Source organism: Sorex araneus, chromosome X (assembly GCF_027595985.1).
Source record: "Sorex araneus isolate mSorAra2 chromosome X, mSorAra2.pri, whole genome shotgun sequence".
NCBI lineage: Eukaryota > Metazoa > Chordata > Mammalia > Eulipotyphla > Soricidae > Sorex > Sorex araneus.
The window spans coordinates 240,855,925-241,125,157 of record NC_073313.1 but is presented as its reverse complement, the minus strand read 5'-3'; the positions used below and the strand labels follow the sequence as shown (position 1 = coordinate 241,125,157).

Below are 269,233 nucleotides of genomic sequence, written 5' to 3'. Positions count from 1 at the left end.
TTAAAAAAAGAGCTTCTTCACAGCAATATCTGTTACAATACTGATAAGCATCTCATTTGTGAATATGCCTCCCAAATCTAAATAAAAGCTCTTGCATTGCCTAGATCTGTGACATTGACTAGTATTCATTAAGTTGCAAAGTATCTTTTTGTAACTGTCATCCCGTTGTGCATCAATTTGCTCGAACGGGCACCAGTAACGTAACGTCTCTCATTGTGAGACTTGTTACTGTTGTTGGCATATCGAATACACCATGGGTAGCTTGCCAGGCTCTACCGTGTGGGCACGATACTCTCAGTAGCTTGCCGGATTCTCCGAGAGGGGCAGAGGAATCGAACATGGGTTGGCCTCCTGCAAGGCAAACGCCCTACTGCTGTGCTATCTCTCCAGCCCTAATATCTATGACATTGATGTTAATATCAAAAAACGAATAAAACATTTTAAGTTTCATATTTTGGGAAAACTATAGCATTTCTAAATTCCTGCAGTAGTCATTGCTCAATACACAGGTGCCAACTGGCTAGAGATGCTGTGCATCTATCATTATTGAAATCAAAATCTTTTCGTGGTATTTTAAGTAAAATAACAATTGTCAAAAAGGTGTATAAATTTAATTCCATTGTGTGTGTGTGTGTGTGTGTGTGTGTGTGTGTACCCATGTAGGAAATAATCTGAAAAATTCCAAACTAAGCTGTTGACGGTGTGTATTTCTAAATTAATAGGATTCAAGGCTGGAGAAATAATACAACAGGTAGGTTGCTTGCCTTGCACATAGATGATGCCCGCTCGATCCCTTGGCACCCCAGATGGTTCCCTAAGTTCCACCAGGAGTGATTCCTGAGTGATAGCCAGGAGTAAGCCCAAAGCGCTTCCAGGTGGGCCCCACGAAAACAGAAGTTATAGGATTCAAGTTGGCATAAATTATTGTGTAGCTGCTATCTTTCCTGAAATATGGTTATATTTATCAATTTACTGTATCACTGTATCACTGTCATCCCCTTGCTCATAAATTTGCTCGAGCGGGCACCAGTAACATCTCCATTGTGAGACTTCTTGTTACTGTTTTTGGCATATTGAATTATCAATTACATAATTTAAATGCTGGAAGAAAACAAAACTTGTTAATTTTGTCTCTAAACAAAACTTTTCATTATGGGGGCCTGTTAATCAGAGGACCAATATGGTTCATACATAATGGATAAAATGGAAGCTTTTTCTATATACCAAGCCTATAAAATTAGTATCATTTAGACACAGTCATGAATAGGTTGGAGAGAGAAAAAGAGAGACAGAGAGAGAGAGAGAGCCAAATTTGCAAAACTGATCTATAATGGAAAAAAAATGTGTTGCATGAGTTTAGTACATTTCTACGGGAGTGAGAGAGGAGAGTTGAGTTCAAAGTATTTTATAACTAGTAAGTCAAAGGTCTGTGAAGTTGTGGGGTCTGAACGGGATCTCAAGGAGTGACTGGGTCCACCCTCACTCACTCACGAGTCATTTTCCAAATAGTGCGGCAATGTTTCAGAATTTTCACAATGAGTTCAGCAAGAAGGCGCTCTGGAGCTGCACTTTGATTGGTCATTAGGGAGGGTCGTGTGGAAAGACAGTCCGGGGCAGAGAGGAGGCATGTGAGGGGAAGAGCGGTCCTACGTCATTTCCTTTAATGCTTAGCACAGAGTTAGAAAGAATGCACTCTTGAGGGTAGGGAAGACTAAACACCCTAAGGATTACACCTAAAGGGGTTCAAGGTTTAGGACTGCGCATAGGTGTAATTGATCATTTACAGAGGTAAAGCGTTCGGTGGAGGCGATTCTCTTGGGGGGATTAACTGGAGGAAGCACTCTGTCTTCCAGACACATCTATATCACTTTTCTCTTTCCCTTTAGTTACACATGTTAAACAATGAACTTGACTTCTTATTAATACTTGCAGTTATTTGGATAAACACAGTAAGAGATACAGATTCCAAAACTTAGTTCTCTGGGCTGTGAGGGCAAGGCTGCTGACCTTCTACTGTAAATCCCAGACAAGGTCCTCAAAGGTGGTTCAGCTTGTCCTTCCCATGGGGGTCCTGTCTCTTCAGTCATAGCAACTTGCATCAAGACCATGCTTCTATGCTTTCTAGACTCTCCCATTTTGATGCTAGGGTAGCTTTGCAGCTCACTCCGGGTCCATCCCAGTCCCATGGCGAGACCTCCCTTTGTGGGATGTTAGGAACTATGGCAACTGAAGCCCGAGTCAAGTAATTATGATGGATGCCCAGGAGTAGATATATTTCAGAGTCAATTAACTCTCAAATACTAGGAGCGTAGCATTAATGGTCTTCCTGCGTTTAAGGAAAGAATATTGCCCTATAGTAAAATACAAAAAGGCCATAGGGGAAATAGAAAAATAAGTAATTCACTACAAATAAAATGTCCAGAGTCACCTAAGTCAGTAAACCTGACTTGGAAAATGAAACAATGAGAGGTGAAGCACAAAGGAAAGGTTACAGTAAAACTCAGGGAATCAGGGATGCTCATGAGAGCACTGTAAGTTTCTCTGGGAGGAGGGAAAGAGGCAATTCATTGATGAAGCCTAAAGCATGTAGGGTTAATATCCAACAGGTGTGAGGGCACAAGTTCGATCCCCAGTGCCACTCACATGCATCAAGTACCATCTTGATGGCTCCACTGTGCAGGGCCTGATACAAAAGAGCGTGGCATCTCCAGTTCACAGGCAAGTGTGCTCAAGCACCACAACTGGAAATGCGGGAGCACTACGAGGCCAGGAGTGCCACCCCAATGAGCAACTATGTGTGAGTGTCACAGCACCGTTTGGCCAGCACTACAATCAGAATGTAAATGAACACAACTGTGTGTGACCCCTGGTCACTGTAACAATAGCAACAAAGGAAAGGGAGTAAGAAATATAGCCAAAGGCAGGTCCAAATTCTCTGCAATGCCCAGATAAGAGATAAACATACATTTCACTTTCACCTTTCCTCCCAAATTCATATTAGTTAGAGAAAAACCATTTATAAAGGTTACTCTGACTTGTGACTTGTGAATTGGGAGGTTGGAGTACCCGCTGGTTACTGATCCTTTCCTTTCCAGGTAGCTATTGTTCTCCTGCTTGTCTTGGGACCTTAGGTGGTTCTTTAAAAGTCTCTAGGGATGGGGCTAGTTGCTAGGGAAAATAATCATCCCTGGAGAAGCCCCTAGCCCCTGGAAAATAAAGGAGGGGCTGGAGATTGATGATCAGTATTCAAGGACTTTACCAACTCAGTTTACGTAATGATGCCTTCTTTTTTAAAAAAAATCCTCCCCTGTTACCAACATTTTCTAATTGATTATAGTATTTCCCTTTTATTTTTTATTTTTATTTATTTATTAAATATTATTAAGTGCGGGCAAGAGACTCTCTGTCTCTTGCCCGCACACCTGGCTGTCTTCCCCGGGGCCCCTCAGAGGGGATGGGCTCCAGCTTCCCTCCCCACCCTGAGCAGAGCTCCCGGCGGCCAAAGACCACCGGAACCTAGCTCCATGCTAGAGGCCCCTCTCCACATGTTCGGACAGGCCTCACACATGAAGGTACCGGCAGAGGAACCCAGGTGTGTGTAATTCTATCAACAGTCAGCACCCAGAGACTTAAAAGCAAGCTTCCAGAAGTGCACGGCCGATCTTGTAGCTTACTTCTCCCTCTGGGGGAAAATGGCAAGCTTCTGAGAGTTTCCTGCCCACATGGGACAGCCTTGCAAGCTTCCCATGGTGTATTCATATGCTAAATCCAGTAACAAGCTGGATCTCATTCCCCTGACCCTGAAAGGCTTGAGAGGGCCAAGCTGAGAGAGACTTCTAAGATCTCAGGGAAAGGACGAATGGAGAGGTTACTGAGCCCGCTCGAGAAACAGACAATTAACGGGGATTTCATGATTCATGACTATTAATTTATTTATTTTTTGCTTTTTGGGTCACACCTGGCGATGCACAGGGGTTACTCCTGGCTCTGCACTCAGGAATTACTCCTGGCGGTTCTCAGGGGACCATATGAGATGCTGGGAATCGAACCCGGGTTGGCCGCGTGCAAGGCAAATGCCCTACCCGCTGTGCTATCACTCCAGACCCGATGGTGCCTTCTTTCAAGTTCAAATGATCAGAGGCCAGGGAGATAGCTCAAAGGCTGGAACACATACGTGATAGGAAGAGACTGAGTTAGCGCCCCAAGACTGCAGGATCCCCCAAGCACTGTGGACGTGGCTCTTGTGGCTCCCAGTACCACTGGACTCCAACTGAACTGTGAGACCAAAGCAGTGACCATCAGCTCACACAGTATCACCAAGAGTGTCCCCTGAACTACCTTCACACTGTTTGGGTCTGTACCCCCACCCTTCTCCCAACCCAAAGGACAGGCTCTGGAGAGACTCTGGGGGAATAAACATGGAGGGGAGAGCTGGGAGTCCCAAGCCCCTCTCCCCATACCTAGCTCTATGCAGTTCTCCCATTTAGGTAATTGTGTGCAAGATTTTATAGTGACAATGATGCTATTTGTTGACTGTAGGTTGACGTTGCGACCACTCACTACTTTCGGACTAGCTGGAGCGATAGCACAGCGGTTGGGCTTTCGCCTTTCACGTGGCTGACCCGTGTTCAATTCCTCCGCCCCTCTCGGAGAGCCTGGCAAGCTACCACGAGTATGGAGCCCATGCGGCAGAGCCTGGCAAGCTACCGGTGCGTATTGGATATGCCAAAAACAGTAACAATAAGTCTCTCAATGAGAGATGTTACTGGTGCCCGCTCAAACAGATGCTATTTGTGTAACGTAAAAACTTGTGTGCTGTTTTTATAGAGCAGGAGCAAATCACATGACAAGAGTCGTCTGGCCACACTGGCCACACTCTGGCCTTCCAAGAAGGCACGAGAATGAGAATACCTTGTGAAGAGCTAATGAGAGGGAGCGTCTACCTACATCTCCTTTGTTACCCCTTTACCTCATAGCCTCAGCGTTTTTACCTCCTTAATAAAAATGTCCCTAACTTTGGTTCTCATTTGGGACACATTTGGGGCTCCTCACCCGAATCTGTGCTCCAAGCCTGCAATTCTGATCTCACATAAATGCATTTTCATTTGCTGTTGTTGTTTTTGGGCAGTATGCTCAGGGCTGACCCCTGGAGCTGCTTGAGGGTGGGGCTAGGGGGAGCATACGCGGTGCCTGGGGTTCAAAGCACAGTTACTGTTACCACAGCTGCAGACAAGGCAAGTGCCTTATCTCCTGCACTATCTCTCCAGCCCCGACTTTCTAGATTTTTTTAAGTTAATAAATTAAACTCTTTAGAATTCTCAGACTTTCTTGGCAAACCTTAGAGACTTATGAAGCAGCAGCCAGTGCTATATAAGAAATTAGCATAATAGCTCTGTTCTTGTTTCTGGATGCTTTTAACTACAATCTTTTTTTAAAAAGCAAAACCAAAAAACACTACCTATGCCCTTTAGAGAAATAAGCAGAAACTAAAGCTCCTTAAAAGTTATTTTATTAAAACCTTTTTCTAGGTTCTGGAGAGATAGTAAAAGGATTCAGTTGCTTTCTTTGTTTGTGACTGACCAGTTCAATCCCCAGTCGGATAAAGCCCTGTAACCAAAAACCAAACAAAACCAAAAATACAAAACTACAACAAACCTATAGTGTATATTTTAGAGTCCTCTAAGCTGCTCTGGGACATTAAGTGAATCCCAAGAGAGAGTCTTAGGGCCCTCAGTACATCTCCAGCCAGTTGGTCAGTGGCCCAAGTGGTATCTGGGTTTGACTGAACCTGTAGACTACATCTGGGGTCAGTCTTATAAATGGAGCCTTCACCCCAGGGGAACTGACACTCTCTCCAGGTAGACATCTCAGAAGGGACAATGATTAACTGTCCCAGGGCTGCCTCGTGTGTGGGGAACATTTCCATATTTGAGGATCAGAATACAGAAGTATTCATAGTAGTGTGAATGAAAACAAGAATGGTTTTAGGGGATAAAGGGTTGGCCATACCTGGCATTACTCAGGGGCCACTCTGAGCTCTGTGCTCAGGGGCCACATATGGGGCTAGTGATCAGGGTATCATATCCTGTGCCAGTATTTTTTTTAAATTTTATTTTACTGAAGCACCGTGAGATAGTTACAAGCTTTCATGTTTGGGTTACAATCTCATAATGACCAAAACACCCACCCCTCCACCAGTGCACATTCCCCACCACTGATATCCCGGGTATACCCCCCGCTTTCCCACTCTCTCCCTGCCTCTAGGGCAGACAATATTCCCCATACTCTCTCTCTACTTTGGGGCATTATGGCTTACAACACAGACATTGAGAGGTCATCATGTTTGGTCCATTATCTACTTTCGGCACACATCTCCCATCCTGACTGATTCCTCCAGCATCGTTTTCTTAGTGATCCCCTCTCTGTTCCATCTGCCTTATCTCCTCCACTCTTCCAGCTATGGGACAATCCCCCTGGTCCTTGTATCTACTGTCCTTGGGTGTCAGCCTCATGTGATGTTATTCTGTACTCCACAAATGAGTGCAGTCCTTCTATGTCTGTCCCTCTCTTTCTGACTCATTTCACTTAGCATGATACTCTCCCTGTCTATCCATTTATCAGCAAATTTCATGACTTCATCTCTCCTAACAGCTGCATAGTATTCCATTATGTAGATGTACCAGAGTTTCTTTAACCAGTCATCTGTTTTAGTTCACTCAGGTTGTTTCCATATTATGGCTATTGTGAAGAGTGCTGCAATGAATATATAGGTCCTGTGCCAATATTTGAACCAGGGTCATATTATAGAGCAAAGCAGGCGAGCACCCCAACCTTTGTGCCATTCCTTTGCCTGGGAGTTTTGGTCTTTACATCAGTTTCTAAGAGCCACTATTGAATAAAAGGAAGCAGTGTTCTTAAGAAAAGTTCCAGGCAGGAACACAGAAAAGACAAGAAGCGTCTAGAACATCTTGTGGTACCACTAAGAAAGAAAATGCTAAAGATAAGAAAAGGGGAGTAGGGAGCAAGGGGGGGTATACAGACACCGGGAAAGCTTGATGCCACTCCCCATAGCAAACATTGGGGCAATTTAAACAATAATGTCTCAGCTTGTCCATACTCTGGAGGATTCTCTGTCACTGCTACTCTACACGGATCATCTTAGGATGATGACACAAGGAGCAAGGGCCACCTCCTTATCCCCTTCCTCAGGGAAGCAGTCAAAAGGTTTTTGGGATCTTAGGCTACACCAGATGGTACCCAGGGCTTATTCCTGGCTCTGAACTCGGGGAACACTCCTGGCTAGGACTGAGGAACCATTTGTGATTCTGGGCTTTCAACCTGGGTGGGTCTCATGCAGGGCAAGCATTGAACCTACTCTACTATCTCTGCAGGCCCTGAGCAATCAATTCTTAACATCTCTTTTAGCTCAAATGCAAACAAAACCTTCCCCAGGAGGTTCTTTACAAATTATGATAATTTGAGATGAAGGCTGGTTAATTGGCATTGTTGAGATGATTCTCCACTGAGGCATTATAACACAAGAAAACATGGAAATGCTTAAAAGAATCTAAATCTATTTCCAGATCTACAAATCTGACTCGGCTCTGGGAAATTGAACCCAGTGGGCGAGGATGGTGCGGCTGCTGAATGGGCAACATTTTGGGAAGGCAACCCTGCAGGTCTGACGATGTCTCCTGTCACCCTTCACCACTCCTGCAGATGATACTGACAACACTGATACCATTTCCAGAGGGTGAGGCACCCCTTCATATCCATTTGCTGGTGTGATCCTTTCACAGCAACTAAGGAGTAGAGTCCCAGGAGTATCTACATTTTATATATATACATATATATTTTTTAATTGAATCACTGTGATATAGACCCTTACAAAGCTGTTCATGATTAGGTTTCAGTCCTACAGGGTTCCAACACCCATCCCTCCACCAGTGTACATTTCCCAGCACCAATGTCCCCAGGTTCCCTCCCATCAACCCCTTGCCCCAGCCTGTATCTCTCTATGCAGGCTCTTCCCCCTCTCCCCCTCTCCCTTTGGATATTGTAGTTTGCAATACAGATACTGAAAAGTTATCGGGATATTCCTTATATATAAAGGATATTCCTTTACCTACTTTTAACTCTCAGTTCTTGTCCAGAGTTATTATTTCCAGTTATTATTATTATTTCTCCTGGCTCTGTGCTCAGAGATCACTCCTGGTGGGGTCAGGGGACCACCTAGAGTGTTGGGAATTTCACCCAGCTCAGCCATATGCAAAGCGAGCTCCCTCCCTGCTGTGGTATTGCCCCTGCCTCATGGGGTTAGATTTCTTTTTTTTTTTAATTTTATTGAATCACCATGAGATAGTTACAAACTTTCATGTTTGGGTTACAATATCACAATAATCAAACACCCATCCCTCCACCAGTGCACATTCCCTATCACCAATATCCCCAGTATACCCCACTTTCCCACCCTCTCCCTGCCTCTAAGGCAGACAATATTCCCCATACTCTCTCTCTACTTTTGGGCATTGTGGCTTGCAACACAGACACTGAGAGATCATCATGTTTGGTCCATTATCTACTTTCGGCACACATCTCCCACCCCAACTGGTTCCTCCAGCCATCATTTTCTTAGTGATCCCTTCTCTATTCCATCTGCCTTCTCCTCTCCACTCATGAAGCAGTCTTCCAGCTATGGGTCAATCCTCCTGGCCCTTGTATCTACTGTCCTTGGGTGTCAGCCTCATGTGATGCTACCCTGCACTCCACAAATGAGTGCAATCCGTGGGGTTAGATTTCTTGACCCCCTTTACTGATGGGACTGACTTATGGATGTCTGAGGTGGCCGTGAAGCATCAGAGACTCAGAGACCTGGAAATGAGGATGGTGTCCCTGATATCACTTAAAAAAGAAGTGTGTAAGCTAAGCAGCTATGAGAAGGGCTCATCATCTTGAGCTGAAAACAAACCATTTTTTAGGCAGGGCAAGTTTATCTAGCTACTTAATTAGAGAAGGAAGTTCGAGACCTATTTTTAGATTATAAGACCTGCACTGTAGCACTGTCATCTCATTGCTCATCGATTTGCTCAAGTGGGCACCAGTAACATCTCCATTGTAAGACTTGTTATTGTTTTTGGCATATTGAATATGCCACGGGTAGCTTGCCAGGCTCTGCCATGCAGGCAGGATACTCTCGGTAGCTTGCCGGGCTATTTATTTATGTATTTATTTAGTTAGTTAGTTATTGGGGGTTGGAGGGAGAGTAGATCTTGGAAATAGAGGAGCAGCAACCCGGGCTATTGTTGATCGGGGGCTCTGGTTGATTTGGTGGCACCCAGATGATGAGAGTTCCCTGGCACAGTCAGGGGCAGAGGTGAACTCTGGGCTTTGCAGAGGGTTTAAGAACAAAGTATCAATTTCCAAGGCAAAGCCAGGCACCAGGAATGCATCTGGGTAGTGGGGAGGCTTGGAAGGCCAGACCTCGAGGCTGACTCCCAACAGAAACAGGCGCTGGGCCAGAGCAGTGTAACGTCCTGGCAGAAATGTCCAATTTAGGGGCTGGAGATATAGTGCCGCGGGTACGATGCTTGCTCCACATGCCGCCAACCAGGGTGCATCCCCGGCACCAGAAGGTCCCCAGAACTCCGGGAATGATCCCTTAGCACCACTGAGTCCACACCACTGGCCCCAGCCAAACAAAAGAGAAATGTCTGATTTTTGCTTGTTTGGGGGCTAATTATACCCGGGAGTGCTCAGGGCTTATTCCTAGCCCCGCACTCAGGGGCAGGCTTGGGGGACCATGTAGGATGCGGAGGATCAAACTTAGGTCAACTGCGTGGAAGGGAAGTGTCCTTACCCACTCTACGCTCGGGCCCAGGAATGTCTAATTTTGTTCACCTCCACTAGTTGAGTATACAGCGTTCCTTCCCTAAAGGCCGGGCACGGGCTCCTCTCCTTGGGTTAGAAGTCCAGACCGCAGGGACTGTGTTGTAATAGTCACAGACACAACACTTGTCTGTGTTTCAAGCCACAATGCCCAAAAGTAGAGAGATAGTATGGGGAATATTATCTGCCTTAGAGGCAGGGGGAGGGTGGGAAAGGGGGGTATACCAGGGATATTGGTGGTAGGGAATGTGCACTGGTGGAGGGATGGGTGTTTGATCATTGTGAGATCGTAACCCAAACATGAAAGCTTGTAACTATCTCTCTCTCTCTCTCTCTCTCTCTCTCTCTCTCTCTCTCTCTCTCTCTCTCTCGGGACTTAACAGGACCAGAAGGGCACTAGGAAAGCCCCTTAGCATGGTCAGACCCAGAGAAAACTGGCCTGGCTGGTTGTTTTAAGACACCTGGCACCAGGAAAGCCACATTGGTGACCATCACAATTCTTCAGATCCTCAAACCGCTCATTCAGGGTTTTGACGAAGAAGTCTGACCATCTCATTGGTGGGCGGCCATGCGGTCTTTTGACATCCTGTGGAATCCAGTCAGTAACAGCTCTAGTTCAGCGGTCATCTCTGAATCACATTACATGTTTGGCCCATCTATTTTTATAAAATATGAAAATATGCCATCAAGAATACATGTCATTCAAATTCTGGATAGTACAAAAAACCTTAAATAGCCAAAGCAATTCTGAGAGATAAGAAGAAAAATAGAAGAGTTACATCTCTGGCTTCAAACAACATTACAAAGCAGTAGTGATTAAAGCAATATGGACTTGAAACAAAAACAGACATCACAATCCGTGGAACAGAACAGAGAACCCAGAAATAAAGCCATACATAGATATGAACAATACATTGGCAATCAGTGAGTCAAGCATGTACAATGGAGAAAAGAAAGGCTTTTAGACAAATGGAAAAAGGAGAAAGGAAAGAAGGAAGGAAGGAAGGAAGGAAGGAAGGAAGGAAGGAAGGAAGGAAGGAAGGAAGAAAGGAAGGAAGGAAGGAAGGAAGGAAGGAAGGAGCGAGGGAGGGAGGGATGGAGGGATGGAGGGAGGAAGGAAGGGTGGAAGGGAGGGAGGGAGGGAGGGAGGAAGGAAGGAAGGAAGGAGGGAGGGAGGGAGGGAGGGAGGGAGGGAGGAAGGAAGGAAGGAAGGAAGGAAGGAAGGAAGGAAGGAAGGAAGGAAGGAAGGAAGGAAGGAAGGAAGGAAGGAAGGAAGGAAGGAAGGGAGGGAGGGAGGGAGGGAGGGAGGGATGGAAGAAAGGAACAAACAAATACCTTGCTATTTTTCCACTCTCTGAGATCAAAATACTAAGAGGAAGGAGAAAAAGAGGAGGAGAGAAAAAAGGCTGAAGGGAGTAAGGAAGAGCAGGAAGGGAACAGCAGAGGAGAGGAGGAGAGAATTGGAGGAGGGGCAGGGACAGAGGGTATGACAGATATTGTAGACCTATAAATGTTTCCTCCCATTCACTTCAGCCACTGAAGAAAAGATGGGGGGGTCAATCAAATAATTGTAGAAACCAATATAAAGAGAGGAAGACTGCAGGAAGGCCGCTCCCAGACCAGAAGGGAGAGTATCAGTTGTCAGCAGCGGATTAAGAGAAGGTTGCCTGATGGCGTTTACATGTTAGGCTTAATTTGTTCACTAGAGGGCGACCAAGACAAGGTATTTTGGACTTAACACCTGGAAAAACAACTGAGGAGGAGGTCTCAAAATTTCTGCTGAAATGAAACACACACACACACACACACACACACACACACACACACTTAATAAATCACACTTAGTTTAGACTCCTCTCCTTGACAGCGTCAGGACACAAAATCCAGCAGAAAGAAACAATGTTAAAGCCCAAGCTTATCCTTGTAAACGATTGCGTAGTTTTGTTGGACGAAGTTTAAAATGACCTTTGAAAGCACAATGACCTTCAAGAGAACAAGGCTTTAAAGAAGTGATTGCAACAATTTTTCCTTGGCTTTTACACATCCTGAAAAACATGGCCTCGAGTCACAGACACGTCGCGTCTATTTCTTACTTCCGAGTCGCAACCACGCCCACATCCCCACCTGCTCTAGCCCATACTCCGTCAGAAATTGTTCCAGGCTAGATGAGCTCAATGATATTATCTGTTTCTCATTTGAGAACGTTAATGAGCAAATATAATTATACATGCTTCCAACAAACAAATAAAAGGCAGAACCATTAATAATTTGCTAGATCCTATTAAGTGGTGAGAAATGAAATCATGATTAACACCACGATTTCCAGTGTACTTATTTATTATTAGTTTTCGATTTTACTTTGGTACTGCGATTCACAATCCTGTTAATAATAGGGCTTCAAGCATATAACGTTCCCACACCACAGCCTCCACCAGATTATCCCACCCTAATCCATCCCCCAACTTCTGTCCCTCCCTACGGAAGCTCATTTCTGCAGTTATTAGATTCTATTGTCTTTGGCCATTTTTAAAAAAAAATTCTCTTACCATATTTCTTTATAAGAATCTCACATATAAGAGAGATTCTGTATCTATTCCTTTACTTATGATTAAGTTCACTCAGCATGATACTCTCCAGATCTGTCCACATGGCAACAAATGGCATGATTTTCTCTTTTCTTGGAGCTAAATAGTATTCCATTGTGTATATATACCATGGTTTATTTATCTGGTCATCTGTTATTGGACAATGGTTTTTTAAATATTTGGGTTATTATGAATAGTACTGTAATGCACATAGGAGCACAAGGTCTTTCTAGAAAAGAATTTGAGGCCCTTGAATTTGGGGTAGATGTCAAAATTGAACCAGTTGACACTCCTACCAGCCATGAATGAGGGTTCCTTTTCTTTCTCAGACATACCAACACTGGTTTGTTTTTTTTTTTTCTCATTGTGATGTGTGCCAGTTTCACTGGGGTGAGATGACAAGTCATTGCTATTTTAATTTGCATCTTCCTGATTATAAATGATGCCGAAGATTTTTTTCATATACGTTTTGGCCATCTGTATGTTTTCTTTGAGAGAACTTCTATTTAGCTCTTCTGTCATTTTTTGTTGTTGTTGTTGCATTGATTGTTTACTTCTAGTTAAGTTTTACATGTGCTTAATATATCTTGGGTATTAATTCTTTATCAGGTGAGTGGTGGGCAAATGCTTTCTCCAAGTCTGTTAACTGTCTTTCTATACAGATCATTGATTCTTTTTTCACTGCATCCTTTCTTAGTTTTCTCTAGTCCCATTTGTTTATTTACATTTTCTTCCCGGGAGCAGAGATCCTCTGCCTGCTTCCCCCAGTCTTTGGCGATCCAGGGGTCACACCCAAAAGCCACCATCTGCGGCTCAGATAATCTTCTCATCGGCCACCCTCAAGAACTCAAGGCTGCTTCTCCCAGAAGGGAGCATAAATTGAGGTTACCATAATCATGCCGCTGGACTTCACTTCAGAGTTTGTATCCACTCGGGGCACCCAGAGGGGGACGGGTAAGAGTTCTCCCGCCCCAAGGGACCCAGCCCCGGCAGCCAACCTCCACTACCCAACCACCGCCACACTCCAGGCTGCTTTCCACACGCTCAGGCTGAGTGAACATATTCCTGGCTTCACGGCCGCAGAACACATCATAAGATACTCCTTACCCATTTCCATAAAATCATAGAGGGAAACATATATTTCCACGAGTGTGGAAAGGTCGGATTGCAGCTGAATCTCAACCAGACAATGCTCATGAAAAATGAACTAGTCCCTGAAGCTTCATTTGCTCTCAATGGAACGAACTTCTCCGAATGCAGCAGCTATGTGTATCTGGGTCAAGAACTCAACATGAGGAACAACTTGGTGCCAGAACTGCGCAGGAGGAAGAGAGCAGCATGGAATGCCTTCAAGAGCATCGAAGAAGTGGTTAAGAGAACGAAGGACCTCCGATTCCCGGCACATCTTTTCGATTCCACCGTTCTTCCTGCACTAACATATGCCTCAGAGACCTGGGCCCTACGCAAACAAGATGAGAACGCTATTCGGATATCCCAAAGAGGAATCAAAAGAGCTATGCTAGGAGTATCACGTCTCACTCAAGTGAGAAAAGGAATCCAGAGTTCTGACCTCTCTCGACAGTCAAGAATCAGCGACGCTGTCTCATTTGCCAAGGCATCAAAAATCAGATGGGCTGGTCATGTAATGCGATTCAGAGACGACCGCTGGACTAGAGCTGTCACCGACCGGATTCCATGGGACGTCAGAAAACCTCGTGGCCGCCCACCAACTAGATGGTCAGATTTCTTCGTCAAATCCCTGAATGAATGATTCGAGGTTCTTCCTGTTCCTGGAGCAAGCAGATATCATTGGGCTGCACTGGCACGAGACAGGGACAAATGGAGACATTACTGGCGCCCGCTAGAGCAAATCGAAAATCAACGGGTCAACAAGTGATACAAGTGATACATATATATATGTACATATATATATATATATATATACACACACACACACACCCCTCTCAGAGAGCCCAGCAAGCTACCGAGAGTATCCTGCCTGCATGGCAGAGCCTGGCAAGCTCTCCCTGGTGTATTCAATATGCCAAAAATACTAACAATAACATGTCTCATTCCCCTGACTCTGAAAGAGCCTTCAATCATTGGGAAAGATGAGTAAGAAGAGGCTACTGCTAAAATCTTAGGACTGGGACAAATGGAGACGTTACTGGCGCCCGCTCAAGTAAATTGATGAACAACGGGATGACAGTGATGCAGTGATACAGTGATATTTTCTTCCATTTGCTTGGTAAATGGCATTAAGTAACTGAAGATTCCTCTAGTTTAAATGGCATGAGGAGTTCTGCCTATATTTTCTTCAATACAATTTATGGATTCAGGTCTGACATTGAGGTTTTAATGCATTTTTAAAAACAAGATCAAATGCTTTTGAAATGCATATGGAGTAAGGAATTCCCCCAGAAAAGTCAAAGAAACCCCAGGAAAAAGAGGAAGTCTTCTCTTTACCCAACCTTAAATTATACCATAAAACTATAATAATCTCCACAGGGCGGTACTGGAATGAAAGCACTCACAGGACAATTAAATAGAATTGGAGGCCCTGGGACAGAGTCTCGAAGCAGCTAATATTTGACAAGAAGCAAAGAGTACGAAGTGGGGCAAGGAAAACTTCAATAAATGGTGCTGGGAAAATTGGTCGGTCATATGTAAAAAAAAAGGAACTCAGACTCCTTTCTCACAGCATGCACAAAAGTCAATTCAAAATGAACTCAATCTGGGGCCAGAACAATAGCACAGCGGGTAAGGAGATTTCCTGGCCAGCAGCTGACCCAGGTTCCATCCCTGGCACCCATTATGCCACCCCTCCCCCAGCCTTCCAGGAGTGATCCCTGAGAGCAGAGCCAAGAGTAATCCCCGAGCACAGCCAGGTGTGGCGCCCCCAAACAAACAAATAAACCACAAGTGGACTGAAATTATTTTTAATTTGAAAGAAGAAAAATGGAAGCTAGCGCTCATGGTGACAAAGGAGTCACAGGACTCTTGGGGATCGTCCTCGTTCCCCTTGAGACCCACTGAGTCGCTTGTTTTCATGAACTCATCACAGACAAAGCATTACCTAACTTTTTTTTTCTTTTTTTTGGGGGGGGGGTGTCACACCCAGCGATGCTCAGTGGTTACTCCTGGCTCTGAATTCAGGAATTCTCCTGGCGGTGCTTGGAGGACCATAGGGGATGCTGGGAATCGAACCCAGGTCAGCCCACGAGGCAAAAGCCCTCCCTGCTCCCCTATAGCTTCAGCCCCCTTACTAAATGTTAGAATTTGCTGCCGTCTTGCTGGAAACAATCCGCTCCCATCACCCACCAGAGGCTTCGGGTCAGCCGGGCCGCAGGCCAACAGTCACTGCAAAGGACCGGACTTCCCCAGCCACCTCCTCCTGCCTGTCCTGCCCCCAGAGACCTGGATTGCTCCCGGACCACTTTGCTGTCTTGGAAACTCATTTTTTCTGCCTTTCCCCCGCTCCTTGCTTGGTTGCATGAGGCAAGGATGTAGTTGACCTGCTGTTCTGTGGAAAGGCTAAGTACAGCCTCATGGCCTTACCCCAAGGCCAAGCAAGCAATCCCTTCCTTCTCTCTGACGGGAAATGCATGTGTGGCAACCAGAGCTCCCAGAAGCCTCGGGGACCTGGGGATGGCAGTGAGGAGCAAAGAAGGGCAGATGGGACCCTGGAAAGCCAGTGACACACGGGAAAGGGGACAGTGTCTGGGAATCTTTCATGTATGAGAGATAGGATTTTTAAAGAATCTTTTTACTGAGGTACTGAGTTTACAACACTGTAATCACACTTTCCTGCATACATTATTCCTACACCCGTCCACTCTACCTACCTGCCCCCATGGAAGCTCAGTCTATACATAAAACTTTCAGTTCTGGTGACTGATCATTTAATGCCCCTTATTATATTTTCTTTTAATCCCACAGACGGGAGTGCTCTCTCTCGCTCTCTCTCTCTCCTTTCTCTCCCCTCTCTCTCTCCCTCCCTACCTCTCTCTCTCTCACTCTCGTGCTCTCTCTCTCTCTCGTGACACCAGAGGCATGGCATATATAGATTGAATGTCCTGAAATTCCACCAAATTATTATTCAATGATAAGTTGATACAGTCAATCTTTTTTCAAAAACAATCTCTTTTTTTAGAGGCATAAAATGTAAAAGATCTAATATCCTTCATTAAATATTTAAGTGATGTTAGTAGTTTATATGCAGTGGACCGACTTTTTTGCCTTGGCAAACAAGAATAAAATATCTCATGAGCAAGATCACTTATAAAGAAAAATATGCTTTACCAGAAGAAAATGCAAAGAAAAAAGAGCAAATATTTTTGCCAACTATCTATCTTGAGGGATGAAATCTATTTAAAATCTGAATTAATGAGAATAATGTCAGCTTCCAGTACAGAATCAAAATCAGAAAAAAGACAATATTTTGATCACTGAAAAGAAATTTATAGTAAGTAAAGTTTATAGTAAGCAACACGTACCGTAACATTCAACATGGAGATATTTCTAGATACTTAATCATTCAAGTACCTTATGTACAAAAGTAAGAAAACACTTATACAGCTGGAATATTTTCATAAAACAAAGATCAAGACAATAGTATCTCCTTACAACTGTGAAGTCAGGAGTTGTATCATTGGTTCTTTTCCATGCATTGAGCACAGTCCTGATGAAACTATAAGTGTGTAATCCCAGTAAACATGGAAGTCTAGCATGCAAGTCACCTTTTCCAGCCCCAATTAATGAAACAATAGCAGGAAAGAAAAGGGAAGGGAAAAAGTAATCCCCTCTATCCAGTTCTGTACATCTTAAAAAGCTGTCATGTGACATCAAGTGTGATCACATATTCTAAACTCCAACTAAGATAACTTGGCTTTAAGAATGCATTGTGTATGCCCAAAAGGAGAGGGAGAGAGAGAGAGAGGGAGAGAGAGAGAATGAGAGAGAGAGAGAGAGTTGGGTGTTGGAATACTGTTTGACTGAAACCCAATCATGAACAGCTTCGTAAGGGTCTATCTCACAGTGATTCAATAAAAAAGTTAGTAAATAAATAAATTTTAAAAATAAATAGAAAATACATTGTGTGCACGTGTGTATATGTACGCATGTGCTCTACAGAAATTGAACCCAGGGGGGTCTCACACGGTGGCCCCAAAAAACAAGGGAAAACAAACACTTTAAAACAGAAGAAAGTGCTCTGAATTTTTTTGTGTTTTAATTGCATTTGCCATTTTTAATACAATGATAATGTTAGGTATATCATTAATTGTACTATTAATTACAATGATTAATGATAATAGTGACCCCTGAGCACTGCTGAGTGTGCCCCCACGTAATAAGAATGGTTGAGTTTAAATATCAAACTTCAAAATGTAAAACTTGCAAAAACTGTAAGATAAACTCTTATAACATAGTCCTACCAACATTCATATAAATGAATTTAACCTTGCATTTTACTATTCTAGTCTCATTTTGTGTTTAACTTTTAGAAAGTAGATTAGTCCCATCTGTTTTTGTGTGTGAGTGTTTGGTTTTTGATTTGTTTGTTTTGGGAGCCACACCTGGCTGAACTCAGGGCTTACTCCTAATTCTGTGCTCAGGGTGACCATAGGCAGTACCAGGAATTGAATAGGTCAGTTGCACTGCAAAGCAAATGCTTTTTCCACTGTACTATCTTTCCCGTATCTAGTTTTTATAATCCGTTTACCCCTCTCGGAGAGCCCGGCAAGCTACCGAGAGTATCCCGCCCACACGGCAGAGCTTGGCAAGCTATCCGTGGCATATTCGATATGCCAAAAAACAGTAACAACAAGTCACACAGTGGAGACGTTACTGGTGCCCGCTCAAGCAAATAGATGAGCAAGAGGATGACAGTGCTACAGTGCTACAGATTAATGATAATAAATTGAATAAGAGAGAACTGGTTAATTCTTCCTTGAGATCACGAATATTTTGTTTTTTTTTCTTTTTTGGGGGGGAGGGGCACACCCGGCGATGCACAAGGGTTACTCCTGGCTCCACTCAGGAATTACTCCTGATGTTGCTTGGGGGACCATATGGGATGCTGGGGATCAAACCCAGGTCGGCTGCGTGCAAGGCAAATGCCATACCTGCTGTGCTATCACTCCAGCTCGAGATCACAAGTATTTTGGGTTTGAATGAACTAACTCATAACACACACACTTGCACATGCACACACTACAGAATCTTAAAATTAATGCCAGATGTGAAAAGCATTAGTTTGAGAAAGTTGCTGAGTACTTGCAAACTACAAACATAAAGGAAGGTAAGGGAGTCTTGGTCTCGTTCTCAAAGAGAACAATCACCAGAAGGGGGCGCTAAGCACTTATTATAAATGACTGCAATGAGACCGCATTTAAAGACATTTATTTTCCTCTTAGCCAGAGAAATCTATGGTACAAATAACCACATGCATTGATGGCAATTTGTCATAGGAATGCAATTTGCTGTTTCATATGATTCACGATGGTTTATTATTTTTCACGTATTCTGATCCCCTCAGCATTTGATCTTCATCTCCCAAATGTTTTCTTTCATTAGAGAAGGCTTAAGATGAGACCACTCATTCACCCTACAAATAAAATTAGAGTGAGGTCCTAGATTGCTCTGGGAACCGCAATCATAGTCCATCAGGAAAGACCCCCAGGCCTTCTTGTGATGATTGCAGTCTGGAGGCAGAGACAGAAAAACGAAGTGAGTTGATTTAACATAATTTCAAGTGGTGATAAGAGACATGAAGAAGAGGGAGGCAAGACAAGGAAAAGAGGAGCCAGGTGCGCTTTTGGAGCAGATGGAGAGTGAAAACTTCTTAAGGTGAAAGTATTTGGTCAGAGATGTGAAGAGCATGAAGGGGATAAGTCACCGCATGCAGGTCTTCAGAAAAGAGTCTTTCATACTCATGGGGTGTGCATGAGAGCCGGAAGCATCACACAGGCCAGCAAGGCCAGAGGAGAAAGGAAAGAAGACAGTAGGAGCAAAGGCTCGGGGTAGGTGGTGCTTCCATCAGGAAGGGACTCAAGGCTAAACGGAGTTTGGTTTTTGCTGCGGGGGTCGGGGAAGGATGCTTTGGGAAGAGGCATGATATGCAGGATCTGACTTCTGTATTAAATCTGGCTGCCGTGGGGAGAATGGGTTATAGTGAGGTTCAGAAGTGGAAGATGGATTAAGATTCAGGGTGTTATTTGTATGAAAGATGACTGGAGTTTGGGCCAGGGCAAACTCCAGTCATCCTTTTCTTGGTCTCCAGTTAAAGTTGTTCTCAGGAAGAAGTTTAAGTCAGGTGTAAAAGACCACGTGGTAAGTGATCACTTGCTCATTGCTCAGAGTCTCAAGTGTTATCTTTCTATAAACTGAATTAAATAAAATTATTGAAAATAAAAAAAAATGTTCTTGGATCTAGGTGATTTCAAGTGTGACTGAGCAGGGGTGACTGAGCTGTGGGAAGAAAAAGACAGAGAAATGGAAGAACTTTTACATCCTTTGGAAAGGTGAGCTAACAAAACCTACTGATGAATGGGGATGGGGCGCAGGAAAGATAAGACAGGAGCCAGAAATAGCTCTGTGACTTTGATTTAAAGATTAGTACATGCCACTGTCACATATCGAGATAAGACAACTAATGATAAAGTAGGTTTGGAGCATAAATCTAGAGATTTATTTAGAATGAATAATGGACATATTGTTCCAAGCTAATTGGTTACCTTCCATTAATTTTTGCTATTACACCAGACCATGGACTGGAGTGATAGCACAGCAGGTAGGGCATTTGCCTTGCATGCAGCTGACCCTGGTTCTATTCCTCTGTCCCTCTCCTAAAGCTCGGCAAGCTACCGAGAGTATCCCGCCCACACGGTAGAGCCTGGCAAGCTACCCGTGGCGTATTCAATATGCCAAAAACAGTAACAACAAGTTTCAGAATGGAGACGTTACTGGTGCTCGCTGGAGCCAATCAGTGAAGAACGGGATGACAGTGCTGCAGTGCAATGAACATGGACCAGAGAAATAGTACAACAGGCAAGGCACTTGCTTTTGCACACGACCAATCTGTGTTCAGTACCCAGCACCCCAGATGGCCCTTGAGCCTGTCAGGAGTGATCTTTGAACACAGAGCCATGAGAAAACCCTGAGCAAAGCCAGTGTGTCCCCAAAACAAAAACAAAACAAACAAACAAAAGTTCTTGTAAAGAGAAAAGAAGGATGATGTCAGCAAGCTACGGCAAACTACCGAGAGTATCCCACACAGAGCCTGGCAAGCTACCCCTGGCATACTCGATATGCCAAACACAGTAACAACAAGTCTCACAATGGAGACGTTACTGGTGCCCACTAGAGCAAATCCATGAACAATGGGACGAGAGGGCTACAACATTGCTACAGTGTTACACCAGACCATGCATGTTCATTCTGTTTCCTTTTCTTGGTCTCCAGTTAAAGTTGTTCCCAGGAAGAAGTTTAAGTCAGGTGTAAAAGACCACGTGGTAAGTGATCACTTGCTCATTGCTCAGAGTCTCAAGTGTTATCTTTCTATAAACTGAATTAAATAAAATTATTGAAAATAAAAAAATGTTCTTGGATCTAGGTGATTTCAAGTGTGACTGAGCAGGGGTAAGAAATAGAGGTTGAACTTAGCTGACTAGAATGTTTTACATGCTCGAGAGCAGAGAATAACACACAGCTTGCACTGGATCTGTTCAGGGGGATGGCGCATCGATGACCCGGGGGTCAGGAAAGATAGGCAAGTCTGAGCAGGTTATACCCAGGGACTTGGAAGTCACTTAATCATGGTATCAGTATCTGTATCTGTCATACAGAGTGTACCTTACTACAGGCTGCCCCTTCGTCAGATACCACAGACCTCTGTTAAAACCAAATACCTCAATGAGAACATAAATGGATTAAGGCATGTGAAGTTCTTTGAAGTGTCTGGTAGAAATAGCAGTTGATTTTTAAAAATAGCTCCTGGGGCTGGAGCGATAGCACAGCAAGTAGGAGGTTTGCCTTGCATGTGGCCGGTCCGGGTTCAATTCCCAGCATCCCAGCATCCCACATGGTCCCCTGAGCACCGCATGGGGTAATTCCTGAGTGCAGAGCCAGGAGTAACTTTTGTGCATTTCCGGGTGTGACCAGAAAAGCAAAAAAAAAAAAAAAAAAAAAAAAAAAAAAAAAAAAAAAGCTCTTAATACAACACTGCTAGACTATAGGAAAAGACAAAAATAAGACAATTTTCTGCTACATGCATGCAACTAGAGGGCATCACTCTGAGTGTCATCAGTCAGAAGGAGAGGGACAGCTAGCGAATGATCTCTCTCTCTCATATGTGGGATATAAAGGAACCGAGTACGCACACAATAAATGACAGAGGTAACAAAATCTGAGAACTGGTCTACAGAACTGAGTTTTGTTTTTTTTTGTTTTTTTTTACCAGAGACGGGTACCTGCAGGTGTGTGGAGGGAGACCCGAGACAACTGTAGAGAGAAGCAAACGCTGGTTGGGGGTGTGCTGATGGAATGTTGTCTGTGTGAAAGGCAACCATCATCGGTATTTAAATCTTGTTACTTGAAATAAAACATTTGAAAAAGGAGCTCTTAAGAAAAATAAGCAAAATATGGGTCAAGAAGTTGTGAAAGGGATGCTCTAATAAAGACCCTGGGTCCTAGTGGCCCCTGAAGTGGGGGGGGAAGGACTTTAGGGTCCGAGTCAGGGATCCTGACACCTCTGGTGGTGGTCGTGGGTGATAGAGCTGCAAGTATGAAAACAGACACTTGAAGGAGGATCTCATAGTGTTCAATATGTTATAACCATGTTATTTAAATTATATTAAATAATTTTTAGTTTAAAAGACCCATTGTGCTAGAGCAATAGCACAGTGGGTAGGGCGTGTGCCTTGCATGAGGCCGAACTGGGTTTCATTCCCAGCTTCCCATATGGTCCCCTGAGCACCGCCAGGGCTAATTCCCGAGTGCAGAGCCAGGAGTGACCTCTGTGCATTGCTGGGTGTGACCCAAAAAGCAAAAAAAAAAAAAAAAAAAAAGGCCCAAGGAGTGTTGGAGAGATAGTACAGTGGTAAGGTGTCAGCCTTGCACACAGTCAACCCTGGTTCTATCCCCAACATCCTATAAGATCCTCTGAGCTCTGCCAGGAGTGACCCCGAGCACAGAGCCAGGAATAAGACTTTGTTCCTTCCAGTGTGGTCCAAAAACAAAAACCAAATGACAGCTCAAGACTGGAGTGATAGACAGAGGGTAGGGCATTTGCTTGCATATGGCCGCCCAGGTTCGACCCCCGGCATCCATAGCACTGCCAGGAGTAATTCCTGAGTCCAGAGCCAGGAGTAACCTCTGAGCATTGCCAGGTGTGATACCCCCACCCCCAAATAAACAAAAAATAAATAAAATAAAAAGAAAACAAAAAAAAACACACAGCTTTTGATACTTTCGCAATGCTCAGGGCTTGCTCCTGGCTCTGCACTCAGTGGTGCTGGAGGAACCATATGCGTGACTTGGGGTCAGCCAGGGTCAGCGGCATGCAAGAAAAGCACCTTACTTCTTGTACCATCTCTCTGGTGCCAAAAAAGATGCTGGGTTCTGCCATCAGTTCTTTCCTGGCTGCATGAGAACCCTTGCTTTGTGAATGATAAAGAACTGCAGCCATTCCCAGATTAGTCTAACTCAGCAGAGAAAGCCGGGGCAAACCTTATTTTATCTCTTCTGAAGCACACAGCGATTTTTCTTTTTTGGAAGGGAAAAATTAGTGAATTGGTCTATGTATCAATGATTTATATCTTAGATACCAAATGTTCATTTCTCTCCCAAAACTTAAAAAACCTTTTTTTCTTATAAAAAAACTAACACAGGTTGAATATAACAAATGAAAATACAGAAAACATGTATTTTCAACTTAACTATAACCACTAATAGGATATCATCACTGTTACTATTTTACTTGTATTTTTGCAAATGGGTATATGCGTGTATATGCATATTTAATCTTTTAAGAATATTGACTTATAGGGCTGAAGATATAGTACAGGAGTTAGGGAACCGGCTTTATACATATGTAGCTAAACCCTGTTCAGTGCAACGGCACTGCATATGGTCCTCTGACCTACGTCAGGAGTGATTTCTGAGCACAGAGCCAAGAGTAAGCCCTGAGCATCTCTGTATGTGGTCCAAACTAACAAACAAATTTATATGTTGACTTTAATAGGTACAATCTTTAAGAGAAACTGACTTGAAAACTGAAAGATCATCTCCCAAAGGACTTCAGGTTACTGTGAAAATTTGCCTAATGTAAACATAATATATGTTTACATAATATATGTTTACATTAGGCAAGTTTATCATGCAGCCATAAATATTATCATTTGCATTGTAGAGCACAGATGTACATTAACTTTTATCATCACTAATGATAGCTGTTGCTATTAATATAGTCAACCACATTTAATAATATTATGAACAATGATTTAGATTATTGTTGAAATACCAGTAACGGAGGAAAGATTATGTTTCTGGGAGACAAGTTCTGATTAGACACAAGATAAACTGAGCTTCGGTTTCCGCATGTATAAAGTAAGTATCTTGGACCAGATGAAATCAGACCTATTGCTGTTTTATAATGCTGTTCAAGCCTTGTTTTGGAATAGGGGCACTTAACTGAGATGCATTTCCTGAGCTACCAAATTTTACTTTCAAATATTGTTTCCCAAATACTCCTGTTTTTAAGCAAAGAAAAATGGCTCACATTTTGAAGAATATTCGAATGCTTTGAAGAAGGAGCCTATTTACACAGACCAATTTGTTCCTCGGCATTATTTTAGCATGCGACTCTACTCCAGTCCCGGGGCTTCCTAAGCATGTCAGGCTTCGAATAGTGGGGGCGGAAGAAGCTTATTACCATGGAGATAGATGGGAGCAAATGGTCACATCATCAAAAGCAAACTAGAAATGTACAAAGCTTTTGTGATGCTGATCCTATTTTTTTTTAAAGTAAGAAGAAGAAGGGGAAAAGGCACAAATAAAAGGACAGATCTCTCTCATTAAATCCAACACTAATTTAGTAATCAGTGAAATAAAGGTGCCCTTGAAAGCCCGCGGCCAGAAAATACAGTACAACAAAGAAGCACAAAAGGTTGCTGGCTGCCAGGTGTAATTTCCAGGTACTCCAAGTGCATTTGGACTCCCTGTTCTCTTAGCTTTTCTTCACAGATTGGCTTCGTGGAAGATTCAAGCTACCCAGTTAGCCACCCTCAGTGTGTTATCCAAATATTTAGGATGAGAAAAATTGCAAGAAAATAATCCTTAATTTTATGACTTCCTCCCAAAGGAAACTTTTCAAAATTAAGAGGTATGAGAAGCAAAGAATAAATATTAATTATTTTTTCTGCTTTTTTTTATCAATCACTTTGGACAATCTAGTAGTAATTTTAGTGGTGAGATAGGGGTTAAAGTTGGGAGAAGTGTGAACATTTATATAAAATAGATCATATAAGAATAAAGTCATCCTCAGTTAGGTTGCTTGCACACAATTACACAGAGATTTTTTAAAATTAATCCCATCCTTTAAAAAAATTTACTGTGTCAGAAATGGCCAAAATTCTAAGGACAGGAAAGATTATACCTAAGCGTTCATAGGTACTTAAATAAAATAAAATAATTTTAAAATGAAATATAAAGTTAAGTAACTTGGTCAAGAGTCTGCCTTGAAATTTCTCTCTATAAATTAGAAATGGTAATTGCATGCTGTTAGGGTGTTTTAGAAATGTAGGTGATGCTTTTAAAGTACTCTTTAGAGGGAAAATGCAATTTACATTACATTTAATGATATATGGATGAAATTTTGTCTCTTCTTCTTTATCTTCCTTATTTTCCTTCTTTTCCTTTTCCACTTCAGAGTTTTACCTCTTTGCCTATAGAATTAAGATAATTAAGGTAATCTATTCCCAAATATAAAGGCTTTAATCTCCTTAGATGATGTACAATTAATGCAAAACTAAATAAAAGACAAAGATCTTTTCATTAACCTGAAAACATAATGCTATTGAAAATCAGGAAGAGAAGATTAGGGTATTAGTAAAATCTGAAAAACAAAGAAGAATGGGAAATAAATTGATTCTATACGGAATGGATTTTAAAATTATAATAACAAAATATTTTAATCTAAAGAATCAATAGCAGAATTGAGTTGAAAAGAATAAAATGAAATAGACAAAAATATTTATAATAGTTTAAAAGCGCAGCTAATCTAAATGAATGCTCACTCTCTGTTGTTGAATGGATAATCAAAATGTGATAGATCAGTGGAATGATATACTACTCAGCCACAGAGGATGGAAGCGCTGATTAATACTATAAGGTAGATAAACCTTGAAAATATGTCAAATAAAAACAATCAGACACAAGATGCCACATGCTGTGTGGTTCCTATTTCACGAAATCTTTAGAACAGGCAAATCCTGAGAGATGAAAACTAGGTTAATGTTTGCCTAGTGGTGGGGAGGTGGGACCTGGGAATGAGGTGGGCAGGACTGCAGACGGGTACAAAGTTTCCCGATGAGGTCAAGAATTGATTGAGGACATGGTTGCATAACTCTGTGACTATCCTAAGACCTTTGAACTGTGTCCTTTAAGTTAAGTGAATTGTCAGATAATGATTTATCTTAGTAAAGGTCTATTTTAAAATAGATACTATTGGAGCTGAAATGATAGTTCAAGGGTTAAGGCACTTGCCTTGCATACTGCTAACCCCTGTTCAATCCCTGACACCTCTAATGGCATGAACACCAACAGGACTGATCCCTAAGGACAGAGCTGGGAATAACTCCTGAACACCCGGAGCACCTGCAAACAAACAAACAAACAAAAATGCCAAGTAAAACATAATTATACATTTAGATACCAGAGAGAGAGAGCTCAATTACTGAGTTCAGGCTTCTCATGAGGAAGATTTGGATTAGCACAGCGGGTAGGGCATTCACCTTGCACACAGCCGACCCGGGTTCAATTCCTCCGTCCCTCTCGGAGAGCCCTGCAAGCTACCAAGAGTATCCCGCCCAGATGGCAGAGCCTGGCAAGCTACCTGTGGAGTATTCGATATGCCAAAAATAATAACAAGTCTCACAATGGAGACGTTACTGGTGCCCGCTCGAGCAAATCGATGAGCAAAGGGATGACAGTGACAGTGACTCCTGCATCACATGGATCCCTGAGCACCTCAAGGAGTGACCCTCAAGGACATCACTTGGGGTAATATAGCCCAAACAAACAAAAGATAAAATATTGAAACAAAGTAAGTACATGCTGTTTAAAACACAATACAGTATATTGTATTTTCTCATCATATTACAAAGCTCAATAGATATTGACATTATTTTTTTCTTATTATTATTGAATCACTGCGAGATAGTTACAAAGCTTTCATGTTTGAGTTTCAGTCATACAATGATCAAACACTCAGTGTACGTTTTCCACCACCAATGTCCCCAGTATCCCTACCCCCCATCAACCCTTCCCCCTGCCTCCATGGCAGACAATTTCCTTTTTACTCTTCTCTGCTTTGGGGCATTTTGGTTTGAATAGAGATACTGAAAGGCCATCTTGTTTGGTCCTTTATCTACTTTCAGCACATACCTCCCATCTTGAGCAATCTCTCGAACCATCATTGACTTAGTGATCCCTTCTCTATCCCAGCTGCCTTCTCCCCCAGCTCATGAGGCAGGCTTCCAAGCATGGAGCAATCTTCCTGGCCCTTGTCTCTATTGTCCTTGGAAGTTAATCTTATATTATGTTATTTTTATATTCCACAAATGAATGCAATCATTCTATGTCTGTCCCTCTCTGACTCATTTCACTTAGCATGATACCATGTCCATCCACTTATAAGCAAATTTCAAAACTTCATCTTTCCTAACAGCTGCATAATATTCCATTGTATAGATGAACCAAAGTTTCTTTAACCAGTCCTCTGTTCTCGGGCACTCGGGTTGTTTCAAGATTCTGGCTATTGTGAACAGTGCTGCAATGAACATAAAGGTGCAAGTCTCATTTCTACTGTGCTTTTTTGTATTCCTGGGATATATTCCCAGAAGTGGTATTGCTGGGTCATATGGAAGCTCAACTTCTAGTTTTTTAAGGAATGCCCATATTGTTTTCCAGAAATGCTGGACTAGTCCTCATTCCCACCAACAATGAAAGAGGGTCCCTCAATATCAGACATGAATCCATAAGGTACATGGAGGAAAATGTAGGCAGAAACTAAATGCATCTTTAAGGATGAAACACCACTGACCAAGCAAGTGGAAAGAAACATAAGCAAATAGGACTACATTGAACTAAGACGCTTCTGCACCTCTAAGGAAACTGTGACCAAAATACAGAGAGAGCCCACAGAACGGGAAAAATTATTTACCCAATATCCATCAGATAAGGGGTTAATATCCAGGATATACAAGACATAAGTAGAATAGTACAAGAAAGAAAACCTCCAACCCCGTCAAAAAATGGGGAGAAGAAATGAACAGACGCACTCAAAAGAAATACAAATGACCAAGAGGCACATAAAAAAAATGTTCCACATCACTAATCATCAGGGAGATGCAAACCAAAACAATGAGATATCATCTCACACCACAGAGACTGGAACGCATCAAAAAGAACAAGAACAACCCGTGCTGGGGCAGATGTTGGTGAGAAAGGGATTCTTTTTCATTGTTGGTGGGGATAATTGACATTACTAATGGTAAGGTGACCAGCATTCTCATACTTCATTAATGGAAGTGCAAAGTAGTATGCAATTTTGAGGAGGTTTAGCAATTTTTTTTAAAAAATAAAAAAACACAGCATTCTTTGATTTTGCAGTTAAAATAGAAAATTATCATAGTTATATCTATAAAATTTCCCAAATTAAATTAGATGGATATTGTGTGAGATAGGAAAACATTTTAATCTGAAGTAGCTGTTTAAAAGACTATTACAAAGACTTTTAGACATAATTAGTTAAATGGGCCAATGTAAAAAGTTTCTCAAGGCAAGTATAGATAGAAGTAATTAACATTTACTAAGATAGAAGTAATTAATATTTACTAAGTACTTGCAAAGTTGATTTCAGCAATTCTATAAACTCAACAGAAATGCATGCATCTAGGGGCCAATGAGATAGTACAGTGGGTGCTTGTTTGACTTGTACACAGCTAGTACACCTGGGTTTGAACCCTGGTACCACATATGATCCATGGAGCACTGCCAGGAGTGATCCCTGAGTGCAGAGCCAGGAGTAAAGTCTGAGCACAGATGGGTGTGGTCCAAACACAAGAAAGAAGGAAAGAAAGTAAAAAAGGAAGGAAGGAAGGAAGGAAGGAAGGAAGGAAGGAAGGAAGGAAGGAAGGAAGGAAGGAAGGAAGGAAGGAAGGAAGGAAGGAAGGAAGGAGAGAAGGAAGGAAGGAGGGAAGGAAGGAAGGAAGGAAGGAAGGAAGGAAGGAAGGAAGGAAGGAAGGAAGGAAGGAAGGAAGGAAGGAAGGAAGGAAGGAAGGAAGGAGGGAAGGAAGGAAGGAGGGAAGGAAGGAAGGAGGGAAGGAAGGAGGGAGGGAAGGAAGGAAGGAAGGAAGGAAGGAAGGAAGGAGGGAAGGAAGGAAGGAAGGAAGGAAGGAAGGAAGGAAGGAAGGAAGGAAGGAAGGAAGGAAGGAAGGAGGGAAGGAAGGAGGGAAGGAAGGAAGGAAGGAAGGAAGGAAGGAAGGAAGGAAGGAAGGAGGGAGGGAGGGAGGGAGGGAGGGAAGGAAGGAAGGAAGGAAGGAAGGAAGGTGGGCATCTATTCAACAAAAGACATATCCCAAGAATATTTCCGACATCATTATTTGGAATGGTCCAAATCTTAAAGCAACTCAGATGTCTATCAACATTAGAATAGACAAATGCAATAAGGTCCACTTATTTATAATTATTATTGACATCAATTGTTTAAAATGCTATGGAATTTTAGGGGGTTAGGCACTTAATGCCTCTGTTGTAGGTGTATGACTGTTACCACTCCTACCACTAAAATTATATCCAGATGGAAGCCAGTTTGGCTGTATACAAGGCAATCTCTCTACCTCCTGTACTATCGCTCCAGCCCCTGTATGTATAAGGGTTTATTTAAAACATCATAGAATAATACTAATTTGTGAGCATTATTGTCTACATAGAAAAAGGAGAATGAAATTGTGTTGAATCTATAAAATTTTCTTAATTAATATCAAAAGCAAATATCACAGCACAAGATATTAACATTTTAAAATTATGATAGCAGGTGCAAATGTATTTGTTATATCACTCTGCATTTTTCCGTATATATGGAAGTTTTAATTTTTCTGAAATGTTATTTCTACTATGCTAAATTGCTCCTTGCTCCTCCAACAGGCCAATTAGAAAAGAATTCCTTCAGAATGAGGTAGGATAGGTGTGGTTGGTGGATGGAGTTTAGTTTTATATGTTTTAATGCATAATTATTTGAAATCAATGATTTGAAGCAGTTAGCTCAAACCATAACTTCACAAATTATAAATAATTTACGGTCGTGTGAATCTTGGCTGCATTTACTTACGGTTGTGCGACATATCATACTTTATGCCACTGATGTACCAAGAGTACATACCACATTAGTTGGGGTATGAAGTAGAAGGCAACTGATCTTGATAAAAAAAAAATATATATATATATGCACACAAGGCTCAACCTGTACCAACATGTTAGTAATCTCTTATACAAGGCCTTCATGACTCCAAGGTGAGATACAACAATTTTCACACACTTTCCTCTAAGGAAACCTTTTTGGTTCATCTTTAGTGGATTATTCATAACAAGCAATAAAAAATAAATTACAAATTATTTAGGATCTGCCTTTGGGGCAGACTTGGGTGGTGGTAGTGGAAAAATTTGAATTAATGGTGGTGGGAAGGTGTAATGGTGATGGGATTGCTGTTGGAATATTGAATGTAATAAATTATTATAAACAACTTTATAAAAATAAAATTAAAATTAACAAAGGTTTTGCCTGATATCTTTGGATATGAAAATTAAAATATCAATCCAATATGTTTAAGTAGACAGCTCGTCTTCCCTCTTTTAATTTATTCATATATAATAATATTCATTCTTTTAATCTCCTCCTACATAATAGTCACCATCATTGAACTTTTTTATCCTTAGGATATCTGAGACCTGCCCCTTCTTTCTCATTCTCATTCTACTGCTCACACCCAGACCCCAGATCAAACAAGCTCCAAAAACCATTGGCAGGGCGAGGGCTGGCTCAGAGGTAGGGAGCATTCTGTGCTTGTATGGGCTCATCCTTGGCACTGACCCAAATAAATAATCAGTGATTCAGCATTCATTAAACACTGGTTTCATCACACTTCCTTGCACAAAAGCCTTCCATCTGTCCCAAGAGAGAAAGACTTTTAGGTCAGGTTCCAAGACTTTGCTCTGGTCTAAGTCTCTCCTGTATCATCTCCCACAGCCCCACCCTTTACACCAGCACAACAGTTCCGCCCTATCCCCAGAGCAACCAGTTCCCTAGTCTCTGTCCAGCTCTACAATAGCCTTATTTCAACCCAAATTTAATCCAGTATTCTCCCTAGAGCTTTCCCACTCCAGAAATTGTAAGGACACCTTCATTAGCCCCTCCAGGAATTCACAATCTAGTTGTCTGCATAGTAATAAAAGAGATGCCAATATCTATATTCAGCCTCTGGGTTTTTCATACTTAACCAGGATTCATATACCATAATACCATATTCTCTCTCTCTCTCTCTCTCTCTCTCTCTCTCTCTCTCTCTCTCTCTCTCTCTCTTCTCTCTCTCTCTGCTCCTTCCTTTCATCCCCCTACTCCTATGTCTTTTTTTTTTTTTTGCTTTTTGGGTCACACCCAGCGATGCTCAGGGGTTACTCCTGGCTTTGCACTCAGGAATTACTCCTGGCGGTGCTTGGGGGACCATATGGGATGCCGGGGATCCAACCCGGGTCGGCCGCGTGCAAGGCAAACGCCCTACCCGCTATGCTATCACTCCGGCCCCGTACTCCTATGTCTTTGATCATTTTATTTTATTTTTTCCTGGCTGTTTTCCACCCCTATTCTTAACTTTTCAAGAGTTTTCCTTTATAAAGGAAACAGACAGACATCAACAGGGCACAATGAAAATTCCTTTTGTCAGAGTTCCAAAGGGAAGAAGAAGATGAATAATGCCACAGTGAATTCTGGGACTTGTAGTATTCCAAGCGTTGCCTAAACTTGAAGCACCAGAAAATGGAGGTGGTGGGCTGGTGCAGTACTAGGGGGAAGTATTATTTATCATAATGGAAAGTGAAAACGGCTCAAACATCTATCCGGAGGAAGGAAAATAGATACACTATGACAGTGACTGCATTACACATTGTGGAGAGTAGGGCATGGAGTCTATGGAAAGGTGAAATCAATGGGTTCTAGCCTCATCTGATGACAAAAGGACTCCTCCACATTCGAGAGACAAAAGTAGCACCTGTAATCCAGGAGCTGGCCTGGTACTCTCCACTAATCATTCAGAGGGGAGCTTCTCAGTTTAAATAATTTTTGCACAGTAGTTAACAACAGTAGTAGTTTTGACTCCACCATTTTTCCTGCACTAACATACGCCTCAGAGACCTGGGTCCTACGAAAACAAAATGAGAACACTATTTGGGTATCCCAAAGAGGAATCAAAAGAGCCATGCTAGGAGTATCATGTTTCACTCAAGTAAGAAAAGGAATCCGGAGTTCTGACCTCCATCGACTATCTCGTTTGCCAAGTTATCAAGAACTAGATGAACCAGACATGTAATGTGATTCAGAGACGACCCCTGGACTAGAGCTATTACTGACTGGATTCCACGGAACATCAAAAGACCACGTGGAGTCCACCAATGAGATGGTCAGACTTCTTCATCAAAATCCTGAATGAATTATTTGAGGCTCTTCCTGTTCCTGGAGCAAACAGATATCATTGGGCTACACTCACATATGACAGGGATAAATGGAGACGTTACTGCTGCCCACTCAAGCAAGTCAAAGATCAACAGGATGACAAGTGATTCAAGTGATACACATCTGACCACAGAGAAAATATGAATAAAGCTCAAACCACTAAATAAAGGACCCCAAACACTCTTCTCCTATTTTGACTGATGGCTCTCTTTCTCAATGACAACTTTAACTTTCTTCTAGGTGATCTTCCCTTTAAACAAGATAATACGGCAAGTCATGTGTCTGCCTTGTACACAAGCAACCTTGGTTCTATTTCCAATTACATATGGTCCCCTGAGCATGGCCAGCAGTGGTCCCTGAGCACAGAAGTTGTCCCTGAGGATAGCCAGGTATGGGCCCACATCCCACTCCCCACCTCCCAACAAGAAATGAGGTAGAAATCCAATTGTACTTAGCTTTGTTTTCACTCAGGGATGGGCTGTAAAAACAAACTCTAAGGGAGGATGCCCCCTCCAGCTCCTTTCTAATAATCTTTTAGGATTACTAACAAACATAACCATGGGGAAGTCATAGACCAAAACACCAGGAGTGATGACCAAAATCATTAAAATTCAGAGAGTTGCGACAAGTGACCATGTAGATTGTCAATATACCCATCCACCATTTTTTAAAAATTGAATGAAGCAATAACATGAAGATCAGACAAAATGTGAACAATGAAAAAACTTGCATATGTTGTATCTATATTTATACTAGTAAAACATTATTGCATTACAAGAAGATGAAAGTATGGCTTATACTTTGAAATGGTAATGACATGGGTTTGGGGGGAAAATCATGAATACTTGGACCTACTAGATATGGGTTATTTCAGTAACAAAAACATAATTAAATAAAAATTACAAAGGCTAGCACATTAAAAGCAAAAAGTCTTCTTTTTAGGATCTTATGCACAGGAAGTATACACTCTTACTGCTGAGCCATTTCCCCAGTCCTAAGAAGCTCTATTTTATTTTATTTTTCGTATTAGAAAACATCCTGGTCTTCAGAGTCTTCCCAGCGTAAGAAGCAATAGTAAAAGAGTGTGGTACATCATCAAGTGATGCTGCATTGTGTAAGGAAATGCAATGGCGTTGAATGTGTCTGGTCCATGCGTATCACCATGTGACATTATGTAATCGAAGGCCTAATAACAGCCCCTTAGGAGAACTTTCATAAAGTCCCTTATGGGATCTCAGATTCTCTAAAATTAGTTTTAGAAGACTTTCTTTGGCTTCTGGACTCTCCTCTAAACATGTGGAATCCTGAGATTGGCTGAGCAACTTGACTATCTCATAGCAGTCTGAATTTCAGTGGCCAGAACTGTGAAAAACCATTGTCCAATGACTTCTAGCTTGATTTTATTCATATTGTTGCTAGGCCGCACCCGGAAATGCTCAGGGGCTAATCTAGGCTCAGCAGTGTTTGGGGAACCCTACAGTGCTGGAGATTGAACCCAAGACTCCTACATGCAATGCATGTGCTCTAGCACTTTGAGCCACTTCTCCAGCCCTAGGTTTATTTATTTATTTATTTTTAATAAGAATTTTATTTTATTGAATCACCATGTGGAAAATTACAATGCTTTCAGGCTTAAGTCTCAGTTATACAATGCTGAAACAACTATCCCTTCACCAGTGCCCATATCCCACCACCACCAAAACCACACAGTACACCTCCCATCCCCCCCGGACCCCCACCCCCGCCTTGTAACTGATAAGTTTCACTTTACTTTCTATTTACTTAGGTTACATTCAATATTCCAACACAAACCTCACTATTATTGTTAGGAGTACCCCACTAGAGTCAGACCTGTTGTGAAGAGAAATGAGGTCGAGCGGCTTTGGATTTCTGTACTTTAACAACTAAGTCCAGGGAGATTTCTTCCAGATATTGGATCATTGCAAGTTTGTCAACCCCATCTGTGGTCGTCATAATATGGCGGTCCCCACACCCTTCATCCCCGGAAAGGAAGAGGCGAGAGAGAGAGAAATACCTTTCCCCTCCTGGGCGGACATGGGGCCTCGGCTTAGTTCTCAGGCTGGAGACATTCTGCGAGGAGCTGCCCATGCCGAAAGTAGTTTATCTGGAACTACTGGATTCACGATCATGCAGCTGCGGAGAGGCCACACACACGTACGGCACCCGGGGTCACATCTCAGTGACAGGAGGAGCCGGTGCCACCCACCTTCCCAAGAGCACCCTTGCGTCCTTTTGCTGCAGTTTTTGTCGTAAATCCCATCTGTCCCTAGGTTTATTTTTAAAAAGGGTATGTGGGTTCGGTTGTTCACAGTGTGATGGCCAAACCCCACCAATGCAAGCCAGGTTACTTGCAACTAGCCGCATATCACCAGATTTGATGGTCAGTGGCCCCAAGCAACAAAACATAATCCCACCACCCCTCTCTGTGTCAGTATGTCTAGAGGGTCCAAATCTCAAATCCTCATCTCCCCTCTGCTGCAATCCATGCTGCAATGATGCACACCCTACCCCCTCCACCCAGATCCACCCTTTTTTAAAGATTATTTTTAATTTTTAATTTTTTTGCTTTTTGGGTCAAAACCAATGATGCTCAGGGGTTACTCCTGGCTCTGCGTCCAGGAATACTCCTGGCGGTGCTCGGGGGACCATATGGGATGCTGGGAATCAAACCCAGGTCGGCCGAGTGCATGGCAAACACCCTACCCACTGTACTATCGCTCCAGCCCCCACTCCCCCCCCCCTTTTTTTAAGCAGTAGAAAAAACACCAAGTTCTCTTTGGGACCCAGACAAAAGGAACAATCCCACCACCCCTCTCTGTGTCAGTATGTCTAGAGGGTCCAAATCTCGAATCCTCATCTCCCCTCTGCTCTTTCGCTACCCCTCCCCCCACCACCGTTTCTTTCTGGCTCTTAGAAGTTTGGTGGCATCATTATAGTTTGTGTGGTTTCTTTGTGCCTTATAAATCTATGTACTATCTTTAGGTCCATTTAGGAGAGTGAGAACGTATCTACCCCTGAAACTAGAAATTTAGTTTTAATCCTATAGGACTTCCTTCTGACATGGGAAAATGTGGGATCAGTTAGTAACTCTAGAGTAGAAGAGGAAACTTTTCTGGAAACAAACCTGAGTCAGGAAATTGAAAACTTGCATCGAGGAGTGGTCTACAGGCTGAACCACCAGTCGGCACTGGGCATCTGGACACTGAGGCTCCAGTGACACAAAGACATAGGCACAGTTATTGCATGGGGAGCTCATGGTTAGTCTCTTCACAGTGGGAGTCTCAGGAGAGGATGATTATTAATATAAAAACATTTCATCAGCTGTAAATGTTTTTGTTATAGCAACTGCTTGAAGGAGGAGTAGATGGTGTCATGTTTGTGCAAAATAGAAATCACCAACCTAGAAAGGGCTCAGTAGGACAGTGCTTTTCTGCCGATCTAACCCTTGAATAGACAGCTTAGGACAAGTGGAGACTGCTGCATCAAAGCCTGTCCAGGCAGTAAGAGGTGCAAAGGCCCTGTGTCAGGAGGAAGCATGACTAGCCCCTGAAAAGGATTCCACATGGGCTAGGGCAAAGCATCAGTAGGCATCTAATGCAAGATGCTATTGAAGATGAGAAGAACGACTTTCCCGACCCACACAACAAAGACAGTGTCTGGGTCTACTGGAGAACATTAAGGGTGTTTATGGGGGAGGGGGTCAGAGACGGCTCAAAGGCATTTGCTTAGCAAACATCAGGTCATGAGTCAGATTCCTGACGCTGCTCACATGCGCCAAGTGTGGTTCTGGCAACTCTGCTCTCTGGGACCTCAGGTGCCACAGCTGAGCGTAGGAGCCGGATACGGGCAAGTGCCATGACTCATGAGCACCCACAGGAAGAAACACAACTAAAGATGTGCAAGCACTGAGGCTAGGAGCACCACCTCTGGAGAGTGCTACCAGCAGAACAAAGTTGGGCACTATAACCCAGGGTGCCCGCCTTGGGTCATCACAGCAATTTAGGGCAGTGGGAAGAACTCTGGGTAGCTTTTTGTTGGTTTGGTTTTTTTTTTCTGCTTTTTGGGTCACACCCAGTGATGCTCAAGGGTTACTCCTGGCGCTGCGCTCAGAAATTACTTCTGGCGGTGCTTGAGGAACCATATGGGATGCCGAGCATTGAACTGGGTCAGCTGCATGCAAGGCAAACACCCTACCCACTGTACTATTGCTTTTTAAAGGTGCCAATCCCATTAGCTGGCCCCGGGGAAGAATTCTTAGGGGTAATAGGAAGTCCCTGAAATACTTAGATTTCTTTTTTTTTGGGGTCACACCCGGCGATGCACAGGGGTTACTCCTGGCTCGTGCACTCAGGAATTACTCCTGGCAGTGCTTGGGGGACCATATGGGATGCTGGGAATTGAACCTGGGTTGGCCGCATGCAAGGCAAACGCTCTACCCGCTGTGCTATTGCTCCAGCCCCAATACTTAGATTTCTGTTTGAAGAGTTGCTCTACTGGGCAACCAGGCTCTATGGACGTAACTACAATCATCCAGAGAACGAAAGCTAGAAGTTGGGTCTAAAACTTGGAGCAGGATAAGTGTGAAGCTGACAGTTGAGGCCAACTTCTAAACCTGAGTTGATAAAGCAGGAGCATGTCGCGAATGTGGAGTGTGCAGCATTGCAGGCCTTGCCCACCGAGCCGGCTGACCACAGCTGGGCAGCCCGAATTCAGGTCTGCCTAAGTTTGTACTGTGAGTGTGCCTTTGGCCTCTAGCTTCCAGTTGTGAAAGAAACAAACATCGAGTGCCGGGGAGGAGCCAAAAGCTGCTCTGGGTTGTCATTCCGTCTCTGGGCCACTGAGTGCTGCTGTTTCCAACGACAAATTCTTCCTAAACTAGAGAGTCAAGGCATGGTCCAGAAAGTGACAGGGCGGGGTGGGGACACTGGAGGAGTCACCCTGGAATAAAGGAGAGAAGAGGCAGTGATGTCTCCTAATTTCCCAAACAGCAGCAGGGAGCCAAAGCAAGTTTTTGTGCAGGTCATTTTGCAGTAGGGTAACTTCTGGCTCTACTGTTAGCGGCTCTAAAGACAGACCCCCCAGTAATAAAGGGGCCAAGAGGGGGCCATTTTTAGAACCATTAGCGTGCCCCCTCCCCCACAGTCCCATTAGCAGGCCTTATTAAACCAACTCAGACAAAAAGCAAAGATGCCCTTGTTAATGGAGAGTCTCTGATAATTACTCAGCTCAGCCGCTTCTTGTAGGGTCTGAATGGCCTTTAAATAATGTTTCTCTTGCTGTGGTCACAGACAATGACCTAGCAGTCTGCTTTAAGCGGTGCCAATCCCATTAGCTGAAGAATGGCAAACTCAGTGTGTGTCTGTGTGCCAATGAGTGTGTGTCTATGTGTGTGTGTGTGTTTGTGTGTGTGCATGTGTGTGATTGTGTGTGTATTAAGGATCTCAGCGGATGGAGACCAGATGTAAATATTGCTTTCTTCCTCTTTTCCTTTCTTTGTTTAGAAATCTGTTTCTCCCATGAATCAGAGGCTTCCTAACATGTCTTCGATGGTCCATCTGGGGAAAATCTATTGCTGAAAGTGGCTGCTGAAATGCTTCCAGAAGGTGCACCTAATTCTTCTTCATTAGGCATTTTTCTGTGGCATGTGATTTTATTTTTATATTTTTTGTTTAAAATTTTTTAAATTTTTATTAGAGAATCACTATGATGTACAGTTACAAACTTATGAACTTTTGTGTTTGCATTTTACTCATACAATGATCATTTACCCATCCCTCCACCAGTGCCCATTCACCTCCACCAATGATCCCAGTATCCCTCTCACCACCCCCACCCCATCCCCCACTAACCCACCCTGCCTCTGTGGCAGGACATTCCCTTTTGTTCTCTCTCCTTTTGGGTGTTGTAGTTTGCAATAGAGGCATTGAGCGGCCTTCATGTTAGGTCTATAGTCTACTTTTAGTTCGCATCTTCCAACCTGAATGGGTCCTCCCGACATCCTCTACTTGGTGTTCCCTTCTCTATCTGAGCTGTGGCATGTGATTTTAAACTTTCCCCTGCCCTCTATGAACCTTAAGTCCCAGATCACAATAAATGGAATATGCATAGGAAGTCGCCCCAATTCATGTCTACTTCTCTGAGCAAACAATATATGAAAAGGTCTGAATTGTAATCATGAATAACTTTGTAATTTAAAAGGTGTATATGAAACAACTCATGAGTGGGATCTGGTTAGGGCATTCTCTTGTCCATCCATGAATGACTTGTCCAGGGATCCCTGAAGAGTTGGAGTCAACAGTTTTGTTTTTTGACAAACTGGGGATGAGACAACCCAGCATAAGAAAGTGCAATAACATATAAAAAGTTGATGTCATTGGAACCATTTTCTCTTCTTTTATTTTTGGTGGCCACAACAGGCAATGTTCAGGGTCCTGGAGTGGAGCTCAGGGTTGGTGGTAGCATACAGTGCAAGGGTTTGAAGCCAGGGCTTTGTGCCTGCAAGGCATCTGCTTTACTATTTGAGCCCAAATTCCCCACCCCCCGCACTAATTTTAAATAGAGTCAGGTTCTTAATTAGTCAAAGTCCTATCAGGGCTATTGTCTTCTACACCCTGGGCTAGACCACCAACATTCCAAAAAGCCAGCAAGAATGAGACTGTCCTATGGGAATAGACTGATAGAACTCAGCTTTGCCTCTGCAATACCCCCCTGACCACTGAAGCGGGCAGCTCCTTCTCTCGACTGAGTCCTCATCCTCTGACATCATCCTTCTCTTCTCTTTACAAGAACTTTTATTTGTTTGTTTGTTTTGTTTTTATTTTGGGGACACATTGGCTTTGCTCAGGGTTTATTCCTGTCTCTGTGTTCAGAGATCACTCCTGACAGGCTCAAGGGCCATACGGGGTGCTGGGGATTGAACACAGGTTGGTCATGTGCAAAGCAAGTGCCTTGCCTGTTGTACTATTTCTCTGGTCCATGTTCATTGCACTGTGGCACTGTTGTTCCATTGTTCATCGATATGCTCAAGTGAGCACTAGTAATGTCTCCATTGTGAGACTTGTTGTTGTTTTTGACATATTGAATACACCATGGGTAGCTTGCCAGGCTCTGCCATGTGGGCGAGATACTTTTGGTAGCTTACTGGGTTCTCTGAGAAGAACGGAGGAATCAAACCTGGGTCAGCTGCATGCAAGGCAAATGCCCTCCCCACTGTGCTATCACTCCAGTCCATGTCATTACATTTTGTAATGTATCATCCCTGGGTTTGCTGACATGAAGAAGAGTAAATAGGCTAGTGGGCTGGAATAACAATTCTGAGGTCTGATCACATATCTGATATCTTTCTTTAGTAGAGTACAGCTTCTCTTGTGATATAATTTGCTTTTCATCCCAAATGGATTAACAGTGAATATTACAAAGGTTGATCCCCAGTAGAACTACCATGGACTTAGATGACTGGGCAAATCATCTGCTCCTGAACCTTTGGGGTTGGCAGGTAGGCACCATCTTGGCCTGAGAGATACATACCAAGATGGTGACTACGTGGGACCCACTCTTTATAGAATGAACAGGCACCGACGTTTCAAAATTCCCTCTCCTCAAAGCTGGAAGCCAAGCCCCCTGAGACTGGTCCAGCTTCTATTGCATCCCCATAGGCCAGAGAAGTGGTTTTTGTTGGTGAAACTGTAGATAAAGTTAAGACAAGGGAAGGCAGTCAAGATACTGAATACCCATATCTGAGGCCTTCTAATGCAGGACAGGGCACTGGCTGGGAAGCTCAGGTTACCCTTTAATTTTTTTGCTCTTGAAAATATCGGTATATACCTACCTGGCTTCAGTGATCACACACACACACACACACACACACACACACACACACACACACACACACACACACACACACACACTGAAAGGTAGAACTTCTATATGACATTTGCCCCCAAGCAATGATAGCCTAGTTGGGAAGCTAGTATTGACAATTTATAAACTCTACTGTGAATTCATTACAACAAAATTCTACGTGGGTATTTCTATTATTATTATATTTTCACCCTCCCATTTTACCTAGAGAGAAATTGAAGCACAGGGAAGTGATTTGTGCAAAGTTCAAGAGTGTAAGAGCGAGAGCCAGAGTAACGCAGCTTCTATTTAACTTTCCCCGCTTTACAACCTTGGTTCTATCATCTTCCAAGACAGTGTCTAACCCTTTCTCTTAGTAGAGGCCTATATGAAGGAGATGCAATTGTCTGATTTTTTTCTGAACTTCTGGGATTTTCTTCATAACTAGGGCCTATTTGACTTTTTTTTTTTCTTTCTGGGTCACACCCGGCTATATGCAGGGGTTACTCCTGGCTCATGCACTCAGGAATTACTCCTGGTGGTGCTTGGGAGACCACCTGGGATGCTGGCAATCGAACCCGGGTTGACCGCGTGCAAGGCAAACGCCCTCCCTGCTGTGCTATCGCTCAGCCCAATTTGACTTTTTTGAAACTAGGACTAACTGGCAAAACTTCATTTTTCCCCCTTTTTTTTGGGTCACACCTGGCGATGCACAGGGGTCACTCCTGGCTCAAAAATTACCCCTGGCAGTGCTCAGGGGACCATATGGGATGCTGGGAATGGAACCCGGGTTGGCCGTGTGCAAGGCAAACGCCCTACCTGCTGTGCTATCACTTCAGCCCAAACTGGTAATACTTCTCCCTATCTTTTCTTTGTTGTTGTTGTCATCTTTTTTTTTTTTTTTGCCAAAAAAGGGTTCCAGGTTTGGTTGCAATGTTCCCACACACTTGGTTAAGTTACAATGGAATACAAAAGTTTATTATGATGTTGGGGGTCACAACAGCTGTGTAGCTGGAATTGGACTTGGTAATGTGTGTGTGTGTGTGTGTGTGTGTGTGTGTGTGTGTGTGTGTGTGTGTGTGTGTAGACAGGGAGATGTTGAGGATCAAACTTGCCCATGCAAGGCAGTGGCACAGTACATCTGAGCCACACACCCTAAGCTTCTGGAGTCTCTTTTGCTGTTATTACCCCCTGAGCACTAATTATTTGGGATTTGGGGAACTTTTCCTGTAGTTTAGCCATACCATTTAGAAGTGATAAGAGAGACATAAAGACAGTGCTGGAGGGTATTGGGCATTTTGGTGGTGGAGTCTGTAAAGTAAGTAACAACCATAGATGTTGTTAACACTATTGTGATCATGTTACCTAGACTACAATAAAAAAAATCAATAAGCAGTTGATGTGAATAATATAATAAAAAGTATACCAATTAACAGTTGATATAAATAATGTAACTTCTCAGAATAAGTATAGCGAACTCCTATTACATATATTTATATTCTAATGATCTTGAACAATTGAGATATATATCATCATTATCATCATCATCATCATCATCCCGTTGATCATCAAATTTCTCGAGCGGTCTCAGTAACATCTCCATTTATCCAAGCTGTGAGATTTTAGAAGCCTCTCTGTACTTGTCCTTCCAACGATGCCATACTGGAGGCTCTTTCAGGGTCAGAGGAATGAGATCCAGCTTGTTATTGGTTTTGGCATATTAATATACCATGGGGACCTTGCCAGGCTCTCCCCCGTGGGCAGGAAACTCCCAGTAGTTTGCCAGGTTCTCCCAGAGGGAGAAGTAGGCTATAAGATATTGCGTGGCCGCAAAGGGGCCGTGCACTTCCAGGAGCTTGCTTTTAAGTCTCTGAATGCTGGCCATTGACAGGATTACACGGAGCCAGGGGTAATCCCTGGGTGTGACCGCCTAGCTACTGGGAAATGGGAACTCTGGGTGGAGGAGGCCCAGTCCCAATCCAAGCAGCCTTGGAGGTCTCAGCCCCGGGTCCCACACCCCTGGGTTCCTCTGCCAGTTCCTTCATGTGTGAGGCTCATCGGAACCTCACACATGAAGGAACTGGAGAGGGGCCTTGAGCATGTCTGTGGCTAGGCTCCAGAGGTCTTCGGCCACCGGGAGCTCTGCTCGGGGTGGGGAGGGAAGCTGGAGCCCATCCCCTCCAAGGAGACCCCGGGGAAGACAGTCAGGTGCGTGGACAAGAGAGTCTCTGCAATATATGCATTGGCATTTTAATAATATACATGAATTGGCATTTTAATACTCCTGACTGATCTTGAGGTGGGTCAATTGATATAAAACCAGTTATCAGGAGGCTGGAAAGACAGTACAAGGTAGGGTGCTTGCCTTGCACGTACCAGACCCAAGTTCGGTACCCAGCATAGCATATGGTCTCTCAAGGACTACCAGTTGTAATTCCTGAGTGCAGAGCCAGGAGTAAACCCAGAGCATCACTAGGTGTGATAGCCAATTTCTACTTTTTTTTTTTTCGCTTTTTTGGGTCACATCCAGCAATGCTCAGGAGTTTCTCCTGGCTCTACACTCAGGACACTCAGAAGACACTCAGGAGTCACTCCTGGCAGTGCTTGGGGGACGATATGGGATGCTGGGGATTGGACATGGGTTGGCCACCTCTCCCAATCTAAAACCAATTATTAATGTATTTATTTTGTGAGGGGCTATGTTTTGCAGTTCTCAGGGCTTACTTCTGACCCTGCACCCAGAGATCACTCCTGGCAAGGCTCAGGGACCATATGGGATGCTGGGGACCAAATCCATGTTGCACATGTGCAAAGCAAATGCCCTGCACACTGTACTATCCTTATAGCATACTCATCAACTTAAAAAGCAACCTCTTGTTCACAAAGGCAGTGGTAGACTACAGGAAAGGCAAGAACATATCAAAATCTGGTTGTGCCATGAGGGCCCACCTAAATTAACACTAACAGGTGGTTCTGACAATATGCCTCTGAGATGCAGTATAGATATGCGTCAGAGCTGGAGAGAGACAACACCATGGGCAAGGCACTTGCATTGAACACCACTGACCCTTGTTTGATCTCCAGCACTACAAATGGGTTCCTGAGCACCACCAGAAATGTTCCCTGAGCACAGAGCCAGAAGTAAGCCCAGAGCACAGCAAGATATGGCTGCTAAAGCCCTAAAATTAATACATATATGTGTCATGTTACTCTAATTTGAGATGCCTTTGGACACTCTAACCTAGAGTTCTGGAGATGTCTCTGAGTTTGGCAAAAGTCACCAGAGTCTTTTCCTCTAAGAAGTGGCCCTCCCCTTCACATGAAGAGATGGCTGCCAAGAACTCTTCAGAGCTGAGCTGCTTCCTGCCAGCATGCCAGTGTTCCAAACCTCATCAAGTGGATTGCATGACTGGTACCCTTTATTGCCAATTGAATTGTAAGCTTATACACTCGTCATGTGGATTTCCTCTCATAACATCATACTGTGATTAGAGGTGATTGACTTGAGATTGAAATGAAACCTTTCCACTCCAAAGGGAGTCAATGCTACACATTTTTTGGGATTTGGTCTTATTTTAGGGCCATGCCTGGCTGTGCTCAGGCCTTACTCTTGGTTCTGGACTCAGAGATCACTCCAGCCAGTGCTCAGGAAAACCATATTGGGTTCTAGGATCAAATCTTGATGGAGTGCAAGACAAGCACCCTCCCTATCCACTTTACTATGTCTCCAGCCCCAGAGTGAACACTTTCGAGCTCTGAGTTTCATATTACTACTTTGTGATGGTTTTCCCAGACTCCCCATTTAAAAAATCAGACTTGTTGGTCAGATTGTCAGTCTCTAGGGAGTGCCCCTAGAGACTGACGCCTTCAGTAATTGGCCCCCTTCAGGATTGTGTCAGCTTTAGAGAGCTCTCCTGCCCAAGGCCAGTTCCTCTCCCAGAGTAGTCCACACCCATTGATTGATGGAAGTGGAATTAGAAAGGCCTGGTCATCTCGATCATTTCTGTGTTGGAGCCAGATTCCACCATCTTGCTCCTTTTTTTTTTTTTATGTCAGGATCTGCGCTCAGGAAGTGCTAGGGGGACCATATATTCCATACCAAACCTTTGTCAGCCACGTGCAAGGCAAACATTCTGTTTTGATGCAAATTTGTTGAGATCATTTATTGGTGGTCATGATCACGATCACGATCACGATATCCCATTAATCACCAATTTCTTGGGTGGGTTCAGTAACATCTCATTTCGTCCTTTCCCTGAGATCTTAGAAGTTTATCTTGACTCGGCCCTCCTAACGCTGTTGCACTGGGGGCTCTTCAGGGTCAGGGGAATGAGATCCAGCTTGTTACTGGATTTTGCATATGAATACACCATGGGAAGCTTGCAAGGCTGTCCCATTTGGGCAGGAAACTCTCAGAAGATTGCCAGTTTCTCCCAGAGGGAGAAGTAGGCTAAAGATATCGCTTCTGAGAGCTTGCTTTTAAGTCTCTCTGGATGTTGGCCGTTGATGGGATTACACACACCTGGGTTCCTCTGCCGGTACCTTCATGCATGAGGCCTGTCCGAACGTGTGGAGAGGGGCTTCCAGCATGGCTGCAGCTAGGTTCCGGTAGTCTTCAGATGCCAGGAGCTCTGCTCAGGGTGGGGAGGGAAGCTGGAGCCCATCCCCTCCAAGGAGCCCCGGGGAAGACAGCCAGGCATGTGGGCAAGAGACTCTCTGCATCACTCTCTTATTTATCATGACCACCATTTATCATGATAAATGAGCAATCATAAGAGATTGCTCTTAGTCTTTGAGTTTTCATGGTGGTCATGATAAATAAGAAAAATGTAATGATGAGTAACATATGGTCTAGACTTCAGGGGATGCAGGAGAGCAGGTGATGGGGACTCCTACATGGGAAAGGAAAAGCATCCAGGAAAGCTAAACATGTAAGTCTAATGTGAACAGTAGGAGGAAGAAATATGTAGGAGATAAGTCTAGAAAGATGAAGTGTTTGTCAAGATGCTTTTAGTCATATTTATGACCAGACACCAACTTTGAGGCACTTACATGCTATATCTATAAGGTTTACATGACAGGGTCAGATTCATGCTTAATGAAATACTGAAACTCAAAAGAGTAACTGGTCTTTATTTCCTTTCTCCTTTAACTTCCCAATCCCCTTACACCAAATCTTCATCCATCCTTTGGCATTGCCCATTCACACTCCTTCCCACCCAACTCATCACCCAGTTCTGCCCATGGCCATCAGGACCTTCACTTCACATGCTTCCAGCTTTGTGATCAAATAGGCATAGACTTTTCCCTAGCTTCACACAAAAATTCCTCAGAGGGGACTCTGATTGGTTGGGCCACAAGCCTATCCTAGGATCAATCATTGTGGCCAAAAGACTAGGATTGATCTGAGCATTCACCAGAGCAAGGATTGACCTGGCATTGATCACATATTAGCCAGTGATTTAGTGGTAGAGGAGCTCCTCAAAAAAAGTAAGAATGTTTAGTAAAGAGAAAAAACGTTTTATGGAATAAGAAACTGCAAATATTAATTATACAAGAACACATTTAAAGTTTCTTTTCACTCTGTAGCCCTGTTGTCCCATTGTTCATCGATTTGCTCAAGCGAGCACCAGTAATGTCTCCATTGTGAGACTTGTTGCTACTGTTTTGGGCACATCGAATACACCTTGGGTAGCTTGTCAGGCTCTGCCATGAGGGCGGGATACTTTCAGTAGCTTGCTGGGCTCTCCGAGAGGGATGGAGGAATCGAACCCGGGTCGGCCGTGTGCAAGGCAAATGCCCTACCCACTGTGATATCGATCCAGCCTGTTTCTATGTTCAAATAATTCTAATTATTCTGAGAGGCCTACTTGGATATGTGGTACTAATCGAGAACTTGGGGTGATTCTGTGTTAATGTAAATTCAATGGTTTGATGAACATGTCACATCTGCAGGATATTGATTATGGAGCAGGGGGAGATATGTGTGAATTTCTTGCTCAATTTTGTCGAGGATTTTAAACTGTTTTGAGACAAGTCTATCTTTTAAAAGAGATAATGGGACTACTGTTGGCTGATAGCTTTATAAAGGAAGATAGAAGCTTCAATATTTTAGATTTAGAGGAACAAACTGTCCCTGGCTACTGAAAGAACACCAGTGAGTCAGCAGCTGCCCAGCTGAGATTGCTCTTAGTCTTTGAGTTTTCAGCTTTTTCCTGGGACCATCCCCTTGATTTGGGGCTGAGTGTCTGTATTAGTAATCATGAGTAAGGCAAGTCATCCTGCAAATGTGAGTCTCCAATGCATTTACATGCCAGACCTTACATTTAATGCATGCTAAAGAGACAATGACAAAATAAAGATCCTTCTCTCAACTTCATAGACTGGAACCACTTTTCTTAACTATTTTACTTATATTGAAAATGCACCGAGGCATCTGTTAAAATCACAGAATGCAGGACTCTTTGTAGTCCTACCGAATGAGAAAAGTTAGGGGTAAATCTGCTTTTATGTTTGTCTGTTTTTTGTTTTTTTAGGCCACACCCAGAAATTCTCAGGGGTTACTCCTGGTTCTGCACTCAGGAATTATTCCTGGTGGTGCTTGGGGGACCATATGGGATGCCGGGGATCCAACCGAAGTCGGCCGTGTGCAAGGCAAATGCCCTATTTGCTGTACTCTTGCTCTGGCTGGACCCTGGGTAAATCTGCTTTAAAACAAATGCCCAGGAGCTTTGACACTCAAAATGTGGCATTACTTGGGTGTTTATTTGAGGGACAGAGCCTCTTCCCTCAGCTCCAGTCTCCCAGCATAGGGTTTCCAAATCACGTATTTTACTAGGATGCCTACATATGAACTTTTCAGAATTACACATACTGGGGTTTGAGAATGGCTGGTCAGAAACACTAATGAGACTTGAGGGAAGTGTAGTGGGTGAGGTGCTTGCCTTGCATGTGGCCTAGCCAGGTAGGATGATCGGCCCCACCTACGGTCCCCTGAACCCCACCGGGAGTGATCGCTGAGTGCAGAGCCAGAAATAAACCGTGAGCACTGTCAGGCATGGTTCCCAAACAAAACAACAACCAAAAAGGCTGAGGAATATATTGATGGGTCTGGCACAACAATGAGGAAGACATTTATAGAGGAGCACATACATTCCTCTGGGTGAGCAGAAGGGAAGAGGTTCCTTCTGTCCTATTTCCTGGAGCAGTATGAGATCATCTATTTCTAAAGAGCGAGAAGTTAGTCAGGCTCATGGGATGGGGCAGGGTGAAAATCACATGTACGGAAGTCATGAGCAAAAGAGACACTGCACACAGGAAAAAAGGAATAAAACCTTTTTTTTTTTTTGCTTTACTTTAAACTCTAAGCACCAACCAAGAGATATTTTTTTAATTTCAATAGTTACAGATTTTTTGTTGTTGTTGTTTTGACTTTTGGACCACAAGTCACAGGGCTTTGGGTTTACTCCCAGCTCTATGCTCAGGCAGGAATCACTCCTGGTGGTCCTCAGGGGCCCATAAGGGATGCTTGACTGTGAACCCAGGGTGGCTGCATGCAGGAAAGCGCCCTACCTGCTGTACTATCTCTCCGACCCCTATTGTTAATAACGTGTGTGTGTGTGTGTGTGTGAGAGAGAGAGAGAGAGAGAGAGAGAGAGAGAGAGAGAGAGAGAGAGAGAGAGAGAGAGAGAGAGAGAGAGAAGAGAGAGAGAGAGAGAGAGAGAGAGAGAGAGAGAGAGAGAGAGAGAAGAGAGAGAGAGAGATCTATTCCGGTTGCTGCTTCCCTAGCCTCCTTTAGGATTTTGGGTGTTTTGTTTTGTTTAGTGGTCATGCCCCAAAGTACTTGGAGATTACTCCCGGCTCTGTGCTCAGGGGTCACTACCGTATGCAAACAAGTACCTTAACCCCTGTACTATGTTTAACATGTTGGGACTTGTTTATTCATTTAAATATTCAAGGATGCTTACACCGGGCACTGTGCTTTGAGATACTTACGTGGTGGTAAAACCAAAATAGGCGAAGAAGCCAATAGATTAGGTACATAAAAGTGCAATTATAAATTAAGAACATGGCTAAGAAGCGTGCCACGATACAGAATACGACGGGGCGGGCGAGGGGTGTGTGTGTGTGTGGGGGGGGGGTTTAAGGACGGTCTGTGCATCCAAAGCCGCGGATGCTCCCCTGCTGGGGAGCGCAAGTCTCGCAAAGGACCCCCACCGAGGGGACACTCGTGCTCGCGCACACACGCAAGTCCTGGGTGGAAACGCGGACGGGAAAGGAAAGGCTCTCAAGTCCGTCCCCCTCCCCACGCGCACGGGGCCGAAAACGGGTTTTCCTTCGCAGCGCCGGCGAGCGCGCGACCCGCGGGGGTCCAGGAGTCCCGGGCGCAGAGAGCATCTCGCTCTCGCAGTCCTTCATTCTCGGCGACGAGGGTCCGAGGGCTCCGGGTACAGCTTGCCCCGCGCACAGCCCAGCGCGCCGGCTGCAGGAGGTGCGGCGAGGAGACGCCCCGGGGGTGCGGCAGGTGTGCGTGACATTCGTGTCCCAGGAAACACAGGCGCGGCGGGGCGGGACGGTGCCCTCCCGGCCTGGAACCTTGTGTGTCCGGGACCGGCTTCCCGGGCTGCGGCGGGGAAGGATTTGCGAGCAGGACCGCGAGGAGCGCTTGTAAACAGAGATGCCGGTTGGGGGACGGTCGGTGGCCCAGGCGGGCTGTCACCCGGCGCGGGGCGGGCTGCCAGGGTCCAGCCCGAGCCAGGACCCAAGACTGCACGCCCCGCAGGTGATGGGACAGGAGCGACCGGCGGCCGGGTGAGCATCCGCCGGCCTCGGTGCCGCTCGGCTGGCCAGTGGGGGAAGGGTGTGGGGATGACAGCATCGTCAGTATCCGAGATGCTCCCCGGGCTAGCGGTGATGTTGCTCTTTCTTGCACGTTCTGTTTTATTATTATTATTTTTTATTTTTTTAATTTCATTTTTGAGATCTCACTGAGATACATGAAGGAGGTGAAAAGGCCAGGTTGGTTTGGTTACAGGGTGCATTGTCTGGCGATGCATTTGTTTTATGAATCGGGTGTCTAATTAAGAAGCAGTTGCAATAGCTAATCCTGGCTCTGCGATTTTAGCTGACCCCTCCCGCCCACCCCGCCCCATCTCCCCACCTTCTGGAAACCGAACCTCAGCTGGGCTTGGAAGTCATGTCAAGTGGGGGGCTCTGAGCTAAGTCACGGTTCCTTCTCTTGACTCAGTAAGAAACACTGAGGGATGAGCATGATTTATTTCATCAGGGGAAGGGAATATGGGATTCACTTCTTTAAATGAAGTAAGATGCTACAGAGATACTGAGGGACAACTGGATGACAAATCGATAAAGGTCTAGGCGCAGAGCTTGCAAAGCAGGGCAGGTTTGAATTTACCACTTTAACAGTTACTGAACTGTGTTACTGTTGGAAACTTATTTGGAAAGGTTTTTCCTCTTTTTGTTTTTTAATCTTCTGGAAAAAGACTTTTTTCCCATTGATGTTTCTCTCCTAGTAGTCACAGTAAATTGTGATTTATAGTCATTCATTCATAGGTATTTTATTATAAAATGACACCAGTAAGTTATAATTGGTTGAACTTACAGTAAAACACACTCTTTGTTTCATTAATGTCGAGAAAATACCCAGTTGAAATTGACTATAAGAAATTGACTATATATTGACTTATATAGTCTATAAGAGGTCTGAAGTTTGTCACCTTGATTATGTATTCTGACTTTTAGAGAGTAGAAAAATATTGGGATATATCATACACCCAAGTTTAAGTGGAGTATAGTGAAGAAATTGTTTAATATCTGATGAGTGTCTTTACAACAAATTCTTTCACTGAGTAATGGCCATAGCAAGTATTATGAAGAAAAAGACTGTGAATAAACTCAAACTTCTTGAGTTTGAAATCTGGTGTGATCACTTCTTATTGTGTAACCTCAGGAAGTTTACGCGCTGTGTTTCCTGATCTATAGAATGGGAATAATAGTTCTGATTTCACAGGGTTTTGGCAAGTTCTCCCAAGTGGTGCTCAGGAGGTCCCAGAGGGCCCTATTTGTGATTCTTGGCCAAGGGCCCTGGGGTTAGCAGGTCCGGAGGATGCGATTCTGATTGGGTCTTGAAATACCAGGGATGCCCAAGTGACCCCAACACTACTGGGGGCCTCCAGGGCTGCACCTGGCAGTGCTTAGGGACCATGTGGTGTCAGGAATCGAGCTGGGTGGGTCATATGCTAGGCATGTGCCCTAACTACTGTACTACCTTCTAGGCCCTCTCATAGGGTTTTTAGGATGATTAATTGAGTTAGTATTTTTATAGTGCGCTGAGCAATATATGTAACTGCTCAATGCATTTTTATTAATAAGTCCACAAACCAAATCTGTACTAATGTAGAAAGAATGCTGGTTGCCAGGAACTATGAAGAGAGGTGAAATGCGGGGTTTTTATTGGTGCAGCATTTCAGTTTTGTACAATGAAGAGTTCAAGAGGTCTGTTGTACAACAGTGTAATGTACATAATAGTATGGAATGGGACACTTAAAATGATTAAAATGGTAACTATTTACCCATAATTAAAACATTTAAAATTATGTTAGAAAAACTATGTATTGAAACTAGTTATAGAAGCACAGAGTACCCCCGGCCCCCTGCTCTTCATGCAGATGTAACTCCTGGCCATCACCAGTAAGATTCACCTATTTGGTAAATTCACACAATCAAGACTTATAAAGAATACAGACAAATGGCAAGAAACAACATCTATGACTCTATGGCAGGCAAAATTCTAAATGTGTTTCTCTACCAAAATTGCTTGCCCTAATCCTCGGAGTGTACAATGTCTCTGATACAATGTCTTAATACAATAGACATCCACTTCTTGATTATGACATATGGTAGAGTTGGATTTAATTGGGGAAATTATCTAAGTAGGCCCTAATCTTATCACCTGTGCATTCAAAAGTAGAGCACTTTTCCTGGTTGGGTAAATAGACTGGAAGCCTGGGAAGGGCTGAAGTACAAATGCTGCTTGAAGAGGGAACACTTGAGAAGGAGCACAGAGGATGGCCCGGCGTGACTTGGAGATTCAGGCACAGGGCCACCTGGGCCTAGATGCTGCCCAAGCCCTGTGTGCTTAGACCTGAGTTAGAGAAGTCAGAGCTTGTCGGCGAGAATGAAGAGCTTTCAGAACTCAGCCACTATGGCCACCATCTTGATTTGCACCTGTGCAGGTAACTCAGCAAGGTTTAAGCAGACTTTGACTTTCAGGGATGGAAAATAATAAATGGGTGTTCTTTTAAGCTCCTAAATTGTGGAAATGTGTTATGTAGCAATAGACGACTAGTATAGACTTGGTTAGGAAAAAATGGGTGAAAGGGTGAAAAGGGGCTGGAGCGATAATAGAGAGGGTAGGAAGTTTCCCATACACATGGCCGACCCAGATTCCATCCTGGCACCCCAGAAGGTCCCCCGGCACTGCCAGGAGTGATTCCTGAGTGCAGAACCAGGAGGAAGTTCTGAGCACGTTGAGTATGACACCCCCCCCCAACAGAACAAAAAACAAGAGAGAAAATACTGTCCTTTCTATCCACAGTAGAGAAAAATTAAGTGGCCCATAGACATAGGATAATGAATTATTTTCCTAGTTACAGAAATGAAAATAGAAACATTAGATACCATTTCCCCCTCCATTAATAAGTGGTGTAGCATAAATTTTAGTTTATGTAGATTAAAACACTGTTCTCCACTTGAGTTAGTGTGTCGGGGGCAGAGCCTCTCAGATGCCATGGGGGGGCATGTAACTAATCTAAATCTCTAATTTCAATTCCTGAAAAGCATCCTGGCTGAAATGCCTCACTACTGAGCCCTGCCCTCAACCCAGAAATCCCACTTCTAGCCGTTTATCCAGAGGCACTTAGGAAAAATATTTTGAAAGTCACTGTTTAGAATTGCACAGTAAGTCTTCAGTTAGAAAGGCCAATCATTGGTAGTGGTTTAAACGGCTAATGTCACAGGAAGTTAAAAGAAAATTACAATATCATCCAAAGATATGGTGTCAGACAGGCATTCAAAAGAATATTTGGCAAGAATTTTGACAGTTGGAAATGTGCTTACTGATTATTGGTAAGTGAGGGGAGTCAGGATAGAGAATAGTCTCTTTGGTCTCAACTAAAAAAAAAAATAATAAAAAGCAGCCAAAATACCTCAAAGGGCCAGTTTTTTTCCTCCTTGTGTGTGTTTGGGGTGTATTGACATTTTTCATTTCCCCTTATGCCCTAATGTATTGTCAGAAACATTACACAATAAACACATAGTCTTTTCTAATATTTGCAATAATCAACATTTTTGAAAGCTGTTAAGTGTCTATGCTCTGGAGGTACAGAGATCTAAAACATTGTTCAGTCACATAATGGAAAAAATAAAAATTATAAAGAAACATGTCAGTAGAAAAGTTTAAGAAAAGCCATCAAATAGGAAACAATGAAGATCGTGGGAAAGATGGAAAAGATAGTTGCACAACATACATTTCTCAACTGTGGAGAGCAGAAGCTTTGTGTGGAAGTAACAAAAAAAGAAAGTGCATGATTGACTTGTATTAGAAATTTGTGTTTTCTCAGAGATGGATAGAATTTAGACTTTGGATTTTGGGTCACACTTAGCGATGCACAGGGGTTACTCCTGGCTCTGTGCTCAGGAATTGCTCCTGGCGGTGCTCGGGAGACCATATGGGATGCTGGGAATGGAACCCGGGTTAGCTTCGTGCAAGGCAAACTCCCTACCCACTATACTATTGCTCCAGCAGTAGGGTAGGGCCATAGGCTTGGGTTAGACAAGTGGAAGACAAAGAACTTTGATGGATGTGTAACTATTTGGAATGATGAAAAAATACGAGAAAACAAACTGAAATGGGCTAGTAATAACTGCTTAGAAAATTTACAAAGTCGGGGCTGGTGTGATAGTGAATAACTGGGGTTCTTGCCTTGCACATGGCTGGCCTGGATTTGATCCTGGGCACCCCATTTGGTCCCTTAACCCCCAACAGGAGCAATCCCCGAGTGAACCAGGTATAAGCCCTGTGCAACACCCTTTTGGTCCCAAAGCAAAACGGGGGGGGGGGAAGAAAGTGTACAAAGCTAATAATGATTGGATATTTATCCGATGCTATTTTGTCTTAACCTTATGTGCAGCCTTTCCAGAAGACTTGAAATCAGGTCAGACAAGTTTTTATATTTAAGAAGCAGGCAGCTCGGTGGATACAACTTCAAATTGAACGTTTCAGAAGATCTCTTTATTTGTAACCTGGGAGTGATAAGATTGGTTTCTGGATTCACCATCCCTAGACTGTTTCTGAAAGCACCAAATCACTGCTGCTGCTGCTTTCTTTTCCCTGTAGGCTTCTTTTTTCTTTCCACTTAGCCCTGTTCTTCCATCGTACAGGAAAATACAGAATGTGTCTTTTGCCCCATTGGACACTAGTCAAGGATTTCTTTTTCTTCCTCGGGAATGTTGAAGCCCTGAAATAAAAAGTATAGGGGCTCTACTCAGCAAGGAATTGCTTTATTTTCTCTCTTTTAGAGTGGATCCAAGAGCCAGGAGATAGCCAAATGATAGAGTACTTGCCTAGTACATATAAGACTCCAAGTTCAATGCCTAGTATCCCCCTAAGTCTTATCCCTCCTTTTTTTGTAAAAGAAAAGCCTGATTGGGCAGCTAACATCTCAGTTGGTTGGATATTCATTTCTTGCACAGTTGAACCGTGAACTGTATTCCAACTTGGGTTATCTGGCATAAGTTACATAATTCAGAGAAATGAGTATTGAGTGTCATAGAAATGATCACCAAGAATACATCCCACACATTATAATTTCTGTACTTTATTAGCTGCAGGGAGATATGACCAGGAAGACAATAAAAAGCCTACAGGACTTACCTTCATACCAGCAATTAAGAACTGTATTTTGTCAATGAGTATAATTAATCTCGATGGCAATGAGTTATAAGTAAAACATCAAAGTCAGGATATAGAGGTTAATGCATTGAGGTGTCAGGCATGCTATTTTCCTGAACGTTTAAAATCATTTATACATACTCACTGCTAATTTGAGTTAATGTGTTTCAAATTGGATTGCTCAATATATGCAAAAGTATGAGTATGATAGAGATTTACTTACCCAGTTTCTTGATACTTGTAACAATTTGTAATTCAGTACAAACTACAGCTTCCCACTCTGTATTACCCAGGTTACTTATGGGTTTATCTACTTGGGAAAGAGCTAGATAGCCATTTCATTTATACACATTCATATGAATGTGTAAGTGTAGACTTTCAGTCACAGAAGAGGGAACATTCATCTGGGTTAGAAAAGTGTCAGAAATCCAATGGGGAGTGGAGAGCCTGCTCTTCCTAGCCGTGCCCAGGGGCTTAGAGGCCACTCCATGTCACTCAGCCAGGTGGGCCCATCCTTCAATGCTAGGACATGTGGCATGGTTTGGGCTCCGCCTTGCTCTAGAACAGTAGGATCACCCCATTGTGCTTGGGGTCCTCTAGGGCTACACCAGATCAGGTGCAGGTGGAAGGCCCAGAGGGACTGGGGGTTGACCCTGGTGGGGTGCATACTCTTTTTCTTTTGTTTTGGTTTGGGGGCCACACCCAGCAGTGCTCAGGGGTTACTTCTGGCTCTGCACTTAGGAATCACTCCTGGTGCGCTCAGGGGACCAGATGGGATGCTGGGGATCGAACGCAGGTCAGCTGCTTCAAGGTAAACATCCTACCTGCTGTACTACTGCTCTAGCCCCTGGGGCACATACTTATGTGTTGGCACTGCTGTCCTTGTCCCATAACCAGCAGTTTCCCGTGCTCCGTGAACTTAACTACATAATCTCTCAAGTGTTCTTGATTCATTTTTCACCAGCACTGTAACATTGTATCCAATTTCAGGGATTCATAGATTCTCTGATTGAACAAAGTGAGCCTATGTTTTGTGCCTTGGCACACAGCTTTTGTTTATGGGGCCAGGAGTGCTTCCTGGACAAAGAGGCACAGTCCTTGCCTTCATGATTCTCGTCCAGAAGAAAAGTCAGTTTGTTTTGTTTTGTTTTTGTTAAGATACTGTGATTTACCAAGTTTTCATAATAGAATTGTTTCAGATGTATAATTTTGCAACACCTACCTCCTACCGCCTGTGTCCCCAAGGTCCCTGCCCTCTACTGCCCTCCCCCACTGGCAGGCATGTAACAAATTTATTTCATATTGCTCGCTTTAACAAAACTTAAAGAAATGGCAGATGGAATTATCAGAAGATAAATCAACAAAATTTAATGTGTCATGATTATTTGCAATAGGATTTAAACCTATATAAATAAAAAATTCAAATTATTTCATACAATATAGTAAACTTCCTATTTAACCAGCCATTATTTATTTATTTTAATTTATTTTTACTTTTTTTTAGAGCATTAAAAAGCAGTTCAGGATTGGATTTCAGTCATACAGTATTCCAACACCCATCCCTCCATCAGTGTATAATTCCCAGCACTGAGTGTCCCCAGGTGTCCCCAGGTTCTGTCTCATCACCCCCCACCCACTACCCCCTGCCTACCTCTTTTTTTTTTTTTCTTTTTGGGTCACACCTGGCGATGCACAGGGGTTACTCCTGGCTCTGCACTCAGGAATTACCCCTGGCCGTGCTCAGGGGACCATATGGGATGCTGGGATTTGAACCTGGGTCGGCCGCGTGCAAGGCAAACGCCCTACCCGTTGTGCTATCTCTCCAGCCCCCCTGCCTACCTCTTTGGCAGACACTTCCCCCCCACTCTCTCCTCTCCCTTTTTGGGAATTGTTAACCAGCCATTTAAAAAAATTGTGTGGAGGGCCAGAGCAATAGTCCAGAGGGTAGGGCGGCTGCCTTTCATGCGGTTGACCTGGGTTCAGTCCCCGGCATCCCATATAGTCCCCTGAGCAGCACCAGGAGTAATTCCTCAGTGCAGAGCCAGGAGTCACCCCTGAGCATTGCCAGGTGTGACCAAAAAAAAATTAATTGTTTGGGCCACACCAGCAGTGCTCAGAGATCACTCCTGGTAGGGCTTGGGAAACCATAGGGATGCCAGGATTGAAACTGGTTGGCTCTGGGCAAGGTCTACACCCTGAACTGTTCCTTGACAGGCCAGTTTTATCCCAGGTGTAAGGATTAGAGTGAGGAGACTGTGGTATGGAACACATCAGAAGGATGTCAGAATTGTCATGGGAGGTTCTTGAAGAAGTGATATGCTCAGCAAAGACTGGGGGCGGAATTAGAATTTGCTGGATTGTGTATCTTGTTTTTTGAGTGGAGGGGTGATGTTGAATGATGCAGAAGTAGATTCAAGAGGAAATTGTGGGAAAGTAAATGGCCATGAGTTTTTACAGGCAGTTATCAGTGTTCTGTGTATGTATATATATATATATATATATATATATAGTATATATGTACATATATATATTGAGGAGAGAAAATTTTGAATAACTTAAAAGTTCATAGTAACATAAATTTGTATATAAAATTGGATATAAGATTCTCCACCCAGACCCTCCATTTTCCAGTAGCTTGGCAGACACACCCACAAACTACCCCTGACACCGTGTAATCCCACCAACGGCCAACATCCAGAGACTATAAGACCAAGCTCCCGGAAGTGTGAGGCCTCAAAGCAGCCAAGCGACATCTAATAGCCTTGTTCTCCCTGACAAGCTGCCAAGAGTCTGTTGCCAACACGGGAGAGCCTTGCAAGCTCTCCATGGTGTATTCATAGCCCAAATACAGTAAAAGATATATACGTACCTCTCGGAGAGCCCGGCAAGCTACTGAGAGTATCCTGCCCTCATGGCAGAGCTTGGCAAGCTACCCATGGTGTATTCTATATGCCAAAAACAGTAACGATAGGTTTCATTCCCCTGACCCTGAAAGAGCCTCCAATCGTTGGGAAAGATGAGTAAAGAGAGGCTGCTAAAGTCTCAGGGCTGAGTGTAATGGAGACTTTACTGGTGCCTACTCGAGTAAATCGACAAACAACGGGATTAACAGTGATACAGTGATACGTGTGTGTGTGTTTGTGTGTGTGTGTGTGTGTGTGTGTGTGTGTGTGTATGTATTCTCCACTTTACAACTGTTTGAAAAGTCAGTTAGTATATAACAGCTCAGGTTGCATTGAACAATACAGGAAGGGCCTAAAGCCTTATTTCAGTTTCTTTGGTAGGGGTCACCCGAGTTGTGCCTGGGGACCTTCACAACTACCACTGTCATGCTCAGGGGCCATGAGGATTGTCCCTAGCAGTGCTGGGGGAGGGTGGTTGGCAGTACTGGGACCTAGTGACTGCCTGGGTATGTGTTCCAACCCTTTGATCTGTTTCCCCATCCTGTCTCTGACCTTCATAATCGGGTTGTGCCACTTTCCTCTCCAGCCATTTGTTGTTTTATAATGAGAAGAGATCAGAGAAATGTGCTCATCGTTTCTTTCTCTGGCACCGCTCAGACCTCTTTGGACCCCCTGTACCCTGCTTTGGATGTAATCAAGCATGACATTGTGTCACTGGATTTGGGTTCCAAAACTACTTTTGGAGAAGGTGGAAAAGTATCCTTATTTGACTTCCATGGAAGTAACTGGAATGAAGGTTCAAATGGCTTACCCAGAATCACGAAGCTGGTAGCAGTATACAGCCCATGGTGTTGAATTTAGGTATGCTAATTTCACATCTTATGGCTCAGAAGCCATTGCTAGTCCAAGGTTAGATGTGATGTCTAAATATTTATTGTATTGTGATTATCTGGAACTGGGTATGTCATCTCTTAATAGGTTTTAGAAATCAGTTTGGAAGTTCTGGGTCACACTTGTTATTTTATTTGCTCTCTATACATATTGATATTTGCCTCTCCCCCATACAAATATTAAATACACCTTAGAAGGAGAGAATTTATTTGCAAGGGCCTGAATTTGTGTTATCTTTAGCCACATCTAATTTATTTTTTTTAAAGAATCACTTATGTGCAGCTATTTTATAGCAGACATTTTTATGGATGTTTCTGTTTGTTGGCTAAACAAAAAATGATGGGAAACATTAGTAAAGGGTCTATGTAAACATTTTCAAAAGCACTACTTTGACCTAAATGAAATCACTGTCTTCCTACCTTGCAAACCTTTCAAGTAATTTCTCCAAAGTCACTGTGAGAATTGAAGTGAGCAGTTTATGTAGAAAACACCTTATCACTATTTAGAAATTTATTGCCCATGTCCTCTTAGAGTCTTCTTAAATTATTGGTCACTGTAACTGATTCTGGGTATTACAAAAATTTGACAGCAGTAAAATATGTCTAAATGAACCGTGGCCAAAAATGAACTCAAAATCAGCTGCAAAATGAGTCAGATGTGTTTCTGGCAACACTCACCCACGTTGCATGTCTCAGACAAAACAGCTGTGAATGGAAAAAATGTACAGAAGTATATAAAGGTGATTTTTTTTCTTTGCAGTGGGTCAGGGGTCACACTCAATGGTGCTCAGGACTTACTCTTGGCTCTGTATTCAGCGTTCATACCGGCAGAACTTGGAGGACCCTAGGGGATGCCAGCGATCGAACTGGCTTGGCTGTGTGCAAGGCAGAGTCCCTACCCACTATACTATTGCTCCAGCCTCACAAGGATTTTTTTTGTAAATTAAATAAACTTATCTCCATGGGTATTGAGCTATTGGGCAATTAACTTTCTGAGTCATAAAATTAGCAAACAAATTTAAAAATAAATATTGCAGTTATTGATTTCTTTGTTTGGGGGCCACTCCAACAGTGCTCAGGGCTTACTCCTTGTTCTGCACTCAGGGATGGGCTGAGCCCTGGTGGGCTCGGGGGACCATATGGAGTGCTGGAGATTCAGTCTGGTCAGCTGTGTGCAAGGCAAGCACCCTACCCACTGTGCTATCATTCCAGCCCCTGATGCTAAAATAAGAAGCAAAGTGTATATATAATATTAAATTTTAGTTGTATTATCTGATGCCTGTTAACTTTCTATTAAATGCCATAAGAATTTATGTGTACCCCAAAGTCCTGTTTCCAGTAACTTTCTTACCATATTACCTCAGACAAGGAGTATCAGTTCTTTAAATCTCAACTTTTCTTGTTTGTAAGTGATAAGAATTATAGCAGCTCTCTGCTCTCTGCTCTCGTTGTTGTGGGATTTAACAATGAATGCAGTAGAGGATTTATGATCTTGATCATCCTTTGGTAAATACTTAATATGAGCTCAAAATATGTTCTTTAATCTTGGTTTTGGCGGAGGAGTTAAAGAACTATATTTTGCTCTGAGATATTATGTTAAATATACATTACACATTTACCATGTGCCCATCCATAAATTAAGCAGGACATTTGAAAAGTCTAATATCATAATGATCTCTGATGATGTTCAACCGTTTTAGTCCCAGCCGTCATCTGCCCACCATCCTGTTAGATCAAGGCAGTCAGAGAAACAGACGCGGGAGAGCTCCTGAATTCAGACCCAGAAAGTCCACAGGTTGGAGAATTGTCTTGTAAAAATACGTTCCATAGCAATGGTCATCATCCACAATAAAAGAGCCATTTAAACCCAAATTGGGATGGTAATGTTAACTCAGCCCTCTTCTCCAACCTTTATTCTTTGTAAAATTTCCCTGTGTCCTGTACGATGGATAGAGATTTTTCTGGCCTTCAAGTTGTACATAGTTAAAAACAAAAACAAACAACAACAACAACAAAAACCCCAACAAAAACAAACCAGACTCATCCTGTTATTTTGCATTACCTTGTTCTTATCTTTGAGGGTCAGATGCACTGTTTTGTCTGCATTTGCCAACCTTGATTGTTTCCTGCCAGAATTGGTTGCCAAGGTTGTGTCATAGATTAAGTTGAAAAGAGGGTGAGGTCATGGTTGCAACCTCTTACCACTGAGTGTGTCCTTTCACATGAGAAATGCATCTTTTTCCATAGACCCAATCTTGTTTGGGGTATTCAGAATGACATTTAACTAAGGCTTAAAGCAGGTCCACATGTCACAGAAAAAGACAAGGTCAGTGAATTCCTTCTCATGAACATTCACTCTCATGCTGATAGTATTTTTTGTGGCTGTGTTCGAACCTATACGCTGATTGCTGTTTTGAAGGTTAAAGTTGAAAGTATTCTCTTACCTGCTTGTCACCTGCAGTGACCTAAGGAATTGAAGTCGAGAAGAAGTGAGGCAGTTATTTATTTCTCATAATACCCCAGCAAAAACCTTCTAGCTAGGGATGTTTCTGTGTGTCTGAAAGACATGTCAACCCTACCGCCTGTCATGCAGTTGTTTGTTATTGTATTCTTTTGGTCAATTTGTCTTCTGACTGTGGAGTCAGAGCTATCGTACAGCAGGTTAAGTTGCTTGGTAAGGCATTTGCCTTCACGCGGCCGGCCAGCTGTGTTTGATCTCTGGCATCCCATAAGGCTGAGCACCACCAGGAATGGTTCCTTTTAAGCTCACCTTTTAGCAGTGGGATCTTTGAATCTGTTACTGAAGGTTGACAGTTTCATGCTCAAGTGGCATGACTGCTAGAGCAGATTTAATTGGGTTTGTTGGTATGTTCATTGCTTTTGTCTTTGGTTTCTTTCATCTGAGTTCATCTCTCTACAAATGTTATTATATCATTTAAGAGAATTGTCGCTTGGTTAGTAATGGTTCTTTATGTGATTATTAATAATGACTTTTTTTTAATTGAATCACCATGAGAAAAGTTACAAAGCTTTCAGGTTTAAGTGTCAGTCATACAATGATCAAACACCCATCCCTTCACCAGTGCACATGTTCTACCACCAAGAACCCCAATATACCTCCCATCGCCCCCCCCCCATGGCCTGTGTGGCTGATGATTTTCATTTTACTCTCTCTTTACTTTGATTGCATTCAGTATTTTGACAGAAAACTCACTATTATTATTTGGAATTTCCCCCCAACAATCAGACCTGCCGAAAAGGCATCATTTGGTAATTTGTTTTCCATTGCTGAGGATGAAGAGTATATAAGGTTGTGCGGCCACTGTAGTGGCTGCACAGTTTTGGATTTCCAGTATTTTAGTAATTAAGTCCAGAGAAATTTCTGCCAGGAGTCACTTCACTGCAAGTTTGTACCTCTGTCTAGTGGGCTCTAATAGATGGCGGTTGCCACACCGCCTCTGCCTCTGAAAGGAAAGGCCAAGGGACAAAAACCTTTCCCTCCCATGGTGGCATGGGGCCGTATCTTAGTTCACAGTTTAGAGGCATTTCTGCAAGAAGCCGCTGGGTTCTGAAATTAGTTAGTTGGCCTCTGGGATCATGGTCGCTCAGAAATGGAGGAGCCGTTTGTGTGGGGCCACTTGGGGTCTCATCTCTAATGACTTTTTAAATTCCTTATGTTTATATTGTACCCTTTATATACTTCTTCCAAGACACTACTACCATAGGTTTTGTATTGTCTTCTTACCAACTATCCTTACATCATATAAGAAGGGGTTGTGAATGGAAAAAAGTTACAAAAGTATATAAAGGTGATTTTGGGTTTGGTTTGGTTTTGTTGGTCCCACACAGTGGTGCTTTTTGAGGATAAGAACTGTGCTTTTTTCCACATCATCTAGCGTAGTATTTGGATACTTGGTAATAATTCCTTTTTGCATGTGAATATAAATTGTTGTATGGTTAGGATTCAACTAGCTTCCGATTGGAATGAACACAATTGTTTTATTAGAGTCTACAAAGAGCAGTCACATTGTCCACATTTGTGCTTCACAGATTTTTGTTTTGTTTTGTTTGTTTCTGGGCCACACACAGCAATGCTCAGGGATTACTCTGCACTCGGGGATCACTCCTGGCGGGCTCTGGGACCATATGTGGTGCTGGGGTTGGCTGCATACAAAGCAAGCTCCGTACCCGCTGTTCTGTCATGTGGATGTGTGCAGGCATTGGCAGGATTTTGCAGATTAGGAAGTCTGAGAAGTCCTGAGTTAGGCTGATTTGTTCGAAGTCATTCACCTTAGAAAGCAGTGCTGATACAAGAACTCTTCTGGGATCAGAAATTTGTATTCTTAGGGTCAGAGCCATAGTACAGCAAGTAGGGCTTTTGCCTTGCACACAGCCAACTGGATGTATCGCCGGCATCCCATCTGGCTCCCTGAGTACCACCAGGAATCATTCCTGAGTGTAGAGCCAGGAGTAAGCCCTGAGCATCGCTGGGTTTGGTCCCCACACTGCCCCCCCACCCCCCAAAAAAAAACCTTTGTATTTTTTCCATGCCACATTTCAACAGGCCCATTGAGCAGACTGTGAACAGGGGTGGCTCAAGGGTGAGTTAGTGTATTCACTCCTTGTTTATAGTCCTTTTAACATCAGGGACCCTGGGTGAAGAATTATTCAAAAGATAACTGAACTTGTGTGGCCCATGGGACTCAGTAATTGGACAGGGACTCTAAGAACCTCTTTTTCTCTCCCCCTTGGACCTTCAGCTGACAATAGTTAGTTTTCTTGGTCTCTCTCTCAACATCTTTAAAATACTCCTGCTACTCACTTTACCTCTCTCCACTAAGTATTTATCAGGAAGTTTATAAAGCACACGATAAACCAAACACTGTTTTTGGGGGGCCACACCTGACAGTCCTCAGGACTTACTCCTGAGTTTACACTCAGGGATCACTCCTGACAGAGCTCCGGGGACCATTTGGGGCACGAGGGACTAAAGCCCAGTCAGGTGCATGCAAGGCAAGTGCCTTTCCTGCTGAATTACCTCTCTGGCCTCTAAACCAAACTTTAAATCACCTACATGAAATTGATCCTTCTCATTAAAGCCCCAGCATTTTCCCTCAGTTTGAGGTGGTACATGACAACTTGCTTGATGTTCTGTGTTGTATTGGTTGGGAAACACTGTTCCTATTACTCAGGTTCAAGAAGAGAATGAGACTTGGGCCTGATCCCTGGCACCACATGGTTGTTTCCCCCACCAGCATTGCTTGACCAACTGGCTTCACAGCCCAGTGTGGGGGTGGGCCTGGATGTCATCAGAGCCACATCAAGGGCTGCATCTAGGGGATCATGTAGTGCTGGGGATTGAAGGGACATCAGTTGCATGCAGAAATTGCAAAGCATCCACCTCATACTGCCTTCCCCACCAGGTGATGAGGTCTTCCAATATAAACCTATTCCCCTCACTTGTTTTTGAGTCTTTTGCATGTGGGGTCTCAATGTATCTCTTTGGGGGTGTCCTAACTTTCTGGTTGTGGTCTCGCACAGATTCAGCCCAAGCAGCTGACTTGGTTATCCCCCAGTTATTCCCCGTTGCAGTTAGAGCTGGTGCTAGCAACTTTTATGGTGGATTTTATGATGGAAGTTTGCACCTTCATCGCTTCAGTCCCAGCAGGAAGATCATTTGAGCGGATCTTTTCTCTTCCAGTCACTATTCCCTGCCGTGGAAGTGAAAGGAAATGAAAAATGTGACATCTACATTTTTAGACATTAAGTCGGAACTCTGATGATTTTATGAAATGATCGTTCCAGTCTGAAGACTGGGCTTCCCAAGCCAGTGGTTGGTATAGGGGCATAATATTATTGCTTTCAATAGCAAAGCAGAGATTTGACGTGTCATGCTTGTATTTTAGTTTGGTTTCAGGGAAAATATATCAGGGCATCAAATGTCTCCATGATTTTGCAAGTGGCAAACAATAAACAAGTAAAGAGGAGTACTGAACAAGTGCTTTAAATTGATTGCCTAGGGGTCTTTCAAAGGGAACATTCTTGAATGGTATTAGGTGGAATTTGAGCTCTGAGTCAGTAGAGCTGGAGATTTGGAGTGGTTCACAAAATAAACCCTAAGTGCTGCAGAGGTCTTTTGTTTCTGGAAAAGGTCTGAGGGAGGCCTTTGCTATCTGACCTTTGCCATGTTATTTTGAAACCTGGTTTCTTGGAAGCTTTTTGTACTGAGAAAAACTTAAAAGCTCTAGTCAACATTTGGTAAAGCACGTGGAACTTTACTTCAATGAGTTTATAATTAATTCAAATATGTACTTCTGCCAGAAAAATAGAGTGGTATATTTATATTTGCAGCTGTCAGCTTTTCGAAAACTCACTCTTGATTGTTGTTCCTTCAACTAGCATTCTTAGCACCCGTTGCACACTAACTATAGTTGTAGATTCAGTGAGGGTTAGAGAAAGGAAATAGAAGGTGCTCCTTGATCTCAAGTTGCTGTTAGTTCAAGACGGGGAGGTGTGACTTAGAGTTTCCTCATCTGTAAACTGGAGCATAATATCTATGTTACACATCATGAGGCTTAGAGATATAAAATACTAAGAGATAAACCTGGCAGCATAAGGCTTAATAAATTATATGGGTAGAATTTGAGGAACTAGAGGTGGGGAGAAGGTACACAGAGATAAGGCTTTTTTTTTGTTTGTTTTTTGTGTCACACCCAGCGATGCACAGGGGTTACTCTGGCTCATGCACTTAGGAATTACTCCCGGCGGTGCTTGGGAGACCATATGGGATGCTGGGAATCGAACCCTGGTCGGCCACGTGCAAGGCAAATACCCTACCCGCTGTGCTATTGTTTCAGCCCAAGGCTTTTCTTTAAAAAACAAAACAAAACACTACTGTGGGCTTTATGGACTACACTGATGCTGGTAAGAAGCACAGACTGTGCAGGAGTTCCATATCTTCCCTATGGTTTCTTATTTAAATTGGGAAAAGCAGTGGATGGGGAACAGTAGACTTCAACACTTTCTTTTTTAAGCTCTTTGGGTCACGCCTGGTGATGCACAGGGGTTATTCCTGGCTTTGCACTCAGAAATTACTCCTGGTGTTGCTTGGGGGACCATATGGGATGCTGGGAATTGAACCTGGGTTGGCAGCATGCAAGGCAAAAGCCCTACCCGCTGTGCTATCGCTCCAGCCCCCTCCAACACTTTTTCTTTAAAAAATATTTTTTTTAGGCACTGCTGTTTATAATACTGTCCACACTAGAGTTTCTTACATAAAACATTCGAGCACTAAGACCTTCCATCAGAGTGTCCACTTCATTCCACAAATGTCCCTGTGTGCCCCCCCCATCCCATTCTCCCCCATCCCACCACTCCTCTGGTAAGCTTCCCACTGAAGACCAGTTCTTAGTTTCTGTTGACTTTGGGCATTTGTTATAACCCTAGTACCTTTCTTTATGTTCTACATATGAGGCAGATCTTTCTGTATCTGTCTCCCTCTTTCTGACTAATTTCATTTTTTGTGATACTCTCCAGATCTATTCCTGTAACAGTAAATTCTATGATATCACCGTTTCTTATAGCCTAGCAGTATTGTACTATGTCTATATGCCATATTTTATTTTTATATTTGGTGATCTGTTCTTGGATACTTGAGTAGTTTCCAGACCTAGCTGCTGTGAATAGTGCTGCAATGAACATGGAAATGCATATGTGTTTTCTGAATAGACTTTTGCGGTTCTTGTGGTAGTCGATGCCAACCAGTGGAAGTGTTCATCTTGTTTTCCCAAAAGGTCTGAACCAATTGATATTCCCACCAGCATTGAATGAGGCTCCTGGTGGCGGCAGGGATGGGGGTGGGGGGCAGGAGTGATGGCAGTGATGAGAGTGATGGGTAGAAAGACCAACAATAAACAATGGTGTGAGAAGGAGATTTTCTTCCCTCCAAATTATTATTCAGTGGGTTTTTCTTTCTGTTGTTTTTTTTTTTTTGTCTTCAGGATTATTTTGATAAACCAGTAAGTTTTTCTCTTTGTCAGAACTTCTGAAACTTTGCTGATTTTTCTCTGTTAGTCCAGTAATTACAGATAACAATAACCAGGGGATAAAATTATCTTTTATTTATTAGTCTGCATTTCCTTATTCCTTATGTGCCCGGCACAGTGACTATAGGAATTAAGTTCATTGCTAAAGTTCAGTGATCATTTTTACCTTTTTAGAAAACCTGTATTCACCTTTATTTCACCTTTTATTCCCTTTCCCTTAGCCTTACCTTCCCCCCTACCACACTTCTCTTTAGGTCACCTTGGTTCAGTTTGTGTCTACTGCTTTGTCTTGTCTGTTCATCAATTTTATATGCCCTTATATTACACTGTAGCACTGTAGCACTGTCATCCCGTTATTCATCGATTTGCTTGAGCGGGCACCAATAACGTCTCCATTGTGAGACTTGTTACTGTTTTTGGCATATCAAATATGCCAAAGGTGGCTTGCCTGGCTCTGCTCTACGGGCAGGATACTCTCGGTAGCTTGTTATTACACATAGAGGTAAAATAATCTAATACTTGTCTTTTCCCTTTGGATATATTTTATTGTCCATATTTATCTCCAGCTTCTTCCTCTTTGAAAAGAATAACTCTTCTGTTCTTTTTTTAAGGGGCAAGGCAGGTGGCGGTTTCACCCAACTGCGCTCAGAGCTTATTCTTGGCTCTGTGCTCAGAGATCACTCCTGGAGTATTTAGAGGAGAGTAAGGGGCGCCAGGGATTGAACTTGGGTCAGCCACATGCCCTACCTGCTGTATTATCTCTATGGATCTCTCGCTCCCTGCCTCCCCTCCTAGAAAAATACACTCATGTGCACTCAGTATTTATGGAATGGAAAACTTACGTAACTTTAGACCAATTGAACCTTACTTTACCTTTTACGATCCAGGTTAAACTGTCCTGCAATTAGCAGAGAACATTGGACTAGAGGTCAGGCCTCAAGTTTGGCCGGGGGCATAGAGGGATTTATTGAAACCCCAAATGTGGATATGTTGACCCGCGCATGTCATGTAGGCGAAAGTGGAGAGGTGAGTCCAGGCAAGCCCTGTTTGATGGGGAGAGGCCAGCAAGGAAAGGAGGAAGTCAGAGCTTGAGAATGAGGGTGCATGAAGGAGAGGAAGGCAGAGGGGTGCCCGTCAAACCCAGGGAGGAGGATTTGAGGAAGAGTTGGTTAATAGCATCAAGAAGCACAGAGGGGCACATAATGACGTCACCAAATAGTTGAAGAGTAGACATTTAATTCAGTGGGTCTTGTGCCAGGTTTTAGGTTGATATTGCACATCCTGGGACATTGCTTCCCCTCACCTTCACCCCCATTGCCAGTATTTACTGGCACTTTTGCATCTAAGCTATGTGCACAAATTGTTTATGCCCAAGTTGATTGTACAGTCTGATTCTAGTAACTGTTCAGCAAAACACCATGAAAAATTCCAACCCTTATAAACTTGTGGTCCAGAAAAGTCATCCTGCTGCAGTCAGGTCCTCTTGGGGGCTATTTTATCCATCACAGGACTCAGAAAATTTTCTGTTGACTATAGGCTTATATGAAATAAAGAACTTGTTTGAGCCCCCTGAGCTGACCATTCTTGAGAGCCTCTCTTGGTTGGTGTTTGAATTCTTCTCTTGGTTGAAATGAATTGGCAAGCGGTTTATTCTAGCTGTCTTTGGCATTGCCGTTCTCTCCGTAGTCCAGCTGCATCTAAAACTACATGACCCCAGACACCCTCTCAGCATTCATTACATTCTGATTACAAGCTTCTCAGTCAAGTGGGAGGAAGTCAGTGCTTTACCATTCAGCTTGGGAGAACACAGCATCTCTGTGTGGGCCAGACTGGTGTTATTGCTCATATCTGCTGCTACCTCTGTGTAGGAGGACTGCCATATTCATCCTGTTAATTAGCCTTGCCTAATGAGCATGTAAACAGCAGATTCCCTTGTTAGAGCATAGCAATACCCTGAGTCTCCATCCTGTTACAGTTTGATGCAGGCATGGAATTCGTCGGACTAGCTCTTCTATTACCACATTGACAGACGGACTTTAATTTCTCACTGTAATAAATTAGGATGTAACTATTTTTACAGAATGGGCGTTCACTATGAATACAACCTAACGTGTAGAGGTCATGGAGTTTTGCTGAAAAGTATTACAAATAATTGGTTGCTGACTTTGCCTTTGTCGGGTAGATAAATCTTTCCAGGGAGAGACCAGGAGGGTGGAGATGTTGAATGAATGAAGTCCATAATTACTGTAGGGAGCCATTTCCACATCGACCTCCACAAATTACCAACAGTTTACATTTTTCATGGCATGAACGATCCACATGCAGAGCAATTTGATATTACAACTTTATTAGATGCAGGTAGCTGAGTAAGGCACCCAGAGGTTAAGTAGCTTGTCAGCGGCCACCCAGTGTGTGTGTTAAGCCAGATTTAGAACATAGTTCTAATTAGCTTCTGATTTCCCATTTTGTGTTTTAGGCAAACCACACAGCACCCACACAAGGATTTTACTCAGCTCATGTTGTTAAACAAAGGCACCCTTCATATTTTGACCTGCTTAGATGGTAGTATTTTCAAAGTTCCAAATCGAATGGGGCAAGATAGTCAGAGATGTTTACTTACAAAGACTGCACTTGGCATCAGAATTGAGTTGTTTAGTGAGTGTAAGGACTCTACAGGGGGCAAAGATAAAATTTCAGAAAGCCTGCGTGGAAAATGAAAACAAAGAGTAAAGTCATCAAGATTGTATTGGAGGGTAAGTAAGGTACTACGCATACCATCTTGTCGCTCAAAGGATAGAGTGGGATAAGAAGAGCTGAAGGGATTAGTGATCATTTTAGCATATTGTGACAGTCCTAGGGTACTGTGAGAGCCTGAGAAATTTAGAAAGGCTCTCAACATGGATGAAGGCAGGAGTAAAATAACACGGTGAACTTAGTCAAGAACAAAGTGGCAAAAAATCGGAGAGGTGGAGAGATTATAAAAGACCATGAATGTCATGCAAAGGAATAGCAACCATTTGTTCAACAAGTGTCTGTTTAGTGTCTTTTTGTTGTTGTTATGGTGGGCCACATCCAGTGGTTCTTGGGGCTTAACTCATGGCTCTGGGCTCAGGGATAGCTCCTGGCAGTGTTCATGGAACCTTATGGGGTGCTGGGGGTTGAATCAGGGGTAGACACATGAAAGGCAGTAGCCTTCCCCCTATACTGTCTCTCCAGCTCCTTAGTTCCTGTGTGTGTGTGTGTGTGTGTGTGTGTGTGTGTGTGTTTAAGGAACTTGATTTATTACTTAAAAAGCTCCACATAAGTTCCTGCCCTAGATAAATTTAGATTTTAGTGGGGAGTGAGAATTATTGAACACATCAAGTGATATGTTGAAAGTTGGTCAAGTGTGTTAGGAAAAAGGGTTCAGCCAGGTGGCCAAGGTTAATTGTAACAATGGTAAGTCATGATCATTGTGCTAGGTTTTTTTGCTTTTTTTTTTTTTTTTTTTTTTTTGCTTTTTGGGTCACACCCGGTGATGCACAGGGGTTACTCCTGGCTCTGCACTTAGGAATTACTCCTTGCGGTGCTCTAGGGACCATATGGGATGCTGGGAATTGAACCCGGGTTGGCCGCATGCAAGGCAAACGCCCTACCTGCTGTGCTCTCAATCCAGCCCTGCCTCTAGCTTTGATGTGATGTGATGGGTCTAGCACTCCACCTCTGTCGTTTTCTCCCCCTCACACATATCCTTAGTTTGGTCATGAGAAAACATCAAATTCATAGAGAAAAGACGATGGAGCAGATTAGGCGGGGCCTTTTAGGCCACTGCTGGTCATGCACTGCATTCCAGGAACTATGCCGTGTACAGTTATATTCTCAGCCCCTCTGTCATTGTCACGGTCATCCCGTTGTTCATCTATTTGTTCAAGTGGGCCAGTAACGTCTCCATTTTGAGATTTGTGGACTGGAGAGATAGCACACAGTGGGTAGGGCGTTTGCCTTGCATGCGGCCAACCTGTGTTTGATTCCTCCATCCCTCTTGGAGAGCCCAGCAAGCTACCGAGAGTATCCCACCCGCACGGCAGAGCCTGGCAAGCTATCCGTGGCGTATTCGATATGTTAAAAGATAGTAACAAGTCTCAGCCCCTCTAGGAGAGTGTATTTGGTTGATTTTGCAAATAAGAAACTTGGATTACTTAGAAAGGACCTTGTCTGCAGTTCTTTTGGCTCGCAGAACTGGACCTCCTGATCTCTCTGCTTTTTTTCCTCTGTGGCTACCGAGATGTCCAAGGTAAGCCCCAGCTCACTGGGAAAGCAGACCTCACCCATTTTTGTTCAGCTGTGAAAAAAATATATGTCTGTACATAATTTATCATACTGCCCAATTTTAAGTGTCAGTAGTGTTGGACATATTCATATATTACTATAAAATAAATCTCTACTTTTTTACTCTTTAAGAAACAAGAGAAGTGTAAGTAAATATCATGACAATTTTTTTCCTCTCTTCTGGCCTATTAGCTGCTGTTCTATTTTTAAACTTTCATGAATTGACTTCTTTAGATACCTCATATATGTGGGACCATACATACTTTTCTAGTTGTGTGTGGTTTATTTAATTAGTTAAATGTCTTTCAGGTTCACCCCTGTTGTAGTATGTGACAGCTGAATGACATTCCCCTGTATGGATACGTCGCATTTTGTTTTATGCATCTCTTTTCTAAATAACATTTTATTTTTAATTATTTATTTTTCAGTTTGGGGCCACACCCAGCAGAGTTCAGGGCTTTCTCCTGATTCTGAGCTCAGGGATCACTCCTGCTGAGGCTGGAGGAAACAGATGAAGTGCAAAGGAGTGAAACCAGGTTGGCCACTTCTGGGAATATATCCCGAGGATGCAAAAAGGCACAGTAGAAATGACACATGTACCTATATATTCATTGCAGCACTGTTCACAACAGTCAAAATCTGGAAACTACCCGAGTGCCCTAAAACAGATGACTGGTTAAAGAAACTTTGGTATATCTACACAATGGAATACTATACAGCTGTTACAAGAGATGAAGTCATGAAATTAGCTTATAAATGGATAGACATAGAGAGTATCATGCTAAGTGAAATGAATCAGAAAGAGAGGGACAGACATAGAAGGACTGCACTCATTTGTGGAGTATAGAATAATATCAGATGAGGCTTACACCCAAGGACAATAGATACAAGGGCCAGGAGGATTGCCCCATAGCTGGAAGACTGTTTCATGAGCGGAGGGGAGAAGGGAGATGGAATAGAGAAGGGATCACTAAGAAAATTATGGCGGGAGGAATCAGTTGGGATGGGAAATGTGTTCCAAAAGTAGAAAATGGACCAAACATGATAACCTCTCAGTGTCTGTGCTACAAGCTGTAATGCCTAAAAGTAGAGAGAGAGTATGGGGAATATCGTATGCCTTTGAGGCATGGGGAGGGTGGGAAGGGGGGCATACTGGGGATATTGGTGGTGGGGAATGTGCACTGGTGGGGGGATGGGTGTTTGATCATTGTGAGATTGTAACCCAAACATGAAAGCTTGTAACTATCTCATGGTGATTCAATAAAATTTAAATTAAAATAAAAAAGAGAAAAGAAACCAGGTTGGCCTTATGCAAGGCCAGCGTCCTTTCTGCTGGACTGCCATTCCAGCTCAAGAATAACACTATAAGAATCCAGAATGTCCATTGATTCCTGCATTGTCAAGGACCGCTTTTCCACATTTCCAGTGGCAGCCCGACTTCGGCAGCCAGGGTAGATGTGGGGTAGTCGCACCAGTGATTATATGTCTCCAAGTTCTAAATGATTATTCTGGTGCTTTGCAGAAAATACTTGCTGCCTGTTCAACTGGGGAGGCTCTGCGGGGTTAAGAGATGTGATATGTGGACTACATTCAAGAGAGCAAAGACCTTGTTGTGTATCAAACTAGGAATGCGGTACTGGGGTGGGGGTTTTGGGGGAGACAGCTTACAATGTTAAGTTGTTTGTAGATACTATAGACACCCAGGAAGGGAGAGACCCGAAAGGGCTGAGTCCTCAGGAAAAACCTCACAGAAGGTTGGGATTTAGGATTATGGGCCCGATCCATGCAGGGCGGGCGGGCGAGTGCATCTCCCTTCTTGCCCAGCCCCTGGCGAGGAAGTCAGACTTTGAGAAGGTCTGAAACCCAAGCTGTTTCTGGTGAAGTGTGTGCTCTGCTTGAATTTAAGTTCCCCAAAGGCAGGGTTTGTATCTGTTTTGTTCCCTGTTGTCTCAGCAGTGCCAGAACACAGTAGCTCTCTCAGTAAATGTTTATGGGCTGAATAAAGTACAGCAACTCTTAACAACCCCGTAGATGTGTAATATGCACTCTTCAGATACAGGCAAAAGACTGTCTCTCACATCGTTCTGTTAATTCATTTATGACACTAAAGAGCTTTCTTGTTTTGATTTTTCTTTTTAAAAAAAAGCTATTTCAGTGGCAGTTATTGCTATCGAGGGCAGAGACATCATGTGGTAAGAGGACTCTAAATTTAAGGTACTGATGACAAAAGAAAAGAAGGGGGAAAGAATGTTAAATGGTCTTAAAATAACTGCTCAAAAATAATTCATTTATTCAACAAATATCTATTGATCTGCAACTGTGCTAGGATTGAGCCAAATAAATATAACAGCAGCCTTTGAGGACATTGAAACAGGTCATTATAGATGTTTTCTGTGTAATTTACAGAAATGCAGATGCCATGGAAACTTAGGCAAGGCATTTAACCTAGTCTAGGGCATCAGAGGACACTTCCCTGAGGAAGAAGTGAGTCTTAATTGATTATTGGTGGCTGTGTCACAAACCACCCCCCACTCTCCAACTCAGTCTTTTTATTTTCCTACTAAAAATATATATATTGAATTATATATGTATAATTGAATATATATTGAATATATATTGAACAATATATATTGAATAACATATATATTGAATATATATATTGAAGTCCAATTATATATAATTCAATATAATTATATAAAAAAATATATATATATATTGAAACTTGGCTGTGTTCAGGGTTTAACCAGTCTCTGTGTCAGGGATTCCTCCTGCTGGGGCTAAGTGGACCATGTGTGCTGCTGGGGATTGAAGCCAGGTCAGCTGTGTGCAAGGCAAGTAAGTGCCTTGCCTGCTGTACTGCCTCTCTGGCCCCTTTTTCCATATTTGACTCATGGGATTTAAGGCACAGTGCTCAGGCACAGGGTCGGGTTCCGGGCATACAGCATTCCAATACCATAACCCACCATGGCGTGCGTACCTCTTTCCCCTTTGGTCGCAGTGTCCCCTCTGTTTTCCCCCGTCTCCTACCCTTGGTCGATTCACTTCTGTAAACCCATTCTTAGGTTCTGTTGCCTTTGTTCGTTTTTCACTGTGCTTACGGTGTAACTTGCGTCGCTGTGCTTTTCCATAGCCCACATAGAAGAGAGATCATTCTGTATCTGGCTCCTTCCGACGAACTCCACTCAGCACGCTCCCCTCCAGTTCTATCCATACAGCAGCAAATGGCATGATTTTATCTTTCCTTACAACCAAGTAGATCCCATTGCACATATACCATAGTTTTATTATCCTGTCATCTGCTGTTGGACTGGTTCCAGATTTGGGCAGTTGTGAAGAGTGCCGCAGTGAATATCAGAGTGCAGATGTCTTTTCTGCAAAGAATTTTTTGACTCTTGGGGTAAATGCTGAGAAATGGAATTACTGGGTTGTATGGAAGTACAGCTCTTAGTTTTTTGAAAAAGTAATCATCCAGGGGCTGGAGCGATAGCACAGCGGGTAGGGCATTGCCTTGCACACAGCCGACCCGGGTTCGATTCCCACCATCCCCTGAGCACCTCCAAGAGTAACTCCTGAGTGCAAAGCCAGGAGGTAACCCCTGTACATTGCCGGGTGTGACCCAAAAAGCGAAAAAAAAAAGTAATCATATCCAAATTGATGTTTTTTTAAAATAATTTATTAACTCATGATTCTGGATTGACTGGCTCAGCTGGACCACCACTTGCCGTTGGGATCTTTTGGGTTTTTTGGAGAGGTCCTTGGGGGGATGTACAAGGGGCCACTAAAAGTAGAATGGGCCTGACAGCTCAGTGCTTAGACCCAGCAGTGCTGAGGGCCACTGAGGCCTCTCTGGGAGGACTGAGGTGCAGGAGGCCCTGTAATGCTGGGGGCTGACCTCACGGCCACAGTGGTGACCAGGCGTGCACTCCACCCCTCCTTGCTTTCTCGCTGCGCCCTTCCCTCGGGATCTCTCTGTACTTGGATGGGATCTGGGACTGGAATCATTTAGAAGCTCAACAGAGCTGCCATCTATGTCTGGGGCCTCCAGTGCTCCTGCGCTGGCCTTTTCTTCCGCAGAGAAGCCCCCACTCCCTAGACAGGAGCTCAGAAGTCTGAATTATAGGGAGAGGTCACCAGCCTAATGAACACTGCATCTTAAATGGGTACAGCATTGTTCTGCCATATTCTGTGGAGGAAAGCATCCAAAGTCCAGTGGAAAAATAAAGCCACTTCTGAGGGGGGAGTAGTAGGACTTCCTTGCAGGAAAAAAAGCACGTGGGATGGGAGATGTCATGGCTGTCTTTTTTTTTTTGCTTTTTGGGTCACACCTGGCAATGCACAGGGATTAGTCCTGGCTGTGCACTCAGAACCACCCCTGGCGGTGCTCAGGGGACCATATGGGATACTGGGATTCAAACCTGTGTCTCGACCATATGGGATGCTGGGATTCAAAGCCGCATGCAAGGCAAACGCCCTAACTGCTGTGCTATCACTCCAGCCCCTGTCTTGGAGAAACTAGGTCTGTCTTTTTTTTTTTTGCTCTTTGGATCACACCTGGCGATGCACAGGGGTTTACTTCTGGCTCTGCACTCAGGAATTACTCCTGGCTCTGCACTCAGGAATTACTCCTGGCGGTGCTCAGGGGACCATATGGGATGCTGGGAATTGAACCCGGGTCGGCCTCGTGCAAGGCAAACGCCCTACTCGCTGTGCTATTGCTCCAGCCCCAAACTAGGTCTGTCTTGAGGTTAAGCTGAAACCTGAAGGATAATTGACCTTGGGTAGGTAGAAAGGGAAGGGGGATCTGATCCTCAGCTGGAGCAGCACATGGGTAGTAGGCCTGGAGCTGAAAACTGTCAAAGGAGGACCAGAAAGGCCTTTGGAACTGAGTGGAGAGAGGAGGAGTGGAGAGTGGTATGGAAATGCTGTATCACATAGGAGCAACTTTTGGCTTGTGTTTCAAGAAAAGCAAACGCACATTTACACCGGAAAACAGAAAGGAATAATTGTCCCTTTTCAAATAGAGGGCGTGGAAAGCGCACAATAATGAAAACTAAAATTCCTAGAGCAGTGAAAACATACGCAGGTGGGGAAGGGAGGGTCAGGGAGCTATTACCCCCAAGTCACATAGCTAATATGAAAAAGCACTAGGCTCTGAACCCAGATCTGACTTTAAAACCTCAGTCACTGTGTTGCTTACCTTGTTGCCTATGGAAAGTCTCTCTGAATAATTGACTTGGAAATCCCCTGCTAACCAAAAAGTAATTTGTCCTTCCTAATTTCTTCCTAACCAGCCAGACAAATAATTTTGACTTTTTTAGACTTAGCTCAAAGGTATTTTCTGAATGACTCCCTTACCCCGCAGCAATTAAACCCTCCTTTTCCCTCCCACCAAATCTGTTTTCATCCTTTGCCAAGGTCCTTGGATACTTCTTAGTCTCATAATGATGGAGACCATGGACCTGTTTAGGGCAGGAGCTGTGCCTTTTTCTGCTTTCTATCTTGAGTGCCTCGTAGCTGATGTCACCTTAAGAAATGATGAAGGGGTGGGTAGATGAGTGATTTCCAGAATACTTTGTTCTAAGTTGTCTGCAGTTGACGTTACTGCCCTTTCATGAGGGTTGACTGATGCAATGCCTATGAAAGTGTCCATAGTACCTGGTACCTTGTAATATTCGTAGGCCCCATTGATCCCTTCTGTGAATGGCTGTGGTTGAAAAGATGACCTCAAAGTTTCCTCCCTTGTCTGGCAGTCTGTAGCTTTAGGGCATGCGGGATAGCAGTGTTCCACAAGCCAGGAGTGCTGGTCATCAGTGGTTCTGTTCTTCTGACTAGCCTGAGAATGGATTCCCAAGCAGAGAACATGCAGATAATATCCCCTGCCTTTCGTAAGTTTTCCCGTGGGTGCTGCTACCAAGCTGTGCTGTGGGGCCCAGGGACAACTACTGCTGGGGAGTCTTTGCCAGTCAGACTCGATAATGAAATATTCCCACCTGTGGCACTTGGGGGCTTCCAGGACCATATCTGACGGTACTCAAGGGTCATATGGTGTTGGGATATCTTTGCTTGCAAGATTTGAGCCCTTGGTGTCCAAATAATCTCGCCATCTCTTGATTAGTTTTTTTAAAAAAGGGAAAAAGAGGAAATAAATTTTTTTTTATACATATGGGGGCCACCCCAGAAATGGTGGGGTTGGGATTGCTGACTCAGGCAGCTTCCTGTCCAGCCGTGCGTGGGGCCACATGATACTGGTATCACACTCAGGGTCTGGACATGTGCGCTTGTGCTGCAACTTGACCTGCAACTTGACCTTCAAGAAATCACTTAAAATGGGAATATACTTAAAATATCTTTTGTGTACAGTGTTTATTTGATATACTATGTCATTAAGCACAGCTGTAGCTCTTTAACACCTCTACCATAGTACTTAGCTTTTTATTTAGTGGCTAGGTTAATTCATTGTTTGATGAATGTAGTACAATGTTTTCTGTATTCAATTCATTATACCATGCACTAGATCTCTGTAGTCTACTGTTTGCAAGTTTTTTACTTGTAAATATCATTCATGGTTTAGCCTCACTCCCTGCATTTTAGGTGTTTACTTTCATATAAGATGTTTAAAAACTGAATGTTAAGCCTGGAGTAACAAACAGAATCATCAGTGATAGAAACCTGAGATGAGTAGCTAAATGTTTTACCCCCTGGGGCTCTCCTATATAATTGGAAACATACCTCAATTATTATATTTTAAAAAATGTTTGTATGTGCATGTTTTTGGGCCCAAGCCTGGTGCAGTTCAGGGGGCCACTCTCACTTTAGCGCTTGGTGATGAGGGTGGAGAGGACGGGTTACTCCTGGTGCCCCCGGACTTCCGCCAACTCTTTGAGCTATCACCCCAGCCCACTTTTGTTTGAATTTTCAGTAAAGAATAAAAACTTATAAGATTTATTATTCATTTCTTTTTTTTTAGTCTTTGATAAAAAAACTGAAAATTACAGAAGTTACACAATTGACGAGGCTCATGACTTACCCATAGGCACAGAGAAAAGGGGGGAAATCCTGAAACTTGAGTGGGCTGAAAAAGTAGGAAGGCTGATGTTTTTTCTCTTAAAAAAACACGCACACAACTTTGGGGCCGGGGACATGGCTCAGTGGCAGAGCACCTGCCTTGCATGTAGAGGAGTTGGGTTTAGCTCCTGGCATCAGCAGAAAATGTAAATAAAAATCAGGACAGCAACATGTTTTTTTTTTCATGAGTGCTAGCAGACAAATATAAAACAGCAGACAAATCCCTACTTATTATGTTTTCAAGAGGTTAAGAACAGAATTTCCTATGAGCTACCATCCTCCTCAATATATTGACAATAAAGGGTTGAATCACTGTATCACTGTCATTCCATTGTTTGTCGATTTACTTTTTAAAAAAATTTTTATTGAATCACCATGAGATAGTTACAAGCTTTCATGTTTGGGTTACAATCACACAATGATCAAACACCCATCCCTCCACCAGTGCACATTCCCTACCACCAATATCCCAGGTATACCCCCCCTTTCCCACCCTCCCCCTGCCTCTAAGGCAGACAATATTCCCCATACTCTCTCTCTACTTTGGGGCATTATAGCCTGCAACACAGACACTGAGAAGTCATCATGTTTGGTCCATTATCTACTTTCAGCACGCATCTCCCATCCCAGCTGGTTCCTCTAGCCATCATTTTCTTAGTGATCCCTTCTCTATTCCATCTGCCTTCTCTCCTCCACTCATGAAGCAGTCTTCCAGCTATGGGGCAATCCCCCTGGCCCTTGTACCTATGGTCCTTGGGTGTCAGCCTTATGTGATACTACCCTACACTCCACAAATGAGTGCAGTCCCTCTATGTCTGTCCCTCTCTTTCTGATTTGTCGATTTACTTGAGCAGGCACCAATAACATCTCTATTCCTCCCAGCCCTGAGATTTTAGCAGCCTCTCCTTGCTTGTCTTTCTCAACAATTGGAGGCTCTTTCAGGGTCAGGGAAATGAGACCTATCGTTACTATTTTTGGCATATTGAATACACCATGGGTAGCTTGCCAGGCTCTGCCCGTGTGGGTGGGATACTCTCAATAGCTTACCGGGCTCTCATATATATATATATATATATATGTGTGTGTGTGTGTGTGTGTATACACACATATACATATGTATATATACATATAATCGTAGAGATATATATACATATGTGTATATATGTATATATATAACTCTGATTTGTTGCCTACTATCTGACCTCCATCAAATATGGTGTGGTAACTATGGAAAATGGGTAGGAAGTGTCTTATAATGTGTCCAGAAAGCAGCCTGGAGCATGGCGGCAGTTGGGTAGTGGAGGTCTGCTGCTTGGGGTTGGGTCCCTTGGGGCGGGGAGGGTTCTCATCTGCCCCCCCTCTGGGGCACCCAGTGAAAACAACCTGGCCAGGAGTCCTGGGCTGAATATACAAGTTTTATTTACATACCCTTAACAATGCAGATTGGTGTTGTTGATTTAAATGCATTGGATTAGTGACCTAAGAGCTAAAAGTGTTTCTAACTAACAGCAAGAATTGTGCAGTTCTTAAAGCACATTTATGTGCCTTTGCTGCAGCATGCAAAGGTGTTGCCATCTACCTACTTAACCTGCCTATTGCAGGGTAAAGGAAACCCTCGCCTGATATTTGTTTCTTTGTTGATAAAGATACAAAATTGTGCATACCTGGTGAGCTCCTGAATTTGTCTAGATTCAGGAGTTCGATTTGTTTTTTAGTTTTGTTTTTGTTGATGTTTTTTCGGGGGTGAGGGGCACGGTGCTGTTAGTGGTACTCAGATCACTCCTGGTTCTATGCTCAGGGGTTGCTCCTGACCAGATAGGGTATTAGGGATCCAACCTGGGTTGGCCACCTGCAAGGCAAGTTGTACTATCCCTCCGGCCCCAATTTAAAAGATTTAAACTTAATTTAAAATTTTTTTAAATTTTTTTTTTTGGGGGGTCACACCTGGTGATGCACAGGGGCCATTCCTGGCATATGCACTCAGGAATTACCCTTGGCGGTGCTCAGGGGACCATATGGGATGCTGGGATTCAAACTCGGGTCAGCTGCGTGCAAGGTAAACGCCCTACCCACTGTGCTATCACTCCAGCCGCTTAATTAAAAATTTTAATAATATTTAAATTTAATTAACAACAAGTCTCACGATGGACATGTTACTGGTGCCTGCTCAAGCAAATCGATGAACAATGGGATGATAGTGCTACAGTGCTACAGTATCTATGAATGCTTAGTTTCCATTACAATGGACAGCATCACTGTCAGAGTCTGCTCTCATTTGGCCAGGCCTTGTAGAGATCTAGCTAGAGAGCATTTTCTAGAGAAAACCATTGGTGCTTGGGAAGGATTCTGTCTGAGAACAGACCTGTACATCTGTGCCAGTCCTTGAAACTTGGAGTGTGGAGTCTTTCCCCAGGAAATCCTGAAGTCTAGAGTCATCGTGAGGCCTCACATAAACTGAGCCCAGGAAGTACAAGTACAGTAACTTTTGGTCTACTGAAACCCCAGGGCTTACCTCTCGACTTCCCCTTTATACCCTTAAGCACAACAGATCATCAGCGCTTTCAAGGGCAGTGAAAGGAGTCATGCATTTATGACTTTCAGGCTGATTACGACGTAGGGCTCAGTCCCAGAATTGCTAGTCTCTTGTGCTTACTATTCTAGGCCAACATATCACAGACATTTACTAGGGCAGCCTTTTCACAACTGCTCTCAAAAGCTTCTCTGTGTGGGTAAAAGCTGTTGACCTTAATTCTCCTTATCAAGTGTTCCACCCTGCTCTTGTAAGTCCTACGACAAAGAGGTAGTGTGATGTGTACCCTTGACAATGGAACTTCTGTGCCAGCCTTGTCCACCTTTGGGCAGGTAGGGTGTAAAGATGGGGAAGTAATTGGGTAGATTTCAGTGCTATAGAATACAATGAACCATGGGGCCAATGTTGTTCTGTTTATTTTCTTCCAGGAAATTCAAGATTGCCGTGGTATAGCTTTGACAAGTACCTTCCTGTTGTCTTCAGACAATAACCTCAAAGGAACCTTGTATCTGACCAGTGGCAGCCGGCAAATAATTTTCATTACCTGGAAAATCTCAGCCGCCCTTCTGCTTGGCCTGCTTCTGGCAGTTGAATGAAGGATTCTTCTAGCCACTTCCAGAACTTCATTGCCGAAGCACCTCTCTTTGTTGGGTGAATGTTCATGCAGCCCTTTCCTGAGCCCGCTGAGAAGGCTTAAGGCCTCTCGGAGCCTGCGACATGGAAGCTTTGGAAGTGGACGATATCAGCCCGGCCTTGGAAGTGACCGAGGACTTCTTCAATAGCTTTGATAACAAGCTCGAGAACATTGTGCAGCAAGCAGAGGTTTATGGGATTCAGGAAGTCCCCGAGCTGGTGGGGCGCGAGGCCCTGAGCAACATCACAGACAATGGTGCTATGAGAAATGTCGTCCCCCTGGGCAAGGGGGGCGCGATCTGGGACCAGTGTAAGAGTCGGCACTTAGACACCAAAGCTCCAACTGTCTTCCCTGCCAAAGAACAGTTTCTGGTCCAGAAAGGGACAGCCCCGGATAATCTTTCCTGGATGGAGCAGAAGGAGGCCTCCACCTTTAATTTTTTCAACATGTGCCAGCGTCGGAGAGACAGGCCTCGTTCTGTGAACGACTTGCTGGACGAGACTTCTACTTTCAAGCCAGGGCACGCACGCTCGAGGTCGGATATCACCCAGAGGGACTGGAGGGTGCTCCTCCAGGCCATGCCTTTGCAGCCGCAGCCACCGCCACCGCCGTCCCTCCAGGACCCGCCCTTCCCTCAGCGCTCCTTCCTGCTGCCCTTACCAAATCAAGTGGAAGATGCTCAAGGGAATACGGGTATGTGTTTGTGTGTGACTGCTTGGGCTCAGGGCTGAGTTCTCTGTGCCTCTGACGTTTTCCTCAGGAGAACCTTCCTCTCCAACACCCCTGCTCCCAACGTTTTGCTTACCTGGCTTCCTGAAGCTCTCCCCACCCCCACCCAAACGCTCATTTTTCACACTTTAGCCTATTTATCTTTTTTTTTTTTTTTTGCTTTTTGGGTCACATCCGGCAATGCACAGGGGTCACTCCTGGCTCTGTCTGTACTCAGGAATTACTCCTGGCGGTGCCCAGGGGACCATATGGGATGCCGGGAATTGAACCCGGGTTGGCCGCGTGCAAGGCAAACGCCTTACCTGCTGTGCTATCGCTCCAGCCCCTTATCTTTCTACTGTATTACTGTCAGGAGTGAAAAGACAGCTCTTGCCAATTCTCCTTTTGAAATCTTGCAGATGTTCTTCTCAGAATATTCTCGTAATTAATGAAGTCTCCCCCTTCGAACTAAAAAACTGCTTATTCATATCGGTGATGTTCATTGGATTACACGTTGGGTAAGGCCTGGCACTAGGCAGGATTTAAAGATAGAGGAAGACAGCAATCCCCGCCTTGTAGAACTTCTCAGACACTAGCAAAGGCTTAAGAGGGTCCTGACTGGAAAGTGAGAGGTGGCCATGGAATGTTCGATGGAATATTTTTTCTTTTCTCTGTTATTGGGATCTTTTTCAAAGGAATGAGTGACATCGACTCTAAGAAGGTGGAGGAAGGAGGTGATGCTCAGGAAGGGCTTAGTAGAGCTCATGAAACTTGAGCTAGATCTGGATGGACATTAAGAGGCAGAAACATTCACGGAAGAGGACAGTTGGTCCAGATAACAGTGAGGAGATTGATGGTGCAGAGGAGAGCAAAGGATGGGGGTGGTGGTGGGGGATGGGGGATAAGGGGTTGGGGAGGAAAAGGTTGGAGAGGTTGGTTAGAACCTCCTAGTATAGTCCCGCATACTTTTCACACATCTCTGTGTACATGGACTCACAATGAACTTTCTTTTTTTTTCTTTTTGTATTTATAAATGAATTTTTTTTAATTTATTTTTTTTATTAATGAATCACCGTGAGGGTACAGTTACAGATTTACATATTTTGGTGCTTGTGTTTCAGTCATACAATGCTCGAGTACCCATTCCTCCATTTTTAAAAAAAAAACTTTTATTTTAAAATTTTTATTTATTTAATTTTTGCTTTTTAGGTCACACCCGGCGATGCACAGGGGTTACTCCTGGCTCTGCACTCAGGAATTACTCTTGGCGGTGACCATATGAGATGCTGGGAAACAAACCCGGGTCGGCCACGTGCAAGGCAAATGCCCTACCCGCTGTGCTATCGCTCCAACCCACAATGAACTTTCTCTCCTGAAACATAACAAAACTTTTCTTCCCTTCTCTTTTCATTTTATTTTACAGATAATCTCATTTACACAGCCCACCCATTTTTATTACTGATGGTTCTTTAGTCACTCTGCTCAACCTTTCATTGAGATAGTTTCTTCCCAGCTACCTGAGAATATGCTTAAGTGCTATGTTATTTCTATTTCTATCATTACTCTTATAATAGAGTAACATATATACACATATGTGCATGTGTATATATATAATACATATATATATACTTTCGGAGTGTATATACACATATATACATATACATACATACACACACACACACACACACATACACACACACACACACACACACACATATAGTTTGTTGGAGAGCCGGCAAGCTACCGAGAGTATCTCGCCCGCATGGCAGAGCCTGGCAAGCTACCCGTTTTGATATGCCAAAACAGTAACAACAAGTCTCACAACGGAGACGTTACTGGTACCCGCTTGAGCAAATCAATGAACAACGGGAGAACAGTGCTACAGTGCTCTAGTTTTGTTTATTTTGGGGGCTCTCAGTAGTCCTTGGGGAGCACATGATGCTGGATCAAACCCTGACCCTCCCATATGCCTTTGAGGGGGGCACACCCCAGCAGTGCTCAGGGCTTACTCCTGACCCAGTGCTCTGGGATCACTCCTGGTGAGGCTCGTGGGATCATATGGGGTGCTGGGGATTGAGCCTGGGTGGGGTGTGTGCAAGGCAGGCACCTTCCCGGCTATCCTGTGGCTCTGGCCTCTTGAACTCAGCCCTCTGAACTATCTCACCAGCGCCGCTGGCCCTAATCATTCTACATACCAGGCACAAAGTTAAGAGGGTGTCAGGTTTCCAATTTTCTTTTTCCTCTTCGGCACTTCCTAAGTATAGGAGCCAGAATTTCCCTGGCTTCTCTCTTTTGCATATGACAGATCAGGAACTGGATACTGGAGTATGTTGAAATCCCGGTGTTGAATAGCACTTGGGAAAGGAAACTGTAACAATAGGTTTTGCACCTGGCCACCTTTGGAATGGCAGGAGGAATTAGCAGGGGATTTGCATCCTCTCAGGAAGAGAGCGGCCTTGGGCAAAGGCCAGGCCACGTTTCTGTTACCTTTTCTTTCTGGAGAGCTGACAGGAGAGAGCATGTTTTCATTCCTCCCCAGGCCCAGGGCGGGAGGCAGTGACTGTCCAGTGTTAGTTTCAGAGGCACGGCCTGAACCCCACCCCGCCCGCTGCCATCCTCACATGCTTTTGTGGAGTCGGTGCCAGCGTCCAGGTGCCCATTCATTATAACCCGCCCAGGTCTTTGAGAACGCTGGCTTTCGAGCCTTTGAAATTAGCCACCCGAACTGAAGAAAAGGTTGATTGTTTCCGCCAGGGAACATGCCCAGCCGAGAAAGGCCACGGGGCATTTTGGGGTCGAAGGGCCAGGAGGCCGTGGGTCAGTCACACCTCTTCCTTGAGCTTCCAACTCCGGTTTCCGGAGAGGCCTGGTGGCGGTGTCTGTGAGACTGGCCCACTGCGAAAGTATCCAGAAATGACCCTCCGTCCTCCTAGTCCCCACTCCCGCTCTAAAAATCAGCGGGCCTGGGTGAGAAGTTGGGGGTTCCTCGGCAGAAAGGACTGTAGCCAGGTGGGTGCCGCCGATGAGGGTAATCTGGACGGGGGTCTCGCCATAGTCTTTTCTTGATGGCTTTTCAGATTGCCTGGTCTTAGGCTTCCCTGGGCTGATTTTCTTTCTTTTTTTTTTTTTAAATCTGGCTCCTTCCCAGAGCTTAGTTGAGTAGTTTAAAGACTTAGCAAGCCTGACTCTTCTCCTTCCCGCCCCTCACTGTCCCGGCCTCCGCCCCAGCCCGCCCCTGCCATTCCCCTCTCTTCTCTCTTTCCCCACCCACAGCAGCCAGCCTGGGCATGCCACTGCCCCCTTTACCTCTTGTGGTCACAAGAACCTGGACTCCGTGCCTTATGGAAGAGAAGTGTGGCTTTGGATCGAAAGCAAGTCAGACTGTAGCATGACCAGCTACAGTGGGCAGCTGAGCTGTAGTCAGAGCTCTCCTGCTCACGGCAGAGCTAGCTGAAGGCTTTCTGCACGTTGGTTAGAAACCCATTCTAAATGCAGTTAAGAGTTGCAGTCCTAGCTGTGTCTTCATGCGGGATGACTTTAAAAATCCTCCCTCCCTCCCTCCCTCCCTTCCTTCCTTCCTTCCTTCCTTCCTTCCTTCCTTCCTTCCTTCCTTCCTTCCTTCCTTCCTTCCTTCCTTCCTTCCTTCCTTCCTTCCTTCCTTTTTTCCTTCCTTCCTTCCTTCTTTCCTTCCTTCCTTCCTTCCTTCCTTCCTTCCTTCCTTCCTTCCTTCCTTCCTTCCTTCCTTCCTTCTTCCTACCTCCCTCTCCCTTCCCCTCCCTTTCCCTTTCCACTATCCTTCCCCTTTCTCTTCCTCTTCCCTGCCCATCCCTTCCCTTCCTTTCTCTTTCCTCTTCCCTCTCCCCCTTTCCTCTTTCCCTTTTCCTCTTTCTTTTCCCTTTCCCTTCCCCTGACCCTTACCTTTACCCTGCCCTCCCCTCCCCTTTCCTCCCCCCCTCTTTCCTCCCCTCCCCTTCCCCTTTTCTTCCCTTCCATCCCCTTCCCCTTACCCTTCCCCTTTCTCCTTCCCCCTTCCTCTTTTCCATTTCCCTGTCATTCCTCTCTCCATCCTTCTTCCCACCCTCACTCCTTCCTTCATTTCCGTCCTGTGTGGGATAATATAGTGCTTACCTTAATTTTTTTAGTATTAAATGAGTTACAAGCATTTAATTAATAATTAAATTAATGATTAAAATTGATAATTATTCAATTAATCAAATCAATAATTAAAATTATTAATTAATTAAATTAATCATTTAATCAATACGATTATCACTGTCGTCTCGTTGCTCATCTGTTTGCTCGAGTGGGCACCAGTAACGTCTCCATTGTGAGACTTGTTGTTACTGTTTTTGGCATATTGAATATGCCACAGGTAGCTTGCCAGGCTCTGCCGTGCTGGCGGGATACTCTCAGTAGCTTGCCGGGCTCTCCGAGGGGGACGGAGGAATCGAACCGGGTTGGCCGCATGCAAGGCAAACGCCCTACCTGCTATCTAAAATTATTCTTAGAGTTTGAATTAAGGTGATACTCTTAATTATCCATAGTTTCCCCTGGCATGGTCTCTCTCACTGAATGGCCCCACAATCAGTATTTCTTCTGTTTTTGTTTTTTTTTCTTCCTCTTGGGTGAAGGGGAATTTGGGCCACACTCTGCTGTGCTCAGGGATCTCTCCTGGCAGTGCTTGGGGGACCATATATTGGTACGTGGGATTGAACTGGGTTCAGCTCCGAGCAAGGCAGACATCCTAATCCCTGGTACTGTTTTTCTGGCCCCCACAGCATTTCTGAAACTGGCCTTTCTGCAGTCTACTTTCTTGTAGCTATGAATTGGTTTGTTAATGGGAAGTAGATTATCCATTCCCTATTGCATACTGATTTTTAATGAACTGGTGTCTTCCAGAGCAGGGCTTATGGTTGCCGAGGAAGAGATGTTCTTACTACTTGGTATTTTATCCTCAGTACCTAACATCGTGTTGTGATCAGAATATACATTCAGGAAAGTTTCCTTAATACTCAGTGAATAGAATTCTGACAAAACAAAGCTCATACCCACTTACTTCTTTCAGTTATGGTATACCTTCCAAGGAAAGAAAAGGCACAACCACCCCACTCCCTCACAAAACACCCCCTTTTGGGGTGAGGGCCTCACATTTCATCCTCTGCACATCTCCATGAGGAACCTTGGAGTTTCCTGAGACCACCTGAGTCCTCGGTCACATAAACACGGCTGCTCCCCTGCAACCCAGGAGCCTAGCTGCTGTGTGGCGAGCACAGAGCTGGGTTGAGATCACGGTGGTCTGTCTGGACTTGGCGGCCTCCACTCCCACCCCCCCATCCCTGAGAGTGCTCCTTTGCAGAAGATTGTGGCTTTGGCTCTGAAGGGCACTTTCCCCCTAGACTCTCGGGGCATATGAGAATGGAAGACATCAAATCAATAATAGGAGTGCTGGTTACTGGCAGAGCAACCATCCAAGCTCCCCATCTGTGTGTCTTCTGGGTGAGCGAGAACGGTCAGGGGGCAAGGAGGGGAGAGACTAGCAGCCCTGGCAGATAGATACCCCGAACTGCGCGCCCCCACCACTTCATGCTGCTGATTTATCTCATGTCCCGGTCCTGCCATGCAAGTCATTTATTGGTCTCATTGAAGGAGGCTGAAGTAGAGGCCCCGAGCACTCAAGGCCCACAGCTAGTAAGGGGTGTGCTTGGCTGGGAAGAAATCCAGCCTACGCTCCTGCTCGGGGAAGTGGGCCAGTGCCCTGACTTTGGAAGCCAGAGGTTCTTAGTCCTCAGAAGCCTCCACTTTAATGCCTTATTGGCCATCAGTCCCTGTGTGCATAGAGGATGGGAGGTAGCTGGGAAGAAAGAGACCGGACAATGTTCATGGAACATTTGTCATCGTGGGATCTTTGATTAGGAAAATCTGACGTTCGGAACCCACAGACTCCCTAAGCAAAAGCTGCTCCTGGCGTGGGATGTATTCCCTAAAATGCACAGACAATGCACAACTCACAGTAGTTCTTTAGTGGACGAGTGAATTTCCCAAAGGAAACCTCGTCCTACCTTTTTGAGTGCTAAGTGTTAGCAGTATGGGAGAGAGAGAATAACAACTGATTTCCTGGGCTTATCACCCGCAGATAGGGGGCGGGGGTTTTGCCCATCTCTAGTTGCCTTTTCAGTCTTACATTTAAGTTTGTGGATGCATCCTGGAGGGTGCATTGCCTCAGACAATGGCAGGCCTGGCACTGACTTTCTTAGATGCGTGTTTCCTGTGCCAAGCGAATGAACGGTACTGTCAGTGGCTGCTTCCAGGCTGATGGAGTATGGCTTGAATCCAACCTAATAATTTAGGCCTGTACAGTTTGAAGCTGGCTAAAAGTGATCTCAAAAGATTAGTCACAAGTTAATGGGAAGGAATGAATCGAAGGCAAGTGGCAACAGAGGCAGTACTTTGATTTTGGCCACACTTGGTGATGCTCAGGGATCTGAGCACCTCGCTCTGCTCAGGGATCACTCCTGGCAGTGCTCTGTGGTGCTGGGGATCGAACCAGGGCCAGCTGCATGCAAGGCACATGCTCTACCCACTGGACTGCTCTCCAGCACCCCCCACCCCCGTACCCCCTCCCCTGCTTTTTAAAAGATTTCTTAAAGTGTAATGGACAAAATTGTAAGATGTTTAAAATTGCAGAGCTTGATGATTTGATATACATACACACTATCAATGGCTATCAGTGCTTTCTTCCAACTGATCAGTAACTAATTCATGCCCTCTCCTTCCTTCCTTCCTTCCTTCCTTCCTTCCTTCCTTCCTTCCTTCCTTCCTTCCTTCCTTCCTTCCTTCCTTCTTCTCTCTCTTTCTTCCTCTTTCTTCCTCTTTCTTTCTCTCTTTCTCTTTCTCTCTTTCTCTCTTTCTTTCTCCCTTCCTCCCTTCCTCCCTTCCTCCCTTCCTTCCTTCCTCCCTTCCTTCCTTCCTTCCTTCCTTCCTTCCTTCCTTCCTTCCTTCCTTCCTTCCTTCCTTCCTTCCTTCCTTCCTTCCTTCCTTCCTTCTTCTCTCTCTTTCTTTCTCTTTCTTCCTCTTTCTTTCTCTCTTTCTCTTTCTCTCTTTCTCTCTTTCTTTCTCCCTTCCTCCCTTCCTCCCTTCCTCCCTCCCTTCCTTCCTTCCTTCCTTCCTTCCTTCCTTCCTTCCTTCCTTCCTTCCTTCCTTCCTTCCTTCCTTCCTCCCTCCCTCCCTCCCTCCCTCCCTCCCTCCCTCCCTCCCTCCCTCCCTCCTCTCTCTCTCTCTCTCTCTTTCTTTCTTTCTTTCTTTCTTTCTTTCTTTCTTTCTTTCTTTCTTTCTTTCTTTCTTTCTTTCTTTCTTTCTTTCTTCCTTTTTCTCTCTCTCTCTCCCGCCTCCCTTTCTTTCTTTCTTTCTTTCTTTCTTTCTTTCTTTCTTTCTTTCTTTCTTTCTTTCTTTCTTTCTTTCTTTCTTTCTTTCTTTCTTTCTTTCTCTCTCTCTCTCTCTCTCTCTCTCTCTCCCTCCCTCCCTCCCTCCCTTCCTTCCTTCCTTCCTTCCTTCCTTATCCAGAGGTGTGTGACCTTGGGAGACTATGTGGGGTATTGCAGATGGAACCTGGGTTGGCAGCGTGCAAGACAAATGGTACCTGCTGTACCATAGCTCTGGCCCCTGTGGCATTTAATTCTAAGAACCTGAAAGTAGGCAATGGAGTCCAAGTCTGCCTCCGGAATGGGTGGTTTCTTTATTACCATCCCATTGGCTGCCTTGCCCAGGAAGCGCAGGCAGAGTGAGGTATGGCTGAGAACTAGTCCTCAGAGGGAGAACCTCCCCTTACTGCCAGAAGGAGTGAATGTTTTGTTTCAGCGCTGACTCTAGTTTTGTACAGACATCCTTGTATATAACCCCCTCCTCACTTGCACTGCATCATTCTCATCTATTCTCTAGGTAATGATGCAGTGGTAGGCACCAGGGAATTTCCCACTGGCTGAAGAAAACTGGGTTCTAACACCATAGAATCTAAACATAAAAATGCAAGAACTAAGTATAAAAATGTAAGACCACGAAAGCCCATATGAACACGAACACTTGGTGTGTCATCAGAATGGAAACAAGGCCCACACGTGCACATGTGTGTCCGAGGAGTAGAGGAAGGCAAGGCTGGGTGGGAGGGTGGAGGACTCCCCATCTAGGGCTGGAAGTGTATGTCCCAACTCGAGGCCTGGCTCTCTGAGAAAGGTTTTGAAGAGTCATTTTGCAAAGTCACGATTGCCTTTGGCTTCTTGTGGTCCTAGTGAAGCAAGTCGAATGATCTGTGATCCTTCCACGTTGAACACTGTGTAACTGTGTAACTGACCCTGACTCTCAGTTGTGTGGGAGCTAATTACTCTACTCCAATCTGAAATGGAAGGCGGTGGTGGAAATCTAGGCAGGCTTGAAATTATTTCACGCGGAAAGATTTTGGTGTGCCTTGTCACTCTCGGATGTTCAAGTGTTAAAAAAAACAACAACACCAAAAAGCCCCTACCTTTTAAAAAGAATCTTTGCCTTGGCTGTGGGACTCCGAAGCTCAGCAGTCTGCCTTGATGGGGCTGACATTCCCTTCCTGACTGGGAGCACATTTTCCTCTGAACGCCAAGGGCAGTGGTGGACTGGACTTTTGTTTCCATCGTTTTCACCCTCTCGTGACCTGGCTATGATTCTCATATTCCCAGTTCTTTAGGAGAAGGTCTCAAGCAGAGATTTTCTTTTAGGGTAGAAAAATCATGGCAGTATGGTTTCTTTTTCCTGAGTTTTATGTTACTCTTCTTCTGTTCCCTTTGACCACTTTTTTTTTTTTCCCTTTTACTTCAGGAAAAAAAAAAAAGCCAAATTTTGACTTGTACTATGATGACTACTTTTTTTCAATTACAATGTCTCTGAAAAGCCAGTCGAGCTCGGTGAGGTGGGACTATTCCTGCAGGCTTAGAACAAGTGAGGTCATCAGGACATGGTCTTTGCTGAATTTATGAATCACCCTTCAGCAAGATTAGTCAGTACAAAGCTGTTGCTAAAATAGGTCACAGAAAGTTGATTTTATATGCTTGTATAGTTTCCATTGGATTTCATTGTTGAATGATGTTAAGGTAGCAATTTGAGTTTTTTTCCCATTTTATTTCATTTATTTATTTTTTAAGATTTTATTATTGAATCACTTATGGAACAATTTGGAAAATCCACATGCCTTGACAGCTTAAAGTTGCCAAAAAGGGCACCCTAAAATGAAGTGTCTGACTTTTGGAATGGCTCTTTTTTATTAATGTATTTTATCTTTCATGGGGTTACTAATTTCATAAAATGCTGGAGTTACTTTCTTAAAATACAAATCTTTCCATGCTACACTGTAAACTGAAACCAAATATGGTTTGCCTATTTCTTATGGAAATAAATGTAAATTTGCAACATCAAGTTATCTCTCCACCCCTTCCCACATCTTTCTCTACCCCTTCAATGTATTATTTGTTCATGTTTAAGTGCTTCCAAACTCCTGGACCCTCCCCCATGTCATCTTTTAGATTTTCTTCCCTTTCCTTTTCACTTTTCAGAATCTTCCATAATCTCTCAAGTTTCAATTCAAATATCACATTCTCCCTGAGATAATTCCATATTTATCCCAATTAAAATTTGTATTTTCTGTGACTTCATCATCACAACAGATTTTATGCTGATGTGTGCTAAGGTAATTTCTCATAACTCATCTTGTTTTAGGCTGGAAGTTCTCTGATTACATGAACCATTGTAGAAAAGTCATAGAAAAGATTGTACTGTACTATGTACAGGCATATGCAAGGTATTTGGTTCGGTTCCTTTCTTTCCTAATTGCTCTAATCAGCTTCCAGAATTGTGTTGAATAGCAGTGCTGAGAGTAGACTTCTCGTGTTCCTGATCTTAAGGAAAAGCTTTCAGGTTTTTTCACCATTATGATGTCAATTTTCTGGCTATGGCCTTTAATATGTTGAGTTGTATTTATTCTATTCCCATCTCATTGAGTTATTATTGTTAAGTTATTATTTCATTATTATTATTATTATTGAGTTATGATAGTGTTGGATGTTGTCAGATTATTTGTCAGTATTTATATAATCCTGTCATTTTATTTTTCCTTTGTTGATATGGTATGTTAATTGATCTGCATATGTTGAAATACCCATGAATCCTACTTGATCGTAAGAGGGTCCTATGTTTCTCTTATTGCGTTGTTGTATTTGACTTGTCATTTTTTTTGATGATTTATTTATCAATGTTTATCAGAGATGTTATTCTGTACTTTTATTTTTGTGCTATCCTTGACTGGCTTTGGAATCAGTATAATGTTGGTTTTGTAAAATGTGTTTGAAAATAGTTTGCTTATCTTTGATTTTCAGTAGCATTGTAGCTACTGAATTGCAGCTACTAATTGCAGCTACTAATTGTAACATTGTCATTGTAGCATTGTCATCCCGTTGTTCATCAATTTGCTCGAGCAGGCACCAGTAACATCTCCATTGTGAGACTTGTTGTTACTGTTATTGGCATATCATATTCAATTTGATATGATTTTCAGTAGCTCCTTAATTCTACTCACTTCTACTTTCACTTGTTTTTTAGATTTCCTCCAGGTGTAAGGTTAGATTGTTTATTATATACATTCCATTTTTATTCATTGTGATTAATTTTCCTCTTTTTAAAAATACTTTAAATTTAATTAAAGAATTAATTTACAAAGTTTTGATAGTTGTGTTTTAGGCATATATTTCAACACTAATCTTACTACCAGTGTCAACTTCACACCATATAAATTTCTCTCTTAGTGCTTCATTTGCTGTCTTCCAGAGGATTTGATAGTTCGGTTTCTTCATTTTGTTGGTGACTGATGGGAATCTTTTATTTCATATTTGACTTCTCTGTTGGCCAAAAGTCTTGCTATTTTAGTCTTCATGTATTGGAGACTTTTCAGTTTCCTTTTTGTGATTAATTTTTCGCCTCATAACATTGTGATCGTAAAGCATGCTTGGTATGATTCCAGTCCATGAATGTATTGAGGCTTTTCTGTGTGTGTTATATCGTATGGTCTTATATATGAGAGTACTCCTTGTACACTTGAGAAGAAGATGCAGTTTGTTCTTTTGGATTCAGAAGTTATGTTTAATAAATCCATCTAATGAATTTCTATTTACATCTATTAAATTAATCTAGGACCATTATTTCCTTGTTAGTTTTCCTTCTGAATGATGGCTTATTGCCATGAGTGATTATGTTGAGGTTCCCTATCATTGTTGTGCTGCTGTCAATGTCGCACTCCTTTTAGATCTGTTGTTTCATATATTTAAGTTCACCTTTGTTGGATGCATAAATACTAATAACAGTTATGCATTCTTTCCGTAGGTACCCCCCAATTATTACATAGTATCCACATTTGTCTTTTATTGACTGTTTGAACTGAAAGCCCACTTTATCTAATGTGAGAATAGCAGTCTCTTTCTTTTTCTTGGTTGGCTTAAAATGCCTTCCTCTAGCCTTTCACTGTGAGTCTGTCTTTGGATTTGATATAAATCTCCTGTAGACATAATAGCGATGAGTCTTGTTTTGTTTTTTTTTTTTTCTTTTTCTTTTTTTCTCTTTGGGTCACCTCTGGCGATATACAGGAGTTACCCTGGCTCTGCACTCAGGAGTTACTCCTAGCAGTGCTCAGGGGACCATATGGGACGTTGGAATTCGAACCTGGGTTGGCTGTGTGCAAGGCAGACGCCCTGCCTGCTGTGCTATCGCTCCAGCCCCGAGTCTTGTTTCTTAATCTGTCTAGACACTGGCGATGTTGCAGAGGCAGATGTCAATATGTGGGGGAACCAGATGGAATGCTGGGGACCAAATCCAGGTTTGTCTTGTGCAAGGCAAGGGCCCTACTCACTGTCCTATCTCTCTCTGGTCCCTGGAAACTTCTATTTGGGAGCAGATAGAGGAACTGACTGGGGAAAGAGGAACTGTTTGGTGATTTGGTGGTATAGAGGCGAATCAGGTGCTTGGTGGGGCGAAATATTCTTCCTCTTCAGTCTGTAGTCATTGTCATCCTTCAACCGCAGCACTGAGTACTACAGAGTGAGGAAGCAAAATTTCCTCACAGGGGAGGAACTGAGCAGTTGTTCTAGTAGCTAGAGGGTAAGCACTGGGGAGACAGAGTAGCTGCCCCAAACTCTTTCACAACAAACTCTCTCGTAACTTTAGGAGGAAATTCATAGGTACAGTTTTATTTTAATCATAGTTTTTTGGGGAAAAGTAATATCTTTTTAGTGGTTCTATTTGAATTATTTGTGATATTAGTAAAGACATATATTGTTCATTTGTGAAGTTGAATGATTCTGTCATCCAGTTGTTCATCGATTTGCTCGAGCGGGCACCAGTAACATCTCCATTGTGAGACTTATTGTTACCGTTTTTAGCATATCGAATACACCACAGGTAGCTTTCGGGATACTCTTGGTAGCTTGCCAGGCTCTCCGAGAGGGACAGAGGAATCGAACCCGGGTTGGCTGCGTGCAAGGCAAACGTCGAATAATTGAGTTGATATGGTCTGTGGAAATAAAAGCCCAACCATAGTAAATGAAAGCTTAGATTTGAAAAATACAACTTCTGATTTGCCCTCAGTCAATATCAAAAAATATTTTAAAAATAAACTTCAGGTCCCAGAAAAAGTAACTCTTGTTAGAGATATAAAAGAAATCATAGGGGCTGGAGCAATAGTACAACAGGCATGGCACTTGTCTTGCCTGCAGTTCACCTGTATCAATCCCGGAGCCAACCGGGAGTGATTCCTGAGTGCAGAGCCAGGAGTTAGCCCTGACCATCACTGGGTGTGCACCCGTCTCCAAAACAGTAAAAGAAATGATAGTGATCCAACTCCCTACAATCACAGATAATTTAGGCAGCTCCCAAAAATATTGAAAAGGACAAAATATTAAGACACAAAATAGTGAAAAGGAGATAAGTATAAGGATTAAGACCCAGGTCTTACATGTGACCCACTCTGGTTCAGTCCCCTCTCTCTGACACCAATTACGATCCCCTGAGCTCTACCAGGGGTGAGATCCAGATAAGCACAGAGCCAGGAGTAAGCTTTGAGCATGGCTGGGTATGGCCCCCCAACCAAATATATATAAATTAAAACATAAGGTCTGATACAAGTAAGTCCTTCCAGGGAAGAATATACATTCCCATTGACTCTCAATTCTTCTTCTTCAAGAAATTATAGTACAAATTATAACCTGTAAGTATGATGATTTCCTATGATTAGCATCACTGTTTTCTATCTTAATTTAACATATCATAAAAAAAAAAGAACTGCAAACTATGAAAACACAGTGTAGTGTTCATTCCTTGTGCAACAAGAAGGTGAGTAAACTTTTGAGGTACTCTTCAATCTTCAATTCCCTCTCCCCCCCCCCCCCCACACCCCGGCTGCCCATAGGACTTCTCACTCAGTCCCCCTAAGCTGGAATTTTCCACCCTAATTTGAATGTCAGAAAGAGTGAAGTTCGTCAGGTCTGCCGCTGGCTTGGGCCCAATTAAAGTAGAATTTCTAATTCATGATCCCTGTTGAAAAAGCTCTCTGGTGGGGGGAAGCAAAGGAGCCGGAGATTCCTGGCTACCAGCAAGAGACGTGGGTTTTGTTTTATGCATGGACGTGCCGCTGAGCCGCCGGGTCACAGGAGAGATGGGGCTGGAGGGACCAGGCGGATTATGGAAATCCAAGTCGTGTTTTGGAAAAAGCTGAACTGTCACCGGGCTTGACAGAAAGGAAGGGGAGAGGCAGAAGCTGTGTCCCCAGCAGCACTGCCTTCCTTATTGCATTATCAGAGAAGAAGAAAGGTCAGCCCAGAACAGGCTTCCATTAGCTCTCTCCACAAAGGGATGAGAGTGATTTGCAAGAAATTAGTGGCTTGTGAGGTACCTCAGAAATACTAATGAATGTCACAATCCACGATGTAAAGCAGGTGAGATTGGCTTTTCCCTGCCGTTTCTCCCCGCTCTCTCTTTTGCTTTGCTATTTTAAGATCCAGGTCTGTATTACTCTTCCCTCCCCCGCCCCCCTCATTTCAGTCAAGATCAGGAATCAGACCCATTGAGGGTGTAATTTGTGGTCTTAAGGGAATGAGACAATTAGCTCATGACTGTCTCCGATATATGTCGGTGAGGAGAGTGAGGAATGTCTCATACATGAAAATATCGAGCAGTGAAGAGCCTTCCCCCTTGTTTGAAGCCTTTTCGTGGCTAATAAAAGAATCAGGGGGTCTCCCAAGTGACAGTCCTCTTCTGTTAAAATACTAGCCATTGTAGATTGCAGCCAATCATTGATCAGACATGCCATGCCCAGATACATTTGTGAAACAGAGGGGAAGAAAGTGCTGCTTTCTCCTGGCACTGTGCCAAGGGCTTTGCTTATTTTTGTTTGGTTTTGGTTTGGGTTTTCAGGCCCTTTCGGGCCACACCCAGCCATACTCAGGGGTTACTCCTCAGATATTTGTCCTGGTGGTACTCAGGGGACCATATGAGATTCAGGGGACTGAACGTGGCTTGTGAGGCAATCGCCCTACCCTCTGTGCTCTTTCTCCAGAGCCCATGGCTTTGTTTATTATTAATGTTTACTATTATTAAGTACCTACTCTTTGCCAGTTATTGCAGTCTGTCCTGTAATGGATGAGAAAAACAGATCATTCCCTTGTCTTCGGTGGAGTTTATGGACCAGTGTAGCATAGACTTGAAAATTCTTTAAGCTTCCTGTTATTCATGTAGATCATAAACAATTCTAATACAATTTGATTCGCCCATCATAGAGAAATAATATGATCCAGAGGGAGAGAGAGAAAGAGAGAGAGAGAGAGAGAGAGAGAGAGAGAGAGAAAGAGAAAGAGAGAGAGAGTATATAGGGATGAAAGCAATTGCCTTTGCATGTGGCCAATACAGTTTTAATTCCCCTAAGCGCACCACAGGGGGCTGGAGCAATAGCACAGCGGGTAGGGCGTTTGCCTTGCACACAGCCATCTGGGTTCGATTCCTCTGTCCCTCTTGGAGAGTCCAGCAAGCTACCGAGAGTATCCCGCCCCCACGGCAGAGCCTGGCAAGCTACCTGTGGCATATTCGATATGCCAAAAAACAGTAACAAGTCTCACAATGAAGACGTTACTGGTGCCCACTCGAGCAAATCGATGAACAACGAAACGACAATGACAGTGTCAATGAGGCACCACAGAAGCAATCCCTGAGCACAGACCCAGGAGTAGCTCCCAAGCACCATGTGGGGTGGCCCAGCTCACAAAAGGGAGAATAATATGGAGGGATACCTGAAATTGACCCCGGAGAGTATGAAGTTGGCATGGCCTGTGTGCTGCCCGCATGGCGTGTGCGTATGTGCGCATGCTGAAACGATGCAGGTGGGGCTTCGGGGGGAGCCTGGACCAGCTGTCTTTCTGGCAGTGGGGAGAGGTCAGTGCAGGGTAAGCGGGAAGCGCTGAGAAGCAGCCTGAGGAGCAGAAGAAGTACCACAAGCACAGCCCACCTCAGAGATGAGAGACCTAAAGCTGAGCTGCGTAGTCAGGGCTGGCTGTCCGTCAGGAAGTCCATGAACTGGCCTCGAGTGGGCATGGGGTTGGGCAGGGGGGGGGGCGGGGGGCGTTGCAAGGGCAGTTGCCCTTGCCTGGCGCCTTCCTGGATTTGACACTTGTACAGAAAACTAAGTACCTTAGCAGGGCGTTAGGGCAAGTGGCAGGCAGTTTGTTCTCGCTTTATTTGGTAGTCCGTGGCATGGTACCTAAAAACAAAATCAGCCTGGCAAAGTGCCATTGTTTTGTGGAGCACCCGGCACAGATAATCACAGTTATCCCAAAGCCTGTTTTCCACTCACACCTCTGCAAGTCATGCTAACGTCGCACCATCCCCTCATCCTTAATTATGCACCCATAATTCCGCCCTAGCTAAGTTTCACAGACCCCAGATTTCATTCAAATACATTTGTTAGTTTAGCCCTGCCTTGGACCTTGACTTCTGCGATGGTTTTTTTTTTTTTTTTTGAACTGGAAGAATGTTGACCCCCGTCTGTGAGGTGGCTTGCACCAGCCTTTTTATCTTCTTCAAAATCATTCATGTTAGGGGTGGGGGTGGGCGGTGGGGGTGGAAGGAGGGAAACTGGGGACATTGGTGGTGGGAAGTGTACGCTGATGAAGAGATGATGTATGACTGAAAGCCAACCGTGGGCAGCTGTGTACCTGTGCATCTCACAGTGATTTAATTTAAAATTTAAAAATATATACATCATTCATACTAGTCAGTTAATCCGTTGCTTCTATGTTTTGTTCTTCTTCCCCTCCCTGCTACCCTCCCCCCCACCCTTCACCTTCTAGAACACAAGCAGGCATTCCCAAACATTCTGAAGAAAGGTTACCTGGAGATTCGGAAGAACCACGACAGTTACTGGCAGAGCTGTTACGCCGAACTCTCGCCTTACAGCCTATGCTTCTACAGCCTCGACGGCAGTGGAAATCCAATGCCCTATGCCACCTACCTGCTCTCCCACTTCCAGAGCATATCTGTCCTGGGCAACCTCGAGGCCAGGCTGGTGGACACAGTCCTGTATGACCACACACAGCTGCAGCTGAAGGCAGAGTCCCCGTGGGAGGCTCTGGACTGGGGGCAGAAGCTCTGGGAAGGCGTGCATGCAGCCTTGCCCATGTACCCCGGGCGGCGGGAGGAGCTGGCCCCCGTGGCAGGCCTCGGTCATCACGTTGACTGTCCACAGAACCACTGTTTACAGAAGAACCCCAGCGAGTTGCTGCCGCCGTCCCCTGTCGTGGATAGTTCCCGCCGGTACCAAAACATTCTCAAATCGGGGACCCTCTACAGGCTCACCGTCCAGAACAACTGGAAGGCCTTCACGTTTGTGCTGAGCCAGGCCTGCCTTCTGGCCTTCCAGCCGGGCAAGCTGGATGAGGACCCCCTCCTCAGCTACAACGTGGACGTGTGTCTGGCCGTCCAGGTCGACCACCTGGACGGCTGCGACTCTTGCTTCCAAGTCATCTTCCCCCAGGACGTGCTCCGCCTGCGTGCCGAGACCCGGCAGCGGGCCCAGGAGTGGATGGACGCCCTGAAGACGGTGGCCAGCCTGGCGCGGAGCCCGGAGCAGAGCCAGCCCGTGGTGCTGCGGAGCAAGCCCCAGGACCAGCCGGGCGGCCAGGAGCTCAAGAAGCACAAACGCCAGTCGGTCACCTCCAGCTTCCTGAGCATCCTGACCACGTTGTCCCTGGAGCGAGGGCTCACCGCTCAGAGCTTCAAATGTGCAGGTAGGAGGCCAGATTGCAGCCGGAGGCTCGGGAAAGGTCGGTCCTGAGGGCATGTCAGTAATCCCCGCAGCGGGCCGGTCACAGCTGCGGCTGCGTCTCCTTGATCGGTCACCAGTGTTGAAGGCAGCAGCGGTAGGCGCAGGGCGTCCCCCCGAAAGCGGAACTTCTCCTCCAGGGAGCGCCCCATATGGGGGTGCACACGGTGCTGGGAGCAGCCCCAGAGTGGCCGTGACATCAGAATACCTCCCAGGTCTGCTCTGGCACCAGGGCCTCTGCCACCTGACATCAGGCCACATGAGTCCCCCTGAGAGGCATCGGGTCCCAAACAGACTGCCAACTCTCCCCCACTATTTATCGATTTGCTCAAGCGGGCACCAGTAACGTCTCCACTGTGAGACTTCTTGTTACTGTTTTTGGCATATCCAATATGCCACGGGTAGCTTGCCAGGCTCTGCTGAGTGGGCGGGATATTCTCGGTAGCTTGCCAGGCTCTCCGAGAGGGGCGGAGGAATTGAACCCGGGTCGGCCACGTGCAAGGCAAATGCCCTACTCGCTGTGTTATCGCTCCAGTCCCAACTCTCCCTAGACAAAGCAAATGTCCCCAGTCAGTGTCTGACCTGGATGGAGCCATGTCTAGGACCCTTGAAGAGGGCCCTGGGTAGGGCTGAGGGTCCCTCAGCAGATGGTGGGTCCTGGGAGGCCTTTAGTCGATAAGGGGCGTTTTGAGCTCCAGAAGCGTCTAGGAGAGGTGAAAAGTAGAAGTCACAGCTACATCATCTGTTATTCTTTCTTTAAATGTTGGGTCTGGGATGAATGGGCCATATGTGGCAGTGCTCAGGGCTTACCCCGGGCTCTGTGCTCAGGGATCACTTGTGGCAATGTGAAGGTGAGGGGGGGTGGTGGGGAGGGGGGCATATGAAATGACAGGGATCAAATTTGAGTCATCTCTATGCAAGGTAAAGTGCCTTAGTATCCAGCTTCTGGGAAATGTTTTTAAAAGGAGACTGAACTTAGCATGATATTTTGGTGGGGGGATGCCAAGGGTTTACTCCTGGCTCTGCACTCAGGGATCAGCCCTGGCATCCTGGTGGGCTCATGGGGAGCCAGGGACCAAAGCCAGGTTTGGCTGTGTACAAGGCAAGGAAGGGCACTACCTGCTATACTATTGCTCCACCCCACAATTTTTAGAACTTATTGACGTTTCAGTGTCTCACGAGCGTATGTCAAAGTTCAGGCATTCAGCAGTCACTAAGTGCTTACTCTGTGGACAACCGGGAACGATGACACATCTCTGTGGCTTTAGATTGCTGATGGCATCAATAAATCTGTTGTGTCATTGGAGTCAGGGAGAATCGCTCAAGGTAGTGACTACAGTCACTTAATCTGGACGCTTTCCAGTAAAAGAGGGAAAGAAAGTCTCCGGTGTTTACAGGGACTGTCACTCACGCAGGTCTGTCCTCTCACGGGCCTGCTTCCTGCTGGGGTGTGCCCTGCAGGGGTAGCGGCTCAAGACAGCCCGGTGGGAGAGAGGGCAGAGGAAGCCAATGACAGCACTGTGCAAGAAGAATTACAGGACGGGCACGGAAGGAACTTTTAGCGTCTCCTCTAGGTCCCAGGCTTCATGATTCCTCCCTGCCCTGTCAGTATCTTGGGGTTCCCTCCCTAAGTGTTGAAGATGAGGTTGCAGATGTTCAAATTAGGGAAGCCAGAAGATGACTGTAGTCTAAAGCAGGGTTCTCATCCCTTTTCCATCCAGGGACCCCCTTGTTCCCTTGGCCACCCTATTCTGCCTGCTGGGCCCCTAGTCTTTGCTATGTTCCTGCCCACCCCTATTTACACACATGTGGCCCCCTTGACATATCCTGGGGGACCCCAGGGACGATACACTGCTCTAAATCAGTGGTTTTTCAACTCTTGGACTGGTGACTACCTGCTGGTGTGAAAGGGGGAAAAGCAGTACTCCAGTATAAACCTGCTCTGTTCTGCTTTGGGGTTCAGGTGGGTCTCTTTTGCAGTGAGAAGCCAACCCTAATTTGTGTGGTGTGGAAATTCCAAGGTAGACCATTTTAATTTTATTATTCTCGGTTCCATCGGAAGATGCTGCTTTCAGCTCCTTGGGGAGGGGCCAGGGTTTGACCAGGTTGTCTGGAATCGCCCTTGCAGGGCACACGGGTTTCCTGCATCAGTTTGGAATACTTGTCTCCTGTAGGGGGCAGAGTCTCAAAAGAAAAAGGCAAAAAGTTGTTAGGCAAACCTCCGAATGTTTTAAAAATCACTCGGGAGACTGTTTATAACATCAAAGATGATTGTAACAGATGGGGCTTTAAAAATTGATCTGTATTTCTCACAAACACGGCTCATCTAAGCCAGCTGCTGCTTTGTTGAGGCCGTGAGTCTTTTAACTTCTCATCCTCATCAGGACACACATTCAGTGACAACACCAGTGGTGGCATAGCTTGTTGAGTCTTCCCAAACTCCATTTTTGGTTGATTCTTGGTTGCTTTTGGTTGAATCTTGGCTTTTTACATTGCATATAAAGCCAGTTCACAGTATCTCATGCTGTGATTGAGCCTTTTCTGCCTAGATAGTTTTTAATCCTCACTTAGTGCCCCCTCCCCCCCTTTACTTTTGCTGAGTCACTGTAAAACTGGAAGATAGCACCCAGTAGCTCTTTAGTGTGACGTCACTCAGTTGCTATTCAGGGGAGCCACAGTGCTGCCTTCCAAATTTACAAAACACTGCAGTTGGCTTTATTTCACTAAATTCTTTCTGTTGGTGAAGAACTTTCTATCGCCTGTCTTTGAAACTCAGAAAGCCCCCAAGAAAAAAATGGGACATGACTGTCCCCAAAATGCCTGCGGTTATGGTTTTGAAAATACATGCTTCGCATAACTGCATATGTCTTAACATTTGCTTGGACTTTTTATAGTCCTATTTGATGATATGTGGTTTCGTTCCATGGAGCTCTCTCTCCAGTTCCATGCTGCCCCTTGCTTAGGAAGCCGTTGGGCAGGGTGGTGGTCTTCACGCTACTCTGGAGCCTCTTAATCATCTCTGACCACAGGGCCTTTACGCAGCCAGGTTCTTCTTCCTGAAAAGTTGAGTTCTTTTGCTCATTCTCTTCTCTTGCCTGCTGAGTTTCTGACCGTGCACCAGAAACTCGACGTGCACCTGGACAGATCAGTGTGGCCGGGAAGCAGACGCGGCTCTGCACTCCTGGAATATTCGGTCTATGAGGAAGATGAATACCAATCAAGCAATCACGTCACAAGGGCCAAGTAGCAGCCGTGACCAGAGCTAGAGGCAAGGCCCGGACATCAGATCAGATGTGCCAAGTGGCACAAGTAGGAAATCACAGACATTCATGTATTTTTTTCCGGCTCACCAAGAAACGTGACGTTTGATAAGGTTGAATTGAATGTTGGACCCTGGTCACAGAAAGTCTTGAGCAGACATGCATAAGATGAGAGTGGCACTTAGAAGCAATTAGTTCAGGGGTGCTTTGGGTGTTCAGCTGTTCAGAGACACCTCGAGCAGAAAATGAGGCTCTGGTTCTTTAGTGAAGTTGCTAGTAGGGATACAGATTTATGTTCGGCAGTGGGGAACGTGTGGCCTGAGAGCGTGAATGCTAAAAACCAATCATTCTACGCTTTATAAAATAATGTATCAGACAACAGAGCACCCTTTCCTGCAGGAATTAAGACCTGCACGTGAAACTCTCTCCCTCTGATTCAGACAGGGTTTGCTTGGCAGTGGCACACAGATGTGTTTCAAGTACCTAGCAGTTGGGAACTGTAATAAAGGGCCGGGGATCTTGTTTGGAGGTGCCCCAAGAGACGCAGGACTCATCACTTGGTGAGATCACGTGGCCCGCTGTAGCATCGAGCTGCTGATTCCGAACCAAAGTGGAAAATGTTAGCAGAAGAGGCAGCCAGGCCGACAGCCAGTGAAGGGGTCCCGGGCCTTGCTCGGTCAGTTTCCACGGTCTTACTCCTCTGGTGCTGTTTAACCTCTAGGAATTGCTGTTGGTAATTACATCTTTGGGGCCCCTAAGAGCTTTCTGCTTTCCTTCCTCCGCCCCCCTGCCCCAGTCCTTGGGAGGGGTAAACCCAAGGGGTGGGGGAAGTTTTGCTGTGAATTCTTCAGCCATTTAGTGCAAATTCCTGTAATTACCGGCATTGTGTCCCCTCTGAATGGCACATAATGCAGCAGAAGCCATTCCTAATTGAGACCTTACAGGAGGTACAAATCCTCTCTTTGTTCCGTCTGACAAATTAGTGCCAGAAAGTGGCAGGGTCCGAGTGGGAATCAAAGGCAAGAAACACAAAGATGGAACTTAAGGCTACAGTAATAACCCTCTCTTGTCCTGAAGGGAAAAAAAGGAATGACCAGTGAAAATTGAAGTTTTCTTTCTTTTTTTTCTTTTTTGTTATAAATTCCCTTGACATGACAGCACCTCAGGGCTGCTCTATTTATTTAGCAAAAGTGATTAAACAGTAATACAACAGGGCAGCCTATTGTTTCCCTGGGTGCCCCCCACCCCACAGACCCCTGCTGCCTGGGCTAATTGATTGACAATGAACCTCCAATAAAGAAGTATGTTGTTCAGACCTGAGGTGGGAGAGAATTTTTCTCCTCTGTGTGTGTGTGTGTGTGTGTGTGTGTGTGTGTGTGATTTCATTCTTGTTTGAATTGCACTCCAAGTTATTTTTTGCTCTCACCCCTTCTTTCTCCATCTTCACTCTCCCCCCAACCCCCATTCTTTCCCCCCACTCTTTTTGCTTCCTCCTCAACCCCACCCCCTTCGGTCCCCGCCCCCCCCCCCCAAAGCTTTTCAGGAGTTGCTCTCAGCTGACATTCACAAACAGGTAGATAGGAATTTGAGTTGTAGTCGAACTTTTGATAACTGCCTCTGTCTCAAGCAAGCTTCCTCTCCCCTTTGCACCATTTACGGCAGAACCCTCCTATGAAGAGAGAGAAAGGGGTAAGGAAACATGTGACTCGTGCTTTAAGGTCCCCATAGTGGCCTGCATATCTACTGGTTTTTCATTTGTGGGGAAGTAAAATTAGCCTTTGAATCAAGTTTCTCTTAATTTTTTTTTACTCAACCACAGACACACACACACACACACACACACACACACACACAATCCATGTATTTACACCTTGGGGTGGCAAGTACAGGACAAACAATAGAAATTTGAATGATTTAGTTCCCCCCATCATTTCCCAAAAAATCAGGTTTCATTATTTGAGGAGAAATTCTGTCTACTTGTGGCAGCACTTGGTACCCCAAGGATGCTGGAAATTGCGGAAAGATGACCAAAGGCTTCTAGAAAGATAATTAATAGCCTTTGCTTATATGTGTTCAGCTCGCTAAGCTGACACTAAACCCCACTTTGACTCAGTTACAGCTGCAAAAACAAATCATTTTAAGCTCCTATGGAAGCAAAATATATTAAACAAACAGTATCGACCTTGTTAATACCACATGGCATTTCGAGTGATAAATGAGGGGGGTCTTTCTGGAAAAGGCCTGCTTTATGGCATCATTGAGGCATAAAGGATACCTCTTCCCTGGTAATGCAAGCATCTCTGATACTGAGTATAGACTGGTTAATTATTCATTCAAAAACTGCCAGTCTAGAAGTAAGCAACATTTCTGAACTGGGCAGAGTTGTTGATTACTTATTGGCCTCAGAGTAAAACATGCAGAATAGAAATTCCTCAGACAGAAAAATAAAAAAAGAAAGAAAGAAATTTGAACTCGGGAGTTGATGTGAGTCCAGGCAAAGACATACCTGTAGCTTTTAAGTGCCAGGAAGGGAAATTGTATTTTAGGTTCTTTTAAAACATCGTTCTAAAATCGCTAAAATCTATTGCATTTCCACGTGAAAAATCATGGTAGCCAGAGTGCCAGACTACCTAAGGAAATGAGAGAGAAGTAAAAAGAAATGAACTTTCCTTAAGAGCTTCGATTCCTATCTTTACCGCTATTTTGAAGTCTGTCTTCTGCTTGGTAGGAATAGTAATAAGGAAAAGATTTATTTTTTTTAACACTAAAAAATCAGTAGGTAGGGCTGGAGAGATGTGTGAAGGGTTGGAGCACATGTGCTGCATTCAGCAGGCCTGGATTCAATCCCTGGCACTTTTTGGACTCCTGAGCACTGCAGGTACAATCCCTGAGCATCACCAGGTGCGTCCCCAAACCAAAGCCAACTGAAGAAAAGGCCAAAGAAGAAAACTCATTGTTAACTAACGTTAACAAATTTAACATGCTCTCCAAAACATCTACACGGTTTAGTCAAAAAGAATTGTACAGTCCTCTGTTGCCTTCTCATTTTGCATGGCCTAAGTCATTTTGTTTCTGCGGGTATTGAATTGTCTCCCAGAGAAGAAATCATGTGTGTGTGTGGAGGGGGGAGGGGTCTGTCTGTCTTTCTGTCTTTTGTGGACTCAGTTTTAATTTTCCAACCTTTAATTTGACCATGGAGGGCTGAAAGCAAAAGTCCTTTCAGTTGAGTTTTAGTGAGAGGTTCATTTCAACAAGTGTTTATAATTCCATCCTGTGTGCCACACCTTGGGATATACAATCAAGAGTGAAGAGTAGTCTGTATTCTTCAAAGATTTATAGATTCCCCCCACCCCCTCCTCTCCCACACACAACCTCCAGGGGAAGAGGTGAGGCCTTACAGAGGAGTATCAGGAAAATAGGACTAGGAGACAAAGGGTTAAGCCACTGTGTCCACTGTACACCCTTGTCTCTACTTATGTCTGGGAAACCTGTTGTTGAGTATTTAAAACGTAGAGGGCTAGAGTAATGTGTCTCCTCACTTCTTCCCCCTTGTAAAATTTGTTATTCTGTTTCCTCCTGAAGGAAAAATTTCTATGACTTTTCATGATCAGACAGTGAAAACTTGAATATCCAGGTGTGTGCTCATTCATTATGTGTAAGGTTCTATGGGAGATCCTCAGAAGCTCATTCATTATGTGTAAGGTTCTATGGGAGATCCAGAGAAGCTCAGATAAGGTCTGGAACCCCAGGACCGCTGTCATCCGCACTAAACTGCACAAAATGAAGACAAGGGAACTGCAAAACTGGTCACATAGCACTTCGTGTTCTGAAAAACATTTGCAAAGCCCTCAAGGCAGGCGGAGAATCGGGAAATCAGAGAGCTGTTACAAGTACTGTGATTTTGTTAGGAACTTGCAACTTTGCCCAAGGATTGTTGACAAGTGGATCCAGCCTGGAAAGTTGCTGATAAAGGTACACTACAGAGAGGAGGGACCGATTTAGTGATTGAGCACAAGGATTCTGCAGTCAGACTTGAGGGCATTTGCTGGTCTGCTACTCACTCACCGTGTGACCGACCTTGGGTGGGCTGCTGAAGTTGGAAAATCTCAGATGTGAGAAAACACTCACACCCACCTCGTAATTTTATGGTGAAAATACAGTGTGTTGGAAGGACTCAGAATATTGTGTTTGGCACATGGTGTGACAAACATGAGGATGAGCTCTATGTATTATGTGCCCACACGGGACAGTACACCCTGGGGAAAGTTGGCATCGGCATGACTTACCAGATCTGGGGTGCATGGAGGATTGGGGTACAACTGGTCGGGATCTCAGGGCCTCCTCCTGGTTCTGTGCTGAGGAATCACTCCTGGTGGTGCCCAGGGAATTAGATGAGTGCTGGGTATCTCATCTGGGTCGGCCTCATGCAAGGCAAGGCTCCTTGCCTACCCACCGTACTCTCTCTCTGACCCCGTAGCTTATCAAGTTCGCATCTACCATAAAGCTGAATTTTGCATAGCTAATAGGTTGAATGACAGAATGGAGTCCTAAAACACAAGTTAGAGGGATGGACTGAATGCAGATTTAGTAAAGCTATGCTGGAGAGATAGCACAGCGGGTAGGGCATTTGCCTTGCACGCGGCCGACCTGGGTTCGATTCCCAGCATCCCAGATGGTCCCCCAAGCACCGCCAGGAGTAATTCCTGAGTGCAGAGCCAGGAGTAACCCCTGTGCATTGCCGGATGTGACCCAAAAAGCCAAAAAAAATATCACCACCAACAAAAATCCCAAAACCAGATTTAGTAAAGCTAAATAGATAGCACCTCTCCTTAGATTCAGAAGATTGGCTGTAAAGACAGAAGATAGAGGCAATTGATCTAATAACAGTCCAGGTTGACTCAACAGGTCCAGAGGAAAGAGAACAGGTCTGCCAAGTGTGTGTTCCTGTCCACACCTCTCCTGGATATGTTAATTCTGGATGCTTCTCTTCAAGATCAAAGAGCCACATCTATTGACATGTTGTTAGATCATGAAGGAACTGAAAACCTTGCTGAGTCAATGTAACCTTGAACAGAAAGGATACAGTATTGTGTCCACATATTTGGAAGGCTGCCATTCGGCAGAGAAAATAGATACATTCTGTTTAATCCCATTGTGTCAAGGGAGCGGGAAGTGTCCAAAGTGGAATGGATTTCTCTTTATTTGTTTATTTTTTTGAGGTGCCAGGGATCCATCCCAGGACCTCACTCATATATTTAAAAAAAAAATAGTGGCCATGAGTAGAAATGGCCAGTGAGAACTGGAATTATGATTATCTGAGCTGATTTTTCTTATCAACTGAGGTATATTACTTCAGCCCTTCTATAAATGTTTATTGAAAGCCTACTATGTTCTTAGTGCTATGCTTGGTGTATAGTAAGCAAGATAATATTATATTGTGTCTTCAGAGAAGTTGGAAATTGGAAGCCAGACTATTAGCAAGTAATTTGAGCAGACAGTACAACTCAAAGACTTTTTAAATTTTCTTCCAACCTTTCCATCTGCCTGCAGTATTTTAGAGCGACTGGCCTTGCTTTATGTGGTTCCTTTTATCTCCCACTCTGTGATTCTTTGATTATCTGTAGATTTTAATAAAATTAGATGAATGTGTTCCTCCATTTGAATTTTATTTAATAAGCAATATCTCATGCCTTTTGGGGAGAAAGCTTTAACCCGTAGAACTATCACTTGACTCAAGATTCAAGACAGGAATTCATTTTCTGCCTCTGATATCCGTTATTGAACAAATTACTTTGCTTTTTTTTTTTTTTGCTCTCTTGGCAATATAAATTTCTAAATCCAAGAAATTATTTTAAATAAAAATAAATATATTGAAATCTGAATACACACTGAAGTAGCAGTGTAACCCTGTGGAAGAAGAAAAATGTTATATAATTTTGGATTTTAAACTTTTTCACATCCTAAAATACAGAGAGATTTGATCATTTTATATAAGTGGACTCTTTGATTTTATAGGATATAAATTTGCTTTTTTGATTTATTCCTGGTATTCTCATCATAGAAGTCACATGTTGGTCTTTGATATGTTTCAGAAGAATAAAATCATTTTGAATTTCAGAAGATATGGATCTTTTGATAGACCTTCCTGAACTTCATAGGCCATAGCTGTGCTATCTTTTTTTTTTTTTTAAAGCTGTTCATTTCTCGTAGTCTTTGTTGCTATACTTTGGTCTGGAAAGTTCTTGTCCCTTTTTGTAGCTTCCTTTATGGTTAACATTGTTCTCATCATGTGTTCATTTCCGGCCAAACTTCTAAAGTATTAATGGACTCTATATTGAGTTAAAATTTTCTATTTACTGACCTTTCAGTGGGAGGGAAATTGACCTCAGAGTGGTTTTGGGATGAACCGGGGTAAGTCAGTACTCTCCTTAATTTCTTGCTACATTCTTTGAAAAATTAAACTTTGAATGAATTCCTAAAAGAGCTGCTTTTCTCCGCTAAAATTCATTCTACTGCCTGAAAGCAATAACATACTTTAAGTGGAAAACTTGCCATTTAACAAATGCATCTCAGATAAGGAAATCTAGTAATAGAGTAATATCATTTTATTTCTTACATGAATAGTTTCATTCAGTTATCTCTTCATTATCGAGCAGAGACCACATGCCGTCTTCAAAATTGAGGTGCAGGGGTAAACTCAAAGTTAATTTTTTTAGCAGTAGAAAATATGGTTGCATGCACATCTTTATACCTTGAACTATGTTAACACAGAAATATTTTAATTAAATCACATTTCTTTTAGAAAGCGGCAGGGATGGAGAGATAGCAGATAGAGCACTTGCCTTGCACACCTTGCATGGTGCCAATCCCTGGCATGCTGTCTGGTTCCCTGAGAGTCAGGAGGAGTGATCCTTGCATGCAAAATCAGGAGTAAGCCTTGAGCATCACTGGTTGCTCAAGGCCTCCAAATAAACAAACAAACAAACAAAAACAAGAAAAGCATAAAGCTCTCTTTTCAGATGAAGAATGGAACAAGACTACAAAGCCATGAGCTCCGAGACTAGGAATGGCAGCCAGGGACCTGGGGTAGTTCTGCATTGTGCTTTGTTGAAGACTTCAGGATGTGAAAAGACTTGTTTTCAAGGCTTTCATAACCTCCAATCACCTCCCTGGCCTCTTACACTGGCCCCTTCTCCCCAGTACTCTAGGTAAAACTCACCATTCCTCCTGCATGACCAGACCCTTCTGTCTCTCTGGATTCCTGTCCTGGGCTTGTGCCTACCAGATTCTCCAGGTATTTAGAATACTATTTGCAGCAGAATCATGAGGCAACTGGGAGCCATGGACTGTTGAAGTTAGTGTCTCTGGGACCAGCCTAGGTTTTTTATTTTAATTTTATATTTGTTTTATTAAGGCAACTTGATTTACAAAGCTATTCATAGTTGAGTTTTAGTCATACACTATTGCAAGAACAATCCCATCACCAGTGTCAACTTCCTTCCACTAATGTTTCCAAGTTCCCTCCCATATCCCCCCCTCCTCCAGCCTAGATATTTTAATTAACTTTTCATTTGATTTGGTGCATGCAAAGTTTGAGAAACCACTGATCAGGGTCATAGGACATTCTTAGTGAGTGAATCAAGCCATACTTCAGTTTTATCTAGGTTTTATAAACACATTTTCTTGAACTATTCCTTCTACCCGTGCCCCAACATTTTAACCATTGAGGCATCAATCTGTGCATCATCTCTAGTTTTTACAAGTTCCTGGCATTCTGGAAAACACAGAGGTGTTCTAATAGGGTAGTGAATATAATGAAAGAATGAGATTGGTTCACGGTTTTACGCGCACCTTACTTCTTTTCAAATGCACCTTAATATTATACCTAGTTTTGAATTTTATTCTTGATTAGTTTACTTGGTATTGGAATTCAGATTAGCCTTTGCCTGCCTAACTTCCTTTGAACCTCATCTTCTTTGAACCCAGCCTACCCATTTCTTTCTTTCTTTGTTTTTGGTTGGGAGACACACCCAGTGATCAGATGCTCAGGGCTTACTCCTGGTTCTAAACTCAGAAATTATACTTGGCGGTGCTCAGGAGGCAATATGGGATGCCGAGAAATGAACCCAGGTTGGCCATGTAAGATAGGCGCCCTCCCCTCTGTACTATCCCTCCAGCCCAGCTTACCCATTTTCTTTCTTTTCTTTTCTTTTTTTTTTTACTATGGCCTTTCACCTTTCTTCTCCAGTTCCCACTTAGCTTGCCCAGATCTTTTTTTTTTTTCTTTTTTGGAGGTTGGGGGCGACTGCTTACTTTTGGGTCTGTGTCAGGGATCTCTACTGACAGTGATTGACCTGGATAAAACCTAGGTCAGTTGCATGCAAAGTAAGTACTTTACATGCAAAGAGTACCTCACCCCACAGTACTCTCTCTCTCTCTCTGGCCCAGTTCCCCCAAATCTTAACTGTAGCAAGAGTGGTCTTGCAGAAGTTCCCATGGTCCCATTCTTCCAGCTCTTCAATACGTCTTCATTACCTCTCCACTGAGGGAGGGCATGAGGGCAGAATCCTTATGGTGACCCTATATTATGTGACCCTTGCCCACCTTTTCATCTCCCGCTCCTGTCACTTTCCCTCAGAGTGTAATATATACTGTTACTGCTAGAATGGAACTAGGTTCCCAAACAAGAGTCTTTGCAACCTTCTAATTTCCAAAATGCTGGGGAGTTAACACTTTTTTCTCATCTTTATTTCAATCTAATTGACTAATAACAGTAGGTGAGCTTAAGGGGTGCCATGGGATAACTTAACACATGGACTATTGTGTAGTGGCTGCCACATCCATCTCTTCCCTTTTTTAGCATTTGTAGGTGTTTGATGAGAAATCTAAAGGTCAACTCTTTAAACAGCTGTAAGCACACAAGCATTATTAGCTGTAGTCACTGTGCCATGCTCCAGATCCCGGTACTATTCAGTATTCAGTATTTCCTCCCAGCTTTATTGAGATCAATTAACATATCCTTCTGGCTAAGTTGAAGGTGTAATTAAGTGTAAAATTTTATGTTTTGGTATAAAATTCAAACTGTTTACCACAATAAGGTTAACGCATCCATCTTTTTGTTGTTGTTGTTTTTGGGTCACACCTGGTGATGCACAGGGGCTACTTCTGGCTCATACACTCAGGAATTACTCCTGGCGGTGCTCGGGGGACCATATGGGATGCTGGGAATCGAACCCGGGTCGGCCACGTGCAAGGCAAACACCCCACCCATTGAGCTCTCTCTCTAGCCCCCGCATTCATCATTTTATAGTCACCTTTTTCAGTATGTGTGGTGAGAACTTTTCAGGTCTGCTCTTAGCAGCTTTTAAGTCCACAGTGCAGGATATTCAGCTCCCATCACCATGTTGACAACCATATTCTAACCATGTGCCAATTGACCAAGGGCCGTGTCTTGCTCATGGTTCCCATCTCCCCAATTCCCCTCCCCGCACCCACTACACACACAGCCAGTGCATCATAAGGGACAGAGTCAAAAGCCTTGATGAAAATCACTCTGCCTCTGTCCCCTCCACTCCCCACCAATTCACCAGGCTTGTACCTCTAGCACTGAAGTTAGACTTATTCTGGAAGTCTTGGTCTGTCTTTCTCCCTTTTTACTGATAAAGACGTTTTTCTCAGTTACCAGAATTTTAGAGACTAGACAAATAGTAGACACGCATGATTTGGTGCCTGGGAAGCATCCAGACTAAGTTGGGATAAGTAATGACTCAGGAGGACAAGAGTTTAGTTTCTGTTTATAGCTCAGCCACTTATTCATCAGCCAGCCTGCAGCCAGCCTTGTCACAGAGCAGTGGGAGGGCCAACCCCTTTGACACTGTGACTTGAAGGAACATTAAACTATCTTAATGATGTGTAATTCCAACATTGCAAAATATTGGCTGAACCCAAAGCCCCATGTCTTCATTCAGCAATAATGTACATCACTGCAGCAAGGTTCCCCAAGTGATCTCTTGGGAGAAGAGACTTCTTATTTTAGCCTAATAATGAACAGAAAGCTTTAGGAAAATGATGTTTCTCTTCCACCATCAGCATAAAGGAGCTTTTAAAAATTTATTTTACTTAGGCATGGTGATTTGCAGAGCTTTAAATAAATAATTTTGGGCATTCAGCATCCCAACCCCAAACCCACCACTTCCCTTTATCAATGACCTGAGTTCTTTCCTATTCTCACCGTGCCTTCTTAGCAGACTCTGTTTTTTTTTTTTCTAGAGGGTGCAGAGGGCACATCTGGGTATGCACAGGGCTCACTCCTGGCTCTGCACTCGGAGATCACTCTTGGCAGGCTCAGAGCAGCGTAAGGGATGCTGAGGATCAAACTTGGGTCAGCCACATGTGAGGAAGTGCCTTCCTTGCCCTCTGTACTACCTTTCCATTCCCAGCAAATTCATTGAAAATTTTTTACTTTGGACCTGAGAGATAGTACAGAGATGTTTGTTTTGCAGGCAGCCAACTCAAGTCCAAAGTGAAATTGACTTGAGTCATAGGGTTTGGGTTTACAGGTAGTTTAAATATCCTAGCTATTGCATTCATCCAAACTGTAATAACTTTTTTGGGGTTTGGGGTCACACCCTGTAGTGCTCAGGGCTTACTCCTGGCTGTGTGCTTGGAATCCTATTTTAGTTGTTTGAAAAATCTCCATACTGCTTTCCACAGGGGCTGAACCGGACAGCATTTCCACCGGCAGAAAACGAGGCTTCCTTTTATCCTAAGTCTCTGCTGGCCCTGTTTGTTTCCCGTATTCTTGATAAATGGCATAAGGAATTTTTTCCTGATTTTTTAGGGGGGGCGGGGGTCACACCCAGCAATGCACAGGGGTTACTCCTGGCTCTCCACTCAGGAATTAACTTCTGGCGGTGCTCAGGGGACCATATGGGATGCTGGGAATCTAACCCGGGTTGGCCGCATGCAAGGCAAATGACAGGCATTTTCCTTCTCTCCCTCTCTTTTTCTTTTTCTCTCTTTCCTTCTCTCTCACTTCCTTTCTTCCTCCCTCTCTCTCTCTCTCTTTCTCTCTCTCTCACTCTCTCAGCATAAGGAATTATCATAGAGTCAAAGGTGCCCCCCTGCATGGAGGGTTTCCTAGCAACCCCTTGAATTTAAGTGCCTGTACAACCGCCCTCTCATTGTCTTCTACTCGCATACCTGTTCTTAGAGAGCTGGTTGGCTTCCTCTTTCCTTCCACTCTTATTGGTAGCTGCTTTCTGTCTGTGCCATCTTTCTGACACAGTCGGGTCTGTCTGGAATACCTTGTCAGTCTGTTCCTAGGGATCAGGCAGATGGAGATCAAAGTATCACATGTACTGCTTTTACATCACATGGATTATTAGAAAATGGACCCTTAGAATTAACTCCCGGGTCACAGCTGGAGTCCCAGGGGCTTTGCCCTCTCACCAAGGCTGTGGACACCTCCCTGAATGCCCAGTGAGCATGTTCATGGTTTTCTAAATTCCTCAGCTACCCACCTAGGAGCTGGGAATATTTCTCTAATAAGTTCCTGTTGGATGGTACTCTGAATACCAGGCAAAATAGGAGTTTTCCACTTGTAGGTGTTTTGGAGGTATGCTTTTACTGCCAAATCTAGCATGAAGCTTAGGTGCAAGTACTAAACATACAGTTACAAGATTGGCTTTGGAGATGGTTGCAAACCTGTGTTTTCAGAGAGAGACAAAATCTTGGGAAGCAGGCCAAAGGAAATAGAGGGGAAAGAAGAAAGAAAGTAGACCAAGGCAATCCCTAAATCTTCTAGAACATAAGGAACTTGGTTTCAGGTGAAAAAATGAAGAAATTCAAGGTTGGATTCAAAGGAAGCTGATGAAAGTGATCTTTTCCACTTTGAGACTCTTCTTAGCACTATTTGGATCCACTCTCATGACTTTAATTTTATCAAATTGTTGTCATTACGAAAATAGCTCAGGTAGAAATTACTCTGAGAGACTGTCAGAGTTTTTTCCAGAGGTTTTAGCAAAGAAGAAGAAAGGTTGTGTTTTAAAGATATTGTAAAGTTCAAAGAGATGAGACTCTGGCAAAATATAAGGAAAAAGAAACAGGCATTAAGGCTGGGGAGAGACGTGAAAGGAAGGCGGCAGGGCCCAGAGAGACGGGGTGTGTGACAGAACCAGCGTCCTTGAGGCTGATGAATGTAGAGACTTTCATATGCAAGCAGGAAGGAGGCAAAAGTCCTTGAAGCGGTAAGGACAGACCTACTTTTCAGAAAACAAACAAATGAACTTCGGAGACAATAAGAGATTATTGATTTATTAAAGCAATTATAGTAGAAATGAAATGAGGATGTCATGAAAAGGAGAGTTAGTGGTGGTTTTGGCATAATATTAAATATCAGGAGAAAAATCACGGTAGAACGTAACCGTGGATCACAATGGATTCGCTGTAAGGAGAAAGGGTTTAGGACAGGCCTGCAAGTAGGTGAGGGCCTTTGCTTAGGGTAGCAAGTTGAGGGGGGTGCCCAGAATCTCCCCAGTCATCCAGAGAAAGAACATCTTAAGAACCACAATCAGAACAGAAAGTCCATACTGAACAAAATACAAAATTTTAATAAAGATAGGATTAGGATGATTAAGTCCCCCACCCTTTTCTTTTGCCTTGGGCTCTAATTTGAATCTGGTTCGAAGGAACATTCCAAGAAGGCAGTTCACTACATGAAACATCTCCCCCCCTCCCCAGTTTTTTAGTATTTAAGATCCAAAGCCCAGACCAGCATGTGTTTGTTTGTTCCCAGGACGGCAAGGTCCCCCTTGCCCTGCCAGGAACGGTGGGAGACCTGAGGGGGAATCCTGATGGGGCCCAAGTTTAATCGAGAAGTTAAACACCCCGCCCCCCCAGCAGCTTCCGTGTCTAAAATATATAATCAGCCCAATTTATTCTTTGCAGTTTTTGCAGTGGATTTTCAAGTGAGAGTTATTGGTAGGCAAGCCTTTCTCCAGACGGATTAATTTGTAAAGAAAAGAGCCCCAAGCGTGGAGCAGATGTTACTGGCAGGTAGTCTAGTAGATGATGGTGCAGTATGGACAAGGCCACTCTTTGATAGCCCCTCTTTAAACTAACCGAGCAGCATGAATCCTCCTTTCTAGATGAGAAAGGGAAGCTGGTGAAAGGACTTTTCCTCCTCCCCGTAATAGGTGCTGTATCCAAGGCGTGCAGGGGAAAGTGATTAAGTAGGGTCAGTATGTGGATCTTTTCTTTTGCCTTCCTGTCTTCGAATCATTACAGGGATTTTCACCAGTGGCACTGAGAACATTTGGGGCCTGGTGATTTTGGGTTGTGGGAGGCTGTCCTCCAGCCGTGAGAGCTGATTAGCAACACCCTCCACTCACCTGATGACAGGAGGCCCCTCACTCTCTTGTCACAACCAAAATTGTTCTACATATGGCAAAGGTCACCTGTTGGAACAAAAAATATCTCCTGGTTGGGAGACACTGCATTGTGAAGAAAGAAGGCCCACGGGCTATGTCTTCCTCGCTCAGCTTCCCACTGCTTTACAAAGCAATAAAAGTTGTCTTCTACTGAAGCGTGTTGATTGTTTCATCTCCCCTAGTGACTTATAAAGAGACCTCAGCACCTTAATGGGTAGGCTTCAATAAGAGTATCGGGCTGTAGAAATAGAAGCTTTGGAGGCTAGAGGGGGCGGGAGCAATAGGACAGCGGGGAGGGTGTTTGCCTTGTGTATACGGCTGATCTGGGTTTGATTCCAGGCAGGCCATATGGTCCCCCAAGCACCACCGGGAGTAATTCCTGAGTGCAGAGCCAGGAATGACCTCTGAGCATTGCCAGGTGTGATCCAAAATAAAAAATAACAGCAACCAAAAAAAAAAAAAAAGGAAAAAAAAGAAAAAGAAAAAAAGAAACTTTGGAAACTAGAGACATGGTATACAAGGTAAGGCCCTTTCCTTATGCAGCGGGGCACAGTGACAATATGACCCTTGCCAGAGTCACCCATGAGTATGAAGCCAGGAGTAAGTAAACCCTGAGCACAGCCAGCTGTGACCCCCAAACAAAAATAAAACAGCCTTGAAGAATGAATTGGCCCAAATGTAATCTAAAATTATTAGATGCTGAATTTTTTGGTTTGTTTGTTTGGGGACCGGGGGGGGGGGGAGCCATACCCAGCATTGCTCTTACTCCTGGCTCCGCATTCAGGAACCCTTCCTGCTGGTGCTCCAGATTCTATATGGGATGCCAGGGATCGAACCCAGTTGGCTTCAAACAAGGCAAGAGCCCTACCCACTGTGCTATATCTCCAGTCCCTAGATGTTAAATTTATAACATTTCATTATTGAACTTTTCTCAAACTGCTGCTAGAAATACTGGCATTTAAGCATCTTATTGTAAGAAAAATGAAATGTAACTCAGCGATTCAAATCATGTCTTTGGAAGTGAAAATTGCATCACAGATCATTGTTATTTATAACTAATTAGCTATTTAGTAGACAGGAAAATGGTCAGAATCTCTAGAATGGTATACATATTTACTTGCCTTAGCAAAAAACAAGATTTATTGCCTTTCAAGATAAATTTTGACTAAATATTGACTTTAGCAATCATTGTTTACCTGAAGGCCCAATAAATCTTAACCTTCTCAACTTGAGTGGAAATCTACTTGGTACTTATTAATTTATCTGACACAATTTATTATCTTAATAACAACATTCCAGGAGATTAAATAAATGTATAGTTCAGCAGCGGTATAAAGTCTTTATATTTTTAGTCAGCGGTAATTACCTGATACGTGATTTTCACTCTGTTTAGTATAATAGCTCTAGCTATGTTATGTAATATACAAGGGAAAGCTGAGTGAATGTTTGTTTAAGTAGGCATTGAATTATTCATTGCAATAGAACACAGTACCTCCATCTAATAGCTTTTGGAATACTTGTAAATTTTAAACCAATTAGGATGTAGATTGATTTTCTTTTGAAAAGGCTCTTGCTTTGGCTGTCTTACTTCTGCAAATAGAATCAAGTACATTCCTAAACTCTGTCATGGACAGTAACGTTGGTTGATGTCAGTCTTGGTGGCATCTCTGTGTCTGTCCAGATATAATGTGTAACTGAGTACTCTATCTCTGTAGGCAGTGCTGATCCACTGACAGGCATACACTTTCCATATTGCTATGCTGAAAAAGAATTCTTTAGTTAAACCTACCTCTTTCAAGAGGAGTTATTTACTTCTATTATGTTGGTTATTGTTTTGGGGTGTGTGTGGTGTGTGTGTGTGTGTGTGTGTGTGTGTGTGTGTGTGTGTGTTGGGGGCACACCCAGTGGTGTTCAGGGCTTCCTTCTGATTCTGCTGTCAGGGATTAGGAATCCCCTGGTGGGGGTTGGGGGACCATATGAGGTACAGGGGATTGAATCCATGCATGACAGATACCCTACTGCTGTCCTGTCTCTTCAGCCCTATTTCTGTTATGTTCTTAAGGCCTTCACTTTCCTAACAACAGTAACGGTTTACTCTGTAAGTGCCAGCTTTAGTTATCCTAAAAGTGTATAAGCTGTAATAGGAACAGTTTTCTTCCAACTGTTACTTATGCTTTATAATATGTACCAGCCTCTGACTAAGCACCAAATTTTGAGTCAAAGTTTCAGGGTATGGTGAGTGGCAATTTCTCTCCTATAATGTCTCACTGCTATAAAAGTCATTTATAGATGAATATAAAATGACTCCTATTGGAAAAATTCTTTTCTTATGAACCAAAGCGAATTTCAATATAGCCTTGGAAATAACCAGTCTGTACATTTCAGGATTGTATTGAGTGTATGAATTTTCTTTCAGCCACAAATTTATCATCCCCCCAGGGAGAGAGTTCACTATAAAAGGAGTTAAAACTCTGTGGAGAACATAATTTCCAAGTGCATAAGTCTAAAGTGAGTCCTTAAGGGGCCTGAGTAACAATATAGCGGGTGGGGTACTTGCCTTGCATAAGGTCAACCTGGGTTTGATCTCTGGTATATGGAACTTAAGTACCACTAAGAGTGATCCCTGAACACAGAGCTAGGAGTAAGCCCTCAGCACCACTGGGTATGGCACAAAAAAATTGCTTTTAAAATTAAATTTAAAAAGTGAGCACTTAGGGGCTGGAGAGATAGCACAGCGGGTAGGGCGTTTGCCTTGCACGCGGCCGACCTGGGTTCAAATCCCAGCATCCCATATGGTCCCCTGAGCACCGCCAGGGGTAATTCCTGAGTGCAGAGCCAGGAGTAACCCCTGTGCATCGCCAGGTGTGACCCAAAAAAGCAAAAAAAAAAAAAAAAAAAAAAAAAAAAAAGTGAGCACTTAAAGTTAAAAAGAAGGAGGTGACAAAACATGTAGCACTATTTGGATTAGTAAATATAGGTGGTACATAGTCGATTTTTCTTGACTTCCCCTTTATTTCTTTAATTTCATTTGAGATGCTTGTGTGTATTGTGTACTGCTTGCCTTATAACAGAATGAATATTCAAAGGCATCTGTTTTCATGTCCCTGATTCTTCATCTCAATATTTCCTGTCTTGATTTTGTGACTGGAAAAATGCGCCTATCTTATGGGTTATCATCTTGTCCCAAAGTGGTGGAGTAATTGAAATGCTCAAGGTAGACATTTTTAGATAATTTGTTTCTGAGTGGGTGTTTCTCATTGCCATTTACCCTGTGCCCTTTCTTGCATTACAATTATGTAAAATCTCTCATCAGAGTTCAACCTGTTGTAACCTATATGTGGTCAGTGTTACTTACCTCCCAGCATCTTTGCAGCTCCCCTTCCGCAGTGGCAAGTCTGGGGCTAGGTTTGCTTTAACCCTCCCCTCAAATGATACCAAGTAAAGAGGTTTTTTTCCTTTTTTTATTGAATAACTGTGAGGACAGTTATGAAGCTTTCCAGTCTGAGTCTCAGTCATACAATGATCAAACACCCATCTCTCACCAGTGCACACCCTCCACCACTAAGAACCCCAATATACCCCCCATCCCACCCCACCTTACTCTCTCTTTATTTATTTATTTATTTTGCTTTTTTGGCTCACACCTGGTGATACACAGGGGTTACTCCTGGCTCTGCACTCAGGAACCACTCCTGGTGGTGCTCAGGGGACCATATGGGATGCTGGGAGTCGAACCCAGGTCGGCCGTGTGCAAGGCAAACGCCCTCCCTGCTGTGCTATAGCTCCAGCCCCCACCTTACTCTCTCTCTGCTTTGATCACATTCAATATTTCGACAAAAGATCCGCCATTATTATTTGAAAATTTCCCCAACAATCAGACCTGCTGAAAAGGCATCATTGGATAGTTTGTTTTTTGTTGCTGATATGAAGAGCATTTTGGATTTCTGATATTTTAGTAATAAGTCTGGAGGGATTTCTGCAAAAGCCGCTGGGTTCCGAGATTGGTTTGTGTGCTTCTGGGATCATGGCCGTTCAGGAGCCAGGTGCCATTCATGGGCGGCAACTCGGGGTCTCGTTGGGGTGGGAGAAGCCAAGTAAAGAGGTTTTTATCCTGTGTTCAGCAATCCTTTGTGCTTAATCCTGGGCTCATTCAACATCATTTTCTATCCTCATCACATCTTACCTTTAAAATACCTGCACCAACACATCGCTACTTAATAAATTAGTATTTACTGACCATAAGCTTTTAGCAAAGCCCTTTGTGAATTTTCCCCTGAGTACATATGAAATGGCAAGACACTTGCACCTCATTCCAGTTTGTCTTTCTTTTGGAATATTTGGTCTCTGGAGCCAGAGATAAGTATCCAGGCCATTCACCCACACTGCAGACAGTCTCCCCACATATCACGGGGAGGGCAGACAGTTCCTCCTCCTCCTGCCGTCTCTCGCTACCTGGTACATGCATAGTGAAAGCTGGTATGAAACCAGCTAATCTTTTCTACTTTAATGATGCAGATAAAAAGTTGTCCTCTTGTTCACTTTTTTTTTTTATTTTTGGATCACACTCAGTGATGCACAGGGGTTACTCTTGGCTTTGCACTCAGGAACTAGTCCTGGCGGTGCTCGGGGGACCATATGGGATGCTGGGAATTGAACCCTGGTCAACCATGTGCAAAGCAAATGCCCTACTGACTGTACTATTGCTCCTTCCCCTATTCTTACATTTTTAAAGCCATCCTCTCTTTTTTTTATTTGCTACTTTATTTTTTTTTAAAAGAAAAGAGCATTTCTACCTAGCAAAACACTGTATGACTGAAATCCAATCATGAACAACTTTGTAACTGTGTATCTCATTGTGATTCAATTGCAACATTAGTTGTTCATGATTGGGTTTCAGTCATATTTGTATAAATTATACAAACATATAACCCTATTAATATATACAATTATGTATGCAAATGTTTTAATGCTGTTGTGTTTTAGTTACATTTATATAGGTATGATATTAGATTTGCCTTTCCAAATTAGGTAAAGGGGTAACATGGTTTTCTAGGCTTAGAAAGCATTATGTGAGTTCTTTAGTGAGAAAATTGCCTCAATTCAGCCACAATTCTTGTTCCTTTTCTCTGGATGCCCATGAAGTTCCCACTGTTGCTCAGAGAAAGAAGAGCTGAGCTGGTAGCCATGAAATAGAGAAAAGGTAGCTGGCAACTCCCCCACATCTCAGCTTTACTGGCCAACTGAGCTAAGTAGGTGCCCTTGTTAGGAGAAAGATTGTGCCTCGTGGAGAATTATGCCAAAATTTCTGCCCCAAGCCCCAGCAACAGCTCTTATGGATATCTTTAGTGGAAGGTCATTAGGGAAATGGACTGTACATGCAGCAAATAGGACTTTGGTTAAATGGCGACATTTGTTCCCAAAAGTGTATTAGAGAAGAAGCTGAGCCTCTTCAGACCGTGTTTTCATTAAAGATTTGAAGTGGGGTGGGAAGCAATAAAAAAAAAAGGCCAATGTGTTCTCTTGTGAGATAGTTTTTGTTCCTATGAATTGAATACACTCTGAAAAGTTTCAAAAAGAAGCGGGAAAGAATGTATTTGCTTTGATCCAACATGTGGAGTGTTCCCTGCCCCAAATGCCCTTTAATTGAGAAACATTATTCAAAAGTCTATGTGAAAGTACATAAGAATATAGTATGTAAATAAGCTCTAATTAGTCATTTCAATTAATGATGTTTAGTCTTTACTTTAAAGCACTATTTTTCTCCCTTTTATGTCACTTGTAAGAGTTCAGCTTTGTCGTTGTCCCCAAAATGTGGTTTCCTAATAGCCATCATCAAGAAAACACATTTTTTCTGTCGTAAAACTTCATAATAATTAAGTAAAATAAGAGATTATATAACTTTGTTGGAAACTGTTTTGGACATTTAAATTCATGATTTGCTAGCATTGCACTGAAAATGTAAAAGCTTGCAGTTTACTGACAAAATGGGTGTTTCCTTCTTCAAATTAGTGGAATGTGATTTTTCGGAAATAATTCTCCACTAGGCCACTAACTATACTCTACTTGTCTTTTTTCACATCGTATAAGTCTTTCCTGGACTTAGAGGTTGAAAACCTTAGCTCCTTCCAGACCCAATAAAATGCTTCTCAGTGGGGATAATGAATGTGCTAGCTTAACACTGGTAAAATAAACTCTGTAACAGTAACAGTTACAGTTAAATAACAGCAACTATAGGTCTCATTCCATTGACCCTGAAAGAGCCTCCAATCGGTAGGAAAGATGAGTAAGGAGAGCTGCTAAAATCTCAGGGCTGAGTGTAATAGATACCTTACTGGTGCCCGCTCTAGTAAATCGATGAACAACAGGCGACAGTGATACAGGTGAAAATAAACTCAGGTCGTTTGTATGTAGCAAATTTTTTGGAAATTGAATAAGAACTGAAATGCTGGTCTTGGGAACATAGAAAGTAGAATATGTGACAGATGAGGAGCTTTCCACCCAGCAAGCTGCCTGCATACCCAAAACACTTATTTTGACAAGACCTTAGAGGGATTTCAACAATCACTTGAAAATCAAAGGCATCTTCCTCAGTTTTTGCCCAGACTCTCCATAGCAGTAGTTGGGTAGTTAAGTGGAGATGCAGGTCCCTGGGCCTTATTCCCTCTCTGTAATTGTCCTGGAGAATCTATATTTTCAGCAGACATCTCCAAAAATTCTGATGCTCGCTGAATTTGGCAAACTACCTATGAAGGCCCACCCCTTTATTTTGCAGTGAATAAAATAGGCTTTAGGAAGTTGAGTGTGTTAGATTTACAGTGCGTCCAGGCAAAGACAGACCTGAATGTCTTATTCTACGTCTGTGCTTTTACATAGTTATAACTTATAACTAAGTTATAACCTAGTTCTAACTAGGTTCATTTGAGTGTGTGGAGAGGCAGAGTATCTTGCCCCCGCATGTTTGAGTACATGCGGGGTTTTACTCAAACCTGATACCAGGTTTGAGTAAAACTGACATACATATGAGTGTAAATCTAGTCTGGGTGACTAGAGACAATTTCTACACTTAAGTTCAAGACATCCAAAGAGTATAGGCTTTAGATCTGTGTGTCTGGTTGATGTAAATGTCTTTAGACTGTATGAATTTTTAACATATATATCTGTGTATTTTAATTAATTTATTTTGGGTTTGGTTCTGGAGGTCTTCTGCTGCTGGGGCTCTGCTTGGGGCGAGAAAGGAAACTCAAACCAGCCCCTGGTGGGGGCAGTTTCTGGGTGTGACTGCCTAGCTACTGGAAAATGGGGGATCTGGGCGGAAGAGGCTCAGTCCCCGATCCAAGCAAGCTTGGAGATCTCAGCCCCGGGTCCCGCACACCTGGGTTCCTCTGCCAGTTCCTTCATGCATGAGGCTCGTCCGAACTGTGTGGAGAGGGGCCTTGAGCATGGCTGTGGCCGGGTTCCGGAGGTTTTTGGCTGCCAGGGCTCTACTTGGGGCGGGGAGGGAAACTCAACCCACCATCTCGGGTTCACAGTGACCCTGGTGAAGACAGCCAGATGCAGGGGCAAGATACTCTGCCTCTCCACACACTCAAATGAACCTAGTTAGAACTAGGTTATAACTTAGTTATAAGTTATAACTTAGTTCTTCCCTCTCGGAGAACCTGGCAAGGTACTGAGAGTTTTCCTGCCTGCACGGGAGAGCGTGGCAAGCTCCTCGTGGCATATTCATATGCCAAATACAGTAACAATGATGGGTCTCATTCTCCTGACCCCAAAGAACCTCTAATGCGGCACCATTGGGAAGGACGAGTAAAGAGAGGCTCCTAAAATCTCATAGTACATACTTTTGGAGCTAAGATATTATAATAAAGACATTAAAATGATAGATTGAAAGCCATAGCAATAGTACAGTGGGTAAGGTGCTTACCTTGCAATTGGCTGTCCTGGATTCAATTCCTGGCATGCATATGGTCCCCTAAGCACCATCAGGAGTGATTCCTGACCACAGAATCAGGAGTAAGTCCTGAGTACCTCTAGATGTGACCCAAAATAAACAAACCAAAAAACCCAGTAGTACATATGAAAGTATATATAAAATTTAACATATGTTTACTGCTTATTATAGTCAAAATTCAAGCAACCAAAAATGTTAAAATAATCTAAGTGTATCTTTCTAGTATTTAAGGTAAGAGTCTAAACTACAATGATAATCCTGATTTTTTTCCCCAGATAAAAATCACTTTCTAAATCACAAGAAGAAATTGAATTTCGTTCAGTGTTAAATCAATTTGACTGTGTACTAATTTTTGGAAATTGAAATATCACTGTATCTAGGATATGTCTGGTTTTATTGAACTCTGCCTCATGTTTACTTATGTATGCATGTGTAGTGTATAATTCCTTGAATGTGCAACATCTTTTCACAGGGCTAGTAACAAAATAGGCTATCGGAGAGGCAGGTGGCTAGGTTAGCAGGAGCAATCCTAAAATAGCTATGGGAAATGAAAGCATCTTTAATATACATGCAAGTGTGTGCATCAAATAACATTTGATGTTTATCATCTATTCAACACAGACGTTTATTTGTGTTGGCAAATACAACACAAATAAGGCATTCTCTGTGCAAAGTGTTAAATGCTGAAACAAAAACTTCATTTGCAGAGTTTCTAACATAGCCCTGAATGGGCACATACAAAGGCACAGTGGTGCAGGAGCCATGCCACATGCCAGAGGAGCAGAGCAGCCAGAGGGCGCGGCAGATGCTGTCCCAGCATTGAGAGCCCATGGCTGGCCAGCACCTCCTGTGTCCAACAGGAGCAGCACTCGTGTAGCATTCTCCTTGCACACACAGCCCATTCCTGGGCAGTCAGAAACTCCATATGATACTGTTGCTATTGGTAGAAAATAGTCACTCTTGAAAGGAAGTTGCAAATTGTTGAAGTGCAATACCAGTGTTTCCTTACTTCCTTACTCACACTGGAAGTACTGCCTTTCAGTACCTCTTGTATTTTAAAATAAAGAGAGATCCAAGAAAACTGCTTGGTTTCTGTTGCCCTTTCATTTATGATGAAGGTTCTTTGGGGTGGAGTGATAGTACAGCAGCTAGGGCACTTGTCTTGCACATGGTAGACCTGAATTCAATACCTTGCACTCTGTAGAGTGCCTGAAGCCCCACCAGGAAGGTCAGTAAAAGAACTGAGCTTGGAGTCAGAATTAAGCCCTGAGTATCACTGGATGTGGCCTTAAAACAAATACAAAAAAGAAAGAAAAAAAAGAAAATTAAAGTCTTTATGATACTTCCATTCATAGTTCATGTGTATCAGTTTCTTGTTGTGTGAGCAGTGTGTTAAATAAGGTTTGAGTTCCTTGTAGCAGGAATAGGGGTACGACACAGATCTCTAAATTATGATGATTATGATGTTAATTTTATTGTAGAAATGAATTCATTTTGTTCTCATATCAGATAATAGGCTGACTGTGAGATTTGATGGATATATACTTCTTGGCACCAAACCGTGAAATGTACCACGTGCAAGGATTTCTAACAGAAAAGCTGTCCATCAGAAATGTCAGAATGTACTATCACTTCCACCCCAAATGTCAGAATAGTGATGCTGTTGGTATAATTATAATTCATGCTACCAGGATTTTGCTATTTTGGTTTGATGGTGACAGAATTTCTAGACTTATCAGTAGAAGATAGTTCTTCTAAACTAAAGCAAAAGTAATGTCTCCTTTGTGGCAGGTCCACTGTTATTACGAGGACCCCTGATATTAGAGACAGTGCTCACAGAATCATAAACTTTGCAGAAAGAGAAGAACCTTAGCAAACCACTTATAGACAACCAGTGATCTTAAGTAGTGGATGTGATCTGGCAAAGTTGGCAACAGAGAAGAGGGTGTTTGTTGCCTACGGAGAAGTAAGATGTGCTAAGGTGGGGGGTGGGGGTTGGTGGGGAGTATCTTGTTTATTTGTGACCAGAGAGAATAAGGAGGTTGCTGTTAGAAAGACTGTGGGAACAGGTTGTCTGAAATGCAAGTTGGGGACAATCAAAGGCCAAATTCCTTTCCTTGATTTTACAGGTTGAAAGAAGAGCGCATAGCAGTGTTAGGATCATTTTGGCACCTGAGCCAAATCAAATGCCAAGCTTTATTGGCTGGGCGTCGCCAAACAAAATATTAACCTAACAAAACCTCAGTGTATTCATCTGTAAAATAGAGTGGATAGGATCTTCCTCAAAAAGATATGCAGATTAAATAAAATCTTACACTATGAAGAAAAAAACAAAAGAACAACCCAGCATTGTATCAAGTGGAAAGTTTGGGAGGATGGGAGGAGGAAATAAAGATGAGGTAGTAGACAGTGATCCCTATCAGCGAGAAGCACAAAAGTAGAATCAAGGAGATTAGGAAGAGGACTCTGGTCAGGTGACAGTTGCAGTTATCCCCCAGGAGGGAGAGGGTGGGTGAGGATAGAAGCTTTGAAGCTGTGAAGGGGACTCATCCCCATCCATATTCTCTGCAGTTCTTTGATTATGGGCATTTGCTTGACGTGGGGGTGGTGCAGCCTGGGTCTGTCGCATTAAGAAGACAATAATCATGATATCTTTCCTTTGCCTTGACTAGGATGCCCTCGATCCATAGGCCTTTCCAACGGGAAAGCCAAGGTGTGCAATTACAGCGGGTGGTACTACTGCAGCAGTTGCCACGTGGACGACACTTTTCTCATCCCAGCACGCATTGTCCACAACTGGGACACTTCTAAGTACAAGGTGGGTACCAAAGCTGGAGTGCTTCAGCTTAGCAGTTTGGGTATGGTAATATAGATTATAAATGTGTCTGAAGAAAACTCATAAAGGTGGTGACATCTTAGTGCATGCTCCTGAAAGTACCTCACACCTTAGTGACTCATTAACTATTACGCTTATTAATTGCCTCATTTCGAAGGACCTATGAGTTTGACTTTTGGACTTTGATGATTACCTATAGGTAATAAAGGAGAATTATGATATGGAGAAAGGCCTTGTATATTTTCATTAGTTTTTTTACCCCCAGTATCATAATACTTTGAAATAATTAAGAGGAAAATAATGCACGCATGAGCCTGCCAGTCATCTTTGTAGGAGAACTTACAGAACCGAAGGTATTTCTGATAGTGGAAGAGCACTGCATGGAGCTGCTCACAGGCCTTATCTGGATTGCTGTTTATTTTTACAATAGAAGAAGTGACAAGCACAGGTATATGCTAACAGCTTTGCCAAGTGGCTGCTGACAGCCAACTTAGGCTAGCCAGGAAGCACTGAGAATGAGTTGGTAGCAATAAAATCAGAAGTCAGTAGAGGAGAGGAGGAAGACTGAGCACTGGGACACTCCAATGTCAGCCAGTAAAAGGGAGAAGAATCAGCATGGGAGGCGCCCAAGAAGTGAGCAGCGGAAGGATGCCAGGGTGTTCGACCACCAGGAGGAAACCATTTCCAAATCAGTTGCAACAGATACTGATATTTCAAGCAAGCGAGCACTGAGAATGGAGTTTGGAACTCAGTAAATCTTTAAGGAGAACAGTTTGAATCCATATCGGGTGGGAAGGCCTGATAGGAGTGAATTTGACATAAAATAGAGAAATACCACACAAGGAGAGACAACTTTTCTACTGTCATCCTCTCTTCATAAACCTACTTTGCTCTCTCGCCTCAGCCATCTTGCTCTCCTGGTCAGTTCCTTTGCCACCCCATCACTTGGACCCAGTGGCCCTGGGTTCGAGCAGCTTCTCTCCCTTTCATCCCATGCTAATGTGACCTGTGTAGGAGAGAGCTGTGAGAATGATGTGATCGAGTGAGAAGGACAGAATGGCTCTGGTGGCAAGAGAGTTTGACCTTGGCATGGAGCAGGGAAAGAAAGGCGAATCTGTGGGCGCAGATACTGCCAGGTGTGACGTGGGGAGCCTACGGGCACCTCCTCCATGAACCCCAGTAGCTCTTAGTCACACTTCTTTATTTCAGCATCCCCTTTCCTAAAGACATAAAAACCCAATCCCCACTAGTTGCAGAAGTGTCTTTGCTTTCTGCTTCATGGAGAAATATGGGAGATTAAAGCCGTGATTCACTCCGTGCATCTACAATCTTGTCTCTGCCCACACCCACCCTCATTGTCTTCCAAACATCACTCCTCCCGAGTAAGATTTATTCCTGCTGTGGTCATGATCTTGGTGCCTCTCCTGCATTGGGGCTTTATCTGGGATTTGACCCTGGCCAGTTTTTTGTTTTACTGGACTTCTCTGGTATTTGAACAGGAATTTGAATAGGAATTCCCCTGCCTGGACTTCAGTAATACACACTTGGTCCTCCTGTTTTCTCTCTTAAATTCCTTGTTCTCTACCTACATCTTGAAACTTTTTGTTTGTTTGTTTTGCTTTTTTTTTGGTGGGGGTCACACCTGGCAATGTGCTGGGGTTACTCTTGGCTCTGCACTCAGGAATCACCCCTGGCGGTGCTCAGAGGACCATATAGGATGCTAGGAATCGAACCTGGGTCGGCCACGTGCAAGGCAAACGCCTTACCTGCTGTACTATTGCTCCAGCCCCACTACCTACATCTTTAATATGCACTTCCTTAAGGTTCTTTTTTCCCTACTTTCTATTCTCTCTATTATATCATCTCCTTCCCTTCTCATATGTGATGCATCTGGCGATGATTCCCTTCAGCTCCAGCATTTTTACTGAAGTGAATCTGCAGGTTTAGTTTCTAATGGTTTACTGCTAGTTAATGAGTTAATGCATGATAGTTTAACTTAAAACAGGTCTCAGACTTTTTTCACTTGCAGTGCCTTTTCACCTGAGAAATTTTGATGGTTTCAGCTATATCAGTTTATAAAATAGGTATATAGATCAAACCTGTACAAATATTTTAAACAATTCTTTATTATACATGCAGTTTTACCATTTATTAAAGATGAAAGCAAGTTTGCACACTAATTGCATGAATTTGCTTCTTTTTTATATCAAGAATTAAACCTTAGCCAAATATTTAATGCTATAGGACATAGAGCAACTTTAGGGTTTGGGGAGGTTGATATTTGATTTGTTTTCATTTATTTTGGGGGTCTTAGGGACCAAACCAAGTAATGCTCATGGCTTACTCCTGGCTCTGTGCTCAGAGGTTATTCCTGAGCTTGTGGAGCTGGCATTTTGATTGTATAATTATAAGTGCTGAGAAAACTGCTTCATATTAGTATGTGGTAAAAAGCCGACAAAGAATGTTTAGGGCCATTTCAGTAATTCTTGGTAATTCTGCCCCATTTCCAAGCCAACATTCATTCACTGACTCTTTTTGGAAATTCAGGTTTTAAAACTGTGTCACACTCAGCACATTCTTTTTGAAATTTTAATGGCAGATGGCTGATGTTTTTAATTTAAATTGAGTTGAATATGGTTTATGAACCCACCTTAGATTTTTTAGAACCAAAATTTGAAGAAATATTTCTGAAACTGTCTTCAGGTACTTCAGATGATCACTTATAACTCTTCTAGCTAAACCCTTGGGAAGGTTATTTTCGCAATTATAAAATCATCAGTAGCTGTGCCACTTTCCACTCTTTCTTTCATGTTAAACTTTTTAGGTAAAAATTTCTATTTTATCTTTTTATTTTGTTTGGTTTTCATTCTGGGCCCACACCCAGTGGTACTCAGGGCTTACTCCTGACTCTGCGAAGGGATCACTTCTGGCAGATCTCTAGGGACTATATTGGGTGCCAGGGATAGAACCTGAGTCCACTTTATCTTTTAACAACTTTTAAATTTTTGTCTTCTAACATAAATAAATGTTACAATAAATGGCACAATTTTTTTCTCTAAATCATCATATTTAAATATTTTTTCAAAAATATCTGACAACACAGTTTTGAATGTCATAAGTAAGTCAGTGTGAAAAATGATGAGCAAAATCAGATTTCTACTCAGAATATGACAACTTCAATTTCAAATGTCAGTTTAAACTTGCCCTCCTGAGAACCACCTTAGGTCTGTATTCAATAATAAACTTTGTAATCAGATGTCTTTGCAAAGGTTTGAAAATCAACAGCTGTTAAGGGCATCACTTTTGATGAAGTTAATTATTTGGATAATACTATAAAACACATCCTAAAACTTGGGAGTATTTTTTTTAAGGCTGAGTATTACCTCCTAATGGATTCTGCAGTGAATGAAAATGAAATGTGCAATGCCAGCAGTGTTAGTTTTCATCATGACTCTCACATTCTTGCCCATCACTGCTTCAACACCGTCTGTATAGATTGCAATGCAGTTTTTCTGCAGTAAATTTCCATTTGTGAAAAATTTGTCAACCTTTAGTTATATATCTTCCCCTGTGTTTCCTTCCCAAGGGCAACAAAACTGTAATTCCTCGTATATTCTTTATAAATAGGTCTTACAGAAAGTAATAGTTTACCAAGTTAGAAGTGAGCCAAAGTGATAGCTTAGTGGGCGAGTGCATGCTTTACATGCAGAAAACCCAGGTTCAATTCCTGGCACCATATGGTGCCCCCAGAATTGCTAGGAGTGACTCTTGAGCATAGAGCCAGGAGTAGCGCCTGAATGCTTCCAGGTTAGCCTGGAAACTAGGAAGAAAAAAAAGAAAAAATAGTTGTTTTTTCTAACCCCTTGGGCTGCCCTGAGACCCAGCAATAAGCTAACAGAATTGGCCATTACTAATTTAATTACTAATTACAAATTTCTTGTCTATACTTTGCCCTATCAACTATTTTGGACCATTTATTTATTTGGGGTTTTGGCCTATACCATAAGTGCTCAGGGGTTACTCCTGGATCTGTGCCCAGGGATCATTCCTGGAGGGGCTCATTGCACCATATATGATTTAGGGATCAAACTCCAGTCGGAAACATGCAAATAAGCGCATTACCTGCTATATTATCTCTCTGGCCTTTATTTCCGACATCTTACTAGCAGCAGGTAACACAAGAATTCCTGTCCCAACATTTTGCTATTAAGAAGTTTCATAAGATGCAATACTTCTAGTTGACAGCAACAAATTTCTCAAATCACTGTTTTTCTTTGAAATTTAAGTCTCTCAAAAAATTTTCCTTTGGCTTATTGTAGTTCAGTGCAGTAAGCCAGAGATTCAATTCATCTGCTTGATATGAAGATGCCATTTTAGTTTCTGGTCCCATGTTCTCCATAGCCAAAAATTCATTGCAGATTAAACAAAGAGCTTTTTTTCATGCCATCATGATTATTAGCAGTAAGTCTGTATTTCAAAAATGATTCGACATATTTTCTTTTTTCTTGTCAATCTAAGTGTACTAAAACATGGTAGTCAAGTCTGCCATATTGTCAGCAGCCTTCTTACTTCCATCTATATTTAGCCACATACCCATGACAGAAAAATATTTTTGACTGAATTATTCTGAACAACTTTGTAAATTAAATTAATAATAAAATGAAAATTTAAAAAACTTAAAAGGAAAGAAAAATATTTAAACCATGATGATAAAGGTACAGATGAATGTATGTTTTCAAAATATACAGACACGAAAAAATAAAGTATAAACACTTCTAGCAATTTCTCAAATAAATGCTCTCTTGAGTTTATGCAGCTGCATTGTTTGTGCTGAATTGAATAATTTGCTGTTCAAAAAATAGGGGCCGGAGTGATAGTATAGAAGGTCGGGTGCTTGCCTTGCACACAGCCAATCTGGATTTGATCCCTGGCATCCCATAGGGTTCCCCTGAGCACCGCCATGAGTAATTCCTGAGTGCAGAGCCAGGGGTTACCTCTAAGCATTTCTAGGTATGGTCCAAAAAGAAAAAAACAAAAATTGATATTTATACATATGCATAAGTAGTGATGCTAGAGAACATAAGTGTTTAGTTGCAGCAAGCTTTTGTTTTCGCTTGCTGCAACTAAACACTTATGTTCTATAAGAGGAGATAGCAGAAATATCGAGAATCGAACACCTCAAAGATAGACTAACGTGAGACTTACATGATGAGGAATGGTAGTAGAAAATATTAAGACTTTCTCTTTTTTTGTAGGAGCAGAATGTATTCTGCCTCTCGAAGGGCAGAAAATTGTGTGCAGTGCAAACACTGCAGTCCATAGGATGCAATAATTCCTGAATATCAGCTGGTGTTTCTGGCAGCGTCTATCAGTGCCGTGTGGTGTGACTACATGCACAGGGCAAAGTGCAAGTGTGCCCAGTCAGAACCCAGGCTGCGGTGAAGTCACATGCCGTAACACGAGTGCTTGTGTCCGAAAGGCCTCCCACGCATGATCTGTTTGTTGATTTAGTTTATTTTTTAGTCATTGCACATTCAGAGGCCTTTTATTTGTTGCCAGAATTCTCATGGCCCCCACATTCAGTTATGGCACCCTGGAGGGGGTCAAGACCCCTAATCTGAGAGGAACTTGGGTTTACAACAGGGACTGGAGAATACTGCGCATTGAGGAGCGGTGTGACCTGGGATAGGCTTAAGAAAAGCACACTTTGGTCTCCGAGTTGTTTTTATTATTTTCACTATTGTCACATTGACCCGAGCACTGGCTGCTCTGTCTTCCCCGGAAGGTGAGCTCCTGGGGCACCCGGGCCTTTCTTAGCATCATTTCAAGTTGTGCTTTCTGAAGCAGCTAAGCAGGGTTGTGTCCTAGATGATTTAGAGAACAAAGCCTGTCCCGTAGGTGCCTCTGATTCAGAACACTCCCAAACAATCCTTCTCACTCTTACTGCATCCCCGAGCCAGAGCGTGCCCGGTCCCTGGTCCCCAGCACCGGAAGACAGATCATGTGCTTCCTGCGGGTCTTCCTTTAGCATAGCAGCCTTGGGTTTCAGATCATGATGTCCCGGTCCTCATGGCAGGCGTGCCCCGTCATCCCGATTCAGACTCCCATCTCCTGTGGGAAGGAATACACTGGCCTACCCATGCTTCCTGCCCTCAAGTCCCACCTCAGCCATCTCTCAAGAAAACCCTTGTTTCCTCGGTATCTGGGATACAACTCTCTGAAGACTAGGCTATAAATACATTTGGCAAGGCCATCCTTTGTAAAAGCATACCGAGAGGGAACACAGGCGAGTCGAGTCTGGTATGGACAGTGTGGAGCAGGGCTTTAACACCCGAGGAAAGTCTGGAGTGAGCAAAAGAGAAATTGGATCCAGCCTTGTGAACATGAAGAGTTGGCAACTCCATGCCAACTGTGGGGCTGGAACAGAAAAGGGGTTACTGAATCAGGAAAAAGAAAAGAATCCTGTGTGGCTTATGAAGATAGGACATAGAGGCGATGCTCACATCAGTGAACTCTAAAGCCCACCCAGCCGAGCAGTAGATAGAGTTCTCACTGATCTTTTCAACTTCCTACAAAACAAAAACTCTGCTGCGGCAGCCTGGCAAACCGCAGGTTGGATGTTGAGAGAACAGGTAACGAATTGAACATATCAGGTGTCCTAGCTCGACCAAGTTGAAGATGAAGAAAACCTGCTTTGTCAGAATACTCCTTCCCAGGTTCTGCACGGCCCAGGGAGGATTGTAAAGCCAGAACAGAGCTGGTTGGTTTTATCTGCATCATCTCGCACAAGTATCAAGTAACTATATTCCATTTAGTCGAGTGTCTGTCTGTCTTTGCTCAGTGACCAGAATTTAACTTAATGTTCCTAATTGTGAGGATCAATTCAGACTCTCAGTTCCCAAAAGCAGACATCGCACTGTTTCATCTGCCTGCTCTCCCTAATGGCGAGTACGTGACTGGCTTTAATATCCATTTAGAAGACTGAAAAAGAGTGGTTGCGCAGCCCAGAATGTAATCTGTTATCTTAAGCGTTCCCTTGTCTGCCCTCTACAGTACTAATAATCCTAATTATTTTTATAGCAGGATTTTATCTACTTTTCAGTATGGATACTGCAGATTGAGCTTGAGCTTCAGGATTACCTGGCAGCGAAACCCTATCCTCCAATTCTATAGCCCTTTCCTAAGGAAATTCTCTTTGAAGAGTTATTTCTCCCTTCCCATTCAAAATTGCAAGCATGAGAAAGATGGTAAAGAGCTCAAACCGAGTCGCAACTCTTCCTGAACAGCTTCCCACAATTATCTGAAAAAAAAAAAAAACAAAACAAAAATGAAACATTTAGTAGTAGATCAAAACCATAAATGTTGGGGCTGGAGCGATAGCATAGCGGGTAGGGCGTTTGCCTTGCACTCGGCTGACCCGGGTTCGATCCCCGGCATCCCATATGGTCCCCCAAGCACTGCCAGGAATAACCCCCGAGCATCGCTGGGTGTAACCCAAAAAGCAAAAAAAACAAAACAAAACCCATAAATGTTAACATTGTTGTAAACCTTAAGTACAGCAACAATAAATATTATAAGAAAAATATATGCATATCTGGAGGTGGGCCAGAGAAATAGCACCGAGGTTTAGAGCCTTGGAAGCACCTGGTCATGAGTTGACAACCTCAGTGTTCCTCCTGCACCAAGCCCAATCAAGGCACCAAGCAGCTCTGCTCTCTTTAACCTCTGGTGCCATAGATTGCAGCCGCACCACGGCCAGATGTGTGTAAGCGCCACACAAAGGGGTGCGCCCCTCAGCAAGAACTACATCTTAAAAGCTGTACGAGCACCACAACCAGGAAGTGCAAACTCTGGTATGTTTGTTGTGTGAACAGTGCTCAGCCCCTTCAGCAAGCATCAGAGTCCTAAGCATGCGCCCCCACAAAGAGTGCTTTACCCCAGAGAGCACGTGCACAGGACCTTCCACGAAAGGGGTGCAACGCTGGTGAGCGCTGTGGCTGAGTGTGTCAGCCCCTGCCCTGATGTGTGACCCACAGAGCACCACCACTGGGTCCTGCAGACAGTCCTACCCACCAGAAAAAAACAGTTATCAGTGACAAGGAGGGCGAGAAAGGAAGCGAAGAGAAAAATATATATATTTTTAACTCTAGCCTGAAACTTCCCATTCCTTTTAGCTAGGGGTTTTCCATGTTACGCAAACCGCTTCCTATCTCTCCATCTTGAGAGGCATTCAAGACAAGCTCTATTGCTCTTGCAGAGCAGAATGGCTGGCGGGTGGGGAGCAAAACCACATGATCCGAATCATCTGGTTTCTGAGAACAAATTGTAATTAAACTTAAGATCTCCAGGTTCCTCCTCCATTGTCCCTTAGTGCCTAGAACTTTATGGTTGGGACTAAAATTTTAATAATGACTTTCATCACGGTCCTTTACAGTAGAGCTGGGGAGAGAGAATCAAAGGAGACGTTACACTAAAGCACTGAAGTGATCATTTCACTGGGGTAAGACTCTAAGTGATTTTTTTTTCTTCTTACAGTATTTTTTTTTAGCAATACAATTATATTTCTTTTCTAAATATAATCACTTAGCTCATATATTGTGTTTTTCTCCCCTCTGCCCCACATACACTGTGGCAAGCTCCCAACCATCGAGCAGTCCTCCTGGTCCCTGTTTTCCCTGGCCTACTTATTAGTCTCACACTACTTTTTTTTTTTAATATTCCACAAAGGAATGCAGTCATTCTGTGTCTGTCCCTTTCTTCCTGACTCATTTCACTCAGCATGATACTCCCCATGTCCATCCATTTATAAGCAAATTTCATGACTTTGTTTTTCATGTATTGTTTCAGATGTATTCAAAATCATTTTAAATCTCAAAATCATAATAATAAATATGATTTCCCTCTCCTGTGATGGTAACTAGTGTGGTTTCATGTGGTGGAGGGGCAATTCCATCAAGAAAATGCTGCATGCTACATACTTTTGTTCTTTCTCAAGAAAACTTATAAATTTCAAAATTCACAAAGTGTGATGGGCATCCATATGTAGACAATCTCCCTCTCATCCTACTCTTCTCACAACCAGATTACTTTTGCATGTCCCTCCAGAGATACTTTGGGACCTTTTTTTTTTTTTTTAACAAGAATGCCCGGGCTGGAGCAATAGCACAGCGGGTAGGCATTTGCCTTGCATGCGGCCGACCCAGGTTCAATTCCCAGCATCCCATATGGTCCCCTGAGCACTGCCAGGAATACCCTTGTGCATTGCCGGGTGTGACCCAAAAAGCAAAAAAAAAAAATGCCAATAGGTGATAAGCATGTTGCTTTGGGAGAACTTTCCATTTACTTTCATTGCGATCATAAAATAATTTCTTAAACATTTTTGTTATTAACAGCTACTCTGTATTCTATTACACATATAGTTTTCCTAACCACTTCGGGAAGACATTAAACTTTTTGCAATCTTTTGCATCTGTAGATAGAAACTCAATGAATAATGTAGTGTGTCATTTTGAATATAGGATCTTTCATTCATGAGCCAATAAAGGACTATAGCCAACTTCCTAGATATAGGCATGTATATTTGTGACTTTCAGGGATAGTTCAGGTTATAAGCTCAGTCAGGGTTATAAATTGTACTTCTCAGGCCAGAGTGATAGTACAACGGGTAGGGCATTTGCCTTGCATGCAGCTAACCTGGGTTCGATTCCTGGTATCCCATGTGGTCCCCCAAGCACTGCCAGGAGTAATTCCTGGGTGCAGACCAGGAGTAACCCCTGAGTATCGCTGGGTGTGACTGAAAAGGAAAAAAAATTGTACTTTTAACTCTACAGCTCATTACTAGGATGTCATATGTCACTGCAATTGTCACGGTGCAATTCTCTTTTCCCTTTTCTGCTTTAAAAAGTCTCATTATGGTATGAGCTTATAAACAAGTAAGCAAGCTCTTGCAATTGTGTTCAGAGTAAGAATGTATGATTCAAAATCTCAGCCAGACACTGTAAGCACTCCTGTATTTGTTCAACAAGTATTTATCGAACACTTAATATGCTTACTCTTCTAGGCATTGGAACAATCTTTGCCTAATGAACTTCTGCTCAGGGAGAAAGCCAGTAAACCAATGTACAAATAAGGGACTTCTAGATTAATGAAGTGCTACTAGACCTTCGTTTTTACTGTAGTGTTAAAGTTAAAGGGCAACCTACCTGCCACTGCACTGCCTAAAGACATTATAAGTTCTTCCCTAGTTGTAAAAAAAAAAAAGAAACAGTTGTTTGCTTTTTGACTGGAAAGGAGAGAAGTGCAGCACAGAACAGGGATCACCAGAAGAGTTCACGGTACAAGACAGTTTATTTATTTATTTTTAAAATTTAATTGAATTACCGTGAGATAGTTGCAAGCTTTCATGTTTGGATTACAATCACACAATGATCAAACACCCATCCCTCCACCAGTGCACATTCCCCACCACCAGTATCTCCAGTATACCCCGGCCCTTTCCCACCCTCCCCCTGCCTCTATGGCAGACAATATTCCCCATACTTTCTCTCTCTACTTTTGGGCATTATGGCTTGCAACACAGACACTGAGAGAACATCATGTTTGGTCCGTATCTACTTCTGGCACGCATTTCACATCCCAACTGATTCCTACAGCCATCATTTTCTCAGTGATCCCTTCTATATTCCATCTGCCTTCTCTCCTCCGCTCATGAAGCAGGCTTCTAGCTATGGGATAATCTTGTATCTACTGTCTTTGGGTGTCAGCTTCATGTGATGTTATCCTACTCCACAAATGAATGCAGTCCTTCTATGACAAGACAGGTTATTAAAAAAAAAAAAAAGCAAAAAGAACTGTGAATATAAACAGTGTTCTAAAAAAGCACAAAGCAGAGATCTGAATTGGGCTCTAATTCTGCCACAGATGACAATGTGTCACTTGAGCATTCCGGACTTAATTTTCTCTTCTTGCAAATATAGATAATAGAGTCATCTACCTTTTCTCAGCATGTACTCCATGAAGCTCTAACAAGTTCCATGTGTGTTAAGGCATGTTACTCAGAAACAGGGCTCCAGTGGAGAGGCCAGAGCTAGACCAGATTATTCATTGGAAAAGGGCCCCTTCATAGAAAGGTCATAGTTCTGGGAGCTCACGGATTGGCAAAAGGATGCAGTTAGAGAAAGTTTCTGATTCTGTTTACCTCCCACTGCATCAGCCCTAAACACAGACCTCCAAACCCTCCCAGCACACCCTTGCACGCATACACACACACACACACACGCGCGCGCACGCACGCACACACACATCATTAAGCAAGCAGCAGTCTTATCTATAGGTCTTATCTATATCCATTTGGCTTGGCTAAACAGGTGTTCTTTAGTTCAGACAAGACGTCCCTGAGGTTGAGTGTGCTAGCATACTCTACTCTGAATGGCCAACAATGTGGTGTGTAACATGCTTCTGGCTGAGCAGAATACCTTGTAGGACTAGTATTTCTTAGAGCACAGACTGAGAAAACCCAAACTAGCTTATCTGTGCCAGTCTTGTGATTGTAAGATACTGTTCTTATCTATCTTATTCTTGTGCATTTTCTTCCTCTAACAAAAACTGAAGCCTTACCACCACCACTGCTACCATCACCACCACCGTCTCCACTCCACATTCTTTCCAAATGGTTTTCTGTGGTTAACATTCTTTGTCCCATTGCTTCATTTCCCAGGGCAATTTGGGGAAAAGGTACATACCAGGACATCCCCAGGATTCTCTCTGCTTCTCTCTCTGTCTTTCTCTCTGTGTGTATCTCTGTCTCTGTCTCTGTCTCTCTCTCTCTTTCTCTCTCTCTCTCTGTATTAGGTAAACCTGAAAATTTGAGAACTTTGATTAAAATAGAGCTGTTACCAGCTACATAAAAATGAGTCTCTTCCAGATACACACCCAGGACTATGCTTAACCCTCAAATCAAATTAAAATACTTATATATGCATATGCTTCAGATCTATCATTATTAATTTGTAGCTAATTATGACCCAACTTTATTGTGATCTGCCACTCCTGAGCGGTAGGTGGGAGAGACTCAACCCCAGCTCTCTTCAACCTGGTAGGCTGGGGTACTTTGGAGAAACAGTTTGCAAATTGCCATGACCATAGTCAGGATAGAGTTCTTACAACTTTAAAACAATTGTTTTTAAGCCAAAAGTCTATGCAGACTAACCTAAATTAGTAGCATAAATATCATTATTAATAAATATTAATTACTACTTAGTAAACAAATCTAATAGTCCAATAAATTTGAAAGGTTTTGAATGTGAATGGAGTGGGGTCATGGACGAGAATGACAACTAAAGTTATTTCTTTTCTGTAAGATTTGTTCTGGGTGGGACAGGGGAGGGGGGGAGGAATGGTGTGGGCCACCCCTCACTGTGCTCCAGGGCGCTGAGTGCTCTGGGGTCCCTCCTGGCAATGCTTGGGGACATTGTCTGTGGTGCCGGCATCTAATCGGGGCTGGCTGCATGTAAGGCAAGTGCTTTACCCTTTGTACTCCCTCTCTCTCTCTCTCTCTCTCTCTCTCTCTCTCTCTCTGTCCCAAACCTTTATTTAAAAAAATAATATTGGGCTCATCCTGTGAGTTACATTTTCATACATATCTCTGACTTTCCATGTTTTTCAAAATTGGGTTGGCAAGGACAGTATCTCTTAGAACGTAAAACTGACGTAATGTTTGTAAACTAGAAACTCTCACATCAACTTCATGATCTTTGAATATCATCAGTTTCCTTCCTTAAGTAATAACTACACACACACACACAGTTTAAAAAACTTTTCAAGGGCTGGAGCGATAGCACAGTGGGTAGGGCGTTTGCCTTGCTTGCGGCCAATCCAGGTTCGATTCCCAGCATCCCATATGGTCCCCCGAGCACCGCCAGGGGTAATTCCTGAGTGCAGAGCCAGGAGTAACCCCAGTGCATCGCTGGGTGTGACCCAAAAAGCAAAAAATAAATAAATAAATAAATAAATAGCTTTTCAGATTTGTGTTAAGTGGAATCCTCAAACTGGGTTCGAGGGTGGTTTTGAGCTGAAGGAATCAGCAGGCGTACAGTGCTCAAAAATAGCATTGCATCTGGAATTTTGGAGACTGCCCCAAGTCCTCTGACCCTGCAGGTGGCTGATTCTCAACAAGCTTAAAAATGAGCACGTCACGTCATCAACCATGCTGCCCAACGTGGCCGAAGGCTGTAGGGCCGTGCAGACAGCTGCAGCCCCTGGGTGTGGGCCGTCCCGAGGCCGGGACGGGCTTAGAGAAACAGGGCCTTCGCTGCCACTGAAACTCGCTGTTTTTGTTTTCCGTCATTTTGGTTTACGAATGCTCATGCAGTAGCTGCTGTCCCATTTGTCACACTGCTTTTAAGGCCTCTGTGAAAGGCTTCCCCCCCATCTGCCTTTTGGACTTAAGTACCACCTGAAGAGAGAATCCTTTTAAGGCCTGGGAGACGGGCTAGTGCCCTTTGTCCTTCCGTTCACCTACTAAAAGGTAGCATTGTTAACCTAATTCAGCAGGGCCCCGGCTCAGTATAAACACCGCTCAATAGAGCCAGAAGACTAATTGAATTGTACAATACATCATTTTTCAGCAACAGTTTCAAGTGGATCATGCTTCGTCTCCCAGAACATCAGCTACTCTTTGCTCCCTTAAGGTATATTAAGAGAGCAAATATCTAATCATGATTTTAAAAAAATGCTTAAAACTAATTCTCTCTTTCCCCAGTGAGTTGCCTGTGACATAAGGACCGGGGCTGTGCCTATTTTATTCTCCGTTGAGCGCCTGATGCTAGTTACAGCCTCTGGCGCATACCTGCGTCTCTGTGCCTCCAAGAAAGAGTTTATTTTTGTCCTATAGGGAGGTATTTCCTGCAGCATAGTCAAAGATTTTGGCTGATTCTAGTTCCCTCTCTGCGAACTGGACCTACAAACTAAACTTCACTAACTCTTCTTAACTCGACAGGAAGCTAAAGGGCGACACAGTATAATAGACACCCCCAAAATAATGGGGGCTGGGAACAGTGATAGAGTACATGCCTCACATGTATGAGACCCTGAGTTCAGCCTGAAATACTGCAAAAAAAAAAGTGTGTGTGTGTGTGTGTGTGTGTTGGGGGGGTGGCATTGCCCTTAGAAATAAGTGAATTAGAAAAAGTCAGTACATCTTTTGCATCTCTGTAAGAATCCAATTTCGTATGAACTTTACTGTGAAAATGACAATGCTGTATCAGAAATCTTAACTGTCAGTCATCGGGCAGTACCCATGCCTTGAATGCACATATGTACATACGCATGGCCATGTCTGCTCGCTGTGCTGTCCTCTGGTCCAGTCTTTCCCAGCAAAAGAATCACTGTTTACCTTTCCCAAATCAGTTTCAGTGTTACCTGCTTTGCCAAGCGTCCCCTGGTACTTCCCTTACCCCCATGTCAGTAGAACTTGCCCCGTTTAAGGTACCAGTGGGCCTCATTCATACAGTACCAGTCAATTGCTATGTAAAAGTGTATGCATTATTTAAGCTAGTCCCTCTATTATTTCAGTTGCATTGTTTCCAGTTTGCTATTTCTACTGTTGACAATGCCATTTTAAGGCCTCTCTTATAGTCTTGTTTACTACCAAAAATAGATATAGAATTGAAAGTGTTGGCCAGAACCATCCAAGTTGAAAGTTGCTTTAATAAAAGCAGTTCTTTTCTGCTCACTACACTATGTTTGAGCCTATTGTTTAAGCAATTTTTTGCTTTTAAAAAGTATTATTTTATTCCTTTGAATCGTGTATGGACAGGAGCACAAGGCCAACCTGGGTTCGATTCCTCCATCCCTCCTGGAGAGCCTGGCAAGCTACTGAGAGTATCCTGCATGCACAGCAGAGCCTGGCAAGCTCCCCATGGCGTATTCAATATGCCAAAAACAATAACAAGTCTCACAATGGAGACGTTACTGATGCCCGCTCGAGCAAATCGGTGAACAATGGGACGACAGTGCTACAGTGCAGAATCTTGTATATGTATATGATTTACTGATTTTCTTTTCTTTTGGGGGGGGCTCAAATTCAGTCTTTATTGAAAACTGCTTAGGAAAATGTGATGGGGAGGGAGGAAGTATGTGTTCAAGAGAGAACACAGTTTCTTTTTTTTTTTTTTTCGTTTTCAGTCACACCCAGTGATGCTCAGGGGTTACTCCTGACTCTGCACTCAGTAATTACTCCTAGCAGTGCTCAGGGGACCATGTGGGATGCTGGGAATTGAACCCGGGCCCGCCACGTGCAAGGCAAATGCCCTCCCCGCTGTGCTATCTCTCCAGCCCCAAAGAACACAGTTTCTTCAGAGTGAGAAAAGCAAAGAGATGTCGAGACAAGCAAGCAAGATACCTATTTAAGGGAGAACATGGGCTTGAAGAGCAAGCTTCAAATGATTTTCAGAGGATCTTTTATACAGTCCTTCCCAAAGATTTTTCTTTCTGGAGTTTTACATACTCAAAAGTTAGTCTGGGCATATTTACCTGTTTTCTAAAGTGGCTGCTTATAAAAATGCCATAACTATATACATACAGTTCTACACATATGTATGTAATTTTGAAAGTCAATATTACTGTTAACATTACCATAATTCTTTTCTATTTCTTATTTTGAAATGTATAAATTTCACCGGAAGTTGCATGCAAAGAGGCTCTCTGTATCTCTCAACAGTTCCTTCATTGGTCAAATATCAGGCAACTCTACTACAGTATCAATAAAAGCAAAGAGACTCTGACATTGGTATCCTGGGCCTGTGTAGTTCCAAGTCATTTTATAACATGCACAGAATGCTGACGTGTTATCACCATCATAATCCAGTTACACAATGAATGAACTGCATTCCACATTAAGTTCACTTTTACAGGTTGAATTTCTGGAAGAGAGAGAAAAGCCAAAACTCAGATTCACTTGCATCAGGGGCTTTGTCATTTGGCTCTGTCTAGAAAATAATATTACTTTGCTACTTTAGGGATGGTTCCTAGTTTGGAGGTGTGGAAAGCCAGGTGACTCGCCAGAACTGACCGAGGACATTTATTTTCTAGGTATCTAAGCAGGCCAAAGAGTTTCTGGAGTACGTGTACGAGGAGCCCCTGATCGACATCCAGCAGGAGAACCCCATGCTGTACCTCCATGCGGAGCCGCTGGCCGTGGTGGTGAGGCTGAGGCAGCGGCTGAAATCGCTTCGAGCCTATTTGTTCAGCTGCCGGGCAGCAGTGGCCGAGGATCTGCGCCGCAGGTAAGAGTCAGAAATGTCAGGCGGCTCCAGTTTGTTTTTCTTCCCCCGCTCCGGGAGGGTGGTTGAGATGCTCTCCAAGGACCTTTCCTGTATAGATGGTCTCGAATTCTGCGGTTCTCCCAGTCTCTTCACCACCTGCTCACATAGGCTCATCTTTGATTTTTTTTTCTTTTCCTCCTCCCTGCGAGGGCTGGTTGAGCCAAGCAAAATGAAAAGAATATCTCAGCGTAACCGAAGGCTTTTACCGGGAATTGAGCTCCCACTGCAGTCAAGACTCAGCCAGAAGTGAACTTGAGCTTGTGGGGCCAGGCAGATAGCACAGAGGGCTGCACGGGCACATGCTTGCAGGCGAGAGGCGCCCTCGCAGCCCCGGCTTGCATGATGCTGTGGGCATCGCTGGGGGGTGGCGTCCCAAGCATGCCAGGCAAAAAAGGGGAGAGAGGCTAATTATGCTTATGTATTCATCAATAATGTAGGTAGTATTTTAGGCTTGTCCCAAATTTGATTTCTGTTTACCGACAGAAAAAAAAGTCAAGATCTCAAGCATATTTATCACCTTAAAACATGAAAAAAAAAAAAGGAGGTAGAGGATCTGATTTTCCATCCAGAAGAGAAACTTGGTAAATGATGCAGATGCTAAAACTGGGATTTAGTATTTAAATGGATTCAGGATTCTGCCTTTTCATATTACCTTTGGTGCGGGCTGCTCTTCCCTGGTTTTGTTATCTTTAAACTAAAACTGAAGTTCCTATGAGCCTGCTCTTGTCAAATTCCTTCTTGCCCTTTGATTTTATTGGCATTTCATTTCTCTTGGCTTATGCAAACTAGCTTATACTTGACATAACTGTCGGTGGTGTTCATGAGTCCCTTAAAAATACCTTTTAATTTTTTTTGTCCTAATGACAAAATATGCATTGCAGGCATATTTATTGTCATAGATTCTGGAGGAATCTTTTAGGAAGTATCGAAGTGATATACTTTTGCTCTCTGAGATCCAGCTAGATCCAAAGAAACTGGCATAACTGCAGGCATCTGAAGAAGACATTTTAGAAAGAATTAAATGGAGCCAGTGAAGACGATATGATAACTAGACAAGGTTTCATAGAATAATGAAAAGGCATCTGCCATAAAGCAAAGAGACTTCTCAGTAGTAGTCGTTCTGTTACCTAGTTTCGTTTTTTCCCTTCCCAGAAAGTAGCAGAAAGCAGTCAAGATTTATTCTGATAAAATCTAGATGAATCTCAATTGTCTTTGGGTGTTTCTTTTTTTGGGGGGTTGGGGGGGAGTGGAGGGTACACTTGGACTGTGCTCAGGGCTAACTCCTGGCTCTGCACTCAGGGATCAGTCCTGGCAGGGTTTAGGAAACCAAATGGGGTGATGGGGTGCCAGAGATTGAACTCAGGTCAGCTGGGTACAAGGTCCTTCTTATTCTCTCTCCGGCCTTGCAAATCTCAATTTTAAAACATCAGGGCTTCCCTGGAAACCAACAGAATTGCATGCTTCAAACTAATTTGTCAGCTACACACAAAACAAGATTTTAATGTTCACATTAGATTTGCTGTTATTTTCTGTGCCTTTAGGCTTTGCTCAGAGATTGCTTCTCTTGTGCTTATATTTTAGTCAATATTAAAAATTCAGAAGTGGAAAGCATGTTAGATACCTCTCTGGTATGTTTTGCTTTGGTTAGCTATGTCAAAGCAGGGCACATACTTAGAATTGAAATAGGAGGGCCTCTCCCTATGGAGTGCTAAGAATACCTATGCTGTTCCAGCAGTCTGGTGGTTTACCACCATGTACTCTGCCTCATGGCCAGACCACCAAGAAAGGAGTGGAAGTTTTAGAAAGAAGGCACTTCCAAGGCTGGGAGAGTTGCAATTGTCTTCCTTTCCCTTCATCCTTTTTTCTTGAATGTGTCCGTGACTGTTCCATGGTACAAGGCCCTGCCCAAGGCGGTATTCAGTCATCATCAAATGAACAGAAGGGCAGAGGGAGGAGAGGTGCATGGCCAGAAGTCTCTCTCAGTATCATTTTAGACCACTGATCCAGTGTTGTGAGAGTTGAGGATCTCCAGATGGTGCTGGAGGGTGGGGGCGGGGGCGGGTGGGGTTGGAGTTCACTCCTGTCAGTACTTGGCTAACTGGGTTTGTGGTCCAGAGTGGGCGGGGCTTCCAGGCTGCAGCCACCAGTGCTCAGTGGGGATTCTAGAGCTATTCCCAGCAGTGCATCGTGGTGGTATCAGGGTTCAAACTCAAGTCCCAGCACATGCGAAACACTCACCCCTGACTGTTGAACTTTATCCCTGGCCCTTATAGCTCAATTATAAGAAAGGATGCTCTTCAAAGTTTTCCCTCCCTGCTCCCCCCATATGCAGGATTTCATACATAGGCTTATCTAAGCCCCTCAAAAGTGGTTGTTGAATCACTGAAATTAATAAATAAATAAAAGATCAAGTGAAATCAAAAGATACAAAGTCATTTCTGTCTGGGATCATGTCAGGCCCGTCCTGATCCTTTCACCAACAGAGCACCCTGGTTCGGGATCTTGGGCTCCTGCAGCATCCTCCTAACTAATCCGTCTGACTTCAGTTTCTGTGGCCACTAATCCATCTTTCAACATCAGACATATTGTTAAAGTACAAGTGTGGAATTCAAGAGCCACCTGAATCTGGTCCAATTTATTGCCCTATTTGCTAAACCTTGTATTTCAAATTAAACCAGTTGTTGGCACATAGAAGACAGTCTGTGTTATTATTGATACTGGACTGGAGCGATAGCACAGCGGGAAGGGCCTTTGCCTTGCACATGGCCAACCCAGGTTCGATTCCTCCATCCCTCTCGGGAAGCCCGGCAAGCTACTGAGTATCTGGCCTGCATGGCAGGGCCTGGCAGGCTACCCGTGCTGTATTCGATATGCCAAAAAACAGTAACAAGTCTCACAATGGAGATGTTACTGGTGCCCACTTGAGCAAATCAATGAACAATGAGATGACAGAGCTACAGTGCTACTGCTTTTTTTTTTTTTTATCTTCAAATGCTTTTGCCCCTGGCTTTAAAAAATACCTCTGTTAAAGGAATATACTTAAATTCCTCTCCTGCTGTCCAGTTTATTGGAATCATCTTTTTCTGCTATGTCAGGAGAGAAGCGAACAAGAGGAACTGGGTTAGACAGTTTGTGGGGGCCCAAGGCCTACAGCTCAGGGGTGTCCTATACCTGTTTGGGTATAGGCCAGGATTGTGACTCACATGAGTGTGGCGTTGAGTTCAATCTGTGGCACTGAGAGCAGGAGAGTCCCTAAGAGCAGTAATTCAGACAGTGATTCCAGTAGAACCCTAGAGAAAGAGGATTAAATTTTCTGTTGTATTGTTTGTTTGGGACCCAAATCCAAACTCAAGACTCAAGGATCACTCCTGGCAGGGCTTGGGGTACCATTGAGGGCACCAGGGATTGACCTTGGGCCAGTCATGTGTAGGGCAAGCTTCCTGCCCACTATGTTATTTCTGTGACCCCAGAATATTGAGTTTTTTATTTTGTTGTGTTTTAGCTTTTCTATACTTACAGGCTGTTAAAATTATGCTTGGGATTACCATTTTTCTCCAATCTGGCATAGAGAAAAATACAAATAGTACTCTTTTGGAGAAAGAGGGAAGCTTCTTCCCACGTGGTGCTTAGAAGGTCTGGGCAATTCACCAGCAATTCATGTTCAGCTAGCATAACTGTCCATGACCCATGGGTGCGATGCTGTCCAGACCCTGCAGCGCTGGGGGTAACTGAGCCACCTCGAGGTGCTGGGGTGATGCACCTAATGACATTCAGGGAACCGTGTAGTACTGGGAACTGACTCCAAGTCAGATGCATGCTAAGCATGTACCCTAACAACTATAGTACCTTCTGGGGGCGGGGGGTGCAGTTTGAATGGGTTTTGGGGTCTAGTTTTGAGTTATTTCAAATTTTTTAATTTTGAAATATAACTAGTGAGGCATTTCTAAGATTTTCAAAGATCTCTCTTGCAACTAAGGTAAACTGTGTTTACAAAAATATCTAACAATACCAAAGGGGGAACCATTTCCCACCTAATATATGGAATTTGATTTTTAAAAAAAAGCCAACAGTGCCCTAAGAGATGATGAATTGATCCAGAAGTAGTGTTTGACATCTTCCTTGTTTTACCTGGGGATACATCTGAAGATGGAGAGTTTTAAACAGTGAGTAGAACCTGTGAGACGCAACTAGGCTTACATATTTTGGTGGAAATTAAAAGAGGGAGGAGTTGATGGGCAATAGGCAAACAGAACAAAACAAAACAAAAAACCAGCAAGAGAATCCAGTTCTTATCTAGTCATAAAAGGCATTCTCTCCTTGCCTGGTTTTCCCTTGGTAGAAGAGTAACCATTAATCTCCAGCAAGTAGGCCCAACGTCCTGGAAGACCTGTCAGCGCCATATAAACAGAATAAAGCAAACTGTTACCATTGCTGTCGTGAGAAAACTGAAAACAGACTGATTAATCGAATTGGCGCTCGACCGCCAGGGAGCCAACTTTGGCCGCCGCCTTATTAGGGAAGTCACAGTTTGCTTTTAAGCCTTTCATTAAGATGGCCGTCCGGTTTTCATCCTCACTGTTTTTGTTATTGTTGTTAAATGAACGCCTGGTTTCCGAACCCCTACTCACATCTTGACTGACGGGGGTGATTAGTTTGGAACAGTCAGTGTCTTCCATGAACCCTAAAATGTTTATATGCTGACAACTCACTGTTTCTGAGGACTCCCAGATGGCGACCCTGCTGGGTTAGTTCAAGGCCTAGTTAACTTTTCACGAGACAGTTATTTAGAGTCCACACAGGACTCTGTGGAAAATGTCGGCGTACCTGGCACTGTCAGGGCACATCGAGTTCAGTAGCTCTAGGGAAGTCTTTGGGCAAAACCTGAAGACTTGGTCGGGCTTCCATCTGCATTACCACCAAACACCAGGCCAGTGGGAGGTGTGAGTCAGGCAGAAGTCGCAGATAGCCCCCCCTCAGGGTCAAATATGGGCCTGAAAAATGTTTTTTTAGGGCCTTTCAAGATGACTCCCTCTAGGTTGGAAGGTTGTGAAATAGTTGCCAACATTTAAGTAATGGAGAGTCTTCTTACTCATATGAAAGGATTCCTGAGGAAACCAGAAACTGATTACAGAAAACTCCTTCATTCTTGGATAGCAGCTTTAGATACTGCACTTTTCCGTATTCTGTATTCTCTTTAGTTGCTGCCCTCTCCCCAAATCGTTGGGTACTAAAACATCACAACCCGGTACTTCTTATTAACCCTGTCTTCTTTATTTAGTGTGATGCCTGGAGCCATTAGAGATAGGGTTTTATTAATTAAAATGTGCTTTCCCGGGACTGGACTGATAGGACAGCGGGTAGGGCGTTTGTCTTGCACCCAGCCGACCCGTGTTCGATTCCCAGCATCCCATATGGTCCTCTGAGCACCGCCAGGAGTAACTCATGAGTATTGCCGGGTGTGACCCAAAAAAGCAAAAAATAAATAAATAAAGTGTGCTTTCCCATGACTATAGTCTGTCTTTCCTGCAGTTCTTTTAGGTCAGTAGGACAGATAGTATGAAGAGAAAGGACAGAGCCTGAGAGGCTCTGTGACTTGCCTGAGGTGACAGAGCTGCCGGCAGCACCGTCCACTTTCAGAACCAGGATTTCTGAGACTGGGCTCGCTACTGTTTTCCATAGCACATTTGCTGGTGGTGGGGATGGTGTCCAGAGGTTTTAGAAGAACCTCCTTCACTTCTTCTGTGACCTTGACTGAGGTCACCTAGCAGAATGTGAAGGACAGCAGGGAGGCTGCACAGCGATGTCCCTGAGTGGAGAGGTAAATCCTGACTCGGCCACGACAACTTACTCAGCACTCTAGAGAAAATTTCCCCTAGAACAGCATCTGCCCTAGCCTTCTCTTTCCTAGACTTGCACGTTTCAAACAATGTGTGAAGATACCCATAGAACTATGTTATACCTATCATTTGCTAAAAGAAATCATTACCATTTATTTCTCACTGTCATTTCACAGGACATGGGAACCCTGGGGTCTGGGGGTGGGCGAGGGGGATAGTATAAAGGACTCACACATCAGTTTTTTTTTTATCAAACAATTAAAATTCATTCTATTTTTTTTGTGGGGGGGGGCGTGGGAGCAGGGCACACCCAGCTGTGCTTAGGACTTACTTCTGACTCTTCACTCCAGGATCAGTCCTGGCGGGGTTCAGGGGACATACGGGATACTGAGGACCAAGCCCAGGTGGACTGCATGTAAGACAAATGCCCTACCCACTATACTGTTGCTCCAACCCCTTAATTTGGGGTGGTTTTTTTTGGGGAGGCCACACCTGGCAGTACTCAGGTCTTACTCCTGACTTGGCATTCAGGGAGCACTCTTGTTGGGGCGTGGGGGACCATAGGGGTGCTGGGGATTGAGCTCAATGTGGCCGTGTACAAGGCAAGCACCTTGTCCTCTGTACTCCTTGTTCTCTTGAAATGATAGTTATTTCCAGCATTAGTTTTCACGAAGTAGTAAGAAACTTATATAATAAAAATTGCTATTTTGCGATAGCACAACGGTAGGGCATTCGCCTTTCACGCGGCCGACCTGTGTTCGATTCCTCCGCCCCTCTGGGAGAGCCAGGCAAGCTACCAAGAGTATCGCACCCCCACGGTAGAGCCTGGCAAGCTACCCGTGGTATATTGGATATGCCAAAAATAGTAACAAGTCTCACAATGAGAGACGTTACTGGTGCCCGCTCGAACAAATCGATGAGCAATGGGATGACAGTGACAGTGATTTTTTATTAATGATATTTGTCCTACTGAGTACCAGGGATAAAATGAGAATTCCTCTCTCCGCTCAGACTTTGCTTCAATTTCTTCAAGCAAAATCATGCAGCACACTCAGATCATAAAAAGCCTCCCCTCCCCAGTCCCCCCCATCCTGCCACCCCATCGTCACTTGATTCTCCCAGACTCCTCTGTCCATTTCTTCCCCTGTTAGCCCAGAGAAAGCTGCTGTCTTTGCAGTGAGTGCACTGGAGGGTCGCATAGACACAAAGATTAAAAGATCCTTTGGACCACTTCTGGCATCTCACAACCCAAAATGAAATTCTGATAAACAATTCACATCCCGAACTGAAATTCTAATACATTATCCTTACCCAGCTCCATTGCAGATGTCCCCACCTAGCTTAGGGCACTTCTTGGAACACCTATCTCTCTAGGTGTTCATGCCAAATGCTGTTCTCTCCTGCTTCATACCCAGTTCATGAGTAAATCTTGTCGGCTTGAACTCTGCATTTAGTCAGTAACTATCCCACAAGGACACTCAGCTAGAAGCCACCTCGTTATCCCTGGGCTATCCTAGGAGCTGGTCTAAGACTACGGCTGGAGTTAATGTGTTGCTTGCATGGTAGCATCCCTGGTCCAGACTATTAATAGTTTCAATCTCTGACTCCCAAATAAAAGCCAAGGCCATATTCACTCTTGTCTCACATTATGTCCCACCACTTATCCCCCTCATTTCATTCTGTTCAGTGACACCAGACAGGCTTCCTTGAAGGCAAAAAAAAAAAAAAAGATTAAAACTTTGAGGGGGGGTTCCCCCTCTGCAGCACCCAAAGGACTGAGCATGACTCCCAGCAACACTTGGCCAACCAAGCCGTGTCCCTCTGAGCTGGGTGGTTCAGTGCTGAGAACGCAAAGCTACAGTGCTGCTGTGTCACCAAGGTCACCTATGGCGGTGCTCAGGGACCACCAGAGCCACTGGGAGTTCTGCCACCACTCCCCCCAAACCATGCCAAGCAGGTGGTGATGGAGTCAGGGAGTGTATGCAGCCTTATGTATCAACCCCGGGTTTCTCATACCCCAGGCATGTGCCCAGACCCCAGACTGGCTCCCCTGCTTCCTGGGTGGCCTCCCCACCCCTGACTGATTATTCTCGTTATGCTTTCCCCCTACAGAGTAGAACTTGCTCCCTTACCTCCTTCTGGTGCCCCTGGGAGGAAGTGACCACGCTGTTTAAATGGCGCCTGTGTCCCTTCCCCACACCTCCCACCTGTCTTCCGATTCCGCTCGGCAGCATGTGGTACTTTGTCTGTCTCTCCTGCGGACCAGAGGGCATGAGGGTGGGGGTTGTGCTTTGCTCAGACTGGGCAGCCGAGAAGACCCTGCAACCGTGCACTGGGTGGAACTGTGAAAGGGCCTGGATTTTTAATCCATTTTGCTCACCACTGTGCTAGCATGCACACTTAGCATGGAGTGCGGGTCTAATCGAAGTTGAACAGATTCCATGAATACAGAACTATTATTTAGATTCCATCACTTGATTTGATCAACCCTTCTTCTTATTACTATTGTTTAAAACAACACTGATTATCATAAAACCAAAACTACAGAAGCTTCCCATTATTCTCTTTGATTCATAAAACTTAGAGACATTTTCTTCTGCCTGTTATTTTTCCCCCCATAAAAGTGATTACACAGCTTGGGAGATAGTTCAAAGGTTAAGGCACTTGCTGTACATGGGACTATGACACTAGTTCAAATCCCAGAACCATACATATGGTCTCCTGAGTACCACCAATCATTGCCCCTGTGTGGCCCCAGAGCATAGACCTAGGAGGCATCCCTGAACATATAATTAGGGTCCCTGAGCATCACCTGGTCTGTGCCTTGGACACACAGTGTTTTCATTCTGTGCATATAGCTTTTAATCCAGTCATTTCCCTTATCATATTGTTTACATAATTTTTATGCCACTAAATATCTAAAGTATTATATGAGTCACTAAATGTAATTGGTGTTTTGAGTCTTGAGCATAATAACTCTGTACCAATGATCTTAGAACAGGCAAATGAGGTTATAGCAGGCAGGGCATTTGCCTTGCACGCGGCTAACCCAGGTTCGATCCTTCTGTCCTTCTCAGAGAGCCTGGCAAGCTACCAGGAGTATCTCGCCTGCACGGCAGAGCCTGGCAAGCTACCTGTGATGTATTCAATATGCCAAAAACAGTAACAAGTCTCACAGTGGAGACGTTACTGGTGCCCGCTTGAGAAAATTGACCAGCAGGATGACAGTGCTACAGTGCTACCCCACAAAAGATTGAATGAACTAGTAATAAATAAACTGGGAGAAATTTAACTAAAACTTTCTCTATTCTGCTATCACCCCTAAAAATTTTATACTTTTGACAGTATAGTGAGTAGGGCATTTTCCTGCCTGCTCTCACCTGGTTAGATCCCTGGCACCTTAGATGGTCCCCAGGAGTGATCCCTGAGTGTCACAGGGTAAGCACCAAACCATCCCTCTACCACCACCCAAATGTTACACATGTTAAGTAGAAGGATTAGCTCTTGTAGACAAAGAGGTTTGCATGCTGTTGTAAACTTGAATGCGCTTAATTTAGGAGGTTTACTTATTGAGAGTTAAGTGAGTCTTAGGGTGGCTTCGTTCTCAAAACACCAATTCTTAAAACATAATGTATGCTGATTGTACTTGCTGGTTGTCTCAGCTGCACATAGGGACTATCTTATGACCAAAATCAGATATCTAAATGCACCGCTAATTATTAGCCAACAAAGCCAAGTGAGTATTGAATTTTAGAAAAAGCAGCCCATTTTAGTAACAATATTATCACTGAGTTTAGTCTCATTAAAGACCAGTAATCATAGCACTTCAGGTGTTTAGATAACACTTCCGTAAGCTAGTAAATGAATACATCCCTTATGTTCTCTGTAAGATTTAACATTAGCCAGACTTTATGGCTAGTTTTCAAGTCAGATCATTGAAAGTGACATTAGCGGCAGTTGGGGCTTTAGTTTCATCAGATTAGGGGCAAGACTCTATCAAGACTCAGAAATGACTAAAACACAGGGCAGTATTTTGATAGTTCTAGAAAGCAGCCATTTTTATCCTACTTCAAAACTTCATTTTCCCTTGGATGTCTTCTAGAACTACAATTTTCAAGTCTTCTAACCTTCTGCACTCCTCATAGCTCCGCCCCCATTGTTTTCTGCAGAGACCTCCGTTCGGTAAATGATATATAAATATACCAATGTCAACACTGTGAAAAGTGCTAAAGATTATCTGCAAAAGAGAATATCACTCAAAACTAAATAGGGTCTAGGACTGGCTTTAGCTCAGTGATTACTTTGTCGGACCATGGAGTAAGAGTTTGAAAACTAAGTACATTAAGAGCTATTTAAAAAGAACTGGGAAGTTATAATTTTTACTATAATGTGATCAATTTTTAATTTACTGAGAAACCCTCCAGAAAGTTAGAAAGTGAGTTTTACTCTGAGATAAAATGACCATGCCTAAGATATAAAATCATTTTCTAAGAGACAACAAAGGGTAAGAACTCATTGCAGGAAAATTGCTATTCTTTAAATCATTAAATGTTATAGAATTTGAGATTATTTTTATCATTAGAACCTAAAATAATCACAAGAAAAATTCTTCCCAAATGTTTTTACTCCAAGCTTTGGGTGGTTGCTAAGAAACTTAAGGATAATTTCTGAATAGGCAAGTTAAAAAGACCTTTATTTCCCAGAAGTATCTGCCCAAGATGTAATATCCAATGCAATCTTGCTACCTTTTCAGCCAATGAGATTAAACAAAATGAGGTATCCAAAAAAAATGTTTGAAGCTTCTTTCTTCCACATGAGTTTCCATCAAAATATCTGCCTTTGATTTTAAATTGTTTTTTCATTAGTGGGGATCTTGGTTGGACATATGGGTCTTGTCTGCAGCTATTTCAGAAGGATTTGCAGCACAAATGAAGAACATCAAATTGCATTTCCTGGAGAATGTTTCCTGGTACATTTTTTGCTAATTTTGTTTTGGGCTCATGTACTTCCAAAGGAAAGACATTTCTGCTTTCCCAACCCTTTACAAATAACCTGTACACATTCTTAGAAAATTCAGTAATACTACATAAGAATTGCATTGTAGCATTGTAGTCCTATTGTTCATTGATTTGCTCAAGCAGGCACCAGTAACATCTCCATTGTGAGACTTGTTTTTGGCATATCGAATATGCTACGGGTAGCTTACCTGACTTTGCCATGCGGAAGGGATACCCTTGGTAGCTTGCCGGGCTCTCCAAGAGGGATGGAGGAATCTGAACCCGGGTTAGCCGCATGCAAGGTCTGCCTTCTTCAGAACCTGGCTTGAGTGTATTTTCTCTCTCAAGCCATAGAGGCTTAGCAGGAGCTGAGTTGAAGTCCTCAGAAACAAGTCACATCTTCATCATTATTATTATCATTATTATTGGTTGGGTTTGGGGGCCATACCTGGCAGTGCTCAGGGCTTACTCCTGCATGTGGGATCACTCCTGGTGGGCCTGGGATTACCATATGTGGCACCAGGGATCAAAGCTGGGTCGGGCATGCACACAGAAAGCATCCTACCCACTGTACTGTTGCTCCAGCCCCAGAAAGAAGTCTGAGATTGGATTTTTTTAAGTTTGTGTCCTGATATAAAATGGAATGTTGGCTCCCTCCTTTTTTTTTTCCTTTTTTCTAAGACCACTGCCCTGGATTTCATAAGCAGTTAGTTTTGCATTTGTGACCTCAAATATCAGCTAAGGGGGAGACTTTGAATCATGTACGACCTTTATCCTTTTTCATTTCCCTCTTTTCTCACCCTTCTCATTAGAGTAATCTGTAAAAGAAGCCCAAGTTACCTTCTTGGTATGCCAGGCATTTCTAAAGATAATAAAACAGAAAATGTTGGCACTTGAGTCTCTTGTGCTGGTTGGATTTCGTGGTCTTCTGGCAGGTTTCTTCATTGTTCTTTGGTATCAGAGAATTTTATAGAGCTACCTGCCCGCATACTTCCCCCTTGATGGGCGCGCCGAGTGCCGAGTTGACTTTGCTTATCACACTTGTCCTTTGGCTCTGGTGTCAGGACCCACCAGATGAACTTGCATTGGCATGAGCAGCGCTGCCCTGGTGGTTGGCCCGCTGCAGAAATGTTGTCAGCTCTGATGATGAATAGGTCTGTGGCGCAGCGAGGTCACTGGGAACACAGAAAATCCCAAACACACTGGCCTCGCCAGAAAACAAAAGGCAGCCCCCTCCTGCAGCAGAGACCCTGTTTACCAAAGGATTGCCAAGTTAGATAACCCTCTGGTCGTTTGTAGCTTTCCATTCCTAATAGGTTGAACTTCTGAGGGGACAACGGAGAAATGACTAATTATCTTTTCTTTCTTCAGTTTTCATTTGGGTACTGTGATTGACGACACTGTTAGTGGTGGCATTTCAGGCACAGCGTGTCCCAGCTCCATCCCTACCACCAGTTTCAGCGTCCCTGCACCAATGCCCCAAGTTCCTCTCCCACACCAACCCTTAGCAAACTCATGGTTTTAATTTCATTATTAAAATTTAGGTCATATACTTACAATAGTGTTGTTGACTCATGGTTTTGATGTACCTCATCTGTCCACTACCAAGTGTCCAGGACTCTCTGTCCATGTCCTTTAATTACTTGTCGTCCATCAAATCATTCCCCTGCATGTCCCCCTTACAGTAATTACCTCCTATATAATCTTAATATTACGTTATATATTTTAAGAGACAAGTCATTTTAGTTAAGAAAATTCATAAAGTGTGTGTGTGTGTGTGTGTGCGCGCACATGTTTGCATGCATGCACACACATGCACAAATGCAAACTTGGGAATTTAAAAGAGTTTCTTGGGCTCATATCTCAATTATTCCTACTTTTATATAGGTGGTTCCTACCTCATTTTACATATAAATATGCCCACGTCTCTGCCATACTTAACCAAGAATCTTTTCCTCACCCTACATCCAACCTTAGCTATGACCCTATTTCGCCTCAAGAATATTCCATAGTTCTTTATGTCTGTCAAGTCTGATCTTCCCCTTCCTCCCCAAAAACCAGTGTGTCCAGGGTCACTAATGGATTCCTACTTCACCAATCCAGCAGGCATCTTTCAGGCCCACGGGAGTTTTCCTTGTATTCTTTGGCCTTCTTCGCTAATTGATACTATCGACCCTCTTCTTTCTCGCTGAACTTCTCTTCTTTGCTTCCTGACAGCAGCTCGTCTACTACTTTACCCCACCCTATCAAAGGGCTCCTTCTTAGTCTGCTTCCTAGTCCAACTTCTTGAAAAACACAGCTTTGCCTCCATCCAATCTGTTTGTTTTCTTAACTTGGGACACTTGCCTACACTTTTCTGGACTTGGCTCATGTGTTGTCCTGGGCTCTTATTCATTCCCACGGCTTCTTCTAACACCTGCTGGCAGGGTACACACAAGTCTCCTTAGCTGGCTCCTAGATGCTGCAACTAGAATTCCACACACAGTCTCAGTACTCTGCCCCCAATAACTGTGCTTCCCTTTCTCCTGGGGAGATGCCTCCTGTTTTGACACTCCTCTATCACCACTGGATAGATGGGCTGGACAAAAAAAATCCACAAGGAAACACTGGCCTTGAAGAAAGAAATGGAAAAGTTGAGCCTAGCAAGACACAGATCAGGCCCAGCATCCTGAGAAGTTAAGAACACATTCTTCTCCGGCATACATAGGACATTCTCCAAGATTGACCAGATACTGGGTCACAAAATATGTCTCCATAACACTGAGAAGATAGACATGGCACCAGCTAGCCTCTTAGACCATGATGCTTTGGAAATGGCAATTAATTACAAAGAGAAATGAGGAAAACTCAGACTCTTGGAGATTAACAGATAAATAGATTTTTTGACTTTTAAAAAGGCATTATAAAAGATGATAAGATATCTATTCCCTGAAAAATAAGACAGTATATCTATAATTATTATATATGTGTATATATAGTAAAGGTATATATGTATATATAGTAAAGGGAACAACAAATGGCTTAAAGCAACAGAACTGGAGAGTTGGTCTACAGAACTGAACCTAACTCATGGTGGTGGAGGTGGAGAGGTTTTTGGGACATTGGTGAAGGGAAGCCGGCATTTTGGTGGAGGGTATAGGTTGGGATGATACATGCAGGAAACTGTCATTAATAATAGTATTATAAATTATGATGGCTCAATAAAAATGTAAGAAAAAGAAGAAAAACTGATTTCATTGTGGCAACATTGTGAGCCATGTAATTATAGACACCTGTAATTAGATTGATAGAATATTATGAATCCACCATGACAAATGGAACCATCAACCCACTTGTATTCTTTTGGTTTTTGTTTTGGGGGTCATATCTGGCAGTGCTTAGGGATTACTTCGTGCTCAGGGATCACTCCTGGTGGGGATTGGGGACCCATAGATACACAGGGCATTGGGCCTGGGTCAGTCTGCATGCCAGGCACACACCCTACCCACTGTACTATCACTCCCACCCCCGAACTTGTATTCTTTACACATAAAACTTTCCCCCAAACTACCAGAAGGCATGTGTCATTGGCTAGCAGTGGATGTGCCTTTGTATTTTTTTACTTGACTCAAACCGCCTTTTGCCCAAGGGATTGCCAAGATTAGAATATGGGATGCTCAACAGGACAAAATTGACACATTTTTAAAAAGTAGAGTGAGCGAGCCCCCTCCTCTTGATGCTCTGTATCATGGAATGGAAAATTAGGAATAATCTGAATCTGATCCCTGGCCTTAACTTCTGATTAGTCATCGATGCCTCTGGATTCTGCCTCAGATATCTAGATTGTGGTTCTCACACCCCCTCCAGCTCCAGGGTGACCATTTAAATTATGTTCAGGTCTTCATTGTTTCTCACCTATTTTACGAAAAGAAAAATAGGTGAACTAGGTCTCCTCAGTCTGCTTCCCCATCCCCTTCTGCTGTCAACAGTCTTTGAAAGTCCCTAATCTAACCTTGTCCTTCTGTTGCTTGAGTCATTTCCATGGTGCCCATCTCTTGGGATAGACACTCAACAAGGCATTCAAGAGCTCTTCTTTCTGATGCATGCTAACTTTTCATGCTCATACCATGTGGTTTTCCTGTGCTCACCTTGTGCCACATGCAGCATCTGTAGTAACATTGTACTTATTCTCCCTCTACGTGCCTGCCCATGTGTACCGTCTGCCCGAAATACCCATCTTCTCCCTTCTTCAGAACCTGTCAGTCCTCCAGAGCATTTCCAGACCTCCTCCACTCCTGCACATATGTCTGTGGAGCTCAGCACTTCACATTGTGAACTAAAACACTCTGTTTACTTGTCTGTGTATCTTACTTGTCTGCATATTCTCAGACATTCAAAAAAAAAAAGTGTCTTGGGCTAAAGTGATAAGACACTTGCATTGCATGCAGCCAGCCCTGAGCACCACTCCCCAAAAGCAAACCACCACAGCAAAGCGTATCTTCTCCAAATCTCCAGGCCCTTACACAAAACCCACCATATGTTATGTGCAGCATTTACTTATCACAGTAAAACATGCGCCAGGTTTAGTTTACACTTTCAAGTTCTCACATAATGACACAGAGTGAAAAGGAGGTATGTCCTAAAAGTGGACTTTGCTTGCTTTAAACTCATAGAAATATGGTAATCAGAAGTCACATGTTGAGCCCCCAAAATCAAATCATCTATCCTTTAGTAATACCTTTAAAATAAAATTAATTCTGAGTTGACTTTCTTAAGGGGATGCCCCTGCTCCTCCTTGCCTCCTCCTACATAGTCTATGAGTAACTGGCCTCTGCAAGTCCATGAATGTTCTGTCCATTCCTCAAGTCAGCTGACAAACAGACCGCCAGGTCACGGACAGAAGTCCAACAGGGAGAAGCTCTGTCATCTCCCAGATGGGAACTTGCCAATGCTTTTCTGAACTGAACTTTTATATCATGATTTATCCTATTCTTCCCCTAAATATACTTAGAGAAAGGCTTGCAAATTCAGGCTGCCTTGAAGACCCAGGCAGCGAGAAAGAAACACACAATTGCAGCAGGAGAAAGCCAGAAGGTCCCTGGCCCTGCCTTGGAAACTGTTATTTCCTCTGGTCAAAAAAAAAAAAAAAATGCGTGTCCATCCAGGTAAACTCTAAGGGCCATAATGATAGCTTTGCTTGTGGGAAGCCTGGTTTCAGCTTCCACAGCACTGCTGGGGGACCTTTCCCAAGCACCTCCAGGCCTGGCCCAAAACCCAAAACTAAGGCCAAAACACTTATTTACCATTAAAATGCATTCTTGTAAGAGATACATTCTAATGCCTACTGGTCTTTCTCTCTCAGAAAATCTATTCTTGTATTGACTAAAGTGCCGTTGTCCTATAATTTCCATTTTCCAGGAAGACGAAAAACTGGTATTTGTCTTAAAAGTCTGCATTTTTGTATGACCACTAGTGAATGTCCAGACACACTATTGTACTATAATTTTCATTCTCCAGGAAGAGAAAAAAAACAGTGTCTGTTTTAAAGGTCTACGTTTTTATGACTCCTAGAGAATGTCCATACAGAACAAGCTCAGGGCCTTTATCTGTTCTGCATATAGTGCATTTTCCAATTCGTCTGGGTCTGTGATAACCTTATGTAAAGGTCAGTCTTAGACACTGAAGAGAGATAAAGAAGAGATGGTAGATAAGGAACTGCAGGAAAGACCGAGATTCTCTCCTAAGGATGAGAGAAAATAAATGTGACATATTCACACACATTCATAAATGCAGAGTCAACTTGAGCCTTACAGGAATATTGAAGGGGTTTAGAGATGCTGCTGCACAGAGTTGGTTAGTTATTCTGAAAGGGAGACTCAGGAACTGTGTTTGGAAGCAAGAAGAACCCAACCCAGTAACGGGAAACTAGACACTCCCTTTGTGCATCGACAGCTCTCTCTTCAGCTCATCTGGCTTATTTCAATGTGAAGTGAGTGGTTCCTGGACAACTCAGTGATGTTGGCTGTCTCTTAAGGTATACCCTGTATGAGGTATTCCTTAAGTTTATACTACAAGTTTATAAATGCTGCTTATATCTAGTACATGTTCAATCATAAACATTTTAGAATTTTAGAACATAAAGAACTAGAACAGGCAAAACATCATCAAAATGCTGCTAACCTGCATTTATCATTGCTATGATTCATTTGATTGCTCTTCTGACTTTCTCTCCAATTGACCTTTGTTTGTACAAATCAAAAGACGAGGCAAAGCTGGTCTAGAAATGATTTTCCAACCCACTTGTATAGTTTTCTCTGCATATTTCCTCGATGCCACGTTTCTTTCATCTTAATTAAGATTTTCATTATTAAGCAATTGTCTCTGAAAAGATTCTTCTTCCCATTCAAGTACATCAAACATCCCCGGTTCCATTTCTTATTTTTATATCAGATCAGTATCCTATTATCCCTACTTGATGACTGTGTCCTGTGTTTCCTTTGTATACATGGAGCTGAGTCTTGAGTCTTTTTGCAAATGCTTATATAAATATTTGTGCAAATATAGTTTATTAACATATGTAAGTGCTATGTATTCTGGATCAAGGCCTTGAACAGAAAAGAGATGTTAGTGAAACAGTTGGTGAAAATAGAATAAAATCTATTATTTACTTGGTGCACCATCTCTTAGTTTTGATCAATATGGTCCTGAAAGAGATTAAAGGTAAAGGAATTGAGGTAAAGAACAGAAAGGTGTGAACATTTCATAAACAGGAGGAAGGCTTCGAAATTCAGTACATGTGAAAATGCGGTTTTTAAAAAACAATTTTCAAAAAAAGATTTTTAAAAAAGGATTTTCAAAGCACAAGAAAAATTATGGACTGTCCAAGTGCAGTTTAGAGATTTCTAGGTATTGTTAGGTAAATAAACTTAAAACAAATGCCTCCTGTTCACAGCCTTTGCTGTTCAAGTTCCTCCCAGTTCCCTTCACTTATTACCGCAACTCCAGCTGTTGCCTCTAGGCTGAGATCAGAAGTTTCCCTGATGTGATGCTTCCTGTCCCACACACAAACATTTCCAAGTCAGTATACAGAAATGTCAATTTTTTTATAACCTCCCAATGACCTTCCTGTCCACTTTATTGACCAGTGACAGCACTGTCCTGGCACCTAAGATACTTCAGAACCACCTTTTGATTCGCCTCTTTCTATATGTTCTTACTTTAAGCTGTGTCACTTCTTTCAAAAGTGTCTTACATCTACCAACAACCCCTTTCAACCTTTGAGATTACTCTAGAATAGCCCTTCACATACTTTGTCAGGATTATCCCATTACGTCCCACCATCAGTCCACTGAAATCATGAAAAACACATAAAGGCAATCGACTGAATGTAAGACATTTGCAAATCATTTCTCTAAGCAAGGGGTTGATATCCAAAATAGACAGGCTTCATTTAGCTATATTAGGTCAATGTTGGACTACATATATGAATGGTGGTTCCATCATAGCTTGTAGCATATGGTCTAAGTTCATAGTAAGACTAAATTATCTAGATTTGTGCAGTTATACTCTGATGTTCACACTGTAGTAAAATTGCCCACTGATTCTCATAACATCCCTATTGTTAAGCAGGATTCTGTGTGTGTGCATTATATAGTACTTGTACATAATGCCAGAAATAAAATGAGCAGCAATTTATAGACACGTCAAAGAAGACATTTAGGTAAATACAAATCAAAACCCTAACCAAATATTTCCTTACACATGTGAGAATGGCTTTTATCATAAATGCAAGAAACAAGAAATGCTGGCAAAGATGTGGAGAAAAGGGAACACTCATAAACTGTCAATCAGAATATAAACTGATATGGCCACTATGAAAAATAGTTTGATTATTCTTCAGGCAATGAAGAATAGAAATTTCATATGATTCAGATATTTCATGTCTAAAGAATAGTCTGAAGAACACAAAACACTAATTTAAAAAGATAGATGCATCTCTGTGAGTTTATTGCAGCATTATTTTCAATAGCCAAGACTTGGAAATAAATTCCTGTTGGTAATTAAATGGCTAGAGGAGAGGCGTGATACAGTCATACAATGCAATCTGACAAGTTTCTCTTAGGTAGGTTTAGGTTTTGTTTGATGTTTTGGCCACACACAGAGATGCTCAGGACTTACTCCTGGCTCTGTGCTCAGTTATCACTCCTGGCAGGGATTGAGTGACCATATGTGGTTCTAAGGATCTAACCTCATGCTAATGGGACTGGCCACAAAGCAAGCACCTTACTTGCAGCACTGTCCCTCCGATTCTAGCAGTTTTCTCACTACGATAGGTCATTACGTTTACTTACACAGACCTATGTGTAAGTAAACTTAATGCATTGAACAGTTTAGTTTATCTAGGGATTACCAGAGTATGTGTAGTCCATGACTAAATGATACATCATATGGCACATGACTGTATATTGACAAGGTGATACTGCCCAGCTATAAAAATGAAATATTAAATTTCACAACAGCATAGATCCTGTATATCCTGCACTAAGTGAAATAAGACAGTAACAAATACTGTATGATTTCACTCATGTAGCATATGAAAAATGGCAAACACTATCTAAACAGACTCTTTTTTTTTTTTTTTGCTTTTTGAGTCACACCTGGTGATGTACAGGGGTTACTCCTGGCTCTGCACTCAGGAATCACCCCTGGCAATGCTCAGGGGACCATATGGGATACTGGGAATCGAACCCGGGTTGGCCGCATGCAAGGCAAACACCCTACCCGCTGTGCTATTGCTCCAGCCCCTCTTTTTTAAAAAATTTTTAAAATTTTTAAAATTGTATTGAATCACCATGAGATAGTTACAAGCTTTCATGTTTGGGTTACAATTACACAATGATCAAACACCCATCCCTCTGCCAGTGCACATTCCCCACCACCAATATCCCCGGTATATGCCCCCCTTTCACACCCTCTTTTTGCCTCTATGGCAGACAATATTCCCCATACTCTCTCTCTACTTTTGGGCATTATAGCTTGCAACACAGACACTGAGAGGTCATCATGATAAACAGACTCTTAAGAACAATACAGTGCTTATCACTGTAGGTAACTGTAGGTTGAGGTAGGTAACTTGGGTAAAAGAGATGAACTGGGTGGTAGAGAATGGAAAGTAGAGTTTTGGGAGTTTTGGTGGTGATCTTAATGTAGCATAGGTAGATGTCAAACCACAACATGATATCTGAAAACTATATAATGTTATAGGTTACTTCAATTTTGAAAAAAAAAATGCATCAATCATTCTCTGTTGCTGCTCACCTAAATAGTAATAAATATCTAACTGGCAGAGAGTCTCTTGCCCACACGCCTGGCTGTCTTCTCCGGGGCCCCTCCAGCTTCCCTCCCCACCCTGAGCAGAGCTCCCAGCAGCCAAAGACCACCAGAACCTAGCTATAGCCATGCTGGAGGCCCCTCTCCACACGTTCGGACAGGCCTCATGCATGAAGGTACCGGCAGAGGAACCCAGGTGTGTGTAATCCCATCAACGGCCAACATCCAGAGAGAGACTTAAAAGCAAGCTCTCAGAAGCGCGCAACCGCTGGATATATTTAGCCTTCTTCTCCCTCTGGGAGAATCTGGCAATCTTCTGAGAGTTTCCTGCCCACATGGGAAAGCCTTGCAAGCTTCCCATGATGTTCATATGCAAAATCCAGTAACAAGATGGATCTCATTCCCCTGACCCTGAAGAGCCCCCCAGTGCAACATCGTTAGGAGGGCCAAGTCGAGATGGACTTCTAAGATCTCAGGGAAAGGACAAAATGAGATGTTACTGAGCCCTCCCGAGAAATCGGTGATTAAAGGGATATCGTGATCGTGATCTAACTGGGAAGATATACATGACATAGCTAAATCAGATTACCAACTCAACCCCATCTCCATGGATGTGCCATGGATGTGTAAGGAGCCGAGGTCTTTGACGTGAGAGAAAGTTCTGGCCTTGAATCCTGACTTAGTCACCCTGTTGACATTCATCTTTGCCTCTAAGCCCCAGTTTCCTTATGTAAGATTAATGTTGCACTTACTATGCAACGCTGTTGTGAAAATGAAGTGGAATGATGTATGCCAAGTGTCTTGCCCAAAGTAGACTCCTCTTGCTGGTGCTTAGTGCAGTAGGTGGCACCCCTAAGGAATGGATCTTTGGATCATCTCTGTCCTGTATGTGTGCTCTTGAAAAGGCAATTTAGTTAGGTCTTATGGTGTCTCTTAAGAGTACTGTAATCACCTTTCCACAAATTTTCTTTTTGTTTTTTATTTTTGAGTCACACCCAGCTATGCTCAGGGATGACTCCTGACTCTACACTCAGGAAGTACCCCTGGCAGTACTTGGGGGACTGTATGGAATACCGGGGACCAAACCTGGGTCTGCCGCATGTAGGGTGGCAAGCACCTTACCTGCTGTACTTTCCCTCCGACACATTCCATAGTTTTTTAAAATGAGTCTCTCTGTAGGGAAGCTTCATCCCATATGGAGGAATGATCACTTTTCCCTCCTCCCCGCCATTTGTACTTATTTCCTGCCACAGGTGCAGCCATGACCTATTAGAGATTTAGAGAGTCGAGCGCAGATCTGTATTCTACCTCCCAGGACATCATAGTCATGTCACACAGCACTGTGCCTGCACTGGGTCCCTGTGGGGAAGAGTCTAAGTGATTCCCTGCCCCTTCTCGGGGACCTGAAACAATGGCTGCCGTGCATTTGGACTTAATCGGCATTAGAAAGATGGATATGGAAAGGATAATGACTGGGGCCCAAGAGATAGAACAGAGGTTAAGGTGCTCGTCTTGTATGTGGCCCATCCTAGTTCAGTTCCTAACACTGCAGACAGTCTGCCGAGCACTGCCAGGAGTGATCCCTGAGCACAAAGCCAGGAGAAAGCCCTAAGCACCACTGGGTGTGCTTCAAAAAATAAATAAAAATAAAATATGCTTGAAAGAGGTACCACAGGGCATCAAACTCACCTTCATTCAGCGGTGAATAAATTAGCTGGGGCCACGTAGGTTTGGGACTCATCTCAGGTGATGTGCATGTTGGGGCCAGAGCTGGTAACAACAGAAACAAAACTAGATGCTTGGACACTCTGACCAAGCCCACTGCGCCGTCCTCACTACACCTCACAGTACACTGGACATCAAAGTGGAAACGGTTACTTCTGTCTTGGTATCTGGGGTAGGAAGGGGGGAAAAAATGTCTGAAGAAGACATTATTCGAGAGGAGAGGGGCAGCCCAGCTGGTACTCAAGAGACCTGGGTACCAGTGAGTTTTAGCCAGCTGGGCTGGGGGCTCAGTGCAAGGATCCGATGCTGCTCGAAGGACCGGCAGAACTGGGGATACTTGGGCCGTCTCAGTGGCGCTGGGGCTGTATCTGGCTATGCTTGGGAGATGTGGTGCCGGGGAGCAAACCCTGGCTATTGTATGATCTCCCAGCCCTGAAGAAAAAGTATTATTACAGCTTTTCCTGAAGGGAGTGAGGAGGTAAAATGCAAAAGAGGCTCAGCAAAGGAATTCTGAAATAAGATTTGAAAAACTGATCAGAACATCAGAACAGAGATGGGTTTTGTGTGTGTGAGTAAGTGTGTGTGTATGTGTGTGTATGTGTGTGCGTGTGTGTCAGCACCACTGTTCATTTGTGTGTATGTCTTTGTTTTCAGAATTTTCCCCAGAGAATACCTGCTCCAACAGATCCACCTCTATTCCCTCGCTGATCTGCAGCAGGTAAGCACTCAGAGGGGCCGTTTCATTGTGTTTTCTCTCCTGGGGAGTGTCCCTTGTATGGTGCCGTCAACCCAGAATTCTGCTATTGCTTTTCCACAAGCCTGATCAATCTATATTCAGAGTAGGAGAATAGAGCATAAGTGGAATTATCCAGGCCTGTAACACAGCTTGGCAAGGACCTAGGGAAGCTGGAGCTCTCATACCCTGTGGGTGGGGATGCACTGGGTAAGGCCACTTTGCAATGCAGCCTGGCAGTCCCTCAGAGCGCTGAACAGAGTTCCCATATTACCCAGTGATTTTATGCCTTGCTGTCTATCCGAGAGAATGGGCAATAGCTGTCCCCTTGTAAGTGACTGTGTGGGAGAGAATTATTCATAGTAGCCAAAAAAATAGAGACAGTCCAGATATTCATCATTTAATAAATTTTTTAAATGGTATATAGCTACATGGTGGAATATTTGGACATTAAAAAGAATGGCCTTTTAATGGTCAAATAAATGTTTTGGCCTTTATAATATTTTTCTCTTTAATTTCAGAAAAGCTTTATGCTGAAAGAAACCAAACAGAAAAAAAATTACATATTTTATATACAATTTAAATGAAATATCCAGAATAATCAATTCTATTGAAACAAAAAAACCTAAATGTCTGGTTGCCAGGGTCGGGTAGAGCTAGGGAAAGAGGAGGGGTTGATCATGATCCAAGGCTGTTTTGGGGGTGTGATGAAATGTTCTGGAATTATATAGTAGTGGTGTTTTCACAATTCTGTGAATATACTAAAAACCACTAAACTAAGTACTTTCAAAGTGAAGTTTAGGGTTATGTGGATTATATCTCAGTTTAAAAAGTGTACAAGGAAGAACATGTAAAAGGGAGTGAATTGCTTTACCTTTTAAGCTCTCTGGTGTACAAAGCAAAAAGTAGGATGATTTTAAAAGCTTAGTAAGACATAACAGAGTCTATGAGTCAAAACCTGCTTTTGAAACCTTGTAAGTACATGTTCTTTTAACCATTGTCCCAGAGAGCCGTCAAGATGAAGACTGACACTTTGTTAATCCCAGAGTTCTAAATATGTTATGCTTTGGTTGATTAATTATATCAGCAGCTCACTCCTGAAGAAGCTTTGGACAGTAAATATTTTCATTTCTATACATGTATTGGCTCTTTCAAAAGTCAGTGAAAGAATTCTGATGACTTTCAGAATGCAGCAGATGACTGTAATTCTGCTTTTCCCCCCATTTATTATTGTTTTCTTCTGTGGTTGCGTCACCCAAATGAAATGAGGTCAACCTAGAAACTGTTCAGTTCTGAGCACACCTAAAAATTGTGTTACTTTTTCACTTATTTTTCAGAAGTTAAGATGTCCTTTCCAGGTTTGTTCGCTTTTGTAAACTTGATTTTTATGTTCAGTGCTCCCCGTTGCCCCCACCCCCAGGGAAGAAAGTGATTTTAAGTGGTATAGATGTTCCATCCCTCTTGGAGAGCTCGGCAAGCTACCGAGAGTATCTTGCCCGAGTGGCAGAGCCTGGCAAGCTACCCGTGGCGTATTCCGATATACCGAAAACAGTAACAAGAAGTCTCACGATGGAGACGTTACTGGTGCCCACTCGAGTAAATCAATGAACAAAGGGACAACAGTGCTACATAAATGTTAGAGCGTTTATGGGAGCTGGAGTAATAGGGCTTTTGCCTTGCATGCGGCTGACCCGGATTCAATTCCCAGCATCCCATGTGGACCCCCGAGCACCGCCAGAAGTAATTCCTGAGTGCATGAACCAGGAGTAACCCCTGTGCAATGCTGGGCGTGACCCAAAAAGCAATAAATAAATAAATAAATAAATAAATAAATCTAAAAACAAATGTGAGAGCGTTTAGTGGGAGAGGTCTGTGAGAGAGCTGGGCTTTGCATTTTCACTTACGCTTCAAGTGTAAACCAATTGACACATATGAACTCCCCCTTCCTCAGTCCTGCCTGCCTTTTCCCGCATAATCAAGCAGCAGTGATCTGTCTCCTGGCTTAGTAGAAGGGAATAGAGTAATTGCCATTATCCAGAGGTATTCAAGGTGAAGAATCAGGTAAAACGCCCCTTTCATGATTACCTATTTTCCAGGACCCAGTCTAGCCACAGTATCTGAGGCCCCAGACTGTCACAGGAGAATCATGTTTAAAGACACCGATATCTTCTCACAAAGGCGGTTAATAATAGAGTGGGTGGGCTTCAAACATGAGCACTCTCTGAGGCAGCCTTTCAAAACTGAGTTTTGATACCAGCTGAAGAAAGAGAACAGGATAATTCCATATTCATTTTAGGTTATCAAAGCAACAGAGCCATTTGTCGTAATAAAGCCTGCTTTTAAGGCTTTCTCGAGCCCTCCTGACTTTCTCCTTTTCTCTTGCTTCCCCCCAATAATCAAACCACGCGCGTCAAGCAGCTTACTTAAATCCGTGGCGATGGTATCTTTGGTGGGCCAGACCGTTAGTTCCAGGAACCCCACTAGCAGCTTAATCAATTTGCAGCCTCATACTAAGTGATAGGGGCAATCCACAGCTTAGTAAGCGCCCCGTCGGTGGAGGCGGCTGGACTCCTCGCATCCATTTACTCAACAGCTCGCTCTAACTGGGCTCTTTGTGCCTGGCTTTAAGATCTCCAAACTTATCATATTTGGAGGAAGTTTAACTCAATTACTTTGTCTGCCTGAGGTGGGTCAAATTTGATTTAGCTTTGATCTGTCTGCATCTAGCCCATCAGACCCCTCTCCCCCCTCCCCCTGCAGCTTCCCTTCATGTCCGAGTACATTTCTGGTGTTTTTTTTTTTGGCTTGGAGTTGTTCTTGCAAACACGGAGGAGAAACATGGAGAAAAAGGAAAATGGTTGCTTTGGGAAAGGCTTTGTCAGCGGGAGCAGGGGCCCCAGCCCGACTGAGCCAGCTGCCAGCCCTGAATCATTGGGTACCGTGTTTGCCCCGGTTTCTTTCTTCGTTATCGTCGTCTGGTGTGTCACCTCAGGAACTTGAGATTTACTTTCCCTCATTTGAGTCCCCTCCTCACCACTCAAATAAAGGTCTCTATCAAAGAGGATCCCCAACATCACATACTCTCCCTGAACATCACCAGACGTGGCCCCAAACCAAAATAAAAATAAATAAATAAATACATACATGGAATAAAATAACTACAGAAAAAAATATTTTGTAGGGGAGAGAACGTTACTAAAGAGACAGAAGAATAATAGTCCCTAATTCTAAATGTATAATAATTTTGTTATATAGGCATTGGTTTCTTTTTACAAATTTTCCTTACAAGAGTTAAATTTTCCCCATTCGTTTTAATGAAAAAGTAAAATGGAAACATTGTGTTCTCCCCCCAAACCCAGAATTTAATATAAATATGGTAAAGGGGGAGTTTCTAATTTAAGTATATGTAATATGACTTAATAGTGTGTCCACATTAAAATACCTAAAATAAAGATTCTGAAATCATTCCTGTACCAAAATATGTGCAGCCTTCTTACTCATTGTGCTCAGAGTTCATCTTATGAAAAACGGTCCCAGCAGTTCCAGCAGACGGGCTTTCCTGCCTGTCCCCTTTAAGACGGTTGCCCTGTCCATTCTCCTTCTTTGGATGTGCTGGCCGCTCTGCATGTGTGCTCCCTGACCATTGTGTTCTGACATGAGGAAGTAAAATAGCACAGGTGAGTCTACCTTGTAAGGGGATCCCCCTTGTTCTGTGAGCTGCGGCCACCTGCCAGACCAGTCAGTGTCAATTGTTGGCAAACTTTGTAGCTTCCACTGGTGCCAAGTCCCTAATTGTCCGTTAGTTCCCCCAGTGAGTAAGTTCTCAGCAGGTTCCTCTCACACGTGGTTCAGACAGTGGTTGCAGAGCACGGCCATTAGCTGGCTGTATCCAGCCCGCAGCCTGCCGGCGTAAGCATCATGTAACGGAGGCGCACCTGCCGCTCTTGCCCTAGCAGCAGCACCAAGGAAGGGAACAAAGATCCAAATCCCAGGAACCCAGAAAATTCAGGAAATGCCAATTTGGGCTTTCTTTATCCTTCTTAAATTTGGGCTTTCAGATGACTTTCTTTTCAGCACAGTCGAGATTATTAGAAAAACATTCAGTTCGTGTCCCTTCATATATGCCGCTCTGTTACCTTTTCTTAAAACTACAAAATCTTTTGATCTTTCAGGAAGGCTACATACCTACCGTTTGCTTTGCACCAGCAGAGCCGTTTCTCAGGAGAGGTTTGGTAGGCAGTGATTAAGCACGTATCAGCAACAGTGACACGAGTGATGGTGTGTGTTTTAAATGAGGGAAACGGAAGCCTTGTTTACTAGATTGTCTTTTCCTGACTTGGCGCTTCAAGAAAGGAAAATAGAGTAATGAAGGAAATAGAATAGAATTTGTGGTGTTTTTTTTTTTCTTTCCGATCTTTTGAGCACTGTCAAGAAAACACAAGGTGGCTGGGAGAACTGTTGGTCCAGAGCCTGAGATGAGTCCCTGGCACTGTCCCACAGGCCGAGTGGGACCCAGGTGGCACTGCTGTCTGGCATTCCCCAAAGCACAACAGCTAAGCATGTGCTCCAAAATAAAAAAAAACCCAGTATGCAGACACCCTTCTTCTCACCCAGAGCACCCCAACCTAGTGAGGGCCATAGTCAAGTGAGCCCTCCCTGCTGAGCACTGCAACCAAAGTGTGTGTGAGTACCACTTAAGGACTGAAAGCCCCAGTGAGCAAGGCAACTGAAGTGTGCAGGCAATGCAGCCCCCAAAGCATGAGAGCCACTCAAAGCATACCACCCCTGACCCCCCATGACAGCCACAGGGGAGGGGAAGATGTTAAACGAGCAAACAAAACTGGTAGGAAGGCTTTAAGGTAGCTTTCAGACCAAAGCTATATAGTACAACGAGTAGGGCCTATGCCTTACGTGCAGCTGACCTCGAATTCAATCCCTTGCACCCCATATATTCTTCCAAGCACCACCGGGAGTAACCCTGAGTGCAGAACCAGGAGTAACTTGCCTGAGCAACACCAGGTGTAACCAAAAACGAAAACAAAAAACCAGCAAAACAAAACAAAGATAGTAATACCAAAGAGGGAAGTGTTCCATTGAGACAGTAGAACGGCCTCTGACTCTTGGGGCATTTGCTTGCTCTCCCCCAAACCCCAATTACTAGGACATGGGGTCAGGAAGAAGGTAACGCGCTTGATTTCTTGCTGGCACTGACACTTCCTAAGTCACTGAGCCATCCCCTCGGCCCTCTCTGGCTGGGGACCCAAGCCCACTTGAACAGACGACCCTGTGCTTATCAGCAAGTGCTTTATGCCACTGAGCCATCTCTTGGGTCCCTGAATTTGCTTTCACAATTAGCTCTTCCCTCCTCCCCATTAACTTGTGCCACACCATCCTCCCACTCACATCCTTTAGACTCTTTTAACACTGATATAACAGTCCCATGTTTTACCTGTAGGCTAGTTGGTATATGCAAATGAACGTTCAAGGACCACGGAGGGTTGCTCTTAAGAATGCTGGTTTGTTTCTTCATTCCTCGAACTATGGAAATAATCAGTAAACGCTTCAAAAGATCTTCTGTTTTCCAAAGGAATGGGCAGACTTGACTTCTGAATTTTGCCTACCTGTTTTCTTGTAACAAAATCTAAACTGTCTTTTAATGAATGAACTCCTCTGGTGTTACTTTAGCATTGAGACATGTAAACTTAGCATTGAATGATTCTGTTTGCAAGTGATTCGTGAAAAAGGATATTGAATGATCTCGTGGGTAAAGCAATGAATTGGTAATAATAGCTCCTTCATTTCTCCTCTACCCAATCCCCAAACAAATGCACACACACACACACACACACACACACACACACACACACACACACACACACACACACACATTCTCCCCTCATGGGTCTATCCAAAAAACTGGTTTTCTTTTCTTTTCTTTTTTTTTTTTTTTTTTTTTTTTTTTTGCTTTTTGGGTCACACCCAGCAATGCACAGGGGTTACTCCTGGCTCTGCACTCAGGAATTACTCCTGGCAGTGCTCGGGTGGGCCATATGGGACGCTGGGATTCGAATCTGGGTTGACCATGTACAAGGCAAACGCCCTACCCACTGTGCTATCGCTCCAGCCTCAAAACTGATTTTCTTATTCACTTTCCCTGGGCCTTACTTTTCCAGACGAAACCCTACCTTTAGGTTAAGAACTTTTAGGTTATAATTAATGTGTTACTTCTAAAAATTATATATGCAAAAATTTGTCTTAATAGGCTCAAAACCCAGCATGATATTTGAAGAGAGATCAGTTTTTCATTTTATTTTGTTTGGGAGCCACAGCCAGCAGTACTTAGGGCTACTCCTGTGTGGATCTGTGCTCAGGGATCCCCCCTGGTGGTGGGTGCTCTGGGGACCAAATGTGGTACTAGGAATCCAGGTAGGCTGCATGCAAGGCAAGGATCTTTCCCACTGTACGACCCTCTGACTCCTTAACAGATTCATTTTCATGATGAAAAAGAATGGCAAACTCTGAACTTGGAGTTATTTCTAAAGAGCTGTGAAGAGTTAGGCCAGTGGGGAGGGCCCAAGGCACTCAAACACTGTGATGAGAAGGGAGCGAATGACATGCTGACAGCTGTCCCTGCCTAGAAAATGGCAACTGTTTATTGTGCACTGAGCAAGAAATGTTCTTCCAAGCACCAGGGCGTGTAAATTTTCAGTGACTCAATGGAGAGATGATGATACAAGTCCGCCTACACTCACTGTGGCACCAAGTGCCCTCTCTCACCAAAAGAAAGCAAATAATTTATGTTCGCCCCTGAGCAAAACAAAATGAGAAATGCCAGCCTGCAATATGACAATACGCGGAATTTCTCATGCCCCATAAAAAAAAATAAATCTTTTGATAAGACACCCTAATGGGGAGTTGTCTAGGGTTACCCGCTTTCTGAGCACTAACCATTCCCGAAGAGCCGACTTGTCAGCTAACTCGGCAGTCACTCCCTTCCATGCCGACAGAGCTTAGAAGTTGTCCTCTGTGTGACCTAAACGTCGATCAGAGATGGCCTCTGGTCATGTGAGTGGTGTCCTGCTACTTTATAAAGCATCTTTTGCTGGATTCTTTGGCGAAGGTATGTGAGTTCGTTTGACCCGGCCCCAGTAAGCAAACACCGAGAAAAGGAGTGTGTGCTTCTCTGCGGGTGCTGCTCCTGAGGGTCAGCAGGCAGAGGCCAAGCCTCAGTGGACACCCAGCACGGCTGCCCTTTCCCCGGAGCAGTACCAGGGGATGACCTTTATTCACACGGGGTGACATCTCTAGGTCCAGAGTCCACAAAGGCTCCACGCCACAGGGCCCGTCACCAAGTCACCAGTCTTGCAGCCTCAAGAGCCCAAGAAACTTGTATTCAAAACCTCTCAGCACCCCCCTGAGCCCCACACCATTGTCCACTCAGGGGTCAGCAGGCAGGACAATTAATTAGGAACATTCAGATTTAACAAGAAGAAAAACAGTGTGTGACAGCTTGTCTGTGTTGTCCCCGGCCTGTGCCTGTTGTCCATTGCAGTGGTGACTGCCTTTAGAAACCCTATTCACCCCCCCTCCACCTCCCAGGCCCTGCTGTCTGGGCCAAGATGGGAAGGAGGCCACCGCTGAGTCCTCCTGAAAGCCGTTAGCTGTTTTGGCCAGGCCGAGGCCCACTAACACACACATCAGGAAGGAGAACGGATGGTATCGGGTCTTTTCAACATGCGGGTCTTACAACAGGCATGTCAAGGGAAGGGGTTGAAGGGGAGCCATGGAAGGACCTAGCAGGTTGGAAGCTCTGCAAAAGGGAAGTTCCTGTTTCTCAGGAGGGGCAGGTTGGCTCTGAGTAGGCGTACCCTGTGGTCAGCCTCCCAGGGCGCTTCAGATCTGGCGGGGATGGGAAGAATGCAAACTTCCCATCGTAAGAGCCAGGACTGATCATGAGTCTGCCTTTTGCAGACCTTTTGGGTGTGGTCCAAAAACAGTAATGTCTGCCACAGCACTGGTTGGTTAGGAAGGCAGAGTGGTATGGATCGGTTGACTATTCCTGTGCAACAAATTGCCCTAAACTTACTTATTTAAAACTTACAGTCTTCTTGGTTTCTTCGGGAACTTAGAAACAATTTTGTGGGGCCTTCTGGGCGCAGGGACCATGGGCACTTCACATTCGTCTGAAGGAGCCTTGGCTTGCTGCAGATCTGCTTCCCGGCTGGATAGTTGGTGCAGGGTGGGCAGGAGACGCACAGGCTGCCCCTCCCCCCCAGACTACTTGTGTCTCCTCATGGCATGACTGCTGGCTTGGGAGTGAATGAGAGAATGACAGCCGGGCCTAGCAGGGCTTCTCAGGGCCCTGCCTTGTAATTCATAGAGCATTGTATCGGCCACATTATGTTCATTTGAAATAACATATGCCCACATTCAATGAGATGTGATTCCACCAATGTTTTTGATTTGGTTTTGGACCATACCCAGCAGTGCTCTGGGCTTACTCCTGGCTCTGAGTTCAAGGATCACTCCTGGAGGATCAAGGGACTGTATGGGGTACTTGAGGTTGAACCAAGGTCAGCTGCATGCAAGGCAAATGCCCTACCCTCAGTACTGTTATTCCAGCCCCTCCACCAATTTTTTGAAGGGAGGGGACATATCTGGGTAAACTCAGACTTACTCCTGCCTCCGCACTCAGGGACCACTCCTGGTGATCCTGGTGGGATTCCTGGTGGGGTTTGGGGGAGCTTACGGAGGCATCAGAATCAAATGTTAGCCATGTGCAAGGCAAGTTTGCTACATGCTCTACTATCTCTCCAACCCAGAGTCCACATTTTAAAATGAGGCAGGTCAAAGAACATGGTCCATGTGTTAAAACTATGATCCTGTAATGATGGCGTATCTCATTTGCATGATGCCTTACAGTTTATAAAGCAATGTTCACCCCCAAAATGTGGTTCTGCTTTATTGAGGCCCATTTTACAGACCAAGAGCACTGAGACGTAGAAAACTTGCCAGAGCTACTCAGCTTCTACTAAACCCCTGAACCTAAACAAAGATGACTCTGTCTCCTTGTCCAAGCTTCTTTTTGTGGTACCATATTCATATCAGGAAAGAAAGACAGCCCCTTGGCTAATCTCATACTTTCCATGTTATAAGACAGAGAGAATAAGGGGCAGGGAATGTTCTCAAATATCAAGAAAAGAGAAACAGAAATCAATGTGATTTTTGTAGGCCCATATGTAGCCTGAGAGACACAGTGAGTTTCAGCTCTCTTATTGAATGTACACTTGGGTGGGAGGTAGGTGGTCAGGCAGATGCACAGACAGATAGGAAACCTTGGGACCCAGAAAGAGGTTTGGGTACCTTTTCTCTCAAAACTCCTGCTCTGGTCAATGTGCCTCTTATGCTACCAGAAGTCAGCTGGAGAGGGTGCCCCAAACGACTTTCCAGCTCTTCCTTTCTCTTCAGTTCGATTCCAGAGGCCTGTGTTGAATGCCTTCTGTAAGCCAGGGCTAAAAATGGGGGATACAAAGCTGAATAAGTCTGAGTACCAATCTTGCCGAGCTCACAGTCTAACCAGAGGCACACACACATGTTTGGAAAATCTGGCCCACCGTGGGCAGATCCTATATTGTGAAGATGTAAAAGAGAATCTCTTATCCTACAGACCCTTTGACACTGTGCTTTGGACGCTTCTTTTGTCTGGAGGCGGGAGGTCTATATCTCTTTTTCTAAATTTGTGCTTTCTGTTTTTGTTTGTTTTTTTGCTATCCGAATTCCAAGCTTAGGGAGGTGTCACAGTGTCAGCCCGCTGCGCTCCAGGGACACTCACTGTTGGAAATAGGTCTTCCTGCTGTAAAGACGCCTGAGCTAGTTCCTACAGAGAGGTCACATGGAAAGGCCGTAGGTAGTCATTCCAGCTGAGAGCCATCATCCACCTGCCCCACCTGGGAGTGGAGAGAATTACCTTCAAGTCACCCTTACCTCTGTCCTTTAACTCAGTACTCAGGTATCAGGGAGTAGAAATGAGCCCTCTCTATAGCAACCTGCCTGAATGCCCGAATGCCAGGAATTGAGGCTGAATAAGATGTTTTACACCACCAGATTTGGGGCCAGTTTGATTTGTAGCAATTATAAGCAGGAAACCAGGAACTCAGGGAGGCTTCCGAAAGGCTGGGATTCTCTATTGAGATGTGAGGGCCCATGGTCGTGAGCTGGTTGGAGAGGGACGGGAAGAGTCTTTCAGGCCTTACAAGTCTCCGATCACACCATGACCTCATCTGTGGAATGTCATAGCTCTGTCATGGATGCAAACACGGAAGGAAATTTCTTTGCTGACTTGAACATTTCTGAAGAACATTCAGTCTGCATGCTTTGGGACTATTTGGTAAATTGTCTTGACAACCATTCATGAAGTGAGGATGATGAAATGACTCACCTTCCGCAGAAGTGAAAATGTCTCTGAACCGTCTCCAGCCTCATGTGTCAAAGCGTTGGTTTAAAATCTTTCCATCCTGCTGATGTACCTGAAACCTGAGCTCCGGTCTCCATCATCATCCCCCTGGCTGGAGTTTTTCTCCCCATTCACTCATTCCAACAAATGTTCATTAAGCACATACTACACACCAGGAGTTACGATGATTCTGAAGTTGAGATCATTTTATCCATGAAGCACTTGTGAGTCTTCCCAATTCTGACCAAACCTGTTCTGTGCCTGTGTGCCGAGAAGTTCCAGGATTTTGTTCAGCCTCATCTGGCCGGCAGGATTTCATCCCTTAATGCCCATTCCGTCCACTCTGCCATTCTTGCAGCTGGTCTTCAAAGGGCCAGAAAGATCACAAACTGCTCCTGTCTAGTCCTGTGTTGGGGGCTGAGTTTTTGAAACTAACTGTATACAATTTCTTAAAACTGAAGCAATACACAATCTCCATCCCTCTCGGAAAGCCCGGCAAGCTACCGAGAGTATCCCATCCGCACGGCAGAGCCTGGCAAGCTACCCGTGGCGTACTCATTATGCCAAAAACAGTAACAACTATGGTCCTCATTCCCCTGACCCTGAAAAAGCCCCCAATAGGCCATTGGGCTACACTAGCACCTGACAGGGACGAATGGAGATATTACGGGTGCCTGCTCGAGCAAATTGATGAACAACGGGATGACAGTGATACAGTCATACGGTGATCTTGAAACTGTCTCAAAAGTTCGTTGATGCAATGAAACTTCAACGATGGAACCAAGAAGTCTGACGGTGTCCCAAGATAGCATGAGTGTCTCCGCTAAAACACTTGGTTGAAGCTCATCCTGGTGGAAACTTCCAGCTGCATTTGAAATTTGCTGCTTTTCAACGAGATCACCCCCTCCCCACCCCACCCCACGACGACCCCTTTACTTCTGAGGGAAAATGAGAAGGCTGACTGGGGCAAATGTGTCATGTCATTTTTAATTTCAATTTCTCGTCAAATCCTAGGGTGCTATCAACCCATTGTTTCCTGGAATTTTAAACAAAATGGGAACTCATTTGTGACAGCAGGGAAGATCTTGGTGGTGGAACCCATAAAGGGCAGCTAGAGCTACATCAGCCTTGGGGAAACTGCTGCCACCTTCGGTAGCCTGGTCTCTTTTAACTGTTAAGTAGGTTTCTTGTGCCTCAGAAGTTTTCTCCCTTCCTGACAGTTAGTCACTCATTTATTCACCCCTGTAAGAAGAAAAGTGATCAAGACCCGTGGTTCCAGGTACCAAATAGGGCAGAAAAGCCCCTTAACCTGGCCTCAAAGATTCCAGTCTTTCCTGTCCTATACAGTCCCCAGGACCATGGGGGCAGCCAGTGCGGTCCACCCCACTTTAGAGGAGGTTTTTGTGAACTGCGAATCCAGGAGAGACTGAGCACAAGGCGTCGGTCCCCTAGCAGGCCCAAGATGAATCTTCCAGTCCAGACAGAACCCCACCGTCTGGCCGAAGGAACCGCCGAAGCTCGGTCCCCTCAGATTGTCCTCTCTTCCCATTTTTCCAAGGGAAGCCAGAAATCCGTATTTTCATGTGAAATTTCTCCAATATTTAAACACTCTGCAGGCCAAACAAAACACAGCCCCTGGCTTTGACCTCTGCTTCCAGGCAGAGAATGCCTGCTTTTGTTCCATCCAACCCATGAATGCTCAATTACGAGAAGGAATTTGGAGGCTAGTGTTAAGACGGTGCCCCTCAAAAGGCTGCGCACCCCATCCCAAACCCTCTCGCTCCTAATTGACAGACTCACCCGGGCTGGCAGCTGGGCTCTGAAAGTGGAGCCCCTGGGAGAGAGGCAAGCTGCTCCCCATCACACTGCAAGGTCAGGGCAGCCGTGCAGACCTGGGGCAGGCCAGCGGCAAGGGTCAGGCGGCCACAGAGGCTCTGTGTTTCCTCAGGCTTCTGGCAAAAAAATCATATTCGCGGAGCATCACCAGCGAGCTGGAGGGCCAGAGAGCTTTTACAGTGGGGAAGGCAGTTCGTTGCCTTGCATGCAGCCATCCCTGGTTTGATCCCCAGTACTGCAGTTTGGTCCTCTGAGGGCCACCAGGAGTGATCGTTGAACACAGAGTGAGGAGGGAGTCCTGGTGTGGACCCCCAAGCCCCAAATTAAAACAAAACAGAGAAAAAAAAGAAAAGGCAATTAAAAAAGTATTCCCCTGGGGCTGGATCGATAGCACAGCGGGTAGGGAGCTTGCCTTGCATGAGGCCAAACTGGGTTCGATTTCCAGCATCCCATATGATCCCCCGAGCATTTCCAGGAGTAATTCCTGAGTGCAGAGCCAGGAGTAACCCCTGAGCATCACTGGGTATGACCCAAAAAGCAAAAAAAAAAAAAAAAAAAAAAGTATCTCCTGGTTCCTTCTTTATGACCTGCTTTGTAGGTGGAAGATTAAATCAGAATAAAAATGCAGATGAGGGTCGTTGGGCACTCAGAGGCCTGCGAGAGGCTGAGGGGCCGAGGATGCAGTGTCTGCCTCCATCAGCGGTCTCCCCAAAGGGCCATGAGCACCGAGTCGAGGTCTTACAGAGGATTGGCTGTCCAGGCACGGAGCCTCGGCGCTGGGCTGCTTGTGCCAGCTCACCCCTGACTTGAGAGCGGCCTTGGGCAAGTCTCTTCTCTTAGTGCCTCAAGAACACTTCCTTTCTGAAGCATGCCAGGTAGCAGCCTCTCACGGAAGGTGTGTGTGAGGCCGAAAGGAGTGAGGGAGTGCGAGGTCCCGCAGGAGGCCTCCCCGGCCCCGGGATCACGTGCTGCAGTAACTGTGGCCCCACACCTAGACCCCACACACATGCCCCTGTAGCTTTCTCCAGTGTCACCACGATGCTGCCTGCCCACATGAGACCGTGAGCTTAACCACAGAAGTCAGATTGGCTTCTCCCCACTTTTGCCTTGCTGGTTCCACAAAGAGGGGGGTGACCTCGGTCATCAAAGCCCTGTGCAGCGATAGTCGCCCAATGCAGCAGAACCTCGTAGCAAAAAGCAAGGGACACCTCTGTGGGCTGTTTCCTGCCTCCAGGTGGTCCTTACCATCCTATGGCCCCAGGGAACAGATGTGGCTTGGGGACCCTCAGCCCCCTTCTCCCTCTATCTCACTCTACCCCCCCAGCCCAGGAGCTGTCAGGCACTATCTTTCTGGTTTCTTCATTTTCCTTTGTGTTCGCTGAGAAAGATAGGGATGGCTTGCCCCCGAGTAGGCTCCTCCCTTCACCACTCTGATCACCGGTCTTTCAATGAATGGGTGCCCTGCCAGTTGCTTGTCAACCTTCACAGAGTCCTTTATGTAAATTTTGGAGAATCCTGATGACCCATTTGGGGAGGGGAAGGGGAGAGGAGAGGCCTTAAAAAATATATTGAGTCCACACATGTTCGGCAGCTCTCTCCAAGAGAGGAGAATCTGAAATATTGGCAGAAACAAAGAGAACCCACATCCCTTCCCACCTGCAATTAGAGTTTTTACTACCTTGTAAAGCACACAGAGAATTTGCAGTCCATTCTTCCCTGGCAGTAGGGGGGAGGCCCTGCCGTGAGTGTAATTGGCTTTCTAGCTCCTTTCAACCTTGAGGTAGAAGGGAGCAAGACTGGAGGGCCTTTCCGCTTTGAATTAACTGATGCTGAATTGTGTTTCAATTCTACGCGTCTCTCGTCTCTCTCATGTGTGTGTCCCATCAAGTCTTGCTCTGGACTAGAAACACAGTTTACCTCTGAAAACACACTCCCCACCCCAAGCCCCGGCGTTTCTCCTGGATTTATAAAATCCTAGCTTCTTTTCTTTTTAAATGGATTTTTTAAAACTTAACCCATGTAGGAATTTATTCTCCATCTGTCATGTTAAAGATGGCTGGCATCGTTAGAGACAGTTCAGTATAGAACACCAACTTTGAACCACTTCTTTCTCTAGCTGTGGCCCATGCTCTGTTCCCAGGAGGGATGCACAAGTATATTTGGGTACAGACGGCCTTCGTCACATGGGTCCTAAGTCTCCTGACTTATGTGGGAAGATTGAATGAAGCTGTCATCACAGCGCCTTAGAGCTCTCAGACCTTGGTTCCACGGAGGATACCACCATTGATGCCACTCTGCATGTATCTCCTCTCTGAGATTTCCCAGTCTTTTTTGCATAAGGGACAATCAGTCTCTGGGCACAGTAATGACCCTGGAAGGACCCCGCTAGATCTCCACCCCTTGAGTTCTAAGTGATCGAGGGCAAGATTTCCATTTGCCAAAAGTCAATTTGCATTTTGACTTTGTGTCAAGAAATAGCAGTAGGCAGCATTTTACAAACAAGATCTGAAGAAGTGCTTACCAACACAAGTGAAGCACACTGATTTTTTTTTAATCTATTCCTTAAAGACAGGTGAGCTATCTTCTTCAGTGCCATACAATCCAATGGCAGTTAGAATCACACCTCTCATGCAAAAGTTAGCGAAGAGTAACTGACAGAAGATAATTTGCACCCCATGGGTTTGCTGCAAAGAGGGTCAGCGTGGAAGAGCTCCAGGCTGCTGTCTGGGCAAGAGAGCAGAGAGCCTGCTGCCGGTGTGAAGGGGTGCAAAAGAAGATGGGGTGGCCTTAGGGAAGGTTTCTACTTGACAGACACAAAACCAGAGGAAGGGTGATGAGGATGCCCCATGGATCGTGGGTGTGGAGAGAAAGTAGCTCAGGCAATCCCAGGTCATAAAACTGCTGCTTTGGGGTTTGGGGTTTTACCTACTTCTCCTTTGTCAGTCCAGTGCCTGCAGGAGTTTGGGGGCGGGGGACTGATCATCTTACGGACAGGCAGAAGGAGCTAGAAAGCACAAGGGTTCTCAGCTGACCCGTCTCTCCCCTGAGTTACTAAGGCCCAGTGCCACGGAACTCGGGGCTTGCTCCTCCATTCTCGTTTCAGAGCACTTAGTTAAGAGGGGCGGAGAGAGGCAGTTGGAGAATCGATAACCCTTAGCCCAAGGCAGCAACAACAGTTTATCCTTTCCCAAGTCAAGTTAGATCTCTGGCACTTGATGTCTTAGTCAAATGAGAGCATCGTATTAAATCATTAGGTGAGGCTATTTTTCACTGTGTGCCCCCCAAATGTTGCTTTTATTTTTGAGAGTTGCTCTAACTCATTTTCATTTCATCCTCACCGCAGCCAAAAGAAGAGCCGGAGGGAAGCAATAGCGCAAGGAGGGGATGAGAACTGGGGAAGTGTCCCCATCACCAGCCCAAATGGTAGGACCACACTTGACACAAATCCCAGTGCCCAGGAGACTTGGTGCAGACCTTGTGACCATAGTGGTTAGGCCCAGAGTCCTGTCCAAGTGCCCCCAAATAGGACATAGCCCCGAAAGTTTTCCAGTTTTAACCATTTCTATGTGGTCAGAGGATTTCCATTTCTGTCCAACCCAGATGACCAAAATGTCAAAAAAAAAAACAACACAATTCTAGAAGAACTGGATAATTCACAGACTATATTCATCTCTGGCCCTAAATGGAAAGCAGGCTAATTACCTATGGTCTTAGGATGCGGTGCATCCATTTGCCTTTTGTTTTCATTTTTCAAAGATTTGAAGTTAGCGCATTCTGTATTCATAGCTACGACTGACTGTCCTGCGTGTTTACCCATTGTGAGCCTGATTCTAAAAATGACTGTCATGGAGATTTTTCCTCTCACATGTGTTTCTTCTCTGTGTGTGAGTGTGTGTGTACTCATAACTGACTCATTTGTTCCCATCCCTGTCTATTGGTTTGGAGCATTGGCACAAATGCTTATCAAAGATGATTCCTCGCTGCCTGGGGTCCCGCTGGTCACCCTCCCACAGAATGCAGTTAAAAAACTCCGTGCTTCTAGAATTACCTTGAGCCTGAAGACTCAGCTACTGGGGAGAGAGAGAGAGTGTGTGTAAAAATCTCTGATGCAGTTCACATTTTAGGTGTGTATATAATTTTCCAAATTGTTGCCCGCTCGACTCTTAGTCCGTGGTCACAAAGGGAATTAGCTCACCACCCCCCACATCTCACCCTCCCCGTCACCCTGAAACCAAGAGGAAGAAGGGTGTTACTTGGCATCGGCAGGGAAGCTTGCTGGCACTCACTGTCAAACAGCAGCACCGTGGTACACTTTGGCCACAAAAGGCTTTGGGATGGTAGAAAGGGCCAAAATAGTTGTGGCATAAGTTGGGCCAAGATATTAAGCAGATCTGCGTTTAATTTAACCGAGAGATAACAACTCTCTTTTTTTTGTTTTGTTTTCCAACTGGCTGCCGAGTTCTTGGTCTCCACGGGACCAAAGACTTCAGCCAGGAGTTAGTTCATAAAGGGCATTCGCGTCCTTTCAAAGTGAAACATGTTGGGGTCTTCCCGAGGGCTTTCCCAGTTAGCTGGGCAAGATGGAGTAAGGATAAGAACGTCCAGGGATCTGGGGAATAATGCTGAAAGTGGATCTGGAGGGTTGAGTTCCTTCTAGGAGTTTGCTTAAGCCGAGTTGCCTCAGCTCGGAACTAGAGAGGCAGGCAGTCTGTCTCCTCGGGATAAGGAAGGATTTGGAACTCAGTCACTGTGAGGTCTTGGCCCCTACTGTGTTTTCTGGTTTGTTTTGTTAACAGGAGCAAGTTATTCGGGTTTCTTGCTTCTGGGGTTTTCTTCAGCACAGAAGCTACCAGTCCCCACCCCACCGATGGCTGGCTACAGGGTGGTTGGAATGGGATAATGAAAGGGGTGGAGAGAGAAGTTGATTCAGCTGCTTCGGATGGGGAGGAGGGGGCCAGAGAAACTTCAGACCTCAGAAGCTAGCTTCTGAATCCATCAAGAGGGAGGAGCAATGGGGCGCCACGGAGATTGAAGTCATCACCATCTGGGCAAGACGCTTCCCCCCGTCTGAGATACCCGCATCGCAGTCGTGCCTCGAGGAAAGCCACTGGACTCTGAACTGGGATCTCATTTCCCATGAAACAGTTAATAGCCCAGAAGCTGTGAAGCAACAAAGTATAGCCAAGCAAACGGGATTATGAGATACCTACCTAAATGGTTAAAATGATACGTTGTCTGTCGTGTATGTTTGCTATGATAAAAAAAAAAATTACTGTCTTCTTAAAAAAATGAACAGATTAAAGCACCTCAAGGAACGGGGCCGGAGCGATAGCACAGCGGGTAGGGCGTTTGCCTTGCACGCGGCCGACCCGGGTTCGATCCCCGGCATCCCATATGGTCCCCCAAGCACCGCCAGGAGTAGTTCCTGAGTGCAAAGCCAGGAGTAACCCCTGAGCATCGCTGGGTGTGACCCAAAAAGCAAAAAAAAAATAAATAAATAAATAAATAAATAAATAAATAAATAAAGCACCTCAAGGAAGTACCAGCACTCCTTGATTTATGGACTACATTTTACAACCTTTTAAACGTTTAAGTGCCAGGTACAATGTGTATGTGCTGTGATGCGGTGAATTCAGATTTTGGGTACAAGGTGTACAGCAAGATAGACTTTCTAGAGGAACATTGGAGTGAGACAGTCACTGAGGAGAGAGACATTTAGGGGGAAGTAGCCAGCCCCCCCCCCCCCCGTATCAGAATCCAGAGTAAGATCCTCAGTTCTGTGTCCTCAGTCCCCAGGTGTATTTCTGAGACCACTGCCAGGAATGTGTTTTACATCCCCCTAGTTTGTAGGCTTACTCTCAGGAGCCTTTACCCTCAGAGGTGAGAAAGTAAATCCTGGATGCAAGTCTTTGTGATCTCAATCCCAGCCTCCCCTTCTACGGCACTGCCTGCAAAAAAGGAAGTTCCAGTGAAAAGGGGGCAAAGAACTGGGTCTATTACAGGCAGAGGAAGATAACGATGAGCATGTCGGAGGGGTTGTCTTCGTGCATGGTGAGTGTTTGTGAACGGAAGTCAGTAGCTGCCTTTTTCTTCTTCTAGGGCACTAGTCGGTCCTCAAGTCCTCAGTTCAGAAAGGTGATTTTCAAATAAATCTAAGAATAACTTCGGTGTCTTTAGCTCCAGCATTCCACCTGGCAGACATATGGCGGAGCACGTGAGTCTGGAGTAAGACAGCTCGTGTCCGCTTCTTCCGTACACCTCCCACCAGCTCTGCGGCCTCGAGCCATCCACCTGGCTGTGCCTCTGTTTCCTAACCTGTGACATAGGGCCTGGTGAAAGGATCGTCTTTCTCAGAGGCGGGAGGCTGTGTGAGTTGCTGATTTGCCATGTGCTTTGCAGAAGGCTTGGCTAGCTGGGGATCAGAGTGCAGTGGTCCCCCGATGCCACAATGAGGCTTGATCAGGCAGCCTGCAACCACAGTAAGTTTCTTCTCTGTCCCTCATACTCTGCTGAGCACAGGAAGCTGACAGGTAACGTAGCAAGAGCCCCTTGACTCACCCCTCAGAACTCTGAAATGCTGCATAGGGGGATTCCCTTCCCAAACAATTGCACATTGATTTTTACATCCTTGTTCTACCGCTACTACCAGTCTATTCTAGTTTAGGTGGCCACAAGCTCCAAGCTCACTATCTCTTGACATGGTTAATAATTTACCTCCTGTGGCTGAGCAGGAAACTCATAAAAATATATAGAAATTTTATTGATGTACACGAGCAAATTATTAAGTATAATAAAAATGCCTTCTCAGAGGATCTAACAGAATTACTGGCTCTAGCGTTAAAGGAAAACGCACCGAAAATGCTGGGCCCTCACTAAGGCGCCTGCTGCCTTGCTGAGATTCATCTCCAGCGCCACCCGCACGCCCTGAGCAGGATCCTGCCAGCTCTGCTGCAGTTTCCGGCCACACCTGAGCTAGGCAGAGGTGAGCGCTACAGGGTGTGCCTCCTGTGAGCTCTGCAGCCAAAAGGGGTGTGACCACAGAACGGCGGTTCCCCGTAGACACACAGTGACCCCCTGCAAGCATGACACCTAAAAAGTGAGGAAAGGAAGAAATGGGGGAGCAGGCGCCCAGGGCCTCAGATGCATCAGTAAAGCCGGGGAGCAGTAGCGCTTTGTATCCCAACCACAGACAGAGTCCAACAGCAGCGAATGAGACCCAAACTGCAACCACCAGGGGCTGGAGATAGTCCAGCAGGTAGGGCTTTTGCCTTGCACACAGCCAACCTGGGTTCAATCCCTGGCATCCCGCCCGTATGGTCCCCGAGCCCCACCAGGATTAATGCCCGAGTGCAAAGCCAGAAGTCACCCCTGAGCCTTTCCAGATGTGACCCCCAAAACAAAGCAAGACAAAAAGCAAAGCACAACTACCAGACTTGAGAATGTGCCTGTCATGGTGGCCGACTGGAGGGGTGGGGGGTGAGGGGTGGGGGAACTGGGGATACTGGTGGAGGGAAATTGACAGTGGTGGCGGGATCAGGGCTAGAACATTATATGTCTAAAACTCATCTATTGGGGCTGGAGCAATAGCACAGCGGGTAGGGCGTTTGCCTTGCACCCAGCCGACCCATGTTCGATTCCCAGCATCCTATATGGTCCCCTGAGCACCGCCAGGAGCAATTCCTGAGTGCATAGCCAGGAATAACCCCTGTGCATCACCAGGTGTGACCCAAAAAGCAAAAATATGAAAAATAAAATAATAAAATAAAAAATAAATAAAACTCATCTATTGATAACTTTGTAAATCATACTCCTTGAATAAAAAGCAATGTTTTAATTTTAAAAATTAAAATATCAATAAAGATTGCAGCCCCTAGTGAGCATGCATGCAAGCTTGACAACTAAAATTAATGTAAACCCAAGTGGGCTTGGTGGCCAAGTGTGCAAGCACCACTGGAACATCCACAGAAAGCCCCACCCTTACACGTGCGAGAACCCAAACCACCTGTGTTGTGTGTGCGAACCTGGTCACTGTGATAGGATGAATAGACAGAAGGGAAGGAGGGGAAAGGAGTAGACGTATTAGATCAAAATCGTAGGTGTGTTAGTAACCACATCCTTTAAATTCAGTATTATAATGCTAAGTTATACTAGCCCAGTTGAAGAAGCGAGAACAATGTGGTTTTGTGGTAAAATAGTTAAAAGAGAAGGGTCAAGAGAAAGCTCAATAGGCTGGAGCACAGCCATACATGCAGGACGCCCGGGTTTGAACCCAGCACTGCAAAATTCCCCAAGCAATGCCAGGAGTGATCTCTGAAGCCCAGCACTGCTGGGAGTGGCTAAAGATATAAGACCCCAAAAAATGATAACAGAAATTGAAAAACAGCATTTGGTAGGTGATCTTGCTAAACCTCATTGTGTTTACAAATGAAGGCCTTTAAAAAAAAAACTTTATTGATTATTGTTCTGTGATTCATAATACTAATAATAGTTTTCCCGTGTATATAATTCCCTTACCAGACGCCTCACAGGTGAACCCACCCCCCCAACTCCCCAAGATCTCCAATGGTCCTCCCTTTCAACCCACCCTCCCCTACCCATACACACACTCACACACACACAAACTCAACTGTGTGGGTCAGTTTTCTCATAGTGTTGCCTTTGGCCTTTTGTTGCTACCTTGCTCATTAACTTTAAGTCACACATAGGAGTGAGATCATTCTGTATCTCTTTGTTTTATTCTGACCAACCTCACTCAGCATGATATCCTCTAGTTCCATACAGATCCCAGAAAAAATGCCTAATTTTTTCTTTTTTTGAGCTTCATAGTATTCCATTCTGTATAGACATACAACTTCTTCATCCATTCATCTGTCGTTGGGCATTTTGGTTGTTTCCATACGTTAGCTATTGTACTAAGTATGGCTGTAAACATAGGTGTGCATATATCACTTCAACTAATGTTTTTGTGCTTCGGGAATCAATGCCAAAAAGTGGTATCTCCGGGTCTTATGGAAGTTCTCTTCCTCTTTCTTGGCGAGATCTCCATATTGCCTTCCATGGAGACTGGTGCAAAAAGCATTCTCACCAACAGTGAATGAGAGGTCCTTTTTCAGCACAACCATCCAGCACTCGCTGTTTCCAGACTTCTTGATATGTGCCATTTTCACTGACGTGAGGTGACACCTTACTGCTGTTTTTATTTGCATTTTCTCAATCATGAGTGACAATGTGTCCTTTTTCATGTATCTACTGGCCATCTGTATGTCTTCTTTTGGAAAGTGTCTATTCATCTTCCTTCCCCCTTTTTGGATGGAGTCGTTGAATTTTTTTGTTGTTGAGTTTTGTGAATGCTTTATAGATCTTGCCTTTTATTTGATGGCCTGTGTGCAAATATTTTCTTTCATTCAGTAGGGTGTCTTTTTATTATCGCTTGAGTTTCTTTTGCTGTGCAGAAAGTTTTTAATTTGTTAGAGTCCCATTAATTTTTGTTTTGGTTATCTTTGCCTCCTGTTGGAGAGGAAAATCATGTTGAAAATTGAAGGCCTTTATATCAGGAGATTTTACTATACATCTTTACTACTAAATTATATGCAGGCTCTACATATAGGAAAATGTATTCACTGGCATCTTCTTAAGAAGACAATTCTTCCCATAATTTGCAAATTCCTGGTAGCTCTATTTTATTAATATGCATCTTAACATTTGTTAGCATACATATTTTATTAACAAATAATACCTGCCTCCTTCGTGTCTGCTCTGTTATACTTTTGGCATTACCTGCTGCAAGTATTATGAGTTCCAGAGCCAGGGTGGGGGGAAGGGATTAGGCCACACCCAGCAGCGTCCAGGACTTAACTCCCGGCTCTGCATTCAGGGACCACTCCTGATGGTGCTCAGGGGACTGCATGTGGCGCTGGGATCGAACCAGGGTTGGCCGTGTGCAAGTCAAGCCCCATTACTCCTGTGCTGTCTCTCCAGCCCCCAGTGTGGATTCTTCAGTAGCTGAAAAACAAAGGAGAAAGTGGCAACCTGTGGCTGGGGAGGGCCTGGGGAGTGGCAGGAGAAGGGAGCAGGACAGTCTGGCTCAGGACTGGCCCTGGGAGCAGGCAAAAAAGGGAGCTGACAGCCTCAAGACGTGTTATTTTTGCTGCGGCTTCTTGCTCCTCTCCACCCCCACCTCTCCCAGTCTCAGCTTTGAGCACAGTTGAATTTTCACCACAGAACTTAGCAAGCCTTCCTCAGGGACTTTCTCTTTCCCATCTTTCCATAAATTATAGGTTTGCACATGAGAGCAGAACAGATGATTCCCATTATCTTTTGGGTTGGGTTAGAGGGTTCTTTTTTATTTATTTTTTTTTCATTTTCGGACTTAAAAAAATAAAAGCAAGCTCTTGCCCAGTCTTCAGTGTGTCTCCCAGTTCGGAGACGTGGAGCATTAGCATAACCTGGAGGATGGGTTTGCCCCAGTTGCCTTGAGCAGAGTGGACTTCCGGTCTCTGTAGGAGGATGTCGGTGCTCTGTGAGAGAACTCAACGCCTGGGCTGGTTTCACCCACAGCCCCGGCACCCGGTACAGTGCTCGGTGTCCTGCTCTACTGCACCCTCCCTTGGGCATGCAGGGACATTTTGCATCCTATTTACATGGCACATTGGCTATTCTAGGCTACTGTTGGACTTCCACAGATGACCTGCTCAGATCATGGTAAAGCAATCAGAACAAACGCCACAGTCAGTTTATCCCTTCCATGGAGACCATTTACAGAGCGTGTGAAGGACTTCAGCTTCACGAAAAGCTCGAGCCACCCTCGGCAGTTCGGGCTTCCTGAGCTGTGGCTGTGCAAGGGCTGTGATTGGACTCAGTAGAGGCGGAGGAGGACACCGTCTGCTGCTTGGCCTCCAGGTTTATTCTATGCCTGTGGTTCTCAGGCAGGCGGTCTAAAGTCAGTAAGTCCTATGGAAAGTGTGCAAAGGAAAATCAAAGGAGGCAAATTAATTCTTTCTCCAGAATCTGAAACAGTCTACCATGTTCAGGGGTAGAGAGAACAGATTTTCAAAATAGGTCCTTATTAGTATGGATGAAAAGAAATAGGAAAGGACCCTGACATTTGAGTTTGTTTTGGGCAGTGCTCAGGGCTTACTGCTAGGTCTGTGCTTAGGAATCACTCCTGGCAGGGCTCACAGGGCCGTCTATAGCATGGAGATTGAACCCAGGTTGGCAGTGTGCAAGACAAGTGTCCTACCTGCTGTACTATCTCACCAGCCCCAGGACGGACATTTTTTGGTTTGCTTTGGTTTGGTTTCTGGGCCATACTTGGGAGCTGAGGACTGACTTTGGGCTCTGAGTTCAGGAGTCATTTCTGGTGGGCTCAGGAGACCGTATAAGATGTCATATCGGCCGCATGCAAGGCAAGCGCCCTACCTTCTCCTCTCTCTCTCCAGTCCCGGACTGACTACATTTTTAAGAAGGAATAGTGTTTAATGCAGAATGCAATAGAAAGGTTGAGAGACCGGCTTGAAAGAGCAAAGCAGATGAAGATCGTAACCTGGATCACTTAACAAAGAAGTCTAGCAAAGAGCTCTATAGAGAAAAGGGTTACAAATAGGGGTTACAAATGGGGTTTCAACACAACTAAAGAAAAAAACTGAAGCGCTCAGTTGAAAATGCTGGAGGAAAAAGCAGCCAAAGTTATATGTAGAGGAAGGGAAGACCCTAAAGAGAGAATTTGGAAGCACGTGGTAGAGGTCGATGAAACCCCCCTACTGTTAATGGACAGGGACTGAAGTCAGATAGTTTGAATCAAGGTTTCTTTTGTTTAATTTTGTTTTGTTTGGGTTTTGGGGCAATACACTTAGTGATGCTCAAGAGTTACTCTTGGCTCTGCACACAGGGAACCACTCGTGACAGTGCTCGGGGACCATATGATGTGCCAGGGACCGAACTCAGGTCAACTGTGAGCAAGGCAGATGCCTTACCCACTGTACTCTCTCCAGCCCCCCCCCCCCGAAAGTCAGATAGCTTGAAACTGCAGGTCCTTCCAAATGAGATCGCCATGAAGAGAGACTTAATCTACAGTCTAGAGAGTGCTGTAACTTTCAAATGTGACCTTATCTTGTCATTTAATAAACTCACTGTGTACTTGTCCCCTAGCTCTTGCCCTAACCTTGACCACGATCTACCAAATGAATGCCCTCTCTTTTGACTTCACTGGCCTGGCAGCTCTGTTGTTCTCTCTGAACTAAATATAGTTCCAGGGACAAAAGGGATGAGACACATGAAAGGCAGCAGCTTACGCTATGTTAATATATGTCTTTCTTGTTCAGGATCAGCTAATCCATCTCAGGAACCCCCTAGAACTGCTGCTTTTTGATGTTAGCTTATTTATTTGATGATTTAGCAATGAGTAAATTCTCCCTCACTGTACTTTATGATATGACTTACATCATAACCTGTGACTACTTTCAGGGTTAAATCCTACATTAATTCAGAGGCATTGATTTGGTAATTAAAAACCGAACATATCTGGGTGACCTTTACACCTAAGTAGCAACTTGTAGTTAACATCCTAAAAGCCCTTTACTATGGAGTGACCTTTTTATGTCAAATGCATGGTGTACTATGCCTCAAAGGCTGAAACAATCATTTTGGACTGTTCTTGGTCAAGAAAGAGAGACGTAAGAAACTTAAGCAAGTGACTATTAGTGGCTTTAGGTGTAAGAAGTTGCGCATTTTAATTCAAATGATGAAGGAATTATCATTTTTCTTCCCTATCATTATGTTATTCAAAGAAATATATCGCTTTCTGCCTGATAGTGTCTGACATAAGCCTAAACCAGTGGTTCTCTCAGTATTGACTGCACAGGCAGTCATCTTAATAGACTTTAAAATACCAACACTGATGACCTACTTTTAGAGATAGCCGTTATGACATGTCATGGTTGTGGTCTGGCCCTCAGCCATGTTTGTAGGAATATTAGATATTAGGGATTTTAATCACTTTCCAGGTAAGTCATGTTAGAATGAAAGTCTGAGAACCTCTGGTCTAGATCAGTATCCTTATTTAGTTTTGTCTGGTTCTGGTGTAGCTCGAACCCCAAATATCTGCTTTAGAGAGCTGGCTGCAAACTCAGGGGCGAGGTTAACTTGAATTCATGGCCGTGATTCTGGTATCATACATAAGTTTTTCATGTAATACTTTCATGTTTTGTTTTATTTGGGGGCCATATCCAATGGCGCTTAGGGCTTCCTCCTGGCTCTGCTCTGAGCGCTCACAGTCCTGACTTGAGGGACCATATGGGGATTAAACTCAGAATTTATTAAAACAGCAAGCATATTATTACTCTGGCCCCAAGACTTTCGTTTTTAAATAAATATTGAAGTCAACAAATGATTCCACTTACATAAGGCAATGTGTCAGTAAGAGAGGTGGAACACAGCAGTGACCTTTGGGAGGGAATTTTCTTTCTTTCTTCCTTTCTTTCTTCCTTCCTTCCTTTCTTCCTTCCTTCCTTCCTTTCTTTCTTTCTTTCTTTCTTTCTTTCTTTCTTTCTTTCTTTCTTTCTTTCTTCCTTTCTTCCTTCCTCTTTCTTTCTTTCTTTCTTTCTTTCTTTCTTTCTTTCTTTCTTTCTTTCTTTCTTTCTTTCTTTCTTTCTTTCTTCTTCCTTCCTTCCTTCCTTCCTTTCTTCCTTTTTTTATTGAATCACCGTGAGCTACAGTTACAAAACTTTCATGTTTGAGTTTCTGTCATACAATGATCAAACACCCATCCCTCCACCAGTGCACATTCTCCACCACCAATGTTCCCAGTATTGGGAGGGAATTTCCACATGACAAGTCCAGGAATCACTATGCTGAGTCTTCTGTTTTCAAATTCACGTTCAGGTAATGCTTTGTGCAAAAGTTGAGCTCCCTTGAGTTTTTATCATAGAGACTCCCAGCTTCCTCTCATGGCTGGGGCACCTCTCTGGAATGGGACTTTTACCAGGTCATACAGAAGAGAAGAAAAAAATTAAGGTGGTAAATTATTAATGACTATGTATAGTCAGTGGTGATATGAATATATTTCTGGATTTTTTGAGATCTTACTGGTTTTTTTGTTCCTCTATTAAAATCTCTTGTGAAATAATAGGGATAGTTTAAGATAGTTTGTTTTATTTCAACACCTTTACTTTGCAAACTTAAAAATTGGAAAAGTAATAAAAACTGTACTGACCCAGAAAACATGGAATTTGGGTGCCACTGCTCAGTGACTCTATTCAGAATATGATTCTTCTCAGTTGCCTGGCAGTCTCAAGTGCTTCAGGAAGGGCGATATGGAAGCTTGCCAGCCTTTCTTAAGTATGCTCAAGCGTTTTCTTCACAAAAAAATATTCAAGAGCTCCTGCTTGTAAAACTCTCTTACATCCATTCTCCGGGTTTACCATTTATATTGTTTTTATTTTAGTATTCCAATACTGATGAAATAAGTTGTAAAAGGTGAGGTATCTGAAATAATTACTGTGAGACGTCAAGCCATTGGAGCACTTATATTTGCTAAGAAAATTTGCTTATTTTTTGATACTTAGGATACTTGTTTTTTTTTTCACTTCCAAGATGAAAAATTCATCACACAATTGAGAATCACCTAAGTAGTCATAGGTATTTTTTTTCCTTTAATGTTGCTGCTATTGTTTTTAGGACTCAGGAGAATAAATCTTGGAACATATTTTTTTAAAATTTTATTAAAGCACCACGATTTACAAAGTTGTTCATAGTCGAGTTTTAGACATACAGTGTTCCAGCACAAATCCCACAACTAATGTCAACATCCCTCCACCAGTGTCCCCAGGTCCCCTCCCAGCCCCCGGCCTGCCTCCATGGCAGGCACATTGTTTAGTTTTGGTAGTTGTAGTTTGGGCTGGAGTGATTGCACAGCAGTAGGGCATTCGTCTTATGCAGCCGACCCGGGTTCAATTCCTCTGCCCCTCTCGGAGAGCCCGGCAAGCTACCGAGAGTATCACGCCCGCACGGCAGAGCCTGACAAGGTACCCGTGGCATATTGGATATGGCTTACACAGTAACAACAAGTCTCACAATGAGAGACATTACTGGTGCCCGCTCGAGCAAATCAATGAGCAGTGGGATGACAGTGACAGTGACAGTTGTAGTTTAGATCTCATGTTTCCAGTGTTGTTGGTTTTGTGGTTTGTATATGTAGCTGTATCACTTCTCTACATCACTGGTGTATCCAAGACCCCTGACACATGTCCCCTAGCCCCCTTTACTTCCCTTCATCTTCTTTGTTTATTTTTGTTTGGAGGCCAACCTGGTAATTCTCAGAAATTACTTCTGACTCAACGCTCAGGAATCATTGTGGGGACATATGATATGTCAGGGATCAAACTTGGGTCAGCCACATACAACATAAGTGCCTTACCTGCTGTACTATTTCTCTGGCCCCCACTTCCACTTCTCATCACTCCCCACAACTGCTTCTATTTCTATCTTTCACTGTTTTTCTCCTCCCTATATTCTGGGGATATCATGGGTGATGTAGGCTAACCCCCATTCTATACATTGTATTTATTCTATATACCAGTTATTCTTTATACAGATAAGTGAGATCATCCTTTGTTTGTTCTTCTGACTTACTTCACTTAACATATCTTCCATTTCCATCTACGTTGCAGCAAATCGTGTGACTTTATCATTCCTTACAGTTGCGTAGTATTCCATTGTGTATATATACTGCATCTTCACAATTCACTAATCTGTCATTGAATACCTATGCTGATTCTATATTTTTGGTATTATTCTAATTGCTTCAATGAATAATGATGTTCATATGTTCTTTTGAATGGATGTTTTTGTGTCCATGGTTAGTACACAGAAGTGGAATTTTTGGGTTGTATGGCAGCTTAGTTCTTAGTTTAGAGAGAAATCTCTACTATTTTCCATAGGGGTTGAACCAGGCTATATTCTCACTGGCAGTAGATGATAGTTCCTTTTTCAGCACATCCCCTCCAACACAGATTATTCTGAGTGCTTTTGATATATTCCATTCTCACTGGTACGAGATACCATCTCATTGCCACCTTGATTTGGATTTCCTAATCATAAGTGATGAAGAACATTGTTTGTGTCTGTTGGCTATCCACTGGTCTTCCGCAGAGAAGTGCCTCATCATTTTGGAACTTATTTTAAAAGATTTACAAAGGTCATTGTTTATGCATCTTTATTGCTTTGACCAACACATTATTAGTTTCATGATTTTGTAGATAGTCAAGAAAAGGGCCACTTGGAGAGACAGAGACATTTGTTAAAGGGAGAACAGGAGAACCTAATGTCAAGAAGACTAGAGTCTTCTTATCTTGTAGAACTGTAGGGCCAAGGTACCAGCAAAAAGCAAAATTGAAAAGACCCTAGCAAGATATTTGTCAGCATATGTAGTTGTCTAAGTTAGCAAGGGGCAATTTCACATATTTAAGGACAGCACTGACTGCATACCCAAACACCAGGATCAACTGCTATAATCTCTGCCTTAAGGAAGAGCATGAAAACTAGTCTAAGATCTCTTAGAAGGATGCATTCCCAAGCTTCTGGATCATTCTACTCAAAACACTGGCTTTTACCGGCTTGCATGAAACATGTTTTACTAACTCGGAGATTCTGGACTTATGAGTAACCTGTTGTGAACGGTTCTTCGTGGAAAGACATTTGGGTTCTCGCTGTCATCTTTGATGGCCTTTTTTTCCAGCAGCAGATGACAGAGGCTCCAGAGTCTCTCATGATCCAATACCAGAGGGCCTAGAATAGGCCTACCAGACCAATGTCATCTGTATTCTCTTGGGATTAACCATGACCCAGACTGCCCATAAGGGACAGAGCCAAACTGACATACCTAGTTATCTAAACAGGCTTCTAATTTGGCATCCTACTCATCGATATTCTTTAAGTATATCCAATAGGTATAACCAAGTAATATTTAATACATCTAGTAGAGAAGCAGGGAAAGAAACTGGTTTTCTTTGAATAAAAACTCAAACCTCTTCAGCCGAAGTGACAGTACAGTAGGTAGATGTCATGCTCTACACGCAGCTGACCCAGGTTTGGTCTTCCACGTCTCCATGTCTCCATAAGATCCCCAGAGCACTGCCAGGAGTGGTCCCTGAGCATTGCCAGGTGTGGCTGCCAAGCAAAAACACAGCAAACAAAAAGGACCCTGAAACCTCTTCTATTGAAAAATACAGATCGCTTAAATTGAAAATTTGGAATTTTGGGAGTGGAGAGAGCTCTTAGAGCTGGAGCTCATGCTTTGCCTATGGGAGGCTCAGGGTTAGCACTGCTTGGTACCCTAAGCACTACTAAAGGAGGCCTTTAGAACTGTGCCCCTCCCCCCAACACTACCAGGTATGGTCCCCAACAGGCAAAAAGGAAAAGGGAAAGGAGGGATTTATTATCTGTTCTGACAGTAACGCCATCTCTTTAAAGCTATTTGGAATGTGATTCTGAAGAAGTATTTTCACAACTCTGAAGTGGGTAGTTGTTAGTCACTCAAACTCTCCGTGAGTTCAAGAAATAGACATGGATATAGTTACAAAGTCTTATTCAAAATATGATTTTTTCTTCTAATTTTCATGTCAGCAAAATATTTCTAGCTCTTCCGTATACCAGATCATGTCAGCTGAGACTAGAGGTAGGTTACTTATTCCTTTTCAAGCTGGAATTTGTCATATCTTTTCCTCTCCCAATTGCTTTAATTGCAATCTTCAGCTTAATGTGGCAAGAACAGGTACCCTGTCTCTTCCTGATCTGAATGAGGAAGACATTTAGTCTTTCACCATTAAAAATGATTTTAAGTGAGTTTGAGCTTTTCATAGATAACTTATATCAGGTTGAGAAAAGGACCTTCATTTCCTAGTTTGTTCAGCATTTTGTTGATTTTTATTCCCCCCACCTCCCACCCCACACAGAAGTGTTGATTTTTTTCAAATATGTTTTTTGTATCTATTGAGATGACCATGTAGTTTTTGTCCTATATTAATGTGGCCTGTACATCATTTTATTTTCAGGTATTAAATTAACCTTGCATGTCTGGGATAAATCCCAATTATTGCTACATAACTCTGTATCATTGCTAAATCCAGTTCACTAGTATTCTGTTGAGAGTATTTGTATCTTTGCCCAATTTTTTCTATAGCATTTATCTTCTCTAAGCTTTTTGTTTACAACTGTTCCCAAATCAGTTGACTCTAACTTTCCCATGATAAAATTAATCTTTTGCACCCAAATTAATTAATTGCTAACTCAGATGATGATCAACTACTTGTTCTAGGACTGTTTCTTTGGCTTGTAGTCGCTCTGTACACCTTACCTGTTCTTACTATAGCTTGTTCATTTTTTCATTTCTAAAGACATTTCCTTTTTTTTTTTCACTTATCCTTGGGTGGCACACCTTCACATTTGCCACATAGTTTACAGAGTGACTGGGTAGCCTGAGCCCACTGGCACCTGATTGCCAGTGTCTTTGGTCTGGGTGACCCATTTATACCCTTGACAGGCTGGACCTTATTCTACCCCTGCTAATAAGAATCTCATCGTTGGACTCTGATATTTTGGTTCATAGTCCCTGATGGCTAGAATTTCTGATATGGATTACATGTGTGTGTGTATGTGTGTGTGTGTGTGTGTGTGTTGTGATAGGGGTTACTCGCAGAAATATTCAGCCCCGTAGAGTTCTCAGGGAACACTAGCTCCAGACCCAGCAGGGCTGGCCCAGGAGATGAGGAGAGCACTGACAGAGATCAAACTCGGAGCCTCAAACATCCTAAACAAGTGAACAGAAAGTTATTGAATAGATAGAACCAGTGTCAAGCCATAGACTTGGTTCTCCCTTTTAGTCTCAATAAACGACGTCAATGGAGAATGATTTGTGATACTCAACAAGAACTGTAGGATTCACCAACACTCCTGATAACTCAAGCCTTTTATAAATGTTTTCACAGAGAAAGAGAGAAAGAAAAGAAGAAAAAACAAGAAAATAACTTTGACCGTGGTCTAAAGCTAGGCTCCTGTCACTAAGCAATAAAGGGAAAAAAGCTCAAGTAGCCCTTGCAGAAGTGGGAATTTGTGGTTTCTAAAGCTGCCCATTCCCCAAACGACTAAAATATGTTATTGGCATTTGGCACTGTTTCCTATGTTTTGCTCTCCTTAAATTTCTCTTTAAAAGGCTTTGAGTTTAAAGGCAGAACCACTGAAAAATGCAGTTTAATCATAGAACTGTGAAAGGCCAGCTCACAGTTAACCCCTGGATGCCCTGTGTTGTTTTTGTTAAACCAGAACCATGGCATAGTCTTACTCCCAGTGGGTGCCAGAAAGCCTCGAGGTAGGCAAGAGGGAAAGGAAGGAAGAAAGCAGAAGAGAGGAAAGACTAGCCAGGAGCAGGGATGGTGCTACTGGCTCCACTCCATGACTTACCCTGAAAAAAAGGGGGACATTGAAGAATAAGAACCAGACCCTGGGAAGAGTAAGAGGACTCCGTGGTGGTACCAATGGCCTAACACAGGTTGTCCTAGAACAGAACACAGAGCTTCAAAAGGGCCGCTTGACCCCATTCACATTTTCTCCTTTTGGTTTTGGGGTCACCCCCAGTTGTGCTCAGGGCTTACTCCTGACTCGGTGCTCAGGAATCACTCCTGCAGGATTCAGGAGACTTTAGGGGTGCCACAGATTCAACCCACATTGGCCGGTTGCAAGGCAAACATTGTCTTTTCAGCTCCCACCAACTCACTTTTTAAAAATGTGATCGTCATCTTTTTTTTTTTCTTTTTGGATTAGAAAAGTAGACTTGTTGCAGAGAATTTGGAAAGTATAGGCAGCTACTAAAGAGAAAGCATCCATGCAGGCAGCATGACAGAGGTTCCAACTCCAGGCCTTACGGCCCTGCATTTGAGCCCAATTGCACTGCTCAGTTTTCATCTATAGAAGGGGCAAGGCAGGGTGGGGGTGGGAGTCAGTGAGATCCCCACAGTAATGATGGGAGCCTGAAATAAGCTCCGACACCTGACCACCACTATCATTAGCACGACTCTGGGCCGCCGCCACCACTTAGATGCACACCCGTCTTGCTCTTTTCTACACATGTTGAGGTATAAAACATGGCATGTTATTTCAAGTATATAATTTTTTTTAAATCTTACTTTTGAAAGCTTGCAAACTAACCCGCGGAAGAACTACCTCCTTTGATGTCCTGCATAAGAGTTCATCACTTTTTACCAGACACTTTTTATTTTATTTAGGGGTTTCAAGTTTTGTTTAATTATACCTTGATATCTGTCCTTGTAAAAAATCATTTCCTCACTGATTCTCTTAAAGATCAATTCAGAAGGAGTTGAACCTCACTATACTCTAGTGAGGTTTGATGCCTTAAACATTCTGGATGCAACTTATTCTGTCTCTTGCCAGCACAGTATAAACAGGTTCGCCCTTCATGTCACAGGAGCATTAGCCATGATCTTTTATTTGTATTTTGGAGGCAAGGACTCAGCCTACTGCCTCATACATGCAAAACAGGGCCTCTACCACTCAGCAACATCCAGGTCGCTTATATCACTTAAAAAGGTAAATCTCAGGCACTTCGGTGCCCCCTCCTTTCAAAAAGAAAAAAATGTACTATTATTTGATTTTGCACAGCCTTTGGAGGACCTCACAAGTGTTTTTAGGAGGCTCAAGCTTGCTTCCCACAATTCCCAGAAACCAAGCGGTTTGGTTGATATTAAGGGCCTAAAGAGATGGTTCTGCTCAGGCCTTGCAGTGATGGAGACCACAAGGGACACCTCAGTTTGGCTCAGGGGACACTGAGTCCACACCCATCAGCACTGGGGTCCTCCATGGCCATAACTGACAGTATTCTGGGGAGAGAGAACAGGAGATGCCACAGGAGGTCAACCCATGGTCAGGTGCTAACCTCTGTATTACCTTCGTGGCTCTGTGTATCTATTTTTATTATTCGTGCAACTATTTCATGAACAAGAGAAATATATTTTCTTATAGTTCTGGGAGCTATAAGTGAGCTGTTTTATAAGCTTGTAATGACATGTTTTTTTAAAAAAAATCAGCTTTTTTTTTAATGAATTACTGGATTACATTTTTTCCCCATTTGATAGCAGGCAATTTTTCCTTTTATATGAGTTTCTTATATGTACACTTGAGCGTCTAACCCTTTAGAGAGGTGAAGTTTTTCTGATTCCCAGATTTGTTTTTTGCCCTGGATTTTGTATATGATTTCTTAGAGAAGTTTTCACAGCATTCAGATCTGCTCATTTTTCCTTTGTGTGATTTTTTTAAAGTGATTTAAAGCCTAAAAAGCTTTTCCTAGGCTCGGATAAAGTCATTTGTGTTTTTGTATCTTAAAAAAAATTATTTTATACATCTAATAGATTTCTGGGATTAATTTTACTTCACGGTATAAAATGAAGATAGTTTGGGTTTTTACCCCAATGGTTAAGCAGTCATTTCAGCTGTTTTTAATAATCCATCCTTTCTGCGCTGACTTACAGTTCCATATCCATCATAATCTTGTTACATGTGTATCCTGGGGTCTGATTCTGAGCAGTTGCTTCTAGCGCCTCAATAGCAATTGTGATGCCAGTACCAGTTATTTGAGTTTTACGATCTGTTTTGACATCTCCTGGTACAGATACATCCTCATATTCTTGTTTTACAAAATTGTCTTCCTTAGTCCTGCCCCTTTTATTCTTCTAGATCAACGTTAGAATCACCTTGTCAACCTTATTTTCTTTTTAAATTATTCTAATACTCGTGATGATTCTGCGTTGGGTGTTCGAACTTTTTCTTAACCATGAATATTTTTAGTTTGGGACTTGAAAAGAAACACATATGTAGTTTAAATTTATGTGTGAATAATAAGCTACAGAATTAAGTGACATATTTTATCATCTCAAATAGAAGTTTGATTGAATGATCAGAACCAAATGCTGCCAACCCTTGTCGAGAGACAGAGCCAGCCACTTCCTGTCAAGTTGAGAGACTTTTACAGATCACACATTATTATTCACTTTTGAGGTACAGAAAGAGCTGAACATGTACCAAATGTTCAGATGCTTTATTTTTTTTTATTCCACATAATCAACAAGAATTTTAGGTATTCCAATGATTAGATGTTTTTCAAGGTCCGTTCAAAAATCGCCACTGTTGCTTCTCTGGCTGGGATGCCCACAGAATTTCTCCCCCATTGTCCTCATATTTAGAGAGCTGGCTTGCTCATCCTTCAAGAATTATGCCTGCCCCGGGAGTTCATGAATCACACATCCCTGGAGGTTCTTCCAAAGAGAACGTGCTGTTTAACTGGCAGCTGCTTCTCTACTTGACCTCTGAGTTCTTGCCATTAGACTATATAATCTTATCTGGCCATTGTGTTGCCATTTGGTTTGGACAAAGTTGTCATTTAAAAGTTTTGTTTCCAGGACCCACAATAGGAATAATCCAGATATATTCCAGTTCAACTTAAAATTAAAAAAAAAAATGCAAAGGTTGAATGCACTTGGAAAGGCCTCGAATCAAAATATAGCAAGAGCCACTCCTTCTTAACACGTGGAAGGCAGTGGGCAAGATAGGGCACACTTGTGATTAGAATCTCTGATTGTTAGAAACCAGGTGACATTTGAACCAGGAATGAGAACACTCGATCCAAAATGGAAGAAGAGGAAGGCCCAAACTTCAGACTCCAGTTTTGAGACATGCCTCTTAGTTCTTTGACCTTGAACAGGTCACTTAATCTCTGAGTAAGATACTAGTTATTTGGGGTAGTTGCCTTAAGAATTGAAGGTGAATACAAAAACCATCCAGAACTCATCCATTATGATAGCAGTAAATGATGGTTACAACCCAAAACTTTTAATTTTTTCTTTTTTCGGTCACACCCAGCAATGCTTAGGGTTTACTCCTAGCTCTGCACTCAGGAATTACTCCTGGTGGTGCTCAGGGGACCATATCGGATGCTGGGAATCGAACTCGGGTTGGCCGCATGCAAGGCAAACGCCCTACCCGCTGTGCTATCGCTCCAGCCCCATAACCCCGAACTTCTTTAGGGAATAATGAGTAGAGAGACATTGAGCAGGGGCACCTGGTAAATGCATTAGGAGCAGGAAGACCCAGCTTGTGGGTCTTCCAGAGAACACACTAAGCAGTTAGACTTTATCCTGCTCCGAGAGGGCTTAAAGAGGTGTTGGGGGTTTCCACTATACAAAGAAATGCCAGATCCACCCAGGAAGACGCTGAAACTTAGTGCTTTCACTTGGAACCTGGGAGTCCAGCTCTCTGCTCTCCACTTCCAAGCTGGGCAACCTTGGGCAAAAGTCTCCTAAGCCTTAGTTTTATCACCCATAAATCGCTACTGATAAAAATAGTGACCTTTTAAGACTCTTGGGAGTAAAATAATAATAACATTTACTTAGTGCTTGGTGCCTGCCAGTGCATGGCTTGTATTATCTTAAAAGAGATAATAAATTTAAAAGATGTCATATGCTCCCTGGCACATATTAGTCCATCACTGCTAAGGGGTGGTGGCAATTGTCACTGATGTCATTAATTTTCTTGTTCGGTCATTTGTTCAGTCTGTATTTTAATAAGATCATTTCTGGTGATGGTTTTGAGAACAGGGTGGAGAAGTTGGGGCCAGAAGCTAAGGGAACATGTCAGATGAGAACAGTTTCACATACATACACATTTTAAAATTACATTAAGTTATACACTAAAGAGCTGTGTACTTGAACTTGAGTAGGTTATTCCTCAGCTTAAAAACATATAATGAAAAGATAACCAGTAAAACCTCCCACTCTTCTACTGTGATCTAGTGTGTTTATAAACTGAAATCTCTTCAGTGTAAAGAAAGAGGAAATGGGGGAGTGGAGAGATAGTACATTGGGTATGGCACTTACCTTGCACGCAGCCGACCTGGGTTCGATCCCCATCATTCCATATTGTCCCCTGAGTACTACAGGAGTGATTCTTGAGTACAGAGCCAGGAGTAACCCCTGAACATTGACTGGAGTGGTCCAGAAACTTATAATAGTAATAATAATAATAATAATTATTATTATTATTATTATTATTATTATTGATTGGAACAATAGCACAGCGGGTAAGGCTTTTGCCTTGCATGCAGCCAACCCAGGTTCGATTCCTCCATCCCTCTCAGAGAGCCTGGCAAGCTACTGAGAGTATCCCGCCCGCATGACAGAGCCTGGCAAGCTACCCAGGGCATTTTCGATATGCCAGAAACAGTAACAACAAGTCTCACAATGGAGATGTTACTGGTGCCCGCTTGAACAAATCGATGAGCAATGGGACGACAGTGCTACGACAGTAATAATAATAATAATAATAATAATAATAATAATAATAATAATAAAGAGGACAAAGAAATTTCAGAGATTCTGTAAAATCTATTTTTTCAACATGCTCCTTAGAGACAGGGATTCCGATGAAAGATGAAACCTAATGCATTGCAAATCCTGTCCTGTTTGTGGTTCTCTTTGCTGCAGCCACCAGCTGTAAGCAGTAAGTCAAGTCCCCAGTGCTCTCCAGCCTGGTGCCGAGAGGCTGGAGAGGAGCCGACCCCGGAGGTGTGGAGAAGGCTAGTGGGTGCTGACGCCCTCTTAAGCTCTCTCTCCACCCCAGCTCTCTGGATTGGATGCCTGCTGGGTTTCTTTTCTCAGGACACTTTTCCAGTTAGATTTTTTTTGACCCCCCGGCCTTGTCACAGGTGGGCACGTTGTTCAAGATGCTTTTCTTTGAACCTAATCTTATCTTTGTGGGTCCTGTTGTAAAACCACGATTTTAATTTCTGTCTTCAGGCTAAGTCAAAGGCAGATACATCCATACGCTGAGCTTTTGTTCAGACTAAGCCCCAACTAAATGCTAAATATGTTCCCCTTGGGACCATTCTCCACCCCCCACCCCACTCCCAGAATATATAGCCTGGTACCTTGAGGGATAGGAAGTTATTATGACCTCTGAATAGCAGGAGAATAATTCAGAAACCCTTGGCACCTGTTTGCTTCCAAGGACACAGTCTAGAACTCTGGAAGTGGTAGAATGAACCTGATGATCAAGACCAAGTAACATGCCTGGGGGGTTGCCGGGAGGTCCCAGAGAAGAGAGAACACTTTTGACTGGGTAGGAAGGGAAAAGCCCCCACAGAGCAGAGCTGTATCCTTTAAAAAGGGTTTGTAAAACACTGAAGCAAGATTCATAGAAAATACGATATTGCTTACTTACTAACTCCCAGTTAGGTATTTAAAGAGATAAGGTTAAATGTCTCGAATTCGGTGATAATTATGTAAACAAAAACCTGACTTTAAATTGCCTGGTATTAGATACGGCTGTTGACACTCTGCATATCTCATAAGTCATTCTAATTGAATGGGGCAATGTTACCTTCCCAAACCAAGAAGAATATATCACTTCAGGGAACATTCTGATTAGGCAAACAGGTCTCCTTGGATACGAGCATCCAATCTGATACTGTCACGGTTCACGGATAGGCAGTTTTCAAGAACGTTTTTCATGGGGACAAGGAAAAGCATGGTGACTTACAACCTCCAAATAAGTGTTTTTTACGTTTTTATAATGCTTCATCCGCACCTATGCAAATTACGCTTAGAGCTCTCTAAAACCATGCTTAGTAGATTGGTCATTGCAGCCATCTTTTAAACATGAGTTATAAAAGTGACCATTTGGATCATTATTTAGAAGCAGAAAGAGAGAAAGAATGCTGCATATATATAAAAATATAAATATATATGTATATATGTGTGCATATATATACATATATATATATATTTGAAACTAGATCTCTGGACTGAGCCGTGCAGACCCACACTGGCGGGAGAAAACCAGGGAAGAAGAATGCTGTCTCGGGATTAGGTTGTGGCAAGGTGGCTCTGAGAAACTCACCTCCATCCTCATTCTTCCAACCCCTTTTTGTTTTAAAAAGTTATCATCTTTGTCTGTCACTCTATGATGTGGTTGGTGTTTTGGTGGGGTTTTTTTTTGAGCTATAATTTTGTGATACTCATGAAACTAATGATACTCTGTTCTACTTTCAGTTGTACTATCTAATGCTTTGATATTTTTAAGTCTATTTACTCTTGTCCACTTAGTTACAAACATCTTTTTCTCAGGATAAGAATTTTGTTGTTGTTGTTTGAGGGCCACACCTGGTGATGCTCAAGGGTTACTTCTGCTTCTGCATTCAAGAATCACTCCTGGCAGTGCTCAGGCACCATATGAGATGCCAGAATGGGTTAGCCACATTTATGGCAAATGCCCTACCCACTCTGATACCTCATGATGAGAATATTTATGATTTACTCTCCACAGCTTTCAAATCTGCAATAAAGAATAATGGCCAGCAGTATTTGACATACCTGTGGCTTATTTATTTTATAACTGGATGTTTATATCCTTTTACCCAGATCTTCCCACTCCCCAACACTGGCAATTACCAATCTCTTCTCCTTTGGGAAGGCACTGATTGTTTTGTTTTAAATTCCAGATCTAAGTAAGATCATATGGCTTTGTACCATACTTTCTTTACCTTCATCTATCCAGTTGACACTTGGGTTGTCTTCATTCTTGACCACCATAAGTAATGCTGAAACAAATATATATATATGTATATATATAAATATATATGTGTGTATAAACAAATATGTGTATATATAAATATATACATAGAAATAAATATGTATGTATATTTTTGCATTAGTTTTATTTTCCTTTGGATAATTACCCAGAAGTAGGACTGTTAGATCATATGGTAATTCATTTATAATTTTTTTAGGAACTGTTTCCATACTCCTTTTCCTTAGTGGTTGTATATTCCCATCAGTGGCTTCCTTTCTCATTAATTTTGAAGTAGTACTTTTAATAGTTATGAAGTGATAGCTTATTGTGGTTTTGATTTGCCTTTTACTGATGATTCAAGTGATGCTGAGCCTTGTTTGAGATGCCTGCTAGCTATCTGTATACTTTCTTTGAAGAAATAAATGTTCATATCCTCTGCTCATTTAATATTATCCATATTTTTGCACATTAATGCATTATTGGACATAAAATTTAAAAATATTATCTCCTGTTACTCTTAGTGTGACTTTTGATCTAGTTTTATGATTTCTACCAGGAGTTTTATTGTGTATCCTTGGCTCATTTGTCATTAACTATATGTTGATCTATATCTTGCCTGTCCTGTTTAATGTATATACCATGCCATTTTGATTATGAAAATTTTGCAATATAATCTAAGTATAGAAAACAGATTTTTTTTCAGCTTTTTGTCTTGTTCAAGATTGCTTTGACCATTTAGAGCCTTTGTGAGTCTATGAAAATTTTGGGATTATTCTATTTCTTTGAAAAATGCCATTGGGATTTTGATAAGGATTATATTGAATATGTAGGTTGCTTTGGGTAGCTTTTGTGGTTACACTTAATATGTTTCTTTTCACACATTTCTATTCACCTCCAAGTTACCTACTTTTTCACACCAATTATAGTTTTCCTAATTATAATACCTCTCTCAATGGAACGAACATCTCCAAATGCAGCAGTTATGTGTACCTAGGTCGAGAACTCAACATGACAAACAACCTGGCACCTGAGCTGTGCAGGAGGAAGAGAGCAGCGTGGAAGGAACGCCTTCAAGAGCATTGAAGAAGTGGTTAAGAGAACAAAGAACCTCTGGCTCCGGGCACATCTTTTTGACTCCACCGTTCTTCCTGCACTAACATATGCCTCAGAGACCTGGGCCCTACGAAAACAGGATGAGAACGCTATTCGGGTCTCCCAAAGAGGAATCCAAAGAGCTATGCTTGGAGTATCACGTTTCACTCAAGTGAGAGAGGGAATCTGGAGTTCCAACCTCCATTGACGATCAAGAATCAGGGACACTGTCTCGTTTGCCAAGGCATCGAAAATCAGATGGGCCGGACACGTGATTCGATTTAGAGACGACTGCTGAACTAGAGTCATTACCAACTAGATTCCACAGGACGTCAAAAGAACACCTGGTCACCCACCTACAAGATGGTCCAGACTTCTTCGTTAAGACCCTGAATGAGGGGCTGGAGCGATAGCACAGCAGGTTCAATTCCCAGCATCCTGTATGGTCCCCTGAGCATCGCCAGGAGTAATTCCTGAGTGCAGAGCCAGGAGTAAGCCCTGTGTTTCGCCAGGTGTGACCCAAAAAAGCAAAAAAGACCCTAACAAACAGTTTGGTGCTCTTCATGTTCCTGGAGCGAACAGATGCCATTGGGCTACACTAGCACATGACAGGGACGAATGGAGATGTTACTGGCGCTTGCTCAAGCAAATCGATGAATAAGGGGATGACAAGTGATTACAACTGATAATACCTCTCTGCATCTTTTGTTTTCCATTTAACAGTGTATCCTGGTCATCAGCATTTTTACATATTAATTACACATAAATTTCACCTCATTCTTTTACAAATTGAATAGCTTAAAGTTTTTACCTTCACAGCTTTCTCTACTAAAGCCAGTACTACATTGAACACCCATAGACATTTCCATGTGCACTTATGTAAATATTCATGAGACTGTCAGGTTAAAGAGTATGATTGCTTGCAGCATGATAAACATTTCCACTTGCCTTCTAAAGAAATATAATCAATTTTTACTTTGTGTCTTCTGTTTTCCTACATCCACATTAAATTTCTGCACTTATATTTTTATTCCTAGTTAATGCAATAAATAAAAAAATAACTTGGGAATCTTTTTTAAAGTCATATTTTTTCCAGGGCTGGAGCAATAGCACAGCGGGTAGGGCATTTGCCTTGCACATGGCCAACCCGGGTTCGATTCCCAGCATCTCATATGGTCCCCTGAGCACCGCCTGGAGTAATTCCTGAGTTCAAAGCCAGGAGGTAACCCCTGTGCATTTCCGGGTGTGACCCAAAAAGCAAAATAATAATAATAATAATAATAATAATAATAATAATAATAATAATAATAAAGTCTTTTTTTTTTCCATAAGTAAGGTTAAGCATTTTTTTAATTCTGGTCATTGGTAATCTTGTGAACTGTTTATTAATCTCTATTTAAATTATTATATTTTACTCTTTTTCTTATTAGTTTGAAAGTACTTTTTCTAATTTAAAGAAGCAGGCACATTTTCACATAAATTAGAAATCAGTTCTCCTTTTATTTGGTCATATAACTTTGTAAACAGCATTGTGTATTACAGTAATTTTAAAATTTTATGTATCCATATGTATTCATCTTTTGTGTCAGTGTCCTTAGTCCTTTTCTGACCTTAGCCGACTCTGACCTTGTTTCCTTCCTGTGGCCCCTCTCACTCCCAGTTGCACTCTGTTCTCATGAGGTCGCACCTTAGGTCCTGTGGCCCCTAGGGGCCACTGGGGGCCCACTGAGAGCCCTAGAGCACCCACCGAGAAATGCTTTTTTATATCTTCTAAAATTATGAAATATTTACCCAGGATAAGTATTCTAACATTTTCTGTAATGTTTTTACATCATTTTAGAAACATATTCAGTTTTTTTCAGATCCGAATCTTAGATTTATCTGCAGTTGCCGTTTTTGTGAAATGAGTTAGATTGCAGCAGCTCTTTTTCTCCCAGTAGTAACCAGATACCCACCATCATTTTTTCCCTTAGTTTCTCTCTCCCTGCTCTGTGTTTTAATTCTCACTTGTGTTTGAAATCATACTGTGTCCATACGTCTGTCCAGCATACAGATGCCACCCAAGCAGATAATATTATTGGAATGTATGAAATCATAATCAGAGCTGGGCGGTGGTATGCAGTGCTTCACCATGTGTTGGTACCTGGAGGCAAGGAATCAAAACTAGCAGCGATCTCAAAACAATGGCATGAAGCTCACAACGAGCACTTATTGACATTTACATGCAAGGTTTGTTTTCCCTCACTTCGGTGACCTAGCATTTACTAGATCGCTACCTTCTAGACAGACACTCATTTGGGCTTCCCATTTAATCTCGGGCATTGCTGCTCCCACAAAAGCTGTGAAGTGAAAATAATGTTGAGCACTTATATTATTACTTCCCATTCCTAAGTGCCACCTTAAACATGAACTAATTAAATGCATTGATGAAAGGAAGGGATTTGCAGACTTTGTCAGGAAAACATATCTGGTTGCACATCTGCGAGGGGACTTTTCCTAAAAAGCATTAACTTCCTCTTTTAATGGTGCTCAGCAAGCAGGGGAATAAAAAGCTGGTGACATTATTTCACTCCTTTTGAACATTTCCTTGGGTATCTTCTAATTAGTCTGGTTAAACTCACCTTTTATCTATCTCCCCAGATATTCCCTTTCTACATTCCTGTGGGCATTCAACAAGCACCTTTTGATGTTTTTTCCTGTTGGTTAATCACAAAATCATAGAACCTTCAAACTGAGGTCATCTCGTTCTGAATGACTTGAGACAGTCATTATTTTTCAGATAAGGAAACTGAGTCAGGTCGAGGTTGTAATGGACACACAAGCTTAGTGGGTCTAGAGTTGGGACTAAAAGTTAAATTTTCTCCCTCCAATTTCACATTGCATTCATCCTACTCTCCTCCCCACCCCCTTTCATTTGAATCACCTGGATGGCGGAAGGGGGGACACCCTCAGTGCGGGCTTACTCCTGGCTCTGCACTCAAAAATCACTCCTGGCAGGGCTCAGGGGACCGTATGAGGTGCCGGATTGAACATGGGTCACCTGAGTACAAGCCTAGTGCCTTACCTGCTGTACTATTTCTTCAGCCCCTATTTTAGTCTTTTAATTTCTTTTCTTTTCTTTTTCATTCTTTTCTCTTGCTTTCATCCTCTTCCTAGAACACAGTGCTCTCTGCCTCTATGCCTCTCCTAGCATAAAGACTTATGAGTAGGTCATTCCTGTATGATCAGACTCCATTAATATGGACTCATTGTTATTTTCATGTTGAGATGACTTACATTGGCCTCTACTCGTCTTTTCTGAAAAGTTGTATTTCTTCCATTACTCTCAGATACAGCATAGAAGGAATTACTTCGTTGTTTGTTCTGTATTCCCCAGCTGTATATGAGTCTCTCTTTAATGAAGTAACTGCTCTAGTTTTGGTAAACAGTCTAGGATTTAAGCTAATGTTAAGTCCATTTTCTCCATAGGATTTTGTGTCGCTTCATAAAATTTCAGATAATTTGATCAGTAAGACATTATTTGACATCATACTCCATATTTTGAGAATTATGTAATACGTGACCATTAAAAAAGACTTTTAATCAACTCCATGATAAGGAGCTCAAAGAGCTAACCAGATTGGACAATAAATATTTCTGTAAGTCAGAGGCAGAACCAGTTCTGGTTGAAAGATGGGAATAGACCAGGACCAGCCTAGACATCGCATCCACTGGTGGCCGATTCTCAAGCTGAGCCAAACCTGGAACTGCTCTCTGAGTGGGGGGCCTCAGAAAGAGCCTCCTAGTGTAGTGAGGGGGCTTAAAAGGGGTAAGGGTTAAGCCTTACTTAACTAATTACTTCGCTGGGCCTCAGTTTTCTCACAGTAAGGAAGGAAGCTTGAGTTAAGAAAGGACTCCTCAGGGCCCTCTCTTTTTTTCTAGTCAGCAATGTCTTCTGTGGGACACAAATAAATAGTAGGTCTAAATCAGGTTTGTTTTAGACCTATAAGTAAGTTGACTGAGAAGTAAAATTCTGCCAAGTATACCATGAGAATTTTCTGAAACTATCTTGGCTTTAAATGTTTGAATCTATTTTCACCATGAACAATACATATGCATTTCTGCCACATCAGACTGTGTGAGCCCTATTTGAAGGCTCAGATTATCTGGACCACATCATGGTCCTTTCTGCAAGTAATTTTGTCAAAGTTCCATGAATTGGTGGCTTGATTAAGCCACACTCCATGAAGCAGTTAATATAGTGAAGAAAAACCCGAAGTGGGCCTCACTGTATACATTTTTCCAGATACAAAACTGGTGATTTTAGTTTTATCTTTGCAATGGAAAGAGTAGAAGAAAATTGAAATTGAAATGTATTTTTTTTAATTCCTAAAACTTAGTTTGTAGCAGGAAGCAGAATGTAATCTGATGCGAATGATGATAATCACTGATAAATCTATCCAATTAGATGGACCCAGACTAAATTATCACATTGTTTCCGAAGTCTAAATAGAAATTGTCACCTTTGGGAGAAGATAGGATAAGAGCTAATTGGTGACATCATAATCCACCCTCATTTAAGTGCTTGATTAGCTAAAATCTCAGACCTGTTGGAGCAGTCCTGTAATGGATAAAGGGGTGGGGGTGGGCGGACAAGTAATTAGAAGAGAGCGGTTTTCTGTTTGTATACAAACAACACAGCACTAAGCCATGATAAGGAGCTCAAAGGTTAATTGGAGGAAACTGGAGTCTTAACAAACTTTCTCAAAGAGGAAAATGTTCACTTTTTAAATTTCTGTTTGCTTTTTGTTTTCTCCTTATTAAGAAAGGGCTGGAGCGATAGCACAATGGGTAGGGTGTTTGCCTTGCACGCAGCCGACTCAGGTTCTATTCCTCCGTCCCTCTCGGAGAGCCCGGCAAGCTACCGAGAGTAGCATCCCACCCGCATGGCAAACTGGCAAGCTACCCGTGGCGATTTCAATATGCCAAAAACAGTAAAACAGTAACAACAATCTTACAATGGAGACGTTACTGGTGCCCACTCGAGCAAATCTATGAACAGCGGACGACAGTGCTATGGCAGTGCTTATTAAGAAATAGAAAATAGTAGTGTGCTTACCACCTCCTCTCCTGTCATGCACTGGTCATGATTAACAGGAGTAAAATTTAGATTTGAATGAGAAGGCAAAATAGACTGGTGCACTAGGGTTTTCAGCCAAACCCCAAGTTTTATCTTCCTGGCTTTGCACACACTCACCTGGTTTAAGTCACCAGACTTCATGGGGCCCACCCGTCCCTGCCGGGAAATAGCATTCAGAGACAGAAATGGGAGCACACCCTCTCGTGGCCCCCTGGTCAAGTTAACACAAGCCAAATTATATTTGAGTTATTTTACAGTGGGTGATAGTTCTGCGTCTTCCGTTTCATCAAGCAAGCCTGTCACTCATGAGTGGCAGAGGGTTTTGTCTAACCTGAGTGAGGTCTTTTGGTTAGACTTTTGGAGGAGGGGCCATTTGTCAAGTGCAGCTCTCCAGAGCAATGGTCCAGATTCTAGATGGGACACAATGGCTAAGGAATGCTCCAAGTGAGAGGGAAGGTAACTCAACAAATAAGGAGAAGGAATTAGCCAATGCATAAAGAAAGTCAATGAAAAAGAGATTTGTTTTTGTTATTAGCTTCCTTTTTTGGCTCCTGCAAGTAAGTTCCTAGTGTTCTGGCCCTCTCCCCTTGTATGTTCTGAATTCTATGCCAGTGCCTACAGAGTGAAAGTACCAGACAGAAAAGAATCATATGTGACTGCTTCCCAATCCCACAGATCTCTAGTGGCTGCAGACCTTAAACATGACACTGCAATTTCCTGGTGCCACACATGAGTAATAAGCAGCTGTTTCTGAAACTGTGGTTTGGAGAAGGCAGCACTAGGTTATTTTTTAACTTAATTGTAATTTTTGATTGCTCTGCAAGAAAGTAAATCAAATAAAGTCTGTTGTCTTAGTCTGCAAGAAAGCCATTGGCCTCGAATTCCAGTGCTGACCATCTCGACCAGAATAGAAGAAGGGGGAATATATGTGTAGCCCCAAGCTGGAAGTTCGAGCAGGCTACTTTCCTAGGCTACCATCACACAAGAAGGCCAAACACAACTGGTCTTCTCATCACCTAACTGAATCATGGGAAGTAATATTTGATGTTTCCCCTGAGCTCTCGAAATACCTAAAAACATCGGGTAAAAAAAATTTGTACAGACAAAACAAGTATGACAAGTGTGATGAGAGGAAGTTCAAAAATCTGGAGCATCCATGGCTTCGAGGCTGGCCTCACGTTCCGGGGAAAGGTCAACTCAGAGAAGCGATCACCAACTACATTGTAGTCGAAGGCCATGTGGGGGAAGGGAGTTGCGGGCTGAATGAGGGCTAGAGACTGAGCACAGCGGCCACTCAACACCTTTATTGCAAACCACAACAGCTAATTAGAGAGAGAGAACAGAAGGGAATGCCTTGCCACAGTGGCAGGGTAGGGTGGGGGGGAGATGGGAATGGGGAGGGTGGGAGGGACACTGGGTTTACGGGTGGTGGAGAATGGGCACTGGTGAAGGGATGGGTTCCCGAACTTTGTATGAGGGAAGTATAAGCACAAAAGTGCATAAATCTGTAACTGTACCCTCACGGTGATTCTCTAATTAAAAATAAATAAATTTAAAAATTTAAAAAAAAAATCTGGAGCACACATTTTGCATGCAGGAGCACTGGATTTGGTCCCTGGCACCCTATGGTTCCCTGAATTCTGCAAGGAGCAATCACCAAACACCAACGTGGGTGACCGGTTGTCGTCCCCAAACAAATAGCAACAACCACAACCAAAAAAGTAGAACATCTGGGAGAAGTTATCAACTTGATATTGTCCTTATACTACAGTGCCCTAAAAGGACACATAATTTTAAGTGACAGGTAGAAATGCCTCATCTTAAATACCTGGTCAATATAAGATTTATGCATTAGTCATATATGTATTCTTCCATAAGTCAATAAATCAAACTAGTAGCTTTCTTAGTATAAGAAATTGAATTCCATGGAGAACTGAAACAGCACTTCCTCCCTCTGTTGGACATCTTCCTTTTCTCAAAGAGATGGGTCACTTTGGTGTATGGAGAAGGTGAAGGAGGTTAAGTATTGGGGGTGGAGAGATGGAGAGTTAGTTGTACTTTTTCTGCTTATTTGTCATTATTTTTTTCATGTAGACAGTTGCTTGGTAGTGAAAGGCTGGTGGGAGGGTAACTAAAGCTCATTTCCTAAGTTGTGTTCACCATCACCTACATCTCCAAATGACTGCCTGGTTCTCCAAGAGCACCCATCTTCTAATGCTGAAGATGAAGCTGCCTTCTGGTTTCTGATGAATTGTTAGAAAGTTGTGCAAACTAATTTAATGATAAACAGAGAAAAAACTAAGAAAGACAATTTCCCAGTGCCATTACAGTATACTCCGGCATGAGTGATTCAAATCTGGGTTGGTGGGGTGTGTGTGCTGTGTCTTTGCCCAGCATCTTGGCTGGCACACAGCCACTTGCCTGTGAAATCCCATTCTCTCCTTCTCCATGATACTAAGATAACTGGTTTCAGTGGGTCATATCCACTGCTCCTGATCCCATCTGAACAGCACAATTTGATGCATTTTGAATATGACATGAGAAGGGGGCTGGGAAAAAGACATCATACCTTTTGGGTTTCACTCTCCCTGCTACTAAGAATCTCAGCATTGTAAAGAACAAATGGATCTGGGGTTCCAGTCCTAGAAAGCCACTATTTAGATTAAGATAAGCTAACAAGAAGCTATTATTTTTTATTACTTTGTGCTTTCAGTCCTATTAAATCTGATCTTCTTCCCCCCTGCAAGGTAGATATTATCCTAATATTTCAGGTGAGGAAACACCTGAGTGGTCTTTGCCACGGTCATAGCTGGAAAGCGGATGAAGGGCAATTTATATTCGGATCAACCTTGCTTCTCAGTACCCAGTGACAACCAAGTTCTGAGGATGCTTAGAACATGCTAAGATTATCAACTTCTCCCTAGTGGATCAGTGGCTGCATGGCAGAAACATACACCCAAGAAGCAAAACCATACCCTGGTTAGCTGTTGGGGGGCTTTTAAACAGTTTTAACTAAGTTTTCTGAGATTTACTTAGTCCTATTCAGTGCAGCTTACACTTCGTGATATTAACTCTGAATTTACTCAAGTCCAAGTACACTCACCCCTGGCTGGGCCCGCTGAGGACTGTATCGCTCTTGGCAGTGACTCTGGTTTTATAACAATGAGCCAGATTTCTGTCTCCTTTCTTCAGGCTCTGTACTTGTTGGTCACTTGACTTTGCCAAACCACAATCATCCACCAGGGCCATTGGTATCTGGGCAGGTTTTTTTCGGATCCTTATTAGCAGTGGAGCCTGTAAGCGCTTTAGATCTGGATCTTCAAGGCTGCTATATTCCTAATGTTTATGGGAAAGCGCCATTATCTTAATCCCCATAAAGCTACTAGGACGGAGGGGGGGAAGGGGGGTACCATGCTGCCTGTACCCATGGGGCAAGTGCATCAGCAGTCTGATGGTGCCTTCAGGCTTCCCAATACTCCCAATATTGCTACTGTGCCTCCAGACCCCAACAATTTGAGACCAAGTTTCCGGAGAAATTAAATAACCAAAAATTAGGTATGTAGGAGCCATGCCCACAAACCGCCTCCAGCTCAGCTATACAAGCTCATTTACTAGCCTTGCTTCAGAGACCCCTAAATAAATCTTGGAAGGGATTAAAAGCCGCAGTTAATCTCGGACCCCTGCAAGGCTGAGCAGATTAGGGCAAATCAGCGAGGGGGTAGGTCAGCCTGGTGCCCACCCAAGCAGAGCCCCTGGCAACTGCTTTCTCCCACAAGCCAGAATTAACCATCATGCCCCCAGCCAGACTCCACCGTCTCAGGATGGACCTCACAGAGATATAATCTGCTGAAAATTTAGGTATGCAGGATTTGTGACTGAAATCTCCAGGATTTCTCAGAGTTGGGATGGGCTACCTCCCTCACACACACACACACATACACACACACACACACACACACACACACACACACACTTCCCTATACCTCTAGAAGCACCAGCAGTCACACCCATGAACCAGCTCCAGTGCCACCTTGTAAGCTCTTCTACTGTCCTTGCTTCAGAGGTCCATAAATAAATCTCAGAAGAGATAAAAAGTCACAGTTAATCTCAGACCCATGCAAGGATGAACAGACCAGGGTAAATCAGAGGGGGGTGGGTCAGCCTGGTGCCCACCCAAGCAGAGCCCCTGGCAGCCACTTGCTTACACAATCCAAAATCACCACCTTGCCCCTGACCAGACTCCTCCATCGTGGAACGGACTTCACTGAGATATAGTCTGCTGAAAATTCAGGTGTGTGGGTGTTGTGGCTGAAATCTCCTGGCTTTCTCAGGGGTGGGATGGGCTGCCACCCCACCTCCATATACTTCTGGAAGCCTCAGCAGTCATGTCCATATCCCAAAACTGCCACACAGTTAAAAAGAAAAAGTTACTCCAGACTTACCTTCCCAATAAAAATACTGAACAGCATGAACAAACATGATGACCTTTTAGTATTGCAAACCCTAATGCACAAAAGGAGAGAGAGCAAGAAAGAAGAAGTGCCTGCCATAGAGGCAGTCCAGGGACTGACAGGTGTTGGGGGATAGTGGGAGGGAAATTGAGAACATTGGCGGTGAGAAATGTACACAGGTGGAGAGATGGTGTTGGATCATTGTATGATTGAAACCCAATCATAAACAGAATTGTAATGGCCTATCAGATATTCAATTTAAAAATCTAAAAATAAATTAAGCGCTGCTAGGAAGTGGGAATAATCATGGCAAGTCTCTTGGGGCTGCAGTGAGATGGTGGGAGGTGGGGCACTTGATTTATTTCTTTTTTAATTTAACTTTTATAAAGTATTTCACAATATTTGATTATATTCAATATTCAAATACCAATCCCACCACCATTACCACCACCATATTCTAATGTTTCCATCCTGAACCCCAATCCCTGCCCCAAAGCAGAACCAAAATAATTTATTTTGTATTGTTGGTTATGAATAAACCACTGAAAATGATCCAAAAAAGTTTCTGTAGAGAAAATTGTGTGAAGATAGTTGTATTTCACCCAGGGGCCATTAAGCCTTTCTATTAGAGCTTAGTAGCATGTTGTCAAAGATGGAACCTTGTGTGAATATGTGTGTGTGTGTGTATATATCTGTAAAAATATATTTCCCTCTAAGATTAGTCACCTTCTACTTTTTTTTTTTTGCTTTTTGGGTCACACCCAGCGATGCTCAGGGGTTATTCCTGGCTTTGCACTCAGGAATTACTCCTGGCAGTGCTTGGGGGACCATATGGGATGCCGAGGATTGAACCCAGGTCGGCCGCGTGCAAGGCAAACGCTCTACCCGCTATGCTATCGCTCCGGCCCCTCACCTTCTACTTTAAACACCATCAAATGTAGTGCACTACTCTTGGAGTATTAGTGGTGTAAAGTATGAGATGTCCATAGCCACTGGGTCCAAGAATAGGTTCACTCATCTGTGAGGCTGGTCTCAATATGTGGAGAGCAGCTGTGGGCCTGGGGGAGGTTGAATTCTGGAGGTTTTCGGCTGCCGGGGCTGGGTCCCTAGGATGGGGAGGGGCCTCACCCCCCCCACCCGGGTACCTCGAATGAAACAGCCTGGCACAGGGTCCGGCAGCATGGCTGTGGCATGTCCTTGATTTATGTCTTAAGCAATTGTCCAAAGACACTGTATGTATGAGTTTTTAATAGAACCCTAGCCGATGCCAGCCCTACGACCTATTTCTTGGCAGGGCTGAAACCTTTGAACCCAAATGGTGGGAGTCTATTCGCTATACTGCTGGTAGTCGTGTTCCAAGATAAGATTTCAAAAGACCTCTTAAAATTTCTGGAAAATCCTCAGTATCCAGTGCCCCTTTTTGTAACATAAAGTGTTTACAAATTAATTCTAGAATAAGCGTAGAGAATACAGTCTTACATCCTAGAGAATTAACTGGCGGTAACTCCTGCCTTTGAAACATGGCCCTGAACCTAACAAATGGGAAGAGCAAGCAGTCAAGCACAGGGAAGTCAAAATGGTCCTGTGCTCTCTGGAGGCACCTCCCCACAGCCCATCGCAGAATGATTGAAAGTGTTTGTGACGCCAAGGTGGCTCTGGATACGAGGCTCACTGGGCAGTCAAGGAAGAAAAAACAGAAAAGTGCCCTTGGTCAGTCAACAAGAACTTAAGTGCCCACAAAGAAATGAACATTTAAGACAAGTGTGAGACTCGGTCTTTGCTTTCAAGAAATTTACATTCTTCTGGGTTGTACCATACAAAAATGTTGGCTTTATTGGTGAAATCACCATTTTATTCACTTAGTCTGTAATTGGATATGCCAGTACTAGCAAAGAATAAAAACATAGCATCAAATTCTATTATATACTATGAAAATTAATTATATGAAACACCAGAGTCATGATAGCCAAAGTAGCCAAGGATGGCCTCCCAGATGCACCCAGAATAGATCTGAGCCTCAAAACCAAAATAAAATTTAAATAAGTGCTAAGGAAAAAAAGTGATCTTCCAGATAAAGAAATCGCATGGGTGAAAGAGCAAGACTAAGCATATTCTACATAGGGGAAAGTTTGCTCACAACATATGATATATATCAAGAAAGGGAAAATAAATTTAGATTGTGTTGAATCAGCTTAGGGAGACACTTGTGCAGCAAGCAAAATGTAAACTCTTGTTTTATCTAGTTTGTTCTCGTATCGAGTATCTGGGATGTGGTAGCTCAATAGAATTTTGTGAAATGAAGGAGTAAAGAGGTTTTATTCATGATAAGAATTCGCCAAGACTTGAGGAGAAAGATGCATAGTGAAAGTGACTATGAGATGGATTCATATATATGCTGGGTGGATCAGAAGCAACATATTGGCCTCCTGAAATAAAATTAGATTATTTCACTAATTTAGAAAGAAGCGACAAAAGTCTGGGAGAAAAAAATCTTACACTAGAGATACTTGAAAGAAAATAAGTATGACCATGAAAACATTATATTAAGTGAAAGAAGCCAATCACAAAATAGTCACACATTATATGATGATCTGTAAAGAATAGATAAATCTATAGAGGCAGAAAATAGAAACTAGTTACCTAGGGCTTAAGGTGGGCACATAAAAGGAGGGGAGAGAATAGTTACTATTAAGTACCAGGTTTGTAGGGTAATTGATGAAGTGTTCTAAAATTATAGTATATACAACCCTGTGAATAAACTAAAACCCACTCAACTATGAATTCAACAGATATTGGAATTATATTTCAATAAAGTTCTTTTAAAAAGATAATGGAATCAATAAAATGCGGCAAATAGCAAGATGTATATGTTTAATAAGGAAAGAGCCACATCATAATTTCTAGTTTGATTTTCACTGTACTAACAAGAATGTTCAGGAGCATTACTATTATTATTATTATTATGTAATTGTATTTTAGGAGTATTGGGTCTCTTAATCAGTCATGAAACACATATGTTATTAAGGTGCTTGCTATGCATGCATCCCATGCCTCGTCAGTTCCTGGAACTACGTATGGTTCTTTGAGCACCACCAGAATGGACCCCTGAGCACAGAGTTAGGAATAAACCTGGAGATCACTGGGTGTGGCCCAGAAATCTTGCCCCCCAAAATAATGAGTATCTGTGAAAATTTAGCAAAATAGTCATATTTTAGATATCCACAAATGCCAGTTTGTTCTACTTTAAAATAATCTACTTTAAAATAATATAATATAGTCACAAAAATATATATAGTGTAATCTCAAAATAACCCAAATAATATATAGGGTGATTTATAAAAGAGAAAAATGACTATTTTAGTCAATAGTATCAATATTTAATAGATATCTGTTATGTTCTTAGATGAAATATTATAAAGATAGCAATCCTTACATAAACTTTTTAAAGCTTATCAGAGTCTAGATAGGAGTAAATTTACTTTGCTGGTTGGTGTAAATTTGGTGAAATATAATTCAAAGATCTTCAAAACTTTTTATCCCATTATCCCAAGAAAATCTTCGAGATACAGAAAATGCTCTTGTTCAGGTGCCCCACAGAGTTTCTCATTGCTGTCCCAGGTGCAATCTCACCTGTCTTCCACGAGGCTCTTCTGCTCATTCTCAGCACATCCTTTCTTCATCTGTTTTCCAGACAGTTTTATACCCTAATGGTTTCTCCGAATCGGACTGTAGTTTGTAGGGCCACTCCGTCAGTGTGACATTAACCTTGGTTGTTTAGGGAAATGTGAAATAACTAAAACCGAACTCAGCTGAAGTGTTGTTACCACAAATGCCTTCTGACACTTTGGAAAGTGTTTGCTGGTGGTTGAGTAGAGGATTTAGTGGTGGTTGTTTCTTAGAAAGTTGGTAGCTGATGCTGGTGTCAGGAACACACTTTACCAGAGTTCACTGGAGTTAATGGTCATTGAGAAAACGTAACTAAAAGGAGGTCTAGTTATGGCTTCCTAAAAGCAATGGAGATGAGAGTAAATTTAAGAACAGTGAAAAGCTTTCTCTGAAAGAACCTGAATAATTTCTATCTTCTTTTAAGAAAAAAAAATCTACTCTTATAACCAATAAACCTATTTTTTTCTATTCACTTTCTGTATCATAATGCAAAAATAATATAGATGGGGGTTCTTCTTCTTTTCCATATCCCTCAGAGATCACTCCTGGCAGGCTTGAAGGTTGGGGATTGAAGGCTCCAGTCCCTGAGCGATAGTAAATATCTCTTTTTTAATATGAGATACTTTTTTTAATGTTTTCAGCCACCGTAATTTACAATACTATTAAGGATATAGCTCTGTGCATGCAACCCTCCCTCAAAGCACCCACTTCCCTCCATCATTGTCTCACTGTTCCGGCTTTTCACACACACCCTCCCCCCACCTCATCCCCCTGTGGTAAGTTCAGTTCCACAGATACATTATTTTTAAATTTAAAAAAAAGACTATGTTCAAAGTAAAAGATTCACAGAGATAGCCCATGATATTTAAAAACCACCTGTCTTTATCCCAATATGTTATATCTTTGATTGTTTGTAAAGCCCTTTATTCCTGTAGTCTTACTTTTGTCTTATCAGTTACTGTTTACTCACCTTGACATAGGTATTAATCACTTTGGCATTCTCTTTCAGTATGATTGATCACATACTGCTCAGTTATCATTTTTATGTAAAATTATCATTTTTCCTATATATTTAAAGTATCCAGATATTTCCAAATATCTTTATCCATATAAAAAACGAAAGTGTACGTGCATATGTATGAGAGAAATAAAAGATTCTTATTGCTGAGGTTTAGTTAGGTAGCTAGTTGGGTCTCTAGTGATTGAGGAAGGATCTGACTGACAGTTGATTCCAAACTCACTTGCAGTACATGTTTGTAGCCTGGAGAATTATGGGAGGCCATGCCAGACCCCAGACCTCATGGGAACAGCTGTCAGCTGGAGAGTTCTTGCCTTGGCAGGAGCAAACTGCCTTAACTCAGAGCCAAGCTTATCTTCTGGTTGGAATTCATGCCCCCCCACCCTTGGCAAGATCTAATGATTTGGGGGGGGGCAGGGGTAGTTTGGGCCACACCCAGAAGTGCTCAGGGCTTTTCCCTCAGAGATCACTCCTGGCAGGCTCAACGGATTATATGAGATGCCAGGAATCAAATCTGGGTCACTTGCATACAAGGCAAACACATACCTGCTGTACTATTACTCCAGTCCCTAGATCTAATGATTTTTCAAAAAAAGTTTTAAGTGATTTTTTTTTTTTTGCTTTTTTGGGAAGTCACACCCAGCGATGCACAGGGGTTATTCCTGACTCATGCACTCAGAAATTACCCCTGGCGGTGCTCGGGAGACCATACGGGATGCTTGGAATCAAACCCAGGTCAGCCCTCGTGCAAGGCAATTGCCCTACCCGTTGTGCTATCAATATCCTGTTTATTTATTGGTTCCAATTTTTTAGCCCTAAAGGTTGATTTAAAAACAATAGGCTCGGGATTAATATGGACTTCAGCCTGCCAAATTGCAACCTATTGATATTATTGTACTTAGCAAGCAGAAGCCACCTTTCATATTTCTTCATGTTCTTTGAGAGGAGACAGTGAAAACACAATCTCGATAACTCATCAGAGAAGAGATATATTATTGAATTTATAGAGAAAACACTACATCAGTATTGCCTCTATGCATCTTCAACGTGCTTTGGGCATGCCTCAGTCCACTCCTATACCACACCAAAACTGAGTCTGTCCAGGGAATCAGGGGTCCCCCGTTTGAGGGCCCCTGATTCTCTTACACCACAAAAGAAGTTCCAGCATCTTCCTTTTTCAACTTCCAGTGGTTGAAGTCAGAGAGTTCTTTGGGAACAAAAATACCATGCCTTTTCTTTCTTGGTATTGCTGAGAAATTATAATTAGAGGTTTTCCTGTTGTGTAAAGGAAAGGAATTCCAGTCGTCCTGTGTCTGCAAGACTTCTGTTCTCAATGAATTTGCTTCCCTGTCCCCCTTCTCTTTCTGCAGGTGATAGAGGGGAAGCTGGCTCCATTCTTGGGCAAGGTCATTAAATTTGCCACCTCCCACGTGTACAGCTGCAGCCTTTGTAGCCAGAAGGGCTTCATCTGCGAAATCTGTAACAATGGAGAGATCCTCTACCCTTTTGAGGATATTTCAACAAGCAGGTACAGAACATCTTGTCTTTTAAGAGTATTCCTGAGTATGTCACATGTCGTTTTTACTGGAACAGATAAGGGCAACTTTAACCAAGTACTGTACTTCTGTCTTTTACCCTGTGTCAAATTTCCCAATTCATGGAGAACACTTTTTAACCATTCTGTTTCCTCTATTTATTTTTCAACTCTTAACCTTGGTAATCTACAACAGTTACAGTATTTCACCTCGCTCTCCCTTATTAGGTAGCAGAGGGTGTTCAGATTCATTTTTAGACTGAATATTCGTGGGTTAGAATCCTCATAAGCATCCTGGGGCCCTGTGATAGGGAAAAATGCCATCTTAGAGGCAGGTCAAAATGGACTAATCTAAGAATAAAAGTAGGAGACAAAGAGGAACAGCCGTCTGCCTCGCCGCATGCTTTTCTCCACAGATGTACTGCAGAAAGTGATGAAAGGTTTAGGACTCAAAGGAGACAAAAGTGGGAGTTTGTGTGGGATTATTTTTCTAAGCAAAGTGATATTTGGGTATCATCACATCCATTGATTGATGCCGATTCTCCCTCCAATTCAAAGCTGGGATTTTTACTCTTGCTTTTCCTTAAATGGCAAAAGGATACATAGCACTTTTCCTTTCATCCCCAAAATGAGATAGGAATAAACAGTGTGTACATATGTGTGTGTGCATGCACTAGCCTCTTTGGACATGTCGGCCATGGTTCACATCCCACACTGCTGGGCTCACTCACACAGTGGTTCCAACAGACGGTGTCTGGCATGTCATCAGGGAAAGAAAGTAAGTACAGTGAAGCTTTTAGATGAAGATACTAGGAGTTGACTCAGATCTCCTGGCTTCTTCTTAAAGCCAAAAAGTATTTGTAAACATTCTTGCATGTACACATGCATACACATTCACACACACACTCTCTCACACACACACTCACACTTACACACAGAGTAGCCTCATTTCCTAAATGCAAATATTTAAGCTCAGATGGAGATTATAAACTTCTAAAATATAGAGATTGTACATATTTATAAACTTTTAAAATGCGTGCCACACAAAAACTTGTATACAAATGTTTCTTGAAACTGTCTTCAAAATAGCCACAAAGCAAAAAATAAAATAAAAAACAAAAAAAAAAAATATGTCCATCAGTTGATGAATGGATAAATTTTGGTACATCCATACATAGGAATATTATTCAGCCTAAAAAGGAACAAAATACAGATAAGTGCAGCATATGTCAGCCTTGAGGATGTGATTCTAGATGAGGAAAATGAGACTCAAAAGCCGTTTCTTTTTTATATGCTATAATGTGCTATTTATTGGAATAACCTGAATAAGCAGATGCAGAGCCAGAGCAGTACTACAGTAGGTAGGTTGCTTGTTTTGCATGTGTCGGACTTGGAGTTGATCCCCTGAGCCCGCCAGAACCAGGAGTAACCCTGAGTATTGCTGGACGTGACCCCCACGCCCAAATAAACAAAACTAGGTAAATCCATAACCACAGGAAGTTTATCTGTGGCTGTCCAGGGAAGAAGAAAGAGATTCACTACTCATGGGTCAGATATTTTTGGGGGTGAATGACAGTGTTCTGCAATTAGATTGGATTGGGATTACAATTGGATGAGGATTACGAAGTCTTGTGAATATACTATAATCAGTAAATTGTATATTTTGGTGAATTTTATGCCATGTGAATTAGAATGAAATAAAAAATATTTGGTGAAAAATTAAATGTTATAACACTTCCAACTGAATGAACCATATGCTCAGCTACAAAAATGTTAAAATAATTTTTTTTAATTTTTTATAATGTAGGAGTACTGCTATTTGTTCAGCCATTGATTAAGCTCATTGAATTGGGCATGAACTACACATTACATTTTTTTATTATTCAGAATGTTAATTTTATTTTATTATTTTGTTATTATTCTTTTTCCCTCCTTTTTATTGATTCACCATGAGATACAGTTACAAAGCTTTCATGTTTGAGCTTCGGTCATACAATCATCAACACCCATCCCTTCACCAGTGCACATTTTCCACCACCAAAATCTCCAGTATTCCTTCCCCAATCCCCCCCAGCCCCCATTCCAACCCTTCCCTTGCCTGTGTAGCAGACAGTTTATTCCCCATACTCTCTCTCCACTTTGTCTACATTCGATATTTCAACACCAGTCCCACCACCACTCAAACCTGCTGAAAAGGCAATGCTAGACGATTTGTTTTGTATTGCTTGTTATGGATAGAATATAATGTCCGGGAAATTCTGTGTCATTCTCTTCTGGGAGCTTTAGTTTATAGTCTCTGGGTCTTGGCCTTTGATGAGATTTCGTGGCGCCAAGGGCAGTTTGTGGATGTGACCGCCAAGCTGCTGGAAGACTGGGGAGCTGGGGGGAGGAGGCCCAGTCCCCATCCAAGTGGGCTTGGAGATATCAGTCACGGGTTCCCGCTTACCACCACACCAACAGCCCTAACAATATCTTTTGATCTCTTTCTAGATTTATGGGTCTCTGAAATAAGGCCAATAAATGAGCTTATATAGTTGAGCTGGAGGTGGTTTGTGGGTATGGCTCTTTTGGCTGTTTAATTTCTTGATAAACTTGGCCCCAAGTTGTTGGGGTCTAGCCAAAAATACAGCAGCAATTTTGGGATATCTGGAAGTCTGAAGTCACCATCAAGCTGCTAATGCACTTACCCCACAGGTACAGGTTGACCTACCTGCTGGCGGCACCATAGCCCCTGAAATAAATTTTTGCTACCATACATAGTTTTATGCTTTCTCATACATAGAATTCAATTTATAAGCATAAAAGAAATCTAAAAACTCTGAAAAAATTAGAAATTAAATAATAATTCTCTAAAAACTCTTGGGTCAAAAAAGAAATGAATCAGAGAATTTTTTTTTAAAAAAAATATGAGGACAAAGCATATAAGGTGAAGGTCTGGAGATATGTGTTGCATGTGGGAGGTCCCGGCTTCTATCCACAGCACCGTGTGTCCCCTCACCACCACTGGGGGCCACCCCTAAGCAGTGTGCTGAACGCAGTCCCTGAGCATTGCTGGTTGTGGCCAAAAAAGAAATTGAAATGAATAAAAATGAAATATAGAAAATTAAAATATGTGGAATGTAGATGGTCTCGTGCTAAGGACTGGGTGTGCGGCTTAGTGGTAGAGTAGATCACTCATGTTTGTAAGACTCTGGGTAAGGCAACAAAAATTACCCCCAAAACTAATGGAGCAGCAAAAAAGGACAAATTCACTCCATGTAAATAAATACATACCACAATATGCATTATATATCATATATTCATATATGTACATATGTATATATACCAGTAACAGATCCAGCAGGCAAAAAATAATCAGTGAGATAAAATTAAATTGAAAAGTAATGATCAGTCAACTGGATTGACACCTATCAGTTCATGAACAACAAAACATACCTTATTTCCAAGCTTTCATGGAACATTTACCAAGCGACCACATTCTGAGCCCTAAAACTTTTTGAACAGTTTTTCACTTTTATTTACCATTTTATTTTATGGGAGGCAGGGGGAGTAACACCTGATGATGTTCCTAAGAATCATCTTCAGGGCCATTCCTGGCTCTCTGGTCAGAAGCTTCTCATTCTGTTCTCAGGGGCCATACCTGGCAATGTCCTAAGACTAGATGTGGTGCCAAATCATCACTGGTGCCGCCCACATGTACCCGGTATGGTCCAAGCAGCTCTGCTGTTTGTGACCTGGCTGCCACCAAAGCATTGGGTACAAGCTCTGGTGCAATACCAAGCCTTGTGTGAGCCCCCTGTGAGCACCTTGTGAGCATCAGAACAGAAGTGTTCAGTCCCCCCAGTGATCACGATAGCCAACAGGTGCCCAGGCACCACAGCTAAAGGTCGTGACCTCTGGAGAGCATGTGGGTAAGCACCACAACTAAGTGTACAAGGGCCACAGTCAAGCCTGTGACAACCACAACCAGTACAGCAAAAGCCAGCAACAGCACAGAGAAGTGAATGGGGAAAATACACTAACTATAAATCCTAAAAAGAGAAGATGCTGGGATTGGAGAGACTGCACGGTGGGTAATGTGCTCTCCTTGCATGGAACTAACCCTGGTTAGACTCACAGCACTGTTCAGGGTCCCCCAAGCCCAGCCAGGAGTGATCCCTGAGCACAGAGCCAGGAGTTAGCCTTGAGTATCGGTGGGTGTGGCCAAGCAACCCCCTCCCGCCCAAAACACCACCACCAATTAAAAAATGAATAAAATACTCAAGTACATACTTTGAATTAAACTGGAAATTTAATCATCCTTATTTGAGTGAAACCACAAACCAAACAGGGGTCAACTCTGTTCAACTCTCTTTTCCTTACTAATTGTTAAGTAGGAGGAAAGATCATGGACGTGTAATTTTTTTCCTTTTTCTTTTCAATTTTATTTTCATAAAAAGTTGTTCACAGTAATTGATTACATTCAATATTTCAACACCAATCCCACTACCATGACACCTTCCCTCCACCGTTATTTCGAATTTTCTCACCACCACCAAAGCCTGCCCTACAGGCAGATGCTAAATAATTTATTTTGCATTGCTTGTTACAAATAGTATAGGATGTCTAAAACTTTAAATAATTGGGGTCCAGAGAAATCTCTGTAGCGAGCTGCTGTGTTCTGAGATACATTTGTGAGTCTCTGGATCATGGTTGTTAATGCGCTTAAATGGCGCCCAGAGGCAGTTTGTGGGCAGGACACTTTAAGGGCAGGTAGGTGGGGAGGAATGGCTCATACCTGCCTCCGTGTGGCCTGGAGTTTTCAGTCACTGGTCCCGCATACCTGGGTTTTTCTTCTGGAGGTTTGTGGCCATGGGGGGTTCGTTTTGAGTAGGCAGAGTGGGAAGGCCTGCTCTGAGGTGCCCCAGTAAAATCAGCTCGGCTTGGGGTAGGGAGAAATCTCTGTGGTGAGCTGCTGTCTTCCAAGATTCATTTGTGAGTCTTGTGGATATGTAATTTTAAGACATTGCCCTGGTTTTATTTTTTCCTTTTAAATAATTTTTAATATAAAATTGGGGGGATTACAATACTACTAATAATGGTTTCCTATGGACATAATCCCAACACCACACCCAGAATGCATTCTCTGACAAACAGAATGTATGGGAATGTATGGAAAGAGCGGTAATTCCTAGCAATAGGCTGCCAAGCATTGATAGATCTCCTCATTTTAAGTCGTAGGCCAGTCCTCTGAGGAAATGTTGCTACCCTCTATTTTAATAACGAGGAAACCAAGGTTTAGAGAAGGCAATTAACTTGGCCAAAAAGATAAAACCAAAACTTGAACCCAAATATATCAGACTCTAAAATTCATATTTTGTTATTTTGGGTCCTTCCCCCGCCCCCGCCCCCGCTTCATTATTTATCATCGTATCTTCTGGAGCCATAGTCTTCCAACTATTTTTTTACAGCAAGTGCACAAAAGAATGTGATTCACTCATTAGAGAAGTCTACCCAAAACCGTCACTTTGAATTTTCCCTTCTTTCCTAGACTGAAAGTTTTGGCCATTTCAAGGCTTTAGCCAGAGTTGGAGTAGTCTGTGGGAAAGACATAACTCCCTTTGGTGAAAATGGTCCCAAAGGGCCCAAGAGATAGTTTGGTGGGTAGGGCACTTGCCTTGCAAGTATATCATCAACCCAGATCTGTTCCCTGGCACCGCATATGGTCCCCTGGGCCCACCAGGAGTGATTCCTAAGCACAGAGCCAGGACTAAGCCCCCAAGAGCTGCAGGGTGTGACCCAACTCCCACCTCCTATTAGAAGGGGTGCACCAAACGCTATTGTGAAGCCAAGGGGGGGTGTGAAGGCCATAGAGTAAGTTTTTGCCTCTACTCTAACCTAGTCTGAGCAGGTCAGCGGACAATGGTGGCTAGAGGGGTTGAGAATGGGACCCCCTAAGGCTCCAGAGAAACACCCCAATTCCTTGGACTTAAAACTGTTCGGAATGAATTTCCTGCTCCCTTCTATACAATAGCTAATCCTGATGGTTTCTCAGCAAGATGTTCTTTCTTCTCAACACAAATTCAATGGAATTCTATTTCTTCCCCCCAACCTCCACCCCAAGCTAATAGACTATCTTTACCTAAATAGGAAAATGTAAAAATTTAAATTGCAAGATTTTAAATATAAAAGGAAGATCCAGAATTACAAGACTACTTTACTTAAGCCTAATCCAGCACTTACCCTCCTGGAAATACTGAAGCAGAAACAGTTTTAGGAGTTTTATACTCTGTTAAAACAATGAGAAAACTCCCATCTCCTAAAGAAACAAAGGACAAAACACATCCTCCTTGAGTGAGAATAAGAAATAAGGGCTGTAACTTTTCAGAATTACAAAGCCAAAGATTACTTAAAGGAAAACTGTGACTATCAAAGCAAAAGAGGTCCATAAATCCACCAGGTGACCCAACGAACTTTAATTTTGCTTTTGAAAAATCCTTCCATTGCCTCATAGCCAGCTTTCTTTCTGACAACTCTACACTCCCTTCATATTCCCCCTTCTTATTAGAAACCAAATGCTGCCAAGTAGACCATCCTACTTCACACATGGCTATGAAGATGCCATTCCCAGATCTCGAAATGCATCCAGATCACAAGTACAGAAATACTTGCTCTTAAAACTGTTCAGAATGAATTTTAAAAGACGCCAACTCTGATAAACCAGTTTTGTCCTTCCAGTCTGATCCACTGGGTGTTGTTGATATTCCCATGTGCCTGTCAAGGCCTCCTCGAGGTACAGGAAACACGGGAGCTCAAGACTATGACCCCTGTGTCACCCTGGACTGTATCTCAAAGCAGGTATACTGGAAGGCATTTGTGAGTAAGAGACAAGGGGGCTAGAGTGATGGCTTAATGGGGTAGAGCACATGCCTGCATGCAAGGGGCCTAAATTCAATCGCTGACATCCCATGGCCCTCCAAATATCCCAAAAAGTGGCCCCTGAACAGTAAACTAGGAGTAATCCTTGAGTACTGCTAGGTTTGCCCCCAAATTTTTTTTGGGGGGAGGGATGGACACACCCTAAGGCTTACTCCTGGTTCTATGCTCAGACCATGCTCAGGGGACTATGTGGAGTGCCAGGGATTAAACCTGGGTCAGCCACATGCAAAGCAGGCAGACACTTTATCCTCTGTGCTGTTTCTCCATCCACCCCCTAATTTTTTTTTTGATATTTTATTTTTTTTTTGTTCTGTTCTTTTTTTTTTAATTTTTTATTGAGTCACCATGTGGAAAGTTACAAAGTTTTCAGGTTTAAATCTCAGTTATACAATGCTCGAATACCCATCCCTTCACCAGTGCTCATATTCCACCACCAAGAATCCCAGTATAGCTCCACCCCGCCCCCCCACACCCCTAACCCCCCACGCCCCTAGCCCCCCCACCCTTAGCCCCCCCCCCCGCCTGTGTAACTAATAAATTTCACTTTACTTTCACTTTGATTGCATACAATATTTCAACAAAACTCACTATTATTGTTTGGAGAGTCTCTCCCCTAAAGTCAGACCTGCTGAAAAGGAAGCATTAGATAATTTGTTTTCCATTGCTAAGTGTGGTCACCCCCTAATTTTTATTTTAAAAAGACTAAAGAGTGCATTTGGTGTCCTTCATGTAATAGCCATTCTATAAATCTGTATTATTTGGTTCAGCTCTCCCAAATTTTTTGTGCACTCCTTAATAACACTGACAAAGCTTTTTAAGTAAATCAGTTAAGAGAAATATTTATGTAACACATGCATACTAATTATCAGAGAAAGATCAATAATGTATTATCGCACTTATAAGTGAAATCTAAACAAAAACCCTCATAAATATAGAGAACAGACTGATGATTTGCCAGAGATGGAGAATAAAGGTGGTCAAAATCTAATAGAAAATAAATAACTTCTGTGAATATGATGGATAGTATAACAGCTACACAGCACAATGCTATATCATATTATTAAAAGTTACTGCAAGAATAGATCTTCAGAGATATCATCACAAGAAAAATTGGTAGCTAAGCAAGGTGATGGATTTAAGCTCAATGGTTTTGTTTAGCAAAGATGAGAGAAAGAGAGTTCCATAAAGCAAAAGAAGAGAAATGACATATCCAAGCGGGCAGTTCCCAAACAGAAAGTGCCTCTGAGATGATGCATGTTATTTAAACTTACTGCAGTGATTGTTCACATATAGACATGTGTTAAATCATATTATGCACCTACAGTTGCCACAATATCATATGTTTTAGTCACTTCCATCTCAGTAGAGCTGGAACAAATACCTGCAAAGTTAGAGGAACATCCTAAAAATGTGAAGTTCCTGTTGAAGCAACTGACCTACCATTAAAGTACTTATCTGGAGAGAGGGTATGAAAGTCAACAACCTTACCTTGGCCTTCAGGAAGGCATTCGAGAAGGTGTCTTCCTGAGTTAGCAGAGCTTCTGCAACTCTTTTAGTTACTCTGCCCCCAAAAAGGTTGCTTGTTTTTTAAAACAAGGGTTAGGAATGAGAGGAGTTGGAAAAGCAAAATGAGCATTATTTGAGTTTTTCTTCATGAGCAGTAGTTTACTCCCTCTCTTCCAAGGAATAGCAGTTGTACACTAGACCTGAACTTCTCAAGACTAAGCTTCATCGAAAGTGGGTTGACATTCTACCCCGCCACTGTATGTTGTTGAAGAACATTTCCTGTGTCTATCCTTGAGGTGAAACTCTGGTCTCCTGGAGAAGTTTATACAAATGAGTTTCTAACAAGACATCCTTTTGTGTGTGTGTGTGTGTGTGTGTTTGGGGGGGGTCACCCCCAGCGATACTCAGAGCATTATCCTGGCTCTGCACTCAAAAATTACTCTTGGCAGTGCTTGGGGGACCATATAGGATGCCAGGGATTGAACCAGGTTGGCCATGTGCAATGCAAACACGCTACCCTCTGTACTATCTCTCCAGCCCAAGACATTCTCTTTTTGATTTTTAAAATCCGTCTCATCTGGTGAACTCACAGTAAAGACTTCCCAAAAAACTTGGTCCAAGTCCCATTGCTTTCCCACCAGGCTCTAGCAACATCCAGCCAGTGCTGAAGAACACGGAGACTCTTCCCAGCACCCCTGACCTTCTGAATTGGTTCTGGATATTTTGCATCTCTTTGCAGCCCACATAGTCTTGTCCTTGTGAACCTAAACTTGTCGGGGCACAGACATTATTCTCCACTTTAGCATATTCTGCCCTCCTATAAGCTTCAAGTACACACGAAACTGCAAATGGTTCATTGTACTCAGATCTTATGAGGGCTTGGTTTTAAAAAAGGAAGAGAGAGAAACTAAAGTATAAAGTGACTTCTTCCCTTAGAAGAGGCTGAGATGCTCACACTTTCTCAGTGCCCTTTGAATTTAACCCTTGAGAGCTGTGTTTCCTGTCATCCTGGTTCCCCTTGGTTCACTCATGAGAGTATGAAAAAGGCGCTGGGAGGCTGGGTGTGGCATATGTGCCTAGAAAAACAGTCCGAGCCCTGATCTGCCAGTGACCTCCCATACGCTCTTCCATCTTTCTCAAGAACCAGTTATAGTCAGTCATTTTTTTTTTAAAGTGTTTCAAGTTTAGGCAGGAATTTGGGGGAGGGTGGGGGGGTGGTGAGAATGAAACCTGAACAGGAGAGAAGCATTCAGACCGGTCGGTCCCCATGGCTCCTTATTTATTCAGCCTTCATTTATCCTGCGTCCTTGCACAAACAGACTGAGATGCCTGGATTCTGCCCTCATCTGGACTCAAATACACATACATTACATACCCTTTTCTCACGAATCAGCCTGACACATTCCTTTGTTGGTAAACGGTTCCAAAACAAACACTGTCCGCGCACCTAATTAGCAGGTTTGTGGGCTGCCCTTGGCAGTCCTGCTACATCCTGTTCAACACTAGGGAATACCAGCCCTGGCGAGCCAGGGGGCCTAGGGAGAGACAGCTTCCCTGGGAGCAGAGATGCTTCTTGAATATTTCCTTTCTGTGGCTTTTCTTGGGAAGCAGCCACTCAGTGAGTGTTGTAACAAGGCGTGGTATCCGCAAAACAGTTAGAGGAGATTTGGTTACCTCTACAGGTGATAAATCTTTTGTTTCCATCAACTGGGTGTTCTTTTCTCTCTCTGGCATTGAAGAGAAGGATACTGAGACGTTCCCAAGAGTCCTACCAGTGTTTTAGAATCAAGAGCTAACAGAGATGAAGGAACCAGAGATGAAGACCATTTAGACCTTTTCCGTGGGAGGGTAGAATCACTGCGGCCCCCTGGGCTCATGGATTGTGTGGGTAGAAGTAGGAATTCTACTTTTCTTGGGCTATTTGACTGTCTCCTCTTCTACTTAGTCTGAAGGTTCTGCCTAATAGAAACTCAAGTGTAATGCTGGAGCGGGAGCAGGTGTGGAGGGGGATGTTTGGCTTTAAAACTCTGGTCAAAGAGTAACTTGGTAAATAGCATTTCACCTTGGCCTGGTGGCTCCCATATTCACATGTCAAAATGTTTCGGAATGTCTGCTAACACAGTGGAGACTTTTGTGAAATCTTCAGGGCTGACCTGACCCTTGATGCCATTAAGCCACTTGATAAATACGGTGCATTTATAAACAGTCCTAACTGGGGAGCCTCTTCTTGTTTATTGAAACCATTCGGCCTCTGAATTGATGGCTGTCATCTCCACCTACACACATTACTTGCCAAGTTTCTAGTTTGGTAGGGCCGGTTAATACTGTGTTCATCATCATATCCCTACTAGCACATCTCAAATTGCCTACTTGGCTTGAAAGGGTAAATGCTCATCATTGTTTAATTCATTTTTGAATGTATTAGCTATAAAATCAACCAATGATCATTATAGAAACATGTTCCAGCAACACAGAAGTATAAAGGGAAAAAAAATACTCCATGCAGAGAGAAGTACATATTTTTGATAAAGCTGAGCTCCTATTGAATATATTATTTTATGATTAGCATTTTTAATCACACCCTATCAGAATGAGAAAAGTACTCACATCTAATTAATACATTTGAAGGAATGGATAATTTTATAGGGAAAATTTTTAATTCACTTTAAAATCACTGCTACCTGTTTAATAAGTAGAGACAGGCTAATTCCCAGAAAGAAACTGGACTCAGAATACCAAAGTCTAACCCTGTTGCTAATTTGCTTTTAACCTTTGACAAGCCGCCCACCTCTGGTTTAAGTCCTTATTGACAAAAGCAGAACTTTACTTCAGTTTCAGTGCTTAGCATTTTACGTTAGTCTATTCACTGGTTTGTTGCGATGTTTTCAGTGACAAATTTTGGTATAGTTGACCCCTGGGCATTACCATATAAAATCCAGTTGCACCTCGGGCCACTATTCTATAGGTGGGTAATTTCCCTGAGCAAGTGGACAGACTCCATTTTGCTCACTTGCTTAATTCTCTGCATCTAGAACAGCACATATGAGTGGTTCAGACATAGTTCATGAATGAGCATAAGGTCTATTTCATTTTTCCAATCTGTACGTGTTAACTATACTGGTTAAGTGGCAGTTTCTTTTCTTTCAATAGCTTAAACTAGTTTCAGGGAAATCATCTACTTATACATAGGCACTACCAAGGTATGTTAGTGATAATTGGCCTAGTGTCTGGTCTTGGGACAAGGTGTTTCATTGGTCTAGGAGATTTTAGTGCTAAGCTAATCAGATTGTTTAATTTTATAAACATCTTTTAGCGTGTGTGTGTGTGCGCTTTTCCCTTCTCCATGGAACTGTAAATAAGTAACCTGGATACACAATAGAAACGAGAAAGAGTATTTACCTTTCCATACAAAAAATATTGACTTTTTAAACTGAGCACTATGTTCTGAAATGAACTGTTTTATGCCTTTGGTATAATAGTATCTTGGTTTTGTCTTTATATTAATGATGTTTTGAGACTTTTTTCATCCAACTGTTTATTACCAGTATCTTGTTATTACCAAAATCTTGTTAAAATCCCTTCAAAACCTTTTTTTGTTTTTATCTCAGCAAATATTCTATATTAAACACCATTTTCCTGAATATGAAACCATATGCAGAAATGAGGAATATCTGCACAACTCTCTATGATTATCATTAAGAATCGACTGTTCAGTTCCTGATGCTTTCAAAGCACTTTAAGACAAATAAAGCCACAATAGATGTCAACACTTTGCACAAAAATTGGTATCTGTGGGGCCTGAACAATAGTACCGCAAGTAGAGCTCTTGCCTTGACCACATCCGACAGTTTGATCCCAGCACTCTGTATGGTCCTCCCAGCCCTACCAGGAACAATTCCTGAGACCTAGGAGTGATTTGTAGTTGAAATTAATATTACTCCTTCCGCCCCCACTGTTTGATATAACTTGAATTTATATAACTTGGTACTTGATATAACTTGAATTGATATTGGTAATTGATAAAACTTGAATTGATATAACTTGGTCCTTCTAGTCCATCTCTTCATTCCCTCCCCACTCCACTGTTTTGTGATCCAAGGCCAAAGGTTTGTCATTATTTGATTCTGTCTGTTCCCTTATCTTGTTTCTCTCTATACCACAGGTAAATGATAACTAGTATTTGTCCTCCATCTGACTTACTTCATATAACAATACTCTCCTGTTCCATCCAAATTTCAGCTGACTGCATAATTTCCTCTTATTTTACAGCTGCATAGTATTTCCATTGTATATATCACAACTTCTTTAAAAATTTTATCTTGGGTACCATGTTTTACATAATTATTAATGGCAGTGTTTCATATATTTGGTCCATAAATTATATATATATGTATATATATATAGAACATTCCAGTACTGCTCCCTCCACTGTGCTAAGCTTCCTATTGGAGACCAGTTCTCAGTTTCTGTTACCACAATTTCTTTATACTTTTGTTTAAGTATAAACAAATACAGGGCATTTGGATTGTTCCATATTTTGACTATGTACTAAGCATTGCAGTAACATATATATGAGTATCTTTTTGACTTTTTTGTTTGGTTTTGGTGGGTTAGTTTTGGGGATGGGGGGCCAATGTCAAGAAGTAGAATATTGGAAGCTCTATTTTTACTTTTTTTGGAGAAATCAACCATATTGTTGGAAGCTCTATTCTTATTTTTTGGGGAAAAATCAACCATATCATTTTCCACAGAGACCAAACCAGGCAATATTCCCACCAACAGTGAATGAAGGTTTTCATCACATTCCCACCAACACTAATGGTTGTTTCCAGTCTCTTTGATATATGTCATTCCCACTGGTGCAAGATGATAGCTCATTGTCATTTTATTTGCATTTCTTTGACAATAAGTAATAATGTCAATATTTTTACATATAAAATATGTAAAAATTTTAAAAATATGCCTACTGGCTAACCATAATTCCTTTTTGAAAAATTACCTATTCATGTCTTCTCTCATTTTTGATGGGATTATTTTTTGTTGTTGGCCTTTGTGAACTCTTGTATATGTTTGATAGTAGCCCTTTATCTAATCCATGATGTGAAAATACTTGCTCCATTCAGTGGGAAATCTTTAGCCCAAGTTTCCTTTGCCATGCAAAACATTTTTAATTTGGTGTAGTCTTAAGTGTTTATTTTTGATTTTGTTGTTTTTTCCCATGGTGTCAGATCATTGAAGACACTTATAAGGAACATGGATCCATTTTCTTTTCTTTTCTGTTCTTTTTTTTAATATGGCTATCCAGTTTTCTCAGTACCATTTGTTGAAGAGGCATCCCCTTCTCCATTTCCTGTATGCACCTAAAAAGTGTTCATAAATCTGAGGGTTTGTTTCTCAGCTCTTAATTCTATTCCATTGGTTTCAGATTCCATATTTATTCATTTACCATACTATTTTGATTACTATTGCTTTATAGTATAATTAAGAGTCAGGAACTATAATACTTTCCATTTTCTTTTTCTAAGACTTGTTTTGGCTATTCAGAGAGTTCTATGATTTCATATAAGTTTTATTTTATTCACTTATTTTATTTGGTTTTGGGGCCACACCTGGCAATGTTCAGGGGTTACTCCTGGCTTTGTACTTAGTACTCACTCGTGGTGGTACTGGAGGACCATATAGGATACAAGAGATCGAACCAGTACTAGAGCTCTGATCCCTAATTTCATACAAATTTTATGGTTTGTTCTAAGCCCGTAAAGATTGTCATTGGAATTCTGATAGTGATTGCTTTGAATCAGCGCAATGCTTTGGGGATGATGACCATTTTGATAACATTAATTCTTCCGGTCCATTTTTTGTTTCTAAAAGGTTTTTAGTGCGATTTTTAGGGGTTTCTGTTTATATTACCATGTCATCTGCAAATACTGATAGTTTATTTTTCTTCCATTCCAACTTGGATGTCCCTTGGTACTTCTTTTTGGGTCATTGCTGTGATGCAAACTGCAAATGATATATTGAATAATTTTAGAGAAAGTAGGCATTCTCTCCTCTGAACTCAGAGGGAAGGCTTTCAGTTTTTCACCATTAAGTATTATGTTGGCTATAGGTTTGTCGTAAATGGACATTAATATCTTGAGGTGCATTTCTTCTATTCCAATTTTGTTGAATCTTGTCAAAAGCTTTCTCTGTGTTATTTGGTATGATTATATGATTATATGTTGATATAATGTATTGCATTAATTGATTCGTGTATACTGACCCATCCTTACTTCTGTAGATAAATTCTACTTGTCTATGCAATGAATAATCCTTTTAATATCTTGTTGGAGTAGGTTTGCTAAGATTCTTTTGAGGATATTTGTGTTTGTGCTATTCTTTGGATCTGTAATTTTCTTTTAAGATAATATCTCATTCTTCTTATGGAATTACGTTAATATTGGCTTCATAAAAACTCTTAGGAAGGATTCCTGTTTTCTGATAATTTGGAAGAGTTGAGGAGTATAAAAATCAGACCTCCTTTAAAAGTTTGGTAGAACTCACTGATCAGGATCAGTCTGGATCAGGGCTTTTGTTCTTAGGGAAATTTTAAATTACTGTTTCAGTTTCCTTATTCGTGATTGGCTTGTTCAGACTTCTACTTCCTCCTGATTCAGTCTGGTAATTTATATGTTTATAAGGACCAATCCATTTCTTTTGGGTTTTCCATTTTAGTGGCATAATATTATTCAGAGTAACCCCCTACCATCTTTTATATTTCTGAGATGTCTGTTGTAACTTCTTCACTCTCAGTTATAATCCAATTTGTTCTGATTTTAGGGTTTTCTCTCATGCTTTTCCTCCTATATCTAGCTAAAGTTTTGTCAGTCTTAATTATTTTCTTGGGGGTGGGGGCAGAGGGTGGTGGGGGAGGCAGTTTCTGGCTCATTACCCTTTGTGTTGTTTTCTTGATCATTAATTTCTGCTCTAATTTTTATAATTTCCTTTTTTCTGCTCGCTTTGAGGGTTCATTTGTTGTTCTTTTTCAAGCTTCTCGAGTTGTGACGTTAGGTTATTTATTTGAGATTTTTCCTATTTATTTCCTGATATAAGCCTGTATTGCTATGAACTTCCCCCTTAGTGTTGCTCTTGTTGTGTCTTACAGGTTCTGATCTTTATGCCTTAGTTCTTGTTCCTTTTGAGAAATATTCTTATTCCTTCTTTGATTCTGTCATTGACCAGTAGGTGTTTAACAGCATGTTTTCTGGTTTCCAAATGTTGGAGCTTTTCCACACTTTCTTTCTCAAAGGCTCAGTATGCCCTTGAGCACTGCCAATTATGCGCCAGACTTTCCGCCCCCAGAAGAAAAAGCTTCTAATTTCTACCTTCATGGCATTGTGGTCTAAAGATATTTCTTTTTTTATGACTTTCTGGACACTTAAATTTTGGCCCAGCATATGGACTCTCCTAGATAATCTTCCATGTGTACTGTCACTGTCACTGTCATCCAGTTGCTCATCGATTTGTTCGAGCAGGCACCAGTAATGTCCCTCATTGAGAGACTTATTGTTACTGTTTTTGACTTATCCAATACGCACGGGTAGTTTGCCAGGCTCTGCTGCGCTGGCTCGATACTCTCGGTAGCTTGCCGGGCTCTCCGAGAGGGGCGGAGGAATCAAACTCCAGTTGGCCACGTGAAAGGCGAACGCCCAACCGCTGTGCTATTGCTCCAGCCCCATGTGTACTAGGGGAAAAAAAAATGTGTATTTGGTTTTGAGGGGATAGAGGGTCCAATACATGAAAATGAGACTGGTTTTTACCAAATATTGAAATGTAATATAAAACAGCCTAGTGTGGGCACTGAGACAGATACGTGGAACAGTATTTCAGAAAGTACAGAGATAGACCCAAGTGGTTTGGGAATTCAGTGCACAATAAAGGAGGCACAGGGGACCAGAGATAACTCAGCTAGCGGGAGCATATACTTTGCATGTAGGGGACCAGCACCCCATACGGTCCCCTGAGTCCAGCCAGCAGTAAGCCCTTGAGCACTGCCAGTTATGTGCTACATGCCCCGCCCCCAGGAAAAAAAAAGTTCTTTTCTATTAACTATGTGGATAGGAAATGGGAAGTCCTGTGTAGAAAACATGAATTAATAGCGCTTTCTCCTTTCATTTTGCAAAGCTCCGACTCTTACTGTAAATATTTGCAACAGTCCTGTGAGTCCATCAGACAAGCCTTCAGTCTCAGGAAGTGACCGCCTCAGCACAGTGGGTCTCCAGCCTTCATATTTGCTGAAATTCTCTTCAAAACTTGTTAAAACACAGATTGCTGAGTCCCACCCTAGAGTTTACAATTCAGTCATTTTAGAGTGGGAATCTATAATTTACTTTTCTTACAAATTTTCTGGTGGTACTGGTTTGGCTGGCTGGTCCAGGAACCCCACTTTGAGAACCACTGGCCTAAAACAAGTTGGGTGTTGGAAAATTGTGTAAAACATCTTAGGAAAATTCTCTCTGTGAGGGCAGTTTACATAATAACAGATGCTCTGGGTCTTTTACTTAAATACCTCTCTCTTAAAGTTTCATCTATCATTTACTCTGATACAACTGTTCACAAAATCAGATTTAACCTGTCTTCTGAATTCTTCTGCATTTGACTAATATGCTTGCTTGGAAATTTGTTTTGTTGTGACTACAGTAAGTGCCTTATTACCTTGAGGAACTGAAATGTGATATGTCAAATAGAGGTAAATGCTATTAAAAGCTTTAGATATATAGTCTTAAAAATTATTATTTTTTAAGTTTTAGATTTGTGGGACCACACACGGTAATGCCTGGAAACAATTCCTGGCCATTGTTTGGGTCTGTATTCAGTGCTGGGGATCAAAGTAAAGTTAGTCGCTTGCAAGGCAAGTACCTTAACACCACCTACTATCTCTCTCACCCATAAAATTATTTTTCCTCTTAAAGAAGCTTACTTCGAAATTCTGGCTGTCTTTCATTTTGACATCATGAGATAGACCCATAATAGACCCCTAGAAGTTGATAAACCAAGTTTGTTTGTTTTTTAATCTCCATTAGCCTAATAATGTTCTTATATTCACTATCTTTGTTCTAAATGTGCCAAGACATTATTAGGTATCTATTGGACTCTTAAGCATTTTAAACTACTTTAGAAGTTTTCACAGAAAGTTATTTCTCTTATTTATATACAATAGTATGTTCTTTCTCTCTTTTTTTCTCCAGAAGTTGTAAATTACTTCAAATCTTCCAGCAGTTCATTTGCTTCCTTTAATATTAGCCCAAAGATTTCCCTAGTGAAATCTCAAAAAAGAGATGGCCATCTTTCTGTTTAGAATTTATCAACTGTGAATTATTAAATATAAATGTACAAGTGTCAGAGTGGCCCATTGTTCCTCTTCCCCAGAAACCATTCCATTTAGGTCAAATCAATTATAATTTTATGCTGAAAGTATTGCTGAGACCTTCTCCCATCCTTTGCATACAAGAAAGAAGCATTTATTAAGCATTGGGACTAATGATAATGGCGAGTTGCTGTCCCCAGTAGGGTAGCAGAATTAACAAATGAATTAATTAACCCTTGTTTACATTCTATTTCAAAGCCAAGATTTTAAGTAAAGCTTTTGTCAAAGGTATTAGCAGAGCTTTTTTACAAACTGGAAGTGCAAGACCTGAGAAGCCAGATGCTTTGTGGGCTGTCCTCGGAGAGAAACTTCCTTAATTAACTCTGGGGACTCGAGGCAAATACAAAGATTAGTCAGGACATACCAATTGTTCTTCCCAAATTTGAGTCTTTGTGGTTATTTGGGGCAGGGGCAGAGTGGGGGAGGGGGAGTGAGTGACTCAAAGAACCACGTGGTACTCCAGAGAGGAAAGATCCAGATTTCAAATCAAAAGATTGGAAGGAAACAAGTTCAGAGTTGATCACCCACTGACTAGTTCTGGAACCAGATAGGCTACGGGTTATTTCATCTTAAGTTTCATTTGATTTTGTCCAAAATAAATCATTTTGACTTATTTGTTAAAGAGGAAAGCAAAGGCCTCACTCATAGAGCTATTGTAAAGATTGATTATGTAGCAGGAAAGGACCAAACAGACTTTGCCTCGGTGGAATGTCCAATTTTTTAAATTATCATTTTCAGAGGGGGCCTTGCCAACAGTGCTGGGGGCCCCCAGGGCTACACCAGGTGGTGCTCGGGGCACAAGTGGTGCCATGGCTTGAACCCAGGGTGGTCCTGTGCATGCCAAGCACATGCTCTCCAACCTTTCAAACTGTCAGCCCAGCCCCTGAAACATCAAATTTTGATCTGCCATTATTTGTATTTACCATTATTGAAATCACTTTACACACTAGCATAGACGTTTAGCCTAAAGAGCTAGATCTCGTCCAGTTCAAACCATTCCCAGCAAACTATATGGGTATCATTTTAGAACCCCCATTCCCAGCGAAAAAATTTCAAGGAGAACAATCGCAATGAACAATCTCAACATCACTGGGTGCAAATATAGTTCCTTTCTTCCTCTCAAAACTAGGAAGACTCTATAATCCAGCATATGTAGACCCTTTGCTCTTTTCCTCCCCATTCTGGGACAGAATAGAGGTCCAGCTTGCAGGCTGAAGATAAACTACAGATTTCCAGAAATCCTAATGCAAGATTTGACTGTAAAACCTGGACTCTTCCCCACCATTGGCCCTATATAACATTTGGGGGAGGGGGGTTATGCCTGGTGTTGCACAGGGGTTACGCCTGGCTCTGCACTCAGGAATTACTCCTGGCAGTGCTCAGGGGACCGTATGGGATGCTGGGAATCGAACCCGGGTCGGCTGCATGCAAGGTAAATGCCCTACCCGCTGTGCTATCGCTCCGGCCCCCCTATATAATATTTCTTAATGAAACTGGACATTAGCCTTCTTTAATGCAAGAATCTGTTAGATTGCATTATTCACTTACATCATCCAATTGACTTTAAAATATTTAGTAGCATAATTTAGTGTTGTCTTCCAGAGAGAGAGAGAGAGAGAGAGAGAGAGAGAGAGAGAGAGAGAGACAGAGAGATACACAGCTCATAGGCACATGTGCAGCTATTGATTACCTGTGATCTATACTATTGGCTAATTTTTTATGCAAATTATATATCATTTGCTTATATTCACTTACTGACACAATAGAAGAAAGCACTACCCCAAGACATTAAAATAACCAGGCCTGAATAGCTATCTCCCTTAGCTAAGAGACTCAAATAATCATCTTAGTTTCTCAGAAAAAAAAAAATTTATAATAACTAGTGGCCATTTGGGGTGCCTGACATAGTAGCCATCCACAAATCCACACTTGCCGGGCTGCTAGCGTGCCCGTCTTTCTGCAGCCCACCCTCTTCGCTCCACAGAGTGAGAACCAGCCCGAGCCCAGCCCTACTCTGCTGGCCTCTGCTTTCTCTCGTCAGAGACCCAGCCAAACTCAAGCCTGAATTTCAGTGCCAGTGAAATATCTGAGGTTATTTCCTGAGCCAGAATAAAACTACTGCAGAATAACCCAGAAAGGAACGGCAGCATTGCAGTAACCCCAGCTTGGGGCAGGAGCCTTGAGCAGCTTCCTGTGACCTCGCCCACCGTGTGCCTCGAGAATGGAAAGAGGACAGACAGAACCATTGATTCTGTCTCTAGTTGGTCGCCCAGAGCCAGCTCTACAGCCAGGGGTCCGTGCTTCTTGGCCCTAATATTTGATAAGCAACCACCCACTGACACATATAGATATCACACACACACACACACACACACACACACACACACACACACACACACACTTCATTCTGTTTGCTTGTAGCAGTTTGATTTTCTTGGTTCATCACTGCAGGAAGGACACAGTGCCTACCCCAACCTCTTGGCCATTGACTGTCAGATTTCCAGGTCATAGAGTCCTCCCTCCCTTGGGTCAGTCATCTAAAATTCTTGGAAAAACTGTTTATAGGGCGTAAAGAGGGTTAACTCTGTGGTGTCTGTACAAGGTGCTAAGTGGATTTGCGTTGGCCTCAAATGGAGATGTTCCCCTGCCTCTAACTTAATGGTAGGGGCTCAAGTACCTCCTTCCTCCACCCACAATTCACGGTGTTTCCAGGTCTCAGATGTACCTAGTTTGAACTAAGGTAACTGTCCCGAGGAACAGAAGTACTTTCACAGAGAGAGTTGGTTGATTGCTACCTCGAGCCAACCCCCCTCCTCCCAAAATGAAAGCCCACAACTATTTTTTGTCTCCCTTGGGGAAAGGCAGGTGCTGGTGAGAGTTGGGAGGAGACTTACAAAGCAGTCCTTACTAGTTAGTGAAATGTCAGGAGACTGGGACCCAGTTATCTCCTTGGAGCTTCAGCATAGTCAGCTGATAGTGTTTAGAGCTGTGAGTCTCAGCTGTCTCATAGCTTGCTTCATCAGTGCCAGTCAAATGGTAAGGGATGCTTCTCACTTGGAACCCTTGTTTTATTTGGTGCCAACATCTCAGTTCAGGTTGTTCTGAGGAAGGACTAGCAAGACCACATTCCCACTCTATCATCCTCAGACCTCTTGGCAAGAAAATGTGAAAAGGGGAGTTAAAATCCAGAATGACCTTCCCACGGCTCTGCATGTCTATCTGTGGCAAGGAGCCACAAAGGCACATAGTAAGACCTTCTTTTTTGATTCTGCGGTCCGTAAGCTTCAGAGATGAATGACTAGTCTAGATTCCAGCCACCAGGAAGTTCCTTGCTCCTCTAAGTCTCCTTTTGCAGTGAGTAGCATCAAAGATGCTGTCCTACTCCTCATTGCAGCCATTGCTGGAACCGAAGTACTTCACAGCTAGGTAAAAGGGCCTGCCGTTGTGAAGCAGATATCGGAGCTTCTGCTTTGATTTGTTGAATTTGCCTAGATGGTATGTAGAGGAAGCAGAAGAGGCCCCGAGGTTCGGGCCAAAGATCAAATGCAGCTGAGGGCCAACCCCCAAGATGACTTTAGGGGTGAACTTTAAAAAATCTAAATGTATTAACAGAGAGGTGTTACTAAACAATAAACAGAATGGTGTTGAAGGTATTGATTTCTTAAGTGGTAATCTAAACTATTCTTAGCAACCACTGGGTGGTAATACTGGTGGGTCTTCAGCAATATCCATCAACTGAATGTGGGTTTATTTATTTATTTTTATTGAATCACTGTGAGCTACAGTTATAAAACTTTCATGTTTGAGTTTCAGTCATATAATAATCAAACACCCATCCCTCCACCAGTGTCTGTTTTCCACCACCAATGTCCCCAGTATCCCTCCCTCATCTCTTGTCCCATCCCTCTCTCTGCCTGTATGGCAGACAATTTCCCTCTTACTCTCCCTGCTTATGGGTATTATAGTTTAACTGAATGTGTCTAAACTATGTGTTTGTGAAGGTGATGTGAATTACTGGCCTTGCTGGCTAATAGAACAAGCCAGCAGCAGATGACCCTTGCAAATTCCTGTCTGTTCCTTTCCCTGAAAGAGGCATTGGTAGGGAGATTGCCCCTCAGGGCGGAGGGTGAATCAACAATATTCCCCTGCATTTGGGAAGGCATTGATCAGCCTGTCCATTACACAGTTCAAAAGGGGCTGCCGGGTTACAGATTGTTAGAGAGTGGCACTTGGCTCTGTTTTGAAAATCATTAAATTTTTATCTCAGGCTTTTTTTTTTTTTCCTTCCAGTTGCTGACCTTTGACTAGAAAGAGCAGGTGTATGCAGTGGCTCCATCACCCCATGGGTGGTTGTTGCACCAGAAACACCCGATAAGACCCACCCTCCCCCCTCCCCACTCGGGGCTGGGGCTGGTATCGACCAGATAAGGGAGTGGTACTGAAGGAACTCAGCAGTTTTCTCCTTATCAATCACTGCCCCCCGGGCAACATTGCTGGGTTCGAAATCACAGCAGGGCACAGGGGCCAGGGAGGAGGAAGTGCATTTGATAAAGCTGCCATTACTGTCACTTCAGTGATAGGAAGTTACCAGAGGTGTGACCCAGTGGGAACAAAGCCACTGGCCCGGGAGGAACCGGTCCAGACGGGCGGGCGCACTGGGAGGCCTGGGTCTGTCCATCCCCAGGGCGAGCTGAGCAGGCCCAGGGCTCAGAGAGGCTGAGGTGGCCCCGGTGTGGCGCCCTGATGCACATAACACAGGTATCAGGAGATGGGCCCCGGTACTCAAGAAAAGCAGAGCCACTCTGCCCTCCCTCCAGAGCACCTCAGGGTTCTTTCTCCTCACCCACCGCTTTAGACTCCCACACCTCAGGGAGTGGAGGGCCACTGTCCACAGCACTTGGAGGAAAAAGAAACGGAAACGCAGAACACAGGGGAAGTAAATAACTTGAAAGATCCAGCTCGCCAGAAACTCTCTCCAGCAACTCGTTTCCCTCCAGCTCTGGCACCGGGACCAGAGCTCGGCCCAGCAGCAGGGCCCTCGGTCAGCGCTCGGGCCGCCCTGCTTCCTGGGTCCTGGACTAGTCTGTCTCCGACTCCCTGTGTCACCCAGAGACTCCCGCTCACCGTCGGGGGAATCTCCACGTTCTTCAAGAAAGGAGAGAGTGATGGCCACAGGCCCGCGTGGTTGCTGGGTGCCGTCAGGGTGACCTGGAGACTCGCTGGAGGCAGGAGGTGGCCGCCTTTCAGGAAAGGCGCCGTCTGCGCTGCCCTGCGAGGCTTGTTCACGTGCTGGGAACTGTGCTCGGTGCTTTACCCATGACACCGGTACCTCACGACACCCCAGGTGGAGGGAAACTCCACTGAGCAGTTAAGGAGGATGAAGTTCAGAGAAATGAAGGAAGTTGTTCCAAGTCATTGTCCTGGCCCACTGAGGCGAGCACACAGCATACCATAGGCCACGTGACTCGAACAGCAGGTGTGTGGGTCAGAGAGAGAGAGAGCCCAGGAGGCTGAGCGCAGGCTCTGCAGGCAGGAGGCATTGCATCGTCCTCCGAGCACTGCCAGGAGCAACCCCCGAGTGCAGGACTGGGTGTAGCCCAGGAGTCTCCAAAAACAAAAGCCAATGCCAAAATAGAACAAAACCAAATACTTATTTCTCACAGCTCTGAGGCTGGAAGTCCTCAGCCAAAGCCACCATGGATCTCTGGTGAGAATCTCTTCCTGGTCTGCAGATGGCTACGCCCCTTTTCCTCAGAGTACACGCAGGAAGGAGGAAAAAGGGGCGCTCTTGCCTGCCTCCTCCTCTCCAAAGGACTGTCACTGTCACTGTCATCCCATTGTTCATCGGTTTGCTCAAGCAGGCACCAGTAACGTCTCCACGGTGAGACTTGTTACTGTTTTTGGCATATCGAATACACCACGGGGAGCTTGCCAGGCTCTGCCGTGCAGGTGGGATACTCTCAGTAGCTTGCTGGGCTCTCAGAGAGGGACGGAGGAATTGAACCCAGGTCGGCTGCAAGCCCTACCCGCTGTGCTATCACTCCAGCCCATTAATCTTAAATCATTAAACCCCAACTGCTTCCTAACACAGTGATGACCGGACTTGGGAAATTCGCTCGGAGGTTTGGGAGTGACAGAGCAGTCAGGCTGTCCCTGTGCCTCGCCCCTAAGCAGCACTGTGCCACCAGGTGTGAGGCACGCCTGTCTTTCAGCGCCCACAGCCTCCCTGCGCTCCCTCTGAGTTGCTCCCGTCTCTCCGGGGTGCAGGGATGGGTGTAAAGATGGCCACTTTGACCAGACCTTCCGAATGGTGCCAAGGATGTTGCCTCAAACATCACCCCACGCCAAGGACTCAAACTGCAGCCGTGATGGGGAAGGCAAAGGAAGTGTAACTCGGGCAGGGCTGGAGCTCAGTGGTAGATGGTGAACCAGGGGAGAGAAGAGATAAGGTTGAGCCCTGAGCTCTGACTGTTTCATAGTTAGCTTTGAACCGGGCCCAGGGTGGGACCTTCCCTAAATGTTGCTGCTTGGACAAATCCCGTGGGCCCAGTTCCCTGCACTCCTGGAACAAGGTCAAGGTCACTTGTCAGTCCTGGGTGGAGAGAGGGTGAACGCTTAATCCACACCGGCCAGCCACTCTCTGGCCAGCCGACCAGTTACTCACTATAAAAGACTTCGCCGAAAAACCAGGCCCTTCAGACTCCTCTGCAGGCTTCCCCCAAGCCCAACAACAAGCTCGTCATCTACCTGGAATGTCTCCTCTCTGTAAATCACAGTGTCTCGGCATTGTTCTAGACACATCCAGCCTCTCTTGCCCACTTGCTCTCGCTTTACGGTTCCCGCTTGTGTTCCAGAGGCGAACTTGGGAAGGTAGCAGCTTTTCCTAACTGTTTGTTTGTTTGTTTGTTTGTTTGTTTGTTTGTTTGTTTTAAACACTCCAAGAGACACTGACACACTGGGTATCAGTTAGGAAATGAAGGATTCTCTTTTGCACCTTCCCAGAGTGTCAAAGAAAGGCAGGGAGTTCTTAGCAGGGCCCCCGTGAGCCGTGAGAACTGAAGAGGAGAGCGGCAGTTCTCCTAGCTCCATCTCCGCGCTGGGGACTGGCGTTGGGGAGTGTTTTCAGCGGGCGGCGCTCTTCGTGCTCCTTCTCGGTCACTCCACACTGGGAGTGACCGGCTCTCTTGGTTTCTCAGGAGAGGACAAGAGCACGCAGAGCGCCTTAGCCCTCTGTCCGTCATCACCACCGTCAGAGGCGCTGACTGACTGCTGGCTCCCGGCCACCTGTCAGCGCCACCTGCATGCATCTGGGTGCCCCGGCCCCTTCTGGTCAGAAGGGCTTCTCATGTGATGTTTAGGAAGCTCTGGAGCGCTCTGGGAAAGGGAAGAGCCTGTGTCCATGAGTCACTTCTTCCCCCAGACCTGTGCAGGAGGAAATGCTGGCCCCCTACATCTCACTCACTTCTACTACTACCACCCAGTCTCTCTCTCTCTCTCCCTCTCTCTCTCTCTCTCTCTCTCTCTCTCTCTCTCTGTCCTCTGCCTCTCTCTCTGTCTCTCTCTGTCTGTCTCTGTCTGTCTCTCTGTCTCTCTCTGTCTCTCTCTCTCTCTCTGTGTCAGCGTCCACAGCCTCCCTGCGCTCCCTCTGAGTTGCTCCCGTCTCTCCGGGGTGCAAGGATGGGTGTAAAGATCTCCCCTTTGGCCAGATCTTCTGAATGGTGCCAAGGATGTTGCCTCAAACATCACCCCATGCCAGGGACTCAAACTGCAGCCGTGATGGGGAAGGCAAAGGAAGTGTAACGCGGGCAGGGCTGGGGCTCAGTGGTAGATGGTGAACCAGGGAAGAGAAGAGAGAAGGTTGAGCCCTGAGCACTGACTATTTCAGTTAGCTTTGAACCAGGCCCAGGTTCTCTCTCTCTCTCTCTCTCTCTCTCTCTCTCTCTCTCTCTCTCATTCTGTCCATCGTTGATTTCTTTTGCAGGTGTGAGAGCTGTGGAGCTGTTTTCCATTCCGAGTGCAAAGAGAAGTCTGTCCCGTGCCCGAGGTGTGTCCGCCGAGAGCTGCAGAAGAAGCAGAAGTCTTTCTGGCGGAGGCTGAATATGGATGAGAGCCTGGAAGAGGCTTGCAACATGTTTGAGCTGTCCTACCAGAACACCTGACTCGGCGCCAGCCCTGGCCAGCGAGTGACCTCTGGGTGATCCGTCAGCCCCACGGCTGCCCAGCCAGCCAGCTAGATCCCTTTGGAAGAGGAGCGTCTCATCTTCCGCTAGATTTATATTTTATTTCTATATATACCTACACCGGCAGGTATAGACACGTATATAGACACACACACACACACACACACACACACACACACACACACACACACACACACACACACACACCCTTATACATCCTGTATGGAAGTTCCTTAAAAATTATTATCATCTAGAAGGTCCGTGGAGTCTCTGTGACTCAAAAAACTCCTGATTGCTGAATCAAATTTAACCATGTGATGAGCTACTTGCACCCAAATAATATGTGGTTTACATTCGAGGCTTTATCGTTCAGCCTTATTTTATTTTATTTTTTCTCTCTTTTGTTTTTTAATTTTTTGGGTGGGTGGGGGATGGCAGGGAATGCATAGGCTCCCATGGGCCATTTTATTTCCCAGGACATAGGGTGGGGAAGCATATCCTACATGAACAGGGTTTGGGTTTATTTTTATGCTATTTATTTGTAACCTACATGGAGGATCGGGTAACCGAGACAGGCATCTCTCATTGCCTGTTTCAGAAGAAAATCTTCAAAATGCAGGTCTGGCTCCACGTCCGTGTGTCTCCCCTTGTTGTTTTTTTTTTTGTTTGTTTTTTTTTTTACTGACATGGGGTTCTCCGAGGCTGTGCCAAGGGACTTGACCACCAGGAGACTCAGCAGTAAGCATACACCCTGTTTACGAGGAGAGCTAGTACCAGTTTGGAAGCATATCTCAGAAAGCTTCTTCCTGGGACAAGAAGAGAACTCTGTCACCAATAACTGTACCGTGTTGGTTTGTTTGCTGGTAGGAATCTCCACATCTGCCGGATGAGGCAATGGCCACCGTGTTTGTTGGGTCAGACTTATGGCTCAGGGGAGGGCAGTTTCCCAAGGTTTTCACAGGAGACGTTTTAGGAGCTTTTTAATGGTGCTTGGCTGAGGAAATTTCCTAAGACTGCTGTTAAAGATACCGGTTCGTAGACTGGTTGACAAGGTTTCAAGTGTTTCCATTCCAACAGACGGTCTTCTGTTTCTTTTCACAGATTCTTCTATAGGCGATTCCTGCCTGCCCTCTGGAGATGTTTTATTTCTCGTTGTTTTGCATTTCCCTTTCATTTTGACTTTTAAACGTGTCAGTTTAGTTGCTTCTGTTTCCACATCTTATTTTTCATTTAAAGTAATTAAGGTAATAGAGAATCCCAACTTGAGGCTATTAAGAAAACCCCAAACTTACCAACCTAATTAATGAATTAAATCTAATATTGTTTAAATAAGTATATATTTATAGATATGTATACATACACATATATATAATTGCCACCATCGAGCAAAATAAGAAGCGCTAAGAATTCTAGCCTAGGAATAAGAACTACGTTGAATTGCTTAACCATGTGACACGGCAGTGTTCTCTCACTGCTATGCCCTCTTATAAGAGCCAGCCTAGCGATCCCTGGACAAACTGTCAGGTAGGAAGGCACTGGAAACAGTGGATCCCATTTCTTTTGCCGTATCTCTTTCCAAATCAGAAATACATGCTTCTCTTAAAACATGTCTCTCTAGACCATATTAGAAGATTTGGGGTGTTTCCAGTAAGCCGAGGATGCCTTCAAGGCTGAACAGATTTGCTGCTCTTAGGATCTGAAAAAATCCATGATTCACACCTACCTGGTACGTTGAACTCCGGGCTCCCTTTTCCTGACCCTGTTACTCCCTCTTGATCCCAACTTCTGGTACTTCTGTTCTTTTAGAGATGTCGCAGACTGTTCTGCAGACTGTTCGGTGTAAACCTTACACCTCTCAACCCATGCCAGTCCCTTTGGTCCTGGACCACACGTTTCTCCTTCCCAGCCCAGCTCCCAAACCACAAAAGTTAAAAATCAACAAATGAGACCACATCACACTCAACAGCTCGGCACCATGCATGAATTTATTTCCTGAGTATACAGGAGCTTTCGCCCAGGCATGAACACTTACTCAAAGGCCAGGAGCCTGTTCACAAGACTCCTAGTGGTGCCTTTGCCTCTTTCGAGTACAGGTTCACTCCCCCGGACAGATACAGGGAACGCTGCACACAAAAGAAAAAGAGCGGAAAAATCCCAAACAAAAACTTGGCAAGCAGGCAAATAAGTGTGATCGTCTCCACTTGCCTCCGCCCTCTCATGAAATACAGTATTTCTATTTTCCAGCCTCTAAGAAGATAGCAGAACATGATCTTTCACAAGAGAGTTATAGACCAGCTTATTATAAAAACAGATGTGCTCCCCTGGCAAAGTGCCTTTTCCTCCGCCTCCGGCTCCCTGTCACCGTAGCTTCTATTGGCCTTCGGCGTAATTAATGCATCCGTGATTCTGACTGTCGACAAGGCCGTCCCGGCACTCTGCACGGGGAGACCTGAAGTTCAGGGCTGTCTCTTCCCCTGCTAGCATGTTTGCACGCTGTGCCAACAGACACCCAGGGTGAGACCTGGTGAGCATCGGGGTTAAATTCTGGATTCCTGTTGTAAAGGTCTTTGTTTTCACCAGTGTCCATTTAGAGGGCCTCGCTAAATATTAACAGTCCCTGTGAACTCGTCAGGAGAACCTTCCACCCACATCATTTTCTGCTTATTTTCCAAAGGGGGGGTGGGGTGGGGAAAAACAACTTAGCAGCACTGTCAACATCAGCTACCCAGCGCTGGACCTGTACCCAGCCACTTGGGTTTACTCTCCCTTTTGTACACCCCTGGCAGCCGCATCGCTGCAGGCCGAAGGCCTCCCCACCCCACAGTCTCAGCCACCATCGCCCACGTGGGATGGGACAGAGCAGAGTCCGCCTAAGGAGAGGGACTTCCCGAAGTCTGCCATGAAAATTCAGAATTGTGCTCTCCTCCCGGCCCAGATGCCTTAGACACTGGACACCACCCCTGTGTTCCCATCCCAGACCAGTTACTTGGCTTCCTCGTAGGTCATTGTTCCCCCTCCTTAGGAGCTGTTGGAACAAAAGCAGATCTGAGGATTGCCACTTCCTTAAAACCAGGCTAATACCTGCTTCCCCCGATGTTCCATTTTGCATCCCACATTTAAAAGCCTGTGCTTACAGCCCTGGATAAAAGGGCCAGATTGTCTCTGGGAGCTGGCAGCCGTTCTCAGGGGAACCTCTTTTCACTTGGAAAGTCCATTCCCGGCTCTACCACTTGAGGAAATCCCTCCGAGCTGTGCCAGCAGCTCATGTGTGAGACAGTTCCACCCTGGTGAAGACTTGGCATCGAACCCGCCGTAAAGCAGCCAGTCCCTAAAATAGACCTGCATTTGTACCACTGCAGGAAGGCCAGGAGGTACTTAAGAAGCAGTCAACCAGAAAGGGAATTGTGTTCTTTCCAGATCTGCTTTTGCCCCGAGACTTTATAGCAAAACCATGTCAATGCTTATCTCCCTGCTTTGTCTCACTGCCTTTTCAGGGGACTGTGTAGTAGTTGTTCACATGTCTAGTGCTAAAGGGAAATATTTTTAGGAGCTTTTAATATTTGAAGAACTGGGAGGGTAATCCTCTTTGATTTCTTCTAGAATAGATCTCCACACACAAAAAAAAGGGGACTATATTTCCACTAGCACTTGGGTGGTGTCCTTTGGACTTCTGTTAAAAAAAAAAAAATCTCCATCCAGCAGCCACGAGGGCCCGGTGGGAGGTCACGGAAGATGCCTTGTGCAGCCTGCGCTGAGCTGCAGTGTGTCCCCTTTGCAGGAGCCTGGCCTGTGTTGTCTCTGCTTGTGCACACGCAGAACCTTAACATTGGAGTTCCTTCCTGGGTCTCCCCAAAAGAAAAGGGGGATGCAGCTTTGGTCTCTCCCCATTGGGCAGGAAAGGCCACATGTAATTACTCCATCTGGGCGGGACTAGTCTGATGCTGCTCGGAACACTTTCTGCAAAAGACAGGCATTGTCCAAGGAAGCAGAGAAATAGCCTCCTCCTGATTGATGGTAAGGCTGCTGCTGCTTATGTGTGTGTGCAGAATTCTTCATCGGCAGCACTTTATTGAGCTAACTAGATGATGAAGGAATCCTCATTCCTCATTCTTCCAATACTGCCTAGATTCAACACAAAAGTTTTGGTTCCGTTGTTTGTTTTACCTCTTCTAGTAAAGATGCATGCAGCAGTTCCTCTTTTTTTTTTTTTTTTTTTTTAGTTTTCTGTCTTATTCCTTTTCTTACTCTGAGATAATGTGAAAAAGGTAGAGAATTAGGGGCAAGCCTGAGAGAAAGGAATCCCTTCTCCCTTTGGCATGAATTGAATCAGTAGAAATACTCTCTGCTTTCCTTCTCTTGGTTCTTTTAACCACTGGGCTTAAGGAGCTTTGTGTATTATGTACCTTTAACTGTTCTTCTAATCCAAAATCGAGTAGAACTAACTTCTGTAGCCTATACCCCACGTTGGGCAAATAAGCCCAGGTCAGTTTATCTAAAAGACTAATAGCTGATTTCTGTCCCATGAAACAGTGAGCTGACAACCAAGCCCCAGCACCCTGCAGCCTTCTTGGTGGGCAATACTCATTTCCTTGCACTGAAAAAAAAAAATCTTCTTAGCATGTTTTAGTAGTGGGTGCTCGACTAAGGCAAAACTCAATTATTGTTAAACTCTTGGTAAAATTTGAAAATGGAGAATACCCTCCCAAGCAAGGGGCAAAAGGATCGTGTACATCGCACAGGTGGCCCTCCGATGTGACGGAAGGCGTGGTTCAGTGTGAGAGAGGAGACGGCAGCTGTTTCACGTCAGCCCCTGCCTGTGGACAAGGAAGCCACCTTGCTAGAAAACCCTGGGGTGAAGTCAGCTGGGCCCGAGCTGCAAGAGTCAGGCGCTGGCAACAGCCTTTCCTTTTGCTGGGGAGCGTCAAACCAGCCTCTCCCCTCGCCCCCGGTCACCCCTCCTGAGCCCAGGCTCAGATCCAGGCCTCACAGCTAGTGAACCGGCTTGCGCACCACCAGGGCCCACGGCTGCTCCTCCCCGCTGGCCGGGCCCTTGTTCCTCACCCCCGTAGGAGTGCCTTATAGTACTGCCTAGTGCTTCTAGTCTAGCCCGACCCACTTGAAGCCCGCGGGACCTGCGCCTCAACAGGGACCACTCTGCTTGTCCAGCCCCGCCGGTTCCTCTCTATGCGCTGGGACCCTGCCCGTGCCACCTGCATGAGGACCGTTCACCTTTGTTTAACCTGGTGCCTTAACCTCATGCGTCGGAAGCGTTCCTGTGGGAAGCACACAGTTGAAGTAGCCCGGCAGCTCCATTGGCTTCACGACTCCATTGCCGCCTTTCACCAGGAAACACACATGACACAGCCACCTCATGGTTTAACTTGGCAGGATGCGAGGGTTCTGTTGGTGGTGGTTTTTAATCACTCTCTTTTGTCGGTTTGCGTGCATGCTTGCCTTCATTAAGCAAACTCAGGGGAAATGTCATGATGTCATCAAGATCAGTGGGTAGCAATGCAACCGGATTTGACTCTTGTAACAAAGAATCTAGCTCTTTTTTTTTCCCCCAGGTTTAAAATAAAATGACATAGACACAAGGTATTTTCTCCGTAGAGAAGTTTTCTTTTGGATTTTGCCACTTGTTTCCCAAATGGGAAGCCTGGGGGAAACGTAGAGCTGAGAACGGTCTGTGTGACGTGGGCAGTCACACTCACTGCCTGGGCTCTGACGGCTCAGAAAGCCAGAAGACTGCCGTCAGCAGTGAAAAGGGAAAGCTGGGGCCGGAGCGATAGCACAGCGGGTAGGGCGTTTGCCTTGCACGTGGCCGACCCGGGTTCAATCCCCGGCATCCCATATGGTCCCTCAAGCACCGCCAGGAGTAATTCCTGAGTGCAAAGCCAGGAGTAACCCCTGAGCATCGCTGGGTGTGACCCAAAATAGCAAAAAAAAAAAAAAAAAAAAAAGAAAAGAAAAGGGAAAGCTGTCTTTAAGGAGCAGGAGGATACAGAGAAATGGTGAATTGCAAACGAAGACCAGTGAATGTGCCTGCTCACGCGGGGGATGTCGGCTCAGCATGTTCTTACGTTTCTGGATCAGAGATGTGCGCGTTATTTTGGTTTGGGCTTGGGTTTTGCCTTTCCGCTCGTGGTACAGAATCGACTACAGGTTGGGGTTGGGGCTATTCTATCACTCTGTGCTGAGCTATCTGTAAAAGCAAATGTATTCCCTTACATATGTGTCGCTTCTGTTTTCAGAATTTGTTGTTTCTGTTCTCAGAATTTTATTGCCTTTTGTTTTAGGCCTAACTTCTTCTTTATGTATTTGTTTACATCATATTTATTATGTCAGTAATTGTCATCATTGTCGACAGGTGACCCTTAGTCACCTGTCATTCCGTTCAAGTGCACCAGTTCCTAATGTATAAAGTGCTCTCTCCCAATAAACAATGCAGAAAATACTTTCTCTTCTCCTAATAACTTCATTAAAAATATTGGTTTTGGGCGGGGGGGTGATAAAAAGCCCAAGATGAGCCCTGGATATTAATTCTAAGTCAAAATTGGAGCTCAATTGAAAATGAGCTGTTTGCATATTTGAGGGTGGGGGGAGAGGCTGGGCCATCCATAGTGGTTGTCAGAGGACCCTGCAGGAGTGGGGAGCTAAGCACCTTAATCGCCTCACTCTCTCACCAGCCCATCTTTAACCATTAACCTCACAGGGAGACTGCCATTTTTTTCCTAAATGCATCACCTTTCAGGGACTGGTGATACAGCTCAGGGGTTCGCTGCACATGCCTTGGAGATATGATACCCAGGGTTCGCCCCCCACCCACTACCAAACTGAAACAAAAGAAAATAAATAGGTGCATATTCATTTTTAAAAATTTTATCAAGGGTCCGGAGCAATAGCACAGCAGGTAGGGCGTTTGCCTTGTAATGCGGCCGACCTGGGTTCAATCCCCAGCATCCCATATGGTCCCCTAGCACCGCCAAGAGTAGTTCCTGAGTGTAGAGCCAGGAGTGACCCACTTGAGCTCTGAGTGTGACCCAAAAAGCAAATAAATAAATACATAATTTTATGAACTTGCAACATTTCCATCTACCTCTTCTATGCTTATGAAAAATAGAGTGTAAACATTTTTAAATATTATTATTAAAGATTAGATAGCATGGTTATAATAATGTTAATTTCCATGGGTTTTTTTTTTGATAGACAGTTATTGCACTTCTACCACCATAAAGTGCCCAAGACCCTCCACGACTGTCCGTCTAGAGTGTAATATTTTTGAAGCTATAGGTGTAGTGTTAGTGGTTTTATTTGCCACACCATTGAGTATGACCTTTCCACTCTGAGACAAACACACCATACTCACAGATGGTGTGTGTCCCTTCACAAAGTGTTTGATCTTGCTCCTGCTCCTGACTTCATCTTGCCACTGTGTTCTCCCAGAGAGACATAAGTAACCAGTAGGTCCCTAGGTAAGGGTGCGAGTCGTTGCTTAAGACATTATTTTGGTGGAGGAAGAATAAAAAATAAAGAGTGGACATTGATGTGACAACTACTCTCTGTGAGTTTAGAGAAAATTGGAAATAGCTTCTCTTTCTTGCCTGAGTGGACCCTCCTTTCCACCCGAGGCCATGCAGCATGGCTGTCCACTTGGGATCTTTCAAATGCATCATTTCAACTCACTTTCTCAAAGACATTGACAAGACTGGAAAAAGTGTTGCTGGTTAAACATTTACTGAAGGTGAACCCTGAACCTCATTCCGTAAGACACACCCTGCTCAAGTTTATGCCAACCTTTCCTCCTCCACCCTCCGGAAACCAGCTGGAGAAATAACTGGGCATCCAAGGAACAACTGGACTTCATCCTCACCAGAAACCCGCCATAATCCGTGATTAAAAGAATCCGGTTCATGTTCCACTGAACCGAACACAACAGACATGAGTTCAGAGCCTGGATTCATCAACTTCACAAGAGAGGCTGAGTTTTTCTGAATTGTGGCAGACTAGACAGGCTGGATAACTCCAGGAAGTTTGGGCATTATCAAAGAGGAGATCGAAGAGGAGGTTTTCTTTGAACTTCTTTGAAGGGTGGAAAGAGATACTATTTTGTTCATCTGTTCCCACCCACCAGAGATGGCAATTTGAATCTCCATTGTTTCACCTGTCCTGTTCTTTGATGCTGGCTCGAGGTGATGGCTTTAATCAGTGTTTCCAACCTAGAAACACAAAAACAAAAGCCATATGTGAGGATTCCCTTATAGACAACTGAATCAGGGTATCTGTGAATAGGGTGTAAGATCCATGTTTCTTAAAGGCTTTCCTGGTGATTCCCATGTACCCTGAAAGTTCAGATCTGCTAGATTAAATGAAGCCTGCTGCTCTAAAATAAATATGATCTTTCTTGCACAGTGTCCCCTGTGGGAAGGATGTCAGAGAGCTGGAGAGTGAGTGAATGGGTCTATTGCCCTCCTCTCACAGCTAGGGTCTCCCTTCTTTCCCACAGACATGGAACTTTGGGACTTGCTGCTGGTGGATGGTGATCATCCAAAACCTTTTCACAAAACCTTCCCTTGGTGCCATCTATCTTTTCTTCCAGGGTGTGGTTAGTTTCTATTTACCCAGTATATGTCATTGTCAACAGTCTGGGGGAAGAAGAGTCGTGGCCAGGCTGTGGCCACAGATAACCAAACAGGTCTACAGAAAGGGGCCCCGTGCTCTCCCTTCCTTATTCCATTCCTTCCGCCACACAATTGTCTTCAGAAAGTGGGTATGTGAGTTCACAGCTAGCTCAAGGTCCACCCAACAAACATGGGCCTCATCACTGTGGATTAGTGATATTTCTGGAGAAACTAGAGTCCTTCTAATCTAACCCATTGAACTGAGAACTCAACTGCCAGTTGCAGGTGAATGGGAATTTAGACAAGGTTCCCTCCGCCCCCATATAAAGTTCAATACTTAAGTGATAATCAGTGTTCCTCAAGGATGAAAGATGAAACACGCCTCCAAAGGGTGAGGAGTCTCTTAAAGACATATCATGATACCCACAGTGCCAACCACAAGGGAATACCTGCAGCAGCAGTGACTTCATTCAGAATCACTGTGGGAGGCTGGCGATACCAGGGCACGGGGATGCAATGTGAAATGAACTTGGGTCTATTGGGGACTTCTCTGATATATATTTTTTTACTTTTTGGGTCACACCTGGCGATGCACAGGGGTTACTCCTGGCTCTGCACTCAGGAATTACTCCTGGCAGTGTTCAGGGAACCATATGGGATGCTGGGAATCAAATCCGGGAAGGTAAACGCCCCACCCGCTGTACCACCCACTCCAGCCCCTTCTCTGATATTTTTTAATCTACAGCAGTCTCATTAGAAATTCATGATAGGTAGCTAGTACAGCAGGTAGGGTGCTTGCCAGGCAACTGGTTTTGATCCCCGGTACCCCATGTGGTCCCTGAGTTCTGCCAGGAGTAAGCCCTGAGCACAGTTGGATGTGGCTCAAAAAAGCAAAAAGAAACGAAACTACCTTCCTAACAGGGGTGGAGTCTTAAATTTGTTTTCATCATTACACTGGATTCGGAGTGGAGTGGAGGATTCTTCCTCAGGAGAATAAAGGCCCCTGATATAGCATATCCAGGAAGTCCAGAGCAGAACACACCCAGCAGAAACAGTTCATTCTCAATGATTTGCATTGATTCTTTCAGAGCTTGAACAGAAAAGTCTGGAGGGAAGAACAAATGGTTCCCATAGCTGAGCATGGAGAAATGGTGTTTCATGTGCACTGACTTCCGATTTACCTGGACAGTAGAGAAATTCATTATTCCTCCACCTTTATTTCCTATTCTTCCAATAGAGGTGACTGGTTTTAAGCAACTCAGCTTGAGTTCCCGAGATGGGCCACTGTTTTGGCTCCTGCCATATCACCTCGGGCAGCTGTTTGCTGGGGAGAAATTCCTCCAGCTTTTGTTCAGATGCTCCCTGACAGTCTGATGTAAGAATCACTTTCAGTGGCTTCCCTATTCCGTATGGTCTGTTGTTCTCCAGCCGAAAAGCTGCTATTAGCACAGTAATTTTTTCAAATGAACATTGAGCTAAATTATCTCAAATGTATAAAGGAACATCTCTCACTGTGTTATGGAAAATTGCCTCCCAAATTACAAGACTATACAAAGCACATATTAATTTTGGGCCCAAGGACATCCAAATTGCCTGAGCTTCTGTGCAGTATTGTGATGACACACTCTTAATCAGGCAGGGTGCCACGGATAGGACAAGGGTGCACGCTGTTATGAAAATAAACCAGATCTTTCCCCATTAGCATCGCCGCATGCACAGCCAAGCTCGGCGAGAGAGATTTTGCTTGGAGATGCAAGCATCTTGCAGAGGAAATAAATTCCAATTGCATCCACAGAGAGCGAATTTGAATTCCAAACTGGGTCAACCTCCCAATGGCTTTTTCCCCACTGCCCAGAAACGAGCCCCACAGGATGCTATAGAAGTAACAGCTGTAAGCAGGTAACTCCTGATTCTCCCAGAGGGAAGGGCAAGGCAGAGACTGACGCCGACTATTGCACTTTGCTAAATGTCCAGGCTGGTGGCAACCATGAGCCAATTGTTCATGGAAACTGTCCCAGCCCAAATTCCTGTTGCCTTGGCTACTCCCAGGCAGCCCACAACTGAGGGTTCCAAAATTATTCTAAGATATATATATATAAAAAAAAAGATGTCGGGGCTGGAGAGGTAGCACAGCAGGTAAAGCACTTGCTTTGCACACAACTTACATGAATTTGATTCCTAGCAACCTACATGGTCCCTTGAACCCTATCAAGAATGATCCCTGAACAAAGATCCAGGAGGAAGCCCTGAGCACATTCATATGTGGCCCCAAAAGAAAAGCCAAATAATTTTCAAATAAAAATTATTTAACTTGGGGCTGGAGCAATAGCACAGTGGGTAGGACATTTGCCTTGCACGCAGCCAAACCATTTTCAATTCCCAGTATCCCATATGGTCCCCCGAGCACTGCCAGGGGTAATTCCTGAGTACAGAGCCAGGAATAACCCTTGTGCATTGCCGGGTGTGACCCCAATCACTGTCACTGTATCACTGTCATCCTGTTGCTCATCGATTTTTTTGAGCGGACACCAGTAACATCTCCATTGTGAGACTTGCTGTGACTGTTTTTGGCATATTGAATACACCACAGGTAGCTTGCTTGGCTCTGCCATGCGGTCGAAATACTCTTGGTAGCTTGCCGGGCTCTCCGAGAGGGGCAGAGGAATCGAACCCAGGTCGGCCGCGTACAGGGCAAACGCCCTACCCGATGTGGGCCTTGTTTTTAATTTAAAAAAAAAAAGACATTTGGGATGAAATATCAAAAAGCAAATTCCAAACACTTCATCCCTGTGTTGTTTACTATGCATCCCAATTTTTTTTAAGTGCTGTTTACCTACAGTCATCTAACAAAATGAACAATAATTCCCTGACATCTGTTGCTTTGTTCTAAAATCCAACTCACGGGGCTGGAGCGATAGCCCAGCGTGGAGGGCGTTTGCCTTGCACGCAGCTGACCCAGGTTCGATTCCCAGCATCCTATAGGGTCCCCCAGAGCACCACCAGGGGTAATTCCTGAGTGCAGAGCCAGGAGTAACCCCTGGGCATTGCCCAGTGTGACCCAAAAAGCAAATAAATAAATAAATAAATAAATAAAATAAAATCCAACTCACCTCCTTTCTCCCTGTCTGAGACTGTCAAACTTTAGTGAGAGAAGAGAGTATTATTTGGGTGCTGGAGGCCACGCCCAGCCCAGTGCTTCGGAGATGGGCCATGCCAGGGATGGAACCCCAGCCTCTCCCATCCATACCTGTGCTCCAGCCCTTGGAACCACCGCCTCCCCCCAGACAGCGAGGAAGAAGAACAGGAGGTGCCTGTCCTGGAAAGGCTGCGGCACTCCCCCAGCTGTGCTCTTCCTCTGAGGTGCAGGAGACATGTCGTTCCTTTCAGAGGGCAGGCCGCCTCCCCTCCAGTGCAGGCAGGCCTGGTGGCCGTTCAATCAAAGCCTCCTTCCTGCAGATGGGCTGCTCAGCCCGAGGCCGTAGGACTCCAGTGTTGAGAGATGCTGGGCGCCACTTGGCTAGTCGTGGCTTCCTGCTCCCTGTCCTTCCTATTCTGACAGACACCTGATTTTCTTTCTTTCTTTTTCTTTTTTTAAATTTCTCCGATTCTGTCAATTATTCAACAACTGGCTTCTTGCAGGGAGCATTTCCAGCAGGTTTGCCCCTCAGGCCTTTCCTGTGTGCAGATATCGGCGGCCTTCATGGCCTAAGCACTGACAGGCGCCACAGCATACACGCAGCACGCGAACCCCGCCAGGCCCCACTGTTCCTGACCCCTGTTCTAACAGGAAACTTTGCTCCAGTTGAGAGGCGCTGCCGCTTCAGGAGCTTGCTCGCTTCCCGGCACACGGCAACACCCGAGTCCCCCACTGCAACCACCTGCTCAAGAACCGGGGTTCGGTCTATGAATCTGGGGGTGAGAAACCCTCTCATGTGTCGGGATAACAGCAGCCCTCAAGGGGCAGAAATCTTCACTATTGTCCCTAGCACCATGTGGAGACCCACAGCTTGGGGCCTAACCCAGCGCCATTGTTCTCACGGGCCAGTGTCGCCCTTCTCCCCTCTCCCCTCCATGCTCTCCCCAAAACAACTTTCTCTGTGTGTGTGTGTGTGTCTGTGTGTGTGTGTGTGTGTGTCACACCAAGCGATGCACACGGGTTACTCCTGGCTCTGCACTCAGGAATTACTCCTGGCAGTACTCAGGGGACCATATGAGATGGTGGGAATCAAACCCGGGTCGGCCGCATGAAAGGCAAACGCCTTACCCGCTGTGCTATCACTCCAGCCCCTCCCCAAAACAACTTTAAACTCAAGTGCTCCCGATTCAGTTCTTCCCTGGCTCTGGATTTCACTTTAAAAGGGCCTGAGCAGGTAGGGTGCTTGTCTTGGACGCCGACCTAGCTTCAATCCCCAGCATCTCATATCCCCCTCCCTCCCCACAGCCCTGCCAGAGCAATCCCAGAGCACCAACGGGTGTGGGTCAAAAGCAGAACAACAACAACAACAACAACAAAAAAAAAAAAACGATTCTCGGGCAGGAGCACCATGAGATAAAATGAGCAGATGCAAAAACGAAGGACCAAGCTGTCCAAGGAGTTGTCCCGGATGAAAGACTGTCTGGATTATCTGATGGGGAATCCTGTTTGCTGTGTGCTCAGCTGAGCATATCATCGACGTTTTTTTAATCAGATATAAATGGCTGACTGATTAAGTGGTTATTTAAAGCAGGCCACCGCCTGAGATCATCGACATTTATGGTCAAAACTTTTCCCCTTTTATTTCTCTTGCACAAAAGTTCTGATCTCAAAAAGAGGTGGGTGGGAGGCACAGAATCCACGGTTGCTCTGTGGACATGAGGCTGGAGTTCTGCACAGGAGCTTTACTCGAACCGTGGTCCCCACCAGCAGCGGCAGCTGGGAATGTGTCTGCCACGCAGGCTCGAGCTCTGCCTCTACTCTCTCGCCACTCTGAGGCTGGGGTCCAGGGGTCTGTGTTTCAAAGCTCCGCTCCCCCACCCCTCAGGGAATCCTGATGCAGACTGGTGTCCGAGGCCCCACAGAGACAGAGAGTGTCTGCTCCATTGAGTCCTCCCTGCCTCCTCCTTCCTCGGCAAACCTAGCTGGGACTCAAGTACTCAGTATAGGGGCCAGGGTTGCAAAGACAACAGAATCTCAGCTCTGCCATCCAGAAATGCCAGGTGAGTCAGGAGAGAGAGGTCAGGCTGGCAGCTGATAAGCTAGCACTCACTGCACTCTGGCCACCCCTGTTCAGTTCCCAGATCCTCCGTCTCCTTGCCCATGACCTTGGGCTGGCTATTTAACCTCTGAAAGTGGAGAAGAGGCTTCCTGTTCTGTCCCTTGCCTTCTCTGGTGGGCCCAAGAGGCATCGTCAAGTTATGTGGCCGCCCTTCTGAAGAACAGAAAAACACTAATTCAAAGAGAGAGATGCATGCACCCCCATGCTCCTTGCAGCATTTCTTTGCCAAGAGTTGGAAAAACCAAGGTACCTGCCCATAGATGCAGATGACTGGATATGTTGAAATCATATATCACTTGTATCACTTGTCATCCCGTTGATCCTTGATTTGCTTGAGCGGGCGCCAGTAATGTCTCCATTCATCCCTGTCACGTGCTAGTGTAGCCCAATGGCATCTGCTCGCTCCAGGAATACGAAGAGCCTCAAACCATTCGTTCAGGGTTTTGACGAAGATGTCTGACCATCTCATAGGTGGGCGGCCACGAGGTCTTTTGACGTCCCTTGGAATCTAATCAGTAACAGCTCTAGTCCAGCAGTCGTCTCTAAATCGCATTACGTGTCCGGCCTATCTGATTTTCGACGCCTTGGCAAACGAGACAGCCTCCCTGATCTTCAATCATCAATGGAGGTCGGAACTCCGGATTCCTTCTCTCACTTGAGTGAGACATGATACTCCTAGCATGCTCTTTCGATTCCTCTTTGGGATACTTCTCATCCTGTTTGCGTAGGGCCCAGGTCTCTGAGGCATATGTTAGTGCAGGAAGAACGGTGGAGTCAAAAATATATGCCTGGAGCCAGAGGTTCTTTGTTCTCTTAACCCCTTCTTCAACACTCTTGAAGGCGTTCCACGCTGCTCTCTTCCTCCTGCACAGTTCTGGCACCAAGTCGTTCCTCATGTTGAGTTCTCGACCCAGGGACATATAGCTGCTGCATTAGGAGATATTCCTTCCGTTGAGAGCAAATGAAGCATCAGGGACTAGTTCATTTTTCATGAACATTGTTTTGGTGAGATTCAGCTGCAGTCCAACCTTTCCCCACTCACATATGTATACATATGCACAAGCACACACACACACACACACACACACATATATATACACACATATATACATTCTTACATATATACATTCTTACATATATGCACATATATATTTAAGGATGTGTACATATTGATTGGATATATATATATAAGAACGTATATAGTGGGGTTGGAGAGATAATGCAGGGGGTAAAGTGCTTGCCTGGTTTATCTCTACCACCACGTATGGTGTCTTGAGTCCAGAGCCAGGAGTAAACCCTGAGCACAGAAAGGTGTGGCCCAAACACACCTCCCCCGCCCCCAACACACACACACACACACACACACACACACACACACACACACACACACCGCCACCAAAAAAAAAAAGAGTATCACTGCAAGTGCTGTGATACTTCATAACCTGATAGCACAAGATACTAGTACTAGGTCTGGCCCAGAGAAAGAGAGAACAGATGTCAGGAGTGTTTGGGGGATGCAAGAAAGAACCTCAAGGACAGTGCGTGTCAATCCTGCCTGGCCAGAAAGACTTTCCTGGGAGAGGGTCCTTCCCGAGGTTGGTCTAGAAGGCAAAACTGAGGTGTAGCCTGGTACCAAGGTGACTGGCAACTCCTGCAGATAGCAGGTGGCCATCGGGGAGTCTCTGCGGCCCCATAGCATTCTTCTGTCCCACAGTGTTCGAGCCCCTAGCTTCTCAAGCTGTGGGTCGTGATGCCCTTGCATAACTGGCTTTGGGGGATGTGAAAAATTTGACCACAATAAAATGTTTCTGAAAGCAGAACGACCCAGTGTGAATTCAACCAGCCCCAACGGAAATCAAAGAGGTTCTGATAGCGCTGGGGGGGGGCTACATTTCTTTTGTTGTTATTGTTGTTTGAGACCACAACTGGCGATGCTCGGGGGTTACTCCTGGCTCTGCACTCAGGAATCACTCTGGATGGAGCACAAGCGATCATATGGGATGCCGGAGATCGAACTTGGGTCAACTGTGTGCACAGCAAACACCTCACCCTCTGTAATATTGCTCTGGTCCCTGGGGCCGCATTTCTAAGCTGGAAAGGGGTCAGTGGCTCGTGGGAAAGCCGAAGCAGTCCTACCTTCCAGCCCGCACTAGCCCATCCCAGGGCCAATTCAAAGGCAAGAATCTCCTGCTTCAGCTCCTTGACCTGAAAGGCTGGCCTGCACCACTCTCCACCCCAGACCCCCAGGAAGTGGCTGGGCCTTCTCCCTTCCAGAACCCCCACCCCACCTCTGGGAGTAATGGGGGTGAATCTGTAAGATATATACACGTTCGCGCATGTGCGGAAGGGTGATGTGTGTTGTTCACGGGCTCTCAGGGCGGCTGTCTCTCGCTGCTTGCAAAAGTTTGGTGCTCTCGAGCCGCTGTGTATGAACCAGATCAGGATGGGTGTTGGCGGTGGGTAGGCAAAGAAGAACGAGGACCAAGCTGGTTGCTGGTTAGTTGTCATTTATTCAATCTCTCGTCTCTCCCGTCTCACACACTCTTTATTTCTAGCCTCTCATTCCTAGATCCCAGATCCTCGGATTCTGACTCTGACTCGCTCTGACTTTCTGGATTCTGCCTCTGGATTCTGACTCTTCTTCTTCCTGTTCTCTGCTTCTTCTTCCCTGGAGCCTGACTCTGAGCCCCTGGATTCTGACTCTGACTGCCTCTTGCTCTGATAACTCTCTTTCTCTGCCTCTTCTGGCTGGCTCTCCTTCTCTCCCTAACTCCTCCTTTGTGCTCTCTTCTGTCTGTCTCTCTATCTCTGACCCTGTCTCTGTCGTCTCTCCTCTGATCTCTTCCGATCTCTCCCTCTCTGTCATCTCTCCTTCGGTCTCTTCCAATCTCTCTGCCACACCAGCCTTCTCCACCCACAAGAGTCTGTCTGGGAACCTCTTGTCACCTGCCTCATTCTGGGTTTGCTGAAAGACTATCATCCACCGTCACCCTTCTAATCCCGACTGCCCCACCACCAGGAGCCTGGTGCTGTTTGTGATATAAAATCGACCCCCACCAACACTTCATTTCTCTACCCCCTCCTCTCCTTTTATACCACCGGCCCACTGATTGGAAAAGAGCTGGGAAAGGGGGAAACCCCCCTTTCCTCCCCAACTGCACAATTGTCACCACCAATTAGTGCATTGTCTGAGCCCACAATGGCGTTACTGTAGCCAGGGGAAGGGGAGGTCTTTGTGCTTCTCCAGCGGGCCGTGGTTGCAGTGGAGTTTGATTTAGAGACTTAAAACTGTTTGAAACACAGTGCCGGGAGAAAACTGACCCTGAAGAGCAACCAGAAAAAGAAAAAGAAAATGGGGAAAGGAAGGGAGGGAAGATGAGGGTGGGGAAGGAAGGAAGGAAGGAAGGAAGGAAGGAAGGAAGGAAGGAAGGAAGGAAGGAAGGAAGGAAGGAAGGAAGGAAGGAAGGAAGGAAGGAAGGAAGGAAGGAAGGAAGGAAGGAAGGAAGGAAGGGAGGAAGGGAGGGAGGGAGGGAGGGAGGGAGGGAGGGAAGGGGGAGGGAGGGAAGGGGGAGGGATTGGGGAGGGAAGGAAGGAGGGAAGAGGGAGAGAAGAGATACTCTCGGTAGCTTGCCGGGCTCTCCAAGATGGGCAGAGAAATTGAACCCAGGTCGGCCCCATGCAAGGCAAACACCCTACCCACTGTGCTATCACTGCAGCCCATTACTTAAAACAACAAAAATATTTTTAAATGGATAAAACTCAAGTATTTTAAAAAATGAGTGGATAAAAAAATGTGATGATTTTTTATACCTAATGAAATGATTGTTCACTCTTGAAAAACAAAGAAATTCAGACATTCAGACACATGCTACAGACTCAAGAATCTTGAAGACATTGTGTTAAATTCGATTAATCAGGCACAATAGAATATGTGTTGTAGGATTCCATATGTAAGTAGTGTCCAGCGTCTAGAACAGTCAGACTCAGAGATAAAAGGTAGAATAGTCATTTTCAGACCTGTGGAGGAGAAAGCATGGGAGGTAATATTTTTGTGTGTGGATGCAGAGTTCAGCTGAAGAATATAAAACTGTTGTGAAGGGGTGGGATGAGATTGGAGTAGGAGAGCACATTTCTGGTATGTCAGAAACCCTGGATTCTACAGCCTCTCTCTTTGAATTGTGCTTCTCTCTTCCTCTATCCACCACCCCACTAGCTCCATAACAAAATTAATTTATGGGTGTCGGTGATGGTGATGGTGGTATAAGAATGTGAAAGTAGTTATTCTGGCTGAACTACATACCTAAAAATGATACCAAAAGTTGATTCTGAAGTGGAGGATGGGAGATGAACAAGCCTATCTTTACTGTTGAAAGATTTAAAAATAGAAGCTTAATTTCCACCAGTATCTGGGGAAGAAAAATGGAGTCTTCTGCCTACTGGGGTTAGCAAACTAAGCCTAGGACTATAATATCAGAGTTTGGTAGCATCCTACAAAATGAAAAACAGGCTAGTACATGCCCAGAGTACAAAGATGTCATTCAGATTGCAAAGGAGATGAAGCTGGGTCTGTAAAAATAAAAGCATACTTGTGAGATTATGAATGTCTGTTTTTAGTGCTAAAAATATGGCCACCACCATTCTGCTTGTGAGTTCCATCTTGAGCAAGAAACAGAGTCTTAGGGTCTGTGATGGCACGTTTTATTGTTGTGATGCAGGCAAACTGACCTCTCCAAGGATTCATTCGATTTCCTTATCAGTGAGATGTGGATGGCAAAAATACAGATTTGAGTGAGAGGAAGTGAGGTTGTGAGATTATTAAGCATCTGATCTATGCCAAACACCCAATAAATGTTCTGTGTATAAACCCACGGTCCCACTTCCTTTAATAGAGTATGTGGAGTGGTTAAAGCAATAGTACAGCATGCAGTTGGTTGCCTTGCACCCGGGTGACTAAGGTTCAATCCGCAGCACCCTATATGATCCTCTGAGTCCCACAAGTAGCAATCCCTGAGTTCAGTGTCAGGAATAAGCCCTGAGTATTGTTGGGTTTGCCCCGCCCCCCCTCAAAGCAAAATTTTTCTTTAAAGATATGGAAATGGGACCTTTCTAAAAACCAAAGCCAAAGTTCTTTCTCTTCCTTGCACAAGATCTGACTTTGAGGAGGCATTCAGTAAACTGGACCTTGGCTTGACCCACTGGGTCCCTGGGTCTCCACCCTCAACAGGCATCCAGAAGATGTGTGCATTTATTTTAAAAAGTATTATAATAATTGTTTTCTTTAAGTAGCTCATGGGGGGGGGGGTTGGTAGAGGGACTAAGCCACTTTTCCTTGAATGTAACCAACCTACTTTGATTCCTAGCACTGCATATGGTCCCCTGAGCACTGCCAGGAGTGACTCCTGAGCACAACAGAGTCAGGAGTAAGTCTCCAAACCAAAAGTAAATAAATAAAATAATTACACACTCCCAGGGTCCCTCCCCAGAAGTGGTGATTCACTCACTGGGATAGAAGTGGGCCCTGGGATCTGCATTGCACTAGAGGACCCGATAGAAGGCCCCTAAGCCCTGTGCGACCTTTGACAATGAGGAGTAACGGTTGTGAAACAGTTGAAGTTGAACCCAATGTACTTATTCTCCCCACATGATTCTTTTTTCGAGTCTTTTTTCTCTATAGAGAACAGCCACTGCTCTTATGCTCCCTTTTCCAGATTTTGGGGGAAGAGCAGTTCCGAGAAATGATGTTCTTGTTTCGTATTTATTCACTTTGTTTTGGTGGGCTAAGTTTGGGTCTTCCCCAGCAACATTCAGGGACTACTCTTGGCTGTGTACTCAGAGATCACTCCTAGCAGTGCTCAAGGGACCATTTGTGGTTCCAGGGATTGAACCAGGGTCAGCTGTATGCAATAACTTAACTCCTGCCATTTTTCCTTACACCCCTTGCACATACCATCCTGCCTTGCTGCTTCTCATAAGGACTGGTTTCAAGAGAAGCAGAAGGGGATACCAGAAAGCAGCAGATTTTAAAGTTGATAGCTTTTAAATTAAGCTTTTAAAAAAATCATAAAATATCCTGTCTGATGGGTGGGAGGGGGGTATGCTGGGGTTCTTGGTGGTCGAACATGTTCACTGGTGAAGGGACGGGTGTTTGATCATAGTATGACTGAGACTTGATCCTAAAAGCCCTGTAACTGTTCTCACAGTGACTCAATTAAAAAAATAAATAAACTATTAAAAAAATTTAAAAAACAAAAAATAAACAAACAAAAAAATATCCTGTCTGATGAGCAGACAAACTATTTCCATCCTCTGGGACAAAACCCAAAGTTTTCCAGCTGGGAGAAATTGCAGAAGTGAGGGTGAGAGAAAGGGGTGTAGGGATGTGACCCAGAATGGCCACTGACTGCCACGGCCTGCCACAGTGCAGTTGAGATAGACACACAGGCCAGGCCAGGCGCCTACGTTAAACAGTGAACAAATAAATAAAAATAATAAAAACTCACCTAATGCTGCTCTTAATGCATCCAAGGTTTCCTGCTGCTCTACAAACACCGACTAATGAATTCATCTGCCTCTGGCAGCCCCTCCTGAGCGAGGTAAACAGTTACAGGCTCTTAGGCCATATCTGCTAAGTAAACCAGAACTACAATGGGCTGGAAGTTAAGCAGCTTGTGTGGCGAGAGGCTGCATAAAGTTAATTAATTGCGTCATGTCTGTAGCTGATAAGACTGGTCTGCTTGGCTTTAGGTGGAAGCTGAAAATTCAAGTAGTTGCTGCTCTCCGAGAGCTGAGGTTCCACAACCAGCTGGGGTCTCCAAGGAAAAGGTGGGCTTGAGCAGAGAAACTCAAGGAAGCTGGGTCTGTCCTTGGCGGGGGGGTGGGGGGGGGCGGGGAGTGGGCAAATGCAGGCTTTTCACCTGGATTTTTTTAAGTCAGAAAATGACAAAGACATACGACATCGTGCTGGTGAACAATGCTCAAGAAAGGCTCCCTCTTTGGGCTTCTCTTTAGTCTCTCCTTATCCAAACTTTTAAATTTAAGAAAATCTTTTTTGTTACAGAGCATTTTAAGCATACCAGGAGGATCCAGACCTCTCCTTCAGCCTTGACCCTGCTGGATTGACAGTGAGTCTAGTTTCTGCTGAAAGCAGAGGACCTGCAGCTTGAGGGAACTTTGGGATTGCCTGGGCTTATGGCAAACTAGAGATGACCAGCCCTGCCCCCCGCCCCCCCCCCACCACACACACACACACACACACACACACACACATACCCCAGCTCTGCCTAGGACCAACCCAGCCCTGTGCGGTGCCATGCATACCCTTAGGGTCTTTGAGTTACCTTCTAGCCTCTTTCATTGGTTTGTGATGGGGGGGGAGGGCGGAGAAGAGAGGAGTAGCGGGAGAGTGACACACCAGGCAGTACTTGGGGCTTACCCCTGCCTCTGTGCTCAGGGATCACTCCCAGCCATATTCAGGGGACCATATGCAGTGCCCGGGATCGAACCTCGGGTGGCCATGTGTAAGCAAAGCGCCTTCATCCTTGTCCCGTCTCTCCAGTCCTCCTTTATTCTTTTGGAAGGTTTTGTTTGGTCATTCCTGGGAATGCACAGTTCTGTGCTCAGGGATCACTCCTGGTGGGGGTTGGGAGACTGTCGGTGATGCCAAGGATCATACCAGAGATGGCCATGAGCAGGGTTCGCGCCTTAACCCTTTACTATCTCTTGTCCTCCTTCATTCTTTTTTAGGAGGTAGAATAGCATAGTGCAAAACTCTCTAGAGCCACCTAGATGCTTTGCTCCATCACCAACCTCGTTACCTTGTCAAGTTGGTTAACATTCTTAAGCAAGAGAGTTCTGGTAAATATTTAATGAATGGCTCTCTGTTTGGGGCAGGACAGACAGATGCCTGATGTGTATATTTGCCCATTTCTGGGGTGTCAATGCCAACCCCATGACCCATTTTAAGCTATCTACATGATATGATATTAATAGCCTGGAGAACTGGAAAGAGAAATGTTTATATAAGATTTCCACCACACAGATAGAACAGAAATAAATAATCCCCAAGGCACAGATATTAGTGAAATCTAGTAAAATAATCAGGAAGAGATAAAATGTGAGCGATATCTCTGTGTTTAATATAATTTGGTTAACTCTAAGTTTATGTGTCTGCTGTTGAATGATGGCCATGTCTAATCCCAGCTTGCCAAATTGCTGAAAACTTACCCATCCACGCTGCCACATCGCTCCACAGTGTCTAGGCAGCCGCATTGGAGAAGATTCAGTCAATGTACTTGGTGGAGTGGATATCAAATAATGAGGTGTTTGCCCGCTCCGTTGGCAGAGGTGAGAAAAGCAGTGTTGAGTGGGCTCGAATAAATCACTCTATACAGGGGAGCCC

The 269,233-nt window shown here is 43.7% G+C and overlaps 1 protein-coding gene across 1 annotated transcript; it reads left to right on the top strand.

Moving 5' to 3' along the window:
* The first annotated feature begins 48,995 nt into the window (after positions 1 to 48,995).
* On the top strand, positions 48,996 to 253,512 carry PLEKHM3 (pleckstrin homology domain containing M3). Its single transcript, XM_004601313.2, has 8 exons — positions 48,996 to 49,146; positions 80,477 to 81,375; positions 97,788 to 98,723; positions 126,072 to 126,217; positions 142,325 to 142,518; positions 165,080 to 165,143; positions 220,789 to 220,946; positions 246,764 to 253,512. Exons 2-8 carry the CDS (start codon positions 80,766 to 80,768, stop codon positions 246,939 to 246,941), a joined length of 2,286 nt encoding a protein of 761 aa, XP_004601370.1. The 5' UTR covers positions 48,996 to 49,146; positions 80,477 to 80,765; the 3' UTR covers positions 246,942 to 253,512.
* Positions 253,513 to 269,233: the final 15,721 nt, after the last annotated feature.

Excerpts from the sequence above, each read along its gene's own strand:
- PLEKHM3 (XM_004601313.2), top strand. The coding sequence starts at position 80,766 with ATGGAAGCTTTGGAAGTGGACGATATCAGCCCGGCCTTGGAAGTGACC. Across the intron at positions 98,724-126,071 it reads TCAGAGCTTCAAATGTGCAG|GATGCCCTCGATCCATAGGC; the intron begins GTAGGAGGCCAG and ends TGCCTTGACTAG. Across the intron at positions 142,519-165,079 it reads GCCGAGGATCTGCGCCGCAG|AATTTTCCCCAGAGAATACC; the intron begins GTAAGAGTCAGA and ends CTTTGTTTTCAG.